The 238,190-nt window shown below is 40.8% G+C and overlaps 3 protein-coding genes, 1 non-coding gene and 3 pseudogenes across 10 annotated transcripts; 4 read left to right on the top strand and 3 right to left on the bottom strand.

Annotated features, from left to right (window-relative positions):
- Nucleotides 1-732: 732 nt before the first annotated feature.
- DNMBP (dynamin binding protein) lies at nt 733-123,938 on the bottom strand. 4 transcript variants are annotated; one of them, XM_068548358.1, is made up of 17 exons: nt 123,748-123,938; nt 83,184-83,338; nt 81,542-81,664; nt 67,901-69,904; nt 30,195-30,388; nt 29,240-29,339; nt 22,413-22,560; nt 21,781-21,798; nt 21,215-21,414; nt 19,503-19,633; nt 18,482-18,586; nt 15,492-15,620; nt 10,829-11,161; nt 10,287-10,466; nt 8,821-9,019; nt 3,633-4,174; nt 733-2,335 (listed from the first exon to the last, which is right to left on the bottom strand). In XM_068548358.1, exons 2-17 carry the CDS (start codon nt 83,326-83,328, stop codon nt 2,150-2,152), a joined length of 4,737 nt encoding a protein of 1,578 aa, XP_068404459.1. In that variant the 5' UTR covers nt 83,329-83,338; nt 123,748-123,938; the 3' UTR covers nt 733-2,149. The 4 variants fall into 4 exon arrangements, with proteins under 4 accessions (XP_068404459.1, XP_068404457.1, XP_068404460.1 ...); XM_068548356.1 differs by lacking the exon at nt 123,748-123,938 and adding an exon at nt 123,553-123,606; XM_068548359.1 differs by lacking the exons at nt 67,901-69,904; nt 81,542-81,664; nt 83,184-83,338; nt 123,748-123,938 and adding an exon at nt 51,147-52,314.
- On the top strand, nt 11,444-13,161 carry LOC137767649 (ORM1-like protein 1 pseudogene; annotated as a pseudogene).
- Nucleotides 19,960-20,031, top strand: TRNAA-UGC (transfer RNA alanine (anticodon UGC)). The gene has a single exon. It is a non-coding gene; the product is annotated as a tRNA-Ala (tRNA).
- A 13,954-nt stretch (nt 123,939-137,892) lies between the features above and the next one.
- Nucleotides 137,893-172,893, bottom strand: CPN1 (carboxypeptidase N subunit 1). Of its 4 annotated transcripts, none has more exons than XM_068549010.1 (9): nt 172,457-172,893; nt 161,785-161,984; nt 156,440-156,595; nt 153,779-153,961; nt 152,451-152,562; nt 150,684-150,823; nt 148,947-149,046; nt 141,081-141,163; nt 137,893-138,162 (listed from the first exon to the last, which is right to left on the bottom strand). In XM_068549010.1, the coding sequence occupies exons 1-9, from the start codon at nt 172,674-172,676 to the stop codon at nt 138,004-138,006; spliced, it is 1,353 nt and encodes a 450-aa protein (XP_068405111.1). In that variant the 5' UTR covers nt 172,677-172,893; the 3' UTR covers nt 137,893-138,003. The 4 variants fall into 4 exon arrangements, with proteins under 4 accessions (XP_068405111.1, XP_068405110.1, XP_068405112.1 ...); XM_068549009.1 differs by having other exon boundaries at nt 141,045-141,163; XM_068549011.1 differs by lacking the exon at nt 148,947-149,046.
- A 4,038-nt stretch (nt 172,894-176,931) lies between these two features.
- Nucleotides 176,932-178,419, top strand: LOC137767761 (MSL complex subunit 3 pseudogene; annotated as a pseudogene).
- An 18,472-nt stretch (nt 178,420-196,891) lies between these two features.
- LOC137767383 (cytochrome P450 2C23-like) lies at nt 196,892-230,597 on the bottom strand. The gene is made up of 9 exons (XM_068548361.1): nt 230,320-230,597; nt 228,027-228,189; nt 216,861-217,010; nt 216,082-216,242; nt 215,395-215,571; nt 204,128-204,269; nt 202,962-203,149; nt 199,126-199,267; nt 196,892-197,450 (listed from the first exon to the last, which is right to left on the bottom strand). The coding sequence occupies exons 1-9, from the start codon at nt 230,497-230,499 to the stop codon at nt 197,239-197,241; spliced, it is 1,515 nt and encodes a 504-aa protein (XP_068404462.1). The 5' UTR covers nt 230,500-230,597; the 3' UTR covers nt 196,892-197,238.
- Nucleotides 224,759-225,075, top strand: LOC137767384 (large ribosomal subunit protein eL36 pseudogene; annotated as a pseudogene).
- Nucleotides 230,598-238,190: the final 7,593 nt, after the last annotated feature.

The following is a 238,190-nucleotide window of genomic DNA, read 5'->3' on the forward strand; positions in this document are numbered from 1 at the left end:
TTCATCACTAGTGCATCAGTTTCCACATCTGTAATGGCTGGGAAATAACTTAACTCTTCAAGATTCCAGCTTTTCTGTTTTGCTAGGATTTTATCATAGGAAATGGCTTAATGAAGAGGCCTGCAGCACAGACATATTTTGAGTATAGAGTGATTCTGCTGAAATTATATGTGACAAAATGAATTTTTAAAAAATAATTATTTATCTATCTCTGGCTGCGTCTTCATTGCTGCACGCAGGCTCTCTCTAGTTGTGGCGAGCAGGGGCTACTCTTTGTTGCAGTGTGTGGGCTTCTCATTGTGGTGGCTTCTCTTGTTGCAGAGCACGGGCTCTAGGCGTGCAGGCTTCAGTAGTTGTGGCATACGTGCTCAGTAGTTGTGGCTTGCGGGCTCTAGAGCGCAGGCTCAGTAGTTGTGGCGCACGGGCTTAATTGTTCTGCTGCATGTGGACTCTCCTGGACCAGGGCTCGAACCCGTGTTCTCTGCATTGGCAGGCGGATTCTTAACCACCGCGCCACCTGGGAAGTCCCGACAAAATGAATTTTTGACCTGAGTTTCTTCAGTTTGTCTCTCCCATCTCCTGGGATCTGAGCATCACTGAATTGTCAAGAAGTTACCCCCAGAAATGCGAGAAGGTTCAGGCTAAACATGGAGGGAAATCAAGAAAACATACTCATGGCCCTTAGAAATGCTTTTATTTATAAAATAACTACTTAAATATAAACATCTCTAGATATAAACACTATTCACAAGAGACTCTTGCGTTGCTTCCTTCTGACCAACCAGCAGACTCGGGGGGCCAAGGAGTTCACAGGTGTCTCCCAATTCATCATAACTTTAAGGCAAAGGTGCATTTGGAGGAGCAAGGTCTGTAAGGCTGTTCTTAATTCCCTTTCTTAAAAGACAAAATTCACGGTTTCCTGTTCCAAGGTAGGCTTTCTATCTGGGGCGGACCTTAAGAATCAGAGCCCTGCTCAAATAGAAACTTCAGGGGGAGATTCTTAGTGTTAGGATTAGTAAATATCTTCCTGAGGCGGAGGGAGGCACAATCAGGCACTTTAGATTCTGTTTGGCTTAGACCACGGTCTCTGAAGCACGGGGGCTGATGAAACAGAAAATGCTTATTTCCAAGTCTAGGATAAGCTACTTCTGGGACTGCTTATCCGAATTCAAATAAGACACACGCGTTATGTTTTCTGCATCTGTGGACAGTAGTGTGCTTGGATGAAGGGGAGAGGCATCCAGTCTCCCAGCAGGCTGGAATGGCTTCAGCCCATCACAGAATGAATCCCTCTAATGAAATGGCGGGAGCTCTGATCCTGTTCTCCTAGGAAAGTCTATCAGATATTGAGCTTCAGGAGAGAGGCCAGGAGACATTATCACGCACAGACCATATAAAGTAGAGATGACTGTCAGCAAGGTGTGGAGGATAGCACCTAACAGGAAGAGAACCTTTCAGATGGAGGTTCAAGGAAAAGAAAGACCCTAAACATTTTTTAAAAGGAGAAAGAAAGTAGTTGAATTTTGCCCAAGCTATCTGGAAGTGCAGTGAAATAAATAAGAAAAAGATTACAGGTGGTAGCGTTTTAGGGACTTTTAGAAATAAGGAGTGTGTGTGTGAATGTGTGCCAGACACTGAGGTTTTAAAATACCAGATTTGGTACAAGGTCGACAAACTCCTTGCCACATGCAGAGGCGCAGCCTGAAAGGGCTCCCAGAGAATTCTTTTCATCCAAGTCAGTTTCCGGTCAGTCGATCATGGCGCACAGGGCCACCCCAAACTCAGTATGGCACAACCAACGCCAACTTCTTCTAATGCTACAGCACAGCTTCCAGCATATATTGGATACTGGTCTTCTGACTGGAAATTTCTCGTTTCCAAAAGCTGACCCCAGGATTGGCCTCTCTTCTCACGGTCACTGAATCACTTGCAAGCCCCAGGGTCCATTTCAAATTCTAGAAATTCTAGCAAGCATCAAGGTTGACAACCCAATCAAAGAGAGCAAGACTTATCTTGTGCCCCAGTGTGCCATGGTTAAGCCATGCAGGCAGGGCCAGTGTCTCAAGAGCAGGCGCCCTCTCAGTGGACACCAGGACCCTTCAGCAGAAGGAAGCAAAGGCAGCAAGGTTGAATGGGAGGCAGAACAGGTTCAGGTGTACTCAGTTTTGCAGATATAATTGGATGGAACATAGCCCTTCTTCCCATTAACTTCGGCTAACCACCATTCTGTATTTCCTGTAACATCTTTAAACTCCAGGATCTTGAGTCTCTGATTGGCTGACACACTCAGCTCGTTTGGGTTCCGTGCCTTGAAGGTATAGACAGCAAAATAGACCTGTGTGAGGAAGAGAAAGTGAGTTAGGAAATGGGAAACAGCTTAGAGCAAAGCTGCCCAACAGAACTTCCTGTGGTGATGGGGACCATCTGTATCTGTACCATGCAATATGGCAGCCCTTAGCCACATGGCCATTGAGCACTTGAAATATGCCTAGTGAAATGAAAGAACTTAATTTTAAATTTTGTTTAATTTTACCTAACTTAAATTTAAATAGCTACATACGGCTTGTGGCTACCCTAATGAACAGGGCAGATTTAAAGAAAACCAAAATTCACATATTTTTACTCTTTCGGAGTTGACTTAAAGAGTGAAAGAAACTTCAGTAAGCATGGAAGATGGATGAGACATGAGGATGCCCTTCCATACCCCTAACACAGAAATTCTGAATTTAAAAAACTTAAAAAAAAACACAAAAACACAACTAACCTCAAAGTAAGAAAGGATGCTCTCCAGGTGCCCATAACAAAGCTATCATGCAAAGCAAGGGTGGTATTCAGTGATCAGAAGTCATGAGGCCCACAGGGGCACAGGGATGAATACACACCCGAAGGCTGGGGTTTAGGACCTGCTCAGGAACTGGAGCTCATGAGGCTAGAAGTGAGCTCCTTGCACAAAGTCAGAATCTTAAGAAAGGGCCATTTCCTCCCTTATCACGTCTAGAAAAACTGCCTGCTGGTGGGTCCAGAGCTGGGATGTGCGTCCTGGGCTGTGGTTTGTACCAGAACCACAGAGAGCTCACAGACGAAGGTAAGACACACACAGAGACTCACTGCTGCAAGTGAGCAAAGGCAAGAGGCAGGTGGTCAGGGATTCCTCAGCTGTGGATGTGAAAGTGGCTTTAAAATATGTAGGTTTAAAATGTTTAAGATACAAAGACAAGAGCAGGCCATTATGAAAAGAACAGGAAAAACTGAAACAGAGCCAGACTTTTATTTCTGAATTCTAGAAATAAACATATAGTTATTTGAATAAAAAACTAAGTAGACGAGTTAAACAGCAGACTTTATACAATGGAAAAATCAGCACACTGGAAGAGTGGGAAAAGCTTCATGGTAAACCTTGTAAATGCCCCAAGACACAACAGCCTGTGAAGTCAGCCAGGGAAGGGCCCAGAAGGGGTGGAGCTGCCCACTCTTACAGCAGTGAGTTTCCACAACTGCTTTAAGGATTTGTCTGCGAGCCCATCTCCAGGTCACCCCCAGGCCCTGGGTAGGCCTCTGACACGCCCACTCCTGGGGGGGCATCACCTGCATCTGCTCAGGCGCAGTAACCACCGTACCCGGGCCGCACTCACCTGGTTGCCTTCCGCCTCGCTGTTTTCCAGCTGTCCGTTTCTGTCATCCAGAGACAGGGCTGTTCTTGCACATCCTTTTACGAGGTCTCTACCCTGCCCGTTTCGCCCTGGCACGGAGTAACCAGCCATTTCTGGATGCCTGGGGTTTCGGGAGCTCCTCAGAGTGGGAGCAGGCTGGTGAAGGTCTCTGGCAGCGTCTACCGAGTCCCAGGACCCGTGCTGGGAGGGGCAGTCTGGGTCCGAGGGGCATCTGGAAGGACTGCTCTCTGAGTTCAAGGATGCGCTGAGAGTTCCTTGGTCAAATTCCGTCAGTGAAGATGTGTCTGGAGGCTGTTTCTGGGAAGGCCCTGAGCTAAAGGACACGGCCACACTGCTGGGATTGAAGGTCAAGGTGCCGCCGCTGTTCTGCCGCCGGGGGAACCTGGGGGAGGAGCTGCCGTGCTCCGACTCGGTGGAGGAGTGGCTGCCCACGGAGGCGTCGGAGTGGCTGCGGCGTGCATTGTAGGGCTTCAGGAAGGAGCTGTACACAAAGCCTTTGGTGACTGCGGGCAGGAAAAACAAACACGAAGAGCTTTTCGTGGGAGGAGGAGGGTGGAGGAAATCAGGAGAGAAGAAACTATGGTTTAAGGTCAATAGTGAGACAAAATAAGATCCCTAGAGACAAACAGAACAGACACCATCCCAGGGCACAGTGTGGGTGGTGGAGACAAGATGCTGCGGCCTCCTGCCAGTTCACACCTATTACAACCGCACAACAGGTGAGTGACAAGGGGCTTTGCTGAGAATTAAGAGACAGTAACATAAACAACCACAGACCACATGTCTGAGTGTGAGCAGATGAAGAAAACAGAAGGGCCAGACCATGGGAGCAAAGGATAAGGGGAAGATTTAACTAAGGATGTGTTCAATTGTCCATCGAGTGTGGTAAAAAGGGATTTTAAAAACCATCCTCAGCATGACAGAGCCCCTCGGCTATGCCTCCCTGCCCTCTCCAACCACACACTTGAATCTCTGTCCCTGGTTTAGGAATGAGGTGGGAATACTGTGAGAACTAGCTGCTTGTATTAGTTAGAATACACATCTAACACATGTTCATATCAATAAATTGCCTAAGATGAGGACAGAAAGGGCCCTCAGCTAAAACTTGTAAGCATAGATTAGGGATTGAGATCCCTAATCCATAGGAAAAATTGTTATATTTATTAGGAAAGAATTATCTGCTAAGGCAGGGACCCAGAGTATGTAACCTCGACTCGAGCAAGGGCCATCTCTCTTCAGAGTGTTTCCTGGACCTAAAAAAAAGGCCAGCCTGCATTTGTTCTATCTGCTGGGCGATGGGGAGGAGTTCCCTGAGCAGATGCCAAGGGGTGGAGGGTCTAAAAGCTGATGCTGTGAGCTTCTGGCTGCCACTTTACCCACCAGGATTTAGTAGATAAGGAAGAACCCCAAGGACGGGGGGGCTCAAACAGCCTGGATCTTCACTAGGAGTTCATCTGTCTATCAGTGGCTCTCACCTGTCATCACCCTGGGGGCCCCATCCTTCGCCCTTCCTTTCCCATTTCAATCTTTATTATTTTGGGTAAGCAGAACAGGGGGCTGGGGGAGGAGAAAAAAATCCACACAACACTTTTAAAGAAACTGAGAAATGTTAAAACTTTCAGTTCTTGTGGTATGAACGTAGATGTTTATTATAGAGGCCCACAATCCTTTTCTAAAACACTCGGGGCCGGATGTGTTTTGGAATTCAGATTTTGGCATTCAGGAAAGGTAATCAAGTATACTATAGATTTCATGATATCCCCAGCAGGGTCTGGGTCAACACCCTATAGTCAAATCCATTCATGTTTCTGTAGCAAAACGTATATGACTAGTCACACCAAAAGGGAAAAGTAATGATCATAAACAGCCTCACATCATTTGTTCAGGTTTTGTCACCAAATGAGTTCAGATCAGGGCAGGTTTTGGCAAATTAGTTCTGAAAAAGAACCCTCTGATTTTTCAAAGCTTTTCAGATTTTGGAATTGTGGAAAAAGGATTATGGATAGGCATTATTCTTTGTACGTTGAAAAAAATTCCGTATGCCTTCCCCACCCCCACTCCCACCAGAAAAAAAAGCTGTAAGCTGTTTTTAAAGTCGTTCCCTAAATAGTCATGAAGTAAAATTGTTTGCTGGTAGTGGAGGGGGGGGGGACTCAAAAAGCAAACAACCCCTTCTTACAGGTTTTAAATTCATACGCTCACAAAACCTACAGAACACCTACAGAACTTGTGGTTCACTCAGGTTAGGATCGAGAGGGCAAAGGACCCTTCAGGCAGGATTCACTGCCTGTAAAGGTAAAGCAAGGCAAGATCTTGCAAGGTAAGTAATGGAGTCTCCTCTGGAATTTTTTAAAAACAAAAACAAAATCAAGAGATAGCCTCAACCACCAGAGGGCAGACATCAGAAGCAAGAAAAACTACAATCCTTCAGCCTGTGGACCAAAACCCACAGTTACAGAAAGATAGAGAAGATGAAAAGGCAGAGGGCTATGTACCAGATGAAGGAACAAGAAAAAACCCCAGAAAAACAACTAAATGAAGTGGAGATAGGCAACCTTCCAGAAAAAGAATTCAGAATAATGATAGTGAAGATGATCCAGGACCTCGGAATAAGAATGGAGGCAAAGATCGAGAAGATGCAAGAAATGATTAACAAAGACCTAGAAGAATTAAAGAACAAACAAACAGAGATGACCAATACAATAACTGAAATGAAAACTGCACTAGAAGGAATCAATAGCAGAATAACTGAGGCAGAAGAACGGATAAGTGACCTGGAAGACAGAATGGTGGAATTCACTGCTGCAGAACAGACTAAAGAAAAAAGAATGAAAAGAAATGAAGACAGCCTAAGAGACCTCTGGGACAACATTAAACACAACAACATTCGCATTATAGGGGTCCCAGAAGGAGAAGAGAGAGAGAAAGGACCAGAGAAAATATTTGAAGAGATTATAGTCGAAAACTTCCCTAACATGGGAAAGTAAATAGCCACCCAAGTCCAGGAAGCGCAGAGAGTCCCATACAGAATAAACCCAAGGAGAAACACGCCAAGACACATAGTAATCAAAGTGGCAAAAATTAAAGACAAAGAAAAATTATTGAAAGCAGCAAGGGAAAAACGACAAATAACATACAAGGGAACTCCCATAAGGTTAACAGCTGATTTCTCAGCAGAAACTCTGCAAGCCAGAAGGGAGTGGCATGATATACTTAAAGTGATGAAAGGGAAGAACCTACAACCAAGAATACTCTACCCAGCAAGGATCTCATTTAGATTTGATGGAGAAATCAAAAGCTTTACAGACAAGCAAAAGCTAAGAGAATTCAGCACCACCAAACCAGCTCTACAACAAATGCTAAAGGAACTTCTCTAAGTGGGAAACACAAGAGAAGAAAAGGACCTACAAAAACAAACCCAAAACAATTAAGAAAATGGTCATAGGAACATACATATCGATAATTACCTTAAACGTGAATGGATTAAATGCCCCAACCAAAAGACATAGACTGGCTGAATGGATACAAAAACAAGACCCATATATATGCTGTCTACAAGAGACCCACTTTAGACCTAGGGACACATACAGACTGAAAGTGAGGGGATGGAAAAAGATATTCCATGCAAATGGAAATCAAAAGAAAGCTGGAGTAGCTATACTCATATCAGATAAAATAGACTTTAAAATAAAGAATGTTACAAGAGACAAGGAAGGACACTACATAATGATCCAGGGATCAATCCAAGAAGAAGATATAACAATTATAAATATATATGCACCCAACATAGGAGCACCTCAATACATAAGGCAACTGCTAACAGCTCTAAAAGAGGAAATCGACAGTAACACAATAATAGTGGGGGACTTTAACACCTCACTTACACCAATGGACAGATCATCCAAAATGAAAATAAATAAGGAAACAGAAGCTTTAAATGACACAATAGACCAGAGAGATTTAATTGATATTTATAGGACATTCCATCCAAAAACAGCAGATTACACATTCTTCTCAAGTGTGCACAGAACATTCTCCAGGATAGATCACATCTTGGGTCCCAAATCAAGCCTCAGTAAATTTAAGAAAACTGAAATCATATCAAGCATCTTTTCTGACCACAATGCTATGAGATTAGAAATGAATTACAGGGAAAAAAACGTAAAAAACACAAACACATGGAGGCTAAACAATACGTTACTAAATAACCAAGAGATCACTGAAGAAATCAAAGAGGAAATCAAAAAATACCTAGAGACAAATGACAATGAAAACACGACGACCCAAAACCTATGGGATGCAGCAAAAGCAGTTCTAAGCTGAATTTAAAAAAAAAAAAAAAATCCCACAAGGACTCAGAGGCAAAGAATATACAAATCAATTTTCACTGCAAAGTAAAGGAGCTGTTACAGTGGAGGATTACTGGACTGAATGTCAATATTATGACATAGTATGAGTGTGTTTCATGTTTGGTAATTGCAATCATTGTTGCTTTTGTTGTGGTCATCCATGTACAATGCTTGGTGTCAGTCTATTTATCTCTTGTAAAAATAAAATACAGTGTGTGTGTGTGAAAAAAAACAAAAAAACAACAACAAAAAAAACCAAATTACTACAGTCACTAAATTCTGAGGAAGTTTGCTCTGGAAGGAGCTTTTGGAAGCTATCTTTTCCAGTTTCCTGTCCCCACCGCCGCCCACCCTGGTTTTTCTAGATGAAGAAACTACATTCTCAGTCTCAATCTGGAATTCCCCAAACCTTCTGAAGCTCAGACTTCAGGAAGGGGCAGAACTATAGTCCACTTGGGGCACTTCCCCCACTTTGAGGAGGGTATAAACTGTACTTTTTCCACCATTTCTTCTTCTTTTTTTTTAAATTTTTTTTTTTTTTTAAACTTTGGGTTTATTTATTTATTTATTTTTGGCTTTGTTGGGTCTTCAAAAAAAAAAAAAACAAAATCAAAGACTGGTTTTGTTTCAGTAATGACTTGAGCATTACACTCTCTAGAGATGGAGAGAAATTTTAAGGTTGCTTTTCCCTTTAATCGAAGACTCTCATATTTTTCTCTGGCCTACACAGGATTCAGGCACAGTCCAAATCACTCTTTCCTCATTTAGAGTTACAGTAATCTGTCGTCTACTGTTCTTACCTCCATTGTCAATCAGCCAGCGGTTCTGGCTGCCCATGGGGTCCTTTTTCTTGATCACGCCCACCAGGTCGCCTTCCAGAAGTGAGACGTCCAGGTCTTGGGCAGCATTGAAGTTCCGTTCTGCTTGGAAGAGCTTTTCAGGGGGATACCTTGCCAAGAGGGAGGCCCGGAGTTCTTCCGACTGAAGCATGTAACTTGGCTGAAAGGCAATATAAGAAATATAATCATCAAAACCCCTTCCTGGCCGTTATCCCAGCAGCCGTATTTAATCCCATATGCTGTCAGTCTCAGAAATGGAGGCAATGACAGCCAGCTCCCTACTCCCATCAGATGCCTTTGCGCCTGAGTCAGACCACGTGGCTAGGTAAAAACCGTAATCTCTTAGGTCATGTTTTGGTGCCTTTGTAGTAAGAAAATTTAACACACCCTTAGTTTTATATCTGTTATCCTGTGACAAAAATATGTGATTAAAGTGCCACCTAAAGAATCAAAATATCTAAGTAATATGAGTAGGTCTTCTTGTATTTTACTGTATGAATCTAAACAACTGAGACTTTCCTTATCTAGACTTCATATCTATAAAAACAAATAATATTCATAAAAATAAGAAAAAGTAAACGTGATTAAAAAATCTGATTCCCTCTTTTAGATCACATAAATTAATGTCTATGGGATTACATGGGGCAAAAATATTGTAAGCACAGATAAATCAGCAGTCTTTTAGATTTTTACCCCATATAATCTGGTATATCTTACCCTACTTTTCAGAATATGCAAGAATCGAGTTCAAAAAGAAAATAACTCCAGGTTAAAAAGCGGTCAGCCATTAACTGTTTGGCAGTATATCAGATAACCACCTTTTCCAATACATGATCAAAAATAGGGAGCCTGGCAGAATTAACATACCCTTAAACCAGTTCCTTTGACTGATCAAAGTACTAATATTAATCCTTTACTAACTCTTTTCATTGTATAGGATAGGATCCAAGAATGCTTTTCAGAGGGCATTCTGAAGCCTGTACCAGCAGGCACACTAGTGGTGCATAGTGATAGTGAGTGAAGGAATGAATGAATGAGAGCATGATAGATTTGAACTCAATAACCTTTATTCTCCAATTATTATAAAATATTTAAACTCCTATTAAATTGCTCATCTGTAGAGACAGAGCTGAGTCCATCAATATTAATAATAATAATGATGATGATGATAGCTTACTTGAATAATGCTAACTAGTGCCAGGCAATGTCCAAGTGTTTTATATATTTTAACTCATTTGAATCTCAAAACAACTCTATGATGTAGGTATAACTATTATCTGTGTTTTAGACATGAGGAAACCGATGAAGCACTTGCTCAAGGACACAGAGTGAGTCATTGTCAGAATTGGGATCTGAACCCAGGCGGCCTCACTCAGGAATTCGCACCTTAACCACCAGGCCATATGAGCCTCTCCAGTTCCACTCACCAGGCCCAGGAATGGCTTTCGGGTGGACTGGCGGTCCATAGTTTTCCTCTCAAGTGACCTCTTGGTGGCAGGAAGAGACTCTGGGAAGAAGGTGAAAACCTGGAGTTGCTGCAGGACCCTGCTGTGCTCCTCATGGAAGACGGCAATCAGGTTCCCTTCCCTGCCGGTGACTTTGAGTAACTGGAGTCCATGCACAGGGAGAGCAGAGACAGAGGAAAGAAGAGAACACACGTGAACGATCCCAGGACTGGCACAGTCTCCCTAAAACTCAAGTGTAAGCCACCAACACCGCAGCCCAGTGCCCACAGCCCGAGCTGGCTGGCTCCTCCAGGATCTCTCAGGGTGGAAGGAGAGCCATTTAAAGGCCACGGGTTCCCCGGCTCCATCAAGGGATCAAGAATTCTGATTCCCGACAGGCCTGACCTAGTGACATACTTAATCTACCTAGTTTAATAATGTCTCTGACAACCTGGCTGTGTATTCCCAGAAAAACTCCAGGAGAACTTGGGAGTCTACTTTTCCATGGGGAGGGCGGGCCTCACCGAGAGCAACGGCTTCAGCTGCTCCAGCGCCTGGCGCACGAAGTCACAGTGGGCCTCGGCGTAGCCATGCACACAGTTGCTGAAGAGGCCCTGCGCGTACTGATGGAACTTGGGCAGCTCGTCCAGCAGCTGGGCGTTCAGGGCCTCGTAGTTGTTCCGGGCCGACTGCAGCTCCTCCAGGGTCTTTTTGTCCTTCAGCTTCTCTGCCCGTTCTGTACAGTTATAGAAGTCCAGAAGCTTGTCAAAGCGTTTCTGCACCAGCTTGTGGGGCCCCGTGAACATGCTCAGTAACTGATTCAGGGGAGAGATGACCAGCCGCTCTGTCCTCTCCTTCTGTGGGGACGAGAAAGGCGCGGTGTTCAGTGTCCCGAACTTGTTATTCTCAAAACTCTCTTCAGGTGGATTTTGTTAGGTCCTGTACCACCTGCTTTGCTCCTGGTGCACGAGCTAAACCCATGCAGATCCGACAGTGTTCTGCTTATCCAACACCAGATGTACACACATATTCCACAAAGCTTCTCAGCTTATAACTCTTCACCCAACAATTTGCTCACGCCAAAGAGTGTGCAAAATAGCTGCATAGTTGATAACAAATGCTAAACTACATACATGAACATGATGTTTGCATTACAACCCATTTGTGACCATCTGTCTGGTATCACTTATGTGTATGTGTCTATATATAACTTGAATTTAACTTAATATTTAGTTGTTAAAAATAGAATTACCATATGACCCAACAATCCCACTCCTGGGCATATACCCAAACAAAACCATAATTCAAAAAGATTCATGCACCTCTATGTTCACAGCAGCACTATTCACAATAGCCAAGACATGGAAACAACCTAAATGTCTGTTGACAGATGAATTGATAAAGAAGATGTGGTACATATATACAATGGAATACTACTCAGCCATAAAAAAGAACGAAATAATGCCATCTGCAACAACATGGATGCAACCAGAGATTATGATACTAAGTGAAGTAAGTCAGAAAAGACAAAGCAAATAACATATGATACCACTTATACGTGGAATCTAAAATATGACACAGGACTTCCCTGGTGGCGTAGTGGTTAACAATCTGCCTGCCAATGCAGGGGACATGGGTTTGAGCCCTGGTCCGGGAAGATCCCACATGATGCGGAGCAACTAAGCCCGTGAGCCACAACTACTGAGCCTGCGCTCTAGAGCCCGCAAAGCACGACTACTGAGCCCGCATGCCACAACTACTGAAGCCCATGCACCTAGAGTCTGTGCTCCACAAAAAGAGAAGCCACCCAATGAGAAGCCCATGCACTGCAACAAAGGGTAGCCCGCGCTCGCTGCAACTACAGAAAGCACGTGTGCAGCAACAAAGACCCAATGCTGCCAAAGACAAATAAACTTATTTAATAAATAAATAAATAAATAAATAAATAAATAAAATATGACACAAATGAACCTATCTATGAAACAGAAACAAAATCAGGGACATAGAGAATACACTGGTGGCTGCCAAGGGGGAAGGAGGTGGGAGAGGGTTGGATTGGGAGTTGGGGATTAGCAGATGCAAACTGGTATATAGAGAACGGACAAACAATAAGGTCCCGCTGTGTAGCACAGGGAGCTATATTCAATATCCTGCAATAAACCATAACGGAGGAGACGCCGCCGTCGGCCCTGCAGCCGCTGCGGAGCTGATACTGCTCCGAGCCAGCCAGCCACCGGGGGTGGGGCGGCGGCGCAAACGTGAATGTTGGAGCTGCCCACAGTGAGGTGAATCCAAATACCTGCATAATGAACAGCTGGGGTATGTGGCTGACATATGCACTGGGAGTTGGCTTGCTTCATATCGTTTTACTCAGTATTCCCTTCTTCAGTGTTCCTGTTGCTTGGACCTTAACAAATGTTATACATAATCTGGGCATGTATGTATTTCTGCATGCAGTAAAAGGAACACCATTTGAAACTCCTGACCAGGGTAAAGCGAGGCTCCTAACTCACTGGGAACAACTGGACTATGGAGTACAGTTTACATCTTCACGGAAGTTTTTCACAATTTCTCCAATAATTCTATATTTTCTGGCAAGTTTCTATACGAAGTATGATCCAACTCACTTCATCTTAAACACAGCTTCTCTCCTGAGTGTGCTAAATCCCAAAATGCCACAGCTACATGGTGTTCGGATCTCTGGAATTAATAAGTATTGAAATGTGTTCTGAAATGAACAAAAATTTTTACAGCTACTGAGTTTTCTGTAAGGAAGGAGTGGTTAGTAAACTGCACTGTTTCTGTGATAATGTGAAATGAGAGGTAGCTACATTGGAGAGCCAACTGCTGGTTCTTCATATGCTGTTTTGAAGTACAGATTCTTACGAGAAGATGCCTCTGTTTAATGCATCTGGTATCCTTCTGAAGAGGGGCTTTACAGGCAGGCTGGGCAGGCCCAGCTTATAAGTTAAATGGCTATAAAGTAAGGGTGTAGTAGATAAATCCAAGGAAGTAAGAGATTTATAAGAAACTAAGTCCAGCTTAGCTTATAATGAATGGGCATTATGTTAGGAGAAGAAAATGTTTAATTATTCAGTCATGGTCAGTTTAAGCAGAGTTACGTGTAAACCAGAATCATTTCTTTACAAGTTTATTATAGATTGTTTTTATTACCATGCATATTCCTCTTGTTTTATACAAACCAATTCCTACCTTAAGAATGTACTTTTTTGGTTTTGCAGGCTCAACACTGTGTTGATAGATGAGTTCATTTTTACATTTATTAAGTTACTGAGTTCATGAAGGTCCACCTTCATGACTGATTGATGATAGAAGATAGTTAGGCATCTTAGAAGCAGCCTCTGAGTCGGCCTTCTAATTTTGGAACAAAGTGGGTTTTGCTGCCTTTCCAGATACAAGGCTGCTAAACCAATTAAGAAAATAATTTATTTCTCGTAATTAAAGTATATGGTAACTTAAAGTTCTGCTTATTTGGTTGAGCAATCTAATTGTTGAAGTCTGCCATTCTTTAGCGATGGAAATTTAAAATGGACAACTACATAGCCAACCTGTGATCTGGCAGAAACTTCTTCTCTAGCAATACTATCAGAGTAAATAATGGAGTCTTTTTTTAGCAGGTCTGCAGTAAAAGATATCTTCTCTTAGTCCTCCTGCTCTCAATCTCCATACTTTGCCCATTAATATTTTGCCTGTCAATACATGAGTCTTAGTATAGATAACTCAGAATGGTAACTATTTCCAAAGCAGCAACCATATTGAATCCTTGTGACTTAAGAGAAGCTTTCTATAGTTGCTGACATTACTTGCAAGAAATAACTATATTCTACTTTGAGAAGTAAACATGTCAAAAAAAGTTCTGATATGTGACGAAACTGAAAAACCTAGTAACATTTGTAAGCAAAATTGAGTGAAAACAATTATAATACCAACTTAAAAATCAATTTGGGGGAGTTCCCTGGTGGCCTAGTGGTTAGGATTCTGGACTTGTACTGCTGTGGCCTGGGTTCAATCCCTGGTCAGGGAACTGAGGTAGCCACAGGCTGTGGAGCCAAAAAAAAAAAAAAAGCAAAAAAAAAAAAAAAAAAAAATCAATTTGTTTCAAACTGACTTTTGGGGGTAATGATCATTGTTTTGTATTTCAAAAGTATTGAGTTTAGAAATCAGTTGTATGATAATGCCTTCGTATGTCTTTTCTCGTGTATTTTTAAATAACCAGTAATCTATACTTTAATAAATTTTTCTTTGGTGTAAAAAAAATAAAAAAACTATAATGGAAAAGAATATAAAAAAGAATGCATATATATGTGTAACTGAGTCACTTTGCTGTACAGAAGTAATTAACATAACATTGTAATTTAACTATACATCAATAAAAAATAAATTTAAAAAAAGATTTAGTTGTTACATAAATCTGGGGTAGAGAAACTTTCACACACCCATCATACCTCTTCTACTCATAACTACTTAGTAATAATCTGTTTTCACTTTTCAAAAGTTTTTGTCTAATTCTTTCTAGAGGGATAGACATAGAGGGCACAATATTGACACAAAAGAACACAAATAGGTGCTTAGTAAATTACTTTTAATAAGATGCTACTGTTAGAATAACTGTATGTTCCCCCCAAGTTCCCCCAATGTTTTCTAAAGATGCTTCAAGCATCCAGAGATCTCCAAGAAACTATCAAAGCCCACCCATTTCTACTCAGGAGATATATATAGAATATATATTTAGAATTTCCCAAGCAATTTGGCATTTAGTAGTCTTTACAAAATAGTTTGTGCCATTTCAAAAATCTATTTGTTGATCTCTTAACTATGCATAAATATTCCATTTTAAGTTATTAGTTCTTTAGTTGTTTTCTTTTGTTCAGTTATCAGTAGTGATACCAGATTAAATTTCCTGGTTTTCCTTTGTCCCCTGAAACTGGGCTGATCACAAGCTATAAAAAAATCTATTTGCATACATGCAGGTCCTATCTGTCCTTTCAGCTGATTGAAAGTCAGGTTCTGAATATAAAATTCTGATATGAACTTAGCTAAAGGATACTAGGAGTCCTGGTCCATGGAAGCGTGTTTCTATGGAATTAACTTTTCCATGAGCTGGATGTTAGAGAGAACCCTGGGAAGAGGCTCAACCTGAAAAAAGTGGGCTGAAGAGTCACTTACAAAATTTGTGAAGAGCTGGTCACTGATGTAGCGATGCACCTTCTCGAACTGTTCCAAGTCTCTGTGTCCCTTCTCCATGCACACATCCCACATGCTCACGGCAGCCACCACCTTCACACATGCCGATTCCTGCAGCCAGTTACAAACACAGGTAAGACCAGACAGACCTTCTAGCCTCCGTCATTCATCCTAGATAGCAGTTAGCAGTCAGCACCAAACTGACCTGCCCGTCCAAGGGCTGTCACCCATTGCTAGGGAGACAAGTCTTTTTAAGAGTTGGGTGCTCAGGTGTATACTTGCTACACATTTAGATAACATGGGGAGAAAACAGCCAATGGGGAGATATCAAAATTAGAGGAATTGTAGGGTAAAGTCCTAAGGCAAGGGAACCATACTTGGTCAAATCTCTCACTTTAAGCCAATGTGTTCCTGGAAAGTCTTATCAGCCCTCATTTTTACTTGATCACATTTTTTTCAAAACATGAAGGGAGAGAGTTTGCTATTTAAAAGAAGTGTCAGAAGCACTTCAAATCAGTGGGTATTACTCAATAAATGATAATGACAGGTAACTAGATAAAAAACAAGAAGTTGGATTCCTACCTCAAACCTTATATACTAATGTAAATTCCAGCTGTATTGATGACTTTAATATAAAAAAATAAAATGATAAAAGTACTGGAACATAGGACATCTTTTTAAAATTATCTTGGAATGGGAAAGACCTTTTAAAGTATGACACAGAACTAAGAAACCATAAAAGTTTAGTTAGACTACACAAAAATAAAGCTCTTCTGCACAGAGAAAACATTTTAAGCAAATGCAAAAGTCAAGAAACTGTGGCAGGGGGTATTTGTAAGCCAGCATCTCAGAAGAAGGGCTCTTTTCTCCAACATATACAAAGGTGCTACCAGTCAATAAGAAAAAGAACAATAAATCAATAAATAAGTGCCCCCAAATATAGACAAATCACAGAAAAAGAAATATAATGATTTAAACATATGAAAATATCCTCAACTTCATTCATAATATAAGAAATGTAAATTCAAACTATATTAAAATAGCGATTTTTACCTTTCTTGCAGGCAAAGATAAGACATTTTGATTTTGATAACACTGTATGTTAGCAAGGGATGGGGAAACTGTTTCATACATTGCTGGTGGGGAGTTTTCACTGGTATGATATCTATGAAATTTGCATTGCTATATGATTTGGCTCAGAAAATCTAGTACTCTGGCCTTCAGATATACTCGCATAGATCAGAAAAATGATCTATGTTCAAGGATATTTCTTCTGCCAATGTTTCTAATTTTTTGCAACAACTTAAACATCCATCGATGGGGACTAGTTAAATTTATTATGGCATGTCCATAACAATTAAATACTATGCAGCTGTAAAAAAGAACAAGGCAGCTCTGTGTGTGCAAATATGGAATGATTTCCAAAATGCAAAACCCAAGATGATCAACAGTGCATGTGTGTCTCTCTCTCTCCCTCACACACATATCTCTGACAGAAGAATCTGATAGATGTGTCCGCCTCTATAGGTGACTAGGAGACAGGGGAGGGGGAGGAGTTATTTTTACTTTATACTTATCCCTTTGGTAGTTTTTGAATCTTGTACCATTTTACTTAGTTAAAAAATTATAATAGGGGGCTTCCCTGGTGGCACAGTGGTTGAGAATCTGCCTGCCAATGCAGGGGACACGGGTTCGAGCCCTGGTCTGGGAAGATCCCACATGCCACGGAGCAACTAGGCCCGTGAGCCACAACTACTGAGCCTGCGCATCTGGAGCCTGTGCTCCCAACAAGAGAGGCCGATAGTGAGAGGCCCACGCACCACGATGAAGAGTGGCCCCCGCTTGCCGCAACTAGAGAAAGCCCTCGCACAGAAACGAAGACCCAACACAGCCAAAAATAAATAAATAAATAAATTTAAAAAAATTATAATAATAATAACAATAATGATTTTTAAAAAGCAAAGGATCTCTTTTAAAGGAAATTATTTGTTTCATGGGATGAGATTTTCCTGTGTGAGGGACAGGGGTATATGGTATACTTATATAAACACTATTCTATTAAATCAACAGAGAAATTACAGGTATTAAGAGAAAGGATTCTCGTCCTGGTTCTGATTTCATGAAGGAAGCACTGCCTGAGGGAAGGAAGACCAGGGCCTGCCTGATCTCCCAAGTTCTTCCAACTCTCTAGACCGATTTGTGGCTCTAACAACCTTAGAGGCCTATGTACAGTTGTAAATAAATATTATTATTAGGAAGCACACCCCACAAGAACCATTCTCTTACTATTTGATCTTCAAAATGATTTTGACAAAATGAACTGTCACAAGTGCTTCTTCTATAACTGGGTACAGAAGACAGTGGGAAAAAAGGGTGATGAAGATCGAAAGAGAGGGAGGAAAGAGCTAGGTCCCTTTACTATGAATACAACAGTGCTTATCTTCTGACGTTGGCCTTCCCTGGTGGCACAGTGGTTAAGACTACACGCTCCCAATGCAGGGGGCCCAGGTTTGATCCCTGGTCAGGGAACTAGATCCCACATGCATGCCGCAACTAAGAGTTTGCATGCCACAACTAAGGAGCCCACGTGTCGCAACTAAGGAGCTGGCAAGCCAAAACTTGTTTGCCTGCCGCACCTAAGACCTGGTGCAACCAAATAAATAAATAAAACAATAACAGGAGGATATTCGTTCAGTATTTATATCTGTAAGAATCCCAATAAAAAGTCTGTCATGGCATACTGGTCATTTGAGTCCAGGTTATTCCACATTCATTAAGCAATATGCTGGATGAACAGGAGAGCGGATGGAATTACACCATATGTGATTCTTTTTTTTTTGGCTGGGATCTTAGTTCCCTGACCAGGGATTGAACCCAGGCCCATGGCAGTGAAAGCGCCGAATCCTAACCATTGGACCACCAGGGAATTCCCCACTGTATGTGATTCTAATGAGAGTGATGTCTTTACTCACCCGGATATGCTGGAGGTAGAGAGACAGGTCTCGGATAAAAGATTTGATCAATCTTTCTTGCATTCGGAAGTTTTTCTCTGTTTCTTCAAATACTTCATCTTTAATCTGTTCAAAATAAATAAGTGCTGTTAGCAAATTGGGACTCTCCCTCAACAGATCTTATTGGCAAAAGCATCTTTCTTAAAAGCATCTTTTGTTTAAATTTTAAGCCTTTGATGTTTCCCTGAATCATACTGAATTGGATTTGACAGAGCTCCTAAGTACACACAGGCCCTCCTGGCTCTAACTGACCCCCTCTGTTCCTGATGGAAACCCTTCGCTGGTCAGGCTGTTTGCTTCACCAGTATTGTTGCCTTGCCTGGTTTGCCCTCCTCTCTCCCTATGCCAAACCTGCCCCTCTCCTTTAAGGCTCAGATTAAATCTCTTGCCAACATGAAGCACACTCTCATGGAGCTCCAGTTTTCTTAAGTACCACAGCGTGTAGAGAACAAACTACAAAGCGTAGCAACTGATTCTTTAGCTGGTATTTTCCACTGACTGTATCACATACACATGGTTCAGTGCATGAAGTCTGGATACTGGATCTACTCTGTTGATAACTGTTTTACAAATCACTCAAACCTTAGACTTTACATTTCCTCATGTGTGACATATGGTGTTGAACAAGGTGATCTCTTAAATCCCTTCTAGCTTAACATGTCTACAATTTTAATTTTGTCTCCCCAAATAGATTATAAGCTCCTTATGGGTGTCTAAAACCATGATAACTACTACATGGTGACCGATCTGGCCTCCTGATTTGCCTTTATACACACTGTAAGCAGCTCACCAAGGCTCGGATGGAGGGTTGGGTGGATGGATTTAAATAAACAGTAGCTGCAGGGTCCTGTATCCACCAGCTAGCAAACACCAGGGGAGGTACTAAGAGGGGAATCTTGCCAATTCACACCATGCAGGCTGCCCCGTGGAGCCCTGAAAAGCAGCCAAAGACAGGCTGAACCTTCAAGCGCAGGAACCTCACCTGTGGGGCAAAGCCGGTGAGGTGCTTCAGGTGACTGCTAACCCGGTTGGATTTCTTGATGATGGAGTGGATGTTCAGTTTGGAAATTTTCTCCATTAGACTATCTTCATCACCCTTTCGGTACTTGAGGACTGGGGAGTGAGTCAAATTGGTGAGTGAAGAAAGCCCTCTTCTGAGCATGGACAGACTACAAACGAGACTAACAACCCAAACTAGAGCTAGTGCTTGTTTTCAATGAGCTTATAACTGAGTACACAGAACGTTAATCCAAATCACCATTTATGGACAGATAGGATACCTGGAGAACAGCAGAGACTGTGTGCAGACTGGAGAAGGTTAGAGACGAGGAAAGAAGGTCGCAGAGGTGTAAGGAACAGAGCCTAAGATTTGGAGTCAAGGAAACCTCTGAGTTCAGTGCCTGGGTCTGTCATTTCATCAAGGTGTGGCCTTAGGGAATTCCCTGGTGGTACAGTGGTTAGGACTCTGCACTTGCACTGCCGGGGCCTGGGTTCAATCCCTGGTCAGGGAACTAAGGTCCTGCAAGCCATGTGGTAAGGGCAAAAAAAAAAAAAAAAGGTGTGGCCTTAAATAAGCCACTTAACTTCTCTGAGCCCCATTTTCCTTTCCAATAAGATGTAGAAAGTAACAGTACCTGACTTATAAGACCACCTTAAATGGTCTCATATACAAATGAGATATTTATATCCAATCGTCTCACATAGTGAAATGCTATGCAGGAGTTGTTTGATTAATCTATGTGTCATGCATCAGGCACAGTCTGCAGAAAAGCCTGGAAATAAGAGTAAAAGGGTAGCAAGGGAAGCCTGGGTGGTAGCAAAAAGGCACACTTTACTGTTGTAGGAGATGAAGATGACATTACATGAGGAGATATGAACCAAGACAAAGGGCTAGATGGCAAGAGAGCTTTAACATCCACAGTCAACATTAAACACGGGTGACATGGCTGAAGCAGAAGGGGAAAATGATTTTAGATAAACACAGAGAATAGTGGAGAGACAGGCAAAGAGGTTATATTATAGATTCTTTGAGGATATGAATGATAAATCAGTTTAGCATGGTCACCATGCTATACTCATTGAGTGTTCAAAATCAAAGCCTCGACAAGAGATTTGATGAGACAAAAAAATGGTTCAGTTTGTTCTATATTATAAAGAAAGAGAGGGTGTTTGGCAACTGACTGCACAGTTCTGTGGGGGAGGGGAGGGGCACAGACCAGAGGCAGGACTGATGGCACCAGGGAGGCGGGCAAAGCTGGGTCTTCTGAAAGAAGACAAAAAAGTTCTAGCTTAACTGGAAACACTAAAATATCCAACCAGACGTGCGGAGCAAACACATAGAAGCGTGGCTTGAAAAGGACTGCTTTCAATGAGTTGAGAAGGCAATCACTCATGCTTGAAGGAACTCTCCTGATCAGCCATTCTCTAATCGGTCTTTATATCTCTTAGGAAAGACTCACTGCTATAAGCTTTATCACAGATGCCTTATTTCCAACATGCATGGTTGTGCTTTTATTATTATCACTGCTTTTTTTCTTTCATTATCTCATTTTCCCCAAATTCTATTACCATTTCTTCACCACAGCCCTATTACCTACCATCTGCTTGTCCACCTCTGGTGAAGTAATTAATTCTTTTGAGAAGGAGAACATTCTCAAGGGTATACCTCCTTTTCAGCAAGTATACTTTTCTTACCCAGGTCCTTTCGACGTTTATATTCATTAATGTTAACGTTGATTTCCTTGACTGCAAGGACTGCATTGGTTAAAGGCACTTTATCTGGGTGGGATTCGGGGGTGGAATTCAGCAACTCCATCAGCAGCAGTGGGTAGCGCATTACTCTCTGCACTGGTTTGATGAGGAAGGAGCCCAGGTTAATATAATTTGTGCATCCCCTTCAAGAGAAGGAAAAACAGAGACTTCAGTCAACTGTCAATAACACAGGGCCTACAGGTGGTATTTGTTATTCCTAATATAGCTCCGTTCTTTCACCCTACTTCCCAACTTCATTCATTCACATTTACTGGGCACCTAATAAACACCAGGCAGTGTTCTAGGTGCTGCGGATTTAGTAGTGACCCAAAAAAGTCCCTGCCCTGGTGGAAAGAGGCAGACAATAATCAAACAAACATTATATGAAGTGTCATTTGGTGGTAAGTGCTAAGGAGGAAAATACAGCAAGGCAGGTCTACTTCTAGGTTTCTGTCTATAAAGGAAGAAAATAATGAAACGAGCTTCTGCATCAAGTGGCAAGAACTTACCATTCATTGTACAGGCTCCTACAGGGCAGTGAGCATGAAAAGAAGAAACAGCTGATTAAAAGAAAATACTGATGCTGATTTTCACATTCCTCTCAGAACATATTAGTCCAACTAATGCCTATTAGCTGGGCAGACAAAAACCACGTGGGATAGAAGGGGAATTGTGAATGTCTATGGTGGCATATCTAGTCTATTGAAAAAAGTCAATAAGCCCTTAACTTCACTTTGACCTACTTAGGCATATATTATATCCTTATAGCCTACCTCCCTAAGACAGGAGACGCTCACCTGATGGTCAAGAATAACTGACTTTATCTTCTTACCTTTTCTCTCATTTGGACCAAACTATCTTCCTGACAGCTTCTTACCTGAAAATGCTAACTTAATACTTTGTGTGTATAGATAAAAGTGATTTTAATGGATAAAACTACAAGCAGGAAGCTACTTAAGATTTCCAAGATATAGAATGGGAAAAGGCAAGTTACATAACAGGACCTACGATAATGTATCACTTATGTTTAAAATATGATAGATCCATAGATGTCATAAGAAGTCTAGACATAGACATGGGAGTGACTTCCAAAAGGCAGAACTAAAGAGCTATGATGGAATGAAGTGCTCAAAACTCCTACTTAAGATCTGCCAAGGAGTCCTGAAGATGCTTCTGGATCTTCTCATCCTTCTCATATATTTCCAGCAATGAGATGGCCTCATCATGATTCTGGCAATAAACCTTGTATGTTCCTTCAAGCTCATCTCGGTGATTGAGAAACACCGGTCCTTTGGAATATACACAAACATACAGTGTTTTTTAGTAACTTTCTTCTCAGCATACTAAATGGAAGGTATATAACCAAACTTTAATACCAGATAATCCTATCACAAGAAATGAGAATAAGACTATCCTTCAAATTAATATGAAATTTCCATGTAATAGCTTAAAATTCTACTTATTTAAAGCAAAATTTAAGAGAACTGTCTCATCCATGTATTTATTTTTCAGAACGCATACACATGCACACGTGCATGCACACACACACAGCTGGTCCCTGAAACAGAGTCCAGTCCCTTTTCCGTCAGGCAAAGTAAGGCATTTGCAAGTACTCTCCATATAGGCATGTGATCAGAACCTGTAAAGACCCCTCAGCTCTCTAAGCCCCAAATCTCCACAGGGGTGAAGAGATCCTTCTACGGCAGCAGCTTCCAACCTTTTCTTTGCACGTAAATACACAGGACTATTGTTTATCATATTAATAAATATATTAATTTATAATATAAATTAATATATTAATAATATATTATATAAATATAAACCCCCCTGAATCTATGATATAATAATATATGTACTTCTTCATAAAGCACTGAATAGCAAAACATAGCAATGAATCTAATAATCATCATAATTCAAAGTATGATGAGTGACACAAGAAACTGGTATAACATGTGTTGTTTCTGGTCGTTGCTGGAATTTAGAGATACTGCAACAACTTAATGTGATATGAGCATGTGACTTCAGTTGGTGACAAAGTCACTGTTCCCTACAGTCATACCTTAAATCAATGCTGAATTTCTGTTATAAATAAAGAAACTTCTATACAAGTTGGTGGACTACTTGAAATCTACTCATGGAGCCCTGGTCTACACCATTTGGGCATAGGAACAATTCCTAAGCAAACTTCCCCGGAGCAATTTCATTTAGATCAGCTGCCTGAATGTGCCAAGTCCCTGAATTGTTAAAACTGCTCTTCCTCTTGCCCTTCTTCCCTCTGTGTCCTTCCTTCTTCAGCTTGCACTGCTCCCCAAAAGACAACGTCCTCTCATCCTTGAGCTCCTCCCTGAAAATATGACCCTACTTACTGCTTCCCCTATAACTATTTCTCCCAGCCGCTCTGGGCATAAACCCCTCCCCTCAGGGAACCCCATCCCTTTCTCTACAAGGTCACCTCTGTTCCTTCCATGTTGTGTCCTATGGAATTCCCTATTCTTGTGCAGAGCACTTTCTATTTAAATGAAATGTATTTCCTTAATTATAGCTCCTTCCAAAAGAGAGCCTTGACTGTGTCCATACAAACCACACTCGCGCTGCTGTCCAACTGGCAGCCTTTCTTTGTCTAATCCTGTGACTCAACAGGCACAGGAGTTAAGAGTGGGGCTGCTTCCTTTTGACCTTCAGGGCCACTTTGGAATCCCTGAGCCACCAATGTCTTTATCCAGTTTCACCATCCGGTATTTGCCTGTCTTCTCCCCTTCGTATCCATTCCCCACCAGCACTCCCAGAACCTTCACTCTCAACACCGGTTACTCTGCACCCTCCTCCATTCATGGGTTTTACCCTCCCTGATGGTGACTCTTCTACATCAACTACAAACTAACAAAGCTACAACTTAATTTACAGTGTCTTTCAAATTTGGGTCAAAACTCATGAATGGGTCATGGAATCTACTTTATGGGTATGATCAGCACATTTTTGAGGAAATAAAATGGAATAGAAAAGAAAATAACAGAAAACATTGAACATAGTAAAAGTAAGCACAGACACACACACACAAACATGTATCCTGGTCATTAGGTAAAATGTATTTCTTTCTGTGGGACATGTTTAAGATAATAAAAAAGCCAGTTCCTTAGATATTACTACATATCCAGAGTCTCCTGGTACTTCTTCCTCATCTCAACCTCCTCGTCTTCTAAATCATCCAAGCCCTGAACACCTACCATTCTCTCCTTCCCTGTGGACCCTGTCCTGGCTGTAACTAGAATCCTTCTCCAATCAGGCCTATAAATTAATTCAATGATGCTTTCTCCAGCATCCTGGATTACCCTGGATTTTCACCAAGTTATCCCCTCACTGTATATTTTTCCATTTTTATTCCTGGGTCATAAAAACTGCTTGGAAGGCATACTTTTATTAAAAGGGGAATTAAGGCGTAGTGCAGAACAGTTTGAATAGTATGCTACTGTTTATATAAATTTTTAAAATGGGGATGGGGGACCAGGGTCGAGAAATACATATGTAATTGTTGTTATGACAAACTATCTCTGGAAGGAGATATAAGAAAACTGGTGGGGACTTCCCTGGTGGCACAGTAGTTGAGAGTCCGCCTGCCAATGCAGGGGACACGGGTTCAATCCCTGGTCCGGGAAGAGCCCACATGCCACAGAGCAACTAAGCCCGTGCACCACAACTACTGAGCCTGTGCTCTAGACCCACGAGCCACAACGACTGAGCCCACATGCTGCAACTACTGAAGCCCGCAAGCCTAGAGCCCGTGCTCCGCAACAAGAGAAGCCACCGCAATGAGAAGCCCGCGCACCACAAAAAAGAGTAGCCCCCGCTCGCCGCAACTAGAGAAAGCGCGCGCACAGCAACGAAGACCCAACGCAGCCAAAAATAAATAAATAAATAAATAAAATAAATTTATGAAAAAAAAAAAACTGGTAACATTAGTTGCTTCTGGTTGAGAAGAGCTAGGTGGTAGTGGACAGATAGAAGAGTTTTCATTAAGCAGTTCTTGGTACCTTTCAAATTTTGTGCCATGTGAATGTATTAAAAATAAGTTACATTTAAAATATACACATATATATAATAAAATATGTATTATATATTAAAATAAATTAAACTTAGGCAAAATAAAACATTGCTTATGCAATTCATGTCAATCTGCCCTTTGCTAGTGGCTCAGCGAAGCTTTAATTTGCCTTCCCTGACTTCTCAGAACCTTCCCTTATCAGACATTCAAAACCTTGTCCTTTATTAGTTCCCCACTGAATGCACTGCCTGCCTCCTGGTGGACCAAGACTGGAGCCCCCAGGCTGGTGCTCTCATCCAACCTCGGCTTCGCCTATTGCATAGCACGGTCACTGCACACTGTCCCTCCTTGTAAAGCTCTGAGCCGGCCGGTTCCTAGGCCCTCTCCTCCCCCATCCTCCACATGCCTTCAGCTCATCTCAGTCTGCTACCTAAATCCTCGGTTGTCTTGGGACAAGAAGGGGAAGGGAAAAACAAAAATAAACAGCTGATATTGTATGGGGGTGAGATTATGGATATTCTGTTTTCATTTCCTCTTTTATTATTGTCATAATACACAGGTAATAAAATAAATTGAAAAAAAGTTTGATTAATAATTAATTCCTGGGCTTCCCTGGTGGCGCAGTGGTTGAGAGTCTGCCTGCTAATGCAGGGGACACGGGTTCGAGCCCTGGTCTGGGAAGATCCCACATGCCGTGGAGCGGCTAGGCCCGTGAGCCACAACTACTGAGCCTGCGCGTCTGGAGCCTGTGCTCCGCAACAAGAGAGGCCACAATGGTGAGAGGCCCCACGTGCGGCGATGAGGAGTGGCCCCCACTTGCCGCAACTGGAGAAAGCCCTCGCACAGAAATGAAGACCCAACATAGCAATCAATCAATCAATCAATCAAATAAATAAATCTTTAGAAAAAAAAAAAATTATAAATAATTAATTCCTTTCAGATACCAATCAGTTTCTCTCATTTCTTTCATAATTCAAATTAATGACCTACAGATACTTATTTCAAGTGCCTTATGAAATCCTATAAATTGGCTTTTATGCTTTATACGGTGACCCCTATAAAAATGGGGTCACCACGGCTACCTCTAAACAATGTGTGCTTCTCCTTCTTCAACCTCCCTGACCTCTGACCTCTCCAATTAAACTGAGAGCAGGACCCCAGGCTTCAGTTTCTCTTGCAGCTGTTCTGTACAGAATTTAACAGCATATGCAGAGATGACAGAAAAGACCTGAGGCTGAATGTCAGTCCCATCAAGTACTAGCCATGTGACCCTGGGCAAATTACTTCCCGCTGTAAGTCTCAGTTTCCTATCCGTAAAGTAAGATTAACAGCAGCTAAACCTCATAGGGTTGTTGTAGGCAACAAGTGTGATAAAGCTTGACATACCTTGAAAGGGTGTGTGGAGTACAATAAACACTGGAGAAACGTTAACAAAGTTGCACCATCACCTAACATCCCACAGCCATTCCTGCAGGAGGGCACAGCCCTGACTGTTCTTATGTCCATTTCTCTCCCAGGTGAGTCAGGTCAACACCACCTAGCCTAAGTCAACATCATGAGCCTACTCCCCTCTCTAGTGATCTGTGTAGGCATATGCATGTGACCCAGTTTTGGCCAATGAGAAACAAAGGGAATTCTGGTGAGGGGGCTCTGGAAAGGCTGCTTACTCTTAAACGATGCAGGGTCAATTTTTCTTTCTGCTAGATGTTGTGATGTGTGTAGTGGAATGGCTAGAACTGTGGTAGCATCTTGTCACTATGATTCCAATAAAATAGCAAAGTGATAGGATGTCCCCTCCCACAAGGCACCAGAGCTGGTCTGTATGACCAACAGAATATGGCAGAAGTGATGGTATGTAGTATCTGAGATCAGGTTACAGAAGACACTGGGGGGACTTCCCTGGTGGCACAGTGGTTAAAAATTCTCCTGCCAATGCACGGGACACGGGTTCGAGCCCTGGTCCAGGAAGATCCCACATGCTGGGGAGCAACTAAGCCCGTGAGCCACAACTACTGACCCTACGCTCTAGAGCCCACGAGCCACAACTACTGACCCCACGTGCCACAACTACTGAAGCCCGTGTTCCTACAGCCCATGCTCTGCAACAAAAGAAGCCACTGCAATGAAAAGCCCACGCACCCCAACGAAGAGTAGCCCCCGCTCGCCGCAACTAGAGAAAGCCCGCGCACAGCAATGAAGACCCAACGCAGCCAAAAATAAAAATAAATTAAAAAAAAAAAGAAGACACTGGCTCCCATCTTGAGCTTCCTCTTCCTCTTGGATCACTCACTTTGAGGAAAGCCAGCTGCCATGTCCTGAGGTCATGAAGATGGTGAAGAGGCTCATATGACAAGGAACCGAGGCTTGATGAGCTGAGTGAGCTTTTGGAACTGGATCATTGATTAAGCCCCAGACGACAGCAGCCCAGATAACAGCTTGACTCCAACCTCATGAGAGACCCTGAGCCAGAATCACCTAGCTAAGCCACTCCCAGATTGCTGAACCACAGGAAAGTGACCTAACATGTTTCTAGTTTTAAGGCACTAAATTTTAGTATAATTTGTTACACAGCAATAGGTAACTAACACAATTCCCTTGTTTATAAGAAATAGATAATAGTTCTTCAGACATTTTGACAATGACCCACATGAATAAATACATTTAAAATCATGACTCAGGGCTTCCCTGGTGGCACAGTGGTTGAGAATCCGCCTGCCAATGCAGGGGACACGGGTTCGAGCCCTGATCCGGGAAGATCCCACGTGTCGTGGAGCAACTAAGCCCGTGCACCACAACTACAGAGCCTGCACTTTAGAGCCTGCAAGCCACAACTGCTGAGCCCGCGTGCCACAACTACTGAAGCTCACGAGCCTAGAGCCTGTGCTCCACAACAAGAGAAGCGACCGCAATGAGAAGCCTGCGCACTGCAACGAAGAGTAGCCCCGGCTTGCCGCAACTAGAGAAAGCCCGCGTGCAGCAACGAAGACTCAACGCAGCCAAAAATAAAATTAATTAATTAATTAATTAAAAAAAAATCGTGACTCAGTATACATATACAAAGAATTGGAAAAAAGTTTCAAAAAACTGTAGTTATTATTTATAGTACATTCTGATATTTTCTATTTTATTTTATTGGAAAAATATATATTGGGTGCTAATTTTGTTTAGAGACCGTTCAGTAGCTTGTTTTTTTTTTATTAATAAGACTATAAATAAAGAAAGGCACCCTTTTTTTTTTTGGCCACATGGCTTGCGGGATTCTTAGTTCCCTGACCAGCGATCGAACCCAGGCCCCCTGAAGTGGAAGCTTTGAGTCCTAACCACTGGACTGCCAGGGAATTCCCAAGAAAGGCAACTTTTTGAAGATCAATTCTCCATGGAATTTCTACATGACTTGGGACAGCTCTTGTCCCAGATTAGATTTCCAAGGATGTTTATATAAACAGAAAGCCTTGGAAGATAGAGACAGATCCTCCTTCCTGGACAGACGGCAGGTTTGTTCCTGACCAGAATAACAATGTCTTCTTCCTGAACAAAGTTGGACGCATCTGTCAGCAGCCTGCTATAATACTGGGGTTTATCTAAGTGTGACTGGTTCCTTAGCTGTAAGATAAACCCACTGTGTTACTGGGTTCTAAACTGATCTCATAACCCACTAATAGGCTGCAACTGTCTGTCTGAAAAACATCATATCATGTGACAACAAAAATTTCTTCTATTGCAAGCAACCTCTATCACCTCAAGCTATATAAAAGGAGAAGCAGGGGGCTAAATAACCTTGGAACTAAGTAACTAACACTGAATTTTCCTAGCAAAACTACTCAGTACCAGCTGGGCCCTTCTCCCCCTGCCTCCTACCTATGAAGTTAAACAAACAAACAAACAAACAAAAAAAAACCTACTTCTGAAACAATGGTAGGGGCTCATACCTACGGCATCGCTGATTTCCAGATCAGCCAATAATTGCTTTGAGACCTTAATCACCATCTGCATATTTCCAAAAAGTCCCTCAAAATCAATGTTTGGTATCTGAGAAAGGAAAACAAAACAAAGATGCATAGAAATAAAATTAATGGCATATCATTCACATTAGGAACATCTCTTCAAGGATGATACAAAAACTGCTCAAGGTTATCTTCACTCACTCTCACGAAGTTTCCAGAATGGGAACATCTAACATCGCCTTTAGTGTCACCATCTGTCCTTGATCCAACTACTTTCTGCTCCCCCCTCCCCCACTACCATAGTAAAATGACCATAGAACCAATTTCTATAATTGTACTGGGACACAAATTCCACCCAGTACCCAAAATCGGATGGCACCGTCCACTTCCTAGAGAAGTTCTGTGAGTGACTGCTCCAGAAGTCCACACTCAAGCTGAGCCCAAGTGGTCAAGTAACAAGCAATAGGATTGTAAATCCCTGGGATACCATTAATGTTTTTTCCCTATCTTCGGCATCTAAAAGAGTGTCTAGCATACACATATTAGTAAGACTTTCTGGAATAAACCTTATACAATCAGGTGTTACATCCAGGTAACCCACCATCCCCAGACTTCATTATATTATTGTACAGCCTCCCAGTAAAGTGACAATCCCAGACTCACTGGAACTGTTTTCAGGAGCCACAGAAACAGGAAATGTCCTAGGAATTATTGCAGTAACTTAAGTTAATAAGTTAATAATGGACTTGATAAGTGACAGGATGGTGAAGGCTTAAGTTGATGACATACGTAAACTGGGGGCCTTGAATTAAGAGCACCAAACCCAATAAATTTTATTTCAAACCCAATAAATCTTTGTGGTGAAAGCTCCCATACCCTAATGCATCAGGCTTGGAGAACCACGTTCAAGGCAAAGCTAACTTTCTCCCACAGTTCCCACCTGAGCCTGCTGCAGGGGTACCATGATCCGCTCGATACACATTTCCAGATCCCGAATGTAGTCTCTCTCCGTCTGAAGAAGTTCCTCTATCACCTTGGCTCTCTTCTCCAGCATCCTCTGCTCTGGGCTTTCAGTGGACACAGATCCAGAAGGGGCCACTAGTGCTGAAGACTGGGAGGAGAGAAGTGTCATTTCTAGAAAGGAAAAGAGAACTGGTCAGTAGCTCTGGGTGTAAAAGCAGGCCTCTGCAATAGTTTCAGTTGAAAAGAACACATTCTTTGAGAACCAAAGGCCTCGCAATTGTCAACCATCAGGAAATATGATCCTCAAGTCAGTTCTAATCATGAAGATGAAGAGCTTAGAAAGCCATCCCTGCAGAAAGAACTTCTCCCATCTGCGATACCATTTCTAGAATCTGTCCTAAAAACAAGTAGCTGGCCCATTTTATGAGGACAAATCAGTGTCCACAACCTCCTTGGGAAAGAGGTTGAAAGAGGTGCTGTTGTTAAAAAGAACTGCTTGTTTAAGAATCTGCCAGCCAATGCAGAGGACACAGGTTCGAGCCCTGGTCCAGGAAGGTCCCACATGCTGCGGAGCAACTAAGCCCGTGCACCACAACTACTGAGCCTGCGCTCTAGAGCCCGCGCGCCACAACTACTGAGCCCGCGCGCCACAACTACTGAAGCCTGCGCGCCACAACAAGAGAAGCCACCACAATGAGAAGCTCGCACACTGCAATGAAGAGTAGCCCCTGCTTGCCACAACTAGAGAAAGCCCGCGCGCAGCAACGAAGACCCAACGCAGACATAAATAAATAAATAAATAAATAAAAAGAACTGCTTTCACTTAGTTAGGTATAAAACCCGTTTCATGAACTTAGCAGCAGAAATACCAAGCTGTAAGTTACAAATACTGATACAGCACATTAAAAAGAATATTATGGGGAACATAATAATGCCAACTAAGGGAAAGACAAAAATTAGGTAGGAATTATCTGTCTGAGATCTGGGTGACTGTAGGGCCCACCTTATTCCAGTTACTGTGATGGTGGATTAATATTAGCATGTAATAAAATATGTAAAAATTGTTTAGATTCTCCCTATCAAAACACTAATGAAGACTCACAGGCAAGTTTTGTTACTTCAAATGTCCTGGAAGATACAAATGTCCTATAAGTAGGAAGTTCTTTAATAGTATTTTCAATGAAAAAAACCTCTATAGAACCACACCACATGATCTAAGAATGAAAACAAATATTTATATTTGTCATTAGCTTTTACATAATGACAATATTTTGTCATTAGCTTTTACAAATACCTGTTACTTAGATACATATAAGGAGAGAACTATTATCTTATACATAAGATGAGATGGCATTTGTTCATTTAAAATGAATGTTAAATGCTAAAATAAACAACTGAGAAAATTTCAACAGTGAAGCAATCTCTGCTGTTTATTTCAAATTCCTTAAGATCCACTTTAAAAAATGACAAATTTGGTAAGTAAACATACTAGCAAGCCTGAGTATGATTACAAGAATATTTTTACCCAGATCTAAGAAGCAAAAATACAAGTGTTCAAACTACTTACGGAAAACTAGGCTTTCACAGCAGATTTTAGTTTCCAAAAACCTCCCCCACTGCTCCTTCTCTAAGAATTTAGGAATTCCAATGTTTAAAAAGTGTAACCCAGATTCTGGTTTCTAAAAACCACTCTTCAGTAAAAGGAACCAGAATTCTTCATGTGGAAAGGGCATGGAGCCAACTTGAAGTAGCTCCCACTGGCCAAATCTGTACAATTTGAGTATCAAGATAACTAAGCACAGCAAAGCATTGTAATCCATTGACTAAAATAAGAATCCACGAGCTCTTATTGATAGTATATAAGTATATAAATAAATGGGGGAGAAGAGAAAGCTCTTTCTTATGGTAGAATGTCAGCTAATAAATATAGAACAATGGAATTAGAAAAATCAGTATTTTGCAATCATCGGAATAAAATTTGGTTCAGGCACAAACCATCAGTGAATGATTCTGGTGTTGGTGGTAGGGTTTTGATGATGATCAGGATATCTACATAGTTTTGAACTAGTTATTATAAATTATTTATTACAAAAATGAAAAAGTGACTCTAGAGTGGAGAAATGGGTTACACCATAACCTAGTAATCAAAATTAACACGACCAATTAGGGACAAATAGACATCATGCACTTCCAAATGTCATGTCTATAAATAACACAATATCCCTATATAGAATTCCAGTCAAAAATGCATAATCTGAAATGAATCTTGAGGAAATATCAGACAAACCTAGGGCTTTGCATCCTTCAAAATGTCACGTCATAAAAGACAGAGGAAGCCTGAGGAGCAATTCCCAATTAAAGGTAACTGAAGGACTTCCCTCGTGGTCCAGTGGTTAAGACTCCAAGCTTTCACTGCACGGGGTGTGGATTCCATCCCTGGTTGGGGAACTAAGATCCCACATGCACACGGCACAACCAGAAAAAAAAAAAAAGGAAGAAAGAAAGAAGGAAGAGGGGCTTCCCTGGTGGCGCAGTGGTTAAGAATCCGCCTGCCAATGCAGGGGACACGGGTTCGAGCCCTGGTCCGGGAAGATCCCGCATGCCACGGAGCAACTAAGCCCATGCACCACAACTACTGAGCCTGTGCTCCAGAGCCCGTGCTCTAGAGCCCGTGAGCCACAACTACTGAAGCCCGCATGCCTAGAGCCCGTGCTCCGCAACAAGAGAAACCACCACAATGAGAAGCCTGCTCACCACAACGAAGAGTAGCCCCAGCTCGCCACAACTAGAGAAAGTCCGCGCGTGGCAACAAAGACCCAACACAGCCAAAAATAATAAATAAATAAATTTATTAAAAAAAAAAAAGAAAGAAAGAAGGAAGAAAAGATAACTGAAGAGATGACAAATAAATGCAATGTGTGATCCTGAACTGAATCCTGATCTGGGGAAAAAACTGCTACAAAGGACATTAATAGGACAAGCTGACGAAATTGGAATATAGATTATAGATTGGGTGTATGATTAAACCAATTAAAAATTTCCTGAAATGGACAGCTACATGTAGAAGAATGAAATTTGAACATTCTCTAACACCATATACAAAAATAACTCAAAATGAATTAAAGACCTAAATGTAAGACCAGATACTATAAAACTCTTAGAGGAAAACACAGGCAGAACACTCTTTGACATAAATCGCAGCAAAATTTTTTTGGATCCATCTCCTAAAGTAAAGGAAATAAAAGCAAAAATAAACGGGACCTAATTAAACTTAAAAGCTTTCACACAGCAAAGGAAATCACTGACAAAATGAAAAGACAACCTACTGAAAGGAGAAAATATTTGCAAATGATATGACCGATAACGGATTAATATCCAACATATATAAACAGTTCATACAACTCAACATCAAAAAAACAAACAACGCAGGACTTCCCTGGTGGTGCAGTGGAGAAGACTCTGCGCTCCCAATGCAGGGGGTCCGGGGTTTGATCCCTGGTCAGGGAACTAGATCCCACATGCATGCCACAACAAAGAGTTCGCATGCCACAGCTAAGGAGCCCGCCTGCCAAAACTAAGACCCGGTGCAACCAAATAAATAAATAAATATTAAAAAAAAACAAAAACAAAAACGCTATTTCAAAATGGGCAGAAGAATTGAATAGACATTTTTCCAAAGAGGAAATGCAGACGGCCAACAGGCATATGAAAAGATGCTTAACATCACTAATCACAGGGAAATGCAAATCAAAACCACAATGAGATGTTAACTCATACCTGTCAGAATGGCTATGATCAAAAAGAACACAAATAACAAATGTTGGCAAGGATGTGGAGAAAAGGGAACCCTCCTACACTGTTGGTGGGAATGTAAACTGGTGCAGCCACTGTGGAAAACGGTATGGAAGTTTCTCAAAAAACTAAAAATAGAACTACCATATGACCCACCAATTCCACTCCTGGGTATATATCTGAAAAAAACAAAAACACTAATTCAAAAAGATATATGCACCCCAGTGCTCATAGCAGCATTATTTACAATAGCCAAGACATGGAAGCAACCTAAGTGTCCATCAACAGATAAATGGATAAAGAAGATGTGGTGTGTATGCATATACACACACACAATGGAATACTACTCAATAAAAAAAGAACAAACCTTTGCCATTTGCAGCAACATTGATGGACTTGGAGGGCATCATGCAAAGTGAAATAAGTCAGACAAAGACAAATATTGTATAATATCATTTATATGTGGAATCTTTTTTTTTGGCCGCTCCATGCGGCACATGGGAGCTTAGCTCCCTGACCAGGGATTGAACCTGTGCCCCCTGCACTGGACTCTCCGAGTCTTAACCACTGGACTGCCAGGGAAGTCCCTTATATGTGGAATCTAAACAATACAAAAAACTAGTGAATATAACAAAAAAGAAGCAGACTCACAGATATAGAGAACAAACTAGTGGTTACCAGTGTGGGCAGGGTGGGGGAGTGGGAGGCACAAACTGCTGGGTATAGGACAGGCTCAAGGATGTACTGCACAACACGGAGAATATAGCCAATATTTTCGAATAACTGTAAATAGAAAGTAACCTTTAAAAATTGTATTAAAAAATTTTTTTAAATAAAAAAAATTCCTGAAATGGCAGATCTATTGTGGTCATGTATGAAAATATCCATATTACACACTGGCACTTACTAAGGGGCATGATATATGCAACCTAGTCTCAAACAGTAAAGAAAAAAAGTGTGTGTGTGTGTGTGTGTGTGTGTGTAGAGAGAGGGAGAAAGTGAACGAGAGAGAAAATGAAAACAAAAATATGGCATAATGTTAAATACTGGCAAATGTGAATAAAGGAGGATCTGTGTACCACTGCAATTTTCTATAAATTTGATATTATTCAAAATAAAACTTAAAAAGACATAATTAGAAAATTTCTTTCTTTTTTTTGGTAGAATGACAAAATTTCAAGCATAACTCTTATTTCATCAGAAATTAAGTAAATTATGATTAAATTAATTGTAGTGTACAAAAAAATTGATTTTCAATGGCCTTATTTTAAATTTTCTTCGTGATTTCAAAGCTACAGAATTTCAGTCCCAAATACGGTTTCAGAAGCAGTAAGTTGAGAAGAGAAATTCACCTTAAACACAGGACTAAAAAGCTCTGGAAAGGGAGAACACTCACTGAATTCCTACCACGTGCCAGGCGCTTTACATGTTATGTCCCTGAACTCATTTAATATTCACATCAAAACTCTGAAGTAGTATTATTATTCCCATTTAACAGATAAGAAAACCTAGGCTTTGAGAGACTGACCAACTTGTCCCAGCCTATGTAGTAAGTAAATGGCAGTTCTGGAATTTGAATCTAAATATATTTAAATCCAAATCCTGTGTTTAAATCCACTTAATCCTGCACCGTTCTGCCTCTCCAGCCTGGAATCTCAATTTTAAAAGGTCAGGGCCTATTTGTTTCAAATCTTAAAAATTCCCCGGAAACTATTATCTCTCAGGAATCAAAGTTCTATTAATTATAATACTTGAAAGCATAAAATACCAGCAAGCACTCATCAATTAGAAGTCAGCAACCTACAACCTAAGAGACTCAATTAGATTTTTATTTATATTTAAAAAGAGAAAAAGAAATGGTAACAATTCTTCTAAAATATCAGCATGCCATTTTTTCCCCTGCAGGTGGATTTATAAACTCTGGAACAGACTTTAAAAAACAAAAAGGAAAACAGTTTAGCTCAATCAAAAATCCCTGTGGGGTGTTTTTGCTAAATTGTAGTTTCCTGGTCACCACCCCTGAGATTGATTCAGCAAATCTGGGTGGATCTGCAGTTTTAACAAAATGCTAGGTGTTTCTGAAGATGCAGGTGACCTCCAGGCTCCACACACACATGAATTAATACTCAAGGATTAAATCAAACTAGGAATACCTGGCTTGAAATAGCTGCAAATGTAAAATTGTTTTTCCATTATTCCAAATATACCCTAAGGGGAAAAAAATGATCGAAAATTTTACTATCTGGGACACCAAAGTGAGAGAGGGAGCCGCCATCCTGAAAGCCTTTGAATCCCGCACTCCCGCACTCTTTAACTGGGGAACCCTGAGAAAGTCCATTTTCACCTCTGGGCCTCAACGACCTCATACATACAATGAGGATAATAATACCTGTTTTGCAGAACTGTTGAGCAAATTAAACAAGGTAATTACTCAACACAAGTTAGTTCTCCCACAACGGGCCAGAAAATGCCACCTCTACCAGGTTAAGATAAAATGCACCGAGGAGAAATGGTTCAGATACCATAAAATTCCACTTTTCTATAAGAACAATAAAATCTGGGGATGCGGAAGCACATGGAGGAAACTGAGGCCCAGTACCAGCCTAACAATAAAAGTGGCAGACTAGCCCCACTTTCTTCCTAGGGCGGCCCTGGAGGCGTTAAGGAGCTGGGGCTGACTGCACAAACTTACTACTGTGATAAAGCAATTAGGGATGGGTTGTTTTTTTTCTTTTGTCCCACCCCATCCCCTCCCCCAAAAAGTCCCGATTCCACTCCTCAAGATATCCTCACCCCCTCAGGTTAGTGCATGGTCCCAGGCTCATACCTCAGTGTTCCTAGGAAGCGATTCAGTTAACCTGCAGCTTCCCGCAACTCTACCAACCACATTCCAAAGCAGAGTTAAAGAGAAAAGCCGCTCACTCTTCCCTTGCCTCTGAAAGCTGGCTCCGTCTTTGCTGGGGAAAATCTTTGAACCCCGGCGAAGTCCCAAGCGGCACCTGAATGAGGCGGCTAACTGTTCTACCTGCTTTTGTGAGGGCTCCAGCAACCCCGGAACGTACCTGCAGCGCCAAAATTCTGGTGCAAATGTTCCCACGGGTGGAAGGGCTGGCAGGCAGAGTAGAATCTTCCCAGAGCTCTGGAATGCTCCACAACCCCCTAAAATCCTTTGAATAGGGTAGGCATTTCCCCCAGGCTTTCCCATATTTACATATGAATCGTCCTGAGTCCTCCAGGCTATCACAACAGGGCCTGTCCTAAAGGACGGAGCTGGAATCCTCCACTTCCTGGACTGAGATGCAGAAGAGCTGCCCCAGCTCTGCTCAGACTCAACGTCTTTTCCCTATTAGCTTTCCTTTCCTAGTCCTAAAACAGCCACAACTCCACTTCAGGAGTAGTTGTTTTTTTTTTTTTTCTATATGATTTAATATTTTGTTGTTTTCTTTTTTAAGGTATTTATTTTATTTATTTTTGGCTGCGTTGGGTCTTTGTTGCTGTGTGCAGGCTTTCTCTAGTGGCAGTGAGCAGGGGCTCACTCTTCGTTGCGGTGCACGGGCTTCTCATTGTGGTGACTTCTCTTGTTGCAGAGCACGGGCTCTAGGCGCATGGGCTTCAGCAGTTGTGGCACGCGGGCTCAGTAGTTGTGGCTCATGGGCTCTAGAGCGCAGGCTCAGTAGTTGTGGCGCACGGGCTTAGTTACTCCGCAGCACGTGGGATCTTCCCAGACCAGGGCTCGAACCCGTGTCCCCTGCATTGGCAGGCGGATTCTTAACCACTGCACCACCATGGAAGCCCACTTCAGGAGTTTTTAATCATGAGTTTTATCTCTTTTTCCTACCCCTTGCTCCATGTTGTGTTTTTTTGGATACTCTTTTCACGGAAGCAGTCTTATGATAAGAGGCAAAGATGTAAAGGGGGCAGCATTTGTCTACTTTTCTGCCCTTAGGACCTCTCATTCGGCAGGCAGTCCCTCTCCCTGGCCAGGCACAGGCCTCACTTTCCCCCGGGTCTTGCTACTCTAGGTACCTTACCCTAAAGCCATCAGAATGCAGATCTTACCTGGCTGGTCCCAGTACAGCAAGAACAGCACAGAGTAATTCACTGGAATTGGGAGCCATGCTCACAGCTCACAAACATTTACATTTTAAAAGAAAGTGAGGAAAACAAAGTTGCCTAACAACATGCCATTTTTGTTTAAGAAAAGAAGGTGGAAGAAGAGGAGGAGAGAGAAAAAAAGGGAGAAAACATGCAAAAACCTCTACATATTTCCATATACACACACATAATATGTAAGTGCACAGAAAAAGGTCTGGGAAGAGAATACACTAAACTTGTCAGAGAGTTTTGCCTCAGAGAGGGAACTGGGATTTGGGATAGAAGGATCAATGGGGACTTGAGCTGAATCAGTACTTTTTAATCTCACAAGAATCTATTAATGTATTGCCAGTACTTTAAGACAAACTGTCATGCTAGTCAAGATTCATCTCTACTGGTGAAATTTTAAGCAATCTGAGAGAAGAACTTTTGGTAAAGAGCCATCCCACTGCTACTAGGATGGCACCATTGACTCCTGAGGCTTTACTGGATGGTGCCTAACTCCCGGGTTGTTGCTTCCCTCCACCGTCGAATGAAGCTCTTTTTAACCTTAAATTTTACCACATATTTATATGGCACTTACCCTATGTGTCAAGCATTGTTCAGGCACTTTACAAATACTTGCTTATTTAATCTTCATCACGATCCTACTATCGTCTCCATCTCACTACTGATGAATGAAGAGAAATTCAGTAACTGGCCCAGTATGTGGAAGATGTGAGCCCACGCTGGCTCCAGAGCCTGCAATTGCTACTCTGCCTCTAGTGCTTTTTCCAGGCAGGCAAATCTTGGGAATTGTGACCCGGAAATCTACTTGTGGGTTTTGGTGACCACCTGGTAGCTAATGATAAAATGATGTGATTTTAAAGCACATTTAACCTCTGTATAGCCACAGGTCACCCACCATTAAGACTGGGAACAATTATGTATTTAATCACATATACATATGTTCACATCATTATAGCTGTACAACCCTACTCAGTATAATGTAAATAATCCCCCACACAGATCAAATCTAGCAGTGTCATACACAGTAAATATTCAATAGTATTCCAGACAATTTATGGCAGAAATTATGTGCAAGTGAAGGGATGTTTATCAGTGCATAAAGAAAATTTAGAAACCACCAAAATTTCTCCCAAAAGGGGCCTGTTAAATAAATTATTGTGTATCTGCATAATAGAATACTATTACAGCCATTGAGATACAGGTTTATATTCATTAATACAGAACATTGTCTCATGTGTGTTGTTAAATGGGAAAAGGTTACAAAAGAGTCTGTGAAAGAATTGCAATTTTGTTAAAAAGGGAAAAATATTTTCAATGCACATATTTGAAAATGAAAAAGTCTTGAAGGTGACAAAATTCTGATTTTTTTCTTTTCTTTTCAACTTATTGTATTTTCTAGTTTTTCTCTAGTGAACATATAATATTGATATGACAAAGAATAATAAGGTGGAAAAAAGAACATTTGCTATACAACAAGAATACTCTACTACTCAGTCCTCTCTCAATTACCCTGTTAAATCCCTTTCAAATTCTTTCCTCGCTTTTTTATAATCCGACATTTCTTTCCTGACCTAATCCCTTCAAATTGCTGAAGAAAATGGGTAATAAAACACTTGAAATAACAATTTGCTAGTCTAATAAGAAAAGCCAAAAAAACCCCACCTGCTTAACAATCTGTCTAGAAAACTGAGGGGAAGCGATCTTTGTAAATTTGTTCATATTCCCACCAGGCCAAGTAGGAGGATCATTAAGTCCTGGTTTTCCATGTGACCACATCACTCCAGCCGGCCCACGCAGCCCCACCACTTCTTTTCCTTCAGCACCTATGTTACTTACTTGTATTTGGAGAAAGTTTATCCTGCTCAACGTTAAACTTTCAGCACTGTGGTCCCTGGCTGTTCTGCGGGACTCATAGCAGACTCTTCCCGGATCACCAGACTTCAGGGAAGAATCTGTTATATTTTGGTCCTAAATCGCAAAAGTAACTGAAAAAACTTTCCCTGTGCCTTTTGCTCAGTGACTGCCTTGCCTATTTTGGCAAGTAGCCTCCATCCAGCACAATCCCTACTGGGAGGGTTTCCACCTCGGGGAAACCTAGCTCAAAGCTTCCCATTTCCCCCTTCTTCTACCACGGCCTACCCAGGCCTTTAAAAAGAAGAGCAAACAAGAGTCAAGTGCCCAGAGTACAAGAGTCTGCAACTTCTTATGCTGCCAGGATAGCGAAATTAACACTAGATCCTCTGAAACACCATTTTTGAACGCTCACCAAATCCTAGAAAGGTGTGCTGTTAGGGTGTTTAAAACTATGAGGTTATTATTAATGTTGAATCTTTAGGCAGCAGAAGTGAAATAATCAAGAAGGCAAAGATAGTTTTTGTAAAATAATAATTAGAAATAAACCATCACTGTTTAATAAGCAAATTTTGATTATAATCAGCCAACAAAACTTTACATGAAAACTTTATTTTCAGACACACATCTGATGTTTTATTTACCAGGTCTCTTGAAGGAAGGTATTATTGCTCTCATTTTATAAATGAGAGCAAAAAGCAATGAAATGACTTGCCTGAGACCACGCAGCTAATAACTATTCAAAACTAGCTTCTCAAGCCGGTGCTTTCCATCAAATGTCAAGGCCTGTTCTGGGTTGCATGGTTTTTTGATATGAGTGTGGCTGTTTCCTGCACTGTATTTCCATTTTTGATAATAACATTACAGTGATGTCTCAAATTTTGCTCATTAACAGGACCCTCTGGTTATTTTTCTATCCTACTCTAGAAAACCAGACTTTCTTCAACTTCTATTAGATAGTTTACTTTTATTCCTTCCACTTATTCTCACATTTTATGTATCTTTTAGAACTGTGTACAAAACAAAACAAAAACCAGTTGATCTGAGTTATAATCCTGTTCAAAGTTTTAATTACAAAAAAATATGAAAATATTGAATAGAGAGCTACCAAGCAGACTGCTAGGAGATGGGGCAAAGTATAGAAAGCTGAAAAGCCCTCTAAAGCTTTCTTCCGTCTCAGGCAAGTCATTTCATCTGTCTGGTGCTCAGGAACAGCAAACCAAGTGGGGTGAAACCAGGTGGTTTTAGACATAAATTCATGAAACAAAACAATAATACAAAATAGAATGAACTTAAGCATTACGTATTTTGGTTACATTAATTTAAAAGGGTGAAACCAGTCTTTCAAAATAAGGATTCTTTCCACGTGTGATCCAATATTTTTATGGTAAAATCTGATTAAGCCTAGGATATCAGTTAGTACTATCTTATTTTCTAGCTGAAACCTGGGGAAAAAAACAAAACCTCAATATGAGGGAACATAAATTGGGTTTTCCCCGGGACCCCAGTCATTCATGCTGTACAGGCTTCAATGAGCTCTCGGCATCCCAATACTCACTCTGTTCCCCTATAACTCCCCTGGCTTCCATTTCTAGGGACATATGTGGAGCTGCTTCTAGATCTTGAGAGGGCAGCAGGCTCAGTGAATTAAGGTACTCAGACTACAAGTCAGAAGATCCGGGATCTAGCCCTGCCCCCATCTTACCTGACATGTTACACAACCTCTCTGGGCTGTTGTTTCCAGGTGTGTATAACACAGCAGTTGAGCCTCTTTGGTTACTTCTAGGCTCTAAAATCCTATGTACTTTCCTACTCTGTTACTTCACTTACTCCTCTTGGTTTGGTATAACTACACTAGTCTCTAACTAGCTCCACAAGGAGTGTCACTTAGTGACTAACCTGGGCAGTTAGTCACTTCCTCTCCCCGAGGCCTGCGCTATTACGGAACATAGCACAACATATTTTAAGTAGTTGTTTCCTTATTATTCCTTGAACATAACAAGCCCAGCTGGTCTCTGTGCTTTTCTGCTTACCTACTGTCATTTTAGCCCAGTTAGATGAAGGCTTCTCTAGTCCTTGGATTACTCTTTTCTCTAAACTTTATTTCTTGAGTAACAATACAAAATAATACTTACTATTTATCTTTTGATGTACATGTTCTGTGCCCTCAAATAGAATATTTCACTGGATAACAAATATTCATTGAGTACCTACTATACGCTATGTAAGGGTCTGGAAACACCACCTTCACTGCCATCATGGAGATTAGAGTCTACTGAACTTTTCTGCATACCTAATCTGTACCTAATCTACAATAGGTAGCACAGCAACCAGCACTTAAGAGAAGGCACCAATTGTTATTATTATTTAGAGTGCCCTACACATTGCTCTGCATGACTGTGATGATAAACACTATGCAAAGATTTTAAAAAATCATTAAATATCCTAACTTTTGTTTGTCTTAACTACTTAGCTGCCACACCTATGACACTGGGGTAAATAAGGTTTCAATCTTTCCCTGAGGGGCGGAGGGTGGAGAGCAGAGGAAACTGAATTCCATATCTCCAAATCACTGAGGAAAGGACTAGAGGAATTCTACAAAAATTTTTGTCTAAGTATTGCTGTGAGGTCAATGGTAAGTGGAAACATCTCCATATTTCAGTAGATGCTAAGATGCACACTTCTTCATATTTTAACATTTCAGAAATGGAGGTGTGTTTTCCAATCAATAGCATGTTAATTAAAGTCTTCCAGGGACTTCCCTGGTGGTCCAGTGGATAAGACTCCACGCTCCCAATGCAGGGGGCCGGGGTTCGATCCCTGTTTGGGGAACTAGATCCTGCATGCATGTCACAACTAAGAGCCCGCATGATGCAACTAAGGGCCCACATGCTGCAAGTAAAAATCCTGCATACCACAACAAAGATCCCGTGTGCCACAACTAAGAAGCCCACGTGCTGCAACTAAGACCCAGGGCAGCCAAAAATAAAAATTAATTAATTAATTATTTTAAAAAAGGAACTAGTTAAAAAAAATGAAGTCTTCTAATTAGAAGTCTTTCTTTTTTTTAATTTTTAAAAATTTATTTATTTTTATTAAAAAAAATGTTTTCTTTCATTTTTGGCCATGCCACTCGTCTTGTGGGATCTTAGTTCCCCAACCACAGACCAGGGATTGAACTCGGGCCCTTGGCAGTGAAAGCACTGAGTCCTAACCACTGGACCACTGGGGAATTCCCTCTTCTTTCTTTCTAATGCTACATAAATTATTCAGTGTCTTACAATAGATGGTGTTTTAGATTCAACAAAATGCAATATATTTCATCTGTTTGCCTCCTCTCAGCTTATGATTTGAAGGGTTTTCTTGACACCATGGAATGAGGTCCATGATCTAGAATCTAGCCCTGCTCCCTGCTGTGCGGCCATGTACACAAATGTGTATCTTCCCACCAGAAATGACTTGCATTGCACTGTCACACCCCTGTGACTTGACAGCCTGATGTTTACACAGTTCGGGCACATTCTGGTTTCTCAGGAAATATCAAATTGGAAAACTCTGTGGTGTTAGGGAGGGAGTGTCAAGTTTCTGAGCTCCCAGCCCAACATTCCTTTGAAGGCTGGGCCTGCCATGGCACTGAAAGTTAGCTGCTTGGATTCACCCCCACCCCACTGCCCCCCTTCAACATCCTCAGGTCCGCAGGAATGACAATGCCCTAGAATACTGCCTCTTCCTATCCTACCTCAATTTCTTGCCTTTCCTGGTTATCTTTTTGCTTTTACAGAGACCTGGGATCTCCCCAGAGCAATAGTCCTTTATCGTTGATGAAACATTACGTAAAAATAATGTAGGTAACAGCTTGTGGAGAAAGCAGACAGTCTAGCTTACTGAGACTACCACACATGATCCCAGTAGGCAGCACCGCCTTACTTTCTCTAAAGCTTCGATTATCTCCCAACTCTTGACAAAATAGGGCCCTTCATTTATTTCCTTTTGCCTCCACATATTTTCTCATTCCCTCTTCTTTGCTTCCTACCTACCCATCTATCTTCAAACAAGCACTGACACCTGATTTTAAAAAGTAAATACACGAAAACTTTGTTCAACTCTGTGCCCCCCTCAGCCACAGTCACACCTCTTTGATTCTTTCTATGAAAGGTCTTGAAAGAGTGGTCTTCATGCCCTCCCTCTATGACCTCCCTCCCCCATCTAAATCCTTTGCAAGTAATTCTGCGTCATCACCATATTCCGGTAATACTGCCTTTTCAGTCAACCGATACCCTCCTCAACAAATCCACAGCATCAGCCTTGACTTCCCTCTGGCATCTGAAAGTGCTGGCCATTCTCTCCTACTCTACGCCCTCCGGTTTTCTTCTGCCCTCCCCTAGTGTTCCTGCCCATCTCTCCTCCTCCTGTCCCACGCTGTGGGCGTCCCCTAAGCCCAGTTCTCAGACGCTTGTGCTCTCCCCAGCCATTCCCATCCTCAGAGAAGTCATCCACTCACAGTGTCAGTGATCACATCTCAGAGGGTGAATCACCATGTGCAGGTCCAGCTCTGACTTCTTCCTCAGGTTCTGGTCCAAACTCCCATCTGGTGTGTAAGATTTCAATACGCTAGTTCTTCCCCACACTGTGTTCCTCTTTGTCACCACAACTCTGCATCTCTGCTCACAGGCCTTCCCCAACCGGGAATTTTCTCCTTGCTTCTCTCTTCCTATCTCAACCCCACTACTCCTTTAAGCTTTAGCTCAAATTCAAACATCTTCCTAACGTCTTTTCCAGTAACTCAAGTAAAAACTGAGCTTTTCCTCTTCTGATTGTCCATAGCATTAACTGTCTATGCTAGATAGTTCTGTACTTTAATTATTCATATTTTTACGTTTTGTCTCTTCAACTGATCTATAAACTCCTGTGGGGGGGAGGGGTGGGGGGGAAGGTATCCTTCCCTGGATACCCCAATGCTTGGTACAGTGCTAAGTACAAACACTAGTTAATAAACACCTGTTGAACTGCGTTCAAAGGGGATATGGGATCTATGTGTTGGTATAGTATGATTGATGATGATGATGATGATGATAGCAGCTCATGTTTATTTAGCATTTACTATGTGCCAGGCTCTGTTGCACTATTCTAAATATTTGCACATCTATAAACTCACCTATTCCTCATAATACTGTCATGTACGTACATTATCTGGTTTTGTTGATGAGGAAACTGCAGCATAGAGAGAATAAATAATTTACACAAAGTTACACAGGTAGCAGGGCCAAGGTGGGGGAAGGTACCTAATAGTTCTTCTTATTGCAGTTATAAAATTGTATTTGATTCATTTGCTTTTATACGCTGCTTTCTGTTCAAAACTGTGAGCTCCTGAAGGCAGGCACAAGTCTTGCTCATCTTATCCAATGTCTCATTAGGGACACGGCTTGCATTTGGGGCAGAACAATTCTTCACTGTGTAGGATGGTCCTACACCCTGAAGACATTTAGTGTCCCTGGTCCTTGCCTCATAAATGCAAGTAGTCCCCTGCACCCTGCCATTGTGACAACCAAAAGATATCTCCACCCATTTCCAAATGCTGGGGCTGAGCCCGCCAAGCCTCAGAAAGCCTGCCGCCTCCAGAGCCCTCTACATACCAAATCGGCACCATCAACAGTCCCTAGAGCTCTGATTTAAGCTAGGTGATTCCCCATCCCAGCCTTCACCACTGCTGTTTGGACCATGGATGGATACCTAATCAATGAACGGTTAATTCATATGATGAGGCCTAACTAAAAAACTCAAGCTGAGTCAATTATACTCTCTCCTGGGAATTTGAATTAAGAACTACCAGGCAGATTAGACAGAACAGAGGCAGAAGCTGCAAGAATGCCCCAGAGAGTGTTGGGACAACTATGGTTATGTGCAATCTAGTGAAGGAGTAGAAAATATAAGTGGAAGGTGTTGGTCTGTGGTTAGAGAAGACCAAGGCAGAGGCTCAGAGAACAGCAAAAACATCTTGAGGAAAGACGGCCTGTGAGAGAGGGATACAGAGAAAGGGAATAGCTGGTCCACGGGGTACCTGGCGTCAGTCCACTTGTACTAGAACAATAGCCTTAGCCCTCCTCCGGGTCTTAAGGTCGTTTCTGTCTAACCAGAACATAGTACAGTGTTTGGTACTCAGTAAATTTGTTAGATAAAGATACATGAATGGCTCATGTTTGTTAAAACAGAACCAAATTAGAATAAAAGCTGCAAAAAGGGCTCTGAAAACTGTAAAGCATGTAAATTAAAGTGGTACCACTATTACTACTGCTGATGATGAAATGTCACAGTTCATTCTGCTGAACTTTTGTTACTGCCCAGTTAATTCCTAGGAACAGGCCCCTGGTCTCTGAAGGGGCAGAGACCTCTTGGCACCTGCTATACTTACAGCTTGTAATCAGCCTATGAAATTAAGAAGGATACAAAGCTAATGCCTTGGGGACTTCCCTTGTGGTCCAGTGGTTAAGAGTCCGCCTTCCAATGCAGGGGATGCGGGTTCAATCCCTGGTCAGGGAACTAAGATCCCACATGCTGTGAGGCAACTAAGCCCCCGTGCTCTGGAGCCCACATGCCACAACTAGAGAGAAGCCCGTGTGCCGCAATGAAAGATCCCGCATGCCGCAATGAAAGATCCCGCATGCCACAATGAAGATTCCGTGTGCCACATCTAAGACCCAATGTAACCAAATAAATAATAAATAAATATTAAAAAAAAAAAAAGCTAATGTCTTGGATTGACTGGCAGATATTTTATTCCAGTAGTTTGAATACAGACTATAGCTATAGAGATATATTCACATACTTGCAATGAAAAGAAACCTTGACTCTGAGAGTCTTAAAAACTTTGAACTCTCTGTGTAACACTGGGAAAAATGCCTTCAAATCTGCGCAGGTTTTTATCTTGGGAGAAAAACAAAACAAGAAGATTTTCTTGCTCCACTGCAATTACTGTCCAAACTTTTAAGGAATCGCTTTTACAGTAGGCCCTCTGTATCCACAGGTTCTGCATCTGCCGATTCAACCAACTGCAGAGCGAAAATATTTTTTAAATCCACAAAGTTCCAAAGCAAAACTTGAATTTGCTACACTGGCAACTGTTTACACAGTATTTACATTGTATTTACAGCCATTTACAGAGTATTAGGTGTTATAAGTAATTGAGATGATTTAAAGTATATGGGAGGATGTGCATTACGTTACCTGCAAATACTATGCCATTTTATCGAAGGGACTTGAGCATCTGTGGATTTTGGTATCTGCAAGGGTGTGAGGGTGGGGGTAGGGTGTTGGTCTTGGAACCAACCCCTCGCAGATACAGATACCAAGAGATGACTATATATCCCTCATCACCACTTCCCTCCTAAACTCCCCGTAATATGCCTTGTGTCTCTGTTGCTCCTGTTCCTCACCTCATGTCCCAAATGCAAAGGTCTTTACTTAGAACACATCCTCTCATAGCTTTGCCGCATGTAACACAGTTGAACCCAATCCATTTGAAGCCCCTCTCTGGCTCCCCTAACACAATACTTTTCTGTTCTTCTAAGTTCATTTATTTGAAATGAACCTAAACCTGCACTTCTGGCTTTAACTGTGGTGCTGTAGTAAAAGCACTGGTCTGGGCATCAAGAGACCCAGTTTCTATTCCTGGTCTAAGGATTGACCAGTTACCTTGGCCACACGGTTCAAATTCTCTGAGCTCTGTCTCTTCATTTATAAACTGAGTGAGTGGGATTTAAGTATTTTTTCATACTGTGACTCACATTTTACATTGTGGTTCAGTAGATACATACATACATTTATCTAATCCATGTATGTATGTGTATATACACACACTCAGGAGTATTACATGCTTACTTTTACTACATGAGATGTACTTGAAACTTTCTATTCATTTCTATTCTATTTTTCAAAAAATGCTAGTTGTAACCCACTAAATAGACTTCAAAACCCAATCACGGGTGGTTACCCACATGTATAAAATACTGGACTTGTTGAAATGTCAGGTTCCTTCTAGTAATAATATAAGAGGATTTTGTGTTGTAGCCTTCCAACCTTGAACCATTAGCCTTAACTCACATCTGAATTCCAGCTTCCTATTTCTCTCTGTAAGAGTTCTTCATTTAGATATCTTAATATCACTTAAATTAACCTAGTTAACATGGAATTTGAAGCACCAGGTCCCCTTCCCATCATAACTATTTATGTTATTAGCAAGTGTAAAATCCTAGTGTTGACTTTTGGTCTAGTAATGGTAGAGTAACCTACACCGTACTAACCTCCCTATTGAAAATTATTAGCAACTCTGGACAAGATTTTTTTTTTTTTAAATAACTGTGTGAAGACACTAGAAAGCCACCAAAAGCAGCCAGAAACTGGAGGGGATACGACTCGAAACATGGATAGAAAACTAGGTAAGATCCCTATTTACCTGATACCTCCTCCCCCTACCCCAAGGCAATCCCTAGTCTTTCAGCATGCTGGAGAATAAAGCAAAAACGGAGAGCCAACAAGTGGTAATCTCATTGGGCTGCAGAGTCAAAAAGGTTCTGGGGCTCTGAAGTGGCTTGATATTAAGGGAGAAATCCTGCAAAAGAGGAAGCTGCAGAGAGGACAGCCCCAAAATCTATGCAGAAATTCCCTTCAAATCCTTGAACTGTGCACGCAGTGATGAGACTCCAGGGAACCCAGCAGAAAGCGATAACAGCTGGAGGCTAAAGAGCCCGGCAGATATTCACAACTCTCTGCAGCTGGGAAGACAGTTTGAAATCTGAGTCCCTTCAAATTAGGAAGTTCAATAAATATGTCCAGTGTTCCACTTAGAAACCTCTGCAGAGCTGCACCTTAGGAGTAAGGCCCACCTCCCAGGACGAGGAGCCACACCCTAGGACTAAGGGCAAAACCATAACAAACCTGCCCTAACAAAACTCTAAGCTTGAGGCCTTCACAGGAGAAACTGATACGACAGGTGAGGGGAAGTAAAAATCCTGGCAGAACAACTTGGTTTCTAGCCTGGGAGATGGTCGAGGAGCAGGCACTGAACAGCGCTTTGTTTCTCAGATGCAGCAGCCGGAGGGTGGGGAAGAGTGGGAGAGAGGAAGGCATGGGCATTCCACTTGGATAATTACACCTGCAAACACAGGGTCCAAGGGCAGATGTCTGTCCAGTTGTGGGGGGGGGGGTGTCAATCTGGATCTCAGCAGGGCAGGGACCATGCAGTGACAGTCGGGGTAGGGGAAGGACTTGTAAGGGGGAAGAGAGGTGGGTAGATAAAAGATGAAGAAATCATAACTTATGAGCACCTACTATGTTCCAGACATGTGATTAAGTGTCTTATTTATATTATCTCACTATGAGACAGGTATGATCATCTTCATTTTACAAATAAGAAATCCAAAGCTCAGAGAAGCTAAGTAATTCACCTAAAGTTACACTGTTAGTAAATGGTGGAGCTGAGATGTGAATTCAAGGCAGAAGACCAACTCCAAAGCTTGTTTCCTTTCTGTAATCAACTGTTGTGACTGTGTAACTTTCAGGAAGGGCAGTGGCACATGTGCTGTAAAACAGCTAGCAAAGAACATCAGAAAACAAAAAGATCTCTGGAACAGACTAAGATTTTGTTACAAGTCAAGGAGGATATTAGCGGTATAAAAAGGGGTGTCAATATGAATATACTATCAAAAGTTAAGTCCTCAAGTAGAGAGAGAGTTGTAAAAATGGAAATGGTATAAGGTGGAACTGAGCTGATTTCAGAGAGCTCATAGGGCATATTACAACACTCCAGAGAGAAGGGTTTGACTCCTAAGTCAAACAGAATAAACACAATTAGGAGGCTTAATACAATAAGGAACTAAAGATAGGAAACAAAGTTCATCTAAGGAATGGCTGTGGGGGAAGGGAAAAGGAACGATGCAAAAACTAACCTAAGGAATCACAGGATCAGATTTTTTTTTGAGCTGGAAGGAATTTAGAAGTCATCCAATCCCTATCATTTCAGAGCAAAAATGCACCTAGGAAAAAACACCTAGCTGCTAAATATCTCAGCCTCCCAACTAAAGCCGGGTTTCATTCTTATCTTTATAAATACAGGTAGAAAGCCTGCTTTGTCCAAAATGGTGCCCTGGAAATTCAAGTTAAGTCAAGCCTGTGTTGAAAGACCACTGGATAAACCACTGGCAGTTCCAGAATCACTCCAGGGACTTATGTTTTCAGTGGCCCCCACCACAAATCTAACCGGTGGGCCTATTCTGAAGGAGACCTGGATGAGAAAGCTTCACTTGGGAGGAAGGTGTGACATGGATTTTCCAGAACGTTCACACTTTCTGACTCTAATCCTTCTCCTATCATCATATGCTGGACGCCCCCCAAATTGGCCAAAACCAGAAAGTCTGCTTGGCATGAGTATAACACATATTTAAAAAAAAAAAATTAAAGATTTAACAGGAACAACAACAAAATAAAATAAACATAGTTCATTTGAGACCTGGAGAAGAGAAGACAAACTGGCAAGAAAGAAAGAACCTCTAATGATGAAAGACTCTTTAATATCCCCATTTTACAGATACCTTAGTTAAAGCTCAGTGAGATGAAGCCATCTGAATACCTAACATGTACAAAGCACCATGAAGAATATAAATAATCTTCTCATTTCCACAAGGGTTTTAGTGCTCACCATTCACTTAAGATTCCTGAATGTCAAGGAATGAACAAACTATAAAACAAGTTAAGTCTTCCTTCCCCCTAATGTCTAAAGTGCAGGGATTGAGAGAAAGAAGATGCCAGGAAAAAAAGTTTTCACTTGGTGCCCTGGTAAAGAACTTGCCATCTCCATAAGACAAACAAAAGATATTAAAGTAAAAAAGGAAAGATACCTGGGATTAGAGACCCTGACAAAAACCAAGAAAGGTAAAGGAGAGTTCCCATGACGACAGTCTGATTTTGAAAGCCATGTCGCAAATTTACAGCACTATGCACACACTCGCTCTGTGACGTGCCGCCCAGAAGAATTAAATCTCTAAGGCTGTTCTCACTCAAGATACACTTAATAAGAATTTTGGGGGCCAGGTTCCTTAAGTATACAAATGTACCTGGTACCTGGTAGAACCATCACCCCTTTTATCTATTTCCAGGTCTTATCCCCTAAGAAGGCTGGCTGAGTTCATACCTTGGGCTCTCTTCCTGTTTTGCACAAATTCTGAGCGTCTCAGGGTGCTGGGTGCTGTGCTGCGGAAGCAGCTATTCCTTTTCCAAGTCTCCAGGCCATTTAATTTTCTCTCTTCCTCTAAATGCCAGCTATTCTTCTCTAATGAAGTGTCCCAAGGAATGCCACGATGATGTTCTCCTTGGTTCCCCCCGGTCCCCTGATTCCACAGACCCTCCGGGATGACCCCTCTGCTCCCAGGTGCCATCATTCCTAGTCTGTCAATGCCATTACACTCCAAAGTCTTCATCTGGTGGAGAGAATCTGTTCCTCTGTAATTCTGAAATTTATATTCACAGTTTGCAAATAGAGTATCAGAGCCTCTATTCTCCATATCAAAATTACTCTGATCCCCGGCATGAGTCTTCACTTTGAGATCGATTTTATCATTTTGATAAACATTCCTGTCCCTGTCACAGTATTTGACAAATTCATTACCTTCACTGACACCATTCAAGTCTGGGAAGTCCGCAGACTGACCATTAGTATAATTCCCAGGAACGTGATGTAAATCATTGAGGTCTCTATAATAAAAATTAGTTTCTTTACAATCCTCAAGATTGTAATTAAAATTCCTACGGTCTACATGCCGGTGTTGAAGCTGACCAAAATTCTCCACAGAATCATCCAAACCCCTGTAGCCAGTCCATTGTGCAGTTTCTTTAGAGTCCTCAGGATTACGATTCAGATTCTTATGATTTACGCAGCCATTCGTCTCCCCATATCCTCCAGCTTTCCAGGTTACATCTGGGCTTCCTGCAAACGAATCATCCTTAGTCGCAGGGTTTGGATTCCCATAATCTACGTTTTCTGAATTCTTATAATCATTACAGCCTGGAGTCACACTTCCGTGGTACATACAGTCCTTTCTACTTTCCTTTGATTCCTCATTGTCCATACAGCTTGGTTCACTCTGCTCAAAATCCCAGTATCCACAATGCCTTTTTCTGTAGGGCCGATTCTGCCCTGTGGTCTGGTATCTGGAATCCAAGTCACCTTCTCTGTAAAGTCCATCCAGCGCTGTAACGTCCCTTTTCTGTAGATTCCTGCAATCTTCACACTCCCAGCTGGAGCTCCAGTGCCCTTTCTCCTCCAGTTCTCTTTCTTTCCTCATCTCGTGGGTTTCACACATATTCACTGTGCTCAAAGACACACGCTTTATCGCTCTCTTCCATGGGCCTGGGTTGAGCTGAGATGTGGACAGGTGCAGTGTAGCCTAAGGCTGAATCTGTCCTTCTTAAAGTGTCTTAAAATGTCTCCCAAAGCACTTTAAACGTTCTTCTTGCTACTCCAGTTGGAGCACGGGGAGATGTGAGGTTATTTCGACCTCAGGATCCAATCAGTGAGCTGCTCTATCTTTCCCCAGGGAGCCCAGAAGGTAATTAGTAACTAGCGTTCACGTGATTGGAGTTGGCAGTTTTGTTTGGTGTTTCCCTCAAGCTAGTCAAACTGGCTTGGCTGCTTTATGAGCTGAAGGTAAGAAGCATTTTTTTGCAGAAAAAGCAGAGTGAAAGAGAAACAGCCCCCTTTCAAAGCCCCAGGTAAGATCATGTAACCGTCTCATCTGCCTCTTTAATCCTTTAGTAATCAATCAGGGGTATGAATAAATGCCTTCATGTGCAGCTCAAACGGGACCTCCACTACCTGTCCTTCGAGTTTGGCTTTCTACTCTCCCTTGGACATCTGAAACTCTTCGGGACTCCCTTCCCTTTAGTTAGAGGCAGGACTCTTCCGCCTTTGAGAGCTTTGCTTTTATGGGATTCAGGTTACCCGTTAGTGTATACTCAAATCACAAGCTGTTCAAGCTCCTGTCTGCAGACACACTGGCTTATCCCACTCAGGAAAGAAAAAGTACATCTTTTATTCTGATCTGGTGTATGGTTAATTTTATAGGGTAAAAACTCTTTCCCAGAGGAATACAGTTATGTATGCTTTCACACTTTCCTTGATACTTGTCATGCCAGAGAAGCATCAAAACCATTCATCTCCTAAATCTCTTTTCCATCTAATTCATATAGCATATTTAGGAACTGGAGAATGAGGCTGGAAATCAGAAAGGTGGGTATAAAAGTACCATTTTGAATTCATCAAACATTAGATTATTTTATGTGAAGCACTGTGGAAGAGAAAAGGATGAAGTTGGTCTCTGCCTCTTACGATGCAGGAGCAACACACTATCAAGTAAGTAAGACTGCACGTGAAAAGTGCTGTAACAAACACCAATGGCAATGGCAACAAAGCAGAAGTCCCTGGTGGGACAACTGGAGGTTTCATGGAAGTGGTAGCATTTGAGCTGTGCCTTCAAGCATAAGCAGGGTTTCCAAAGACTTTCCACATATGGAGAACTAGGTAATGGGGAACACTCTGAAAGAATACATGTGGAAAAAGTAACAGGGATCATGCTGGAGGGGTAGGTTGCAGCAGATCCCAAGGGACTCGAATGCCACTTATTTTATTCAATGGATAATAAAGAGTCACTGAAGGTTTCTGAATAGGGGAGTGACATGCTAAGAGAGTCTTTAGTAAGATTACTCTTTTAGCTATCTGGTCATCTATCAAGTATCCTTGAACTTTTATCTAATCCCTATTTGTGAAACAATGTAACGTACCCTAAGGAGACCAGGGTTATATGCTTTGTCAATAATAAGATGTTTACTCTTGGGTAAACCACTTATTCTCTCTGGGACTCAACGGACCCAACTATAAAATGAGGCAGCTGGCCTCAATGACATCTTTGATTCCTTCAGTTTTAAAAATCCATGCTTCTATTTTCCTTGCAACTCCTTTTTCCTTTCCTCAAATACCTAATGTGCTGTTACACACCTTTTAGGCTCCACACTAATAGTTACTGAATGAACCTCTAGATTTTTAAATCTGATTTTCATGCAAAGGTTTTTGTTCCATAGTTCTGTTGCAGTAGTAGCAACAGCCCTGGCAGCTGCCGTGTTGTCAAGTGTGTATTAAGTGCCAGGATCAGGATGAGGGGCTAGGAAGTTGATATAAATGTTCTTTGATCTTCACTAACTGTAAGGAGGATATTATATTATCTTTATTTTACCACAGATAAAGAAAGAATCTCTGAGACTTTGAAAAACCTGTCCAAGATCACATAAACCAGTACAAGGAGGGGCCATAATTTGAACCCAGATCTGTCTGACTTCACGGCACTAGACTCAGAGGAGTATCTCAAAAACATAGGAAAGCCTTAATTTCCCTCAAACCAAGTAAACAAACAAGTACACTCCATCATGGTCTAATTCAGGGGTGGACCACTGCCGAGGCAAGTGTGCGCACACCTCGCCCCACGCTGCCGTTCCGTCTTTGTCTCCAGTCCTGGCCTACTTCCACCCTGCCCCAGTGCTGATCCTCACCACCCAACTGCGATGAGCACTGGTACCAGCACAGTCACAGAAAGACTGTCCAGTATCGACTGGCTCAATCATCTAAAACCTACTGCCTAAACCCGATAAAGACTGTGATTTGGTTCACAAACCAATAGGATGACAACGTAATTTGGGAGGACAGCTTTGACTATGAGTTATACAGAGGAACAGTGTAAAAGAGGGCACACGGGAGGAGGAATCAGGACAGCTAGCTTCTAGAAGTTCAATTTCTGCTAATAACCAGTTTGTAGCTATGCTTAACTTCTCTGGCTGTCAGTTTTCTTATACGTAAAATGAAGAAGTTAACAGTTTCTCTGCCACTTTAAATCTAAAATTCTACAATCTTACTTATTTCTAAGTTAAAAGTAAAGATATATCTTTCCCTAACTGTTATGGAAAACAGAGTTTCCTTTGGCAACTTAAAGTCTTTGATAAAGCTAGCATGATAAGAAACACACCTAGTAAATCCACGAAGAGAACAGATAAAAAGAGGATAAATTACAGGTAAGAAGGATACTCGTTATAAAACAATCCAGTAGTAAAGGTTACACAAAGGTAAAAAGAAATGACCTTTGGATGAGTGGAGAGTGAATAGCTGGTTATAATATGGAGCTCCCCTCTCCCCACCTCACCCCCTCTTCTCTTTTTCTAAGCCCTACTGCCTGTGGGACTTTAAAGATATAGCCTGTATAAAAATGTAAACTGCCTCAGGTTTGCCTCATTACTGAGAACCAGAACTAATCAAAAGCTGTGAATGGGCTGCTCTTTTCATGTGATAAATCTGTGTGCAAAGAAATGTGGCCCAAGGGAACGAGGAGCATAAAGGAGGAATAACTTTCCTATTTTTCTCAGTCCTAGTCCTACTGGTGAAATACAGCTTTGTAGATAGTTATCTTCCCTTTCACTTGATACAAGTCACATTCCACAGGCCCTCTTCAAAAGCCCTGAGCCGCACTCTGCCATGATGTTTGTTACTTGTTACTACAGGGTGGGCGATCAGCTACAATGACCATCCCTGGATAGAAATTCTCCGAACATAATGCTAGAAGTGAAGGTGGGGCAGCAGGATTTGAAGGATGAGAGAAAAGAGGCAGAAAGTAGAGGAAAGGTAAAGGAACAAAAGGGAGGAGACAGTAAAAAAAAAAAAAAAAAAAAAAATCTAGTAAGAACAGGTAATTACCTAAACTTTTCACAGTATCTCTGTAACTGCCCATGTGGTTCCTCCAGCCTGATGATCAACTCCTCCTCACTGTCTAACTCTGCCCCAATGACACTCTCTGATTCCCATAGTTCTTGCTATTTTCCAGAGCACCATGCAAATATCCCTCTCATTTTACCTGTTACTTTATTATACTTGTTTACCTCCTTTTATTACACTGAAAGCTTGAGGGCAAGGACCACGTCCAACCTCCAGCACAGCTCTGTACGTGGGGCACAAGAGGTACTCCCATGTTTAATGAGTTGATGGTGGTCATATTTATTGGGCACATGCTAGATGCGAGGCAGAGGGCAGGAGAGCTTACAAGTTAAAAGCACAGGCTGTGCTTTTTTTTGAATCCTGACTCTGCCACTAACTAGCTATATAATCTTGGGAAAGTTACTTAAGCTCTCTAAACCTGTTTCTTCATCTTTTCACCATCAAATCTACCATCCTACCTGCATCTGTAACCATCTGCTCTGCTTTCCCTCTTGTTAGAATGGAAGAACTGTCTCTGCTGATAACAGGCCAATCTCTCTCTCTGTTGGTTCACTGATCCACTCCCTCCTGACCCCTCAAAGACTTTGTTTCGGCAATTAGGCCCTCCCTCTCCTGCTCTTCAGTATGCCCACTCTAACCATCAGTCTCATGAGCCTATGAATGTTTCCCATCTTTTTAAAAATTTTATTTATTTATTTTTGGCTGCATTGGGTCTTCGTTGCTACACACGGGCTTTCTCTAGTTGCGGTGAGCGGGGGCTTCTCTTGCTGTGGAGCACGAGCTCTAGGCACGCGGGCTTCAGTAGTTGTGGCACGCGGGCTCAGTAGTTGTGGCTTGTGGGCTCTAGAGCGCAGGCTCAGTAGTTGTGGCGCACGGGCTTAGTTGCTCCGTGGCATGTGGGATCTTCCCAGACCAGGGCTCGAACCCGTGTCCGCTGCATTGGCAGGCGGATTCTTAACCACTGTGCCACCAGGGAAGTCCTGTTTCCCATCTTACAAACAACTTCTGCTTTGAAAGACTTGAGCAAGCCAAATACTCAATGCCTCCATTTCCTTACCTCTCACTCTATCTTTAATCCATTCCAATAAGGCTTTTATCCCTTTGTTATCACTTTACTGAAACTGCCCTTGACAAGATCATCCAATCCAATGGTCATTTCTGAGACTTCATCTTACTTGGCCTCTCAGTAGCTTTTGGACACAGTCACTTTCTCTTTCTTAAAGCTCTTCCTTCACTTGACTGGCTGCTCCTTTTCCTTTGCTAGTTCATCTCCCTTGTCTTCCACATTCCTAAACATTGGCTGCCCCAGGTCTTTTCCTTTGTACCCAGTTACCTAGCACACAGTAGGAATTCAAGAAATTCCTTGACTAGGAATGTGGTGTCCACTCTTACTGCAGCTGCCTCTCAGCCTAAGGGTTAATTAGGAGGAGTTGTAAAGAAGACCCTATCATTAAGGTTAAAGTAACTCAAGGGATATCAATACAGCAACAGCCTCCAGCTAAGTGGGAAGAGGGTCTGGAAATGAGGGAGAAGACAGATACTTAAGATCAAAAAGTAAGTTCCCCAGTAAAGGAAGAGACTATGGACTAATGAAAAGACAACTGACTGGGATAGGGGAAGGCAGAAACACAGAGAAAAGAGTCTGAGAGCACTGTAAAAAAAAAAAAAAAAAGACTGGAATACAGGAAAATAAGAGGTGTTGGGGGGATCTGATATACTTTGAAGGATGTAAATGTTCTAAATGGACAGGGCTGAGAGAAGCATTCAAGATGTTTTAGAGTTTAAACCTTATGATGAACTTAAAGGTGAGTTAGGTGAGGGTTCAAACAGAGAAACTGGAATCCGTGAGCAGCTTGGGGGTGTTACTAGTATGAATGAGTAAACACTTCGGAAACTTAAGTAACTTCATGATAAGCCAACAGTCAAAAGTATATCTGTGAGGAAGGATTAAATATTTAAAAAATATATATAGGGCTTCCCTGGTGGCGCAGTGGTTGAGAATCTGCCTGCCAATGCAGGGGACACGGGTTCGAGCCCTGGTCTGGGAAGATCCCACATGCCGCGGAGCAACTAGGCCCGTGAGCCACAACTACTGAGCCTGCGCATCTGGAGCCCGTGCTTCGCAACAAGAGAGGCCGCGACAGTGAGAGGCCCGCGCACCGCGATGAAGAGTCGTCCCCGCTCGCCGCAACTAGAGAAAGCCCTCGCAAAGAAACGAAGACCCAACACAGCCAAAAAAAAAATAATAATAATAATAAATAAATAAATAAATAAATAATTTTTAAAATATATATATATGTCAATACATACATATATGCTCTTAAATCCACAGATATATGTAATTTAGCAAATAGTTTTCAACCAATGAGAGTACTAAAAATGTTATTGTCTGCATAAATTATTTTGGAAGTAAGTTGGCAAGAGTCATTTGGGATCCCCTTCCACCTTGAGCACTTGCAGATCTGAGTTTTCCAACTGTTGCTTCCTACCACCCACTCTCAGAGGTCAAGCAATCCCTCCTTAAGTCAAAACACGCTGGCACTTCACTGTGGCACAGTGAGAATGTACATAAAGCTGTACAGTGAAACCCACCTGAATCTGAATCCTGGCTCTCCCACTTACCAACTGTGAGACTTTGGGCAAACCTCAGTTTTCTCCTCTGTCAGATGTGGACAATTTTGGGAACTGGAAAAAGTGTATAAAAGCACCTAGCACATTGTTTGACAAAGTATAAGCGCTCAATTATTTATAATTGCTGTCATCATCCTACTCTTTCAGTTCCTATCTTCCAGACAGCGCACTCCCTGGGCCTCTTCTCTTTTTCTCTATCTATACTTTTTTTGTTTTTTTAAGTAATCTCATTAAATGTCATGACTTTAAATAATGTCTATGTGCTGAAAGAATTTATGTCTATGTGCTGTCAAAATTCATTTGTCCCAAATTTATGTCTCCAGGCCTAACTCCTCTGAACTCTGGCCTGTGTATCAAATTGTGCAGTTGACCTCTGCCTCGTCCCACCTCCCCCACCAACCAGCGCCTCCTGCACTCTTCACCATTAATTGAGAAATTACTGGCAACTCCAATCCTTCCAGTTGCTCAATCTCAGGGTCATCCTCATCTCTTTCGCCTCACATCCAATCCACCAGCAAGTCCTACTGGCTCCAACTCAAATATACCTTATATATGATGCTCAAAATAACTGATCACTTCTCCTCAACCCCACTCTGCCGTCCTGGTGCAAGCTACCATCACCTCTTGCCTGGATCATTACAGTAGCCTCCTTACTGGTCTCTCTGCCTCTGCACTTCTGTCTTTTCTCAGCGCCACAGCCAGAGTGACTCTGTAAAGTTCTAAGTCAGATCATGTTGCTCCCCTGCTCAGAACCTTCCTGGGGCTTCTCGTCTTACTCCGAATGATGGGCTACAAAGCCCATGCCTTTGCTCGAGTTGAACTGGCCTCCTTGCTATTCCTCAAACAACAGGCACACTCTTATACTTGCTGTTCTAGCTGCCTGAAATAATCTCCCCCAACCCCCAAAATGGCTTGGCTGGCTTCCTACAATCATTCAGATCTTCACTCAAAAGTCACTTCCCTGATTCCATAGGTTCTTTTGCCTCTTAAGAAAACGTATATTTTTATTTATTGTTTGTCTCTCCCCATGGGGGCAGAGATCACTGCTGTAACTCTAGAACGCTGCCTGGAATATAGCAGGAGCTCAACAGTATTTATTGAATAAATGACTGCCCCAGAGTTTTTCATCTTTGGGGTCTTGCTACATCTGGTAAAGTGAACAGCAGTAGTCAACACACTCAGGTAGCCAGTGGCAGCAGGAATGCCTGTGGCTGAGGCAGGAGGCTAGCTAGAGGTAGGTCCTCTCACTAAGTGCTGCAAAGCCTGGGTGAAATCTGAAACCCATACTTGAAGTCCCTGGAGCTATTCCAGTTTCTCCACCCCTCCGCCTGGAGCTGAGGTGAAGAAATGTTCACAAAGCCACACTACAAACTGCAAAGACTAGTGAGTCATGGGCTAATTATAAGTAAGTTAACCATTCCTAGCTACGTTTCTTGACATACATTAAACCCTGTCTCCTAAAAGGAAAACTAGCTTCTGTCCTGAATCAACATGGACTCTGAATGGCTTCTGACTATGGTTGCTGTTTTATGGATTTATACCAAGATAAAATCCATTACAAGTAACTGAGCTAATTTTTACTGAGCCAACACCCTGAACTAGATGTTACAAAGGCCGAGGATATTGGGTTTTTTCTTACGTACTGACAAACTAGAAAGAAAAATCATTATTTCTTTTACATGAACTTTTACATCTCGAAAGACCACAAAACGTTTTACCTTTTAAACTCTATTACCTTTTACTAGTTTGGGAAAGAATTCTTATACCTGAGGCATTCCAAGGAGTCTTCAGAATAATAAATTGCTTCTGTATGTAGAAAAACTATACTTTCAATTTTTAAAAATCTGTCTGGAATATTATATATCACTACAGTGTAAAGATGTTATTATTCCATATCAGTCATTCTCCAACTGGTTAACCTAATGGCTCTCTTTAGTGGACCTTAGATCTCACCCGGTATCTTGGTGAAAATGTTACTTTCCTGAAAAACATATTCTGATTTGATGTGCAACAGTCATTTAAAATTCAAATTAAAAATTACCCCGAGAGTCTCTGGTCAACCTTCTTCCTGGCATTACCTTAAGGGGAGACGTTTAGGAGCAAGGTTCCTGATGTGAAAGAGGCTGACTCTACAATTTACCATCCACTGCACTGATTTAGAACAACAGGGTCTTGGCCCACACGGAAATTAACTATGGCCATAATTCAAAGGCAGCAAGACAGACAGACAGTGTGATTAAATACAGAGGTCAATATCAGTATGATCACTAGAGTTTCAAAGATACACAAATATGAATGATCCTATGACTATATCCTTTTTATTAATCAGTGTATAGCCAGTGCCTGGGTCATACTATGTGCTGAAGAAATGTTTGCTGAGTAAAGAAATGAATGTACAACCCTGACTGTCCAATTCAGGCATGTGAACCTCTCCTCGAGGTAGAAAAGGACTATGATATGCTAAAATGAGATTCTCTCAGGGCCACAGGATGTAGTTCTAATAAGGACTTCTAAAAGTAACTTGTACTGGTAAATCTGAAAAGTCTGTGGACTAACCCTGAATATTTCTACTGCTTCAGAAGCCAAACTATTTATCAGATTTGAAGGTACCATTTTTGGTTTTGTTTTTGTTTTGGCCATGCCCCGCAGCTTGCAGGATCTCAGTTCCCCGACCAGGGATTAAACCCGGGCCATGGCAGTGAAAGCCCGGAATCCTAACCACTAGGCCACCAGGGAACTCAATTATTATTATATGCTTAAATTATTAAGCAATTTTTTACTCTGAAGACTCCTTGGAATGCCTCAGGTGTAAGAATTCTTTCCCAAACTAGTAAAAGGTACTGTGTTTTAGATATGGACTTCTACTTATTAATTAGCAACTCATTCGACCAGAAGCTCCTGGAAGGCAGACAACACATCTATGTTTATTACTATATACCCTACCCTTAACACAATGCCTGGCACATGGTAAAAACTTCACCAACATTTGCTGGATGAGTGAGTGATTGACTCGATACCATCCTGAAGCCTACAATGACATATCATTCCCCAACACACTATACTCAAAAATGCCTCCTAGTATTCTACCCTGACTCTACATGATAATTCCAAACTTAAAACTCCTAATTCTCAGACATAGCCAAACACTGGCTTATCTAAAACTACTAATAATGGACTTTCTATTTCCAATAATTGAAGTTTAGGCCAACCATCTCACAGAAAGAAAGCTTAAAAAGTTAGATGAACTATTTTTAAAAAACTATCAACACAATGACAAGATGGTAGAGTACAGGCCAAAACCAAAAGGAAAACTAGAATCCAGAGAGGTAAATAACCACAGAAACTACAATGCCCTGGGGCATCTACCAGTCCCAGAAAACTCAGCTTTTGTTTCAATGGCCCTCTGGGGAGAAGAGGTCAATAACCCAAAGCCCAAGGCAAGGTAAGGAGTCTAAAAGGAGACTTTTTCTATAATAAGCTAAGATTCCAGAGACTCCTGAGAGAGAATCAGAACTGGACCAGCCCTCCTGCAAAATTACATCTCGGGCTCTAATACCTTCACCGTCCAAGGTACTTTAAGCCTTGAAATTAGTTTAAGGTGGAGGTGGACTGAGAATGATATCGTTTCCATGTGGGAATTCCTCCTCAGCGTTGCCTAGGGAATTTATATGTCTTTCTGAATCGTAAGAAAAAAATCAGCCAAGAAATCTGGAAAAAAAAGAGAAAATACTATAATTCTCTGTGAGAATAAAGCTTAACAATAAATGTAGAGACATTGCTGGTTTAAAAGAATCTACCAGTGTCAAGCTGAAAGCAAGAGCAGAAAATACTGACCCACAGAGTAAAGATTAAGGTTGACCGGGACAAAAGTACATAGGAGAAAAGTGACTAGGATCTAATCAGTTAGTATTGCTTTTAACTGTTGCTGTGTTATGAATGTGTTTATAAAGCACGTGTGTTCATGGCCCTGTGTGCTAACAGTGAGTCACTCTTGCAAATAAAATAAATACTAATAAGCTTATTTGCACAGTATATTTTATATAAACCTTGTAAGTGATGGTCCAAGAAATATCAAATTTTAGAAGTAAAATAAGTCCTTAAATTGGCAATTCCAACACATGATTCTGTGTAGCGTTGAATCTCACTCAGAGGCAAATGTTCCATTATTTTAATACTACTCAAAAATGTTTGCTCAGTGTTTTCCAGTGTTTGTATTTGCTATAGGTTATAGTTCTTTGTAAGTATTTTAACAAGAGAAATGCAGAGAAGATGTGAATATTAATATTGAATCATTATATTGTATTACCTGAAATTAACATCATATTGTATGTTAATTATTTCAATTAAAAAATTTTTTAAAGATGTGAATATTGTCACAAATTTATTGTCTAAAATTTGAATTAGCAAAACAATATTGATTCCAATGGCAAAGTCAAAATCAGAGCAAGTAGACAAAGTATTTTCACTGTTAAAAAAGAATATAAGGGACTTCCCTGTTAGCGCAGTGGTTAAGAATCCGCCTGCCAACGCAGGAGACATGGGTTTGAGCCCTGGTCCGGGAAGATCCCACATGCCACGGAGCAGCTAAGCCCATGCGCCACAACTATTGATCCAGCGCTCTAGAGCCCGTGAGCCACAATTACTGAGCCTGTTTGCCACAACTGCTGAAGCCCGTGCGCCTAGAGCCCATGCTCCGCAACAAGAGAAGCCACTACAATGAGAAACCTGCTCACCGCAACGAAGAGTGTCCCCTGCTTGCTGCAACTAGAGAAAGCCCATGTGCAGCAACAAAGACCCAATGCAGCCACAAATAAATAAATTAATTAATTTAAAAAAACAAAAGAATATAGAAATACATATGTATAACTGAATCACTTTGCTGTACAGCAGAAATTAACACAACATTGTAAATCACCTATACTTCATTAAGATTTTAAAAAAAGAAATACTCAATGCAAATAGTCGCTAGAAAATAAAAAAAGAAAACCTGTCTGTACCAAAAAAAAAAAAAAAGAAAGAAAGATTATGAGCTTATGCAAAGCAACATGTACCCTAATGGCCCCACCTGAAGATGTTTTTGGATACATTCTTAACACTCAACCAACAACAAAGGAAACTTTTTTCTATGTCTGGAATATTAGTCACAAAACAAAGATCAATCCCATCAGATAGGGCAACTAATACTTTGTGTATTTAAAATTTTGTTTTAAAAATCACTTTTAAATACTAAATATTTGTGGCATGATTTTACAGTTTTTAAATTATTTTTATTTAACATTTATTTTGTGTTAATATTCCCTTCTTTTATATTATCAGATGTCTAGTATCATGTTAATTTTCTAATTTTGATAAATATTTTTGAGTTATGTAAGATATTAGGGTTAGGGGAACTCTACTATCTCTGCAACTTCTCTATAAATCCAAAATTATTTTAAAGAAAAAAGTAAAAAATATTTCAAAGTTTATTATCAGGTAGAGAATAATTTTACATGTCATTAAAATATATAATCTCATAATATTTTGGTTCATAATAATAAAAAATTATGTATTTATTTCATATATATGTGTATATATACATAAAATCTCTGAAACTTTTAGTATAATCCTAACACAGGAAAATTGTTCACTGTTGATTATTACAGTCATTACTGTTATTACTTAAGAACATGTAAATAAAAGAGTTTTTTTTAAAAAATACAGAATAATTTATAATTTTAGGAATTACCAGGAATTCCAATTTCTTGTTCCTGAATCTCAAAGATTACTATCCTTCAGGAATTTGGAAACATTAGCTGACCAGAAGCAGCTGACAGAAATAAGTGCAAATCCTCTCTGGAGACAGGTGCCTTTATCTCCGGTCTTAATGTTTTCCAAATACTATGACTAGCACACAGTAAAAGGTTACCAGACACACAAGGAGTCTAGACCACATGAATGAGAACCATGTGACACCAGAAACAGTCCCACTAAGACTTAATATCTTGGAATTATCATATGCAGACTATAAAATAACTATTCTTACCATAGGTAAAGAAAATAAAAAACAAGCTGAAAGATACCTACTGGAAACAGAAAACTATTAAAGGTAACATATCAGATTTGAAAAAAAAATAGAGCTTCTAGGAAATGACTCCTCATGACATCATAATTCCAGAGTTTTAAGAAGGAGCAATATGAAGAATAGTATAAAGGCTATATATATTTAGGTGTGAGCTATACGTAAATCTATATACCATCCTATACTTAAATTGAATCCATTCAATGTATTCCCTGTTGATCTAACTAGATTCACACTTATACGCATAAGGTGGAGCTGAATGTAAACAAAACAGTCACGTGTATCCTGCTCTAAAACCACCAAGCACAAACCAGAGCAGTCAGTTGACTACAGTTCAAGTAAATAAAGTCATACCCTTTCTTCTTATACTTAAGTCTTGCAAATTAGAAGTGCTTCTTGGGGTTTCCCTGGTGGCGCAGTGGTTGGGAGTCCGCCTGCCAATGCAGGCGACATGGGTTCAAGCCCCGGTCCGGGAAGATCCCACATGCCGCGAAGCAACTAAGCCCATGTGCCACAACTACTGAGCCTGCACTCCTAGAGCCCGTGAGTCACAACTACCGAAACTGCGTGCCGCGACTACTGAAGCCCACGTGCCTAGAGCCCGCGCTCCGCAATGGGAGAAGCCACCGCGGTGAGAGGCCTGCGCACCTCAACGAAGAGTAGCCCCCGCTCGCCTCAACTGGAGAAAGCCTGCGCACAGCAACAAAGACCCAAGACCTAACACAGCCAAAAATAAATAAATTAATTAAAAAAATTAAAAAAAAAGAAGTGCTTCTTAATTATATTTTCTTCTAATTTCTCAAACCCCTATTAAATGCCTACCACGTGATAAGCATAGCTAGGCATTTGTCCATACATTTTCTTATTTAAAAACAGAAGAAAAAAAAAAAAAGAGGAGGAAGGAGGAGCAATAGCTACAATAAAACCTAATTTTGGGTCTGGCACAGCACTGGACTATTTTGCTACCATTAACTGTGTCTGACAAGGGGACCAGCATCTCAGCACCGACAGTCCTTAGCTCTCCAGTAGTCCAAGTTCAAAGTAACAACGGAGGAAGGAGATCTTTGAAAGTTCTGGAAGGTAGAGCAGAAACTTCAATTTCATTCAGTTAAACTAAATTCAATTCACCAAGTATTTACTGAGTCTACTACCTGTTGGACACTATACCAGGTGTGTGGGAAATGACAAACCAACTAATGTACAGTATCTGTCTTCTCATTAGGCTTCAAATTTTCAAGAGGCATATAAACAACTAAATATAATATCAATCAGGATTAGATAAATACTGTATCGAAAGTTCTTTAAATCTTATGCCTTAAATTTCAAGGTTAGAGATTGTATGGGACTGGATTGGAGGGGTAAAGCCTGGTGCTCAAACTGATTAATTCTGCCTCTTTCAAGGGACTGTTTATATTGCTGGATATACTTTTTATGAAGACAGAAAAAGATGACCTTAAGAGGAACTGTCAGTGATTGCAAGAAATAAGTGATTTCATCATACTAGCAATTGATATAAATAATACACCTATTGAAAAGCAATCAAGTCAATATTAACACAGCCAATGCTGTATTTGGTGAATGCAAATAAAGAAAAGTTTCCTGATTAAGACTATACACACCTACTGCAGGTCTTTCACAGCATTAAACTTTTAGAACTCAAAAAAAACCCAAAAAACATAGTAAGAACACCAGCTGAATTATTAAATTAGTCCTGAAAAAGAAGGTCAATCGAATAAAAAAGAATACCAGTTTCATCCCTCAGTACCAGTCCATTACTCCATATAGTCCTTTAAAAACACTGCACACTGTTTTTAGGCAAAGAAGACATAATATTTCTCTGGAACACTACTAATTCTAATAAGTATCATTATTGAGAAATTCTTGCTACCTGGAATTTGGGAGAGTTTTGTTCTGTCACCTGTATATCTAACACAAGAACAGTTTACAAGTATATCTCAAAACTCGTATGTATGGAAGGTGATGGAGAATCTGGGGCTTGCTATGGCTTTGAGGATGTAGCACTGAGCCAAAGTTCCCTCAGGATTCCTTTTCAGGCACTCTGAAATCGTCAAGGTATCTGGCATTCCCCAAGAGTTCAGATACTCATATTAAATGAACACCCTCTTGAGGACATGTCTAAGTGCTCACCCTTGTGCTTTACCTTGAGAGCAAATGTCACCACTGCCCTGTTGAGCACAAATGACCCAGGGGCCCAGTGACCTGGCTGGTCCCTAACTCATCACCCTGCATGTGCTCCAGGACACCCTCCCAGGGCCATGCCTCTGAGTTTGGAGTTCCTGCACAACTGTGCCCACTTGCACAGCAATTCTTGCCTGAGCATATTTTAGACAGAGGTTTCCTCTCTTTCTGTAATCCGTCTGCTTTCCATCTTTCAGAAAATTACTCAATTTCTGGCCTTCTGATGATACTCTTTCTTCTTGGAATTTTTTATTATTATTTTTTCATTCACTTTTAGAGATCTAAGGGACAAGGGGAAGTTGGTATGTGTACTTGGTCTGCCATCTTGATTTGGTCTCTCTGGGCCACCATTACCTTGTTTTTATTTATTAGGATCCTGCAACTCCTAGATCCACAGAGTGCTTTTTATTATTGACTTTCCTAAGGACATGTAGGTTCAGAGCTCTCTGCCACGCATGCCAAAGGGCATGCAGTCATGCTCTCCTCAGGCCCTAGACCAGTTGCTATTATCTCACTCTTTTCTTCTTCCTACTTTATAAATTATTTCTCCTGATAGGCTGGTGAATACAAATGAAGTCTCCAGAGCCTGGTCACCCCCAAGTTAAGAGACAGCATTTGAATTTTTGAATGTGCAAGGTGGGAAACAGTAAACCATAGTAGTTAAAGACATGGGCTCAATTCCCGGTTCCCTTAGCAAGCTACTTAATCTCTACAAGTCTTGGTTTCCTCATCTATAAAGTAGCCATATGAATTAACCCAGTACCTTCAAGGTAGCTGTGAAGATTCTTTGTGACAAATGCTTATTAATACATTAATAAATGTTTGTTATTATTATTATTATTGAAACTTAGTCCCTGGACCACAAAGATACAACATATCATTTTCTCACGAGTCTTAGCCTGGAAGTCGTCAGTCCTGAGCAGAGTCTGGTTAAAGAAAGTTATATCTGGGGACTTCCATCTGCACAACTGCTACGGATGTCACAGAGGTATAGGAGGTATAAATGTCACTGAGGTCTGAGCTTTTTTACCTGAGCAGCAAATGGAGTTAGGAGGCTATAGTGGTCATAGGATACATTCAGACAGAGCCATCTAATTGTGGTGACAGAGTGAGAAATTAGGTAATAAAAAGCAAACCATTCCTTAATTGTCCATCATAGATGGTAACATATCCCTAAAAACCTGGGTAGGCTGTTACTTGGACTTGCCAGTGTCAAGAAACAAGTATATACTATCTCCTCATCACTTACCTCTAAGTTGCTGGAGTTCCATGTTCAAACTCTCAATGTTACTCTCGTAGAACTCAAGATTCTCAGGGGTCTCTGCCCTTAGTGATTCTTCTTGCTTCTCCTCCAACAGTAAGTTCAGCTCTTCTTGAGCCCTGCAGCACATATCCAAGTCCTGTTCCATCTCCTGAATCCTCACCAAGACTAAGGGACACTGGGAAGTCTGGTCCAAAGTCTTCTCCATGTTCTCAGGGCCCTCCTTTTCTAGGGTCTCCCAGCCAGGACGGTTACAGGTTAGGAGCTTGGGGGGTACTGCATTCGTTCTCTGCTGGGCCGAGGGAGGCAGGGGAGCGGGGCGAGAGGGTCGCATTGCCAAGGGTGGTTCCGGTCTCAGGTTCTGGTCCACTGGCAAATGGGGAGCAGTGGATGCTGGAGTACAGGGACGGGGTGGCGGTGGCCTTAGAGCCTTTCTCCTCTCGGGCAGCCCCTGCTGGATGATTAGCTTCGAGGAACCTCGGAAAATATCCTTTTCGGAGTTAAAGTCCATGATTGAAAAGTGGCGCAAAATTTTATCTGGTTCTGTGCCGGGCCCTGACAAGCTCTTCTCAAACTCTATCAGTTGTTGTGTCAACTTAGAATCCAGGTCCGTGTTGCCGTCTCCCTGTGAAAGTGCCATTGCTTCCACAGCAGGTGCCTTGTCTTGCAGACCAGGCTTCATCTCTGATCTCTCTGATGCAGAGCAAAAGCTGGAAGCATTTTCTTTGGGTGTGAGGTGCTTTTTCACACACCGCGCCATGCCCTGGAGTTGAGGGCTCAACTGGCTGGGTCTGACTGCCCTGGAGGCTAAACGGGAAAAGGTGCTGTGAAGAGGTGGCACTGGCTTCTGAAGGGTTTTCGGCTGGGAGTATGTTCTTCTGGGAGGTAGGCTGGAGTAGTCTCTAGTCCTTGCTTCTAGAGGAAGAGGGTCAGAGTACTGGTCGGGGCGGGGGTTGCTTCCTCCTCCTATAGAATAATACTGGTTTTTCTGCAATTCGGGATGAAAAGGTACTGGAGTTTGGGACGCAACACCATTGACCACCTCTGAAGGATCCTTTGTGGAAGAGTATTTGGCAAGAAGCTGTTCGTGCCCTGAACCTGTGCTTCTTGGGGGCCCTTCTGAGGTGCCCGTGTTCCAGTGAGAGTTTTTGTCTTCTTCATACTCAGAAGTCAGATGCTCCAGTGGGGAAGTGGATGTTTCAGAAATAACTGAGTTGGACTTCTCTGCTTTATACTCAGGAGATTCATGTCTTGTTCCTTCCACTTCTAAGGAGTTCTCCGAACAATCCAAAGATGTGTCAGGGATGTTGGTGAGGCTGCTTTCCTGCGGCAGATCCATGGTTTCCTCCACCCTTGCTTGAGGACATAACTTTACAAAGCGGTAAGGAAAGATGCCTGTCCTGCCCTTCAGTGATCCTTCTAGCCAGCCATCTTCCAGGGTCCCCAGGATTCGGATTTTATCGCCTACTTCGAAATCCAACTCATTTGGCTCCAGGGCTTGGAATCTGTAGAGGGCAATCCCGTAGGTGGCTGGCTGCTCGCCTTCCTCTTCTGGCTGTCTCTCTTCTCCTGTGTTGGTATCTACTTCACCGTTAGTAATGCAGTCATCGCAATTTCCAGAACTTACTGACTCATCCACAGTCCTCAGGGGCCCCAAAAGCTCTACAAAACCTTCCGGAAAAATGCCTCTTCGACCCTCTAACTCCCCTTCAAACCAGCCTGGTTCAGGAACTCCAATAATGGTAATCACATCCCCTTCTCTGAAGTCCAGCTCCTCATCCAGCTGGGCAGAGAGCCCCATCAGTGCCCGGGCTTGTCCCATTGAATACTCGGGAATCTGGAGAAGGGCACTCTGTGAGTGCCACTGCCGACTCTGTGAGGAGAGGCAGAGCTCCCTAACACATGAGGACGGGAAGAAGCCCCGGGCACCCCAGCAGCTCCGGCCCTGCAGCCAGCCGGCAGTGGGAGTGCCATGGAGAACCACTAGGTCACCTGAAGAAAGAGAAGAGAAGCAAAGATAATGACCTCGGTTATCACCTCAGCAGGATACTGGTATAACTAATAGTGCAACTCATCATCTTAAATAGCTACCAAATTCAAGGGAATATAAACCTAGAGTTTTAAGTGCATGAACACTTTTTGACAATTTAGTGACAATACAGTGAACATTCCTGTAAACCCATGGTTTTCAAAATGTGGTCTGCGGAACCCTGGGGGTGGATCCCTAAGATCCTTTCAGAGGGTCTGTGAGGTCAAAACTATCATATTTTCTTCATACACTTCATATACTTCAGCCAAAACAATGTAACGTGGCAAACTGAATATAGATTCAAGTAAAAGAATCTAGACTTCTTCTATTAAACCAAATATTAAAGACATCTGCAAAAAATGCAAACCAATGTTACTCTTCTCACTAAATTTTTTTTGTTTAGGAAACTAGTTATTTTTCATAAACTGTTATTTATGTTATTAATGCTAATATGAGTTTTTAAAAATAAACTGATAATTTAAAAAATGTCTCAGCTTTAACAGCTAATACGGTAAATATCAATAGACTCACACAAGCAAGTGCTCTTTAGGGTCTCAAAAACTTCTAAGAATGTAAAGGGATCCTGAGATCAAAAAGTTTGAGAAATGCTACTACCAACAATAGTCTGTACCACTGGATTCATTTATAAACGATGAAGAATATATTCATGGCCACTATAGTCCTTTGAATAGATGGATCTAATTTCTCACACCAAATTATATTCAATATCAAAAATCGAACAAAGAAAGAAATCTTCAGGAATGGGTTGGAAGTGCAGGGTGTGGACAACAAACTGTTCATTTATTTTCTCCAGAGCCCTTCTTTTTTTTTTTTTTAAACATCTTTATTGGAGTATAATTGCTTTACAATGGTGTGTTAGTTTCTGCTTTATAACAAAGTGAATCAGCTATACATATACATATATCCCCATATCTCTTCCCTCTTGCGTCTCCCTCCCACCCTCCTTATCCCACCCCTCTAGGTGGTCACAAAGCACCAAGCTGATCTCCCTGTGCTATGCGGCTGCTTCCCACTAGCTATCAGTTTTACATTTGGTAGTGTATATATGTCCATGCCACTCTCTCACTTTGTTAGAGCCCTTCTTGAACTCTCCTTATCCTGAAAATACATCATAATGAAATCTTAGAAGAATGTTCTAGTAATCGGCAGTTTGTTTTTGAAAATAACCAGTAGTTCCAATATTGTTGTTTCAGGCTATCTTCACAAAATATAATCTAAACAGTTAGCATCTGCCTTATTATTGAAGAAGGTGAGGCAAGGATTTGCCCCAGTTAAAAAATTACCCTATAGTTTTGCAGCAAATTGTTTTGCAGCAAACTTTTAATTATCTGATTATGAACTATTCATTTTGTAGATTATCAGTTTTAATTTTTTTAACTAGCTCCACGCTTCTAACTTCCTTTTGTCCTCTAATTTCTTCTCTCAAAATATTTATTCCATTCGTCCTTACTCTTTGCTACCTCATCCAACTCCCATCATCTCACTCTTTTAAACCTCGCCCCAGACACTGTCTCTTCCAGTCTACCAAATGATTCATGCCAAACTAAGATTACAAATGTACCCATTTTATCATATCCCTCCCCTGCTCAAACGTTTACCATGAAGGCTTCTTCCTACCGCCTAAGGCTTCTACTCTAATAATCCTATTCTTACTACCTGAAATATATTAAAAAAAATAAGTTTGCTGTGGACACTCTCCAAAGAGGTTTAGTTAACTAAGCTACCAAAAGGCTACTCTTATGTTTTCACCTCAGTGCAAACTGGTATTCACATCCAGTCACAACCTCCCCTGGCCCCATCCCCAGATATCCAATATTATCTCACCTCTGAGACCCTATTCCACACAAGGGGACTTTCATTGTCTCCTATAGAAGCCTCTCCATCTGGAACCTCAGCATGCTTCCCTGATAAACCTTAGAAGCCTACACACATCTTGGCCATCTGTAGCCTACTAAAGAAATTATCACTTATATCAACAATTTTGACACTTGTATTTTTATATACTACACAGCTTCTAATGTAAGATTTTGCATTTACTGGTAGGCACCCAATACATTTTCACTGATTTCATACTGTTTTGCTTAGATGTCCCTGAAAATAGGGTCTTGGTCCTGTATTTCTATTTTCCTTTAATTTCTGATTCAATAACCATTGGTCAGAGCTTGGGGTCCTGAGAATTACAAGTGACTTTTCCCCCCACTAGTTCTAAGGCCATTACATCAGGACCACAGAGGGAATTCACTGGAGACATGGCTACTGTTCAGACACAGTAGGTCTTTTGGCGATTAAGAATAAAAGCGTGGTCCATTAGCCGCGCCCCGGCGGTTGCCGAGGCCGGCGCGGTGGAGTTGCAAAAGCTGCGGGTGCGGAGGAGCTGTGGAGCCGACCCCGCGAGCCGGGAGCATGAGGACCTGGTGTCTGTGTCAGATTTTTACCTGCGGGTCGGATTCTCGTCCTTATGAAATAGTCAAACAGCCTCACCATGCACCAGAAGAGTATAAACCAAAGCAGGGGGAGATTGATCTTGGTACTACCTACAAACGGCATCTTAATTCTTATAAAGTGCAGCGTGTGGCAATAGCTCGGCCTTTGGAGAGACAAGTTAAAAAAGGAAAGTTGGATACTGTCCCAACCTATAAAGAGTCATTGTGGATGGAATGGGGGAAATACAGATACAGAAACCTACAAAGAAAGAACAAGGAATATATGGATGTTCTGTCGCTAATCATCTCGGTTCGGATGTGGAAAGTTCTTCTGTGCTGTATGCAGAGGCACCTGTCATCTTGTCTATTGGAAGAAATATCACCAGACCGGAGCACAGCCATCTCTCCGTCGTGACTGGAGGCATCGTGGAAGCACCCCAGCGAGCAAACGTGACCATCCAATGTCCTGTAAAAGTGGATCCCTGTTGTTGCAGAATGCTTCCCTTGAAAGTGAAGGAACCTACGTCTGTACAGCCACCAATGCTCTTGGAAAGGCGATGGCATCATCCATCCTCCACTTGCTGGAGACTTTCTGGGAGCTTGGTAGCTGGACACATTGTTCGGCCACTTGCGGCCACTTGGGAGCCCGAGTTCAGAGACCCCAGTGTGTAATGGCCAACGGGCAGGAAGTGAGTGAGGCCTTCTGTGAGCACCTCCAGAAGCCGCTGGCTGGGTTCCAGCCCTGTAACATCTGGGACTGCCCCTCGAGGTGGTTCACTGGCACGTGGTCAGAGTGCTCTGTGTCTTGCGGTGAAGGATTCCGCAGTCGGCAAGTGACCTGTAAGCGCACGAGAGCCAATGGAACTGTGCAGGTGATGCCTCCGAGAGCATGTGCCCCCAGAGAGAGGCCTCTGGGAAGAAGACCCTGCTCCAGTCACCCGTGTGTTCAAGGGCTTACTGAACCAGGGAACCAGCTGTTCTGATTAACTCCAAGCACTACATGGCTACACACTTGTCTCACTGGAAAATGCACAGCCCCAATTCTGTGCAGGGACGACGCAAAGCAGAGTGTGATACATCTTTCTGGAGCATCAAGTTTACTAACTAGAATTGGAAGAACCAAGGAGTTCTTGGAACAAGAACTATCCCCCTCCCCCACCAACACGGAAGACAGAAGAGTAGGGGAGGGGAGACGTGCCCCAGGAATGACAGTCCAGTCTCTGAAGTTTCACCCAGGTGGGGGTTGAGGGGCAGACCTGCAGCCATAGTGGCCTCGCTTTCGGTCGCCCGGGCTGCTCCGGACCATCCTCTGAGCTGGCCAGGGTCTTGGATACGATGCTTCTGAAGGCCGTGCAGAGAACACACTCATCTTCCACTGGACCGGGCCCCAGGGAGCGCGACGGCCTGACCTTCCTGCCTCGGTCATCCATGGGGTTCACATGGGCTCACTTTATTATGGCGCCTCTTGCTGGGCAGCTTGCTACAAAGATGTTTTAAAATAAAGTTCCAGATTCTCCCAGCCACCCCTTGCTTTTTCTGGCTGTGGCCAGAGAGAGTGGATGAGGACACACTCTCAGGCTGCCCAGTGTGGGAGGACCTTCCAGTGTTGGACACACCCAGGGGGCAGCTGGTTCCCTCTGGGGCTCCAATCCTGCTGCTGCTGGAGGTGGATGTCCCAGTGCCACACTGGGGGGCTGGGCTGGGGGTGGCAGTCCTCGACTCCAGGCTGGGTGGGGGACAGGCAGACTCACTGGTCTTCTGCCCTGCCTGCTGGTCTTCCTGCAGCTGCACATTTTTTCTCTGGTAGAGCCACCTGGTTTGCAGGGAGGACACCACAGGGCTTGGAGAAGGCTCAAGTTCACTGCCACTGAGGTCCCCGCAAGAGAAGGGCTTCACAGTTATGATGGAGACCCCCACCTTGGGTTTCACGGAGCTCACACTGCCTGTTCCAGTGTCCTGGATCTGGTTGCAAGTCAAGCCCGGAGTCCTCACCATTGTCACCTCCAGGTCCTCTTCACAGGGTGGCTGGAGTGGCTCCTTCTGGCCCATGTTCACCCATGGATGCCTCACGAGGTCAGGTAAGGTGCCTCTGTCACTGGGGTTGAGGGCAATCATTTTTTGTAATAGATCCCTTATCTCCAAAGACAGATAAGGTGGGATGGGGTACTGCCCTTGTAGGATTTGCTTCCGCAGCTCCTGGAAGTCTTTTCCCACAAAGGGCCGGGACCCAGTTACCATGGTGTAGAGCACTACTCCCAGGCTCCACACGTCCACTGCAGGGCCGCTGTAGCTCTGCCCCAGGAGGAGTTCCGGGGCAGCATAAGGGACTGTGCCGCAGATCGTGTCCAGTAGGCCAGTGTCATCACACTTGTTGCTGAGGCCAAAGTCTGTAAGTTTGATATTCATGTTGGAATCAAAGAGGAGGTTCATTGGCTTTAGGTCCCGGTGCACGATGCCCCTCTGGTGGCAGTGCTGCAGGGCAGAGACCAGCTGCTGGAACGGGCCTCGGGCCTCCGCCTCTGTCATACGGCCATGGATCTTCAAATAGCGGTACATGTCCCCCCCACTGAGGTACTCCATCACCAGGAAAAATGTCTCCTCCGTGTCAATCACCCCCAGCAGTTTTACAATATTGGGGTGATTCAGAGCCTTCATACTGCACACTTCCCGGGAAAGTGCCTGGACACTTGAGAAGTTCTGACGCCTTTTCTTAATGACCTTGACAGCCACCTGTGTCCCGGTCAGAGTGTGCCGGGCCAACTTCACTTTACCGAAGGTGCCTTCACCAATGGTGCAGAGGATCTCGAAGTCATCAATATGAGCCTCCTTGTCAGCAGAGTTGGCTGTGAGGCCCTGCATCACGGTGATCTGCTAACTACACTGACTGACAGCACTACCTAGCAATGCTAACTACGCTAACTAACAATGCTAACTGTACTAACAGGGCTAAGTGTGCTGTCTCTACTAACAACGCTAACTACGCTAACTGTACCAACAGCGCTAACTAGTACTAACTACACTAACTATGCTAATAAACTATTAACTATACCAACTGTGCTAACTATACGAACAATACTGACTATGCTAACTGTAGAAAGAAAAATGAGACAAATAAAAAAGAGTAGAGAAAAGAGAAAAAAAAATCAACAAAATGGCAGAAACAAGGAAAAAACAAGCTAACTGTAGGTCCAAGGCCGTCAGGTCACCAAAAGCAGCTTCCTGGGCTCTGAGGACCAAAAACCTGGGCCCAGCTTTCTCTTTTACAGGGCTTTGTGAAGTACATCACAGTGGTGCACTCTGAGGTCAGAGCAAGAAATGGACCCATCACAGCTGGGGATAAACCACAGTGGTTTTCTCACTTTTTGAGTTCAAAGCCCCTTTACACTTAGGAAAAAGGATCCCAAAGAAATTTTTCTTCACGTGTGTTATTAGATATTGGTATTCACTTTGTTATAAATTAAAATCTGTAGGATACTTCAGTGGCCTTTTTATTTCTAGTTTGAAAGTGTGTAATAATTTTAAAGACCTCATAATGTCTACACTTGAAATATTCAATTCCTTTTCCTTAAATTCTGGTCTCAAAATAATGTTACAACTTAACTGACTTCACGATACTATACAAAATGTTCTGTTGCATAATGCATGATAAAGTACATTATGAAAGTCTATGAAGCTGAGAGAAGATTTCCCAGGAAGGTAGGTCATGAGCAGATTTCTCATCAGGAGCCTCGGAGGCCAGATGGCATGGCTCAATGTACTTGAAGTGTTGAAGGAAAGAAACCGTCAACCAAGAATCCTATATCTAGCAAAACTTTCCTTCGAAAATGAGGGAGAAATCAAGACATTCCCAGTTAATCAAGAGTTGAGAGAGTTCTTAACCACCAGACCCGCCTGCCACAGGGAGTTCTTCAGGTTGGAGTCAAGGACCCTGGACAGTAACTCAAAGCCTTATGAAGAAATAAAGACCTCTGGTAAAAGTAGATAGACGGGCGATGAGAAAAGCCAGTACTATTGTAACTAAGGTTTGTAGCTCCACTTTTTGTTTTCTGTTTGATTTAAGAGACTAATATATAATAAAACACACACATACAAATCAACAACAACAACCAAAAAAAGGATAAAAGCGTGGGCTTCCCTGGTGGCACAGTGGTTAAATCTGCCTGCCAGTGCAGGGGACACGGGTTCAAGCCCTGGTCCGGGAAGATCCCACATGCCGCGGAGCAACTAAGCCCATGTGCCACAACTACTGAGCCTATGTTCTAGAGCCCGCGTGACACAACTACTGAGCCCGCATGACACAACTACTGAAGCCTGTGTGCCTAGAGCCTGTGCTCTGCAACAAGAGAAGCCACCGCAATGAGAAGCCCGCGTACCACAACAAAGAGTAGCCCCCGCTCGCCAAAACTAGAGAAAGCCAGCGTGCAGCAACGAAGACCCAACGCAGCCAAAAAGAAATTAATTAATTAAAAAAAAAAAGAATAAAAGCGTGCCAAAACTCCCACTCTCCTGGCTTTGAAATGAACTGTCTTTCCTTCCTTCCTTCTTTCCTCCCTCCCTCCCTCCCTTCCTTCCTTCCTTCCTTTCGGCTGCATTGGGTCTTCATTGCTGCATGCGGGCATTCTCTAGTTGCGGCGAGCAGGGGCTACTCTTCGTTGCGGTGTGCGGGCTTCTCATTGCGGTGGCTTCTCTTGTTGTGGAGCACGGGCTCCAGGCGCGCAGGCTCGGTAGCTGTGGCTCGCGGGCTCCAGGGTGCAGGCTCAGCAGTTGTGGCGCCCAGGCTTAGTTGCTCCGCGGCATGTGCGATCTTCCCGGACCAGGGATCGAACCCTTGTCCCCTGCATTGGCAGGCGGAGTCTTAACCACTGCGCCACCAGGGCGGTCCCTGAACTGGCTTTTTTAAACCTGCAGAATTAGAATATTTTCTTGTTTTACCAAATCTTCATGAAACCCTTATAATAGGGTTTGTTTTCCTATTTTCAGTTGGGTGACTGTTTTTTTCCTTTCCTTCTTTCTTTTTTTTTCTTTTGGCCATGCCACACGTCTTAGTTCCCTGACCAGGAATCAAACCCATGTCCCCTGCACTGGAAGCACAGAGTCTTAACCACTGGACTGCCAGGGAAGTCCGAAAACAATTTTGTTTGTTTTTATTTTGGCCGTGCTGTGCGGCTTGCAGGATCTCAGTTCCCCAACCAGGGATCGAACCCGATCCATGGCAATGAAAGCCTGGAATCCTAACCACTAGGCCACCAGGTAACTCCCTGGGTGACTGTTTTGATAAGCTTTATTACCTGGCAGATTGTCATTCTGTTGATTATTTCTACATAATAAAGGTTTTGTTTTTTTTTTAAAGTCATAATTTAGGCCCTGAAAAGCACTTTAGAGATAATTTTGGTGAACACTTTTATTTTATAGCCATTACTGAGTTTTTTGCATTCCTATGCCTTAGGAATAGAGGCTGCTTAGTGATCATTTCTAAACTTCAAAAACAACAATATGAGGAACTCCTGGAATAGAGTGACCAAATTTTGAGAACAAAAAAATAGGAAGTGGGGTGACTCTTAGGGTCAGTCTGAGCCTTTTGCTTATGCATGATTAATCCCAGCCACCACGCTGCTTGTTTCTTCTGGTTAGGTTTTTTTATTCGAATGAGAAATGCATTAAGAATAAGATGATAAGAAAGAATGAATGTCCTAGAATCTGAATATAAGTAGTTTGACTCTGCAGTATAAAGTCCCTCACTGAAATCTTCTGCCCAGGGACTCTGTACTCTATGCAGACCAACCACTCTTTACCTGGGTTTCCACATGAGCCATATCAGAACCTTAATCCTGATATCTCACACACATGGCACCACAGATTTATGACACAGTGCTTTAACTGATAATTATCACTTATCTATTTATTTGTAAATAAATTTATCAATTTAATTTTCATTGGTCTTTTCTGGGGGTTGAGAGGTGGCCTAGAAGCATGAGCTTATAGGCAAGGGATAAGCATTCTGTGTTGTGTCAGGCAGTTAAATATTTCATTGCTCCCACTAATTTTTTTTCTCCCCTCTTTCTCTGCCTTTTCCTTGTTGTTTTGTTTTGTTTTTTGTTTTTTCTCTCTTTTTCCCCCTCTTTATTTTCTAGGACAGCACCTACATTGATCTAAGAGACAAACTTGTTTCTGAATTTAATTACAACTCAAAATACAGGGAACAGACCAAAACAAATGGAAAGCTTTGGGAAAAGGAGAAAGGGTGACACCTGCTGGAAGAACCACTGGTGGTCTGGATTCCAAATAGAATCTCCCAGGGAAAATGTACATACACACAAAACTTCACATAATTATCAGGAAACAAGGTCCCCCGAAGCACATCCATGAACCCCAAGAATCCCAGGTTGAGAATAATAAAATAGCTAATCTTTATTGAGTGCTTACCCTCTGCCAGATGCATTACATGTATAACCTCATTTAATCCTCACAACTACCCTGATGTAGGTATTATTATTTGTAGTCAAGGAAACTGAGGCCAAGAGAACTTAAGTAATAGTATAGAATCACAGTTATTGAGTTGTGAAGTTGGATTTAAATCTAGGGCTATCAGAATTCTTGTCCCCTAAACTATATTGTCTGCCCTAAATACATATATATTTTTAATAATATAATTTTATAGTTAAAATACGTAATTTTTTCTCTTATAAATCTCGATATTTCTGAAAGGTTAAGTAAATAACAACTAAAGGCAACATGGTAAAACAAAACAGATCTCAAACATTATCCCACATGCTCTTAAAGGTTTCCAAATCCCTCCTGACATGTATTAAATCACAGAAGAGGAGAAGCTTCACTGCTACACTGAAGGACCAAAGGAAAGGCAAAGAAACAACAGGGAACTAGATTAATAGTACTAGAGGACAGGGATAAAGGAATGTATATACTCATGAGCGGAGACACTGATCTAATGGAAAAAGCAGAAGGGCCATTTTCAGTCTAAGAAGTAGAAGGGCCATTCCAAGCAGGAGACTTGAAAATCAGGAAGCCTAGATTCAAGTCATAAACTATATATAGTATAAAACAATACTTTCATTTTTTTTAGTGATTTTGTTTCTAACTAGTAAAATATCTGTTATATATATAGAAAACAAGAGAAATTAAAATCATTTCTGTGTCTCAGGCTAAACTTCCCAGAAAAAGACAAATTGTGTAGATACACCTACTTGCCCCATCCTCAAAGGCTATTATGTTCAAATCGGAAGACATACAGAGCTTAAAGATGCGAACAGCATAGAAGGAAAGAGAGCTGAACAGTCAATGTGGTTACTGGCAGCACAGTATCACAGAAGATAAAACCACTAATAATTAGTACATCTCTTTCTATTCTCTCTTTTCCTATGTATCCCCCCTGCCCTGCAGCCTCTTCTTTTGAGCTCTGCTTATGTTTTTCAGCTCCGCAGCCTTAACTTGTTAAAAGATAGTCAAGGTAAGATCTACAGACTCCAGGACCCAGCCTGACCTTGAGTCAGTCTTGGTAGAGGTGACTTGTGGCTGAAAGGTCCACACCAGGGTCTTCCTGAGAATCTCAGGTGGCTCTGGGATTCCTGAGGTGGAATTTAACTTCAAATCAAGTTCAGAACACATCATTCCAGTCTTCCCAGGAGAGGCATTCAGCAGAAAATCTGTTTAGTACCTAAGACTTGACTACGCAAGATATATCATGAAGCAAAAAAACTAATTCCAGAAGCCACTTCCTCAAATTCCTCAAATGTTGTAGACATACTGTATATTCCCACATAGTACATTGTTATACACAGTATTTGCTCCAGGAACCAGGTGCAGGAAAAAACAATGCCAGGCCACCCACATCCTCTGCACAGCTCTGGTGGAGGCCACTGTGCTTTGGCCCTTTCTCCACGCCCTCTGACTGGTCTGACGTGGACTCAGCCCTCCTCTGGGAGAGCTGTGAGTAGGGACAGATATGAGGCTCCCTACTATAACATCTTCATCTATTTCTGTCTGTCTTCCCAACGCGGATTAGCAAAAAAGCACACAGAACAGAGGTAGAGGCTTAGTGTAAAGTGAAGGCAAGAAACTCTGAAAGCTGATTTTGAGGATTAAGGTCAAAGTCCAATATTCCTTTCTTCTCACTGACTAAGGGTTAGGGACTTTGCTAGGTCTCTCTCCCCACCTCTGCACTCTCTCTCTCCCATATGTGTACACGGTTTAAGAAATTAAGCCTATCCCTTTAGTGCCATACTCAAAAGAGTAAGTAACAATAGTAATAACATACCTAATAAATTATACAATTTTGATGACTGTTGTGAGTCATCGTAAAATTGCACTGATCATAAGCTTCAGTTTGTGGAACACTACTGGCTTCTGTGCTCATGCAGAAATGTATGGACTTAATCAAGTACATGTGCCGAAACGGTTTAGTCACTCTTTAGACGTTCATATGTCTATCAGAGTGTAAGAAGTGAGAAATACTTGGAATATCACTGAGACATGGCTATGACCATCCGTTTTAAACCACTTCCTTTTAAACTGGTTCTGATGAGAACTTTAATAACATTACCTAATCGTTGAATAGCAATGGGGCTGTTTTGCATCTCTCTCTTAATCTGCATACCGTAATTCCTGCTCTACTATTATGCATTAATAAATAGTATGTTGTTAGCAAAGTCATATCAATTTTTACGGGAAAAAAAGATAACTGTAGTCTGAAGTGTAGCTACAACCTGGGGCAGTAGAAAGAGAATACTGGACTTACAAATAATCAGGTGATGTAACTTCACATTCTGAGGCCAAAACTTCTCAACTGCAGGTAACATTCTTTGAATCTCATTCGCATTATTATTATCATTTTTTTTTTTTGGTAAGTGGAGGAAGTCATTTTCATTATTTTTAAAATGCAGTTAATAATACCCACTTTGCTACCTGCCAGGTCTGTGCTGAGAATGAAATGAGAATGTATTTGTGAGAAAAAAATGCTGTGGAAATTATGAAATGCTACTCAAATACAAGGCATTATTATTGTCAGCACTATCTTGGTATTATTGAAGACTCTCTAGAGGTTAGTCACTTATAAAAATTCAAAAAAAAGATCTAGTTGTCAAAATGGACTGACTCCACCAATCTTATTTTAAACAGTCTACTCTTGGATGATCAACTTACCTCGATGGAGGGAAAGGCTGTTCAATTCTAGGGATGTAAATTCACAGACACAGACAAACAGTCTCTCGCCCTCTTTTAGACTGGGAATGGTAACAACTTCCACAAAACTGCTGGGGAACTGTCCTGAAAATAAAAGCAAACATTTCCAATATTAAAATTCCTTTTTTTCTGTCTGTGTACCAGGACAAAAAACTTTCTTCTGAGCCCATTTATAAACCCTGAATTGAAAACTCACTGAGTACTCATCGCTGGAGAATATATTGTAGAAAACGTGCAGTGCACAAAATTAGGTGCATGCAGAACACAGAGAGTGCAATTCAATTCAATGAGCATTTATTGGGTGCCACTCTATCAAAGGCACACTGCAGAGGGGAAAATGAGTAAGACAGTCTTGGCTCTGAAAGATCTTAAAATTTGATTCAGACATAAAATCTAATTCAGACATAAACAATAATTCAGTTTGAAATCCAGTGTCACATCCTAGGTACACAAATTGCTATGGAAGTTCAGAGAAGGTAGGAAATGGGTCAGGAAGAAAATGAAAAATTTTATGAAAAAGACTACAGTTGAATCTGAAGATTGGCAGGGTTTTAACAGGTAATAGTAGACAAACAGGACCTGTCAGTTGGAAAGCATCGTAAAGTTTAGTTGATTCCACCTTCTAACTATCTCTTGCATCTGTCTACTTATCTCCAGATTCACCACCTCGGTCCAAGCCATCAACACCTCTCACCTGGATTACTGCAACCACTTCCCATCCCACCTCCCTGTCTTTGGTTTTGCCCTTTCCTATCATTCTTCAATCTGCAGCACTGAGCTTTCTAAAAGACAAATCTGATTGGGTTTAAAGCACATTTACAGTATCCTGTTTCCATAACTCCTTTCCATGGCATGCGCTGTCCTCCATGATCTAGCTTCTGCTCATCTCCCCACGCCATCTCCCCCCGCTCAACCATTCACACTTCATGCCAGACTGAACTTTCTCAGTCCCTCCATGTTCTTTCTCTCTCATTCCAGGGCCTCTGAATAAGCAGTTCTCTCTGCCTATCCTCTTTGCCTTGCTAACTCCTACTCACCATTTTTATCTCACCTGAGATGCCACTTCTACTGGGAAATAATCTATTATCTCCCAAATGTGGCTTAAGTATCAATAAGAGTCTGTTCTAAGGACTGTATGATATACTCCAGCCCAGACTTCCATAAATATATATAAGTTAAAGATTGGATTTAACATAGATGCATAGTGTGGGGGAAAAACTTCCAGCCTTCCCTTGGCAAATTCATAAAAGAAACTGGTGCTAACGTGTTTTCAAGAATAGAAAAAAGGAAACCAGGTGCATGGAAAGTGGGAGTTAACTGCATCTAGGGTAGAGGGCAGATTTAATAAATTTTGGACACCCACGAATCTAGGAGGGCAGCTGGTACCTAACCATGTCAACCTTTTAAAGGAACCAGTTAAGGAGAGACGCAGTGATAACAGATATTCTCTCCTTGCTGGTAGAAACCACAGTAAACACACACAGAAAACACAAAAGGATCTGAAGTGTATTTATTGGGCTTCCCATTAAACCTTTATTTTTAATATGGAAAGAAGGAAGGGTCTGTGGTCTATTTTGTACGTGAGGAATTATGAACCTCTTACCTGTCACATCCTCTTTCTTTCCTAGAAGCCAAAATTCATCCACCACTGCCAACACCTCAATAACATCTCCCACAAAGAGTGGCAGTTCTTCTGATACGCTAGGGCAGAAGTCAAAGATGGCTCGAACCACTGAGCCGGCCTCCATCTTTTATAACCTGGAAAGAAAGGTGGAAAGAAATGGGAAGGCATAAGTATTTAAGACACTGTAATATATATTGGTATCTTGAGAATTATCATTAAGATATAAAGTATCTTATTAATAATAAATTATTATTAAGATATAAAGTTTATATAAGACTACTTATAATGAAGTCAAAGCTAAGCAAATAAGAAGTTTGTGCTTTTAAAAAATCAAAATACTGTCTCATTTCTTTAAAAACAATAATTTCCTCATACGTTTTCATTTAATTCTCCAAGTCATTCTGGAATTGAAAAAAAAAGTGACCTATAGCTATGTGGAATAGAAAACATGTAACTTGGAAATGTAGACTTTCCAATATGCTTGAAGAAGGCAATATGGGAATTAACATTTTTAAGGTACGAGGCAAGAGGGTACTCTTAAAATATGGTATTTAAAAAGTAGGGATTTTAAACATGGCATTTCATCTATTCCCCATAACTATCTTTTTTTTTGCTTATCTTTTTCCCTTTGTATTTCCCCATGTATTTTATTTATATTATTTCTTCTTCAAGTTTTATTGAGATATAATCGGCATACAGCTCTGCATAAGTTTAAGGTACAAAGCATAATGATTTGACTTACATACAATATGAAGTGATTATCACAATAAGTTTAGTGAATGTCCATCATCTCATACAGATACAAAATGAAAGAAAAAGAAAAAAATGTATTTTTCCTTATGAGGATGGTTCTTAGGATTTACTCTCTTAACAACTTTCATACATAACATACAGCTGTGTTAATTATATTGATCGTGCTGTACATGCCATCCCTAGTACTTATTTATCTTATAACTGGGAGTTTATACCTTTTGACTGTCTTTGACCAATTCCCGCCCCTCCGCCCGCCCCGCCTCTGGTACCCACAAATCTGATCTTTTTTTCCATGAGTTTGTTTGTTTGTTTATTTTTGAAGTATAGTTGACCTACAACACTGTCAGTTTGTTACACAACTTAGTGATTCAATATTTCTATGCATTTCAAAATGATCACCACGATAAGTCTAGTTATGATATGTCACCATACAAAGATATTAGTTATTAACTATATTCCCCACACTATACCGTGACTCGTTTATTTTACAACTGGAGGTTACTTCTTAAACTCTCTCACCTATTTCTTTCCTCCCCTCACCCCCCTCCCTTCTGGCAACCACCTGTTTGTTCTTTGTATCTATGACTTTTTTTGTTTTATGTTTGTTCATTTGTTTTTTAGATTCCACATATAAGTGAAATCATACAGTATTTGTCTTTCTCTGACTTATTCATTTAGCAGAACACCCTCTAGGTCCATCCATGTTATTGAAAATGACAAGATTCCATTCTTTTTTTATGAATAATATTCCATTGGCATGGAATATTCCATTCCATCTTCTTCATCCATTCATCTATTAATGGGCACTAAGCTTGCTTCCATAGCTTTTGTAAATAATGCTGCAATGAACACAGGCATACATATATCTTTCTGAATTAGCTTTCTTCAGATAAATACCCAAGAGTGGAATTGCTGGATCATATGGTAGCCCTATTTTTAATTTTTTGAGGAAACTCCATACTGTTTTCCATAGTGTTTGTACCAATTTACATTCCCACCAACACTGCATAAGGTTTCCCTTTTCTCCACATCCTCGCCCACACTTGTTATTTATTATCTTTAACAGCCAATCTGACAGGTATGAGATGACATCTCACTGTAGTTTTTATTTGCATTTCCTTCCTGTGCCTGTTGGCCACCCGTATGCCTTCTTTGGAAAAATGTCTAGATCCTCTGCCTGTTTTTTAATTGTGTTGCTTGTTTTTTTGACGTTGAGTTGGATATATCATTTGCAAATATCTTCTCCCATTCAGTACGTGGCGTTTTTGTTTTGTTGATAGTTTCCTTTGCTGTACAAAAGCTTTTTTTTAATATAAATTTATTTTATTTATTTTATTTTATTTTTGGCTGCATTGGGTCTTGTTGCTGCGTGCGGGCTTTCTCTAGTTGTGGCGAGTGGGGGCTCCTCTTTGCTGCGGTGCATGGGCTTCTCATTGAGGTGGCTTCTCTTGTTGCAGAGCATGGGCTCTAGGTGTGCGGGCTTCAGTAGTTGTGGTGCACAGGCTCAGTAGTTGTGGCTCACGGGCTCTAGAGCACAGGCTCAGTCGTTGTGGCGCACGGGCTTAGTTGCTCCACGGCATGCGGGATCCTCCTGGACCAGGGCTCGGACCCATGTCTCCTCCATTGGCAGGTGGACTCTCAACCACTGGGGGAAGTGATTGAGAGCTTTTTAATTTGGTGTAGTCCCTCCCCACAGCTATCTTAAAGATGAGGGTACTGAGGCTCAGCAAGTTAGAAAATTTGTTCAAGATCACAGAGCTTATAGCAGCAGGGCCAGGATTCAGACTGAGTGCATTCCGGCCTCTAACTACTGAGACTGTGCCTGTAAAAAAAACAATTTGACCTGAAGAACAGCAGCAGGACCCTACCTCAGTGGCCCAGATTTAAAATGCATTGAAAAAGACAAATCCATAAAAAGAACAAGAAAGGGCTATGTAGATGGTGCCTCCAGACAAGCTTTAGTACACTATACCAGATCAAGAGTGTGTTTTCAGTTCAAAGACGCCTACGGCCCAAACTTGCATACTATCTTATGGTGTCTGTGCTGTAATAAGACAATGTGTCTGTTACTTTGTGTCAAGGGAGCCTAAGGATATGTTAAGCAATAGAAAGGGAGGCAATAAATAGAGGGCATATGCCATCAGCCATGATTACCTTCAGCCATGATTACCTTACACTTCTCCAGGGTCTTTTGCAAGGAGTGGCAGAAGATCTCCAGAGTGTCCAGGCCCCAAGCCTATTTTTCTTTATTTGCCTCAAGTATCATTTGGTGTTAGTAGAGATGAGGATTCTAACTTTCATCTCACATATAACTATAAACAACATCAAAAAGCACTAAGTGCCTAATTACAAAAAAGGATAGTTATAGCTCTAAGTTTACAGTCTACGAATGATGTGGACAAACATTTAGGCACATAATAAACTGTTCAGTCTGTTAATGTGAAGGGCCTATAAGATTTTAATGGCGCATGCAACACACATATTACATATTTAATTTGAACTGTTGAGTAAAAAGAGCTTATCTTTGCGTTACTGAAACTTTTTTTCCTATAATGATATGACTTGGGTACACAATGGAGAAGCGAAGTAGCTAGTACCGTTCCCCACATCCTCTCCCACCTCATATTTTCTTTAAGTATTAAAAAATATATATAATTAAAATCTCACACCGAGGAGGCAGCATAATGTGAATGCAAAGTACGAGGCTCCTTGAGTCAGAGAAATCAAGGTTCAAATCCCAGCTCCACTAGTTATTAGCTTTTTCACCTTGGATATATTACTTAAACTCTTTGGGCTTCAGCTTCCTTTTTCAGAAAAATGGAGATAATCATACTTTCATAATAAGCATCAAGAGGATGATGATAATGATAAAAATAATTATACTAATGCCTAACATTTATTGAGCACTTACTATGTGCCATGCATTGTACTATGAATTCCCTCATTGAGTTCTCACAACAACCCTATTGTATATAATTGGTTCCCATTTTGCAAGTGAGGATACAAGCTCAGAGAGGTTATATAACCTGTCCAGGTCACAAAGTCAGTCAGACATGGAATAGGAACCCAGATCTGCCTGTCTCCAAAGACTTAACCAGTATGCTAATAGTGTGAAAGGACCTAAGCCAGCACCTAGGTGCTCAATAAATGTTAGCAGTTATTACTAAACATCATTCCCATAATCAGCTACAAGATCAAATCTGTGCCACCAATACAGCATCACCAGAATGTGATATTTCAAGTATATAAACACTACAGAATTTACCATTTCAACACGTCAAAACGTGGTTAACTCTGACCATGTTTTAAAATAGGCACATTATATACACCCTTGCCTTCTTCAATAGAAGAAAAGACACTGAACATGAACTTAGTAAGTTCATTATTAAGACCATACCTTACTGTACTCTGCTGTAATACAAAATACCAGTACTATGTAACTTTTAGGTCTTTCTCTTTTAATGTCAGCTTTCCCTATGCTATCACTTTATTTCCTCTGTCAACTGTTCTACCTCTTTCTAAACTGTTGTTTATAATCTGCTGGGAGGTGGGAGGACCACACACACCCCACCAAAATTATTTAAAGTTTCCAGATAAATAAAAAGTAAACATGCGCCAAATGAGAGGCTAACAAACTCTTCTGCAGTGGTAAAGTACATGTGGTAGTGCTAGAGTCCTTCAACAGTTATTTTTTATGTGCTCTGAGGCCCCTTTCTTATTTTCTGGCTGTCTTCCAGACAGCTGAAGTTACCAGATGTCAAATTTCCACATAAGGGTGGTGTCATAAATATTTTTTCCCTAAAACAAACAATATTTTTCAAAACCCTTAGACATCTATAAGTTATTAAAACAATTCCTCAAGGTTGAGCCAAGGTAGATATTATTTTCCTTCTACTACTATATTTTCTCAAATTCCATCTCACTATCAGACTAAATATATACCTCATTATCTAAAGTATCAAGTAAAGAATTAGCATACGCCCCACAGGATAACTTAGAGACCTACCCTGTTACATGGAGGAGTAACTTTTGTTACTTGAAAGAGTTAAAGCTTCTCCCTGAGAACCTTCCTGCTTTACCAGAATATGACTCAGAAGCAGAGGAGGGTCTGGCTCAATAAATACTTTTACTGACTGACCTCCTACCCTATTGGAAGGAGCGTGTAATCGCTGAGGAATACACACCCTGGAAGGGTGATGAAATCAGAGCCTGGCTAAACTACATGATTTGTGGGTGAGACCAGAGAGGAGATCTTTATGTCCTCTGTTTTATGTGGAATATCATGAATTTCATCTGTCTCCTCTGTATACACTATAAAAAGCAACAATTATTGTTTTTGTCTGGGCCATTTTAGAAGCCAGGACTGGGAATTCCCTGGTAGTCCAGTGGTTAGGAGTCAGTGCTTTCACTGCCGTGACCCGGGTTCAATCCCCGGTCAGGGAACTAAGATCCTGCAAGCCGCACAGTGCAGCCAAAACAAAAAAAAAAAAAGAAAGAAAAAAACAAACCAAAAAAACACCCCAGAACATATATTTTGAAACTCAATCATAACTAGCTTATATATGAATTGTTCCACCAACTTCAGATGGAAGTAAAAAGAACTACATTGGAAATCAGAAAGCAGATGGGCTTGAGAGAAAGCAGAGGAAATAAATGCCTGTATGGCATAAAGTCTGGGACATCAGAAAGTTTGCTATGAAAACAACGTTTCTTCTCTTGCTGGTGAATGCCAGCCCTTCCACCTTTGCAGAGTCACTCTGCATTTGAGGTGTAAAGATCCTTCATTCTTCAAACCCTTACAGGACGTAAAACTCTATGAGGGAGGAGATTTTTGTCTGTTTTGTTCACTGGTCTGGAGTAATGCTCAGTGAGTAATTTTCGGTGAGCAAATGATTTTTTGAACTTTAGGAAAATACATGGAACTGTTCATATCAAAATCTCTACTTCCACTTACCTGAAACTAAAGTAACCATCTCTTCTCCACAGTTTTACCTTCCAGCTTGAGTAACAGTGTCATATAAATCTTTTAGATCAAACATTAAAATCTTGCATTTCTTCATCCTCTACAGCCCACAGACAGTAGGCTCAGCTCTCTGGCAAAGAGCTAAACCAGAACCAGAGTTCAGGTCTGTTTGACTCCAATGCCCATGTTCTTTTTACTATAAATGTTACTTCTCTTAAATCTCACTGGTTCTTCCTCCAAAATCTCTAGATTTCCTTTTTCTTCTCCTTAGTTCTCTGATATTGTATTATGAAAATCTTCAAACAGCCAAGTTGAAAGAATTTTTTTTTTCCAAATTAATTAATTAATTTATTTATTTATGGCTGTGTTGGGTCTTCGTTTCTGTGCGAGGGCTTTCTCTAGTTGTGGCAAGTGGGGGCCCCTCTTCATCGCGGTGCGCGGGCCTCTCACTATCGCGGCCTCTCTTGTTGCGGAGCACAGGCTCCAGACGCGCAGGCTCAGTAGTTGTGGCTCACGGGCCCAGTTGCTCTGCAGCATGTGGGATCTTCCCAGACCAGGGCTCGAACCCGTGTCCCCTGCATTGGCAGGCAGATTCTCAACCACTGCGCCACCAGGGAAGCCCCAAGTTGAAAGAATTTTACACCCACCACCTAGAGTCTACCATTAACAGGTTGCTGCAGCCACTTTATCACATATCATCTCTCTATCCATTTATCAATCCATGTTATTTTTTGATGCATTTCAAGTATTTTTTATTTTATCTTTGATGCATTTCAAAATAAAGCACAGACATTTCCCCCAGTACTTCAGCATATGTCTTAACTAGAGTTTATTATTTGTTTACAGTTTGTCTTCTTTTTGGGAAGTACCATTTTCCTCTCTTCTTGGCTAAAGATACAATTCTTTTCTCCCCACTCATCTGTCAGTGAACCTGGTTAATCTTTTAAACTGTCAATCTTTACATATTACACAATTGCTAAGAATTTACAAGGTTTTCCTACTCTCTATAATTCATTCACATATTCAACAAATATTAATCAAGCCAAACAGAGTCAATCAAATTCCCATGCAGGCTGAAAATTTGGCTCTGCTGGGTAGACTAATCATTTGATGACCCTGTAACCCCATATTCTTTAAATATTTATTCTCTAATTCTGTTGGTGACTGACAGGAGCATTTAAACTCTCCTCTATTGTCCTAAGCAACTCAACTCCTATCCCAAGGTATCCACCCTACACAGGACAAAATAAGACCCTGCAGATAACCTGACGACTATCTTAGAAGGAGATACTCAGGCTTATCTTTCAATGAGGGAGAGATCAAGAGAGCAGACAACTGTTTTTTTTTTTTGTTTTTTGTTTTTTGGCTGCGTTTGGTCTTTGTTGCTGCGCGCGCGGGCTTTCTCTAGTTGCAGCAAGCAGGGGCTACTCTTCATTGCGGTGTGTGGGCTTCTCATTGCAGTGGCTTCTCTTGTTGCAGAGCGTGTGCTCTAGGCGCACAGGCTTCAGTAGTTGTGGCTCGCGGGCTCTAGAGTGCAGGCTCAGTAGCTGTGGCGCGTGGGCTTAGTTGCTCGGCAGCATGTGGGGTCTTCCCGGACCAGGAATCGAATCCGTGTCCCCTGCATTGACGGGCAGATTCTTTTTTTTTTTTTTTTAACATCTTTATTGGAGTATAATTGCTTTACAATGGTGTGTTAGTTTCTGCTTTATAACAAAGTGAATCAGCTATACATATACATATATCCCCATATCTCTTCCCTCTTGCCTCTCCCTCCCTCCCACCCTCCCTATCCCACCCCTCTAGATGGTCAGAAAGCACCGAGCTGATCTCCCTGTGCTATGCGGCTGCTTCCCACTAGCTATCGGTTTTACATTTGGTAGTGTATATATATACATGCCACTCTCTCACTTTGTCCCAGCTTTCCCTTCCCCCTCCCCGTGTCCTCAAGTCCATTCTCTATATCTGCATCTTTATTCCTGTCCTGCCCCTAGGTTCTTCATGACCATTTTTTTTTTTTTAAGATTCCACATATATGTGTTAGCATACGGTATTTGTTTTTCTCTTTCTGACTTACTTCACTCTGTATGACAGACTCTAGGTCCATCCACCTCACTACAAATAACTCAATTTCGTTTCTTTTTATGGCTGAGTAATATTCCATTGTATATATGTGCCACATCTTCTTTATCCATTCATCTGTCAATGGACACTTAGGTTGCTTCCATGTCCTGGCTATTGTAAATAGAGCTGCAATGAACATTGTGGTACATGACTCTTTTTGAATTACGGTGTTCTCAGGGTATATGCCCAGTAGTGGGATTGCTGGGTCGTATGGTAGTTCTGTTTTTAGTTGTTTAAGGAACCTCCATACTGTTCTCCATAGTGGCTGTACCAATTTACATTCCCACCAACAGTGCAAGAGTTTGTGGTTTTCTCCACACCCTCTCCAGCATTTATTGTTTGTAGATTTTTTTGATGATGGCCATTCTGACTGGTGTGAGGTGATATCTCATTGCAGTTTTGATTTGCATTTCTCTAATGATTAATGATGTTGAGCATTCTTTCATGTGTTTGTTGGCAATCTGTATATCTTCTTTGGAGAAATGTCTATTTAGGTCTTCTGCCCATTTTTGGATTGGGTTGTTTGTTTTTTTGATATTGAGCTGCATGAGCTGCTTGTAAGTTTTGGAGATGAATCCTTTGTCAGTTGCTTCATTTGCAAATATTTTCTGCCATTCTGAGGGTTGTCTTTTGGTCTTGTTTATGGTTTCCTTTGCTATGCAAAAACTTTTAAGTTTCACTAGGTCCCATTTGTTTATTTTTGTTTTTATTTTCATTTCTCTAGGAGGTGGGTCAAAAAGGATCTTGCTGTGATTTATGTCATAGAGTGTTCAGCAGGCAGATTCTTAACCACTGCACCACCAGGGAAGTCCCCTGATTCTTAAATCTGCAGTGATTTTTTTTTTTTAGTGCCGCAAGGATATTTTAACACTTTCTATGGACTGAAGACCTTGGCAGGTACCTCTTAATCTATTTTTGCTCCCCTGATATACCAAGGAACATTCAAGATGATATGAGATAAGCTGTAGTTCCTGCCCCCAAGAAGCTTAGCTTAGTCCCCACCATTTCCCCAAAATATGTTCTGAGGACACCAATCATATTGCACCCAAATACAAGAGCTCTATGGTCATTATAAACCTGGGAAAGGCTATAAGCCATATTTCTCTCTTGGAGGGGTATAAAAAATAAAGACTGAGTCAATCCAGGCAAGGACCACTTTTTAATCCAGCTTTCCTAAATTTATCTGGCAAAGCACACTTTTTTCAGGTCAAACTTCAAATTTTTTAAATTGTTTCTCACCCCACTTATTCATAAATGGTCCTTGTGCAGTCCTAGCCAATCAAAATGCTCTCTGCTCCCATAAAGCACTTTCTGTCCAGAACTTGTTCTTTGTTTACATGCTGTTTCTTTTTTCCATGGTGGGTTCCACTGTCTGTCCACACATTTAAACTCTCCCCACTCTCTACTACTTCCAGATGATGCCCTTCTCTCTTGCTCAAGCCCACCTCCACCTTTCATGTCTCAGCTCCCTTGATCTTATTCACCTTGCAGATTTGTGAGACATCAGACTGGACATGTAAAAGTTACAGCCATGAGAGAGAATGTATTCATGAAAACATACTCAGAAATAAAAATAACACTTAAAAAAGTATATCATGCAACCCAAGTGTCCATCAAAAGATGAATAGGTAAACAAAATGTGGCATATACATACAATGGAATATTATTCAGCCTTAAAAAGGAAGGGCATTCTGACACATACCACACCATGGATGAACCTTGAGCATATTATGCTAAGTCACAAAAAGACAAAAACTGTGTGATTTCACTTATATGATGTATCAAGAGTAGTAAAACCCATAGAAACAGAAAGTAGAAAGGTGGTTACCAGGGGATGAGGGGAAGGAAAATGGGTACAGAGTTTCAGTTTGTGGCGATGGAAAAGTTCTGAAGATGGATGGTGGTGACTGGTTGCACAAAACTGTGAATGTACTTAACGCCACAGAACTGTACATGTAAAAATGGTAAATTCTATGTTATATATATATTTACCATAAGAAAAAAGATTTTAAAAATCTATGTCATAAAATGTGAGGGAATGTGAAAGAAGGCCTGGTAAACTTCAATAATTTTTGATAAGAAACATATCTGCAAGTCTGGACAGACTTTACAAAAAAAATCTCCTGAGATAACAAACTAAACTTTTCCCCTGATAGACGCTGATATCAAACCTGGGATAGACTGAGAACACTGAACAATAAGCCAGTGCTGGGTGTCTTCCATTTCCCCTTCCAGGTCTGTCCTCCACCCTTCTGCTCTGCTCTGTGCTCCACAAGGCTGACCCATAAGAACTGCATCAAGGTGCTCTTTTACCTATGGTTTCCAGTTGGGTTCAGTCAATGGGTGGCACCAGCAGGAGATCTGAAGGCAGAGGGATGGTGAGGTTGGGTATTTTATTCCCATGTGTCCCTCCCTGCTGGGCTGTGGGTTGGCTATATTCTTCTACTAAAGGCTACAGCCACCATCAGAAAGCCCCCTCAAAACAGCTCTTTCTCTTGGGTTAGGTAACCACCCGGTTTCTTGCCCCTGAGGTCTGGGTGGCTCACCTGCTATCCCTGGGGTACAGTACAATTCTCTGTTATTTTCCCTAAACCTGTCTATTCCATTCTAAGTGGGACCTCCTCAAATTATCCTATTTGAGTGTGCCTTCTATATTCTGCTGAGCCCTTGACAGATACATGCCCAAAAGGATTTTCTGAGTTTATGAGAACTATGCATAAAAAAATGGAGACAGAAAATATAGGAAACTATATAAAGTTAGTTTCCTAAATCTACCATTCTAAATCTAGGTGAGACATAAGAGGTAGATATATAAATTTTGAAGGCTTAAAACATGTTTAGAAAAATATTGATGCCTGGGGTCCTGTGCACCCACCCTTCAAAAAAAATCCCCACTTTCTTGACAGATTTGGTGCATCGGACCCAGACACTAAATTGTTTTGAAATTCTGAGCGATCTATTTTACTACTAGGAAAGTGGGACACAATGTGTGAGAGCTTTGAAAATTTACTATATTCTTTCAAATAGCACTGATGACACCTTGCACATTCTTCCTAATATTGCCCAATTCATAGTATAAGTCTAAATTCTGGACTTTCAGAAGAAAATTTCTGAAGGAGTTTCCTTAACTAAAAGACAGTTTCTCCTTTCTTGTTTGCTCCTACAAAGTGGGTGTGCTGGAGCATCACAGGTACATCTTTGTCAACCTGAGAAGAGATGCAAGAGGGTCCTCTTCGTAGGGCCTCTCCAGTATAGGTTCCTTCAAAGGAATATGCTTTCATGAGCATCTGGAAATTTCCTGATGTCTTGAAACTGAACTCTCCATAAAACATTTTGGGGAATGGAAATCCATTTAAAAAATTTCAAGTCCAAGCAATGAAAAGTAATATTTAACCTCAAAAGCAATTGCACAGTTCTCTTATTCTTGGCAATATAGGACTAAAAAGAATGAGCTCTTTGCTCTGGGTGAAAGGATAAGAGGTGTCAGAAAATGAAGTCTAAATCTGTTTCCGGAAGGAAATGAGAGAAGCTAGGAAAACATCATTTCCTCCTCTGGTTTATGTCACTAGAGTTCATTTTGGACAGAAGGTCAGCAGTCACTGCCAGGTGATTACTCAGAGAACTAGCAACAGATGAAGAGGAAAAGTAGAACCCATCTTGATCATGGTGGCCCCCATGAAGCTGAGCAGCATGGCCTGGGCTAACTGTCCTCCAACAAGTATCTTCTTCCAACCCACTGTGCTCTCCTGATGACAGCAGCACTGACTCACATGTACTTTGCTAAACAGGTTACGGAATGTTGGACTGTAAGAAAAAATAAAAAGCCTGTTCTGACTTAGGTGGGATGATCAGAGAAATGAGGGTAGAAAAGGAAAGGAATCTGCTATTGTAAACTGTCTTACAGTTTATATTATATTTTGCTTATTTCAAACTTGTCTCAAGTTGGAAGGCAACAACCTCAGCGATGGAACAGGACATAGATCAGAGTTTCTGCCAATCATGGAAGGGCCCTTCAGTCCTCTTCAGGATTTAAATGGAACACCTCTCATCTAAAACAACTAAATTTTATTATTTTTTTTTTTTACAAAAGACAATTTAAATTAAGAAAGCTTCAGGATTGACTCTTATGGGATAGCTGTTTCAACTAACTTGAAGGATTCCACCCTCCCTCTCTCTCCCCCACATTAAGCTGATATTTTTCTCCCTTTTTAGTTATTTTAAAAATTGCTTATATATCTCTACATCAATTTTGTCTTTTTTGACAAATTGCACTGGTGGAGGAAGGTCCCAAGACTAATATTTTAGGACTACCAAATTTGAGGACATTTACATTAAAGAAACATTTTTCAAATGGGTCAACCTAAGAGTTCCTTAACTACTTGCTCAGGTTCCTATTTCTTAAATCCTGCATGAATCTCAATTATGAAAGTTAAGCATCACTGACTCCTAAGTAAATACACTGGACATGTCTGAGCTAAGTAGCTTTATTAAAATTAACAGCTGTGATATGTTTTGTATATAATAAATGCCCAGATAATACATCTGACAGCAGCTGTAGAAGTGCAGATTAACTTGAAACTATAAAGTGAAACTTCAGGGTGAAGCTGCAGTTAACAAGGAACGAAACAAACATGTGATAACAGGCAGTTTTTAGGACAGTTTCCAGGAGATGCCAAGAAAATTTATTAACCCAAGCTATGAGGATTAATAGTACAGAGATCTGCAAGGTAAGCATCTTTTTTCTTTTCCTTATCTCTTTCAAGCACAGGCTAGTTTTTTGGCTAAAGAAGATTTAAAAGACAAGGAGTTTCTCTACCCTTCAGGTTTTTTACAGTATAAAATATTCTTGATATTTTGTAAGAAAGAATCAGGAAAGGAATTTAGAAAACTAAAGACTCTGAGGAAGAAAAATAGGGAGGAAAGAAACTGTGCAGTTGGAGTTTAAAATAATTGAGACCATTCTCAGGGTGAGTGATTCTAGAGCATTCTATGCAGTATCAACTTCCAAGGACCGTGGAAGAGAGGGACCAGCAGCTTTATAAAAATAAGTAAAAACTAACACTTCTAGTTATAGAAACTAGAGTCACTATACTTGAAAGGAAAATGTATATATGGATCTTCCGGTAGTTTCTATCCAAGATGAACCAGAGAGTTATGCCAAGACATAGCAAACTTGGTGAATGGTGGATTTCTTAGATGGTATCAATGAGGATTTAATGTCCTAAGTCAGGATGTTCAAACCTAAAATTCAACAATGGAAAGGTTCACTTGATTTAAAAGAGATCTCTCACAGGAAAGGAAGGGCAATGGTATGATATGTAAAGAAACTAATGTATCTACATGGAAACATGTGAATCTAGGAGTGAAACATTAGGAACTGTAGCTAGGATAAGAAAAAGGGAGAAACAAGCAGGTGGGAGATTTATATTACAGGCTGCCATGAGAGATGAAAAACAAAGATGATATTTTAATAATAAGATTACAAAATCGATACAGAAACTAACCAAAAGTAGTGTCTGGTAGTTGATATGAGCTAGAATACTAATTCCCTAACAAATAGCAAATGCATACAAATCACAGTCCAATTAATTAGCTACAACCTAGAGATTTCAGAGTCCTTTGCTGGGCTATCTAAGCAGCTAGCATGTCAGATCATCGTGATTCCTACCAAGAGGAATGAAGGAAATAGTTCAGGACTTTGCTCTAGTTCTGCATACTATTTTGTTTTGGCTTTTTCCCTCTAAACCATGAATAGGTGTTGGATTTTAGTAAATGCTTTTTCTGCATCTACTGAGATGATCATTTTTCTCCCTCTATTCTGTCGACGTGGCAAATTACACTGATTTTCAAATACTAAGTCAACCTGCCATTTCTGGAATAAACCCTACTTGCTCATGATGTATTACTCTTTTTATATAGTACAAATTTACTTTGTTGAAGATTTTACACCTATGTTTTCCAAAGGATATTAGAATGTAATCTTCTTTTAAGTGTCCTTGTCAGATTTGCCAATAAGGGTTAGGCTAGCCACATAAAGAACTGGAAAATGTTCCTTCATCTTCTAATTTCTGAAAAAGTCTGTGTAAGATTGGTATTATTTCATCCTTAAATATTTAATAGAATTCGTTACTGTAATAATCTGGGCCTGGAGAACTTCAAGGAAAGGTTTTTCATTAAAAATTCAAGGGCTTCCCTGGTGGCGCAGTGGTTGAGAATCTGCCTGCCAATGCAGGGGGCATGGGTTCGAGCCCTGGTCTGGGAAGATCCCACATGCCGCGGAGCAACTGGGCCCGTGAGCCACAACTACTGAGCCTGCGCGTCTGGAGCCTGTGCTCCTCAACAAGACAGGCCGCGATAGTGAAAGGCCCGCGCACCACGATGAAGAGTGGCCCCCACTTGCCACAACTAGAGAAAGCCCTCGCACAGAAACGAAGACCCAACACAGCCATAAATAAATAAATAAATAAATTTAAAAAATAATCTGTTTAAAAAAATAGAACTTTATAGCACAAAGAGTAAATCTTAAAAAAAAAAAAATTCAATAGCTTTATCACATATGGGGCTACCCAAATTTTTCATTTCTTCTTGTACTGATTTTAAGTTGTATTTTTCCAAGAAATTTGTCCATTTAATCCAAGCTGTCAAATTTGCTGCATGAAGTTGTTCAAAATATTCCTATATTAAGACTTTAATATCTGTATGATCTATAATGATATTGGAAATTGTGTTTTCTCTTTTTTTCTTAGTCATGCTAGGGGTGTATCAATTTTGTTCATCTTTTCAAAGAACCAACTTTTTTTTTTTTTTTTTAATAAGAGACTCCTTTTTTTTTAAATTTATTTATTTATTTATGGCTGTGTTGGGTCTTCATTTCTGTGCGAGGGCTTTCTCTAGTTGTGGCAAGCGGGGGCCACTCTTCATTGCGGTGCGCAGGCCTCTCACTATCGCGGCCTCTCTTGTTGCGGAGCACAGGCTCCAGACGCGCAGGCTCAGTAATTGTGGCTCATGGGCCCAGTTGCTCCGCGGCATATGGGATCTTCCCAGACCAGGGCTCGAACCCGTGTCCCCTGCATTGGCAGGCAGATTCTCAACCACTGCGCCACCAGGGAAGCCCAGAACCAACTTTTGACTCTGTTTGTTGGAAGGTTTTTAATCACAGTTTCAATTTCAGTGCTTGTGATTGGTCTGTTCATATTTTCTATTTCTTCCTGGTTCAGTCTCGGCAGTTTGTGCATTTCTAAGAATCTGTCCATTTCTTCCAGGTTGTCCATTTTATTGGCATAGAGTTGCTTGTAGTAATCTCTCATGATCTTTTGTATTTCTGCAGTGTCAGTGGTTACTTTTGCTATTGTTTCCTTCATTTCTTTTTCATTTATTTCTGACCTAATCTTTATGATTTCTTTCCTTCTGCTGGCTTTGGGGTTTTTTTGTTCTTCTTTCTCTAATTGCTTTAGGTGCAAGGTTAGGTTGTTTATTCGAGATGTTTCCTGTTTCTTGAGGTAGGCTTGTATTGCTATAAACTTCCCTCTTAGCACTGCTTTTGCTGTGTCCCATAGGTTTTGGGTCGTCGTATCTCCATTGTCATTTGTTTCTAGGTATTTTTTGATTTCCCCTTTGATTTCTTCAGTGATCACTTCGTTATTAAGTAGTGTATTGTGTAGCCTCCATGTGTTTGTATTTTTTACAGATCTTTTCCTGTAATTGATATCTAGTCTCATAGCGTTGTGGTCGGAAAAGATACTTGATACGATTTCAATTTTCTTAAATTTACCAAGGCTTGATTTGTGACCCAAGATATGATCTATCCTGGAGAATGTTCCATGAGCACTTGAGAAAAATGTGTATTCTGTTGTTTTTGGGTGAAATGTCCTATAAATATCAATTAAGTCCATCTTGTTTAATGTATCATTTAAAGCTTGTGTTTCCTTATTTATTTTCATTTTGGATGATCTGTCCATTGGTGAAAGTGGGGTGTTAAAGTCCCCTACTATGATTGTGTTGCTGTCGATTTCCCCTTTTATGGCTGTTAGTATTTGCCTTATGTATTGAGGTGCTCCTATGTTGGGTGCATAAATATTTACAATTGTTATACCTTCCTCTTGGATCAATCCCTTGATCATTATATAGTGTCCTTCTTTGTCTCTTGTAATAGTCTTTATTTTAAAGTCTATTTTGTCTGATACGAGAATTGCTACTCCAGCTTTCTTTTGATTTCCATTTGCATGGAATATCTTTTTCCATCCCCTCACTTTCAGTCTGTATGTGTCTCTAGGTCTGAAGTGGGTCTCTTGTAGACAGCATATATATGGGTCTTGTTTTTGTATCCATTCAGCCAGCCTGTGTCTTTTGGTGGGAGCATTTAATCCATTTACATTCAAGGTAATTATCGATATGTATGTTCCTATTCCCATTTTCTTAAATGTTTTGGGTTTGTTATTGTAGGTGTTTTCCTTCTCTTGTGTTTCTTGCCTAGAGAAGTTCCTTTAGCATTTGTTGTAAAGCTGGTTTGGTGGTGCTGAACTCTCTCAGCTTTTGCTTGTCTGTAAAGGTTTTAATTTCTCCATCACATCTGAATGAGATCCTTGCTGGGTAGAGTAATCTTGGTTGTAGGTTTTTCTCCTTCATCACTTTAAGTATATCCTGCCACTCCCTTCTGGCTTGCAGAGTTTCTGCTGAAAGATCAGATGTTAACCTTATGGGGATTCCCTTGTGTGTTATTTGCTGTTTTTCCCCTGCTGCCTTTAATATGTTTTCCTTATATTTAATTTTTGACAGTTTGATTAATATGTGTCTTGGCGTGTTTCTCCTTGGGTTTATCCTGTATGGGACTCTCTGTGCTTCCAGGACTTGATTAACTATTTCCTTTCCCATATTAGGGAAGTTTTCAACTATAATCTCTTCAAATATTTTCTCAGTCCCTTTCTTTTTCTCTTCTTCTTCTGGGACCCCTATAATTCGAATGTTGGTGCGTTTAATGTTGTCCCAGAGGTCTCTGAGACTGTCCTCAGTTCTTTTCATTCTTTATTCTTTATCCTGCTCTGCGGTAGTTATTTCCACCATTTTATCTTCCAGGTCACTTATCCTTTCTTCTGCCTCAGTTATTCTGCTATTGATCCCATCTAGAGTATTTTTAATTTCATTTATTGTGTTTTTCATCATTGCTTGGTTCCTCTTTAGTTCTTCTACGTCCTTGTTAAATGTTTCTTGCATTTTGTCTATTCTATTTCCAAGATTTTGGATCATCCTTACTATCATTATTCTGAATTCTTTTTCAGGTAGACTACCTATTTCCTCTTCATTTGTTAAGTCTGGTGTGTTTTGACCCTGCTCCTTCATCTGCTGTGTGTTTTTCTGTCATCTCATTTTGCTTATCTTACTGTGTTTGGGGTCTCCTTTTCACAGGCTGCAGGTTCGTAGTTCCCGTTGTTTTTGGTATCTGTCCCCAGTGGCTAAGGTTGGTTCAGTGGGTTGTGTAGGCTTCCTGGTGGAGGGAACTAGTGCCTGAGTTCTGGTGGATGAGGCTGGATCTTGTCTTTCTGGTGGGCAGGTCCACGTCTGGTGGTGTGTTTTGGGGTGTCTGTGGTCTTATTATGATTTTAGGCAGCCTCTCTGCTAATGGATGGGGTTGTGTTCCTGTCTTGCTAGTTGTTTGGCATAGGGTGTCCAGCACTGTAGCTTGCTGGTCGTTGAGTGAAGCTGGGTCTTGATGTTGAGATGGAGATCTCTGAGAGATTTTTGCCGTTTGGTATTACGTGGAGCTGGGAGATCTCTTGTGGACCAGTGTCCTGAAGTTGGCTCTCCCACCTCAGAGGTACAGCCCTGATGCCTGGCTGGAGCACCAAGAGCCTTTCGTCCACACGGCTCAGAGTAAAAGGGAGAAAAAAGAAAAGAAAAGAAAAGAAAAGAAAAGAAAAGAAAAGAAAAGAAAAGAAAGAAAGAAAGAAAGAAAGAAAGAGGCTATAATATAGTGAAGTAAAATAAAGCTATTATAAAGCAGAGCTATACAGACAAAATCTCACCCAGAAGCATACACATATACACTCAAAAAAAAAGGAAAAGGGGAAAAATTAATATATCCTACTCCCAAAGTCCACCTCCTGAATTTGGGATGATTCGTTGTCTATTCAGGTATTCAACAGATGCAGGCACATCAAGTTGTTTGTGGAGTTTTAATCCACTGCTTCTGAGGCTGCTGGGAGAGATTTCCCCTTCTCTTCTCTGTTCACACAGCTCCTGGGGATCAGCTTTGGATTTGGACCCGCCTCTGCGTGTAGGTCGCCTGAGGGCGTCTGTTCCCCGCCCAGACAGGACGGGGTTAAAGGAGCAGCTGCTTCGGGGGCTCTGGCTCACCCAGGCCGCGGGGAGGGAGGGGTACAGAGGAGGCGGGGCGAGCCTGCGGCGTCAGAGGCCGGCGTGACGTTGCACCAGCCTGAGGCGCGCAGTGCGTTCTCCCGGGGAAGTTGTCCCTGGATCATGGGACCCTGGCAGTGGCGGGCTGCACAGCCTCCCGGGAGGGGCGGTGTGGAGAGTGACCTGTGCTCGCACACAAGATTTTTGGAGGCGGCAGCAGCAGCCCCAGCGTCTCATGTCCGTCTCTGGGGTCCGCGCTGATCGCCGCGGCTCGCGCCTTTCTCTGGAGTTCGTTTAGGCGGCGCTCTGAATCCCCTCTCCTTGCGCGCAGTGAAACAAAGAGGCAAGAAAAAGCCTCTTGCCTCTTCGGCAGCTGCAGACCTTTTCCTGGTCTCCCTCCCAGCCAGCTGTGGTGCGCTAACCCCTTCAGGCTGTGTTCACGCCGCCAACCCCAGTCCTCTCCCTGCGATCCGACCGAAGCTGAGCCTCAGCTCCCAGCCCCTGCCCGCCCCGGCGGGTGAGCAGACAAGCCTCGGGCTGCTGAGCGCTGCTCGGCGCCGAGCCTCCATGCGGGAATCTCTCCGTTTTTCCCTCTGCGCCCCTGTTGCTGTGGGATCCGCGCTGATAGCCGTGGCTCGCGCCTGTCTCTGAAGTTCGTTTAGGCGGCGCTCTGAATCCCCTCTCCTCGCGCACCAGGAAACAAAGAGGGAAGAAAAAGTCTCTTGCCTCTTCGGCAGCTGCAGACTTTTTCCCGGACTCCCTCCCGGCTAGCTGTGGTGCACTAACCCCTTCAGGCTGTGTTCACGCCGCCAACCCCAGTCCTCTCCCTGCGATCCAACCGAAGCCCGAGCCTCAGCTCCCAGCCCCGCCTGCCCCGGCGGGGGAGCAGACAAGCCTCTAGGGCTGGTGAGTGCTGGTCGGCACTGATCCTCCGTGCGGGAATCTCTCCACTTTGCCCTCCGCACCCCTGTGGCTGCGCTCTCCTCCGTGGCTCCGAAGCTTCCCCCCTCTGCCACCCGCAGTCTCTGCCTGCGAAGGGGCTTCCTACTGCGTGGAAATCTTTCCTCCTTCACAGCTCCCTCCCACTGGTGCAGGTGCCGTCCCTATTCTTTTGTCTCTGTTATTTCTTTTTTCTTTTGCCCTACCCAAGTACGTGGGGAGTTTCTTGCCTTTTGGGAGGTCTGAGGTCTTCTGCCAGCGTTCAGTGGGTGTTCTGTAGGAGCAGTTCCACGTGTAGATGTATTCCTACTGTATCTGTGGGAAGGAAGGTGATCTCCGCATCTTACTCTTCCGCCATCTTCTCTCCGGTACCTTGACTCTGTTAAGTGTCTCTATTGTTTGTCTGTTTTCTATTTCATTGATTTCGTCCTCTATTATTGTATCTTTGTTATTTCCCTCTTTCAACTTTAGGTTTAATCTGTTCTTCTCATTCCTGTGAAAACTTAGATAACAGATTTTCAACCCTTCTTCTTTTCTAATATAAGCATCAAAAGCTATGAATTTCCCTTTAAACACTGTTTTAGCTACACAGATTCTGATACAGTGCTTTCACTTTCATTCAGCTAAAAATTTCCTAATTTCCCATTTGATTTCTTCTTTTAACTATGGGTTATTTAGAAGGGTGACATTTACTTTCCAAAATATTTCAAATATCCAGAGATCTTTCTGTTATTAATTTCCAGTTTAGTTCTGCTGTGGTCAGAAAACATGCTCTATATTATTTTAAATTTATTGAGATACTTTTATGGCCTGGCATATGGTCTATCTTAGTGAGCGCTCTATGTGCACTTGAAAAGAATGCAGTTGTTGAGAATTGTGTTCTATAATGTCAGTTAGGTTGAGAAGATTGATGGTGTTATTTCATCTCATATATACCTTTGCTGATTTTTTATCTACTTACTCTATTAATATTGAGAAAAGAATGTTAAATCCCTAACTCTTATTGGGATTTGTTTTTCTCTTTAATTCTGTCAGTTTTGCTTCATGTATTTTGAAGATCTGTTACTAGGTAAATGCACATTTTGAATTTTTCTATCATCCTGATAAGCTGACCTTGTTATCATAAGAAAATGTCCCTCTTTATCTCCTTACCTTAAAGTCTACTTTCTCTGACATTAATATAGCCATGCCAGCTTTTCATGCTTACTGTTTACTTGGTATACCTTTTTCTATTTATTTATTTTATTATTATTATTTTTTACTTTCAACATACCTATGCCTTTATATTTAAGGTACACCTCTCTTTCCTCCCAGCTTTATGGAGACATAATTGACATATAATATTGTGCAAGTTTAACATGTACAATGTGATGATTTGATACACATATATATTGTAAAATGATTACCACAATAAGGTTAGTTAACACATCACACACCTCAAATAATTACAATTTCTTTTCTTGTGGTGAGAATATTTAAAATCTACTCTCTTAGCAATTTGCAAGTATATAATACAGTATTGTTAATTATAGTTACCATGCTGTATATTAGATCCCCAGAACGTATTCATTTTATGAGTGGAAGTTTGTTCTCTTTGACCAACATTTCCCCATTTCCCCCACCCCCCAGCCCCAGAAACTACCACTCTACTCTCTTTTCCTATGCATTTGGCTTTTTTTTAGATTCCACATACAAGTGAGATCACATAGTTATTTGTCTTTCTCTGAATTTCTAAAGTGCATCTCTTTTAGACAGTTGCTAAGTCTGATCATTTATACTTTTAAATTAAAATACTTGGACCATTTACATTTAATGTAATTACTGATCTTGCATTTGTTTCTATTTGTCCTATTTTTTTATTCTTTCTTTACTGCCTTCTTTGGGTTAATCAAATATTTTTTAGTATTTCATTTTAGTTCCTCTAGTGGCTTTTATTTACACCACTGGATTTTTCAAGTGGTTGTTTTAGGGATTGCAATATGCATCATTAACTTATCACAGTCTACTTACATTTAATATTATACCATTGTACATACAATGTATGAAATACGTAACTGTATAATTCCATTTACCACACCATCCTGTCCGTTGTGTTATTGTTGCCATATATATTGTTTCTACATATTTGTGGTAGCTTTAAAGTAGATCCAAAAATTTTTTGATACTACTCCCTATCTCCTCTCCTCCTGAGTGTGGGCCATACTAGTGACTCATTTCTAACCTACAGAATGAGGTGGTAGTGACAGTGTGTGATTTCCAAGACTAGGTTGTGAGGACACTCAGGCAGTCTTATGGAGAAGCCCACATGGTAAAAAACTGAGGCCTCCTGCCAACAAGCATGTGAGCAAGCATCTTGGAAGGAGATTCTAGGGTCCCAGACAAGCCTTCAGATGAATGCAGCCCCCACCAACATCTTGATGGCAACTTGTGACACACTCTGAGCCAGAACCACCCAGCTAAGCCACTCCTGAATTCCCAACCCACGGAAACTGTAAGATAATAAATATTTAGTGTTTTAAGCCATTAATTTTGGAGAAAATTTGTTATACAGTAATAGATAATTAATGCAATATATTATAAATCCCATAATACAATACCATTTTTGTTATAAACAATCAGTTGTCCTTTAAATAAATTAAGAAAAGAAAAAAAGTCTTTCACTTTTGCCTGTACAATTACCATTTCTAGTGCTCTTCATTCCTTTCTACAGATCTGAGTTTCCTCCCGGTATCATTTCCTCTCAGCCTAAAGAACATCCTTCAGCATTTCTTGCAGTATAAGTCTGCTGACAACAAATCTGCTCAAATTTGAAAATATTTTAATTTTACTCTCATTTCTCAAGGATTTTTTGCTTAGTGTAGTATTTTGGATTGATGGTTTTATTTTTCTTCTTTCAAACTTTAGAGATGTTGTCCTGTTGTCTTCTGCCTATTTCAGATGAGAAGTCAGCTGTCATTCTTTGTTGTATGTAATATCTTTTTTCTCTGGCTACTTTTAAGAATTTTCTTTTTATCTTTGGTTTTCAGCAGCTGACTACAAAGTGTTTAGGTGTAGTTTTCTTCATATTTACCCTATTTGAGGTTCACTAAGATTTTTGGATCTATGGGTTGATGTTTTTGACTAAATTTGGGGAAATTTTGGTCATTATTTCTTCAAATATTTCTTCCTCATCTTTCCTCCTCTCTTTATGTGATTCCAATTAGACATGTTAAATTACTTGATACTGTCTCACTGTCACTACAGCTCTGTTCTCCCTGTCCCCAATCTTTCTTCTTTTCAGTTTGTATAACTTCTATTTATCTGTCTTATAGTTCATTGGCCCCTTTCTTCTGCAGTATCCTTCCTGCTCTCTTAAGTCCATCCAGTTAATCTTTATTTCAGCTGTTGTACTTTTCAATTCTAGAATTTCCATTTGGCTCTTTTTAATAGTTCCATTTCTCTGGTGATGGTCCCTTTCTATTCATTCATTATGGCCATCTCTCCTTTTAAATATCTTAACATATTTACATTAGCTGTTTTAAATTCCTCATGAGCTAAATCCATCATCTCAGTCATCACACAATGAGTTATATTTTTTCCTCTACAGTATGTGTCACATTTTTCCTTGTCATATTTTCACTTCTTTGTATTCTAGTGATTTTTATTGTATGATATACATTGTGTATGATATGTTATAGATGGTCTGGATTATACTGTCTTCCTTTAATGTGTGTTGAATTTTGTTTTGACATTCAGTTAAACTACAGGAAGATCCTCTTGATCCTGTTAGGCTTGGTTTTATATCATGTAGGTTGGGTTTTGTCCTGAGTCTTAAGGTACGGCATTTATTGTAGGTATTGTTCTTACTCCTAAAGTTGTCCTAGCTGGGGTCTCAAAGGAATGCCTGTAGTGCTCATCAAGGTCTCTCTACTCTGGCCGGACTAGAAATCCAATATTTCTGAGCACTGTGCACCCTCAGGTATCTCTGCTCAGCTCTCAGCCCTACAGAAGCCACTCTGACTCAGGCCTCACAGAGGCTTGCCCTGTGCATGCCTGGCCCAGCCCTTGGCCAAAGACCTGAGATAAATCCCCAAGAAGATTCCTGCCCCTATATCCATTTGCTGCTGTCTCTCCTCCTTTACTCTGACCTACAAATCTCACATCTTTCAGACCTTTGAAAACGAAAGCAGATGGCTGTTGTAATAAGCCATTGAGATTTTGAAGTTATCTGTTGCACAGCCAAAAAAAAAAAGACACAGTGTGATATCAGCTGTTTTGACTGGATCAGCTGAGCACTTCACTTTTCCATCAAACATGCATAACTCTTATTATCTGAGTAAACTATTATCTTCTAAGACCCAACTCATGATACCTCCTCTATGAAGCCTACAGAATTAGTCCCTATCTCCTACATGCTCTACAGGGCAGGGATTCTTTTCATCTATTGTATGCACCGATGTATATCAAGCACCTAGAGCACTGCTTGGTATGTAGCAGGCCCTCCATAAATAGCTGCAGAATTAATGATTTAACACACTTAACTACTTTAAGTTATATATCAAAATATATATTCATATTCCCAATGATCATGCTCCTCTTTCACACAGAGCTGTACAGGATCTCACAGGACTCATTTCCACATTAGGAAGGTTGGGCTTTGATTTTAGGTACTTGGGAGCACCTGAAATATTCGAATAAGCAAGTATATTTGTTAGAATTAGAACTGGTTCTAAGTAACTGAGCACCCCCAAATACAAGAGGAAAAAGTGTGTTTGTGTGTGTGTGTGTGTGTGTGTGTGTGTGTGTGTGTGTGTGTGTGTATACACACAATTTTTTTTCCAGAGGAAGACAAAAAGGTATTCCAAGGTAAATCATCCTGGTCACTTATCTTCATATCTTTTTTTTTTTTGTGTGTGTTGCGTTGGGTCTTCGTTGCTGCACACAGGCTTTCTCTAGTTACGGCGAGCGGGGGCTACTCTTCGTTGCAGCGCGTGGGCTTCTCATTGCGGTAGCTTCTTTTGTTGCAGAGCACGGGCTCTAGGCGAGCAGGCTTCAGTAGTTGTGGCTCACGGGCTCTAGAGTGCAGGCCCAGTAGTTGTGGCGCACGGGCTTAGTTGCTCCACGGCATGTGGGATCTTCCTGGACAAGGGCTTGAATCCGTGTCCCCTACATTGGCAGATGGATTCTTAACCACTGTGCCACCAGGGAAGTCCTTCATATCATTTTTAAAAAACGGGTTTATTGAGTTATAATTGACATACTATATAATTAATCCATTCAAAGTGTACAATCCAATAGGTTTTAGTAAAGCCCCAGAGTTGTGCAACCTGCACCACTATCAATTCTAAAACATTTTCATCATTTCAAAAACAAACTCAATACCCATTAGCAGTCACTTCCCATTTCCCTCCAAAAAAATCTCCCCATCCATCCCATCCCTAGACAACCAGTAATCTACTTTCTGTCTCTATAGACAGAAAGATTTGCCTATTCCAGATAAATGGAATCATACAATATGTGGTCTTTTGTGACAGGCTTCTTTCACTTAGCATGGTATTTTCAAGGTTTCATATAATTTTCAAATACAAATATAATCAGCTTAAAACACATAGAATAATTAAGAGCACAGATTACAAAGCCAGACTATCTGGATTTATCTCCTATCTCCACCCCATATTAAAGTTATGTGGGCTTCCCTGGTGGCACAGTGGTTAAGAATCCACCTGCCAATGCAGCAGACATGGGTTCAAGCCCTGGTCCGGGAAGATCCCACATGCCGCGGAACAACTAAGCCTGTGCGCCACAACTACTGAGCCTGCGCTCTAGAGCCCACAAGCCACAACTACTGAGCCCGTGTGCCACAACTACTGAAGCCGGCATGCCTAGAGCCCGTGCTCCACAACAAGAGAAGCCACCACAGTGAAAAGTCCGCACACCGCAATGAAGAGTAGTCCCCGCTTGCCTCAACTAGAGAAAGCCCACGCGCAGCAACGGAGACCCAATGCAGCCAAAAAAAGAAAGGAATAAATAAAATAAATTAATTTTTAAAAAATTACGTGATTTGGCTTCCCTGGTGGCGCAGTGGTTAAGAATCCGCCTGCCAGTGCAGGGGACACAGGTTCGAGCCCTGGTCCAGGAAGATCCCACATGCCGCGGAGCAACTAAGCCCATGCGCCACGACTACTGAGCCTGCTCTCTAGAGCCTGCGAGCCACAACTACTGAGCCCGTGTGCCTAGAGCCCATGCTCCGCAACAAGAGAAGCCACTGCAATGAGAAGCCCGAGCGCAGCAATGAAGACCCAGCACAGCCAAAAATCAAATAAATAAATTTTTTTTTAAAATTACGTGATTTGAGGCAAGTTACTTAACTTCTCTGTGCCTTAATTTCCTCACCTATAAAATGGGTTTAGTAATAGAACCTGCCTCACAGGATCACAGTGAAATTTAAATATGTTAGTATACGTAAAGCACTTAGAATAGTACCTTACATATAGTAAGCACTACACAGGGGTTAGCTGTTATTATTATTACTGTTGTTATCATCATCATCTGCATTAAAGAGAAGGAGATTATGGATAGATAGTCTCAAAATCTTTCTCATAGCTTTGGGATGTGTTTTGGTATTTAATAGGTTTTAAAATGAGTGTCTCAGGAGAAAGAAGTGGGGAATGACTGCTAATGAATACAAGGTTCTTTTTCAGGGTGATGAAAATGTTCTGGAACTAGATAGTGGTGATGATTGCACACCTTTGTAATGTACCCAAAAAACCCCACTCAATCGCATACTTTAAAAGGGTGAATTTCATGGTTTGCGAATTATATCTCCTTTTTAAAAACTGAGTGGCTCTCTTGTTTCAGAAACTGCTGTACTTCAAGCAAAAAATAGTGAAGGCATACAAGGATATCCTGCCTTGAAAAAAGCTAGAAATTTAAATAGCTTCCCTATTTCTGCCCCGCCCCATCCCCAAGTTTTTCCTGTACTTATGTTTTAAAAATGTGTCCTCGCTATTAGCTGCAAATGGAGGGTAGGTAATACAGTGTTTGATTATGTGGACTTTCACTGGGCATGGATACATAAAGGAGTAAATTTAAGATGAGAAATCATTTTTGCTACTGAATTGTATTAAGTAATAACTACATTCATAACAGTTAAGAGCTCAGACTTAAGTCAGAGAGAATTAGGTTCAGTTTTTGGCTCTGCCGGTTGTCAAGCTATGTGACCTTGGGCAAGTCACTTAAACCACTCTGAACTTTTGTTTCCTCATCTGTAAACTGAAGATAACAATAGTAATTTATTTCATGGTGTGTTATGAGGATTAAGTTTGATCATGTAGGTAAAACATTTAATACACTTCCTGGTAAATAGTAAGCATTCAGGTATTTTGTAAATGTCACCTATGAGGATGGTGATGATGATGATGATGATGATGAAGGAGGAGGGGGAGGGGGAGGGGGAGGGGGAGGAGGAGGAGGAGGAGGAGGAGGAGGAGAAGAAGAAGAAGAAGAAGAAGAAGAAGAAGAAGAAGAAGAAGAAGAAAGAAGGAGAAGGAGAAGGAGAAGGAGAAGGAGAAGGAGAAGGAGAAGAAGAAGAAGAAGAAGAAGAAGAAGAAGAAGAAGAAGAAGAAGAAGAAGGGGGAGGAGAAGAAGAAGAAGAAGAAGAAGAAGAAGGGGGAGGAGAAGGAGAACTGTCATCGTCTCCCAAACTGATTGTAACAATAATACAGATGAGGCAGCAACTTCTGGGTGGGGCTAACTGCTCAAAACTGTTACCATCTTTTTGAGAGGAAGGGGGAATAATGGGACTCTTTGTTGTTACTGGTCACAAGGACAGAGCAATTGACATCCCCTTCTACCCTAAGCTCTAAATGAACTGTGTATTCCCACAAGGATTTGGCAGCAGTTTCACTTACGAGATCCTTGCCTATGGGTCTAAGAAAACCTTTGCCAAATGTCTTCCAGGGATAGAAGAGGAATATGAAATTAATTTATTTACTCTTCTAAAAAAACCCTCTACTTCTAGGAAAAACATTAACACTATTGTTCAGTCCTTCAAACTCATCTACCTTTGAAAAATTGTTCTTTGGCTTGACATTTACAATTTAAGATTGCCACTGCCCTACTTCAGACTCTCACCATCTTTTCTTTGGGACCATGGCAATAGCTTCCTAATTGGTTACCTACCAGTCTTATCTCCCTCTGTTCTATTTTCCACACTGCAACTAGGATTACTGTTTTTAAATACAAAATCTCATAATTCTCTACTGCTTGAAGTTCACAAGAGCTTCCCATCCGTCACTGGTAGGAAGTATCTAAAACTCCTGTGCAGATCGTACAAAGCTCTTCATGATCTGGTCCCCATGCATAAGTTTGGCCTTATTTCTGGACACTCTCCACCCATCATACACCCTAAACTTTAGCCTCATCAAAATACTGGCAGTTCTCTGCAAGGCAGTTCAGCTTTGTAACACATATTATTAGAACACAATACATCTACAGACTGCTTTTCAAACATATTATCTCATGTGTGTGCTGTTGCTTCCTGTGATCAGGGTGAATAGGAAGTGCTTATTTTTGTTAACTGATCACTTCAAGGAAGAGCAGTCAGTAACTAGCAAATCACTGACACTTTTGCCAGTGTCTGACTGACACTTTTATTGTGAATAATAATTATATTTTACTTTTTAGGTATTTGGAGTAACCAGAAGAGAATGTTGACCAAGCCTGATTCCCACCTATGGAATATAAGAATAAAGTTTGAGGGACTTCCCCGGTGGTCCAGTGGCTAAGGCTCCACGCTCTCAATGCAGGGGGCCCGGGTTTGATCCCTAGTCAGGGAACTAGATCCCACATGCCACAACTAAGAGTTCGCACACCGCAACTAAAGATCCCGCATGCGGCAGTGAAGATCCCGCGTGCCCCAACTAAGACCCAGTGCAGCCAAATAAATAAATAAATATTAAAAAAAAAAAAAAAAGAATAAAGTTTGAACATACTGGTAAAATTCAACACAAAGATTTCCAGTAATTTACTATTATTAATGCCTTTAATTAAAGCAAACCTCTTACTTAAGATAACCAATTAATCTCAAAATAAAAGTATAAGCAGGGCTGTAATAAATGTATTATTAAATGTCCTTCTCATTCTATGTTAGATTTTTAGCCTTGGTTTATTAACTGTTCGGCTTTAAAACTAGATGAAAATACTGACATTGAGATACTTTATTCTTACAATCGTCAAGTCACTAAATAAAGCCAAACATAGCGTCACACTTCAACAATTTTCATTCTTTTTACTTTAATATTGACTGATTACCCTGCAGAATTATCACAGTTGACTAGCAGGTCAAGGCAGCAAGGCTACAAGAGAAACAAAACAAAACTGGACTTCTTCATGTCTACAGTGGTCCAGATATTATAATTACTGAACAACATCTAGACAGTGGCAGCAAAAAGACCAGGTAATGAACACTATAGGTTTGAAGACCATACGTATTAGTATTATGCTCCACAGTCTGGCTAGATGCTCAAGAATACAATACAGGACCCCCAACAGGAACTAACAAAGGTCTGGTTTTAATGTAAACTCACTCTCCTCTTACCTGACCCTCCAGGGATTCTGTTTCCTGATAAGCAGATCTAAACTGTAAGACGATAATATCCCAAGGAGGTTCTGGCACTGAGCCCCAGAAATCCTTAAAGCAACAGACACTGTCTAAAAGAAGAAAACCAGACCACTCACTCGCTTCTCCATTCTCTTCTCTGACTCTAGGGAACACGAAAATGCCTTGCCAAAGAGAAGTTATAAAATTCCTTCTGAGGCAAAATGTTTTTAAATAGAGATGGTATGCTGTTGATTATGTCATTCCCTGTCACCTGGAACATTTTGGAAGACTCCTTGGAAATGACCTCTGGGCCAGACCAAGCTATATGTGGGCTGGTGAATCCTTTCTATCTATGGAGGCTGAATAACTTGGAACCTCCTAGAGTGACAACAAAAATGTAAATTAACTCACAACAGGACAATAAGGTTGCATCACAAACCATTTTTAAAAATCCAGAATGTGGGAAACTATATGACAAAATTCTTTAACAAAATAAACTATAATCAAAAATTAAAATGAAGGGCTTCCCTGGTGGCGAAGTGGTTAAGAATCTACCAGGGGACACGGGTTCGAGCCCTGGTCCGGGAAGATCCCACATGCCGCGAAGCAACTAAGCCCATGCGCCACAACTACTGAGCCTGCCCTCTAGAGCCTGTGAGCCACAACTACTGAAGCCCTTGCGCCTAGAGCCCGTGCTCCACAAGAGAAGCCACCACAATGAGAAGCCTGCGCACCACAGTGAAGAGCAGCCCCCGCTCGCCGCAGCTAGAGAAAGCCCACGCGCAGCAACGAAGACCCAACACAGCCAAAAATAAATTAATTAATTTTAAAAAATTAAAATGGAAATGGAAAGAAAGGGAACTTATCAATTAAAAGCTACTTAAGAAACATATTAGCTGAATGCAATGGGTGCCATTTCTTGGATCCTGACTCAAACAAATCAATTGTTTAAGAAATTGAGACAAATGGGAGAAATTTTGAACACTGACTAGTTTCTTGATTATATTAAGGAATTACTGCTGCTTTTTTTTTAGGTGACAGTAATGGTACTGTTGTCATATGTAAATAGAAGGGAATCCTTTTTGTTTTCTAAGTCGCTAGAACCAGAGGATCTACAAAACGGCAAAGGGAGGTGGAACACAGGAACCAACTCAGCTTTCTACATCTTAAATTGAGTGTTGGATACGTGGACATTTATTGTATTGGTCTTTATTCATTTTTGCAAATCTTAAATACGTTATTTGGAAAAGGTCAAAAAGCCAAAGAATGCTACCTGGATTTGTAGTTTCAGAGCCTTTCCCTTTTTGAGGTCCCACCCGTTTCTGACTGCAGAGTCGACGACGCAGGATCTGGGGAGGAGCTCCCTGAGCAGTCCCGGCTGCAGACAAAATCCTCCCAGCCCCTTCACATCTCACAGAGCACTGGTGAGTAGTGTGGCGAACAGGAAAAAAGCACAACTGGCAATAACCATGTGACCATATAAGTCACTCCTGTTCTTCAGCCACCTGCTTACCTGAGGCCTCCTACGGCACACTGGTTAAGAGGGTGGGCTTTGGAGAAAAATAGATGTGAGTTTGATTTCCTGTTCTATCACTTAACAGCAATATAAACTTTAGGGCAAGTTTCTTAACCAATTTGTACCTTAGTTTCTCCATATGCAAAATGAGGATTACAACAGCACCTTCCTTATAAAATTGTTCTGAAGATTAAATAGGAATGCATTTAGTACTATGACTGGCTAAAATATTAGCTGCTGTTATTATATTATTGTTGTTGTTTTATATTCCTTTCCCTTCATTTGAATTCAGACTGCTAGTGAAACCAAAGACATATTCATAATTATAATTAATAATATACTTATTGCTATCATCATTGTTGTAGGAAAGAAAAAGAGACATATCTGATTAGAGTAGAAAATAGGGACATGGAAGTAAATTAGAATATATATGGACAGTCTGGATCAGATTCGAGGGCCAGGTAACAAGTGTCAAGCAGTAGAATAACAGTACGCAAAATAACAGTGAAGTAGTATTTCAGGGCCATGACTCAGACAATGGTCTACCCAAGATAGACTGGGTCTATGGCCCTGGGCTCCAGGACAGCATTTTGGTGTATCTGTGGCAACCCAGTTTTTTTTTTTTTTTAGCACCCTACAGAGTGCTATTTCATATGATTGAGCCTTGCTTTATAATAAAGTGACCAGGTATATGCAGCATGACTATTCATCATGACAATCCTGAACCAGATCCAGAAATGACAGAAATGCCAAAGGTTTCTGCATGGCTGGGGATGGGAGGAAAGAATAAACTAGAAAGCGGGAGGACACGGGGTGTGAGGCTGGGAGTTCAGCACAACTCGGCACATTCACTGCAACTTTTTCTGCTGATGGGACAGATCATTTATCGTAAGAGAATCAATCACCTCATGAAAACAATGCAGGGTGTGTGCTGGGCCCAGAACCCATGGCTAGAACGTCAGCAGTGACTATTCTCTCTGGGGCCCGACTCCCACCATGCGCTTGTCAGCAACACAGACACTCACACTCCACTTTCAGAAACCACAGACCCCACAGGAGCGGCTAAAACAGATGTAGAGAAATTAGCTCTGTGGCTGGGTTGACAGTTACGCTTACAAGGTCAAGGAAGAAATGGGGACTCTACTAGTTTATTGAACCCATGCATTTAAAGGAGGCTAAGAGAACTTTCTTCCCTTACCCCTCCCTTAAGATTTCCCCTCTCTGTATCACAGAGCTGCCTCCTTACAGACTGACTCATTTTGTGGGTTCCATCTGTTGAGGGCATGCTATGTACCAGGCAAGGCTAAAAGGTGCTTGGGATTTATCAGTGAACGAAACAAAGATTCCTGCCCTTGAAGAACTTCCTCCTTGAGGGATGGGGAAGGCAGACAACAGCATTTTAGGAAGTGACAGGTGTTTTGGCAAAATGAAAAAGCAGGGTGAAGGGATGAGGAGTGAGGAGGAGAGGGCAGTTGGATACTGAATCTACCAGCCGATAAGAATGTTAACTTAAAAATTCGGTCACTTCCTGCAATTTATTACCACACTCCCTCACCAGTCATCACACTAGCAGAAGGTGATTAGGAAAACAAGACAACAGCGTTGGGTTTATTTCAGGGTCAAAAGAAAATAAATTACAACTATTTTCTTCATACTTTTTATTTTCTGAAAGATGAATGCAAATGTGGTCTAAAGAAGGAAGGTGCTAACTGAACTGAAGCAAAGTGACATCAAATAGACCTCTCCCCTTCCTCTCCTCCAAGCTAGTCTTCGGTCTGCTGGCATGTGGCCTATGACTTCTCCATACTCTGAGGCCGGGCTGTCTGTGCACTCCCACACAGCCTGTTCAAAATGTCCAAGTCATCAGCAAACTGTAACCCCAGCCCTATAAGCTAATCATATCTTTCTTATTGCTTTTTTTTGGAAGATCAATCAAAGCAAGACAAACAAGAGTTGATGGCCTAAGGCTGAAAAAGAAGGGGTGATACAAAATTATATAGGCCAATGTTAGGTGCATTCTCCTCCTCCACAAAGTAGCCCCTCTATTCCCACCCCCCAAAAAAGATCAGAGAGAGAGAAATAAACATTTTAACAGGGGTTGATGCTAAAAGGCAGGATTAAAGATTAGCGTTTCTCTTTGCAAATTTTCTACAATTAAGAGGTATAATTTTTATAATTAGGGGAAAATAGTTAAAAAAAAAAAAAAAAAAACCCAATCATGAACCAAAAGAGATAGCCCTGAGAATCTACTGCACAACACCCTAGCAGTTATGGCTGCTAAAGAGCTACCTGCTGAACCATGTCAATATTTTGTGAGATATACTTAGGTGAGATTTATACCCGGAGCAGAGAGTGATCCACAGAGTAAGGAAACTATAATTTTACATATCTTATATTTACAATCATGCTGACGACTACAGTTATGCTGAATATGGCGCTCTCATTCTTCACAACAGCTTTTTAAATTCTGACTCAAAGCAGGAGGAGAAAGCTGATCTAACGGTGAAATAAGCTTATATTGGAATTGTGAGATGTTTACCATAAATTTATATACATAGGGTTCAGAAATATTGAAGACTTTTATTAATCTTCTTATGCTTGAAGCTTAAGCTAAGCTTAGGATTTTGGTTTGCAGCCTCCTGATGCCATCTTATTTCTTTGGAAACAAATCCTGAAAGAGTATTTGACAAGGTTTAATACCCATTTATGATGAAAATGCTCAGTAAACTAGGAATACATAGAGAAGACCTTAACCTGACAAAGGTGCACCTAAAACCTAAAACAAACATTACATGAAATGGGGAAACTTTAGACTCATTCTCTTTAAGACTGAGAACAAGACAAAGATGTTCACTAGCATAGCAACTGTTTTGACATTGTCCTGGAAGTTCTGGTCAATGCTGTAAAGGAAAGATAAATAAGAAGTATAAGGATGAGAAAGGAACAACAAAACTATCACAATTTTCAAAGGATATGATTAACTATGGGGGAAAAGAAACAACAGAAAACAGGAGACTATTTGAATAAGACAGTGAAGCCAGGCTGTGAAATACAAGATCAGCTTACAATAATCAATACCTTTTCTCTTAAACTACCAATAGCCAACTAGAAAACAATAGTAATAGAAATAGACATGATTCACAATAGCAACAAAACTATCAAGTATTAGAAATTAATTTAACCAAGAATATACTCTTAGACCTTTAAGGACAAAACTTTGAAGTTCTAATAAAGGACTTAGAAATGAACTGATGAAGTATTTAGGGGTAAAGGGTCATGATGTCTGCAACTAATAACTCAAGTGAGTCAGAAAAATGCATAGAAATGTAGAGAGGGAGTAATGAAGCAAATATAGCAAAATGCTAACATCTGGTGATCTAGGTAAGGGATATACAGGAGCTCTTTGTACAAATCTTAGAACTCTTCTGTTAGTTTTAAATTACTTCCAAATAGAACAAAAATTCTGAAAAAAATAAGCTGAATAAATGGAGAAACATATTACATACTCTTGAATGAAACAAGTTAATATCAAAAAGATGTCAAGCCTCTGCCAAATAATTGATAAATTCAATGTAATCCCAATAAAAATTCCTCAAAAAATTTGAGGAAGTTGATAAACATAATCCAAATGTTATATGGAAAAATAATGGCTAAGAAAACTTAAAAATGAAGAACAGAGATGGGGCACTTGTTGTGCCAGTCATGAGGATTTATTACCAAATCACTGTAATAAAATCAGAGCGATAAAAAACAGAGCAAGAACTGACAAACTAATGTAACAGAACAGAGGCTTAGAGATAGACTGGTGTATCCATGGGAACCATATAGGAGAAAGAGGGTACCACAATGTAATGGAGGAAAGCATGGGGTTTTTGGATATGTTATTGGAAAAACCGGCTCATTAAATGGAGAATAATAGGGCTGGATTCCTATCTAACACCACGTGCAATGTGGGCTCTAGATGAATTAACGAAATAGCTATGACCTAGGGACTGGGAGGGCCTTCTTAAACAAAACTTTAAAAACTCTAAGCCAAAGAATTTATTTACCTGATTACATTGAAATTAAGAATTTTTCTTAATGTTCTTGGATTGGAAGAATCAATATTGTGAAAATGACTATCCTACCCAAAGCAATCTACAGATTCAATGCAATCCCTATCAAATTACCAATGGCGTTTTTTACGGAACTAGAACAAATCATCTTAAAATTTGTATGGAGACACAAAAGACCCCGAATAGCCAAAGCAGTCTTGAGGGAAAAAAACGGAGCTGGAGGAATCAGACTCCCTGACTTCAGACTGTACTACAAAGCTACAGTAATCAAGACAATATGGTACTGGCACAAAAACAGAAACACAGATCAATGGAACAAGATAGAAAGCCCAGAGATAAACCCACGCACCTATGGTCAACTAATCTATGACAAAGGAGGCAAAGATATACAATGGAGAAAAGACAGTCTCTTCAATAAGTGGTGCTGGGAAAACTGGACAGCTACATGTAAAAGAATGAAATTAGAATACTCCCTAACACCATACACAAAAATAAACTCAAAATGGATTAGAGACCTGAATGTAAGACTGGACACTATAAAACTCTTAGAGGAAAACACAGGAAGAACACTCTTTGACATATATCACAGCGAGATCTTTTTTGATCCACCTCCTAGAGTAATGGAAATAAAAACAAAAATAAACAAATGGGACCTAATGAAACTTCAAAGCTTTTGCACAGCAAAGGAAACCATAAACAAGACGAAAAGACAACCCTCGGAATGGGAGAAAATATTTGCAAACGAATCAACGGACAAAGGATTAATCTCCAAAATATATAAACAGCTCATGCAGCTCAATATTAAAGAAACAAACAACCCAATCCAAAAATGGGCAGAAGACCTAAATAGACATTTCTCCAAAGAAGACATACAGATGGCCAAGAGGCACATGAAAAGCTGCTCAACATCACTAATTATTAGAGAAATGCAAATCAAAACTACAATGAGGTATCACCTCACACCAGTTAGAATGGGCATCATCAGAAAATCTACAAACAACAAATGCTGGAGAGGGTGTGGAGAAAAGGGAACCCTCTTGCACTGTTGGTAGGAATGTAAATTGATACAGCCACTATGGAGAACAATATGGAGGTTCCTTAAAAAACTAAAAATAGAATTACAATACGATCCAGCAATCCCACTACTGGGCATATACCCAGAGAAAACCGTAATTCAAAAAGACACATGCACCCCAATGTTCACTGCAGCACTATTTACAATAGCCAGGTCATGGAAGCAACCTAAATGCCCATCGACAGACGAATGGATAAAGAAGATGTGGTACATATATACAATGGAATATTACTCAGCCATAAAAAGGAACGAAATTGAGTCATTTGTTGAGACGTGGATGGATCTAGAGACTGTCATACAGAGTGAAGTAAGTCAGAAAGAGAAAAACAAATATCATGTATTAACGCATGTATGTGGAACCTAGAAAAATGGTACAGATGAACCGGTTTGCAGGGCAGAAGTTGATACACAGATGTAGAGAACAAATGTATGGACACCAAGGGGGGAAAACTGCAGTGGGGTGGGGATGGTGGTGTGCTGAATTGGGCGATTGGGATTGACATGTATACAGTGATGTGTATAAAACTGATGACTGATTAAAAAAAAAAAAAAGAATTTTTCTTGATGAAAGGACAACAAAGACAAAATTAACATATGAGAAGATATCTGCAAAGTGACGATAAGTGAACATCTATAAACTGTCTTCCACAAGTCAACAGCAACACAGATAGTAACTCCAATAGAAAACAGGCTAAGACCAGAATAAGTAATTTACAGATGAAACTATATGCATAAGAGATGCTCACAATCATTAGTAATCAAAGAAATACAAATAAAAATGACAAGGTATCACTTTGCACCTATGAGATTATAGAAGGTGGAGAGCTAGAGAAAGCTGAGTGCTGGCTGGGACATGAGGATACAGGACCCCTCGAACACTTCTGGCAGGAGAGAGAGTGGTGCAGCCATTGTGGGGAGGAATCTGGCACGGTTTGATCACATTCAGGACATGCAAGCCTATGACGCAGTGATTCCCTTCAAAGTGTATATCCCACAAGTATATTAAACAGCTTTATAAGTGGACAGGTATGAAGATGCTCATTGCAGCAATGTTTGTGGTGGTAGGAAGTAGAGACAACCTGAGTATCTATCACACAGAGAGGAGATAAGTAAAACTGTGGTTCACACACATGGCATGGAATATAATGCAGCATTTGGAAGCAAAGAATTAGATGTACATGTAGAAACACAGGTGTACCTTAAAAACAGTACTCAGAGAAAAAAGAAGCAAAATGAAATACAACATTACAAATTAAAATACATATAAAACAAATATCCCCACTTTGCAAGATCCTATACAGACAAAAAGAAACGTTATATGTGTTCAAACGAGCACCTGTGAAGCATGAGGTGAATGGGAGGAGGAGAAGGGAATTAAAAACAAAAGAAATCTTTTAGGCTCCTTGCATGTTAAAAAAGAATTCAAATGACCTATGATAAAAATAAAATTAGAATTGTTTCCTTCCCCTAAGTTCCCAACTTTTCCTAACAACAAAAGCAACTTTGGTTGCCAGCTCTGTTGATGAGTAACAGCTTTTCATCCTTTTTCAAGCAGGAAGGGAAAAATTCAGGGATCAGCAGAGTACTAAAGGGATCAGTGGAAAATAGTCACGAAACAGTGTTTTTGTTCTCATGACCTGACAACCTGACTGAAAAGACCCGATTACCTCTTGATTAGGAGTGATTCAGCTCAAGACACATTGCTGGCGTCAAGTTTTCATGTCCTTTGAAACTATTTACTTTCAGAACCCCTTCATATACAATCCTTTGGCCTCCTCACGGTGATGCCACACTACTTAGAATCTAAAAATTCTAGAGCTAGAGAGCACCTGGTTATTCTACAGATGAGGAAACACAGGCCAGAGGAGGATTGTGGTTTAGGCTCACACAGCTGGTATGAAAAGGAAGCTCTTACTGACTGTGCCCTTGTCCCCCTTCTGCCTCTCTGGCCCAGCAGCCAGAGTGATCCTGTTAAAACATAAGTCATCAGAAGCTTCTCTGTTCAAAACCCTCTACGGGCTCCCCCCTCACTCAGAGGAAAGGCCAAAATCCTTACAAAACGGCCTACACTGCTGTGCCCCTCCCCACTCCCGCCGCCTCTCCTCTGCTGCACTTTCCCCTCGCCCACACGGGGACCGCCTGGCCACTGTGACCTCATCATCCCTCACACATGCCAAACATGCTCCTACATCAGGGCTTGGACCTTGCTCATCCCTCCGCCTCCTGCTCACTCTCTCACTCCTCTCAAGTCTTAGATCGGAAGTGACTTCGGTAGAGGCCTTCTCTGGCCACTGTGCACTTTGTGTGTACTCCCCCTGCCCCACTTCTTTTTTCTCACTTACGCCTCCTTCAGGTTCCCCACAGCACTTACAATCGTGTGACCATGATCCATTCACATGTTTATTTCCTGTTTGCTTCCAGAATATCTACTGCATGAGGGCAGGGCTTTGTCTGCTTCGTTCACAGCTGTATCCCCAGCACCAAGAACAGATACACGTGCTCCATGACTATTTGTTGAGCCTTGGTTTAACAGCTCCTTCATCACAGAGCTGATCTGTGATCTGATTTCATGACTGCTACTTTAGACCTTTTTGCCTTTCCAGGCAAGAGACTGATATCTTATAATTAGCTCCTGGCCAACGAGACTAAGTTATCCAATCTTGAAGATCAGTTTATTCAGATGTTTTCCTAAGCAAGGCATAATAAGCAACTATTTAATGTTAATTGAATTTATGTTTAAAACTTTTCATAAGTAATCTGAATGAATTTTAAGGATGCTTTAGCTGAAGATCAAGAACAATTGAGAATTTCAAAGCAGATAATCTTGTAATAATGCTGTGGGGTAGGTAATACATTAACCGACTTCAGAAACGACAGAATAATAAACCCAGAAAAAATTCAAGCATTATACCTGGCAGTGGGTATGCAAGCCTCCATTTGCATTTGTAGTTTAATTGTTTTTATCATTTAAAAAAGTTCCCCCAATTTAAAAAGTACCTGTAATCTGAACAATCACTGCAGTGTCTGAAATTTGAGAAATCGCTTTTTGCTTATTTAGCCCAACCTTGATAAAGTGAATGGGAGGGTTGAGAAGAATAACGCATTTGAAGATTCACTATGCATTCTGCAGAAAGGGTTTCCTTCTGAGGCAGAGAGAAATGAGTTTACTGGCTCTGGAGGCTTCCTAAATTGCAGCCTCCAAGTTTAGGGAAGATAAAAATCTAAACACATTCCATTTAACCCTTTTTCAGAGCCAGAGCCTCATGGAGTCTTGCACTATGTTCTAAAAATGAACACCCACTCTTAGTTTTTAGGAGATCTAAATGACGATTCAAGAATTATGATTTATCATGTACTTTAAGAGGAGAAAAAGTAGTGTAAGTTCAATCAGTGCTTGAGAGAGGCTCTGAATTGCCTCTTTCATGTGGATGAACAAGGAATGTGAAAGGGTCTCTCGAGGTAAGAGGGACCCTAAGAAGAAAGGACCCAGAAAAGAAGAAACAAGAGATGGGAAAGGCTCTGCTTTGGGGCTGCAAGACAAAATAACTTGTACATATTTGGACAGATTGTCCATGAAGATTATTATCATATCTCAGTTGAAAATTCACACAATATGAACACTGTATAAAAGACATCTTATCACATTTTCTGAGGCAGAATGTTCTCGGCTTATTGCAAAAGTTATCTGTGTGCCGCACAGACCCCATCCCCAGGCCAAATTTTAGCTATTCTCCACCATACACAAAGCACTCTATTCCAGTCTCTGACTTTAGTGAATTTAACACGGAGGTAATTTGAAAAATCTCTTTTCACTTATGTTAGCTCAATAATGATAAAGTGACTGGGAGTGTTGAGAACAACAGTGAATTTGAAGATTCACTATGCATCACGCAGAATTTTTTAAAAACATGTTTTCTCAAAACTTTGTGTCGTTGACACAATGAGTGACATATGTTTCAAATTAACACGTAAAAATCAGGGAACTTTGGAGATGGAAGGTAGTCTTAGAGGTCCTTTGATTCAATGATTTAGAGAAAAACAGGTGCTGGGGATAAACTAACTTGCTCATCACCTGGAATCTATTCTATGTTACAAGAGTAATAAACGCAGCACCAACTCTAAGAAACCACACCTGTATGCTGGCAGGTACTTCACTTTTCAGTATACAACTACAGATTAATCAGTTCTGTAACTTCAGCTATACAAACACGTGAAGCTAAACTATGCTCAAACGCTAAATATTAGTGCTACCACTGGCTTGCCACATACCACAGCATCAGTGATTATGAAAAGTGTTTCAACACAAAACGCTCATACTACTATAAAAGAATTACTGTAAAAATAGACCTAAAGGCAAGTTATCAATTACAGAATAATGTTGTGAGTGCCCTTCATTATTATATCAATATAAATGAGACAGACAATAAAGGATAATGAGATTCCATTTAAAGTGGGGTTCTTTTCATTTAAAATTTAACTCTATACACCAAGCATTCCCCACAGCACCTAATTTCCAGCAGACCTGGCCTGTACGTAACCCCAATATTCCCTTATTCAACTAACAGCACTGACACCCTTTTCAAGGTTAAATACTCTGAGAAATTGATGCCTGGTGGACATTAGTACCTGCGGCAGGAATGCAGGTGTACAAAACTCCACCATAACCAAACTTGCATCTCTAGCCAAACAGGTCTTACTCTTGCTTCGGTAAGCCATTCCCTGCTTGTCTCCCTGACACAGAATCACGGACTCCTATTCCGACTCAATGTGACTGTGCAAGCCAGAAGAATCTCTTCATCTGTTAAATAAGGGGGCTGGACTAATGCTGGATTCTTTTCCAGCTTTCAAATTCCGCCTCATTGCCGGAGCGGCAGGGTGGTGAAGTGAAAAGAGCCCTGGGCTTGCCTGACACCATTTAAAAAGCCCACGTCTGCATCCCTCGGACTGCCGGCCACCCGGCCTCCAACTCCCCGGCACCTCCCTGGGCCCGACTGACCTGGACCGGAGAACTCCGACGAGGGCCCGGCGCCCTGCTGCCCCTCGGGGCTCCCGGCCGGGGCAGCGGCCGCGGCGGGGCAGGGGCGGCGCAGGCCTGGCCGCCCGGCGCGTTCCTCGGGGCGCAGGTCCCTTCCGCCCGCCGTCCCCGGACAGCGACCCCGGGCTCCCCGCCCGGCCTCGCCCGGCCCCTGACCTGCTTTCCGCCGCCTGGCGGTCCCTTGGCGCGGCGGGCAGCTACGGCCGCCTGTCCCAGGCCCGCTGTCACCTCCGCCCCTGGAAGCGGCGGGCGGGTCAATCCTGCGTGACTCAGCGTGGCGGCCCCGCCTCCGGCCTCCCGCCCAAGCTTCCGCCTCGCGCGGCCCGTGCGGCCCGGGGGCGCCACGCTCCTTCCCCGCGCGCCCACCCCCTCAGGCGCCCGCCCCGCTCTCGCAGTCCCTGACGGCCGGCCTGGCTGCGCCCGCCCCATTACGTCAGAGGGGGCGGTGCCCCAGGACCTCCATTCGGGGAAACTGAGGCACCGGGCGGCGCGGTGCCGACCCTGCTAGGGCAGCTCGAGCGTCGGCTGCTCGCGGAGCGTTCAGTTCTACGTGCAGCTCCCGCTGATCGAAAGCTCCTTTCCTCCCTTGCCGATCCCTCACCCGCCACACTCCCCCTCCAACCTAGAAAAAGGGTCAAATCCCATTTAGAGAAGCCGCATTCAGTTCCTGCCTGTGGTGCGGTCCTCTGTGCTGCCCGGAGGCAGTTTCCTTCATCCCCTCACAAATACTCGGCGTTCACTTCGGTCTGTTCATTTTTTTCTGAGGAAAGTCTCTCAGGACACCTTTGAGAATTTAAGAGCAAGGAACAGCAGAATGCAAGAACTAGGCAGGGCTGAGAGCACGCTTTTAACTCGTTCGTGAATCCTCGCGGGATTCCTTTTGTGTATTAATGGCCTCAAAGTCACACTGCTTGGTTTGTAGCTTGAATTTCTGTGCCTAGTTTCTGGGATCTACCTGGGGGATGCTGAAGAAGATGCAACAAGTCTGTCACTGTGAACGTATAACAGACAAACCTCTACAGATGGTCCCCACCTAAAATTGTTGGACTTAAGATTTTTCCACTTTACAATGCTGAGAAAATCGTAGGCATTCAGGAGGAACCACGGTAGAATTTTGAATTTCAATCTTTTCCCGGGCTGGCGATATGCTCTAGGATACTCTCGCCTGATGCTGGGCAGCGACAGTGAGGCAGCTCCCGGTCAGCCACAGGATCAGGAGGGCAAACCACCGATACACTTGCAGCCGTTCTATACTCGTACAACCATTCTGGGTTTCACTTTCAGGACAGTATTCAATAAATCACATGAGATAACCAATGCATTATTGTAGAATAGGCTTTGTGTTAGATGATTTTGCCCAACTGTAGGTTAATGTGAGTGTTCCGAGCACGTTTAAGGTAGGCTAGGCTATGATGTTGGGTAGGTTAGGTGTATTAAATGTATTTTCGACTTAGGATATTTTCAAATTACCATGGGTTTATCTGGACATAACCCCACTGTAAGTGGAGGAAGATCTGTAATTCAAATTTTTCATCAGCTGTTTCTCCTTTCTAGTGTTGTGTGTGTGTGTGTTAAAATACATGTAACATAAAGTTTATCATTTTAAACGTTTTTAAGTGTATTGTTCTATGGCATTAAGTACATTCACGTTACATCGCCACCATCCATCTCCAGAACTTTTTCATCTTCCCAAACTGAAACTGTAGTCATTCAACGTTAACTCCTCATTCCTCTCTCCTCCCGGTCCCTGACAACCACCGTTCTGCTTTCTGTCTCTATTAATTTGACTACTCCAGGTACCTCTTGTGAGTGGAATCATACAGTGTTTGTCTTTTGGGTTTTCTGTTTGTTTGTTTGTTTGTTCGTTTTTGCCGCGCAGCGCGGCTTGGGGGATCTTAGTTCCCTGACCAGGGATCGAACCCCCGGCGCTTGGCAGTGAAAGCCTGGAGTCCTAACCACTGGACTGCCAGGGAATTCCCAGTGTTTGTCTTTTGTGATTGGCTTATTTCACTTTGCATAGGTCCACAAGTTTCATCCACGTTATAGCATGTGTCAGAATTTCCTTCCTTTTTAAGGTGGAATAATATTACATATACCACATTTTGTTTATACATTCATCTGTCAATGGATGTTTTCCATCCAACGTTTGCTTCTACCTTTTGGCCATTATGAATAATGCTTCTGTGAACATGGGTGTACAAATATCTGTTTGAATCCCTGCATCCAGTTCTTTTGTGTATATACCCAGAAATGGAATGGCTGGGTCACATGATAATTCTATGCTTCATTTTTTGAGGAACTGCCATACTGTTTTCCTCCTTTGCTTTTTGATGCATGTGCACATTGTGGGCAGAAAACTTTCTAGTAAAATATCAATATTCTGGATTTCGACAAAATTGTCAGCAAATGCTTCATTTGCCTGTAAGACAGTGACTTTTCTTCTCTCAGTAATAAGTAATTAACATTACAAATCCATTGCCTTTATTTTTGAAGATATTGTTCCTATTCAGTTAACTACAATTCTGTTTGTGTTCTGGGGATATATTTTTCTAATGGTCTTTGGACAGAGTCAAGTATGCCACATGAGGGAAGAGGGGTAAATTGGGTAATTGGGATTGACATATACACACTACTATATATAAAATAGATAACTAAAAAGGACGTACTTTATAGCCCAGGGAAATCTACTCAGTACTCTGTAATGGCCTATATGGGAAAAGAATCTAAAAAAGAGTGGATAAATGTATATGTATAACTGATTCACTTTGCTGTACACCTGAAACTAACAGAACACTGTAAATCAACTATACTCCAATAAAAATTTTTTTAAAAAGTATGCCACATGAAAGCAAAATGAAATTAAAATCAAGCATTTCATTTAAAAAAGAAAACAACTGGGAATTCCCTGATGGTCCAGTGGTTAGGACTCCACACTTCCACTGCCAGGAGTCCGGGTTCGATCCCTGGTCAGGGAACCAAGATCCTGCAAGCCGTGCAGCACAGCCACAAAAAAAGAAAAGAAAGGAAAACAACTTTGGATGTCTTAATGTACACCCAGCCCGACTGGGACCTGTTTCTTTTACCTAAAAGAGTCAGTTTCAGAATGATCTGATTACTGAATCTAAATCTTTGGAAGTGGGTTCTTTGGTGAGTACACTAAAGTTTAAGAACCACTGCCCTAGGGCATCGAGAAGATTCTGAATCATCAAAGGCAAAATAATATTCTTTCACTCATCAACAAAGATTTACAATGCAGCATTTGCAATGCAACAAGCATCATGCTGGATGTTTGGGATTCAGCCGGACAAAGACAGCCAATAAGCACCCTGCTCTCATGGAGCTCACATTCTAGAGTGGGGTAACAGACAATAGATAAATAAACAAATGGTAAGCCAAATAATTACAGGGTATGGTGAATGCTGTGAAGGAAATAACCCTGATGATATGATAAATTAGATCGTAGAGAATTAAATCCTAATGCCCTAGGCATCCACTGTATGTAATGATTTAACGTCTCTCCCATGCAAGGGGAATGGTACAAGTTATACACAGTCCTTGAGAGAAGTGAGTACAGAATCACTGTGTTCTGTGGTTTAGATGAGGATCTGGTCTGATAAGGGCCAAAGTAAGAAGTGGAAAACTTCTTTGAATATAGTGGTTGGTGGTCAGGGAAGTCTCTGGGGACATAACGTTTACTTGAGACCAAAATGATGAGAAGGAATCAGCCGTGTAAAGAGCTGAGGAAGTACCTTTCTGGTGGGAGAAACTGAAGGTGCAAAGCCCTGAAGTAGAAAACAACTTGCTCAGTTTCACAACAGAAGAGAAGGCTGTGTGAGAAAGAAAGCAAGTACTATGGGATGAAATTATAAAACAAACAAGGGTGAAGATCATCCTGAGCCTGATGGGCCATGATAAGGAGTTTGAATTTCATTTTAAGTCAATGTATTGATACATTATAAAATATCCTCAATTGAAGGGACTGAAATGAAAAGGATCAAAAGAGGTAAATGTATGTGGAACTTCTTTGTTAGTAATAATAATAGTATCTGCATGTGCGATATTAAAAAGTTTGTTTTTTCCCCTGGATAATCCTCAATAAACCAAAATCAATTCCTGTGCATTTTGATTAATCTCATTGATCAAAATTATTTAGGCGTGTCATCCTTTGATCCCATGTCTGAACCTAAATCCAGGGTGTTAGGACACACTCAAGTATCCATCGCTGTTATGATGGACTGCGTCACTAACAGTGTCCATGGCTTTGCCGCAAATCAAAGGCAACTCCCCAAGGTTTCCCTCTGGAACAACTTAGTGGTAGAATATAGAAGGCATAGGTTTAGTCTTCTATGTCAGAGAAAGAAGAGATAGCACTTGGAAACACTAATAACTATGCATTAAAATGGTGCCAGAATGCACCGGGACAGAAAGGAGAGGACTCTAGTTGAGTGGAGGAAGGAAGGCTAGGGGAAGTCTGGTGCTCTCTTGGGGAAGGGAGGAGTCCAGGGTGATTTTTGAGAAAGGGTATCTGTCTAGTGGACTTGCGCTGAGGCAAGGCCAGCTCCTAGAAGAAGACAATGGAAGCCATTTGGTTCCATTTAGGAATAGACCCCAGTTGGCAAAAGTAAAGCCAATTCCCATTTTGTAAGGAAGTTCTGAATTCAAAAAAAGGACTGTATCATGTTTATCTTAAGGGTTGTTCTTATATATTAATATAGTGCTAGGGGCTTCTTCTCTTCCTATCTGCTTGCAGAAGCTTGAAATTAGTTTAACGAGGAACAGGAAATTCTTTCATAATTAGAAGTAAAAGTCAAACTGGCAAACAAACAAATCTACCTTAAAATGCTAATGCCTAGTTGAGGTAATATTTTGGAAAAAACTCATTCTCTTGTGTATCCATCAAAATATATTTAAGTGACACTATCAGATCTCTTCCTATTTCCATGAGGACACAGGAAAGAAAGAAGATATTTGGGAATCTGGAAGAAGATAGGGGAAGGAAAGAAAAGGGAAGCTGAAATACTGAAGACAAGTTTATAGTAAATGTTTATTGAGAGCTAGCCTTATGTTAAGAACTTACCATATATTATCTTTTTTCTTTTTTTTTAAGATTCTTTTTTGATGTGGACCATTTTTTAAAGTCTTTATTGAATTTGTTACAATATTGCCTCTGTTTTGTTTTGGTTTTTTGGCCTCGAGGCATGTGTGATCTTAGCTCCCCAACCAGGGATCGAACCCACACCCCCTGCATTGGAAGGCGAAGTCTTAACCACTGGACCGCCAGGGAAGTCCCTATCTTTTTTCTTGTATTAATCAGAAAAAAAGTTATTACCCCAAGAAACAGAACCTGGGTTCCCCCATTTGAATAGAATCAATAATTCTTGAAAAGTAATTTATAAACTGTCTTTATTTTCTTTCCCAGGTTGTCTACAATAATGAAGAAAGATAATCAAGGTCATCATTTCCTTCTCCAAATAATATTGGTTGTTTTTTCTTAGCACGTATCATGACAACAACCCAGCAAGTAATTGTTATCTTTAGCTTATAAATGAGGAACTGAGGCTCCCTGGGGTTAAACAGCTGGCGTAGTGCTTTCCACACTTCCCATACTTTAGTCATTCCTATACCACTTTTTGCCATAATCTTTCACTCTCAGAAAACCATCACAATAGTTTTTGACTAAATGGCACACCACCTTTTTAATTTTTAAAATATTTTTATTTAAATTTACTCACTTTGTTTTTTAAGGGAAATTTTGTACCACTCCCATAAACGCAAAACCAGTATATAGATTGAAATTAATAGGAGGTAATCTTTAAAACAAATACAATGAAAACAAAATGGTTACTTTTTAAAATGTTTTTAGTTCTTTTATTTATTTATTTTTAATTAATTTATTTATTTTATTTATTTATTTTTGGCTGCATTGGGTCTTCGTTGCTGCACGCAGGCTTTCTCTAGTTGCGGCTAGCGGGGGCTACTCTTCTTTGCAGTGCGTGGGCTTCTCACTGCGGTGGCTTCTCTTGTTGCAGAGCACGGACTTTAGGCGCGCAGGCTTCAGTAGTTGTGGCACACGGGCTCAGTAGTTGTGGCGCACAGGCTTAGCTACTCCACAGCATGTGGGATCTTCGCAGACCAGGGCTCGAACCCGTGTCCCCTGCATTGGCAGGGGGATTCTTAACCACTGCGCCACCAGGGAAGCCCCAAAATGGTCATTAAATTCTAATTCTGAGCTTGAGGGCTACTCTCCATTTGTTAAAAAAAAATGAAACTAGTCAGTGTTAGAAAGTTAGAACCAAAGAGGAACTTTGTCCTTGATATATTCAGAAAGATCTAAAGAAATTGTTAAAAGAATAACTTTCTAAGTAATTTATTGCTTGATCAGAACATCAAGCAAAATTGGCTCATGCACCACTTGAGTTGTCCTAAAGAATATTTTGAATACTACTTGTGAATCTTTACCCATATTTTGGGAAATACCTGATTTGCCCAAGATAACAGAGCTCGTAAATGACAAAGCTAGGATTCAAACCACCATCTGCCAAAGTCTTTCCACTGTGCAATGTGGGCTCCCCACTCAGATAGTTTCAGAACTTTTCTCTGAACCGGCCGTGTTTTTCTTCTCTTGGCAATGTTTTATCCTGGTGCATCCATGAGACTTAGTGACATCATGACCTTCAGTGTCCTTCCCAAAAATGTTCTGGGAACTATAAATCACACTCCAGAGGAGGGCTGACTCTTGTGTGGCCTGGTGGAACTGTGCTCTTTTGATATGACACTGTGCTTCTTTAACACAGTCTGGGAATGTATTACCTGCTTAAGGAGCTGGACCACATAGCTGTCTCTTATTGAACTGTGGTCAAGTTCATGTCCCTCCTACCCCCACCTCCTACATGATATATATCTGTTTGAAATTAGTGTAAAGTGTTTCACATAAAGGAGTCATCCAACTTCAAGCTGTACTAAGTCAGGTCTATATTAGCCAAGCAAAGTAAGGCACTAATGAGGACTATGATTCAGTCCTTTGACAGGGCTGATCTCAGTCGCTTCACACACTGTTGTAAAAAGTGTCCACCTCTCCCTCTCCTCACATTAGCTGGGTTCATCGAAGGCAGGGACTAGTGGATTTATCCTTGTATCCTATTGCCTAGCAAAGTGCCTGGCACATAGGTGTGTCTGATAAATGTTTGTTGAATGACTGAGTTCACTTGAGTTAAAGTCATAGTAAAATTATAACAGTGCTTGATTTTAATAAAATTGTAATGTTCTTTTGTTGCTATTGTCCATAACCATCCATTCTTCTTTATTTGGTAACAGTGTTTTGTTTTTTTTAAAAGACGGGAACCAACTCTCCTACACTGGCTTCCCATACCCACCCTCCGCCTTCTGGGAGTGGGCATACAACCCCAGACTGACCAATCAGTCACCATGATGGTTTTTGGGACAGGCATGTCACCCAATTAGTGCTCTTGAGAGTCAGGCCCAAGAATCAATAGTTTGTTGCTAGGCTGGTAGAATACAAGCTTGAAGCTGCTATGGGTCATCTAGTCCTGCAAGGGAGCACCTGTGTGAGAAGGCAGTCACCACTGAAGACAATGAAATCAAGAAGTGGAGAAAGATTCCAGCCCACATAACTGGGGCACCTGGATCCAGCCATGTCTGAAAACCCTTCATATAAATTTTTAGTTATTTGAACCACTAACGGTCCCATCTTTAAACTACTGGTTCAGAAGTGCTAGTCTGAGATGAAATGTTTACTGTCCCCTAGCAAAATGAGAAAAATAATTTCATTGATAACACTTTTTAATTCTGAGATTATATCTTTCTAATTTTTGGCATTAGAGTGTTTATGAATTGATGGTGATGGTAGATTGCAATTGTATTTTTCTAATAGTCCTTAATAGAAAGTTAGTCTAAAATAGAAAGTTAGCAGACCCTTTATCTATCCCTCTGTCTTAGTCTGCTCCAGCTGCTGTAACAAATTACCAGAGACTGGGTGGCTCAAACAACAAACACTTATTTCTCACAGTTCTGGAGGCTGGGAAGACTGAGATCAGGATGCCAAGCATGGCCAGTTTCTGGTGAAGACCTGCTTCCTGGCTTGGAGATGGCCCTCCTGTAGCCTCACGTGGCAGAGAGAGTGAAAGTGCTAGCTCTCTTCCTCTTCTTATAAGGACACCAGTGCCATCATGGGGGCTTCCCTCTCGTGACCTACTTACTTTCCAAAGTTTCCATCTCCAAATACCATCACATTAAGGCTTCAATGTATGAATTTGGGGGGGACACAAACATTCGGTCCATAGCACCTTCCATTAAAGAAATTTCTTTTTAATCTGTCTGTGAAATAAGTCTGCTATACACTACAGTGTACGTAAAATACTATATTTGTATATACAAAAATATATAAAGTTGTGATCCTTTTATTTCTCAGTTTATTTGTACTTCAACTGAGTCCAGAAAGGATTTAAGGAAATTCACTCGACTCCTTTGATCTAATGCCCAGGATGGACTCTTCATTCCAAAGGCCTCATGTGAGACAATCTGAAAGGAAGTCAAAGAGGCCTTTCCTCCCTCCTCCTGTGGGGTAGGCATGGATCCAAGTGATGGTTTTATCTGTCTGCTCCCTGGGGCTGCGCAATAAGAAGCGATGTGTCAGCAGAAATAGGCACCACCCCTGAAGGCTTCTCCTTAGCTGCTGGTCACCCATCTGGCAATGGCTCCAGGTCCCTTGCTTCTAGGTGAAGCCACATCCCACATGCAGCAGGGCCCTTGATGGGGTGAGGGCAAAGGTGCAGGGAATGTGTGGGAAGTGAAGAGAATGAAGGTAGGAGAGGGAAAGATCCATGAGGGGAAGGGGCGTGGGCAGGAACCGTAAGTGCAGAGGGGAGGAATAAGAGAAAGTGAGAGGGGAAAAAGCCTTTATACATAGTGGAATTTAGTGATGTTTGCTTAGGCATTTGCCCAGGAGGAGTGTTTACTCAGGCTTAATAGCCAGAATGAAGTTAGTGTTAAAGTTGAAGTGAAGTAATATGCTAGGCAGGAGGTGGGCATGACGGAGTGTTGGTACAGGGTATGTGTTGGGAGTGTGTGTATTAGACAAATCATCGTACCACATATGTGAAGATGATGCTCTAGACACATGAACTTTGACCTTCTCCCGTTCTGATGGCAGATTTGTCCCAAGCCAGTGTGTTCCACTTTCTCAGTCCTTGTTTTTGAGATGGCTGGTCTTGTTAGGGGCGTTCTCTGTGGTCATGGAAAAAATGAATCTTATTGGCTCACTTATGACTAGACTAAATGTGGTTTGGATGCTATGCTGTGTCTTGGACCTATGCTGGGTTAGGCTTCTAGCATGTTAGATCATAGATTGGGAAGCTAAACACACACACACACACACACACACACACACACACACACACATCCTTAGACCCAGGAGATGCAGCTGCTCGAAACAGCCAGGCTCTTTCCTGCTGCAGGGTCCTTGGCCTTGCTACTCCTTCTGCCTGTACCTTTCATTCCTATTCTTTGTAAGCCTTCATTTTTCTTACCCTTTGTATCTCAGCCCAAATATCACCTCTTCAGAGAAGTCTTCCCTAACCATCCTATTTCAAATAGATCCCCTGGCATTTCCTCTCTCAGTACCACTTCTCAGCTAGTAATTCTTTTAATGTATTTGTTTAACGAACTTGTTTTATTCTTTGTCTCTCCCTCAAACCCTCAGAATCCAAATAGGTAGGAACCTTGTCTCTCTGGTTTACCACCATCTCCCTGACTCTTAACACAGATAACACAGGGTCTAATTCATAAAAGGACTCAACTATCTGTCAAACGAATGAACTGCCCTGAATCCATATCTTGGGTCTTTCTCAGATAAAAACTTGACACCACTGTATTGGGATCTTTTTGTTTTAGAATAAAATTTCCAACTGTGAGAAATTATGTTTGGCTATTTAAGAGGGCTCCTGCTCCTGCTTTTCCTTCAAAGTGTCCTGAAGGTGGATAGAAGAGTTTAGGATGTTACACACTGTTTATTGATTTTGGCTCGTTGGGAAGGGCAGAAGAGCCTGCATCTAAAGAAGAGTTCTGTCTACAGAGTCTCTGGACATGCTTTACATTTTCTCTTGCTTTAGTATTTGTGCCAGTGGTACATCTCCACAATCTAGTAACAAACAATTTGGTGCAAATAATGGGAACTACTGTAAGCAAGAAACTACAGTTATCCAAAGGCTGAAGTCCCTGCTGTCAGAGACAAGTACTCTTGAACTCTTGACTATACCAGCCGTCTTATTTAAAAAGAGTTGTATGGTTTTGTTTTTCCCTGTTCTTTGTTTCACATACATTCTATATGAGGTAGAAGCATGGCAGCCATACCACTCCATAGGGTGATCACAATTGGTTATTTATATTTTATTGGTTTATATCCTAATTTACAAAAAAACTTGAGATAGTTTATATATTAGTTTTCTATTACTGTGTAACAACTTAGCATAAATGTAGAGGCTTCAAATGGCATGAATGTATTACCCCCCGGTTTCTACTGGTCAGGGGTCTGGACATGTTTTAGCTGGATCCCCTGCTGCCGTCTCACAAGGCTGCACCCAAATGTGGGCTCAAGCTGATTCAAATGGTTGACACAATCCATTTCCTTGTGGTGTATAATTGTGTCCCCATTTTCTTGCCAGCTGTTGCCTGGCACCACTCACATCTCCTAGGGGCTGCTTCTCTTCACAGGCAGTTCACAACCTATCTGTCTGCTTTCTTCCACCCAGGCCTGGGAGAGAAACTCTCTGCTTATAAAGGCTGGTCTGTTTAGGTTAGGTCCACCCAAGATAATCTCCTGTTTGATTAACTCAGAACCAGCTGGCTTGGAACCTTGATCACATCTGCAAAATCCTCTTGCCATATAGTGGAACATAAGTAGGGGAGTGATATCTTATCACAGTCACATCCACCTGCAAGGGGAGGGATTATACAAGGGCAGGGGTCATGGGGACTCATTTTAGAATTCTGCCTACCATGGTTTATAATAATAATTTTTAAAATGCATGCTCAAAACTATACTAGATAAAAGAAGAAAAACAGTAAAAGAGGAGAGGAGGAGGAAAAAATGTGAAAATAATCCTGGAATCATTCACTCAACAAATATGTTTGCTGTGTTTATATATACCAGGCACTGTTCTGAGTGCTGGGCAGAGTAAAATGAAAAGGTAAGGTAGTCACAGCTTACCAGAGCAGAAACTTCTTCAGGCACCAGTACCAGGTCCAACAGTCATTCGGTATCATCCTGTCTGAAAATTGGAAATTCTCCTATCTAGTCACATGAGGAAAATCACTGTGTCAAAAAAATTTTCAATCTGGAAGGAAAAGTGCTAGGAAGAATACGGAACAAACAAAGACCTTCCAGCACATGAGATTTAAAAAAAAAAAAAAAAAAAAAAAAAAGAGAGACAGAATAGGCTGGGTTCAGCTCCTCAGGATCTGCCTCACTTCCAAACTCCCCTTTGCACCCCTAAGTCCATGATGTCCCTGTCAGCCTCACTGGTTTACAGTCGACTAGTCTGATGAGTGATAATACTCTGAGGAGGGTCCAGGGCAGGAGCTGCCTTCCCCTCCCTACTGATTTATGAGAGTCTCACCTTTAATTCCAAGTGAAGGTAGATATTATCTCCATTTTTTTTTTCCAGATGAGTAACCATGATTCAGAGAAGGTAAGTTACTTGTTCAAGGTCAGGCAGCAAATAAGGAGCAGAGCTAGGATTAAAACTCAGGTCTGTCAGAGTCCAAAATCCATGCCCTTAACTACAGTATTCTACCCCTTTGGGAAACATTATCTATCTAGGCTCGCATTTTGTGCGGAAGACTTCCTCTTTAAAATAAGATCCTAGATATAAAATAGAAAGGCTCCTGGCCAGGAAAATGCTGGACTCAAAGCTGGAGGACGTTCCTTCTTGTCCCCTGAATCCTGCCCTCTCTCTCCCCCATCAGCTCTGATTTCACATCCTTCCTCCATATTGAGAAATTTTCGTACAGTCATGGCCAGACCCTGTATTTTCCATATAATATTCTGTCTGTATTATCACCTCCTGCTTAAGTGAATTTTACTCAGGATAGTCTTTAAGGTTTGGTGGAAAACCTGCATCTCCTTTAGTGCTTAAAATCCTCAGGATGGCAGGCCGGGAGTGTCTGAATGAGAAGGCTGCAAATCTTGAAGAGGGCAGTGAAGCCATCGGGGGCTGACAGGAAGCCCTCTGGGTAACTCATGAGTTGCCTGGTGGTCCCCACCCCTGTTGCCCAGCCCCAGTTTGGGCCACTTCTCACCTGGCTCTCAGCAGCCTCCTCGCTGAGTCGGCCTTGTCGCTGCTGCAGCCAGTTCTTGAGGCTGCAGCCAGGGTGATGGCTCTAAATGTGATTCTGCTGCTCCCCTCAGTGGAACCCTCCAGCGGCTCCTTGTTCTTCTCAGGATAAAGTCCAAGCTCTGTAATATGGTTCAAAGGTCCTGCACGGTCTGGCCCCTCCCCACCCCACTGGCCTCTCTGGGCACGTCACTCACTCCCCCTGTGCTGAATTTCTTGCAGCTCCCCAAAGGCCGCCCTCTCCCGAGCCTCCAGCCCTCGGTACTTGCAGTCCCCTCAACCTAACTCTTGCTCCCCCATTTGTCTCCCCCTGGCCAACGCCTATTTATCTGACCTTATTACATCTCACCATAGACTTCACGAACTCTGAGGTGCCTTTCCTGATCTTCCCAAGGCTATGGTAGGGCCCTTCGCACAGTCTCCCCATCCCCCCGCCCCAGAGTTCACTGCATCACAGCAATTATCACAAGGCAATGTAATGACCTATTTGTCTTCCCAACTAGGTCACGGCAGCCCTGAGATAATGAGCTGTATCTTATTTCTCTTTGTATTCTCTGCATTTATTGAGTGCAGGACTCAATAAATGTCCCCTGCATGAATGAATGAATAAATGAATAAATAAAAGCATACGGCTGGGCCAGAGAAAGCACTGTGACCATACTTTGCAAACACCAGCTCTGTTAAATGGCTATGTACGAGGGAAGGTGAAATCAAAGTAAGTGATATTCAGACAATATGGAAAAATCGAGTGCATATGGCAACCTCAGGCACAAAGTCTCACTGAATTGAAAAGAGCCTTCTCAAGTAGCTCCTTCTTTCTAACAATAAGAAGGGAACCAAGGGATATGGGATTAAAATTGGGAAGAAAGAAAACATCACCTGAAGAGAGAATTTCCTTTTTAAATGGGAAAAGATATATTTTTCTTCTGTTTCCCTTTTAACCGCAGATTGAGCGATCGCTCAAGTAACAAAAATAAATCATGTGTTAATCCTAATCTTGAATGGCCTCCTACAGAGGGTGGATTGTCACAGCTAGAGCACCTCTTGTTTTCTGGTGGGTGTGGGAATACTTGTTGAGAGCAGCTACTTTGCTCAATGTTAGGAAAGGTCTGGGTGAGTTAGAGGCTGGGGAGCCAGGGGGGGAGGCTGACAAGGTGGGGGGAGGTGGAGCAAGTTGGGAGAAATGGAGCCTGCTCGGTCTCACTGAGGCTGAGCCCTGAAATGGGTGATGATGGGTAAAGAACCCCCAGCAAGCCCTGGGGACAGGGTACTTGGGAACCCCAGCAGGCCCAGTGGGGGTTTATGAACTTGCCTGATGTGTGATGAAAGACTACACATGCCTTCAAAATCTTCAGTGACATCTACTTTGCTTAATAACACTTTTAGTACAAATGGGTTCGTTCTGGAGAACTCAGTGGGGTGGAGAGTGCTGTGTATCCCTGGCACAGCGTCAGGACACAGTCATTCCACAGGGGCATCTGCATTACACTTATATGCCCAGAAAATGTTTGAAAGATGCATATTGTTTAAAATGCCCATGTATGAAGCAGCGGGACTTGGTGTTGTGTGTGTGAAATCCTTTTCTTAATAAGAAACTATTGGCTCTTGTTGAAACAGTCCTCTGGGATTTCAGAAGAATTGGTCACCTGGTCTTGCTATGTAATGATGGATCATTTCAGCCTTTCAACCATTCATCCAGAAACCTTCACTGGGTATTTACTGTGTGGCAGGCTCTCTGCTAGACTCTAGAGATAGTGACTAACCAGCCAGAACCAGCCTCTGGACACAGCGTAGACTGGCATAAAAAATCAAAGTAAGTGATATTCAGACAATCTGGACCTAAACCATACCCTCAGGATCGGAAAATCTTACTGAACACCACTGCATGTATGTACTGCTGCATCAGAGGGTTTACCCCTGGAACAGATGGAGACCATTCTGAATTGTTCTGAATATGTTTATATTTAAATATGTCTCAGATAATAAAATAGAAAGAATGCTTCATCTGGTGTGACAGCGGGAACAAAGCCTTTCTAAAGTGTTGCCCCGGGCACTGTGGATTTCAGGCAGGGACTCTCTGGGACTGTTTCATCATCATTTCTTTTTTCCTAGCTGCCCGGGGCTGCACTTTCTTTGGTAAGACTCTGCCTCTATGCCCTGAGTTGGCGCCTCTCCTCTTAGGGGCTGCTGGAGAGGTGCTTCTCTTGAGTTGGAAATTAACCTGGAAAAAAGAAAAAGAAGCTAGGCGAGCACAGGAATCAGTTTTCCATTTCCTAGGATTGAAATTGGCGAAGACCAGTTTGGACCTTGTTTTACCATGGTTCTGGGTTCTGAGGACAAGGGACCAAGGAGAATATCACAGCAACCACCCAGAACAGCACTGATGGTGTCATACAGGCTTGGCTAATACTCCCCTCAACGTGGCACATAATCACTGGTGATACATAGGGTATGTCGACATGAACTTAATATACATTTATTTATTTGTAATAGAAAAAATTATATCTACACCTCAAACCATGATTTTACTGATACTGTTGTTCAGCGCAAGAACTAAGATTGATGGTGCCACAATAGTCCCCTTTATGCTGACTCTGTGAATCATAGGCGTTGTGCTCAGGAATGCCAAAGAATGCCTCAGACCTTCAGAACTAATCTTTCTGTCATAATTGTTTGGAAATAGAGATAGTAGAGATGATATAGATTGTTAGTATGGATTCTTAAATTCCCAGTGTCCATGTGCATTAATGTACTGTTTCCAGCAGTACACTGAAACTTCCCTTCTGGCCATGCACACAGAGGTAAAGATGCTTCTGGCTGACAAGTGTGGGATGTGCTGGCTGTGCAGAAGCCACAGAGCTGCCCCAGGAAGGAAGAGGCGAGGGCGTGGCGCAGTGTTCTGACCACACTCCCCAGAGGCATCCTTGGCTTTCAGGCCCCGGGGAACAGTGTGAGCTGCCGAAGCCAGCGGGGAGTTGGAAAACATGTGACAGACAGACCTCTTCACGGGGTTATTTCTTGCCCCTTTCACAACAGACCACAGCCAGCTTTTCTGCTAGCTCTCCCAAAGCGGGATAAATCAGAGCCAATTGCACTGTATCACTACTATTTCCTATATAGTAGTATAAGGATCGAGGAAACGAAAGAAAGAAAGAGAGAGAGAGAGAGTGAGAGAGAGAGAGAGAGAGAGACAACAAAATGAGGGGAGGACAGAGGAAATTAAAGGAGCGGGACATCTGGAAGGCAGTGGGGAAAGCCAAGGGGAAAACACTGGACTCTCGGAGATACTTTAAAGCGTTTTAATTGCAGCATGAAAACCCTCTAGTAAATGATCTTTTTTCTTTTCTCTTCCCTCAACCAAATGGATCTCTGCTTTAGAATGGGAAAAGACTCAGCTGGGATCAATAAAAGTATTCTTAGTTGTGACTGTATCTGAGAATTGTATCCAAAAGACAGATTTTCCCGCCTCTGAGTTATATTTGATACAATGATGGGTTATGTTAATTAATTTAAAGGCTATATGACAAAGGAGATGAGATCTTTTGAAGCAGAATTTGTTACTTAAGAGGATTTGTCCTTGTTTGAATTTGTAATTGAACAGACTTGCATGTAGTGCAAGACTTCTGTAAGCAGCTGCGTAACAGTCATTTGATTTTAGGGTAGATGAGGAGCAGGGGGATAACAAGAAAAAAGGGAAAGAGGATGCATTGGTAGGGAAATTGGGACCAGGTAACTGGCTGCCAGGGAAGAGTTACTCTTTGCTTCCTGCATCTGCAAGTAGAAGTCGTTTATATCCTGCAGGAGATGGGAGTGGAGGGGAAAGGGGGAACTGTCTAGAAATTTCAGAGGAATTTTCAAAGGATTTAAGGAGCTCTTGACCTTGATCCTTGTGTTAAAATAAGGGGTTATGAACATAGGTTGTGAGCTTAGAACGAGGCCCTGTAACAGACTGGCTAAGAAGGCAGTCCTGAAAGCCCCACAGAGGCTGGAGTCATGGCTCCCACTTACTCACTGTGTGGTACTGGACAAGTCACTTATGTTCTCTAAGCTTCACTTTCCTCAGCCACAAATGGGGATATGTAGATCTACCTTACAGGGTTGTTATGAAGGTTAAATGAGATAATTCTGGAAAGCTCTCAGATAATGTCTGACACATAGTGGCTGTTCAATGAATAGTACCTATAACTATTTGAAAAGGCAAGATACTTGACTGCACTGAGTTAACAGGGAAAGGGGAGGGAGGGTCTGCTAAGCTCTTGGGGTGTATAGAGAAGGAACAGGACAGACTGAGGAGGGAAGACCTGACATGAGAAAAAGGTCCATAGATGCTCATTAACCAGGATGGCATCATTACCTTTTCCTCATTTGAGAAACCAGAGGATTAGTGTCCATGATCTTTGAGCCTCTTTACCTCTGAGATCACGATCTAATATGACCAAAGCTAAAAATGTCCAGGCTGTAGATCAAAAAAGTTCTTTGCTTCTCATCCTATCTATAAAAGAAAGCCTTTTGGAGAGCTGAATATTGGAGAGCAGCTGGCTCTTTGCTGAGGTGAGTGGAAAGCAAGGCTGCCCGGGCACATGGGCACCAGAAGGGGGCAGAGTGCCATCTGGTGGTAGTCCTTGCTGACGGTGCAGAAGAACGTAAGCCTGTGTATCTGCGCAAGGTCTCTGGGATTTACGAACTAACATTTGTTGAGCACTTTCTACGTGTAAGTCACTGTACTAAAGGCTTTACATGCACTTTCTCATTTCAACCTCTTGTGAAGTAGGCACTATTATTACCAATTTACAGAGGAAGAAACAGAGTGAGAGCGATCAGGTAGCTTGTCCAACATCTGTGGACAAATGAGCTGGACTTAGAATCAGGTAGTGTTTTAATCATTATGCTATGTTAAACAGAACGAAAAGGAAAAACCAAAAAGAAGTGGGTAAGGTTGTAATAGGAGAATGACAGAAGAAAAATTAGCATATGAGAGCAATGAATTTTTTTTTTAGATAGAGAAAGAGGGAAGCTTGGCAAAGATTAGAACTATACAATCGATTATTTGTAACTCTGCATAAGTGATCTTTGTGGTGCTCTGTAAAGGTCAGCCTAACTCACCAGTTTGGGTTCCCCAGGACCCACAGTCACACTCACTGTCTCTGGGTCAAACTTGGGTGCTGTGGCAGTGACAGTGTAGGTACCTGGAAGCAGCAGCCGGAAGTAATCTCCATGGTCACCTAAAAGTCACAAGGATATAACTCAGCCTGCTGATGAGAAATCTGCCCCAGGTGAGGCCTTGATATGAAAAAATGATCTGAGGGTTTTAGCTGACCACAAGCTTGATTTTTCTTAATAGCATGATGAAACTGGTAAAGATCTAAAACAATCATAGGTTGTCATAACGTTGTAAGACCATGGGCCTCAGCTCGGGGGAAGCAGAAGTTTCACTGTGCTCTGCACTGAGAGTACTGTGTTTAATTTTAGACCCTGTATTTTAAAACAAACTCATGTCCAGTAAAGGGTTACTAGGAGAAAGGCCGAAGGATTTATGAATGTTTTGCCTGGTAAAGAGACTAACATGAAATCTCTGTTTCAATGTCTGAAAAGTCATTGTGAAGAAATGACATCTACTTAAAGAAATAATGGGGACGGAAGCAAAAACTTTTTTGACAAAATATGAGCTACCAGAAAAGAAATGGACTGCTTTATGAAATTGTGAGCAGAGACTGAATGAGGGGCTCTTGAAAAGCTACACAGTTGTGCAGTGCACAACCCGCACCAATGGACATGGTCTGGACAACCAGCTGTCAGCGGTGTTGTATGTGTGTAATCTTGTATTGAGTGGGGGTGCTCCACTAAAGATCTGAGTTTGAGAACCCTATTTCTAATATTTCTTCCACCACCATCAAAAGGGGAAAATAAAATGGAAAAGAAAGCCTGTTTCTCATGGCAGGGATGTAGCATTTTGGCTAATGACTTTATATCCCTTTAGAATAAATTATGACTGTGCCTTTAAAATTTCTTTTAATTGTACAGCAATGAATAATTGAAATAAATGCAATTAAGAATGAGACAGATAAATAATGAGGAAGTCTCTTCTCTGCCCCCTATTAAATGTAATTTACTGTAAAATTCTTTAGCAAAAGCAGTGTGTTTTAATGCATATGTTGGATACTTTGTTATACCCTGGGGGCTGTCATTTTCTTTAATTAGGGGCTCACACCCCAGAGTGCTTAGCTAGCATTGTACCAGAAAGGCCCAATTCCAGATGCAGCTGTTGCAAGGGCTTCAGCTATCTTTATTTCTTAGCAACACTAGATGCTTTGCTAAGTAGCATAATGAATGTTAGCAATGAGGTTTTCTGTTACTGAAATGAGTAATTTGTCAATTTACCATAATGGGTGTTGGAAGTGGACTCTTATTGGTGAAATTGGTGGTATTCAATGTATGTTGATTGGCTAGAATGAGACATTCCCCACCCTTGCATGAATAGGGTATAAGAATCTATGGGGGGGGGGGTCAGAGGGCAGACAGCAGAAGCAAGAAGAACTACAATCCTGCAGCCTGTGGAACAAAAACCACATTCACAGAAAGATAGACAAGATGAAAAGGCAGAGAGCTATGTACCAGATGAAGGAACAAGATAAAACCCCAGAAAAACAACGAAGTGAAGTGGAGATAGGCAACCTTCCAGAAAAAGAATTCAGAATATTGATAGTGAAGATGATCCAGGACCTCGGGAAAAGAATGGAGGCAAAGATCGAGAAGATGCAAGAGATGTTTAACAAAGACCTAGAAGAATTAAAGAACAAACAAACAGAGATGAACAATACAATAATTGAAATGAAAACTACACTAGAAGGAATCAATAGCAGGATAACTGAGGCAGAAGAACAGATAAGTGACATGGAAGACAGAATGGTGGAATTCACTGCTGTGGAACAGAATAAAGAAAAAAGAATGAAAAGAAATGAAGACAGCCTAAGAGACCTCTGGGACAACATTAAACGCAACAACATTCGCATTATAGGGGTCCCAGAAGGAGAAGAGAGAGGGAAAGGACCGAGAAAATATTTGAAGAGATTATAGTCGAAAACTTCCCTAACATGGGAAAGGAAATAGCCACCCAAATCCAGGAAGCTCAGAGAGTCCCATACAGGATAAACCCAAGGAGAAACATGCTGAGACACATAGTAATCAAACTGGCAAAAATTAAAGACAAAGAAAAATTATTGAAAGCAGCAAGGGAAAAACGACAAATAACATACAAGGGAATTCCCATAAGGTTAACAGCTGATTTCTCAGCAGAAACTCTACAAGTCAGAAGGGAGTGGCATGATATACTTAAAGTGATGAAAGGGAAGAACCTACAACCAAGATTACTCTACCCGGCAAGGATCTCATTCAGATTCGATGGAGAAATCAAAAGCTTTACAGACAAGCAAAAGCTAAGAGAATTCAGCACCTCCAAACCAGCTCTACAACAAATGCTAAAGGAACTTCTCTAAGTGGGAAAAACAAGAGAAGAAAAGGACCTACAAAAACAAACCCAAAACAATTAAGAAAATGGTCATAGGAACATACATATCGATAATTACCTTAAATGTGAATGGATTAAATGCTCCAACCAAAAGACACATGCTCGCTGAATGGATACAAAACCAAGACCCATATATATGCTGTCTACAAGAGACCCACTTCAGACCTAGGGACACACAAAGACTGAAAGCGAGGGGATAGAAAAAGATATTCCATGCAAATGGAAATCAAAAGAAAGCTGGAGTAGCTATACTCATATCAGATAAAATAGACTTTAAAATAAAGAATGTTACAAGAGACAAGGAAGGACACTACATAATGATCAAGGCATCAATCCAAAAAGAAGATATAACAATTATAAATATATATGCACCCAACATAGGAGCACCTCAATACATAGGCAACTGCTAACAGCTCTAAAAGAGGAAATCGACAGTAACACAATAATAGTGGGGGACTTTAACACCTCACTTACACCAATGGACAGATCATCCAGACAGAAAATTAATAAGGAAACACAAGCTTTAAATGACACAAGAGACCAGATAGATTTAATTGATATTTATAGGACATTCCATCCAAAAACAGCAGATTACACTTTCTTCTCAAGTGCGCATGGAATATTCTCCAGGATAGATCACGTCTTGGGTCACAAATCAAGCCTCAGTAAATTTAAGAAAATTGAAATCATATCAAGCATCTTTTCTGACCACAACGCTATGAGATTAGAAATCAATTACAGGGAAAAAAACATAAAAAACACAAACACATGGAGGCTAAACAAGACATTACTAAATAACCAAGAGATCACTGAAGAAACCAAAGAGGAAATCAAAAAATACCTAGAGACAAATGACAATGAAAACACGACGATCCAAAACCTATGGGATGCAGCAAAAGCAGTTCTAAGAGGGAAGTTTATAGCTATACAAGCCTACCTCAAGAAACAAGAAAAATCTCAAATAAACAATCTAACCTTACACCTAAAGGAACTAGAGAAAGAAGAACAAACGAAACCCAAAGTTAGCAGAAGGAAAGAAATCATAAAGATCAGAGCAGAAATAAATGAAATAGAAACAAAGAAAACAATAACAAAGATCAATAAAACTAAAAGCTGGTTCTTTGAGAAGATAAACAAAATTGATAAACCATTTAGCCAGATTCAACAAGAAGAAGAGGGAGAGGACTCAAATCAATAAAATTAGAAGTGAAAAAGGAGAAGTTACAACAGACACCGCAGAAATACAAAGCATCCTAAGAGACTACTACAAGCAACTCTATGCCAATAAAATGGACAACCTGGAAGAAAGGGACAAATTCTTAGAAAGGTATAACCTTCCAAGACTGAACCAGGAAGAAATAGAAAATATGAACAAATCAATCACAAGCAATGAAATCGAAACTGTGATTAAAAATCTTGCAACAAACAAAAGTCCAGGACCAGATGGCTTCACAGGTGAATTCTAGCAAACATTTAGAGAAGAGCTAACACCCATCCTTCTCAAACTCTTCCAAAAAATTGCAGAGTAAGGAACACTCCCAAACTCATTCTATGAGGCCACCATCACCCCGATACCAAAACCAGACAAAGATACTCCAAAAAAAGAAAATTACAGACCAATATCACTGATGAATATAGATGCAAAAATCCTCAACAAAATACTAGCAAACAGAATCCAACAACACATTAAAAGGATCATACACCATGATCAAGAGGGATTTATCCCAGGGATGCAAGGATTCTTCAATATATGCAAATCAATCAATATGATTCACCATATTAACAAATTGAAGAAGAAAAACCATACGATCATGTCAATAGATGCAGAAAAAGCTTTTGACAAAATTCAACACCCATTTATGATAAAAACTCTCCAGAAAGTGGGCATAGAGGGAACCTACCTCAACATAGTAAAGGCCATATATGACAAACCCACAACAAACATCATTCTCAATGGTGAAAAACTGAAGGCATTTCCTCTAAGATCAGGAACAAGACAAGGATGTCCACTCTCACCACTGTTTTTCAACATAGTTTTGGAAGTCCTAGCCACAGCAATCAGAGAAGAAAAAGAAATTAAAGGAATACAAATTGGAAAAGAAGAAGTAAAACTGTCACTGTTTGCAGATGACATGATACTATACATAGAGAATCCTAAAGATGCCACCAGAAAACTACTAGAGCTAATCAATGAATTAGGTAAAGTTGCAGGATACAAAATTAATGCACAGAAATCTCTTGCATTCCTATACACTAATGATGAAATATCTGAAAGAGAAATTATGGGAACACTCCCATTTACCACTGCAACAAAAAGAATAAAATACCTAGGAATAAACCTACCTAGGGAGACAAAAGACCTGTATGCAGAAAACTATAAGACACTGATGAAAGAAATTAAAGATGATACCAACAGGTGGAGAGATATACCATGTTCTTGGATTGGAAGAATCAATATTGTGAAAATGACTATACTACTCAAAGCAATCTACAGATTCAATGCAATCCCCTATCAAATTACCAATGGCATTTTTTACGGAACTAGAACAAATCATCTTAAAATTTGTATGGAGACACAAAAGACCCCGAATAGCCAAAGCAGTCTTGAGGGAAAAAAATGGAGCTGGAGGAATCAGACTCCCTGACTTCAGACTATACTACAAAGCTACAGTAATCAAGACAATATGGTACTGGCACAAAAACAGAAATACAGATCAATGGAACAAGATAGAAAGCCCAGAGATAAATCCATGCACCTATGGTCAACTAATCTATGACAAAGGAGGCAAGGATATACAGTGGAGAAAAGGCCGTCTCTTCAATAAGTGGTGCTGGGAAAACTGGACAGCTACATGTAAAAGAATGAAATTAGAATACTCCCTAACACCATACACAAAAATAAACTCAAAATGGATTAGAGACCTGAATATAAGACTGGACACTATAAAACTCTTAGAGGAAAACATAGGAAGAACACTCTTTGACATAAATCACAGCAAGATCTTTTTTGATCCACCTCCTAGAGTAATGGAAATAAAAACAAAAATAAACAAATGGGACCTAATGAAACTTCAAAGTTTTTGCACAGCAAAGGAAACCATAAACAAGACGAAACGACAACCCTCAGAATGGGAGAAAATATTTGCAAACGAATCAACGGACAAAGGATTAATCTCCAAAATATATAAACAGCTCATTCAGCTCAATATTAAAGAAACAAACACCCCAATCCAAAAATGGGCAGAAGACCTAGATAGACATTTCTCCAAAGAAGACATACAGACGGCCACGAAGCACATGAAAAGATGCTCAACATCACTAATTATTAGAGAAATGCAAATCAAAACTACAATGAGGTATCACCTCACTCCTGTTAGAATGGGCATCATCAGAAAATCTACAAACAACAAATGCTGGAGAGGGTGTGGAGAAATGGGAACCCTCTTGCACTGCTGGTGGGAATGTAAATTGATACAGCCACTATGGAGAACAGTATGGAGGTTCCTTAAAAAACTAAAAATAGAATTACCATATGATCCAGCAATCCCACTCCTGGTCATATACCCCGAGGAAACCATAATTCAAAAAGACACATGCACCCCAATGTTCACTGCAGCACCATTTACAATAGCCAGGTCATGGAAGCAACCTAAATGCCCATCGACAGATGAATGGATAAAGAAGATGTGGTACATATATACAATGGAATATTACTCAGCCATAAAAAGGAACGAAATTGAGTCATTTGTTGAGACGTGGATGGATGTAGAGACTGTCATACAGAGTGAAGTACGTCAGAAAGAGTAAAACAAATATCGTATATTAACGCATATATGTGGAACCTAGAAAAATTGTACAGATGAACTGGTTTGCAGGGCAGAAATTGAGACACAGATGTAGAGAACAAACGTATGCACACCAAGGGGGGAAAGCGGCGGGGGGTGGCGGTTGGGGGGTGGGATGAATTGGGCGATTGGGATTGACATGTATACACTAATATGTATAAAATAGATAACTAATAAGAACCTGCTGTATAAAAAAATAAATAAAATTAAATTAAAAAAAAAAAGAATCTATGGGACTTCCCTGTTAGCACAGTGGTTAAGAATCTGCCTGCCAATGCAGGTGACACGGGTTTGAGTCCTGGTCCAGGAAGATCCCACATGCCGCGGAGCAACTAACCTCGCAAGCCACAACTACTGAGCCCGTGTGCCGGAACTACTGCAGCCCACATGCCTGGAGCCTGCGCTCCGCAACAAAGAGAAGCCACCGCAATGAGAAGCTCACGCACTGCAATGAAGAGTAGCCACTGCTCGCCACAACTAGAGAAAGCCTGTGCACAGCAAGGAAGACCCAACACAGCCAAAAAATAATAATAGTAATAAGAAAGAAAGAAAGAAAGAAAGAAAGAAAGAAAGAAAGAAAGAAAGAAAGGAAGGAAGGAAGGAAGGAAGGAAGGAAGGAAGGAAGGAAGGAAGGAAGGAAGGAAGGAAGGAAGGAAGGAAGGAAGAAAGAAAGAAAGAAAGAAAGAAAGAAAGAAAGAAAGAAAGAAAGAATCTAGCAGGCCCTGAAGCTCTTACAGATTCCAAAGCTTGGTTCCCTGTACAGTCCTGGCTCCAGTCACTGAGCTGGAGGATTCTGGTGTCTGATGCTTGACTCTGGGGCTACAGAATTCGGCCTTTAGAATGTTGTTGCCTTTGCCTTGAATGAACTGTTCATGTAAGACGTGTTGGGATCACCTTAAAGAATATAAGTTATCTCCTTAAAGCTGAGATTCATCTAGTTTAAACAGACTGTCTGAGCTGTAAGATGCCTGCTTGGTACAGCCTGCATGATGAAAAGTGGCTGAGCATGCTGGTATCAAGGCTCGGGGAGGAAGGCAAATCTCACCTGCCCCTAACCACTGGCAGCTACTGCTCTACATTAAAAACCAAACAAACAACCCCAAACCTGATCAAATTGGGCTGGGGCAGTTGGCAACACCATTGTGCTGTGAGATATTCCGTACCATTCTAGAAGGTTCCAAGTTGGCTCTGAGATTTGCCCACACCATCAATCTTGCCCTGCCGCCGCGAGCCCATGGAATGCCTTTTACTAACTTTTCCCTGAACGGAGGTGTAGCGAAATGCCTGGCTCAGGGACAAGACTAACATCAGTTTTACAGTCTTTTTTTTTTCTAGCCCATTCCACACCAGTATGTGAGCTATTAATAACCTCAAACCCAGGAAACACCCCTAACAAAGTTGTATGAGGCAGTGACTCCTGAATGCTGAGAGAGATGTTACATTTACATCTTCCTGGGCCTTGCCTCTTAATTCCTATCCTCAATCCTGTTATCCTTCCTTCCTCCAATCCACCACCCCCAGTGTCCTTGATGTCCCTGCTGGTCTCACTGGCTTACAAATTGGCCTCCTGATTATGCTGAAGGTGGTGAAGGAGTGAAAGCTTCCTTCTCACCCCACTAAGCAGTGGCCACCTACCTGAAGTGACATCATGGTTAATCCCACTGACAGAAATGACAGCGTCCACAAGATTATTATAATTCTCATCCCGCACCATTCCCTTGATGCCTTGGTGTACCTGTAGGAAAGTTTATAGTGTATAGTTATGCTCATAAAACCTTTGTGCGGTGTTTGAGAGTCCACGAAGCCCTTTCCCATGTGTTTCTGCACTTGATCTTCACAAAGATTATGGTGATAGACCCTTGACTGGTCTCTCTGGTCTCACCCCGATCCCCAATAATCTCAATAGAGCAGTCAGAGTGATCCTGTTAAAATCTAAGTCAAATCATGTCACTAATCTACTTTCTATCTCTATGAATTTGACTACTCTTGATATCTCATATAAGTAAAATTATACCATATTTGTTTTTTTGGGGACTGGCTTATTTCACCTAGCATAATGTCCTCAAGGTTCATCCATGTTGTAACATATGACAGAATTTCCTTCTTTTTTAAGGCTGTATGCCCGTTGTGTATCTATACCACATTTTGTTTACCCCTTCATCCACCAATGGACACTTGGGTTGTTTTCACCTTTTGGCTACTGTGAACAATGCTGCTATGAACATGCATATACAAATATCTCTTTGAGATCATGCTTTCAGTTCTTCTGAATATATACCCAGAAGCGGTTTTGCAGGATCATATGGCAGCTCTATTTTTAATTTTTTCAGGAACCACCACACTGTTTCTCATAGTGGCTACACCAGTTTACATTCCCACCAACACTGCACCAGGGTTCCAATTTCTCTACATCCTTGCCAACACTTGCTATTTTCTGTCATTGTTTGTAAATTTGTTTTTGTGTAGCAGCCATCCTAATGAGTGTGAGGTGGTATTTCACTGTGGCTTTGATTTACATTTCCCTCATGATTTTGAGCATCTTTTCATCTACTTGCTGTTGGCCTTGCACTTGCAATTGTGACTTCATCAGGGAGCCCCTTTTCCCCTAGATATCTTTGTGGTTTACTTCCTTACCTCCTTTAAGTCTGTTTAAATGTCACTTTCTCTGTAAGGCCTTCTTGAAAGCATTTTGCATTTAACGTGTTATAAAATTTGTTTTATTTCTTCTTTATTGTCTGTCTCTCCTCACTAGAATATAAGCTGCAATATATACAGAGATATTTGTTGTTTGTTTACTCTTCTTTTTAAAATTTATTTATTTATTTGTTTTTATTTTTGGCTGCGTTGGGTCTTTGTTGCTGTGCGTGGGCTTTCTCTAGTTGCGGTGAATGGGGGCTACTCTTCGTTGCGGTGAGCGGGCTTCTCATTGTGGTGGTTTCTCTTGTTGCGGAGCACGGGCTCTAGGTGCGCGGGCTTCAGTAGTTGTAGCACTCGAGCTCAGTAGCTGTGGCTCATGGGCTCTAGAGCGCAGGCTCAGTAGCTGTGGCGCACGGGCTTAGTTGCTCCTTGGCATGTGGGATCTTCCTGGACCAGGGCTCGAACCCGTGTCCCCTTCATTGGCAGGCGGATTCTTAACCACTGCACCACCAGGGATGCCCTGTTTGTTTACTCTTAATCCCGACCATATAGTACAGTCTCTGACAGATAGTTGCGCTCAACAATGTTGAATGAATTAATTTCACTGGTAGAGAAGCTGAGATCTATTGTAATGAGTCAGAGCAAAAGTCAGACCTGAGTCACACAAAACACCTTGCCTACCATCAGAAAACACTTCCCTTTCTGTAACCAGGAATGTTAAAGAATGGGATTTACCTGTTCCAAGAATTGAATTAGGGCTTCCCGATTACCCAGCCACTCGCGCTGTAATTCCTCTTGCCGCGGAAACTTGTCACAACTCAGTTCCAGCGTGATCTCAAAACAGTTGGTATGGAGGTAATTAAAGTCTTGCATTCCTAAGGGAAAGAGGGCGGTGGCAGATTTGTACAACCAGGTTCCCACCCAACACCCCATGCCAAATACAGATTGCTGGGGCTTAACGCCAGGGTTCTGATTCAGTATGTATTCAGTGAACATTTACATTTCTAACAAGTTTCCAGGTGACGCTGATGATGCTGGTCTAGAGACCATACTATCATTTTGATACAAACTTCATGATCTTGGAATTGCACCCCTTTAATTTAGGGTAATGATTCTCAGTGGAGGCAGTGGGTCATGCTTTCCCAGAGGATGGGAAGGGAAAGGGAGGAACAAGTATAATTCGAAAAAGTATATTTTATATTTTAAATTTGGGAGGGGGTACTTATTGCTTTCCTAATGCAAACTAAAGAAAGTAAAGTTCAATCTTCTTGCCTTGGCTTAAATTAACAGTAAACTATTGGTAGATATTGGTAGATGTAGTAAAGTGACAAGGAAGATGATTCTTAAATCTGTTACCTAGTCTTATAAACTTCCAGTAATATATAATGCTACTTGATGTTCCACATGAATATTAAAGGTAAGGTGTTTTTTAAAAAAATTATCGTATTTGTTCAGTGATTTTTAAACTTTCCGTGACAAAAGGTAATAAATATATATCTGTCTTTGAAAAAAAAAAAATCTTGCCTTGGGTTCAAGTGAGTTTTCAGCCACGATAAGTCTACCGCCTTCCCAGTACATGATGACTCCCTAACCTTCCTCCTGCCCACTCTCCATAGGACCAGCCATCAGCTCAGCCCTCTCCAGTGAGTTTTCTGCTACCTGGGCTCTGACAGGTCAGATGTGACAAGATGGGGAAAGACAGCTGCTGCAACATGATTCCTAAGAGAACCTGGCTTCCTGCTTCAGCCTCCTCCCTAACCTTAGGTTCCCTGTCTACTGAAGGTCTGTGAACAGAGGTTCTATCTTGACCCTCAGTGATGGGAAAAGCCCAGGGCATAGAGAGAGAAGCCTCTTGCTGGAGGTTTCTGCTATGTTATCAATGGCCAATGTCCACAGCAAACCCCTTCTGATGGGAGATGGGTAGGCAGGGTACAGAGAGCACATATCAGAGGAACTGTTTGTGTCCGGGCCAGCATCTCTCCTTCTTTGCTACGTGCGGCATACCTCATGCTACTACGGAAAAACCTTAACATCTATAAACCAGGCATTTCCAAATCCTCTATGTGCATTATTTAATACTTACATCAAAATTACAATGCAAGTAGTGTTATTCTTAAAGTACAGATGAGGAAACTGAAGCACAGAGAAGTTAAGTAATTAGCCTGAAGCCACATAAATGGTGAATGGGTAAGCCTGGTTTCGGCCCAGTGTACCCTTAGAACTCACGCTCTTAACCACTTGACTGCATTATTCCCTTCCTATGCCCTAATCCACTATGTAAACCACCAGTTTTAAAGGACCACAAGGTGTCCCGACCTCCATTTTAAGAGTCACAAGATGATGTTAAATGCCAACTTAAGACTTCCCATTTTTCAGATCTCTACTTGAGTGCAAAATAGCATTCCTGTCATTTCTCTGTGAAAAAGAATGATAATTTAAAAGGAGAAACGAACCCCATTCTACTTCAGCTTACAGCACTCTTGTGCCTAGTACTCTTCTTACCCTTGCTGAGAGAATACCAGGAAGCCCCATTGGTGATGCCATCTGGGAAGTAATCCCCACAGTTCCAACCTTGGTGCATCCATCCATGTGCATAGGAGTAGACCTTGGCCAGCTACAGGTAAAGCAGGTGGAAAATGACCTTGAGTATCCCCAACTCATGTGGCAATGCTCATACTCAGAAGCAGGGTGAGGCCAAGAACCCCACTAGGTGTAACAACTGATTATTTGCTTTCACGAAAGAAAATACCAGAAGGAATAGAGAGATGGGGTGTGTGTGCATGGAGTGGACTAGAGTTAGGAGACCTATCTTCTGATTTTCCCACTATACTGGGCCTAAATTTCTTCAAGTGCAAAGTGAGGGGTAGCACTCGATAATGTATAAGCTCTCTTCTAGGTGTACCTCAATGAGGTGTACCTCATTTTCCAGCCGAGTTTTATAAGAGAAATCAAGAGCAAGAAAGATAGGCCTTTGTGACAAAAAGAATTATGTATTGGGGGTGAGAGATGTGTGTTGGAAAGAGAGGAATATATTCAAAATCTCTATAATTCTCTTTCATTACTATTTTATAACAGTGGACAAGATGAGATTACTAGAGAAGAAAATGTAATAATATACTTGCTTTGCAAAGCAACAACTGGTGTTATTCTCTATGTAATTCATTAACTGTTGAATTAATAATGTTATCATTATAGGGGAATTCCCTGGCGGTCCAATGGTTAGGACTCCACACTTTCAATGCTGGGGCCCAGGTCCAGTCCCTGGTCGGGGAACTAAGATCCTGCAAGCCACGAGGTACAGCCCCAAAAAAGAAAAAAATTGAGATACTAAGTAATGTTATCATTATATTAATTATATATTATTAATAATATTAACTATAAAATAACTAATCTGTTAATTTTATTCTATTGCTGTTTTGAACTATTATGTAAACCTTTTTCATGTGCATGGTCTATTTTTCATTAATATAGCCATATTACCATAAAACCGTAAATTAGAGCCCCCAAATTCACATTTAATGCTCTAGCTTACCACCAGCACTATTAGGCTTTTGGCATATTTCTTGCTTGTCATTAGCTTAAGTAGTTTTTTACATTTTGGTAACTGTACTGTAAAAAGCTTTCCTATTTATTTACTTTTTCATGAATTTATGGCTTATCATTCAAAACAAAATTTAATATACTAGATTGTAAGCTCTTAACGAGCAGGAGGTGTTTTCAATCATTTTCTGTTCGTTCATTCCTAACAGGGTCCTGTGTTACTGATTTGACCTCAGTCACTCTCCTAAGCCCCAAGTTCCTCTGGCTGGACAGGCAGCCATTCTGCATACCTTCTGGAAAAGTGTGTCATCAGGTGTGGGGGTATTGGCAGTGCGGCGGAAACCTCGGACCCGGTGCTCAAGGGACTTGTCATATGGGTAATTGGCCACCACTGCTCCTCCATGGAGATTGGCTGAAAGGACAAAGTTGAAGGAGCGGATCCACTGGATCACTGCCTGGGTCTCGGGTTCCACCTGAGGAGAGATGAGAGCTTGGCGGTGAAGCTGCAACTGAAGCCAGATGGCTGTTTACATGAGTTTGTCGGGTTGTGGCCTGAGAGGACGGCATGTCTGACAGGAAGTGGCCTGAGAGGATGGCATGTCTGAATAAAGCAAAGAGAATCCTGCCAGATATGAGAAGTGCAGATGGGGAAATTTTGATCTTTTGCCTGATAGTTTAACAAATGAAGTGAATGGAACACTTGTTTAAAATGAAATCTCATGTGGAAACCCAGTATTCAATAGCTAAAAAGAGGTCATCTAGGGCAGTGAAACTATTGTGCATGATGCAAAATAGATACATGTCATGATACATTTGTGAAAACCCACAGAATATGCAACATGAAGAGTGAACCCTAATGTAAACTATGGACTTTTGGGTGATGATGACAAGTCAATGCAGGTTCATCATTGTAATAAATGTACCACTCTGGTGGGAGATGTTGATAATGGGAAGCAGGGAATATATGGTAATATTCTGTACTTTCCACTCAATTTTGCTGTGAATGTAAAACTGCTCAAAAATGAAGTCTATCCAAAAAAAAAAAAAAGAGAGAGAGAGAGAGAGGGAGAAAAAGAGCAGTTTGAAGAGGGGTAACATGAATTGGAGAGTGCAGAGTCCCAGTTTGGCCTCTCTCTGGCAACAAAGAAAGGGTCCTCCAATTTACCCACTGTTCCAGTAGCTTCTGGAGCTCCTCTGTAGAAATTTAGGGTTCTAGTAAATATATCTGAAAATTGCTGGTTTACAGCAATGGTTTTCAACCTCCTCCTTCCCCCAACACATCTGCTGTGTTGTTGACATGTGGAATGTTCTCCTGTGGTCATACCCAAATTTCATGAATTAGACATACTGTAATATGGGCCAGTCTTGGCTAAGTAGTGAGATTCCACCCATTCTACTGCAGATTTCTATTGCAGATTATATTGCTAGTGAGTGACAGTATTCTAAAGAAAGCCTTGAATCTACTGGACTTGTAGGTAAATAATTTACAGTCTTCACTGTTTTCCTCCCCTCAAGATGGATGTGCTTAGAGGTTATGTGGTGTTAATGTGTTAACGGCTCGTCCTGGACCAAGGGTCAGTTGTGAAGGCCCCCATCTTTTCTATTCCAAGGGAGACTGAATGAATAATGTTGAGTCTCACCCAATCAGAATGGATATAATCCCAAAGGCACTGGTCCAGCTCTGTGACCAGGGCTCAGATTCTTTAAAGCAGTCCTTTCTCCATGTCCTAACCCTCCATCCATCAGAAGGAGGCCAGCCTCTCACTGTTCCTGGCCCATCAAGAGCAAGAGGGACTTCTCATTGTCTTTTTTCCTTCTAAGATGCAGACAGAGGAGCCAGTGGGAGTCTAATTGTTACTGGCTCAATTACCTTATTTTATGTAGACAAGTTTAATCAATCAGAACATCCTTCTGGCTGGAGATGTCAATGAGTGCAAAGTTATTTTTGCTGTATTATTTGCTTGAGCCAAGAGCATAGCTGCTATCCAAAATCTAAACATGTCGGCATGACTTTTGCTTCAATTCCAAGGGGAAAAAAACTGATAATATTCCATCTAGGAACTCCCAATATAAAGCCTTCCACCTGCTTTAATTTTCTCTCCCCAGTCTCTAAGTTTAGATATTCACAGAGAATGTTTAGAACTAGCCCATACGGTGTAAGAAACAGGGTGGTGGTGATGCTCCAAGGATGACAAGAGTCATTCCCAGGAACAGGACGACCATCAGGCTGAAACCATTCGCATTACCAAGGGGCAAGAGGTCTGGGAGCATCAAATGGGATCCTTTGATTGAGAAAGCAAGGGAAATGAGAGTATGGTAAAGTAGTCAAGGGTCATACAGAAAGAGAAGAAGAAAAACTTCTCTTCTGAGGGTGAGACTCCCTAACCTCTTTCTCTAGCTAATTGTTGATAAGCGTACAGTTCATCACATGCGAGAGAGATTTCTCTTTAGAATGTTACAGTTCTCTGTCGACAGTACAGTGCAGTAGAAAGAATGTTGGATGAGGAGTCAGAAGACCTGGGTTTTAATCTTGAGTCCACCAATTACTAGCTGTGTGAGTTTAAATTATTTTTTCTATAAGTGTTATCTGTAAAACGGGGATGGATAACACTGCTTGATGCATTTACCAGAGTGTTACGATGATCAACTGAAACGCTAGCTGAGAAAGAATTCTATAGAATTCTAAAGTGCTGTGCAGCGGTATGAAACCACTTTCACCTCCTTTGCCACTCTCACCACTAACATCAAATATCATGTGCTCAGTGAAGGGCTCTATGCTCAGGGAGGAAGGAAATACAAAGAGGCATACGTTACAGTTAGCATTGCTCTGGACAGACTAGCACAGAATTGGGTTGATGCTTTATTATTGCATATTTAGTTGATGTGAAGATTCAGGGAAGAAATTCCAGATGCTGATTTACCTGCTTCTGCTTGCAAATTTTGTCTTATACCTGATTTTTCCAGTTGTCTGGAAGGGGCAAGTGGTGGTTGGGGCCTCCGTTCTTCTCATTGTAGTAGATGTAGGTATTGAGATCAGGGAAGTTGCGGTTCAGGTCCACTCCGTTTGCATTGTTCCTGCCAACCAGATACCCAGAAATGTCCCTGTCCTAGTGGGAAAAAGAAGAAATGAAAGATGAAGGTTTCAGACTGAATGCTCTATTTGAAGAACACTGTATAGTTTTTTTTTTACACATTAGCTCGATCTATCAAACGATGTAGCATTTTCTTCTTTAACTCATCCAAAGTCCCAGTGGCGTGGTTCAAGTTTCCCTATAAACCACATGCTGGAGGTAGAGATCCCAGGAGAAGCTCTAACAAAAGGAGGGTGTTTCAGGATAATGGGAACCCCTGTTTTAAAAAAATTGTTTATGTCTATTTAATCAGAATGACAGAGGTATGTGCAGTGAGAAAGTATAATTTTTTCAGTTATATATGTATTTTTTTCAGATTATTTTCCATTATAGGTTATTACAAGATATTGACTACAGTTCCCCATGCTATACAGTAAATCCTTGTTGCTTATCTATTTTATGTATAGTAGTTTGTATCTGTTAATCCCATACTCCTAATTTATCCCTCCCCCATCCCTTTCCCCTTTGGTAACTATAAGTTTGTCTTCTATGTCTGAGTCTGTTTCTGTTTTATATAAAGAGTCATTTGTATATTATTTTAGATTCCACATATAAGTGATATCACTTATCACTTATAATATTTTTCTTTCTCTGTCTGACTTACTTCACTTAATATGATAATCTCTAGGTCCATCCACGTTCCTGCAAGTGGCAATATTTCATTCTTTTTTATGGCTGAGTAATATTCCATTAGATATTTATACCACAACTTCTTAAACCAATTGTCTGTCGATGGGCACTTCGGTTATTTCCATGTCTTGGCTATTGTAAATAGTGCTGCTATGAACACTTGGGTGCATGTATCTTTTCAAATTAGAGTTTTCATCTTTTCCAGATATATGCCCAGGAGTAGGATCGTTGGATCATATGGTGGCTCTATTTTTAGTTTTTTAAGGAACCTCCATACTGTTTTCCATAGTGGCTGCACCAGTTTACATTCCCACCAACAGTGTAGGAGGGTGGGAACCCCTATTCTTTAAAAATGGTTTTATTGATATATATAGCTTACATACCACAACATTCATCCATTTTAAGTGTACAATTCAAAGAATTTTAGTATGCTTACAGAATTGTGCAACTTTTACCCCAATTTAAGAATACTTCTATCACCCTGAAAAGAAACCTCATGCCCATTTACAGTCACTCCTCATTTTTACTCCACCCCTAGGTAATCACTTTCTGTCTCTACGGATTTGCCTTTTCTGGACATTTCAGTAAGTGGGATCATATATTATATGTTTGGCTTTTTTCACTGGGCAAAATGTTTTTGAGGTTCCTGCATGTTGTAGCATGTATCAGGACTTCATTCCCTTTTATTTCTGAATAATTCCATTATATGGATTTATCACATTGTGTTTATCCATTCACCAGTTAATAGACTGTATTTGTTTCCTGGGACTGCTGTAACAAATTACCACAAACTAGGTGGCTTATAACATCAGAAATGTATTCTCTCACAGTTCTGGAGGCTAGAAGTCTGAAATCAAGCAGGGTCATGCTCTCTAAAGGCTTTAGAGGAGGATCCTTCTTTGACTCTTCTAGCTTCTGGTGGTTGCCGACAGTCCTTGGCGTCCCTTAGCTTGTAGATGCCTCACTCCGATTTCTACTTCTATCTTCACATAGTCTTCTCCCCTGTATGTCTGTGTCTCTGAGTACAAATTGCTATCTTCTTATAAGGACACCGGTTATATTTGACTTAGGTCCCCTAATCCAGTATGACTTCACTTTAACTTGATTACATATGCAAAGACCCTATTTCCAAACAAGGTCATATTCATAGGTTCCAGGTAGACATGAATTGGAGGGGGCAGAGGGGATACTATTAAACCCAGTACATGGACATTTGGTTTGTTTCCACTTTTTGGCTATTGTGGATAATGCTGCTGCAAACATTTGTGTATAAGTCTGTGTGTGGACACATGTTTTCATTTCTAATATCTAGTAGTAGAACTGCTGGATCATAAAGTAAGTCCATATTTAACTTTTTCAGAAACTGCTAAACTGTTTTCCAAAGTGGAAACCATCCCCCCCTTTATTTTTTTTTTACTTAGGATCCTTGATTATCTTTTTTCTGAGCAATATCAACTTCGTGGATCCCTTAACCTCTCTGCTCACACTTCACATTTCATCGTTTATTTGGTCATGTATTCATTCATTCATCCATCCATTTAATCAATCCATATCTATTTAGGTCTATCTCTATTCAAAGTCCCCTGAAAGACACTAGGGAAAGAGATCATGAGACATTATGCTAGCTTTCCAGGAATTCATGGTATATATGGGGAGATAGATACTTACATAAATAATTAAAATATATAAAGCAGTAGAATAGAGATAAGTTCACAGGCTCTTGCAAAACTGAAATTCTGTTTGGTGCTTTGTTTGGCTTTGGAGAAGGAGAATAGTGTCCACTGGAGCCCTGTGGACTGAGAGGGGAGAGCCCAAATTGGTGGCCATTACTGGAAGTAGGGTGAATGCATGGACTAGGAGGCTAAAAACTCATAGATGTACTACTACTCTCGTATTTTTCTAAGAACTCTTTATTGTTCTCAGATTTCTCTATTTTCGTGGCATCGTGCTCGCATTTTATTCTTAGATCTCATTGAAAACATATTTTTTGACATTCTCTTAAGTCTCCTACATCAATTCTGTTCCAGTGGAAAACATTTATAAGATTTTTCTATTTGGAGTTTGATTGTTCACTTCTATGAGATAATAATTTTCATTATGCTTCCAAGGGTTTTCATTGCTTGCTGATTTATGTCAGCGTTAACTCATAACTGTCCATATTAACAGTTATGCTAATTTACCTATCAGCTGACTTACTACTCACACCGGGTCATTAGTTAAGCTGGCAGTAAGGACTTCCTTTAACAGAAGTTCCCATAAACAGGGTTCAGTTATTAGCTTCCTATTACTGCTGTAACAAATTGCCACAACCTTAGTGCTTAACCTTGCACAAACTTATGATCTCACAGTTTTGGATGTCAGAAGACTGAAATGGGTCTCACGAGACCTAAAGGTGTCAGCAGGGCTGTGTTCCTTCTGAAGTCTCTAGGGGAATCTGTTTCCCTAGAACATCTTCAAATCTCTCTTTGCCTGTGACCTTCTGCCTTCCTCTTCCACATTTAAAGGACCCTTGTGATTGGTCACACTGGGCCCACCCAATAATCCAGGGTATTTTAAGGTCACTTGATTAACAACTTTAATTTTGTCTGTAACCTTAATTCCCTTTGCCATGTAACATTACATATTCACAGGTTCCAGGGATTAGGACTTGACTATCTTTGGGAGGTGGAGCCATATTATTCTACCTTACCTACAGGTGCCTTTAAATTTAGGTGGCCAGGCAGGTCTTCCCTGTGTAGCCATGCAGACAGGTTTCCTCTGGGTACGGCACGTAGCTCTGGGAATCTGAGAACTCAATGGGTCCTCTCTTGGGTTCAGGTTCAAGATCTGCTCCCTTTGAACAAGTACATAGCAGGTGAGCAGAGGTGACTGGCTCCCCAGAGACAGCTCTAGGATTTGGCAGGGGTTTTCTCCACCTCCTCCCACCCCCACTTCACTGCACAAAAGATGTGGGCAGGTCTGAGGGGCTTCTCCAGTCTCCCCACTGCAATACAGGGAAGGGCCACTAGAAGGAAAGTGGCCAGGCTGGGTTCACCCCTACAGCACTCTCAAATTGTCCTGTTCTTTTGGAAACTCAAGTCTCGAGGCATGTTCATGTCCGCCTCTCTGATTTCCAGTTGGGGGCAGCGGGGGAGGGGACAAAGTTTTTTTTTTTTTCATTTGTTGAGTCATGTCAGCAGGAGGTTGTAAGATTGCAAGGGTCAAATTTGTGTTTGGCTCAACATCTTGGCTCCATTACCCTCCCTGCTTCTCCTCACCCCTCAGCCCTGTCCTCTAGTAGGCTTAAACCAGGATGGGCCATTCAAGGAGAGATACTGAGTGGTTCCACTTGTATGGGACAGAGTGGTCAGATTCATGGAATCGGAGAGTGGAAGGTCATTGCCAGGGGTTGGGAGGAGGGGGAAATGGGAAGTTACTAATGAAGGGGTATAAAGGTTTGGTTGAACAGGATAGATAAGTTCTGGAGATCAGCTGTACGACCTTTTACCTATAATCAACAATAGTGTATTGTACACTTAAAATTTTGTTAAGAGGGTAGATCTCATCTTAGGTGCTCTTACCACAATAAAAGCAAAATTAAAAAAAAAAAAGTAAAGTAGTGAAGTCTAGTCTTAAACATAAAAAACACTTTAAGACTACCCCCAGTAAACATATTTTTAAATGGAAAAAAAAGAATCTTGCATTTACACCCCCCTCCAAAAAAAAAAAACCCAAACAAACCAGGTTTAAATACAGCTTTTAAAGGAACATATCCATTGTGTAAGGCAGATGCCTGCCCTCACCCACTGAAAATTCTCATTCAGTAGATTTGGGGTGGGGAGAGGACCTGAGAACCTGTATCTCAAAAATCTTCACCTACAATTCTGATGCACAGCCACAAAAGAATCACTGACTTAAAGTTAGGCACACTGATATTTCGAATTTATGTTAGGAAATAAAGCCCATAAACACTTTTTTTTATTTGTCCCCTGAACAATGTAACTCTAAAATAAAGAATTCAAAGGCTGAGTACTATACTAGTAGAGGAAAAAAGCCGTACAGAGATGGAATAAAGTATGAACTATCTATAACAGGACTAACCCGCCACCCCACAATTCTGAGAAAAGCTCATTCTTTCTCTTTTCCCCCCAAATGCAAATGTAAGTGTAGTGTGGGAAGAAGAGGATTTAGGGTTGGAAGCTAAAAGTTCAGGGAAGAAGGGCCGTTTTGCAATATCCCTTCACACCTGTTCAGTACCTTCCAGTTGATAAAATGTTGTCGCTGATACTGCTTCACTCATCCTCACAATGAAATGGAGAACTCAGCTGGAAAGGCGGGGGAGGGAGGGAACTGAGACTCAGAGAGAACCCCCATTCATTGCATAGGGTGCTACAGTGCTGAACCCATCTTCACACTTCATTCTATTTCTCCAGCTTTTCCTCTATCACATCGAAGCATTTACAGTGGGACAGAGAGGACACCTCTGGTCTCCCGGCTTTTCCTTACTCCCTAGGACGGCTCTGCTCTCTGCAGGGCCTCCCCCTGGGGCTCGGTACCTGGGCGGCTGCGGCCACCTCGTAGCCGTCGGGGTTCATGGACGGCAGGATGTGAATGCGCGTGCCCTCCACCAGCCTGACGATGCGCTGGTTCCTGTTGCGGAACTCCTCGCACAGAAACTCCGACAGCTGCAGCAGCAGCTCGCGGCCCAGCACCTCGTTGCCGTGCATGTTCCCCACATACTTGACTTCCGGTTCCACTGCAAGTGAGAGAAACACACATAAAGAAGGTGGGGAAAGCTTACGAGTGCAGTTAATTCCTAACCATGCAAAGGGACGTTTCCCCTCTTTTTCAGTAATGAATAAAAGAAAACCTCATGCTTCTGTTAGGTCTTTTCCAATAATCCCTGTGCCCCCTTTGAACAAACTGCAACTACAAATGCTACAAAAATTCATGCCACGGATAGTAATGTCTACTATTTATTAAAACCCTACTGTGTACTAGGCATTTATGTTATTGCTAATCTTCACAGAAAACCTGTAAAGTAGGCATTATTAGCCTCAGGATGAGGGTACTGGGTATGGAGGAGGTTAAGTAACTTGTCTGAGGTCACCTGGCAGATTAATAATGGAGGTCAAAGTCCAGGTGGCACTGAGGTAGCTTAATGCTTCTCAGAGACAAATCTTTTCAGGATAAGGATAGTGCTTTTCCAAGATTTGCTGGTCTAAAGTCCTCCAGGTTATAGCATAACAGTTCCTAATTGCACCAGTTGAAAATTTAATTTTCTTGGTACTCAGGTTAAAATCTCCCCTTCATATCTGAGAATGCTGTGTCTTGAGGCACAGAGTAGGAAGGAGTCTATGTATGTCTCATTCCTTAGTCTTTTCTTTGGCTATGCTAACTGTTCAATTGAAGTTAGAACTGAGGTCATGAGAGGAGCCTCTAGAACCACTTTAAAAAAATCATTCTTGCCCTGTTTTAAAAGAAAGGAGAAAGCCCTGGCCAAGTGATTTCCCTTCCACCCAGCACTCTTTTTTTTTTTTTTTTTTAATTTATTTTTGGCTGCATTGGGTCTTCGTTGCTGTGCGCGGGCTTTCTCTAGTTGTGGCGAGCAGGGGCTACTCTTCTTTGCGGTGAGTGGGCTTCTCATTGCGGTGGCTTCTCTTGTTGTGAAGCACAGCCTCTAGGCGCACAGGCTTCAGTAGCTGTGGCACGTGGGCTCAGTAGTTGTGGCTCGTGGGCTCTAGAGGACAGGCTCAGTAGTCGTGGCGCACGGGCTTGGTTGCTCGGCAGCATGTGGGATCTTTCCAGACCAGGGCTCGAACCCGTGTCCCCTGCATTGGCAGGCAGATTCTTAACCACTGCACCACCAGGGAAGCCCCCACCCAGCACTCTCTTGCCTTCATGCCTTTTCTGATTCTGTGTCTCTTCATCTTCACATTTCCATGCCCTCCTCACCATCCATCTAGGCTCAAATGCTCCTTACTCTGTGAAGCCATCTTGGATTCTCCTTGCTGGGAGTGAACTCGCTATTAAACTTCCCTTTTATGATACCACCTTCTACTCTGAGTTTTGGCTAATTTTGCACATGTCCTATTTTCCTTACTGGACCTGGCCCTTGCAATGTATGCCATTTTTAACTTTCTTTAGGATACAATCCATTGTTATTTACCTGCTACAACAGTCTTTCCCAAAGGAATGTCTATAACCCATAAGGACTGTGTGGTGGATTTTCTATCATGTACATTCTTTAATCTTAGTGTATTTCTTTAATCTTATCATGTCTTTCTTACTTTTCTTGGTGTTAAGTTATCCTTTATTTTACGAAAGGATGGGGATAGCAGATGGCAGGTAGTATTCTTCAACATCCTTGTTCAGTAAAATAAAATTTGGAAAATCTATTTTAGTCCCCTCTGATCTCCCATATATATATATTTGTGTGTGCGTGTGAAATCCATAAGTTTGGGAATGACTGCCCTGTAGAACCTACCATAGTGCCTTGCTCTTAGGAGGCATTCAATATAAAATTCTTTTGTCTCTACTTTCCGTATATCCAGAATACAGTACAACCACTTCTCCTAACAACCACTGTCATCATTTTGGTTCAAGGTCCCACAATCGCAAGTGTGGATTACTACAATAAATCTCCTACTTGAACTCCTTGCATCTGCCCAGTCATGCAAGTCTATTCTCCTGAGTCAGTGTTTAGCAAACGTTTCCTGTAAGGGACCAGATAGTAAATCCTTTGGGCTTCATGGGCTATATTGTCTTCACTGCAGCTACTCAATGCTTCCAGTGAAAGCAGACATAGATGATACAAAAACAAATGGGTGTGACTGTGTTTCAGTGAAATTTTATTTACCAAAACAGGTAGCTGGGACCCACCACCAGAGCCTCCCATCAAGCCTCTTAGATAGCCTCAACCACCAGAGAGCAGACAGCAGAAGCAAGAAACACTATAATCTTGCAGCCTGTGGAACAAAAACCACATTCACAGAAAGATAGACAAGATGAAAAGGCAGAGGGCTATGTATCAGGTGAAGAAACAAGATAAAACCCCAGAAAAACAACGAAGTGAAGTGGAGATAGGCAACCTTCCAGAAAAAGAATTCAGAATAATGATAGTGAAGATGATCCAGGACCTCGGAATAAGAATGGAGGCAAAGATCGAGAAGATGCAAGAAATGTTTAAAAAAGACCTAGAAAAACTACAGAACAAACAAACAGAGATGACCAATACAATAACTGAAATGAAAACTACACTAGAAGGAATCAATAGCAGAATAACTGAGGCAGAAGAACGCATAAGTGACCTGGAAGACAGAATGGTGGAATTCACTGCTGCGGAACAGACTAAAGAAAAAAGAATGAAAAGAAATGAAGACAGCCTAAGAGACCTCTGGGACAATATTAAACGCAACAACATTCACATTATAGGGGTCCCAGAAGGAGAAGACAGAGAGAAAGGACCAGAGAAAATATTTGAAGAGATTATAGCCGAAAATTTCCCTAACACGGGAAAGGAAATAGCCACCCAAGTCCAGGAAGTGCAGCGAGTCCCATACAGGATAAACCCAAGGAGAAACACACCGAGACACATAGTAATCAAATTGGCAAAAATTAAAGACAAAGAAAAATTATTGAAAGCAGCAAGGGAAAAACGACAAATAACATACAAGGGAACTCCCATAAGGTTAACAGCTGATTTCTCAGCAGAAACTCTACAAGCCAGAAGGGAGTGGCATGATATACTTAAAGTGATGAAAGGGAAGAACCTACAACCAAGATTACTCTACCCGGCAAGGATCTCATTTAGATTTGATGGAGAAATCAAAAGCTTTACAGACAAGCAAAAGCTAAGAGAATTCAGCACCTCCAAACCAGCTCTACAACAAATGCTAAAGGAACTTCTCTAAGTGGGAAACACAAGAGAAGAAAAGGACCTACAAAAACAAACCCAAAACAATTAAGAAAATGGTCATAGGAACATACATATCGATAATTACCTTAAACGTGAAAGGATTAAATGCTCCAACCAAAAGACACAGGCTTGCTGAATGGATACAAAAACAAGACCCATATATATGCTGTCTACAAGAGACCCACTTTAGACCTAGGGACACATACAGACTGAAAGTGAGGGGATGGAAAAAGATATTCCATGCAAATGGAAATCAAAAGAAAGCTGGAGTAGCTATACTCATATCAGATAAAATAGACTTTAAAATAAAGAATGTTACAAGAGACAAGGAAGGACACTACATAATGATCCAGGGATCAATCCAAGAAGAAGATATAACAATTATAAATATATAAATGCACCCAACATAGGAGCACCTCAATACATAAGGCAACTGCTAACAGCTCTAAAAGAGGAAATCGACAGTAACACAATAATAGTGGGGGACTTTAACACCTCACTTACACTAATGGACAGATCATCCAAACAGAAAATAAATAAGGAAACACAAGCTTTAAATGACACAATAGACCAGATAGATTTAATTGATATTTATAGGACATTCCATCCAAAAACAGCAGATTACACTTTCCTCTCAAGTGTGCATGGAACATTCTCCAGGACAGATCACGTCTTGGGTCACAAATCAAGCCTCAGTAAATTTAAGAAAATTGAAATCATATCAAGCATCTTTTCTGACCACAACGCTATGAGATTAGAAATGAATTACAGGGAAAAAAATGTAAAAAACACAAACACATGGAGGCTAAACAATATGTTACTAAATAATCAAGAGATCACTGAAGAAATCAAAGAGGAAATCAAAAAATACCTAGAGACAAATGACAATGAAAACACGATGATCCAAAACCTATGGGATGCAGCAAAAGCAGTTCTAAGAGGGAAGTTTATAGCTATACAAGCCTACCTCAAGAAACAAGAAAAATCTCAAGTAAACACAATCTAACCTTACACCTAAAGGAACTACAGAAACAAGAACAAACAAAACCCAGAGTTAGCACAAGGAAGGAAATCATAAAGATCAGAGCGGAAATAAATGAAATAGAAACAAAGAAAACAATAGCAAAGATCAATCAAACTAAAAGCTGGTTCTTTGAGAAGATAAACAAAATTGATAAGCCATTAGCTAGACTCATCAAGAAAAAGAGGGAGAGGACTCAAATCAATAAAATTAGAAATGAAAATGGAGAAGTTACAACAGACACCGCAGAAATACAAAGCATCCTAAGAGACTACTACAAGCAACTCTATGCCAATAAAATGGACAACCTGGAAGAAATGGACAAATTCTTAGAAAGGTATAACCTTCCAAGACTGAACCAGGAAGAAACAGAAAATATGAACAGACCAATCACAAGTAATGAAATTGAAACTGTGATTAAAAATCTTCCAAAAAAAAAAGTCCAGGACCAGATGGCTTCACAGGTGAATTCTAGCAAACATTTAGAGAGTAGCTAACACCCATCCTTCTCAAACTCTTCCAAAAAATTGCAGAGGAAGGAACACTCCCAAACTCATTCTATGAGGCCACCATCACCCTGATACCAAAACCAGACAAAGATACTCCAAAAAAAAGAAAATTACAGGGCTTCCCTGGTGGCACAGTGGTTGAGAATCTGCCTGCCAATGCAGGGGACACGGGTTCAAGCCCTGGTCTGGGAAGATCCCACATGCCGCGGAGCAACTAGGCCTGTGAGCCACAGTTACTGAGCCTGCGTGTCTGGAGCCTGTGCTCCGCAACAAGAGAGGCCACGATAATGAGAGGCCCGCACAGCGCAATGAAGAGCGTCCCCCACTTGCCACAACTAGAGAAAAGCCCTCACACAGAAACGAAGACCCAACACAGCCATAAATAAATAAAATAAATAAATAAATAAATAATTAATTTTAAAAAAAAAGAAAATTACAGACCAATATCACTGATGAATATAGATGCAAAAATCCTCAACAAAATACTAGCAAACAGAATCCAACAACACATTAAAAGGATCATACACTACGACCAAGTGGGATTTATCCCAGGGATGCAAGGATTCTTCAATATATGCAAATCAATCAATGTGATACACCATATTAACAAATTGAAGAAGAAAAACCATATGATCATCTCAATAGATGCAGAAAAAGCTTTTGACAAAATTCAACACCCATTTATGATAAAAACTGTCCAGAAAGTGGGCATAGAGGGAACCTACCTCAACATAATAAAGGCCATATACGACAAACCCACAGCAAACATCATTCTCAATGGTGAAAAACTGAAAGTATTTCCTCTAAGTTCAGGAATGAGACAAGGATGTCCACTCTCACCGCTTTTATTCAACATAATTTTGGAAGTCCTAGCCACGGCAATCAGAGAAGAAAAAGAAAAAAAAGGAATACAAATTGGAAAAGAAGAAGTAAAACTGTCACTGTTTGCAGTTGACATGATACTATACATAGAGAATCCTACATATGCCACTAGAAAACTACTAGAGCTAATCAATGAATTTGGTAAATTGCAGGATACAAAATTAATGCACAGAAATCTCTTGCATTCCTATACACTAATGATGAAAAATCTGAAAGAGAAATTATGGAAACACTCCCATTTACCATTGCAACAAAAAGAATAAAATACCTAGGAATAAACCTACCTAGGGAGACAAAAGACCTGTATGCAGAAAACTATAAGACACTGATGAAAGAAATTAAAGATGATACCAACAGGTGGAGAGATATACCATGTTCTTGGATTGGAAGAATCAATATTGTGAAAATGACTATACTACCCAGAGCAATCTACAGATTCAATGCAATCCCTATCAAATTACCAATGGCATTTTTTACAGAACTAGAACAAAAATCTTAAAATTTGTATGGAGACGCAAAAGACCCCGAATAGCCAAAGCAGTCTTGAGGGAAAAATGCGGAGCTGCAGGAATCAGATTCTCTGACTTCAGACTATACTATAAAGCTACAGTAATCAAGACAATATGGTACTGGCACAAAAACAGAAATACAGATCAATGGAACAAGATAGAAAGCCCAGAGATAAACCCACGCACCTATGGTCAACTAATCTATGACAAAGGAGGCAAAGATATACAATGGAGAAAAGACAGTCTCTTCAATAAGTGGTGCTGGGAAAACTGGACAGCTACATGTAAAAGAATGAAATTAGAACACTCCCTAACACCATACACAAAAATAAACTCAAAATGGATTAGAGACCTAAATGTAAGACCAGACACTATAAAACTCTTAGAGAAAAACATAGGAAGAACACTCTTTGACATAAATCACAGCAAGATCTTTTTTGATCCACCTCCTAGAGTAATGGAAATAAAAACAAAACTAAACAAATGGGACCTAATGAAACTTCAAAGCTTTTGCACAGCAAAGGAAACCATAAACAAGATGAAAAGACAACCCTCAGAATAGGAGAAAATATTTGCAAACGAATCAACGGACAAAGGATTAATCTCCAAAATATATAAACAGCTCATTCAGCTCAATATTAAAGAAACAAACAACCCAATCTAAAAATGGGCAGAAGACCTAAATAGACATTTCCCCAAAGAGGACATACAGATGGCCAAGAAGCACATGAAAACCTGCTCAGCATCACTAATTATTGGAGAAATGCAAATCAAAACTACAATGAGGTATCACCTCACACCAGTTAGAATGGGCATCATCAGAAAATCTACAAACAACAAATGCTGGAGAGGGTGTGGAGAAAAGGGAACCTTCTTGCACTGCTGGTGGGAATGTAAATTGATACAGTCACTATGGAGAACAGTATGGAGGTTCCTTAAAAAACTAAAAATAGATTTACCATATGATTCAGCAATCCCACTACTGGGCGTATACCCAGAGAAAACCATAATTCAAAAAGACACATGCACCCCAATGTTCATTGCAGCACTATTTACAATAGCCAGGTCATGGAAGCAACCTAAATGTCCATCGACAGACGAATGGATAAAGAAGATGTGGTACATATATACAATGGAATATTACTCAGCCATAAAAAGGAACGAAATTGAGTCATTTGTTGAGACGTGGATGGATCTAGAGACTGTCATACAGAGTGAAGTAAGTCAGAAAGAGAAAAACAAATATCGTATATTAACACATGTATGTGGAACCTAGAAAAATTGCACAGATGAGCTGTTTTGCAGGGCAGAAGTTGAGACACAGACATAGAGAACAGACATATGGACACCAAGGGGGGAAAACTGCGGTGGGGTGGGGATGGTGGTGTGCTGAATTGGGCGATTGGGATTGACATGTATACACTGATGTGTATAAAACTGATGACTAATAAGAACCTGCAGTATAAAAAAACAAATAAAACAATTAATACTAAAGTTTCATTGGGTTATTTGTATGGAAATATGTTAATATAAATGTTTCAGACATTACATGAAATTTCTAAAAATCTTATATGTTCTGGTACAAAGTTATAAGTCATAATTCTAATGTTTACTTTAAAATGTGTATCTCAGAAATAACTAAATTTCCTTGTCAATTGCATTATTATGAACTTTCTTCAAATCTTTAACCACGGTCATTTCTAAGTCTTGTCATTTACAGACAGTTCTGGGTGTACTCTGATGCTTTTGCAAATATGTTCCTATAAAAGGGTTTCATCTTCAAGGAATTCATGGAAAAGACTCTGACAAGTACAGGTTTCTGGTAACTGACTGTACTGCTGAACTGGATGAAAAAACATTTTCAGAACTCTAATGAAAAACTGATGAACTCATAAAAGTGCTAACAAAAGATCAAGATGAAAAAAAAATTAATTACATGGGACTGAGTGAACTGATGAGGATGATTATAATTTTTGTGACTTTGTTTGAATTAAAAAAAAAAAATCCCACAAGGACTCAGAGGCAAAGAATATACAAATCAATTTTCACTGCAAAGTAAAGGAGCTGTTACAATGGAGGATTACTGGACTGAATGTCAATATTATGACATAGTATGAGTGTGTTTCGTGTTTGGTAATTGCAATCATTGTTGCTTTTGTTGTGGTCATCCATTTACAATGCTTGGTGTCAGTCTATTTATCTCTTGTAAAAATAAAATACAGTGTGTGTGTGTGAAAAAATAAAAAAAAAACAAACAACAAAAAAACAGGTAGCTGGCCCTCAAGGCTCTAGTTTGCTGACCCTTGTTCTGAGTGATCTTTTAAAATTTTTAGTCAGATCATGTCACTCCTCTGCTTAAAACCCTCCAACGGCTTCTCACTTCACTCAGAGCAAAAGCCAAAATTTTTGCAGAGGCCTGTAAGGCCCCACATGATCTCCTCCTGCCCAGTATCCCCGACAGCTCTGCTCTGACCTTGCTTTCCTGTGGTTCACTCTCCTGGAGCCACAGGGGCCTCCACGCTGTTCCTCACACATGCCAAGCATGCTCCGGCTCTTCCCCCTGTGCAGTGTTTTCCTTCCCAGTATCAGTATGGCACCTCAATCACATACTCAAAAATCACCTCAAAGGAGAAGCTTTTCCTAAAAGGCAACACCCCCTCCCCCACTCAACCCACAATTGTCCACAACTCCCTATCTCTCCTTCCTGGTTTCTTTTTCTCAATAGCACTTATTTTTATCTGGTATAATATATATTTATTTAGTTACCTATTTATTGCCAGTCTTACCTCGCTAGAATTAAGACCCTGAGGGCAGAGTCTTTGTTTTATTCTCTGTGCTATATTCAGAGTCTACCAAAGTGCTTACATTGAGTAGATCATCAGGAATGCTTGTGGAATAATTAAGGAATGAATGGATGTACCGTTGATAGGGCATCAGAGAAAAGAGGGATCAGTGAGGTACAATAGTATGAAAAGCTTCAAGAAAGGCACTGAATGCAAGAAAGTAGAAAGGGCACCAAGAAAGGGGCATGGAGTGAGGGGCTAAGCCTACAATGTCCATTAGCACCCACAAGCTTCCACAATGAACACACGACCTGAGTAAAAGCAGGGTGTTTGCTCTGCAAGTGCATTTTCAAAGCAAGGCCCTTACCGTCACCTAATCACGTAGCCTTCCTTGAGCCAGCCTCCCATCCCCCTCTCCCCCCTCCCCCGAACTGGCCACTTAAGAGTTTGAAGCTGTCATGGACAGAATCCACTGGGTGTGAGGTTGCCACTGAAGGTTTTTAAGCAAGGGAGGGAGGGGATTATATCAGTATTTGGGCATCTAGCATCTGTGTCTTAAATGAAAGGTTTAGAGAGTGGTGGCTGTTAGGTGTTAGGAGAACGGTCAGGAGCCTGGTGCAATCATTTAGGCAGGCTGTGATGGAATTTGGGCTGGGGGAAGGGTGAGGAAGTGGAGAGGAAAAGAGACTTGAGGTTGACAGTTTGAAGGAGGAACTGACCTATTTGAATGTCACAATTGCTGTAAGTAAAGCAGTAAAGTAGAAACAACTTAAATGCCCATCAATAAATGAACTGTTAAATACAAACTTGCAACCATGGAATATTATGCAGCCAAAAATGATAATGTAGATCTACATTTACAGACATGCTACTCATCAAAGACTATGAAATGAGAAAAGCAGATATAGTATGATTCCATTTTTATTAAAAAAATGACGTGTATGTAAGAGGAGGTGGCTTAAACATGCATAGAAGAAAGTCTGGAAGGAGATACATCAATATGTTAACGATGGTCATCTGTGAGTGGTGCGATTATGGGTGAGGTTTTTTCCTTATCTAATTTCTACTTTAATCCAAGCATGGATGGCTTTTATAATAGAAACAAACTAACAACAAATAATGCAATGAATAAGATGAATACCCCAAACCTCAAACTCTCTCCAGGATCCCATACTCTGAGTACACCATCATTCCCCTAAGAGCTATCCCTAAACTCTGGCAGAACTAGAAGGGCTAATTGTTTCTCCAGAGGCATTGGATACAGAAAGGCAGAATAGTAACAGCAAGGAAGAAAGAAGGGTAATGGGAGGGAAGGCGGGGGGATGGGAAGGGAGCAGGGAAGAAGACTCACCTTTTACCATTAAGGTCTTGAGCAAACAGAACCCAAAAAGGAGGAACAGACTGGAGCCTGAAATGGGGTTGCAGCTCCCCAGAGGCAGGGCCAGTTTGTAGGCTAAGCAAGGAAATACTTAGCCCAGGCTGAGGAAGTGGTGATACTTTATGGGTGGAGGGGTCCAGGGACCTCCCCAGAAACCACCCCAATTACTGGATTTGTAAGGGAAGGGTCCTGCCCACACACACTTTAAGACACATGCTCAGGGCTTACAGGGCTCATGGATTCCAGGGTAGTCGCTGAATTCCAGCACGTAGAGGTGTCTCCCCTTCACACTGCGCCCAATGCTGTAAACCCGCGTGACATGGGGGCATTCATTGTGCACCTTGTACAGCGTCCGCACGAGGTCATCATAGCGGTGGTGGCGAAAGGTTACCGGGGCAACCAACTTGAAGAGAAGGAGCTGGAGGAAAATTGAGACCAGGTCTGACATCTTGCTGGGCTTTTTCAGAGACTCACTAAAATGGGCCCCGCTTCTCCCAGTAACCAGTCAAAATCCAAGGGCCAAGAACCAGCTTTTCCTAGTTTCCCACCAGTAAACACCAGTGTGACAGTGCCTGGGAAGAAAGTTCAGAACTGTCCCTCCAAAGCCAGAAGTTATTTATGTAGCTCTGGAATAGGCACTCATCTCCCCTCCCCCATTTCTCTGCCTCTCCTAATCCATGAAAACCTTTTGAAAGGTTTTTGCACTTCTTCAGATTGGGTAGTTTCACTGATTCTGGTTTACTGATTAACTGGACTGTAAACAGGCTTCAATAAATAGCTGCTTATAACCCTTTGATTCCCGGAGAATTTTGAGAAGCTTGGCCTGTCCTTGTTCCCTATATTACAATATAGGAAAGGGTATTAAAATAGAACACTCTGTCCTTTTGATCCATTCTACATCCTATCTTTCCGAAGCACAGCTATGTTTTGTCCTTTTTCTCCTCAAAAACCTTTGAACAGATACCATTGAGAAAATGAAAAGGTGAGCCCCAGGTTGGGAGAAAACAGTTGTCAATCATGTATCTGACAATATATCCAGAATAAATCAAGAACTCTTACAACCCAGTAATAAAACAAATAACCCAATTTAAAAGTGGGGAAAAGATTTGAATAGACATTTTATTCAACTAAAGTAGATATATGAATGACTAATGAGCACATTAAAGATGTTCAACACTATTGGTTATTAAGGAAATGCAACTTAAAACCACAATGAGATATCACGTCACATCCACTAGAATGGCTATAATCAAAAAGACACAATAACAAGTGTTGTCGAGAATAGGGAGAAACTAGAACCCTCATATATTGCCGATGGGAATATAAATGGTGCAGCTACTTTGGAAAACAGTTTTGCAGTTTCTTAGAAGTTTAAATATATACTTACTATACAATCCAGCAATTTCCTAGGTATCTACCCAAGAGAAATGAAAACACATATCCACACAAAAACTAGTATGTAAATGTTCATAGCAGTATTATCCACAATAGAAAAGTAGAAACAATCTACATATCCGTTAACTAATGAATGGATAAACAAAATATGGCATATCCATGCAATGGAATATCATTTGACAATGGAAAGGAGCGAAGTACTGATACACTGTACAAGATGGATGAATCTTAAAAATATTATGCTCAGTGAAAGAAGACACAAAAGATCACATATTATATGATCCAATTCATAGGAGGTGTTTAGAAAACACAAACATATAGAGACAGAAAGTAAACTAGAGGTTGGCTAGGGCTAGGAGTGAAAATGCAGAGTGACTACAAATGGGCACAAGATTTCTTCTTAGGGTGATAGAAGTGTTCTAAAATTAGATTGTGGTGACTGTACAACTCTGTAAATACACTAAAATTCATTGAATTGTAAACGGGAAGCAGATGAATTTTATGGTATACAAATTATACGTCAATAAAGGTGCTTTTAAAAAATAAATAAAAATAATTAAGTACAGCCACCCAAAAGTTAACTATAAATTTACCATACAACACAACAATTCCACTCCTGGGTACCTACCCAAGAGAACAAAGACTTGTACACAAGAATATTCATAGTGGCATTATTTGTAGTAGCCAAAAGTGGAAACTACCCAAGTGTCCACCAACTGATGGATAAATAAAATGTGGTATATCCATACAATTGAACATTATTCAGCAATAAAAAGGAATAAAATACTAATACATGCTACAACATGGATGGACTTCAAAAACGCCATGCTAACTGAAAGGAGCCAACACAGAAAACCCTCTTATTGTATGATTCCATTTATATGAAATGTCCTGCAAAAGTAAACTTACAGAGACAGAAAGTAAAATAGTGACTTAGTAGGGCTGGGAGTGGGGAAGGAGAGTCACTGTATATGGGCATGAGGGATCTTGTTGGAGTGATGAACATGTTCTAAAACTGGGTGATGGTGACGGTTGCATAACTTGGTAAATTTACTAGAAATCATTGAATTGCACACTTAAAATGGATGAATTTTATGGTATGTAAATTATACTTCAATAAAGTTTTTTTTTTTAAAAACAAAGTTTCAGTGGAATTTCATGCACTAGAGTGTAAAATCCAAATGCTTCTGCCTGGTTTTCAAGTCACTCCTACCAGGTCCAATTGTGACCTCACCCCAGTGCAGCCCCACTGCAGTGCCTACTGTCTTCTGAGCATGCCCTCATCACCTGCTTTCCTGCTTTTGCTTATGTTCTTTCCCCAGGTAGCTTAACTCAGCTCCAAACCCTGGGTCTTCCTCATGTCCCCTTGCAATTGCTGTTACCATCAGTCTTTGTATCTCCAATCTTATGACTTTGCCTGTTATGCACTTATCCACTGTGCTAGGTGTTAGGTGTTAGGATAGAGGGCAGCCCTGCTGATGCATTGTTCCTGCCCCCCAGGATGATCGTCAGCCTCTAGCACACAGCCTGGCATGGGTGCACATTTGTTGAATGAATGAATAGACCCATTATTGACTTTTCCTCTTGCATCCTCCTGCACTTCAGCGAACTTTTCCAAGGAAATCCTATGCTTTTCTCACCTGTCAGTAAAGACAGCTATCAACTCTTGGTTATATTGGGTGAACAAACTATAGCCAGGCCAGTCTGGCCCACAGATGGTCTAGAGAGTTGGCCCAAGATCAGTACCAAATCAGCAGTACCACAGAGTAAAAACCACAGGATTTTGCACCCACTGCTAAAATCCCATAATTTTCTGATGAGATCCTGACACCCCAGGCGGTGAGGGCAGGCATCAAGAGAGAAAGCTGAAAGGACATCACTAGTGCTGTTACACATTAAGCCCTTGATCTAGGACTGATGAAATAAAATTTATATATATATTTTTTTTTTTTTTTTAATTTATTTATTTATTTATTTATGGCTGTGTTGGGTCTTCGTTTCTGTGTGAGGGCCTTCTCCAGTCGCGGCAAGTGGGGGCCACTCTTCATCGCGGTGCGCAGGCCTCTCACCATCGCGGCCTGTCTTGTTGCGGAGCACAGGCTCCAGACGCGCAGGCTCAGCAACTGTGGCTCACGGGCCTAGTTGCTCCGCGGCATGTGGGATCCTCCCAGACCAGGGCTCGAACCCGTGTCCCCTGCATTGGCAGGCAGACTCTCAACCACTGCCCCACTGGGGAAGCCCTAAAATTTATATTTTAAGGCAGGACAAGAAAAAATTAAACATAAAATTTTCTCTGTGTGTTTGTTTGGACCTCCTCCCTCCCTCCCTCATGTGCAGTGTGCATCCACATTACACATTAACCAGAGCTCCTCAAAGATGGGCCTGCTCTACAGTAAAGATCAATGTTTTTCCTAGCAATGTAACTTCTTAAAAGAATATTGTTCTTTCCCAGCTCTGTAGGGGGTCGTGGTGACTTGCTGCTCGCTTTCTACGTGCTTACGTGGACCATGTATCCTTGGTGAACTTTATGTAAAATATCATTATGCCATTTTGATGTACAGTCCTTTGTCTCGAAAACGTATGTGACTGTGCCTTAGACTCCTAACAGGTGGAACGGTTCTCAGAGCTTTCTAAGAATATGCTTCCCGGAATGGGCATCATCAGAAAATCTACAAACAACAAATGCTGGAGAGGGTGTGGAGAAAAGGGAACACTCTTGTACTGTTGGTGGGAATGTAAATTGATACAGCCACTATGGAGAACAGTATGCAGGTTCCTTAAATAACTAAAAATAGAACTACCATACGACCCAGCAATCCCACTACTGGGCATATACCCTGAGAAAACCATAATTCAAAAACACACATGCGGGGCTTCCCTGGTGGCGCAGTGGTTGGGAATCTGCCTGCCAGTGCAGGGGACATGGGTTCGAGCCCTGGTCTGGGAAGATCCCACATGCCGCGGAGCAACTGGGCCCGCGAGCCACAATTACTGAGCCTGCGCTTCTGGAGCCTGTCCTCCGCAGCAAGAGAGGCTGCGATAATGAGAGGCCCACGCACTGCGATGAAGAGTGGCCCCCACTTGCCACAACTAGAGAAAGCCCTCGCACAGAAATGAAGACCCAACACAGCCATAAATAAATAAATAAAAAATAAAAAAACCCAAAAGTTAAAAAAAAAAAAAAAAGGCAATGTTTCCAGTGGTCTAGTTGGGCCAGTACTCTTGTGTTTTGAAAAAAAAAAAAAAAAACACATATGCGGCACATGCTCCGCCCACCCTGGAGCCTCGCCCTCCACCACGATGAGCAAATGAGTGCCAGAGAGGGCGTGAAATTTAAATTCCACTCAGGGGAGAAAGTGTTGTGCTTCGAGCCTGACCCCACCAAGGCACGAGTGCTGGACGATGCCAAGACTGTCGATGTTATTGTTGGTAAAGACAAAAAAGGCAGAAAGATCCCAGAATATCTGATCCATTTGAATGGGTGGAACAGAAGCTGGGATAGATGGGCAGCTGAAGATCATGTCCTTCGTGACACCAATGAAAATTGGAGATTACAGTGTAAGTTGGCAAGAAAAGCTGTAGCTCGCCTGAGAAGCACAGGAAGAAAGAGGAAGCACTGCAGGTTGCCTGGTGTGGACTCTGTCTTAAAAAGCCTCCCTGCTGAAGAAAAAGATGAAAGTGTTGAAAACTTAATAAGCAGTTCCTCTGAGCGGCACGCAAAAAAGGAAATGGAAGAAAGAACAATAGCTATAGAAATCCCTGAAGTTCTGAAGAAGAAGCTTGAGGACGATTGTTACTCTATCAACAGGAGGAAACGGTTAGTGAAACGTCCATGCCAGACCAACATCATAACTATTTTGGAATCGTACGTGAAGCATTTTGCTATCAATACAGCCTCTTCAGCCAATGAGAGGCCTCATCACCATCACGCTATGCCACACGCCAACGTGAATGTGCATTATATCCCAGCAGAAAAGAACGTTGACCTTTGTAAGGAGATGGTGGATGGATTAAGAATAACCTATGATTACACTCTCCCATTGGTTTTGCTCTATCCACATGAACAAGTTCAGTATAAAAAGGTGACTTCGTCCAAATTTTTTCTTCCGATTAAGGAAAGTACCACAAACGCTAATAGGAACCAGGAGGAGTTCTCTCCAAGCCCACCTTTGTTGAATCCATCCACACCACAGTCCACAGAGAGTCAGCCAACCACAGGCGAACCAGCCACCCCCAAAAGGTGCAAAGCTGAGCCGGAAGCTTTGCAGTCTCTGAGGAGGTCCACACGCCACTCTGCCAATTGTGACAGGCTGTCTGAGAGCAGCGCCTCGCCTCAGCCCAAGTGCCAGCAGCAGGACACGTCTCCCAGCATGCCCAAGCTGTTCCTGCACCTGGAAAAGAAGACACCTGCTCATAGCAGATCATCCTCACCTGTTCCTCTGACCCCTAGCAAGGAAGGGAGTGCGGTGTTTGCTGGCTTTGAAGGCAGAGGAACTAATGAAATAAATGAGGTCCTCTCCTGGAAACCTGTACCCGACAGTTACCCCCCAGGTGACCAGCCACCTCCACCCGCTTACATTTATGAGGCGCAACACTTGCTGCAATTGTTTGTGAAACTTCCAGAAATCCTTGGAAAGATGTCCTTTTCTGAGAAGAATCTGAAGGCTTTACTGAAGCACTTTGATCTCTTTCTGAGGTTTTTAGCAGAATACCATGATGACTTTTTCCCAGAGTCTGCCTATGTTGCTGCCTGTGAGGTGTACTACAGCACGAAGAACCCCAGGGTGATTTATTAAGGTTTTGATGGTTCTGGAAGAGCAGCTTCTCTATCTAGCTTTGCGCTCTCGGTCCCCAGTAAAGAACTAGGGAGTTGGTGGGCCTTCCTTACAGGCACAGTGAATGCGATACCCGTCTTGGGGGGCTGTGGCGGGCCCACTTGTTTGAGCTGCTTACCTCCCGTAGTTATTTCTGTTAAGATTACTTCCTAGGTGCCTGAACGGCCTCCAACATGTGACCCTTGCCATGGTACATGTCATCTGTGACGGCCAGAAAAGAGCAGCTGTGTTCACAGTGAAATGTTCACGAAAGTGTGTGTAGGTTGGGCTGTTTCAGTAGACGGAGTTACGTGTTAGCAATAACCACATTTTTTAGTTATTTGTTAGCATTAAACAAAATCGTTTTGCAAGCCGTTTTCATTCTTGTGATGAGGCTGAGCAACAAAACATTAGTTTTGCTTGGAAACCGAAAAGTAGTCCCAGAATATTTTAGAGGGAGTTGATATTGATGGCAAAAGAAAATGTGCAGCTATACATTTGCTTGTTACAGTTCCTTTTCTATAAAACCTTATTTTTGGTGATCTAAATAAAGCATTGCCTGAATGTTTGAGATTTTATAGCTACACTTGGTTGTGTAATGTATAGTTCCCTTTCTGTAAGATGTTATTTTTGGTGATTTCAAATAAATCATTGCCCATCTTGTTGGAAAGAATCAAGAGAGAGTTTTCAAAACAAAAAAAAAGACACATGCACCCCAATGTTCATTGCAGCACTATGTACAATAGCCAGATCATGGAAGTAACCTAAATGCCCATTGACAGACGAATGAATAAAGAAGATGTGGTACATATATACAATGGAATATTGCTCAGCCATAAAAAGGAACGAAATTGGGTCATTTGTAGAGACGTGGATGGACCTAGAGACTGTCATACAGAGTGAAGTAAGTCAGAAAGAGAAAAACAAATATTGTATATTAACGCATATATGTGGAATATAGAAAAATGGTACAGATGAACCAGTTTGCAAGGCAGAAATAGAGACACAGATGTAGAAAACAAACGTATGGACACCAAGGGGGGAAGGGGTGGGTGGTGGGATGAACTGGGAGATTGGGATTGACATATATACACTAATATGTATAAAATAGATAACTAATAAGAACCTGCTGTATAACAAATAAATAAATAAAATAAAATTTAAAAATTCAAAAAAAAAAAAAGAATATGCTTCCCAGGTTACAATCTTCAGTTTGGCTTGAATGACATTCCCCCTTTTTCCCCTCTTAACTTGATAATTAATTGAATTTTTGTCAACAGGACAATTTCTACTGTCATTATTGAAGGCTTGGCTTAGTGGTCCCGAGATAGTCCCAAATTGTTCCTCTGCAGAAGAATTCCCATTTCTCTGGTAAATGTCTCTTTAGTTCTTATGGTGACCTCACTCATGCTAAACAGATGACACCCATCCTCTCGGAGAGGGATGTACCCTCCCTGCTTGTATGAACTTCGGGTTGTTGTAAACAAGGAATACCCTCTGTACATCAGGGCTGAGGTTGACACTCCTTCCCTGGAATTTCACATAGAGTACCAGAGCATATGCCCTGAAGCCAGAGGGCATACAATGTCTCTCAAAGCAACTAGAAGTAGAAGGAACTTGAGTGTCAGGGGGATATAATATTTAAAAAAATTTTTTTATAGCTTCATTGAGATGTAATTTACATATAACACTGTGTACATTTAAGGTATACAATGTGATGATTTAATACATGTACGCATTGCAAAATGATTACCACGTTAGGGTTAATTAACACCTCCATCACCTCATGTACTTGTGTGTGTGTGTGTGTGTGTGTGTGTGTGTGTGTGTGTGTGTGAGATGAGAACATTTACAATCTACTCTCTTAGCAACTTTCAAGTATATAATAAAGTCCTGTAAACTACAGTTACCATGCTGTACATTAGATTCCCAGAACTTATTTGTCTTACAGCTTGAAGTTTGTACCCTTTGCCCAACATCTCATTTCCTCTACTCCCCAGCCCCAGGCAACTACCATTCTACTCTGTTTCTACGAGTATGGCTGTTTTAGATTCCACATATAAGGGAGATCATACAGTATTTGTCTTTTTCTATCTGGCTTATTTCACTTAGCATATGCAGAGATATACAATTTTAAATACAAGTTCAACTCCCTCTTAGGCCATTTGATCTTGGGCCAAATAATTAACTTCTATAACCTCAGTTTCCCTCCGTATAGGATGGAGAAAAACCAGCTCCTTCCTCATGAGTTGTGTGACTCAAACAAGATAATATACATAAGGCCTTTTGCACAGTGCCTGGCACATAGTAAGGGCTTAATAAATATTATTAGCAGTATTAATAGTAGCAGCAGCATTAAGCATCTATCTACTCTGTGCTAGAGACCAGGCTAGGTGATGGAGATACAATTCATTCATTCAATACATATATTGAATATATCTAAAGGCTTTACTTGTATCATTATTTTTGATATAGAATAAAACCAACAAAGATCTTTGACCATGTGGTGCTTACATTCCAGTGAAGAGACAGATAACCAAGAGTGAAAAAAGCAGCTACTATCCTCAAAGATACAGACTAGTGAACAAGCACAACACTAGGGGAAGAGTGATGGATGCAACCACATGGGCCATCGAGCAGGGTCACCTAACCTAGTTTTGGAGGATCAGGGAGGGCTTGCTGGAGGATATGTGGGAGTTGAATCAGATCAGAGAGTCCTGTATCCTCCTGTGGTAGGTATAATAATGGCCCCCAAAGGTGTCCACACCCTAATCCCTGGAACCCATGAATATGTTATGTTACATGGCAAGAGAGAATGAAGTTTGCAGATGGAATTAAGGTTGCTAATGAGCTAATCTTGAGATGGAGTGATTATCCAGGTGGGCCCAGTGCAATCACAAGTGTCCTTATAAGAGAAAGAGGAAGGCAGGAGGGTCAGAGTCAGAGTGATGAGACGTGAGAAAGGCTCAGTGGGCCATTGCTGGCTTTGAAGATGGAGGAAGGGGCCATGAGCCAAGGAATGCAAGCAGCCTCTAAAAACTACAAAAGCCTAGGAAACACATTCTCCCCTGGAGCCTTCAGAAAAGAATGCAGCCCTGTCAACCCTTGCTTTTAGTCCAATGAGACCCATTTCAGACTTCTGATCTCCAGAACTGTAAGATAACAAATCGGGGTTGTTTTAAGCCACTACGTTTGTGGTAATTTTTTACCCACAATAGGAAATGAATACACCCCCTAATACCTTAAGTCTTGGATAGAGCTGGGGTTCTTGGAAGTCAGGGAAAGCTGGAGCAGAAAGCTCACTTGTCTGACATCCTTTGAGGGTCTTGACTCAAATCTTGGGAAGCCAGCCCTGCAGAGCCTTGTTTAGGCAAATGAATCAAACTTCCCAACCCACACCTTCAGTAATCTTAGTTTTAAAATTTCTTTCTATCCTCCAGCAGTAACTCTGAGCTTCTGCAGTACAGTCTCAATGTAATTTAAGCCTGCTTAATAAATTATTAGTTGACTGGCCCTATAAATGAATCAAGAGTCCAGCTCAATTCAAGTCAGCAAGGACTCTGAGAGCTACTTGGGTTTTAAGGGTTAGGAGAGTGTAGGGCAAAAGGAACCTGGCTGAGCGTGGAGAGTAAGGCAAGTCAGTCCTCGGGAAAGATCTTCCAATTCTTTGCCTGGAATGTTCTTCTCCCAGCTCATCTTATACTTCTGATATTAGCACAATGGTGAACTACACATGGAGGCCTTCCCCTGATATCTCATCTAAAGAGGCCTCCCCTGGTTATGCTCAGTCTTATCTCCTGTTTATTTCAATCAGAATATTTGACTTAGTCTGTACTTATTTATTTATTTGCTTCTTTATTGTCTACTGGCTTTCTCTTCCAGTAGAAGATAAACTCAGTGAAGGGCAAGACTAACTTATCTTACTTACTGTTCACCACTAAATCCCAGTATAATGCTCTGGATAAATTTTAAAATGAAGGAAGTAATGTATGAACTGAGATCTGAGATCTGAATGAATAGATGTTAACCAGATTAAAAACGGTAGAGGAGTGTGTGTTTGGTGAGAGTTTTAAGAGGGGTGAAGCTTATTGATCCCTCCTTATAACGCTGACCCTGTAGGAGTCTGCTGGGGTCTGTTCTTGAATTTCTTCTCTTTATCAGCACTTAATTCCAGATGGTCTCATCGACAAATCCCACTATAAGCTGATGACCCTCAAATTTATATTTCTTGCTCCTACTTCTCTGAACTCCAAAACTGTACTTCCAGCTACGTACCTCATACCTCCATGAGGATTTCTAATAGGTACCCATTCCTAAGGCCACTAACCCCCACTCCAGTCCCTGGAGCCAGACAGAGCCTTACAGATACAAACTGTGTCCACAAGTGACACCAATCAGTGATGGGTCAATTGGATGAGGAGAAACCAACCGTGTCCCCAGCACTCCCTTTTCACCTTCCCCTATTTAATATTTCCTCAAAGCACTTTTTACCATCTGACATATTGTATATTTAATTGTCTGTTTATTGTCTTCTCTCCCTATAAGGCTATAAGCACCTTGTGGACAGAGAATTGATCTCTTTTATTTTCTGATGTGTCTCTAGCAACTAGACTGGGGCCTGGCATGTAGTAAGTTCCACTAAATACTTGTGGAGTAAGTGAATGATTGAATGATTAAATGCTTTTACCCACATAATCCCATTTGAATTTCACCTCAATCTTTCTTGAGACCATTATATTCCACTTACATATATGAAGATCCCTAAAATTTAAATGATTTTCCCAGCTCATATAACATATAGTTAGAAAATCTGGAGATTAAATTAGCTTTCTGACTCCAAAGCTTGGTGCTTTCCATAACACCGAATGCCTCCACCACGTGGGCCTGGTTACATCACAAAAACTGCCTTCAATCTGGCTTCCAGTTCTTAAGAGTAACTGAAAAATCCTTCTTTTAAAAAATAACTTTATATGCTTATGTAAAAATGAGTATGTTTGTTATGAAAACAGAAAAATATGAGGATAAAAATAAGATACTGCCCCCATACCCCATCAGCTAGGACACTGTAATCAACTGGTGACAATCAATCTTATTGTGATGACTCTTAAAATCTGTTCTTTCCCTTTTCAGTTTCCCCAAATTGGCAAATATTACCACGATTGATCCAATTTCTTAGACCAAAACCTAGGACTCATCCACAATCCCTCTCTTTATCTCACTCCCCATATCATCAAGTTATACAGACTGCTTTGAAAGTATGTCTGAAAGTATGTCTGGAAACTGACTATTTCTCTCACCTTGACCGCTGTCATCTTAGTCCAGGTGACCGTATCTTACTCGCTTGGATGGTGACAACAGCCCCATCATAGATTTCTTGTTTGGACAATGACAAAAGCCTCCTCAAATATTCTCCATTTCCATTTTTTTTTTTTTTTTTTGCCCTACTAGTTTTATTCCCTACACAGTAGCCAGAGTGTTTTAAAAACATAAACTAAATTACTTTCTGACTCAAAACATTTCAGTGATTTCCCATACTTAAAATAAAAAATTCTTACAATAGCAAAAAGGCCCAGTAAGCAACGGTCACAAAATCCTTTTAATTTCTTAAACATACCAAGCTTATATCTACTCCAGGGCCTTTATACTTACTATTCTTTCTGCCTGGACCGCTCTTATCTTAAATGTTTGCATGCTCTTATCTTAAATGTTTTCCCTTTACATCACTTAAGTCCACACTCAAATACCACCACCTTAGAGTGGCTAGCCCTGACCTTCCCACCTAAACTAGTCCCTGGTTGCCACCCCTTACCATTATCTATTCCTTTACTTGATTATTCTTCATAATACTTATCATTATCTAAAGGCAAACTATATAATTATTTGTTCCTTTTTTGGGGGATTGTATTTACCACTAAAATGTAAGTTGTATGAAGGCAAGGATTACTGTCTTGCTTTTATTTATTTATTTTTTTGGGTCTTTTTCTTTTTTTTCTTCTCACTACTTTGTCCTCAATGCTTAACATAATGTTTAACACATACTAGGTGCTCACTAAATATTTGTAAAAGAATGAATTTGCAGATAGAGGGATAGATAATTTTACAAAAACGGATCATAGTCTTTATGCTTTTAAAAATAAAAATTACTACATTGAACATATATTTAACAGAAGAAAAAGAAGTTGAAATAAAGCTGAAGGAATCACTTACCTTTGGAAAAATGTTTCTTCACAAGACGAAATATTAGTTGCCAACTAATGGCTCTAAAGAAAAGAAAACCAGAAATCATTAAGGGATGGTGATTACGTTGCTATGTTTTTTCAACAACATTTGTAGAGAAGGAAAAAGAGTGTAACAGAAACAATTTAAACTTAAATGAAATTTATATTTTCAAGATTATTAGGTTGATACCTTTTCAAAGTGCATTTATCTGCCCTTTGCAGTAAGTTTCATTTACTCATCAAAACCCGCCACAAAATCAAAGCTGTCGGTGTCTCTTATAAAAAGCCATGTGCTCCTGATGCTCCAAGGCTGTGCTGAGCTCTTTGTAATGCTCTCCTTTTTTTCTTTTATTTTTCTTCCTGAACTCTTCCTTTTGCCACCTCCCTGCTATTCTGCCTTCCTGAATGGCTTTCTCTATATTCTCTGATTTTCATCAGTGTTCCCTGCCCCCAACACCCTATATGCTTCAGGACTAGATAGAAAATGCCAAATGATTGGATCTTGACCTCTTTCTTACATAAATGGAGCTTGGAAGCAGTAGGTTCAAGGCCAGTGTTGTGCTCATCAAATGGCCCAGGCTCCTTCTAGCTTGTTGCTCTACCTATCTCAACACACACTTAACTTATTGTCCAGACAGATGTTCCAGCCCCATTGTCACATTCACAATCCAACCACCAGGAAGGAGCACACCTTCTTCCTTCAAAAGCAAACTTCCCACCCTCACACCCTGCTGGTAAGAATGGATAAATGAAATGTGCTAGATACATATTCAGCAATAAAAAGAAACAAAGTACTGATCCATGCTGAGACATGGATGAACTTTGAAAACATTACGCTAAATGAGAGAAACCAGTCACAAAAAACCCACATATTGTATGATTCCATTTACATAGGGTGTGTGCATTATATCTCAATAAAGTTGCTTAAAAAAATAAAAACAAAAGCAAACTTCCCCCAGTTTTACACATGACTCCCACTTACATCTCATAGGCTAGAAAGCAGTCACATGGTCATGCCCACACGCAGGGAAGCTAACAAATGCAGTCTTTATCCCAGCCAGCCAGCCAGCCAGCCAGCCATGTGCTCAGCTAAAAAACCAGAGGTCCTGGTATAGCACAGGGAACTATATTCAACATGTCGTAATAACCTATAATGGAAAAGAATCTGAAAAAGAATATATTCTATATATATATATAATATATATATAACTGAATCACTTTGCTGAACACCAGAAACTGACACAACATTGTAAATTAACTCTACTTCAATTTTTAAAAATCAGAGGTTCTCTTACAGTAAAAAGAGAGGACAGCTATTACAGAACACTGACCATCTCTGACCCACCCTTTGTCAGACCTTGTACCTTGTCCATCTACCCACAGAGGATCACTGCATGTACTTCTCAGGAACATGACACTTAATTTTAGGTAAACTGATCTCTTTCCCAGAGTCTGTACAGGGATGTGTTGGCTCTGTGTTCTCATATATTTTAGGTCAAAATTCTCTTCATTTGGCAGCCATTCTTCATAGTTTTGTTTTGTAACTCTTGCCTTGTTAATTGAAGGTGGAAGTTTCTTTTTTACTTTTTGCTCTTTTATTTTGCTTTCAGTTGGTTTCAGGACTTGGAAGTGAATTCAAAATGCCCTTTCCCTGCTATCTTTAACTGGAATTTGCCAGAAGAAATATTCTTGAATATGCTTGCCTCTAAATGCAACCCTTCCGGGGTTTCTTCTATTTTTGGATCTAGCGGGACCTCCAGGGTTGGATGTTCACTGCTCTCTATAAACAAGCTGCTCCTCCCGACCAGATAAACTTCCCTCAGAACTTCGCCCCCCAACACACATTATCTGCTCCAGTCACGTCTCACTTGTCAATAACAGTTTTGTATAATCTGTAGACTGCTGTGCACACGTCAGTTGTATTTATTTCCCGTATTGCCTTGACTAGGATGCCTTCCCACTTTGCCCCTTCCTCAGGGCCCTCAGGCGCAACCCGTTAAATCTAAATGCCGCCTGTTTGCCCCCAGAGCAGCTCTTCTTGGGATATGGCACCACCTGTTGCCCAAGTTGAAAACATGGGAGCTGGTCGAAATTCTCCCTTCTCATTCACCTCTCGCGTTTACTCACCCTCGAAGCCCTGTCACTTCTTTGCTGCTGATCTCACCACGCGTCCTGCTTCTCCCCTGCACAGCCGCTGCTTGGTTCTGCGCTTCTTCACCCCTGCCGGGACCGGCCCTGCTGCCTGGAACTCACCCACGCCAGCTGCACACCTCGTGCTCTTCCTTCAACGCAACCACGTCGCGCCTCCCGCTCGCCCCTCCCTTCTACCCTTCAGACCCTTTATTGGTTTTCCATTCTCCTCGGTTAATTCCAAACATCTGTCCCGGAAACAAGGCCCTCCAGCACCTGGCGATCACTGTCTTTCTCACCTCTCTTCCCCAACACCCTTCCTTCCTGCAGGCTTTGCCAAACAATGAGCAGTCTTCCAAAAGACTGCATTTTTTCCCCTCCAATTTTAAAAAATTATGGTAAAATACACCAGCATAAAAGAGTGTTTAAACAACTCCTCTCCCTCCATTTAGAAGCTAGCTGACTCCTATTTGTGTTTCAAAACCAAGTGCAGGCATCATTTTCTATAAAACTTTTCTATCACTTACCTCTGGTCTGACTTCTGTTGTACCTTTCTTGTGTTTCCTTAGAAAACTCTGTGCATACTTCTCTACAAACAGCATTATGTTGTCACTTTTGGTTTGTTTGTCTTCCATGATTAAAGCATAAGGCCCTTAAGACTAGGGACAATATCTTGTTTCTGGATTCCCAGTCCTTAACCTATACTTGGTATATAACAGGGATTAAACAAATTCTGAAGAGTAATAACAAAAAATGAACTATCTCCTCTCTATTTACATTTTGTTGACCTTATAACAGGGCAGGAAATGACTTACTGGAATTCCAGAAATCCAGGCTCTTCCACATGCCCCCACTAACCCTGCTTCCAACAGGGCAATTGTTGGTTTAGTGACACGTTGATTCAGATTGCCCTCTAGCTGATGGAAAACGTGCATGGCATGGACTCTGAATCCGTTCTGTGTACCAGTGTTGCCTAATTTGTCAATAGCCTGTACCTGTGTAATCCTTACTGGGAGTAAAGAGGTTCTTTCTGAGTTTGAAAAAACTAATGTAATGTGTGTTTACTGATACGACATCATGTGAGGTATGAGGGTATCAGGGTATTAGGTTAACTGGAAAAGAGGAGCCTGAATCCAAGTGATCTGGTCATCTGCGACGAAGGGACCAACATACATCAGACTCTGAGCAGCCTGTTAACTGGACCAGTAGCAGTCTATGGGTCCAAATGTAGTAGGGGGCAACTATATTTCATTGATTCTAAGGTGCTCTTGATTTCACATTTTAATGTTTCTGAAACAGAAATGCATCTTAAAACAGATGGCATCTTAGATTCAGAGAAATACAACATTATAATAAGAAGTATAAGAGAAATCCAACATCACTATTATACCAGAGAAATATAATAACCAATATTAATTGATTTAATCGTAACTGAGCATGGAATATCACACATTAAAACAGGAAACAGAGTAGAGAAAAGCAATGAATGGCTAAAAGCTTGAATTTGCATTGACTGTGGGAGAATTTTCAGTGACTTGATAATAAAAACCATCATTTATGAGCCCCTCCTAATTGCCAGGGAAAATACATACATTATCATTAATCCTCACCCTCCTAACCTGGAAGGTAGGTGGCGTTAATTCCATTTTTTAGATGAAGATCTGAGAAAGTCTGGACCTGCCCAACGTCACACAGCTAGTATATGTCAGATATGATCAGATTTTAAAACCTATTGCTGAAAAATTGTATAGATGATCTTATTTGCAAAGCAGAAATAGAGACACAGACATAGAGAACAAACGTATGGATACCAAAGGGGGAAAGGGGGGTGGGATGAATTGGGAGATTGGAATTGACATATATACACTACTGATACTATGTATAAAATAGATAACTAATGAGAACCTACTGTATGGCTCAGGGAACTCTACACGATGCTCTGTGGTGACCTAAATGGGAAGGAAAGCCAAAAAAGAGGAGATATATGTATACGTATAGCTGATTCACTTTGCTGTACAGTAAAAACTAACACAACATTGTGAAGCAACTATACTCCAATAAAAATTAATTTAAAAAAGAAATAAATAAAACCTATTACCTTTATTTTATTCTATGCTCCCTCCTGAAGAAAGCACTGACCCTAAAGATACAAATAATTGTTACCTAAGAACAAAAAAATTTTTTTTCAGTTTGAGCAACTAGATCATCACTGAAGAAACATATTCCTTCTGTGTTAGAAATTAATGGAGAAGATAAATAGGAAAGAGAGTCCTGAGCAAGCTTCTTGGGTTTTGTTTATAAGGGCCCTGAGAATGGAAATTCATGAGGGTTATTTCAACCTAAATGACCAAAACTATGAAGTTAAGTCCAGCTTCACTGAAAATTCAGAGCTAGAAATGACCACCCAATATAATTTTTGTACCGATTATGTAAAGGCCTTTGAGACTTAAAAGTTGATATCTCTAAGCCTAAAGGCATTTTGTCCTAAACCTTTCTTGCTGTGATTTTAAATCTGTAGAAATACCAATAAGACAGGACCTATGCATGCACTTGAATCCATCTCTCCCGTCTCCTCCTCCTACAACAGCATCAGCTCCAACCTAGCCTGAGTTTACCAAGATCCCTTGAAAACTCTAGATTGAATTGTTGACTCTGTAAGTGGCCCAATTGCCTCCAGTTCTGACTGTGCCTGAAACTAGGATGTTCCCTTCCCCTTACTAGCCTGTTCCAATTCTAGACTTCTGATGTCCTAGCTTGCTTTGACCTGGGATATTGCCTTGAAACTGAGTTTTGACTGTTGCATGACCTGAGGCAGGGTTTAAAAGACACCTATGAGCCAAAAAGTACTTACTAGTCATCATGCTTCTATTTTATCAGGAAAATGTATGCTAATTATTGATGCTTTTGTGCTTGTGTATATATTCTTTTTTTCAAAAAAGACAGCTTTATGGGAATTCCCTGGTGGTCCAGTGGTTAGGACTCGACACTTTCACTGCCAGGGCCCGGGTTTGATCCCTGGTAGGGGAACGAAGACCCCAGAAGCTGCACGGCACAGCCAAAAAAAAAAAAAAAAAAAAAAAAAATACAGCTTTATTGAGATATAATTCACATACTATAAAGTTCACCCATTTAAGTGTACAGTTCAGTGGTTTTTATAAAATACAGAGTTGTGCAATCATCACTGCAATCTAATTTCGGAATATTTTCATCACCCTTCAAGAACACTCCCTAGCCATTTGCATTCACTTTCCAGACCTACACCATCACTAATCTATTTTCTGTCTCTATTTTGCCTGTTCTGGACATTTCATATAAATGGAATCATATAATACATGGTCTTTTGTGTCTGGCTGCTTTCAATGTTCATCCATGTTGTAGCAAGTATCAGTACTTCATTCCCTTTTTATGGCCATAAAATATTCCATTGTATGGATATAACACCTTTTGTTTATCCATTCATCAGTTGATGGACATTTGGCTTGTTTCCACTTCTTAATTATTGTGAATCATCCTATGAACATTCTTGTACAAGTTTTTGTGTTTACATATATTTTCATTTCTCTTGGGTAGACACCTAGGTGAAAGTGCTGGGTAATATGGTAACACTATGCTTAACATTTTGAGGAAATGTCAAACTGTTTTCCAACGTGGCTGCACCATTTTACATTCACACCAGAAATATATGAGGATTCCACCTTCTCCACGTTCTTGAAAACACTTGTTATTATCTTTTTAATTTTACCTTACTAGTAGGTGTGAAGTGGTATGTCACTGTGGTTTTGATTTGCATTCCTCTGGTGACTAATGATATTGAGAACCTTATCATGTGTTTATTGGCCATTTGCATATCTTCTCTGGAGAAATGTTTATACAAATCCTTTGCCCATTTTTAAATTGGGTAGTCTTTTTATTGATGGGTTATATGAGACTCTATCTGACCTAACTTTGTTAATATAGGAGGTGCCAACCATGGCCACAATCCAAAGCTAGCTACTATTCTCTTGGGCGGAAACCCTTTAAGATCTCTCTCTCCCAGGCTAACATCTCATCTGTGGGAAACGCCCACACACCCTTTGACCTTAGGAATTCTGAGAGTATAGGCCATTAGAAATTAGCGGCAGCCATCGTCTCTCAAAGACTTCCCCAGGTGTATCTCAGCCCTCAGTACATTGTGCTACCCCAGTCCTGGGAACACTTGTCAAACTCTCTAAATTGTTTTCATGAAGTCCCCCTTGCTCGGTTTGCCATGAGGGGCAAGCATCCTCCTTTTATTCCTTTTGGTGAGAGTAGCGAAACACACAACCTTCTGCCTACTCACTCCTAAGAAATACTGTTTCTCAACTTCAATCTTATGAGAATTTCCAGGAGGATGAGGGGCTAAGGCTCAGAAACTATTTTTGAAGCAACTATTTTTAGCAAATTATTTTTGCAGCAACTCCTGATTGGTGATCTAGCACCATGCCTTGGAATGCGGTCATGTTTGGTAACTATTGCCTGGATGGCCCAGCTGAAATGTAGACAGAGAGTTCCATTTTAATCCACACATTTTATTACACATCTTTAGAGAATGATTTTGCCTTAATGCAACGTAAACTCAATTAATGTTCATAACCACTCTGAAAGTGAGTATTGTGATCTCCATGTTACGAATGAGGAAATAAAGTTGGGGAAATGTTAAGGGACTTGCTCAAAGTGATATTTCCTTGATTTTACCTCGGCAGTGTGCAAATGGACGCTTAGAGCTGCAACCCAAATGGCTCCAAATTTCATAGCCTGTGTGTGGGGCTAAGAAAATCGTGGAGCTGATGCCCGTGGTTTAGTCTCTGAAGGGACATGCAAGTGAAGAGAATGATCTGTCAAAAGTAATTAAAACGGAACTCCATTATTTATTTCTGTCTTTTAAAGAACATTAAGCCACAAACATACTTCAATTCTCTTCCTTTTCCTTCTCAATTCCCTTGCTCTCAGCAGCTCCCCTAGAATTTATCCCTGTCTCCCCAAAGTCACCAAGTCAAACTGAATTCTCCCCGCAATCATCATCCTTCTGTTTCCTCTTCTCTTCTCTTTATGTTATTTTATTTTTTATATTTTTTAAAATATTTATTTATTAGGCTGTGCCATGTCTTAGTTGTGGCATGCGGGATCTTCATTGCTGCATGCGGGATCTTTGTTGCCACATGTGGGATCTTCATTGCGGCATGCAGGATCTAGTTCCCTGACCAGGGATCGAACCTGGGCCACCTGCATTGGGAGCACAGAGCCTTTTTCATTTTAATGATTTAAAAATTTTTTTTAATTTATTTTTTGGCTGCGTTGGGTCTTTGTTGTGCACATGGGCTTTCTCTAGTTGTGGTGAGCAGGGGCTACTCTTCGTTGCGGTGCACGGGCCTCTCATTACAGTGGTTTCTCTTGTTGCAGAGCACAGGCTCTAGGCGCGCGGGCTTCAGTAGTTGTGGCACGTGGGCTCAGTAGTTGTGGTTCATGGGCTCTAGAGCGCAGGCTCAGTAGTTGTGGTGCACGGGTTTAGTTGCTCCACGGCATGTGGGATCTTCCTGGACCAGGGCTCGAACCTGTGTCCCCTGCATTAGCAGGCAGATTCTTAACCACTGAGCCACCAGGGAAGCCCCTCATTGTAGTTTTGATTTCATTTCTCTAATAATTAGTGACGTTGAGCAGCTTTTCATGTGCTTCTTGGCCATCTGTATGTCCTCTTTGGGGAAATGTCTATTTAGGTCTTCTGCCCATTTTTTGATTGGGTTGTTTGTTTTTTTAATATTGAGCTGTTTATATATTTTGGAGATTAATCCTTTGTCCGTTGATTTGTTTGCAAATATTTTCTCCCATTCTGAGGGTTGTCTTTTCGTCTTGTTTATGGTTTCCTTTGCTGTGCAAAAGCTTTGAAGTTTCATTAGGTCCCATTTGTTTATTTTTGTTTTTATTTCCATTACTCTAGGAGGTGGATCAAAAAGATCTTGCTGTGATTTATGTCAAAGAGTGTTCTTCCTATGTTTTCCTCTAAGAGTTTTATAGTGTCCGGTCTTACATTTAGGTCTCTAATCCATTTTGAGTTTATTTTTGTGTATGGTGTTAGGGAGTGTTCTAATTTCATTCTTTTACATGTACCTGTCCAGTTTTCCCAGCACCACTTATTGAAGAGATTGTCTTTTCTCCATTGTATATCCTTGCTTCCTTTGTCATAGATTAGTTGACCATAGGTGCATGGGTTTATCTCTGGGCTTTCTATCCTGTTCCATTGATCTATATTTCTGGTTTTGTGCCAGTACCATACTGTCTTCATTACTGTAGCTTTGTAGAACAGTCTGAACTCAGGGAGTCTGATTCCTCCAGCTCCGTTTTTTTCCCCTCAAGACTGCTTTGGCTATTCGGGGTCTTTTGTGTCTCCATACAAATTTTAGGATTTTTTGTTCTAGTTCTGTAAAAAATGCCATTGGTAATTTGATAGGGATTGCATTGAATCTGTAGATTGCTTTGGGTAGTATAGTCATTTTCACAATATTGATTCTTCCAATCCAAGAACATGGTATATCTCTCCATCTGTTTGTGTCATCTTTAATTTCTTTCATCAGTGTCTTATAGTTTTCTGCATACAGGTCTTTTGTCTCCCTGGGTAGGTTGATTCTTAGGTATTGTATTCTTTTTGCTGCAATGGTAAATGGGAGTGTTTCCTTAATTTCTCTTTCAGATTTTTCATCATTAGTTTATAGGAATGCAAGAGATTTCTGTGCATTAATTTTGTATCCTGCAACTTTACCAGATTCACTGATTAGCTCTAGTAGTTTTCTGGTGGCATCTTTAGGATTCTCTACGTATAGTATCATGTCATCTGCAAACAGTGACAGTTTTACGTCTTCTTTTCCTATTTGGATTCCTTTTATTTTTCTTCTCTGATTGCCGTGGCTAGGACTTCCAAAACTATGTTGAATAATAGTGGCGGGAATGGACATCCTTGTCTTGTTCCTGATCTTAGAGGAAATGCTTTCAGTTTTTCACCATGGAGAATGATGTTTGCTGTGGGTTTGTCGTATGAGGCCTTTATTATGTTGAGGTAGGCTCCTTCTATGCCCACTTTCTGGAGTTTTTATCATAAATGGGTGTTGAATTTTGTCAAAAGCCTTTTCTGCATCTATTGAGATGATCATATGGCTTTTATTCTTCAATTTGTTAATATGGTGTATCACATTGATTGATTTGCATATATTGAAGAATTCTTGCATCCCTGGGATAAATCCCACTTGATCATGGTGTATGATCCTTTTAATGTGTTGTTGGATTCTGTTTGCTAGTATTTTGTGGAGGAATTTTGCATCTATAGTCATCGGTGATATTGGTCTGTAATTTTCTTTTTTTGGAGTATCTTTGTCTGGTTTTGGTATCAGAGTGATGGTGGCCTCACAGAATGAGTTTGGGAGTGTTCCTTCCTCTGCAATTTTTTGGAAGAGTTTGAGAAGGATGGGTGTTAGCTCTTCCCTAAATGTTTGATAGAATTCACCTGTGAAGCCATCTGGTCCTGGATTTTTGTTTGTTGCAAGGTTTTAAATCACAGTTTCAATTTCATTACTTGTGATTGGTCTGTTCATATTTTCTATTTCTTCCTGGTTCAGTCTTGGAAGGTTATACCTTTCTAAGAATTTGTCCCTTTCTTCCAGGTTGCTCATTTTATTGGCGTAGAGTTGCTTGTAGTAGTCTCTTAGGATGCTTTGTATTTCTGTAGTGTCCATTGTAACTTCTTTTTCATTTCTAATTTTATTGATTTGAGTCCTCTCCCTCTTTTTCTTGATGAGTCTGGCTAATGGTTTATCAATTTTGTTTATCTTCTCAGACAACCAGCTTTTAGTTTGATTGATCTTTGCTATTGTTTTCTTTGTTTCTATTTCATTTATTTCTGCTCTGATCGTTATGATTTCTTTCCTTCTACTAACGTTGGGTTTTGTTTGTTCTTGTTTCTGTAGTTCCTTTAGGTGTAAAGTTAGATTGTTTATTTGAGATTTTTCTTGTTTCTTGAGGTAGGATTGTATTGCTCTAAACTTCCCTCTTAGAACTGCTTTTGCTGCATCCCATAGGTTTTGGATTGTCATGGTTTGTTGTCATTTATCTCTAGGTATTTTTTGATTTCCTCTTTGATTTCTTCAGTGATCTCTCGGTTATTAGTAACGTATTGTTTAGCCTCCATGTGTTTGTGTTTTTCATGTTTTTTTCCTTGTAATTGATTTCTAATCTCACAGCGTTGTGGTCAGAAAAGATGCTTGATATGATTTCAATTTTCTTAAATTTCCTGAGGCTTGATTTGTGACCCAAGATGTGCTCCATACTGGAGAATGTTCCATGTGCACTTGAGAAAAAGTGTAATCTGCTGTTTTTGGATGGAATGTCCTATAGGCAGGCAGATTCTTAACCACTGAGCCATCAGGGAAGTCCAGGAGCACAGAGTCTTAACCACTGGACCACCAGGGAAGTCCCATCTTTATGTTATTTTATTATGGAATTTAACCTCACCTCCCAAACTAGTTTCCTCTTCTGTCTGGTCTCTCTTCATTCTACTAGTTCTGCATCCCAAGTTAGGGAACCTAGCTGGCAAGTTCAAAACTTCTCAGAATGCATGGAAGGAGGAGACTCTGAGTGACAAAAGACAAAACTCTTGTTAGCTAGAAAGGAGTGTGAGGGTGGGAAGAAAACAGAGACGTTCACATGTTAGCAAATCACATTAACATTTAGGTCCAAAACTTACAGCTTCAAAATCCCCACCTCAAGGACCTCAGCTCTACTTTTTTGTGTGTGGTAAAGTATACATGATGTAAAACTTACCATTTTACCCATTTTTAAGTGTACAGTTTAGTGGCATTCACATGCCACTTCACATTCACAATGTACTTCACATTCACAATGTGAAGTACATTCACATTGTTATGCAATCATCACCATCGTCTATCTCTAGAACTTTATCTTCCCAAACTGAAACTCCATACCCATTAAACAATAACTCCCCATTCTCCCCCTCCCCCTGCAAGCGCCATTCTACTTTGTCTCTATGAGTTTGACTACTCAGGTACCTCATATAAATGGAATCATACAATATTTGTCCTTTTGTGACTGGCTTATTTCACTTGGCATAATGTCTTCAAGGTTCATCCATTTGTAACATGTGTTAGACTATAAATCCTTCTTTTTTAAGGCTGAATAATATTCCATTGTATGTATATAATCACACTTTGTTTATCCATTCATCCACTAATGGACATTTGGGTTGTTTCCACATTTTTGGCTATTGTGAATAATGCTGCTAGGAACATGGGTGTACAAATATCTGTTGGAGAGAACTTAAAAAAAAAATCAGTTCTTTTGAGTATACACCCAGAAACTCAGCTCTGCTTTTATTTTTTTATTATTATTTTCTTTTACTTTTTTGGGGGGTGGGGCATGCCATGTGGCATATGGGATCTTAGTTCCCTGACCAGGGATCAAACCCTGTGCTCTCTACGTAGGGAGCACAGAGTCTTAACCACTGTACTGCCTGGGAAGTCCCAAGCTCTGCTTTTAAAGCTTCTTTCCCTCCCAGTGTCCTGGAGCCTGGGCTGCCTGCTGGCATTTGAGCCAGGCTTTTGTGGCAGCTGCTGCTCATAGCACTCCACTGGGCCACCACTGGGCAGTTGTTCTAGCCATTCTCTTCTGAGTCACTATTCTCTTAGCAATACTCAGTCTTTCCTTGCAATCTGCCCGCTTGCTCTCCAACCCCCAGCCCTGACCCTCATCACTTTCTGAAGAAGATGTAACTATGCATGTCTGAATCCTACTTATGAACATGGTTTGAATTCTTATCCAAGGGGGCTCCTTGGGCCCCCATGTAAATCAGTGGCTGCAAATAGATGGGGTGGGGCAGGGAGAGATTTGTGGTGGGGATTATCATTTCATCTGTTTATGATATTCTAATTATAGAGTGCCCATAGCTCAAGGAAAGGGATTTTTGAGAATTGATATAAAGTCAACATTCAAAGAAAATCTATTGTGGAATAAAAGGATTTATTTTGTGAATGTGGCAGAAATCATGTAAGTGCTTTCCATTGGAAATAGGAAAAAATACACATAGGCCATAATATTAATTTCTCTATTTTGAAAAACTATAGAAAATCAGCGTATCTCCAAAGCCACAGAAAGAGTGAAGGCTCCACTATTTGCCAATTGTCTCAGTAAAGGCCTTCTGTGGGCCTGGTCTTGGTTTGGCTGGATCACGGTTTATAAAGTACTCTATAGGATGTAAGTATATTGTTTTACCCTTGGAGTTTTCAGGACCCAGATCCTTTTTGGCAAGGGATTTGTAGGTTTAAACAAATGTCCATCAAGCTTTTAGTGAGTAGTGTTTCTGTCCTAGGCAGTATTTAAAATGAAAAGAGACTATGGGGTGGGAGAAGGAATGAGAGGAAAAAGCAATTACTTTGATTTAAATTGTTAAAAGAGAAAAGTTCTTCTTTTGTCTAGGGATAAAGCACAGCTTGTAGGGTTGTGGGATGTTGATAAGCCCGGTAATAATGGGTTTGGTCTCTATGTCCTTTGGCTCCCCCAGGGGCTTCAAGACAAAGTTTTGCAGAATGGTGGTGAGAAACAGGAACAACTCCACGCGGGCCAGGCCCTCTCCAACACATGCCCGTTTCCCTGGAAGGAGGAGACAGTTCCATTAGCTTGTTCCAAATTCAAATACAATAGCTCGTATTCAAATACTATACACTCCTAACAGCCAATGAAAACACTGATCAGAAAAGGGATGGCTAAGAAACTGCTGGAGGACAATGAACTGGTACAGTTCTTCTAGACGGATATTTGTCAATACATATCAAAACTCTCTAAAGAAATTTTCACTCTTAATTCAGTAATTCTCCTTCTGGGGATTTATCTGTAGGAATTAGAGATTCACCTATGAGCGTGTCACTTGCATTGTTATTTATGACACTGATGAGTTAGTTGAAAACTAGACATCCACCTATACTGGATTAATTAAATAAATCCTTGTGCATCTATCATGCAACACAACCTAAACATGTTTGTACGGAAGATTATTTAATACTGTCTTATATCACAACACACTAAGCAAAAGCAGGTTATCAAATAGATTGTACAGAATGAGCCTGATTTTTTAAAATAAAATATACATTTATTATGTATATCTAGACAACTGTGTGAAGTATATATAGCAAAATATTAACAGCGATTATAGCCTGAATCTGAAATTCAGGCTATAGCTGAAATTGCAAATGATTTTCCTTTTTCTTTTTTTCCTTTTTACAAATCCACCCATCCACTCATCCATCTATTTATGGCTGCGCTGGGTCCTCGCGGCTGCTCGCGCCCCCCACCCCCACCAGGCTGCGGAGAGCAGGGGCCACTCCTCGCGTCGGTGCGCGGCCCGCACCGCGGCGGCCCCTCGCGTCACAGAGCTCTGGCCCCAGGCACGCGGGCTCAGCAGCCACGGCCCAAGGGCTCCAGAGCGCAGGCCCAGCAGCCGTGGCGCACGGGCTCAGCCGCTCCTTGGCATGCGGGAGCCCCCGGGCCAGGGCCGGAACCCGAGTCTCCCGCATTGGCAGGTGGACTCCCAACCACTGCACCACCAGGGAAGTCCCTCCGTTCTCTTTTTTTTTTTGCTCTTCTGCATTTTCCATCTTTTATACTGAACACTTACTATCACTGTAATTAGAAATAAAACATACTGTTATTTTTGAAAATACTAATCAAATGATTGACTAGGGTAACAAAGAAAAAGAATGGGTGCTGAGAAATCCTAAGTTGTCTTTATGACTTTATGAGAACTAGCAACTGGGAGCCAACCAGCGCTTGCAAAGAGGCAAGGGTATGTGGGGCTCCGGACTTCAGAGGGGAAGAAAGAGGATGAAGTGGCCAAGGTGTCTCTGATGGCCTCTCTAAGAATCAGAAAATTAATAATGGTTAATAATTTTATAAGAAGAGAGAAACTTGAACATTTTGTTTTGAAAAAGTCATATTATGAAAGGGAGATCAACAGGCAAGAGTTTGTAAAAGGAGGTCCCTTTGTTATCTGATAATGTGTGACATCTGAATTAAATTGATTTGCCTTGGTTTCTTGAAAAACTAGCATTGTACTCAATCACCAAACAACAAAAGAGTCCCTGGAAGACTTACCTGATCCTACTGGTATACAGACGTAAATGGATCCATCCCGATTTGGGGGTATATAACAGATTGATTTGATTGACTTTGCTATCATCAATGGATTACTTAGTTATGCCATATTCAGTAAAGCTAAAAGTTATCCAAAAGGTGCATGTGTATGGTTTGGATGGGGTGTATTTGTATTTACCCATGGAAAAAGGCACGAAGTATTCTGTTTTCCTGACGCTGCCATTTTTATCCAAAAAGTGACCTGGGTCAAACTTCTCTGGGTTGGGAAATTCCTTGCAATCATACAGGACCGAAGACAGTAATGGCAATACAGTAGCGCCCTGGAACCAAGAAATGGAGAGTGGAGTGGCACATTATCATGCTTACCTTTGGTTCATAAAAAGTCTAACACTTTTAATCACAGTGGACTAAATAGGATCGAGCACTCTTAAGTTTGCCTGGAGAGGACTGTCTCGTGTGATGGCTCTTTTACACACATTATCATACAATATCTTTTATCAAGTAGTAAGATGGTTCTCTGTGGGAAGAGCACTGTTATGGTCAATGTGCAATAATCAATTGTTAAAAAGCTAAGGTTTGCAACCCATATTGTCTAGACATGCGCTTTACTGGAATTGTTGCCTCAAATTGAAAGAGCTCACATTTCATTATTTTTTTCTTTCTGAATTCAAGTGTGAATGGAAGAAAATGAGAGATGGAAACTTGTAATCTATAAAATCTATTGGGTCAAACCCCACTTCCCTCACTTGTAAAATGGGGTGGGGTAACAACAATAGGCTTTCCTCTTTGCCCCATTAGATTTTGTGAGATTTAAATGACAAAATAATAACGACCATTGATATGGAACACTTCACATTTACCTGACATTGTGTTTAGTAGTTTATAAATTTAATTCTCACTTCAACCATATCCAGTAGGCGCTTTTTGTTTGTTTGTTTGTTTGTTTCACATTGTATAAATGCAGAAATTGAGATTCAGAGAGAAGAAATAACTTACTTGAGGTTATACTTTTAGCAAGTGGCATGGTTAGAATTTGACCCATCTATCTATGGGTCATAAAGCACCCCTGTTTAAGTGAAAGCCTCCTCTTCCCATTTTTACTTCATTTTGTATTTCCTGAAACATTATTTCACAAGTTTTGGAGTAGGTAATACATGCACATGGTATAAAATACACACACAAAAAAAAGTACGAAAGGGTTCAAAGTGAAAATAAGTCTCTTTCCTATTCTCAAGTCCCCTGGTTTCCTTCTTAATGTAATCACTGTTACCAGTGTATGATATATCCTTTATGAGACATCTTATGGATTAAAAAAAAAAGGTGCACACCTATTTCCTACTTTTTCCACAAATAGTAGCATCCTGTAGTGTTCTGTAGCTTGCTTAGTATTCTACTTTACATAAATAATTTTTAGGGAATTCCCTGGCGGTCCAGTGGTTAGGACTTGGTGCTTTCACTGCCAGGGGCCAGTTTCGATCCCTGGTCGGGGATCTAAGATCCTGTAAGCCATGCAGCGTGGCCAAAAATAATAATAATAATAATAATAATAATAATAATAATTTTAAGTCCTTTTTAAATGAATATTCAGCACCAATATTGCTGCAATGAATATTATTTGGGGGGAAATATATACAAAGGATAAATTCCTAGTAGTGGAACTGCTTTTCAAATTTCTATGCACATTTTGAATTTTCATAGAAATTGCAACGATACCTTCCATGGAAGTTACACCAATTTATACTACTAGCAAAAACATATGTTTTTTTATATCTTGCCAACATATTGTGACAAGTGAAAACATGTTTCTTTATCATTTTTATTTTCAATATATTTTATTGTGTAAGTATATTTTCACATATTTAAAAACCATTTGTAATTACTTTCACTCAAATTTAAATTTTGTCTCCCATGCATTTTATCTGTTGGTTCTGGGGTTTTTTCATGCTGACTGTAGGAGTTCATTTTATTTTTCAGTAATTAGTTCTTTGTTCTTATGAACTATGAAACATTTTGTCTCAATTTGTCAATTGTCTTTTGACTTTGTTTCTTTTTCTTAGGTAGATTTTTCTTATTTGCATGTAACCAAATTTATCTATTTTTAAATGTATAGCCCTCTTATTCCTCTTTTCTTTGGTCAATGTTAGAAAGTCTTTCTTTACTCTGAAATTCTCAAAAAAAATTATTGCTTTTATCCTTAGCACTTTTATAGTTTAATATTCTATGTGTATATATTTGAGCCACCAAGAATAAATTTTCATATGAAATTTATTTTATATGAAAGTTTGAGGTAGGGATTTATTATTCTTTTTTTCCCAACTCCCCTGGGAGTTCTACAACTGAATAATCAATATTTTTCCTCTAGATTACAAGGAAAAAGCCACCTTTATCATATACTAAGTTTCCATGTATAATTACATTTATTTCTAGATTTTATTTGATTGATCTGTCTACTCAAGAAGCTGTATTATAGTGCTTTAATAACTGTGACCTTATATTATGTTTTAATATTTGGTAGGACCTGTCCCTGACTATTCTTTATTTTTTAATTTCCCATATCAAATTTGAGATCTGTTAGTTTAGTTCCAAAAAAGTATCTAGTTTATATTTTCATTGAGATCTCATAAATGCATAGATTAATTTCAGGGTAACTACTATCTTCCTACCTGAACACAGAATAAGTCTTCTAATTTATTCAAAACTTGTATATCTTTCATTAACATTTTAAGGGTTTTTTTTTCTGGTATAAATCTTGCAAATTTCTTATCAAGTATATTCCTAAGTATTTTATCCTCGTTTTTATCAATAAAAAGCTTTTATTCATTATGTTTTTAAAACATAGCTTTTATTTTATATAGGGTAGAAACTGATTTTTTTAATAATAAATTTGTACCCAACCACTGGAAAATTCTATTTTTGCAGTGGTACTTAAGTTAATTTTCTTGAGTTTTCCAGGTACAGTTATGTCACCTACAAATTGACGCCAGCTCTTAAATGTTTTATCTCATTACCTTTTTCTAATTCTAGTTAAATACTGGTAATGGTGGATAGCCTTGTCTTATTCTTGATATTAATAGGCATGCTTTTAGTCAAAAAGCATGATTTGGGAAATATGTTTTCCGTGGCTAATGAGGTATTTATCTATTCCTATTTTTTTAAGGGTTAAACTCTTTAATATTATCAAAAGCATTTTCTGTACAAATGTGATTATCATGTGATTTTTCTCTAAATTCTATTTATATGGTGAATTTTATTAAACCAGATTTTCTGGTGTTAGACCATTCCTGTGTTCCTGATTACCTTCACTTGCTGGTGATGTAGTATTTTTAATGTGATGCTAGACTTATGTGTTAATAGACTTTTGCATTGACATTTGGCAGTAAGGTTGGGGGCTGTTTCAGTTTTGCAGTATTCTGTCACCTTTTCTTCCTCTTCTATACCCTTGAATGGATTAAATGTAAAACCCAACCCCTTAATCACTACAGAAGACTGACTACAGAAGACTGACTACTCTTTTGTTAACTGTTAACTGTCATGGGCAGCAATATCCCAAATGTCCTGGTATATGAGGTCTTCAGAAGAAAGAATTCGGGTCAAAGAAAGTTGACATTTGACTTGATTACTTTAGAGCTGCATATACATTTTCCATCTCTTCCCCCTTTTTAAAATCCATCATGGAAAATCAGGTTTCTGTTCCCACAAGATTCGCATTAATGCAAATCACTTCTCCCTCAATACATTCTACGTGAGAGTGTGAGGGGCCTTGGGAGCCCCAGGTCAGCTTCCCCATTCCAGGAAGGCAGAGACAGGACCACAGAGGTGACAGAATGGCCTGAGGGTGCACTGCATGGCAATGACAGATTTCAAACCCAGGCCATGTGACTCTGACCTTGTGTTCTTTCCATGTCTCTCAATTGCCTCTCTTCCTGAAACAGAACTGAGATGTCTCTAACAGACCCCACTGAGGTATCATGCTGCTCCCTTCTATCCCAGCCAGCTTTCCCAGACACCTCTAACCTTAGGGATGAAGTACTGTCTGAATTTCGTGTCCCGGACCACAGTACGGGGCATGTTAGAAGGAAGGAGGGTGATGTATCTTTGTATCTCATGAAGCACGGCCTCTGTATAGGGCAGCTTTATCTTGTCCTTCATGCAGGGGCTTTGGTTGCATCCAATTACACGGTCAATTTCTTCATGAACTTTGGCTGCAAAGACATGAATCATGAATGCTACTCAAGAGATGTGTCCCCTGGACACCTGGAAATGCTTACGATGTATAATAGAAAGTGGCCTAGAAAAGGCTCCCAAGGTCAAAGACATGTTGCTAAACAGCCCACGGGTCTGCTCCTCAATGGAATTTCTATTTTCTATTTTCTAGTCTAAAAGACCAGAGATTTTGCTGCAGGAAACATAAAAGCTGCATCAGCTATGTCCTTGGCCTCCTGCCTGAATTGGTTTGTCCTCCTGTACAGGTGAGGAGATGACATCTGTGGCAGGGATTAAGGTTTACCCCAGATTCCTGGCAAAGCAGCTGTAGAGAGGAAATGTTTAATCCTCACTCTAGTAGGAGCATCTGCTTTGTCAGCCTCATCCAGTCTCCTACACATTTTGTGGGAATGGCAAACACCATTTTGTTAAGCAGTATAAACACTGGCTTTCTAAGACCTGTGCTCTGAGAACGTGCTTGAGAAAATCACGCTACTACAATTTCATTTTTTAATTTTAAATTACATTGGAGCTAAAAATTCCCTTTGGGGAGTCTGACCCATTTTCAAGATGGAAAAACACAGGCCTGTGAGGTGAACTAACTTGTTTGAGGTCACACAGGCAGGTATGGGCAGGCCGAGAATGAGAATCCACCGTGGGAATCCATGCATCCCTCATCTAAATAAGGCTCACTCTTCAGCATTGCATCACATATGGAAGAGTTGGGATTCAGAAGCTTCTCTGTGTTTAAACTTAAATGAAAGTCTTTGGGTTCGTAAAGTTCTCTCTTTCTTATCAGCATCATTTGATATAATTCTGATCTATAAAATCAAACCACATGGATGACCCTTTGCATGATGTTCTACAAGGCAGTCCAAAGAAAGAGAAGTCGTCACTGCCAGTAGTATCTTCCCACCCTCACCAGTGCCAGGAGCTCATATTTTATCCTACATAAATACTTAGGATATCTGCTGTACCTTGAACCTCAGGGTATTTCATTAGGAGCAGGAGCCCATAGCTCAGAGTGATACTGGTTGTCTCTATTCCCGCTGAAAACAGATTTGATCCACAGGTTGCCAAGTTCTCCAAGTGAAATTCAGACTCTGGGTTCTGTTTCTCCTGTAGATGGTACAGTTAATGGTCACATGAGTTAAAAAGAAGGCAGTGGCTTATCAGAGCTCTATGATCACACCCCATCCTAGCAATGGGCTTCATTTTGTGCACGGTAGGGTGGTAGATAAAAAAATCCATCATGGAATCGAAACTTCTGGTTCAAATCCCGGGTTGGTCAATGAACAGATGTGTGCACTTGGCAAGTTACTTTACCTTTTTACTCAATTTCATCATCTGTGAAATTAGGGTAAAAAATAGAACATACCCCATAGGGTTATTATAAAGATTAAAAGAATTAATCGGTGGAAGATCTTGGAAAAATTCTTCATATATACAAATACTCAAAGAATAGTATCTTCTTTTACTATATTTAACGAAAAAGACTAGATGATAAGCTCCATGTGAGCACAATGTAGAGAAATCACTGGTTTGGGACTGGTCTGTTTCCTTCACTTACAAAGACATAGGTATTCGCAGCCCCACACTCTCACATATGACACTCATCATTATTAATGGCATTTCTTTTTTTTTTATTGGAGTATAATTGCTTTACAATGTTGTGTTAGTTTCTGCTGTACAACAAAGTAAATCAGCTATATGTATACATATATCCCCTCCCTCTTAAGCCTCCCTCCCACCCACCCCCATTATTGGCATTTCTACTATGAAGACTGTACTTGTACATATAGGACATTTTGACTCATAATTTTTTGCCTGGAATCTACAAAGTCTTTAGAAAATAAACTGATCCAGGGCTTAAAAACAGTGAGTGAGCTTTCTTTTTTTTTTTTTTTTTGCACCCTTCTAATGTTTAAATCAAAAATATATTTTTATTTTTATTTTTTCATATATCTACATTTACTTTGCAAAAGTAATACATATACATCATAGACATACAAATACATTGTAGTGTTACATACAGGAATGCATTATATGTGTACAAATACATGAACACTGTCAAAAATTTACAAAATACAGGGGAATTAGAAGAAAATTAATCCTATCATTTAAGTAATGAACATTGACAATATTTTGGCATATATTCCCCAATTTTTTCCTTTTTCTTTTTTTTGAATTTTAGAATTTTATTTTTTTATACAGCAGGTTCTTATTAGTTATCCATTTTATACATATTAGTGTATATATGTCAATCCCAATCTCCCAGTTCATCCCACCACCACCACCACCACCACCCCCGACTTTCCCCCCTTGGTGTCCATACGTTTGTTCTCTACATCTGTGTCTCTATTTCTGCCTTGCAAACCAGCTCATCTGTACCATTTTTCTAGATTCCACATATACACGTTAATATACGATATTTGTTTTTCCCTTTCTGATTTACTTCACTCTGGATGATAGTCTCTAGATCAATCCACGTCTCTACAAATGACCCAATTTCATTCCTTTTTATGGCTGAGTAATATTCCATTGTATATATGTACCACATCTTCTTTATCCATTCGCCAGTCAATGGGCATTTAGGTTGCTTCCATGACTGGCTATTGTAAATAGTGCTGCAATGAACATTGGGGTGCATGTGTATTTTTGAATTATGGTTTCCTCTGGGTATATGCCCAGGAATGGGATTGCTGGGTCATATGGTAGTTCTATTTTCAGTTTTTTAAGGAACCTCCATACTGTTCTCCACAGTGGCTGTATCAATTTATATTCCCACCAACAGTGCAAGAGGGTTCCCTTTTCTCCACACCCTCTCCAGCGTTTGTTGGTTGTAGATTTTCTGATGATGCCCATTCTAACTGGTGTGAGGTGAGATACCTCATTGTAGTTTTGATTTGCATTTCTCTAATAATTAGTGATGCTGAGCAGGTTTTCATGTGCTTCTTGGCCATCTGTTATGTCTTCTTTGGAGAAATGTGTATTTAGGTCTTCTGCCCATTTTTTGATTGGGTTCTTTGTTTCTTTAATATTGAGCTGTATGAGCTGTTTATATATTTTGGAGATTAATCCTTTGTCTGTTGATTCATTTGCAAATATCTACTCCCATTCTGAGGGCTGTCTGAGGGCTGTTTATAGTTTCCTTTGCTGTGCAAAAGCTTTTAAGTTTCATTAGATACCATTTGTTTATTTTTGTTTTCCTTTCCATTACTCTAGAAGGTGGGTCAAAAAAAGATCTTGCTGTAATTTATGTCAAAGAGTGTTCTTCCTATGTTTTCCTCTAAGGGTTTTATAGTGTCTGGTCTTACATTTAGATCATTAATCCGTTTTCAGTTTATTTTTGTGTATGGTGTTAGGGAGTGTTCTAATTTCATTCTTTTACATGTAGCTGTCCAGTTTTCCCAGCACCACTTATTGAAGAGACTGTCTTTTCTCCATTGTATATCCTTGCCTGCTTTGTCATAGATTAGTTGACCATAGGTGTGTGGATTTATCTCTAGGCTTTCTATCCTATTCCATTGATCTATATTTCTGTTTTTGTGCCAGTACCATATTGTCTTGATTACTGTAGCTTTGTAGAACAGTCTGAACTCAGGGAGCCTGATTCCTCCAGCTCCATTTTTTCCCCTCAAGATTGCTTTGGCTATTCAGGGTTTTTTTGTCTCCATACAAATTTTAAGATTTTTTTTTTTTGTTCTAGTTCTGTAAAAAATGCCATTGGTAATTTGATAGGGACTGCATTGAATCTGTAGATTGCTTTGGGTAGTATAGTCATTTTCACAATATTGATTCTTCCAATCCAAGAACATGGTATATCTCTCCATCTGTTTGTGTCATCTTTGATTTCTTTCATCAGTGTCTTATAGTTTTCTGCATACAGGTCTTTTACCTCCTTAGGTAGGTTTATTCTTAGATATTGTATTCTTTTTGTTGCAGTGGTAAATGGGAGTGTTTCCTTAATTTCTCTTTCAGATTTTTCATCATTAGTGTATAGGAATGCAAGAGATTTCTGTGCATTAATTTTGTATCCTGCAACTTTACCAGATTCACTGATTAGCTCTAGTAGTTTTCTGGTGGCATCTTTAGGATTCTCTATGTATAGTATCATGTCATCTGCAAACAGTGACAGTTTTACGTCTTCTTTTCCTATTTGGATTCCTTTTATTTTTCTTCTCTGATTGACGTGGCTAGGACTTCCAAAACTATGTTGAATAATAGTGGCGGGAATGGACATCCTTGTCTTGTTCCTGATCTTAGAGGAAATGCTTTCAGTTTTTCACCACGGAGAATGATGTTTGCTGTGGGTTTGTCGTATGAGGCCTTTATTATGTTGAGGTAGGTTCTCTCTATGCCCACTTTCTGGAGAGTTTTTATCATAAATGGGTGTTGAATTTTGTCAAAAGCCTTTTCTGCATCTATTGAGATGATCATATGGCTTTTATTCTTCAATTTGTTAATATGGTGTATCACATTGATTGATTGAAGAATTCTTGCATCCCTGGGATAAATCCCACTTGATCATGGTGTACGATCCTTTTAATGTGTTGTTGGATTCTGTTTGCCAGTATTTTGTGGAGGAATTTTGCATCTATATTCATCGGTGATATTGGTCTGTAATTTTCTTTTTTTGGAGTATCTTTGTCTGGTTTTGGTATCAGAGTGATGGTGGCCTCACAGAATGAGTTTGGGAGTGTTCCTTCCTCTGCAATTTTTTGGAAGAGTTTGAGAAGGATGGGTGTTAGCTCTTCCCTAAATGTTTGATAGAATTCACCTGTGAAGCCATCTGGTCCTGGATTTTTGTTTGTTGCAAGGTTTTAAATCACAGTTTCAATTTCATTACTTGTGATTGGTCTGTTCATATTTTCTATTTCTTCCTGGTTCAGTCTTGGAAGGTTATACCTTTCTAAGAATTTGTCCCTTTCTTCCAGGTTGCTCATTTTATTGGCGTAGAGTTGCTTGTAGTAGTCTCTTAGGATGCTTTGTATTTCTGTAGTGTCCATTGTAACTTCTTTTTCATTTCTAATTTTATTGAGTCCTCTCCCTCTTTTTCTTGATGAGTCTGGCTAATGGTTTATCAACTTTGTTTATCTTCTCAAAGAACCAGCTTTTAGTTTGATTGATCTTTGCTATTGTTTTCTTTGTTTCTATTTCATTTATTTCTGCTCTGATCGTTATGGTTTCTTTCCTTCTACTAACGTTGGGTTTTGTTTGTTCTTGTTTCTGTAGTTCCTTTAGGTGTAAGGTTAGATTGTTTATTTGAGGTTTTTCTTGTTTCTTGAGGTAGGATTTTATTGCTCTAAACTTCCCTCTTAGAACTGCTTTTGCTGCATCTCATAGGTTTTGGATTGTCATGGTTTGTTGTCATTTGTCTCTAGCTATTTTTTGATTTCCTCTTTGATTTCTTTAGTGATCTCTTGGTTATTTAGTAGCCCACTGTTTAACCTCCATGTATGTGTGTTTTATATAGTTTTTTTCCTGTAATTGATTTCCAATCTCATAGCGTTGTTGTTAGAAAAGATGCTTGATATGATTTCCATTTTCTTAAATTTTCCAAGGCTTGATTTGTGACCTACGATGTGATCTATCCTGGAGAATGTTCCATGTGCACTTGAGAAGAAGGTGTATTCTGCCACTTTTGGGTGGAATGTTCTATAAATATCAATTAAATCTATCTGGTCTAATGTGTCATTTAAAGCTTGTGTTTCCTTATTAATTTTCTGTCTGGATGATCTGTCCATTGGTGTAAGTGAGGTGTTAAAGTCCCCCACTGTTATTATGTTACTGTCGATTTCCTCTTTTGTAGCCATTAGCATTTGCCTTATGTATTGAGGTGCTCCTATGTTGGGTGCATATATATTTATAATTGTTATATCTTCTTCTTGGATTGATCCCTTGATCATTATGTAGTGTCCTTGCTTGTCTCTTGTAACATTCTTTATTTTAAAGTCTATTTTATCTGATATGAGTATTGCCACTCCAGCTTTCTTTTGGTTTCCATTTGCATGGAATATCTTTTTCCATCCCCTCACTTTCCTTCTGCATGTGTCCCTAAGTCTGAAGTGGGTCTCTTGTAGACAGCATATATATGGGTTTCGGTTTTGCATCCATTCAGTGAGCCTGTGTCATTAGGTTGGAGCATTTAATCCATTCACATTTAATTCAGCATTTAATCCATTCATTAAGGTAATTATCGATATGTATGTTCCTATGACCATTTTCTTAATTGTTTTGGGTTTGTTTTTGTAGGTCCTTTTCTTCTCTTGTGTTTCCCACTTAGAGAAGTTCCTTTAGCATTTGTTGTAGAGCTGGTTTGGTGGTGCTGAATTCTCTTAGCTTTTGCTTGTCTGTAAAGCTTTTGATTTCTCCGTCGAATCTGAATGAGATCCTTGTTGGGTAGAGTAATCTTGGTTGTAGGTTCTTCCCTTTCATCACTTTAAATATATCATGCCACTCCCTTTTGGCTTGTAGAGTTTCTGCTGAGAAATCAGCTGTTAACCTTATGGGAGTTCCCTTGTATGTTATTTGTCATTTTTCCCTTGTTGCTTTTAATAATTTTTCTTTGTCTTTAATTTTTGTCAATTTGATTACTATATGTCTCAGTGTGTTTCTCCTTGGGTTTATCCTGTATGGGACTCTCTGCGCTTCCTGGACTTGGGTGGCTATTTCCTTTCCCATGTTAGGGAAGTTTTCGACTATAATCTCTTCAAATATTTTCTCAGGTCCTTTCCCTCTCTCTTCTCCTTCTGGGACCTTCATAATGCGAATGTTGTTGCATTTAATGTTGTCCCAGAGGTCTGTTAGCTGTCTTCATTTCTTTTCATTCTTTTTTCTTTAGTTTGTTCCACAGCAGTGAACTCCACCATTCTGTCTTCCAGGCCACTTATCCGTTCTTCTGCCTCAGTTATTCTGCTATTGATTCCTTCTAGTGTATTTTTCTTTCCAGTTATTGTATTGTTCATCTGTGTTTGTTTGTTCTTTAATTCTTCTAGGTGTGGGTTCTTTAATTCTTCTAGGTCTTTGTTAAACATTTCTTGCATCTTCTCAATCTTTGCCTCCATTCTTTTTCCAAGGTCCTGGATCATCTTCACTATCATTATTCTGAATTCTTTTTCTGGAAGGTTGCCTATCTCCACTTCATTTAGTTTTTTTTTCTGGGGTTTTATCTTGTTCCTTCATCTGGTACATGGTCCTCTGCCTTTTCATTTTGTCTGTCTTTCTGTGAATGTGGTTTTCATTCCACAGGCTGCAGGATTGTAGCTTTTCTTGCTTCTGCTGTCTACCCTCTGGGGGATGAGGCTATCTAAGAGGCTTGTGCAAACTACCTAATGGGAGGGACTGGTGGTGGGTAGAGCTGGGTGTTGCTCTGGTGGGCAGAAGCTCAGTAAAACTTTAATCTGCTATCTGCTGATGGATGGGGCTGAGTTCCCTCCCTGTTGGTTGTTTGGCCTGAGGTGACCCAGCACTGGAGGCTACAAGCTCTTTGGTGGGGCTGTTGGTGGACTCCAGGAGGGCTCACGCCAAGGAGTACTTCCCAGAACTTTTGCTGCCAGTGTCCTTGTCCTCACGGTGAGACACAGCCACCCACCCCACCCCCCACAGGAGACCCTCCAACACTAGCAGGTAGGTCTAGTTCAGTCTTCTGTGGGTCACTGCTCCTTCCCCCTGGGTCCTGATGTGCACCTACTTTGTGTGTGCCCTCCAAGAGTGGAGTCTCTGTTTCTCCCAGTCCTGTTGAAGTCCTGCAATCAAGTCCTGCTAGCCTTCAAAGTCTGATTCTCTGGGAATTCCTCCTCCTGTTGCCGGACCCCCAGGTTGGGACGCCTGACTTGGGGCTCAGAACCTTCACTCCAGTGGGTGGACTTCTTTTTTTAAAAAAATTTTTTTAAAGAATTTGTTTTTTGTTTTTTAATTTATTTATTTTGGGCTGTGTTGGGTCTTCGTTGTTGCGCGGGCTTTCTCCAGTTGCAGTGAGTGGGGGCTACTCTTCATTGTGGTACGCGGGCTTCTCATTGCGGTGGCTTCTCTTGTTGCAGAGCATGGGCTCTAGGCACACGGGTTTCAGTAGTTGCAGCACGCGGGCTCAGCAGTTGTGGTGCATGGGCTTAGTTGCTCCACAGCATGTGCGATCTTCCCAGACCAGGGATCAAACCCGTGATCCCTGCATTGGCAGGTGGATTCTTAACCACTGCGCCACCAGGGAAGTCCCAGTGGGTGGACTTCTGTGGTATAATTGTTCTCCAGTTTGTGAGTCACCCACGCAGTGGTTATGGGACTTGATTTTATTGTGCTTGCACCCCTCCTACCGTCTTATTGTGGCTTCTCCTTTGTCTTTGGATGTGGGGTATCTTTTTTGGTGAGTCCCAGTGTCTCCCTGTTGATGATTGTTCAGCAGTTAGTTGCGATTCCAGTGCTCTCGCAAGACGGAGTGAGTGCATGTCCTTCTACTCTGCCATCTTGAACCAATCTCTGAGCTTTCTATTTTACAATTACAATACTAAAAATAATAGGGATTAAATCTTCTTCGTTGATGTATCCCTAACCCTTGGCACAATAGCCGGCACTAAGAATTTGTTGAATAAATTATTGTTTAATATATATAAACTAGTTAAGCTAATAAAATCTCTATTTTTCACTATAATTAAATTATTTTCATTGCTGATTAATTTTTGGTGGGCTTCTAATACCACTGTTTTTAAATTTAAGAAAAGTATTAGAGTACTTCTTTTAACTATTAGCTTTACTTTTAAAGCTCTGTATCAAGTTTTTCTTAACTCAGTTTCTTTATACCATGTCTCTCCTGTTCATTTCAAAATGGGATGATTTCTGCATATGGATGTCCAAGTTTTTAGGCACGTTGCCACTTCCTACCTATAGTTCTTACTGCCTTGATCTGGAATACTGAGCATTTTAAATAACTCCCTCACAACAGAAAGTCCAGTAGGTTTTGAAAAATCTTTGCTTGGGAAGAGAGTGAGGGAGAAAATGGAAATATCAACATATCTTCTATTTATGTTCTAACTCTCTATTTATGTTCTAACTCTGTAATTTAGCTAAGTAGAACTCCACCATTGGTGAACTCCACCATTTTGTTTAATTTTTAACACACCCATATCTGTTATGTAGTAAGGTTTAGAGATTAAAACATAATGCAACAAAATTTACAGGAAAGCAGAAATGCTTCAGAAGTTTCTATCCATTTTCTGTTGATAGTTATCTTAAAGGAAAAATAGATGTGGAGGGGAGGAGAGGAAGGAATGGTTGAAATCCAGACGTTGGCGTATCAACTTTCTTTTGTTCCTTCCTCTAGACTCTTTCAGAGGATCTCAAGGCTTTGGTATGTATGCTAACAACTGTCCCTTTCCAGTGTTTCCTGTATTGGTGAATGGCCCCAGCTTCCATCCAGTTAGGCAAGCCAGGAACACAGCTCCTCATCTCTTGCATTTCCCAACTCACCACCAAGACTGTTAATTTTACCTCCTAAAAGTATCTCAAATCTATCCACATCTTTTCATTTCCACCACCAGTACCCTTGGCCATCTTCTTTGCCTTGGGCCAGTGCAATCATCTCGTATAGAAAATGCTATTGGTGCCCTGCTCAGATCCCTTTTACTGGTTCTGATAACCTACCTCACAGCTGCTTTGGCTCACACCTGCAACTTTCTCTGGAGTCCCTTGGACACTGGACCCACAATGACAAGAGAAGCCTGGGAGGGAATCAGTCTCCCAGACCACCCTCATGGGGCTGCCTGTGACCAATGACTGATAGGTGCAAGAGTACAAAAGCCCAGCTCTGTTGCCCCAGGGAAGGACAAACTCTGCAGTGCAATTTATACTCTAGAGCCCCCTGTAGGATCAGGTAGAGACTAGGCTTCACCTGAAACCACATCTATTTTTAATTTTTCCCCTTCCTTATCCTGTTTCTCTCATTCACATACATAGAAGTTTCTCCTGATAGCACTCCCTTAATAAATCACTTCCACACAAATCCCTATTTTAGGCTCTGCTACCAGGAAATTTACCCTGAAACAACTCCTAGCTGTTCTCCTTGCATCCACTGTTGACCCCTATAATCTGTTCTCCACATCACAAATATGGTCATCCTTTACACAGTGCTTAGACCCTGCAAATGATTTTCACTGATATTAGGATAAAAGCTAAACTAATTAATGTGTCCTGCCAGGCCCTGCATGAATGGTCTGCCTGCTGACCTCGTGCTGTTTCAGCTTCTCTCCCACCACTCTCCCCTGCTCCCTCCCTTCCAGCCACACTGACTTTCTGTCTACCCCTCATATCCCCAAGCTTCCCTCTGCCTCAGGGCCTTTGCACATCTTGTTCCTCTGCTTGGTATATTTTTCTTTGCTACTTTTATGCAGATAATCCCTACTCACCTTTCAGCTCTCAGCTCAATTGTTCACCTACGTGAGCAGGGATGTATCCACTGGGCCTTGGTTTAGAAGTCCCTTCCTGACTCGAATTAGACTAGCATTAGTGTTCCTGCCACATTCTCCCATAACGATCTTGTACTTCCCCTATTAGCACTTCATTGTTACTGTTTGTTTTGATGATCTTTGCACTAGACTGTAAGCTCCATTAAGTCAAGGACTGTATCTTTGTTAATTAATTAATTAATTAATTCAATAATTATTTCAATAAATATTTATGTTTATCTACAATATTTTAGGCATTGTGCTAGTTGCTGGTGATACAAAGCGTGAAAAAATCGACAATACTGCAGCCCTTTGGAGTATACAGTGTAGTGGAGAATGTAGAGGTAAATTAAATAAATACTTTGTTAAACTATGATAAGTGCTATGAAAGAAAATTACAGGGTAGTATCTGATTCATCATTTTATTCCCTTTACCAAGCACCATGACTGATACAGAGTTGGTGTTAAATAAAATCTTTAAATGATTGAATTTATAACCTGGCTATTTTTTTTTTCTCTTTTCCAGACAAACATCTAGTCCTCTGAGAGCCAACAACAAACTTTTCCATCAGAATGAAGAGGCTATTTTGATGTACATTGTTGATAAGTGGAATGAGCTTGAATGACTCTACTGACCCCAGGGAAATTTCTGAGAAGAAAAAAGGGCATCAACATGCCTTCCTTCAACATGTTTTCTAAGGAAATCAAGCTTTCCAAATCAGCCCTCCTAGAGATTAAGAAGACTAAACAAGTTATTATTAATTGTTTGCTATAACTTGCACATTTATGATATACTTGAGTGGTGTTTTTCTTTTGTTTATATATATCTGGGGAAATTTGGCATAAATGAGGTTAATTTTATAGGGCTCAAAGAATTATTTTCAGATTTTAAGCTGTTATATGTGTATATACATTTAAATATCTTTTTTACAATCTATTGTTTGTCACAGTCTTGACTGTTTTTCTACTGATGTCCTCATGGACACTCATGCTGGTATTTTATGTCAGTGATGTTCTGAGGGTTGGTGGCTGTGTGATACTTGCTGTTCAATATGTTTAATACCATCCATGGTTAACGTATAATGTATTTGTTTTAGAACCCTTTATCTGTCACCAGTTTCAAATAACAAGATTGTTCTATGGGAAAACACAATCCAGTTTTTATAATGTATTGGTCTATGACATGCTACCTGGGAAGCACTGTGGCAAAAATGGCTGACTATGTATGTGTAAGTAATGTGTAGAGAAGATGCATGTGTGTTTAGCCACCCCAAGATAAATATATGCTCAGAAACATGCATATATATATATATATATATATATATATATATATATATGCATGTTTATATATATATATATGTAGCTCATTGTAAATATGTATCGAGAACACTTCATTAAATGCTAATATCCAAGTGTAGGAAGTAAATAGAAATACAAAGGAAAAAGAGGGCTTTGGACTATCTTTAAATTTCTGTTATTGTTAATAGTGTACCCCATTGCCATAAGATATCAAAATATTAAGAATTACCAAAATGCGGACTTCCCTGGTGGCGCAGTGGTTAAGACTCCACGCTTCCAATGCAGGGGGCCTGGGTTCGATCCCTGGTCAGGGAACTAGATCCCACATGCATGCTGCAACTAAGAGTTCACATGCCACAACTAAGGAGCCTGCCTGCCGCAACTAAGACCCAGCACAACCAAATTAAAAAAAAAAAAAAAAAGAATTACCTATATGGTGTGATTATGCTTTCCTGCATTTCCATGGACTGCTAAAATATAGTATCAGGGAAAGATGTCACATACAGTACCTGCTCCATCTTGCTGAGGAAACAGTCAATGTAGTCTCGAGGGTTATTATGATCCAGGGACTTTTGATGCTCCTTCACTTTTTCCAGAATAAAATATTTAATATCATTAAGCCTTTTTGAGAATGCTTTGTGCTCTCCAGGGAGATGCTTTATGAGTTTTGGCCATAGATTGTAAATCTAAAATGAGAAAAAAAATACATCAGCAATTCAGTTTGTGAAGAGAGACCAGTGTTTCTAAGTGGAGCACCTAACCCTCTGTGGGGTCTGGCTAGGGAGAATCTCTTCCTCCAGCTTCTGAGCAGAAGAGAAGGGAGGGTGACCATCACGTACATGAGAGAGCAGCCCCTTCCCATCTCCTTGCTCAATCGACCTTGGCCAACCTCAGAGTCAGAGATGGGGAGAATGTGTGTAGGGGCCTTAAAAGAAACGTAGGCAACTGGGAATGTGATGTCTTCTTTTGTGGGAGTCAACTCACAGAAGCAAGCAGAGGGCAGCCTTCCATAGGTGCTGGGGTAAGTGACACTGCACTCATCCACTCGACAAGACACACGTGGAGGGAAGGTGACAGTGCTTGTTGGCACGTGCTCATGGGGCAGGGGGGGGGAGCTCGCAGCCCTTTACCCTGCCTATGGGGTCCCAGTGCCCCCATGAGATCAACCGCAAGGGCAGATGCAGACTTGGCTTTACCTGGTTCCAGGGAGAGTTTATTCGATTAAAATTTTTATTCAACAAACTCAACAGGGAGAGTAACGTCTTATTGTTGTAGTGGAAACGCTCGTTGAAGAGGACGGAGCAGATCACATTGCAGGAAGCACAGGAGAGGGTGAAGACAGGGTCCAAGGGCTGAGCTGATGTGAGAAAAAAAAAACAATTCTAACATTTAGAATTTTCATCAGCTTGCATTAGGGCTTCAAGAACAGGGCCTCCCTCTTGCTCATATTGATACCTATATTTTATTTTCTCTAAACTTCTTCAGATTAGGATGTAGGGATCTTCTACTAGTACTACATGCTCTATAGTATTATACTATGCTACTACTACTAATTATTATGTTATTCAATGAATACTGTAATAGTCGTAAGAGCAACAGGTAATATTACGGAGTATTATACATGCTGGATACTGTGTAAATGTTTTGCAAACTGTATTATTTAACCCTCATTCTGAGGTTTGGTTTTTAGCCCCATTTTTCACATGAGGAAACTGCGTTTTAGAGAAGTTAAGTAACTTGTCCAAATTTACACATCCAGTAAGTGCCGAAGTTGGGAGATGAATCCAAACAAAGGGATTCATGAGTCCTAAGTAACAGTTTTGGGTCATTTTCTTCCTGTGGCCTTTTTCCTAGTCAACGCCCTGACTCATAGAGCAGCTTGTGGACTATTGCGTGCCTCCCAAAGGAGGAGCTTTGGTGGGAAGCTCTGTGTGTAGAAGCCCCTTGCCCCTAAAGGATGGTCAATGGAACGCACCCTCTGTTTTCCTGAGCTCCTCCACCAGAAACTGGGCCTCCTCCTGGACCCTCTCCTCGAGGCTCCTCTTCCCCATCCCAAAGTTCCTCAGGGTCATGAGGGAGAAGCGCCGCATTTGTTTCCACCTGTTTCCATTACTGAAAAAGATTCCTAGGAAAAGAAGCAAAGAGCAGGAAAGAATTTTGCATCATGGAGTCCGACTTTCCCTGAAGCTTATCTCTTGTGTCCACCCTGCACTGTTGCCAGTGCCCCTTATCAGGGATTTAGCAACTGGTCTTTGAAGAGCACAACATATTCTTTGGTTTGGGTGAAATATTTGTCACAAAGAAAATAAAACCCAAGCTCTGGTCAACAGAGGGCAGGGGTGATGGAGTCAGAAGGTGGGATCATTGGCAGGTAGAGAACATTCCCAAGTGTGGGAAGGGCCCTCTGTCTGGTTTTGTTAAAAATAGTAAAGACTGGCATGTGTTCTCACAAACCTCTTTCCTGAGTGTCTGTTTTACACTTAATATCCCTCTAACTTGTGGTTTAATCCTACCTGTGATTTTCTCTATTAGAGGATAAGCAACTGGAAAGCAGAGCAATAGGGAATATATGTTTCCATTCGCCTCTGAATTTACTACAGCTAATGTTAGCTAATCTGAACAAGAAGAAACTCAGGAGCAAAGGAACTCAGTATGTTCACACCAGTGTTTCTTCATTCCTTCCTCTGTACAAAACCAGTTACATGTCCTGAATTTCCTTAATGCACCACCAGTTTCCTAGTGCCCAAAATCCAAACCTCAGGGCATCTTCATATCCCTCTTGCCCTTCACCCTATACATCTGCACTTGGTAAGTCCTGTCGATTCCACCTCCAAAAGGTCTTTCTCATCTGTCCCTTCTTGTCAATTCATAGTACACTACCACACTTCAGGTTCTAACACTTTTACAGATTTTAAAAGTTCTAATCATCTTCAAACCAGTTTCCCCTTTCACTCCTCTAAATCTACAGTTTCCAGGTTACTCAAAATCAAATACAGGGACAATTAGGCTGGTGCTAAAATTCATTCAATGGGTCCCCCTACCCCACCCCCACCTCCCCACCCCGGTCTCATTCTGACACCTTTAAAACCTCAAACATTTCCATCATTCTCTCCCTTGGCTCTAACTCTGAGCATATAGACCAATCACAGCTGTTCACTAAAAGCAACTACATTGTTTTGCACCCTTATTTTGTTCATTCTCTCCCTTTTGCTGATAAGTCTGCTCCCGCCCTATTCGCTTTGTTGAGTTTCTAGCTTTCCTTTAAGAGCCATCTTGAAAACCTTCTCTTGGAAATCTTCCCTATCCTCTACTGGAGGTAATCTTGCCTTCCTTTAACTGAATTGGCTTGCATGATGCTTTAATACAATTTATCTTTTCTACCTTGTATTACAGCAATTTGTTTACTTGTGTTACTTCCTATACTAGATTTTACTTAGTTAAGTGACTGGCGCATCTCTCCAAATATTTCCTGTGACACATGATGATCTCTTACCTTGCACATAGAAGATGTTCAATACACAATAATTTAAATATTCATTTCACATCTACCAAATTAGCAAGCATTAAAAAGAAATTTTGTACCTAAAGCAATCAAGCTTGTGGCAAATTTGGTGCATTGTTTAGCCTCTTTGTATATCACGACCTATTCTGGAAATTAAAACAATATTTATAGCAAAAACTATTAAAATTGTCTTTGATCCATTAATTGCTTTCCTAAGAATTTACACAAAGAAATAATTCAGCGAAAGTTAAAAGGTGTACACTGCAATATCATCTATACTGATTTAAGAAATTTGTAAACAATCTAAATGCTAATGATAGGGTAATTTTTTGCATAATTATACAATGATAGTAAATCAATATTAGGAAAAGTAAGCAATTGTTAAAATGATGATTATGAAAACTATGTAAAAATAGCAGAAATGTTAATATTTAAAAGAAAAATCAGTATACAAATATGTCTATACTATAATTACAACTATGTAAAATATGTGCGCATATGAACAACATCTGGGAGATGGTACATAAAAATAAATATGTTACATCAACTATACTTCAATTAAAAAATTTTTTTTTAAAAATTTAAGAATAGGTTAGTGTATTGAGACTATGGTTAGTGGTTCTGAGTTCCAGAGATAGGCAAACTGAACTCAAATCTCTACTCCAAAACTTTCTAATTTGGGTGAGTTATTTAACTTCTGTTGCCTCAGCTTTTCCTCTGTTGAATGGAAATAAAAAATATTTTCCTCATGGGGCCACTGTGTTAACTGAATATGGTAATACATGAGAAGCCTCCAGCACAGTATCTGGCACATAAGAAGTATTTAGTTAGATAGCCTCAACCACCAGAGGGCAGACAGCAGAAGCAGGAAAAACTACAATCCTGCAGCCTGTGGAATGAAAACCACATTTACAGAAAGATAGACAAGATGAAAAGGCAGAGGGCTATATACCAGATGAAGGAACAGGATAAAACCCCAGAAAAACAACTAAATGAAGTGGAGATAGGCAACCTTCCAGAAAAAGAATTCAGAATAATGATAGTGAAGATGATCCAGGACCTCGGAATAAGAATGGAGGCAAAGATTGAGAAGATGCAAGAAATGATTAACAAAGACCTAGAAGAATTAAAGAACAAACAAACAGAGATGACCAATACAATAACTGAAATGAAAACTACACTAGAAGGAATCAATAGCAGAATAACCGAGGCAGAAGAATGCATAAGTGACCTGGAAGACAGAATGGTGGAATTCACTGCTGCAGAACAAACTAAAGAAAAAAGAATGAAAAGAAATGAAGACAGCCTAAGAGACCTCTGGAACAACATTAAACGCAACAACATTCACATTATAGGGGTCCCAGAAGGAGAAGAGAGAGGGAAAGGACCAGAGAAAACATTTGAAGAGATTATAGTCGAAAACTTCACTAACATGGGAAAGGAAATAGCCACCCAAGTCCAGGAAGCACAGAGAGTCCCATACAGGATAAACCCAAGGAGAAACATGCCGAGACACATAGTAATCAAATTGGCAAAAATTAAAGACAAAGAAAAATTATTGAAAGCAGCAAGGGAAAAACGACAAATAACATACAAGGGAACTCCCATAAGGTTAACAGCTGATTTCTCAGCAGAAACTCTACAAGTCAGAAGGGAGTGGCATGATATACTTAAAGTGATGAAAGGGAAGAACCTACAACCAAGATTACTCTACCGGCAAGGATCTCATTCAGATTTGATGGAGAAATCAAAAGCTTTACAGACAAGCAAAAGCTAAGAGAATTCAGCACCACCAAACCAGCTCTACAACAAATGCTAAAGGAACTTCTCTAAGTGGGAAACACAAGAGAAGAAAAGGACCTACAAAAACAAACCCAAAACAATTAAGAAAATGGTCATAGGAACATACATATCGATAATTACCTTAAACGTGAATGGATTAAATGCTCCAACCAAAAGACACAGGCTTGCTGAATGGATACAAAAACAAGACCCATATATATGCTGTCTACAAGAGACCCACTTTAGACCTAGGGACACATACAGACTGAAAGTGAGGGGATGGAAAAAGATATTCCATGCAAATGGAAATCAAAAGAAAGCTGGAGTAGCTATACTCATATCAGATAAAATAGACTTTAAAATAAAGAATGTTACAAGAGACAAGGAAGGACACTACATAATGATCAAGGGATCAATCCAAGAAGAAGATATAACAATTATAAATATATATGCACCCAACATAGGAGCACCTCAATACATAAGGCAACTGCTAACAGCTCTAAAAGAGGAAGTCGACAGTAACACAATAATAGTGGGGGACTTTAACACCTCACTTACACTAATGGACAGATCATCCAAACAGAAAATAAATAAGGAAACAGAAGCTTTAAATGACACAATAGACCAGAGAGATTTAATTGATATTTATAGGACATTCCATCCAAAAACAGCAGATTACACATTCTTCTCAAGTGCGCACAGAACATTCTCCAGGATAGATCACATCTTGGGTCCCAAATCAAGCCTCAGTAAATTTAAGAAAACTGAAATCATATCAAGCATCTTTTCTGACCACAATGCTATGAGATTAGAAATGAATTACAGGGAAAAAAACGTAAAAAACACAAACACATGGAGGCTAAACAATACGTTACTAAATAACCAAGAGATCACTGAAGAAATCAAAGAGGAAATAAAAAAATACCTAGAGACAAATGACAATGAAAACACGACGACCCAAAACCTATGGGATGCAGCAAAAGCAGTTCTAAGAGGGAAGTTTATAGCTATACAGGCCTACCTAAAGAAACAAGAATTATTTAATAAATATTAGCTAATATTATATAATTACAGCTATTATAATAATAATTCAATAATACTCCAATTATTATTATAACATCTAATGTTCATAATAATTATTAATAATAACATTATTATTATTATTGGATTTTAGGAATATTTTTATCTCTTTAAATTTTTAACTGTTTTTGCATCACTTTTAAATCAAAAAGCAATTACAAGTTTGGTACAATTTTTATTTAATCCTTAATTAGACTTTTAAATGTTGCCTTTTTTTGCTCTTCATTTATTCTTCCATTTATTTAATAAATTTTCATTGCTATCCTGTGCCAACTAAAGCATGTCACTTGCCATCCGGCTCTACAAGGATTAGGTCAATGGCCGCTGCAGTCACTGACCTTCAACAGACCCTGAAAGGAATTCAGCGGGGAGATCAGGAATGAGGCACTTTGTGCTCTGGGGAAACTGACAGAACAGGCCTTCAGATAGTTAGATATTTTCAGGAGGAAACTTTATGAACTCAATTTCTTGCATTTCCTCATACTTAGAAAAGCAATAAAATCATTTAGGGAGACATCTGTTCCTCGTGACTAGCAGCAGCCTTCTACTGAGATGGGGGATTGATTGCACATACCCCCTTCACCAAATCATATATATACTGACCTCCCCCACTATCTCTTCAGAGCAGTTTCTCAGAGCTATCTGAGACGCTGTCTCCTGGGCTATAGTCCTCAGTAAGTCCCCGAATAAAAGTGAACTCACAGCTCTCACACTGTGCATTTTTTGTTTGGTTGACACCGGCTATATGCCAGATTGTAAAAATATTACTACCGTGAACATTCTTGTTTATAATTTTTCCCACATCTTGTATTATCTCTCAAGATAGGTTTCTAAAGGGGAATTACTCCATCATTATGGATGTCTCTTTAGAGAAGTTTGGCTGTTAAGGGGCAAGAAACCTGGAACAGTAACCGAAGGGAGTTGTGAGGAGAGTGCTGTGGAATATTCACATGCTCCTGGGAATGATTCACTGGAGAGTGAGTTTATCAGTCACAGTCCAACCAGCAAAAGAGAAGCCTCTCTCAATATTTAAAACAGAGGAAAATTAATCCAGGGAATTGGTTTTAAGGTGATGGAAACACTGACAGGCCAAACCAGGGACAGCGAGACAACTGGTAATTATCAACAGCAGAAAACTGCTACCATCTCCCCATGGAAGGGACAAAGGAGCTCAGTGGCTGGGGTTACCTGGCCAGGAACCAAAGGGGCCCTGGAGTTACGGGGGGACATGCAGCTCTTGGAAGAGATGTTATCTGAGGCACAGAGAGAGGGGGTCCTCTGGCTCTCCTTCCACTCCCCAATCTCTTGCCAGTGTCTCTCTTTGGTTGATCCCAGTCAGAGCCAGCTGTCGAAAGAGTGTGGGAATTTCAGCTTGCAGTAACTGTAGCACTGGGAACCAGGGCCAGTAGGGAAGAGAGAGGAGTGGCTTTCGAGACAAGCGGAGAGAGATGGGTAATCAGGGATGGAGAAGGCATTACCAAAGAAGTAAAATCCTTGGGAAGGTGAGATGCTATAGGATCTAGGGCACATGTGGAAATTCTCCCTGTCAAGAAAAGGGACACTTTTTCAATTGTAACAGGAGAAAAAAAAAAGGAGAATGTGGGTGCAGGGGTAGATAGACCCATAGATAAAATGTTAAGAAACTGGAGAGTTCCTTTCTGATGCTTCTGTTGTTACAATGAGTTATGACACAATGGTTCTGAGAGAGGAAATGTATAATGCGGGTGTTAATAGGAGGAATGGGGAGTCTCTGAGAGTGGAAAAGGGAGCCAATCAGAGGAATGTGTTGTATTAAGAGTCTAATTGAGGTTTAAAGTATTAATTTAAAGGGAAGCCAGTGTAATTACTGAGAGAATATCTCTAGCAGTGTTTATCTTCTGGACACACGCACAGAGAAGAAGATGGTTGAATTCTTCCAGTGTTGGAGTATATGCCAGGCAAATGTGACGGCGGGAGAGAGTGCCGGTATATTTTCTAGGTTCTGATTACAATAAATGAGCTATGTGAAGGCTGCTTTGATTCACGGATGCTGTCAGTTAAAAGTTTAAGGTCAAGGCTCTTGACAATATCTATTTCAGAGGAAAATCTGACATCTTCTATTGCCCTATTCCGAAATTGAAATGCTTTTGGGAGTCCAAATCTGGGAATGTACACATAGACGCACATGAATCTCACATACAGTAGTCAGTCTCTTCTTTTCTACACGGGGAGTTCAGTGTCGGTCCAGGGTTGTCTGTGACTCAATGCAGAAGACTCTCTAATCCTATCTTCCACTGCAGGACCACTTGGCTCCCACTTAAACTTCTGTTCTTCAAATTTTCCCTCATCAGTGCAGAGGTGATACTTTCCTCTTCTACCTGCTTTTTGTGGGCAGATTGTGTTTTCCAGAGTGAACAACAACAATACCTCCCATCCCTCATTCTCTTCTGTAGTGTGACCACCACCACTTCCCCATCAAGAAGGGAAGCCCAATTCCTGTCCATCTGGATTTGGGTTGGCTTTTGGGAATTACTTGCAATGAATAAAATGGTTCTATGTTCTAAGATTTGGTCTGAAGAAGCTTTGCAGCTTGGAATGCTCACTCTCCAGATGCTCCCCCTCAGGATGCCCCCTCCTGGACTCCAGGCACCAGCGAGAAGCCCAAGCCACATGGGTGGGCCACTTGGAGACGCTCTGTTGACAGGCCCAGCTGAGCTCAGCCTTTGGGTCATCCTTGCCCAGAAGCCAGACTTGTAAATGAAGAAGCCTCCAGATGATTTCAGCCCTCAGCTATTTGAATCACCCTTAGCTGCTTTATTTGGAAAAAAAAAAATTGGATGTCTGCTAAGGCCCCAGGCCTTGTGGATCAGAGAAAACCCCTTCCACTATGCCGTGTTCAAATTCCCGATCACAGAATCCATGAGCATTAAAAAAAAGTGGGGGCTGGGGGGTTGTTGTTTTACATCCCTGAGTCTGGGGTGGTTTGTTACACAACAAGAGATAGCTGTGATACTTTCCTATTTTTCTCACTTTGTTCAGAATCTATACCCATTATGTAAATATCTTTTAAAAAAAATATACTTCTTTCTCTTTACCACACCTGCATCCCTGCAGGCGTGGACTGTTCCAAGGAAGCAATGCCCTCTCCACTCCCACTGCACTGGGGCAAGTATGTGCATGGGTGAATAATTACATAGTTGGTTGTTTCTATTTATGTAAACTAGATTCCTCAATAGGTCTCTACAGTTTATATGTCCATAGATATAGTACTTTCCAAAAATGTTACAGCATTGCACTCCTCCAGGTAAAGAATGAATGGCTGTTTATCCATACCTTTCAGAGCACTAAGTTATTTTAATTTTTGCATTTTAGCGACTGAACAATGGCATCTAAAACTGGTGTGTGGATTGAATGAATACGTTAAAGTAAGGGGGTCTCTCTGGCACTTGCCGCCCGCGTGTTGGTAGAAATCCCAGAGTTCCGCGCGTCGGAGGCCCTTCTGCCGCGGCTGCCATTGCAGAGCAGCAGCCATGGCTCTGCGCTACCCATGGCCTTGGGCCTCAACAAGGGCCACAAGGTGACCAAGGACGTGAGCAAGCCGAGGCACAGACGCCGCCGCTGGCGCCTCACCAAGCACACCAAGTTCGTGCGGGACATGATCCGGGAGGTGTGCTGCTTCACCCCTCATGAGCGGCGGGCCGTGGAGCTGCTCACGGTCTCCAAGGACAAGCGGGCCCTCAAGTTCGTCAAGAAAAGGGTGGGGACACACATCCATACCAAGAGAAAGAGAGAAGAGCTGAGCAATGCCCTGGCCGCCATGAGGAAGGCGGCAGCCAAAAAGGACTGAGCCCTTACCCTCTGTGCACAATAAAACTTTTTCAGAAAAAAAAAAAGAAAAAGATAAAGTAAGGGCTTGAGCTGTTGCAATCTGTCAATGAGATAAATGTTAAAAGATTAAAACACTAGACAAAATATTGAGTTGATAGTTAACAGAAAATGTTTCAACAACTTGATTAGACACAAATCTTCAGCACTGTATTATAGTGTTCAAAGATCACTAGATCAGAAAGCTATCTAGTATTTTAGCAGACATTTCATTTACGAAGGTGTTATGGGTTTGTTTCCCCTCAAAATATGTTGATGCGCTGGCCCCCAGTATCTGTGAATATGACCTTATTTGGAAATGGGGTCTTTGCCAAGGTAATCAAGTTAAAATGAGATCATTAGGGTGGGCCCAATCCAATATGACTGTACGCTTCTAAAAAGGGGAAATTTGGACACAGAGACTTATATACACAGAGAATGCCATGTGAACATGAATCAGAGGTTGGGGTGATACATCTACAAGCCAAGGAACAACAAAGATTGCCAGCAAAGCACCAGAAGCTAGGAGAGAAACATGAAACAGATTCTCCCTCACAGCTCTCAGAAGGAACCAACCTCACTGACATCTTGATCTCAGACTTCTAGACTCCAAAACTGTGAGAAAATAAAGTTCTGTTGTCCTAAGGTTTGTACCCAGTTTTTGGTACTTTATTATGACAGCCCCAGGAAACTAATGCAGAAGGAAAACTAAAATATCAATGAATGGTTCTTCTCTTTGTTATTTTCCAGGATAGAAAGTTTTAGGAAAGGAAGAGCTGAGTTATCTGTTCCCATTACAGGCAAGTAAGGAGCAGTAACAAGGATTTTATAGGAAGTTTGAAAACCAATTTTCTCAGAGTTGTGAAAACGGCAATTTTTTGAGCAATAATTTTTTCCCTCTTGAGCTCAATCCAACCCAGAAGCTTCCCGCTCCAATCAAAAGTTAATTTTAGGGGCTTCCCTGGTGGTGCAGTGGTTAAGAATCCGCCTGCCAACACAGGGGACACAGGTTCGAGCCCTGGTCCGGGAAGATCCCACATGCCGCGGAGCAACTAAGCCCGTGCGCCGCAACTACTGAGGCTGTGCTCTAGAGCCCGTGAGCCACAACTACTGAGCCCATGTGCCACAACTACTGAAGCCCGCGCGTCTAGAGCCTGTGCTCTGCAACAAGAGAAGCCACCGCAGTGAGAAGCCCGCGCAGTGCAACGAAGAGTAGCCTCCGCACACTGCAACTAGAGAAAGCCCACGTGCAGCAACGAAGACCCAACGCAGCCAAAAGAAAAAAAAAAGTTGATTTTAAATCTCAAACACAGACAATGTAATCAACGTGTTTAGAAAAAAGGGAAGAAGTACAGGGAAGGTTTGGTTGCTTCTTAGGTGAGCAAATGCATCCTGATCTTATGTAAGAGAGATCAAAAATTGCTTCTCTTTTATCACTTAGTACACTGCATAATATTTAATTAATTATTCATAAATATGCTTTGAAAAGAATTGTTTCTATTTCTTTGGGGCTTGCAATTTTACAATTTGAAGTGGATTGGAGGAGACTTTCAGGCTGTCCTAGGTTTTTGTGTGTGTAATACTTCATACATATGAAGGAATATATGTAACATATGTCTAAGCTTCGAAACATAATAATAAAATAATTATCTGTGAGCCTATTGTCCCACTGAAGAAGTTGAGCTTGACTAAGACCATTGTAGCTCCCTGTGTGTTACCGCTCTGATCCTACAACCATCTCCTGGCTCCCTCACCACCGCCCCCCAACCCCCCCACGCCCCCCCACCCCCGCTGCCATCCCCAAACCAGGCTGACATTGAAAACACAGTAATTTCTATACCTAGTCATCTGTTTATTGTTGCTGCCACTATGCCACTGCAGCCTTTGTACCCTGTGAAATGAAACCCCAAGCGTGGCTTCTCCAGCTCCCTAAACCCTTAGACCTCTGGGTAACAACTTTTTTTTTCAAAATGTTCCCAGATTGTTTTTTATCACAATCATATTTGCAGATTTACTGTAAAGGGAACTTGGAGTCTGTTTTTGATGTTTATCTCAATAGTTATCAGAGCATCTGTTGAATAATAAAAGAATTTGTCTGGTCTTTGTCCCTGGTTCCTGGGAGAGAGCTTCTAAACCCTTGGATATGCCCACTTTTAACACAGAAGTGTCTTTGTTATTCATGCTGAGTCTCTGGGATCACACTTGAGTTTATGATAACGAGGTGACTCATGGTGGATTCCTAGACAGTTTCAAGGTGGGGCTGGCCATGCCAGAAAGACCAACTTTGTATTTAGAGAATTGGAGCTTTCAGCCAAGTGATATCAGCCTGACCTCCTGACTTTCAAGGAATAGAAGGAGCTAGAGACTGAGTTCTACCACGTGGCCAATGACTCAATCAATCGTGCCCAAGTAATGAAGTTCCAATTAAAAAATCTGGACACCAAGCTCTGGTGAGATTCCTGGTTGGTGAACACATCAATGCATCAAATGGGTAATGCATTCTGCTTCCTTGGAAGAGAATACAGAAGCTCTGTATTCAGGCCCTCCCAAACCTTGCCCTATGTGTCTCTCCATTTTTATCTTTCATATAAATAAAACTGTAATTGTAAGTATGGCACCTTCCTGAGTTCTGTAAGTCATTCTAGCAAATTACTGAACCTGAGGTGGTCACGGAATCCCTGAATTTTTAGCCAGTTGGTCAGAAGTGTGGGTAACCTGGAGACTCCTGAACTTGTGGCTGACATCAGAAGTGAGGGCAGTCTTCTTGGGAATGATGCCCTTAACCTATGGAGTCTGCACTAACTCTGGGTAGTTAGTATCAGAATTGCAGTGCAGTATTGCAGCATCTAGTTTGTAGCTTGTTGCAGAACAGACACTCATTAGGTTAATCAGACTTTTTTGCTAAAGAGAATTAACTTTTATTTTGAAACATACCATATCCTCTCTGGGTATCGTCAATAATTGGAATACGTCCTCTGCAAAGGAATTCATCACCTTGATCAATTAGAGCTTCCTTCACTGCCTCATATCCATGTAAGACCACAGTGATCTGGGATCCAAGGTACAGAGTGTAAACGGGGCCATACTCTTTGGCCAGCTGGAAAGAGATGCAAGTGGTTGTAAGGGCTATTGTGAAATCTCTCAATTGGAGGCTTCAGTGGAAATTAAGTAATGATTCACATGTAGCTTAGACTTTGCTCCATTAATTTCCTTTCAGGAATTTAACCTGCGGTGCAGTCATGGATTCATTCTTTCCTTCATCTATACATGCAACAATTGAGCAAATATTTACTAAGCACATATATTGTGTCAGACACTGTGCCAGGAACCCTCATGGAACTTAGAATCTAGTGGAAGTTAACAGGCAGTAAATAGCCGAACAAACTACATTTGCAATAGAAACTGAGCATAATTCTATGAAAGCGATAAAGAATGTACTATGTTGGATGATAATGGGAAAACAATAAAATAGATGAGGAATCTATGAGGAGGTAACATTTAAGGTAAAACTAAAGATGAGAAGGAAGCAGCCAGGATAAGGGCCAGAAGGAGAGCTCACTACACAGGTATTAAAAAGGATGAAATCTATATATTTATGATAGCATTGTGCCAAGAGGGAAAATAGAGTGCTACAACATCTGACAGCTAGGGGTGTTTTCAAATGTATTTTACAACCGTGCAGTTAAATTCAAAGCAGCCATTTGAAATTACTTGAGGATGTACAATTGTGCAGAAACATGTTCAAGTTCTAAATTAAATTGTTGAAAAATAAAATTATGTTTAAAAATCCGTTAGGGAATTCCCTGGTGGCCCACTGCTTAGGACTCCGTGCTTTCACTGTCAAGGATGCGGGTTCGAGTGCTGGTTGAGGAACTAAGATCCTCCTGCAAACTGCGCGGAGCGGCCAAAAATTAAAAAAAAAAAATCCATTTGTTAAAAAATCCATTTGTATATTATAATCCTCCATTTTTTATTTATGATGATTATTTCTAAGAAGAAAAACTTGACACCTTTTTTTCTTTTTGCCTTTTTTTTTTTTTTAACTTAAATGGTAGAGAATTTTGCCATTTTGTACCTCTTTTCTCTGTCCCAGGAAAATGAAACTTACTTCCTTTGTTCCCTTTGAATGAGTGTCTCTCTATATTTTGGGGCACAAAATGCCAGGTCCTCCTCTCCCAACCTCACCCTCAGCTGATGACTTTGCTCCCTATTTCACAGAGATAATAGAAATAACCAGAAGAGAATGTCCATATGCTTCTACCGTAGCATCTACTTGTTTACCTGAATCTGTGCCCATGTACATAGTTTTCTGTTAATATAAATGACTCTCCATGCTCCTAAAAAAGGCCCAATTCTCCAACTTGTGCACTGGATTCTAGTCCTTTCCAGCTATGGCAACATGACTTTCCTCTTTACAGCAAAATTGAGCAACATCACCCTATTTTCCCCCTTCCCTAGACCCTGGCCACCACCATTCTGCTCCCTACAAGTTTGACCCTTTTAGAGTCCACATTCTGAGTGCATACAGTATTTGTCCTTCTGTGTCTGGCTTATATAACTTAGGATAATATCCTCCAGGTTCATCCATGTTGTTGTAAATGGCAGGATTTCCTTCTTTTTTAAGGATAAATAATACTCCTGTGTGTGCATCATATTTTCTTTATTCATCCATCAGAGGACAGTAATTAGGGTTGTTCTGGAGAATATATGCTTGCACAATGAACTCATTGAGATAATACTTTTTCCCAAAGAATACTTCCAAAGGAGTGAATGTCAGTCAGGGTAGCAGAGCTGGGCTGTGTCTGAGCAAGATGTGGGGATCACTCTTTAGAAGGAGGATCACAAAGTATCCCACAGATTAGTATAAAATAGTAATAATAATATAAAAGGACATTTATTACATTTGCTTGGCTTGCCTTTCGGTTAAGTGTTACACGCAGAGGGGACTGGAAGCCTTTCAGTCAAAGTATGTTCTGACTTCAGAATTTTCCCATTCACTAGAATTCAACCCGTATCTCAGGTCAGGTCAACACACCTCACTACCTGCTCTAAAGTGATCCAATCCAGAAAAAAAAAAAAAGATATCTGTCTTGTAATACAGAAATAGACACCCCAAAGTGTCCTAGTGGTGAGTTAAAACTAAGAAAGCTTGAAGATGACATGAAGATAACCTGAAGATGACCCCCCCTTACCTGGAGATGACCAGACTCTAATGAAACCCCCTTACCTTGGAGAGAGATGCAGGGACGTCCTTGAGGTTTAGTTGCATCAGATTCCCAATGATGGGAAGGGGAGCTGGACCAGGGGGAAGCCTTCCCGCTTTGTGACTTTTCTTCCACACAAAAAGGAAAACCAGGCAAGTGACACAAATCACAAGAGCAAGAGTAGTGATTTCCAGCAGTGCCATCTCAGCTACTCGATGTTGGTAACTGTCTGGATTGCTTGTTAGCGAAGTCTTGTACACACCCGGGGTACGACCTGCCAGCCAAAGGCTGGTCTGAGTTCTTGGACTTGGGAAAAAAAACAACCTGGAATTGGTTTTGGCCGTATTTACCTTCCTGAAGCTTCAGATTAGGGAGGATTCATATTTTTCCTACCTCTCGTTCACAAAATCTGCAACTTTTGATTTTTTAAGCCTCTCCATTACATGTACTATTTCCTTTTAGCACTAATGATTCATTAACTATAAAGCTGCGGGATTAAGAGGTACAAACTATTAGGTATAAAATAAACTACAAGGATATATTGTATAACATGGGGAATATAGCCAATATTTTACAATAACTATAAAGAGTACAACTTTTAAGAAATTTTTCTAAAGATTTTTTTTTTGGATGTGGACCAGTTCTAAAGTCTTTATTGAATTTGTTACAATATTGCTTCTGTTTTATGTTTTGGTTTTTTGGCCACAAGGCATATGGGATCTTAGCTCCCTGACCAGGGTTCAAACCCACACCCCCTGCAGTGGAAGGCAAAGTCTTAACCACTGGACCACCAGGGAAGTCCCTAACCTTTAAAATTTGTGAATCACTATATTGTACATCTGTAACTTAAATAATATTGTACAGCAATTGTACTTCAATAAATAATTTTTGTAAAGCTAACAAAAAGGGCTTCCCTAGTGGCTCAGTGGTTAAGAATCCACCTGCCAATTCAGGGGACACGGGTTCAATCCCTGGTCTGGGAAGATCCCACATGCCGTGGAGCAACTGAGCCCGTGAGCCACAACTACTGAAGCCCGCACGCCTAGAGCCTGTACTCTGCAACAAGAGAAGCCACCACAGTGAGAAGCCCGTGCACCGCAACCAAGAGTAGCCCCCCACCCCCCGACCACAGCTAGAGAAAGCCCGCACGTAGCAATGAAGAACCAACGCAGCAAAAAAAAAATAAATAAATTTATGTAAAAACAAAAAACTAACAAAAAATTTTTTTAATTGCAATCTACAATGATTGATTTTTAAGTGTTAAACTAACCTTATATTCCTAGGATGAACACCTCTTCTTTCTCATGATGTAATAAAACTTCTCTATTTTGCTGGATTTGATTTGCCATTACTTTGTTAGGGATTTTTGTACCCATGTACATGAGGAATGTTGGTTTGAAATTTTGTTCTCTGTAATGTGTTTGGTTTTAATATCAGGTTTATGACAGCCAGATAAAATAAGTAGGCAAGTGCTCCATTTTTTTCTTTTTAATAAAAGTTTTTAAATTTTTAATTAAAAGATTAGTATTATTTTTCCTGAAAAGTTTGATAAAATGCCACAGTGAAACAATCTGATGCCTTCCTTGTGTGAGAATTTTTGTTATTACCTCATTAAAAAAAAGAGTTCTAGAAATGGATAATGGTGATGACTGCACAAAATTGTGATCGTACTTAATATTACTGACCTGTACATTTAAAAATGGCTAAAATGGTACATTTTATGTATATTTTACCACAATAAAGAAAAAAAAACCCGATTACTTAGTTGGTATTTGAAAACGTTATCTCACTTGTATTTGCATTTAAGGTAATTAATGCTTTTATTTATTCTTTGAGATAAATCTTACTATTTTTTTTTTAAAGGTCATTCTTTTTTCTTTTTATATTTTTATTTATTTATTTATTTTTGGCTGCGTTGGGTCCTCGTTGCTGCACACGGGCTTTCTCTAGTTGTGGTGAGCGGGGGCTACTCTTCGTTGTGGTGCACGGGCTTCTCATTGCGGTGGCTTCCCTTGTTTCAGAGCATGGACTCTAGGCACGCAGGCTCAGTTATGGCACATGGGCTTAGTTGCTCCGCGGCATGTGGGATCTTCCCGGACCAGGTTCGAACCCGTGTCCCCTGCATTGGCAGGCGGATTCTTAACCACTGCGCCACAAGGGAAGTCCCGAGATAAATCTTACTATTAATAGTAATGTCTCAGAATCTAGACATTATCTTATGGGGAATTTGTTAAAATAAATCTTTTTCAAAATCTAAAAAAAAAGTCTACTGTTGTTTCCTACTACTTATTACAGAAAACATTAAAAAATCTATTTAGCACTAAAATTCATTGTTTCAACTTTACTATTTTTCACTAATTTCAGAGCCATGTATTTCTCTGTATTTTCCCACAGCAGACTATTTGCTTCCATTAACCAACCTTATTGGCCTGCATTCATATATCCTTTAGCTGTGGGGCCACTAGGCTGGGATGCAGCCATAGCCGACGATGGGTTTGTGCATGAAGAACCCAGGCATAGGTAGCTTAGGGACTTCATATATTAATACATTGCTGTATTCCTTCCGGCACTTTCTGTGAAACCAGTGTCCACTGATGCTTACCCTCAGTTGTTTGCAAGCATTTGTTTGCAGACGTTCCACAATGAGGTAAATTATTGACTTTGAAATGCTTGAAAAGTTAGAACTTTAATGTTTTGGACATTGAAAGCAAGTGAATAAACAGAGTGGACTGGTAAACATGTTGGAAAAGGGAAGTTTTAAAATTACCTAATCAATTTCCCTGCTTAAAAATCTTGAAAGGGTTTTTTTTTTTAATTTTTGGTTTTTAATAGACTTTTCCTTTTATTACTAAGGCTTTATGTTTCTAGAGCAGTTTTAGGTTCACAGCAAAATTAAGCAAAAGATACAGAGCTCCCATATACTCCCTCAAAGTCCTGAACCAGAGTGGTATATTTGCATGTGTATGTCCAGTTGTTCCAGCACCATTTGTTGAAAAGACTATCTTTTCTCCATTGTACTGCCTTTGTTCCTTTGTCAAAGATTGGTTGACTATATTTATGTGGGTCTATTTCTAGACTCTTTTCTGTCCCACTGATCTACTTGTCTCTTCTTTTGCCAGTACCGCACTGTTTTGATCACTGTAGTTTTATAATAAGTCTTGAAGTTAGGTCATGGCCTCAACTTCGTTCTTCACTATTACACTAGCTATTCTGAGTATTTTACCTCTCCATATATACTTTAGAATCAGTATGTCAGTATTCATAAAATAACTCGTTGGGATTTGATTCGGGATTGCATTGAATCTATAGATCAACTTAGGAAGAAGTAACACCCTGACAATACTGAGTGTTCCTATCCATGAACATGGACTATCTCTCCATCTATTTAGTTCTTCATTGATTTCTTTCATCAAAGTTTTGTAGTTTTCCTCATATAGATCCTGTAGATACATATTTTGTTAGATTTATACCTATTTCATAGTTTGGGGTGCTAATATAAATGGTATTGTGCTTTAAATTTTAAATTCTGAAATGTTTTGCTTGAAAGGTTTATTTCTAACCTTTGGAAAAATCACTGGTATGTAACAAGACTCAGAAGGCCCACAATGATCCTCTTCCCCTCTTGACACCTACCTCACCAGTCTCATTTTTTGGTGCTCCTATTCTCACTAATAATGTTACACCTGTACTAAACTTTGGTCCATTCCTGGAAGGTTCTTGAACTGAGGTCTTCACGTTATAAGGCTCCATATGTGAGCTTTCATTTTTTAAAGTAACAGCTTTATTGAGATATAATTCACATACAATTCACCCTTTTAAAGTATACAGTTCACTTTGTGTGGACATGTTTTAATTCTTCTGGGTAGATACCTAGAAGCAGAATTGCTGGGTCTTACGGTAACTCTTTGCTTAACATTTTGAGGAACTGTCAAAACATATTCCAAAGTAGCTGTACCATTTTACATTCCTACTAGCAGTGTATGAGGATTCCCATTTCTCCCCATCCTTGCCAACAATTGTTATTGTCTGTCTTTTTTGTTATTGCCATTCTAGTGGGTATAAAGTCCTATCTCATCGTGGTTTTGATTGGCATTTCCCTAATGACTAATGATGTTAAACATCTTTCATGTTCTTATTGGCCATTTGTATATCTTCCCTGAAGAAATGTCTATTGAGATCCTTTGCTCATTAAAAAAAATTTTTTTTGTAAAATTTTTGTTATTCCCTGATCTTTAACTGGCTAGCATACCTTCTCGTTCTTTATCTCCCCCTTCTCTTTTTTTACACTACCAGTAGTACATTCTTCCCATTTGTATAGCCTCATCATAGTTGGAATTCTTTGATTAAGGTCTACCTTCCCATGAGACTGTTGATTCTAAGAGAACAAAGACTACATGTCTTATTCACTATTGTTTTGTTCATTGTTGGTCCAATACTTAACACATTTTAGGTTTCCTGGCACATACCAGGCACTTGAACACTCGAATTGCATTTAATTTGATGCTCACATTGTTTCTCCTGTTGTGTCAGGAGGGCTGCTGTCTCCACTGAGAAGGTTTTAGGGGTTACCTCCACTCTGACCATTTGTGCTCCTCTCTTCCATTGGTTGAGGGTTGTCCCTCGGGATATTAATTCTTGTGCATATCTGAGTTGAAAACATCTGCAGAATGACTGCAGCTTCCATAGTATGGGAGGAACCCTGCAGTGAAAAACAACATGTTAATTGCCTGCAGGGCACTGTTGAGGCATGGGGACCCAGTGAATTGCATTTTAAAATACAATAGCATCTGGTGCTCCCATTGCCTGGAACGCATTCCACCATTACCATCATTCTCTTCAGTTGCCTGGCTGCCTCCTGTATATCCTTAAAAATGTGGCTCAGATCTGACATTGCCTCCTAGAAACCACCAGGCTGTGTTGACCCCCACCTGTACTCCTTGCATCCAGTGTTCTGCCTGCTGTGGTACTTACCACACTATCATACTTGCCTATTTATTTGTCTTACCACCCAAACAGCACCCCCCTCCACCACAAGGCTAAAAGTCTTTTTTGTTGCCTCAGCAACTAGCACATACTAGATACCCAGTAAATATTTATAGGAAGAAAAGGAAAGATTTAAAAATACTTGAAGATAAAAAATTGAAATAGCTGGCGTCTTAGCCTGCTCAGGCCGCTATAACAAAATACCATAAACTGGGTGGCTTAAACAACAAACATTCATTTCTCAGTTTTGGATACTGGGAAGTCCAAGACCAAAGTGGTAGCAGATTTGGTGTCTGGTGAGAGCTCTCCTCCTGCTTTGCAGATGGCCTCCTTCTTGCTGTGTCCTCATATGGCCCAGCGAGACATCTCTTCTTATAAGGGTACTACTTCTACTTATGAAGGCTCCACCTTAACAACCTAATTATTGGGTTGGCCAAAAAGTTCCTTCTGTTTTAAAGTAAAAATAAAAGACACATTTTTCATTTTCACCAAGAACTTTATTGAACAACGTATTCACCATTTTGTTCCACTACCTTCTGCCATTTTTCAGGCAACTTCATAATTCCATCTTCCCAAAATTTTTTATCTTTTTGAGCAAAGAACTATTCCAGGTGCCTTTTACAGTCTCCAAGGGAACTGAAATTTTTTCCATTAAGAGAATTTTGTAAAGACCGAAATAAATGGAAATCTGAAGGTGCAATGTCTGGTGAATACGGTGGATGAATCAGAACTTCCCAGCCAAGCTGAAACAGTTTTTGCCTGGTCATCAAAGAAACATGTGGTCTTGTGTTATCCTGATGGAAGATTGTGTGTTTTCTGTTGACTAACTTCAGACGCTTTTCGTGGAGTGCTGCTTTCAGTTGGTCTAATTGGGAGCAGTACTTGTTGGAATTAATTGTTTGGTTTTCCAGAAGGAGCTCATAATAGAGGACTCCCTTCCAACCCCACCATATACACAACATCACCTTCTTTGGATGAAGACCAGCCTTTGGGGTGCTTGGTGGTGGTTCATTTCGCTTGCCCCACGATCTCTTCCTTTCCACATTATTGTACAGTATCCACTTTTCATCACCCATCACAATTTGTTTTAAAAATGGAACATTTTCAGTGAGCCACAACTACTGAGCCTGTGCTCTAGAGCCCCCGAGCCACAACTACTGAAGCCCTGCACCTACAGCCCGTGCTCCACAACAAGAGAAGCCACTGCAACGAAGAGTAGCCCCCGCTCACCGCAACTAGAGAAAAAGCCCGCATACAGCAACGAAGACCCAACGTGGCCAAAAAAAAAAGGAATGTTTTCATTATGTTTCAGTCGAGAATCGCATGCGGAAATACGGTCAAGAAGGCTTTTTTCGTTTAATCTATGTGGAACCCAAACATCAAAGCGATTAACATAACCAAGCTGGTGCAAATGATTTTCAACACGTGGTATTAATGTTGATTGTTCTCAATTAGTGTCTCGATTTGATCGCTATCAACTTCAACTGGTCTACCCGACTGTGGAGCATCGTCCAGCAAGATATCTCCAACACGAAACTTTGCAAACCACTTTTGACACGTTCAATCAGTCACAGCACCTTCTCCATACACTGCACAAATCTTCTTTTGCGTTTCAGTTGCGTTTTTACCTTTCTTGAAACAATAAAGCATAATATGCTGAAAATGTTGCTTTTTTTCTTCCATCTTCAATATTAAAATGGCTACACAAAAATTCACCAATTTTGATATGCTTTTCTTCAACGCACGCTGATATGACAGCTGTCACAATACAATCTAACAAAATTGTTTCGAATGAATTTAAAGACAACTAAGCGCTACTAGAGCCATCTTAGGGAAAAAAGCAAACGAACCTTTTGGCTAACCCAATATCTGTCAAAGGCCCCACCTCCAAATACCATCACATGGAGCATTAGGGCTTCAACATGACTTTTAGGGGAACACATTCAGCCTGTAGCAGATGGAATGTAGAAAAATGGATACAAAGAGATAATAGGAGAAAAACATGAAAGGCAGTAATTCCAAAGAAACGTGGTAAGGAAAACAAGTAAAATGTCATTCCGAGTTATATAATAATGGACACTTGGGGGAGTGAGCAATGAATTAACAGTAAATTAGTTTAAAATGCTTACACAAAGACAAGAGACCAAAGGATAGCTGAGAAGCTGGCCCAGCTTGTTGAGATGTTCCTGGAGGGCTGCAGTTGAGGTTTAAAATCCAGCTAGCTTAGGTCACGGCTGCTGAAGACATAGTTCAATGTGTGTTTTCTGATGCACTTGTATGTATCAGGCACTGTGCTCTCTGCTCATCACAGGAACTTACAGGCTACTCAGAGACAGAAACATATATCGACTCCAATAGGCTGGGTGAACTAATGCACCCCAACAAACACCACGTGCAAATCACTATTCCAGGTGCATAAACAGATCTTGCTGAACCCACTGAAGAGCTCTGTAAGAATATGTAAACAAGTTCAGAGATATTAGGTAATTTCCCATGGTTACACACTAAGCCCTGACGTGGACACTCTAGCCTAACTTCTATGTCCTTTTTTCCCCACTACTCACTTACCTGCCTTTCACATTCACCCTTTTGTTCTTTCACACAACATAACTGACCAACTCATATGGGCCAGGCACAGTGCAAGGCATGAGCAACAGATACCATCCCAGGGAAGAGCATGGTCACAGTCCCTGCCCCCCAGGGAGCTAAACATTTGTGAGAACAGACATTAAGCAGGTAACGTGAGGCGTGTGGAGTGTTACAAACAGGGAAACGTGGGGTGCTGACCTGAGCAAGCAGTTCCGGAAGACCTCTCTGAAGAAGTGAAGACTCTTTAGGAGTTAGCAAAGCAAAGTTGGAGCTATAAGGGAGAAAAAGTAGGCCAGGTGGATGGAATAATACATGCAAAGGG

Source organism: Eschrichtius robustus, chromosome 7 (genome assembly GCF_028021215.1).
Source record: "Eschrichtius robustus isolate mEscRob2 chromosome 7, mEscRob2.pri, whole genome shotgun sequence".
Classification (NCBI taxonomy): Eukaryota; Metazoa; Chordata; class Mammalia; order Artiodactyla; family Eschrichtiidae; genus Eschrichtius; species Eschrichtius robustus.

Coding starts and splice junctions, on each gene's coding strand:
- LOC137767383 (XM_068548361.1), bottom strand. CDS start 230,499: ATGGCACTGCTGGAAATCACTACTCTTGCTCTTGTGATTTGTGTCACT. Junction 228,190..230,319: donor TCCCTGCATCTCTCTCCAAG/GTAAGGGGGTTT, acceptor ATCTCTTTCCAG/CTGGCCAAAGAGTATGGCCC. Junction 203,150..204,127: donor GAAATACCCTGAGGTTCAAG/GTACAGCAGATA, acceptor ATGTCTTTGCAG/CCAAAGTTCATGAAGAAATT.
- CPN1 (XM_068549009.1), bottom strand. CDS start 172,676: ATGTCAGACCTGGTCTCAATTTTCCTCCAGCTCCTTCTCTTCAAGTTG. Junction 156,596..161,784: donor AGGTGGCCGCAGCCGCCCAG/GTACCGAGCCCC, acceptor TTTTCCCACTAG/GACAGGGACATTTCTGGGTA. Junction 150,824..152,450: donor CTGGTATTCTCTCAGCAAGG/GTAAGAAGAGTA, acceptor TCTTTCCCTTAG/GAATGCAAGACTTTAATTAC.
- DNMBP (XM_068548358.1), bottom strand. CDS start 83,328: ATGGAGGCCGGCTCAGTGGTTCGAGCCATCTTTGACTTCTGCCCTAGC. Junction 22,561..29,239: donor GGAAATCAGCGATGCCGTAG/GTATGAGCCCCT, acceptor TATATTCCAAAG/GACCGGTGTTTCTCAATCAC. Junction 4,175..8,820: donor CTGGCTGATTGACAATGGAG/GTAAGAACAGTA, acceptor TCCTGCCCGCAG/TCACCAAAGGCTTTGTGTAC.